Raw genomic sequence first — 272,188 nt, forward strand, 5'->3', positions numbered from 1 at the left:
CACCCCTCCAGCAGACATGGGCTGGAATTCCCGCCCACTGACCCTGTGCCACCCAGCTAACCCCGGGCCACTCCACTGACCCTGAGCCACCCAGTTTACCCCAGGCCACCCAGCTGACCCCGAACCATTTCCAGGGTGGTGATGTCTGGTAGACACTGGGCCACAAGGGGAGCCCCGGGGGGCAGGCATGTGACAGGTGTGCCAGGGGCATGTGGTGGGTATGTGGGGAAGCCACACAGGGGGGCTTCAGGGCTGCGCCTATCTGAGCGCATTGGGGCATTGTACCTGTGAATGATGTCATGCAGGTCAGTGGGGGGGTGAGCCTCGGGGCTGGGGCCAAGACCCCAGACAGCCCAGAGCAGAGAAGCCCTAGGTGGGGCTGTGTGGGATCCCAGCCCGCAGACTCTGACCATAAGAAAATATTGTTATCTTTTCGGTACTATGATTGGGCTGGTCTGTTTCCAGCCCAAACCGTCTGAGTGGCACATGTCATTTCGAATCATTCTAACCACGTTGGGAGCAAGTAGCTCTCGGATGAGGAGAGAATTTTTCTTATTGGGCCTTACTCAGACACCCGGGGTTGAGTCTGGCACTGCCAGGTGTGACACACACACAGTGCCACCTCCTCCGGGCTCCCTGCGGGCATCGCTGTTGGGTTGGCACTCCAGCAGGGTCCCTGGTTGTCTGACCAATGGCCCTTTCCCTACTAGGTTTCGGTTGCAGAAGTCCAGCCTCCTTGGGTGGCAGTTTGCCCCGCTGATGGATCCCAGCATCTCCCACCCCTGCCGTGGTTCCTCCTTCACCTCTTTGAGCCCCGGGAGGATGCTCTTCTGGTCAAGGCAGACCCTGGGCCAGAGTCCGGGGAACCACTTGCCGGTAACTGGTCCTAGGAGCCTGTTGGACGCCCAGAGGCTGGTCAGCATAGAAGCAGTAGATGGCATTCATGGAGGCAGTGCCTGCCCGCTGTCGCTCTGGCTCCACTTTTCAGCTGTGGGCAAAGGCGTCAGCCTCTCTAGACGTCAGTCTCCTCATCTGTAGAGTGGTGACAATAACGCCCAGGTGTCAACTTTGCCCCCTGTGTGTGAGGCCAGGAGCCGTTGCTGAGTGAGCCTCCAGGATGGCTGACCCCCGTGCTGGGCACGGCTGACCTGTGTTGCCAAGAGGGCGAGGCAGATGTGGCCACGTGATGCCACAGGCTCGGCCACAAACTGCTCTGCAGCCCCATCTTGTTGTCCCTTGGGTCACTCACTGGGAAAGCTAAATGATTGGAGACCAGCTGTCTGCAAGTGCAGGAGGGAGGAACCAGCCCCGCCCACCCTGGCATCTAGGATGTCCAGCCTCCAGGATATGAGGGAATACGCTTCTGTGACCTGAGCCACGGTCCGTGGTGCTCCGTCAGGGCAACCCTGGTGAACTGACACGCGTGTTGTTACTACGTTAAGCTGTCCTGTTCCAGGACCCCTTGTCGGGCAGCAGGTGACCAGCACAGCTATGAGCAGTGGTACTGAGTCATGAGCACCAGGCCATGCTGAGTCCTTCCTGTAGTTTGTCTCCCGAGAGCATTGGTCCCCACAGCCTGGGTGGGGGCGATGCTGCTGTCCCCATCTCGTGGCGTCTCAGGTACTAGCACTTAGGTCCAGCAGGGCTGGAAGGAGGGACAGGCCTTAGGGTCTCTGGGCCATGCTGGCCTGAGTGCAAACAAAAGCATTCGGCTCCCTGGCGGGGGAGTGGGCCACAGCAGCAGAGACGGATGGATGGACAGGTCCTCTGTACTCTCAGCAGGCCCACCTGCTTGGGGAGAAGGAATGCCACCTCTTCTGCTCATCCTGCCCCTGGAGCTGAAGCCCTTAAGGGCAGAGAGCCCTGTATCCTGCCGTGTCCCTGGTGCCTAACACACAGCAGGGCCCAGTATAGACTGGACTGCTTGCCCCGCTGATTCCAGGGCCCGGCCTGAGTCGTGCCTTTAGAATCAGAAGCCTGCAGACCTGGGGACTGCCGAGGGCATTGGCCCACCCAGCTTCTGTCTGACCCCCATGCACACAGCCTGTGCGGGTGGGGGGGGCAGGGGGTCGAGGGGCGGACAACAGCAGAGGGAAGTGGACTGGGCTAGGCTCTGGGAGCGCACTCAGGCTACACCCAGGGACGTTGTGAGTGACCCCGCGGGGCGGGGGCTGCCCAGGGCTGCTGAGAGATGGTTTATAGGCTACAGACTTGCCTAGATTTCACCAGTGCCTCAGCCCCGGGGCTCTGGGTTGGATAAACTACTCAATCTTCCTAGGTGGTACGGCCCCAGTGGCCGTTAGAGGGTTTAATGATGTGCAGCCCTCGGCCAAGGCTGAGTGGAATCCGCACTCAGTAACCGCCGCCACCGCTGGGACGCACAGAAACACTTGTAAACAAGCCAGGCATAGGTCGCAGGCGGAGACCTGGCCTTACGTGGTGGCGGCAGTGGCCGCACTGCCAGCTTCCAGGCGGCCCCGCCCTCCTCCAGGCAGCAGGCTTTCTGCCACCTCACGGATGTGCCCTCCTGAAACCCAGGCCACGACGGGGACACAGGAGGCTCGCTTTCGGGGGTTCAGCCCTGTCCTGCCATGCCTCCCGAGCCCTGGCTGTATTTTCTCCTGTGCCAATTTCACAGCGACATGGCTTCTACTCCTGCTGATTGAACAGTCTGCACTGACAGGGGCGAAGATTTGCAGTGGAGCTTATCACAGCCCCAGAGCATGGGCGGGGTGGCTGGCGGGGGCGCTGGGGAGGCGGCTGTATTTATGGCATGCTGGGAAGACAAACATACGCATTTATATGTCACTTGTTGCAATATAAATGCTAACTTGTACTCCTTTCAAAACTTTTAATGAATTGTATACATTCCGAGAGATTTATAGGGTGAACGGAATGGCTCAAAATGTTACTTTTAACATATTTGTCACTTTGGCAACAGCGCCCCCCCTCAAAAAATCTGGAAGATATTGCATTCAGAAATAAATCATAAACAGGCGCATCCTAAAAGAGGTTTATTTGGGTCGTTAATGGTTGATGGGCCCCCAAGTACAGGATCTAAAGTTAAATTATGCAAAATCAAAAACAAACCTTATAATACTTAATCAGACATGCATAAAACTGGCAGGTCCAATAAATTCTCCCAATTAACTTGCTTCACATTGTGATTGCATTCGCTAATTTAATCAGCCCCGGAATAATCTGGCAGCCGGGAGCTGATGAGTGAGTGTGGGCCCGTGCTGTGGGAGGGGGCGGAGCGACGGGCAAGAGCACCCAGGTCAGGGACACTGAGAAAGGTGCTGTTTTCCACAGGGGCAGCGATTTCCCCACTTCCCCTCTCCCCAGGGGGGTGCTGGCAGCCAGGCACTTGGCTCACATCCCAACTGGGCATGCTGTCCTAGGAAGCAGGCAGCATCCACCGGTCATCTGGAGGATGGATCTGGACATTGTCATCTGGGATGAACCCCACGTAGGTTTTGCTCAGCTCCAGATCCCTCGGCTCTCCTCAGCTGTGGACACCAGTCCCCTTCCAGAACGTGCTGGGGATGGTTCTGTCCCCCCTGGAGCCTGCCCATTCTGACCTCTGATTCTCGAGTAAAGGAGGGTTTTGACGGCTACCTGGGTGGCTCAGTCAGTTAAGCATCCGACTCTTGGTTTCAGCTCAAGTCCTGATCTCAGATTGGGGGATTGAGCCCCATGTCTGTGACCAGCTCAGAGTCTGCTTGAGATTCTCTCTCCTCTCCCCTGCCCCTCCCTCCTGCTCTCTTTCTCTAAAATAAATAAATCTTTAAAAATAATAAATGAGGGGCACCTAGGTGGCTCAGCGGTGGAGTCTCTGCCTTCCGCTCAGGTCATGATCTCGGAGTCCTGGGATCGAGTCCCACATCAGGTTCCTTGCATGGAGCCTGCTTCTCCCTCTGCCTGTGTCTCTGCCTCTCTCTCTCTCTCTCTCTGTCTGTCTCTAATGAATAAATAAATAAAATCTTAAATGAATGAATGAGGGTTTTGACTCCAGTGTGCTTTATCCTTCTTTTCCGGAGGGTGGGGCGGGCAGTGACCAGCACCAGGGCCTGCAGGGGGAGGCAGGTGTCTCATCTCTGGGCCTAGGCCCCCGCTGAACTCACAGAGCTCACTCTGCTCTCCGCCAGACAAAATGTTTTATTTCATTTTATTTTATTGTCAAAACAGGGTTTACAAAAAAACAAAAACAAAAAAACAAACAAACAAACAGGGTTTACATTGCACGCCTGAGTTTGCATTCTGTGCTCCCCCCCAACATGACCTTATATTGAACATATTTCTACACCAACGAACGCTCTTCATAATCCGGCATGTAAGGGCCACGTGGCCTTTTGGTGCCCGATGCTCCATCATCTACCACATCAGTTCCTCTCTGGTTGGACATGTGTGTTGGCGCCAATTTTTTGTGATTATAGATAATCCTGTGATGAACATCCTGGTGCGTAAATCCAAGTGCACACACACGTTTCTCCTGGGTGGACAGCTGCTGCGGGCTGACCCTTCCAGGCTCCCTGTAGTGGCCGTGATGGCCCCACCCCCGACCCCTGGCCCCCTTGCTGCGGCAGATGACCTAGGGCCAAGGGCCGGGCCAGGGGCTCCCTGGCAGAGCTTCTGCCCTCACCACCCCTTGCCTGCTCTCCCTGGCACAGGCTCATCTCCTGAGAGCCGCCAAGGGAATCATGCCTGCTGTTCCCAAAACAAGCGCCATGGCGCAGAGAGAGGGATCCACCTTGTCACCGCCAGTGCGGGGCAGGCTCCACACACATACATAAGCAGGCCTGTGGTGAGTCTCTGGAAGGAGAGGCCTGAGGTCACCCCAGCAGATGCTGAGAAGTGCCCTTGTGTGGAAGCACAGAGGGTGATGGTCTGTGACACGCCGGGTGGGGGGGGGGGGGGACCTAGCAGGTGTGCAGGTGTGGCCAGGCCCAGCCAGAAGAGCAGCTTGCCACCTGCATCATCCAGACTCGAAACACGAATGCTGAGGAATCCACTCCTAGGAGGCCCCAGACGTGTCGGACCCACCGGCACACAGTGTCGGGGGGCATGTGTAACGGGCCTAGACTGTGCACTTAAAGCTGGTTCAGACAGTGACTGCACCCCAGCATGTGTTCTATCACAGTACAGAGGGCAGGGGCACCTGGGGCTCCGTCGGTGGAGGGTCTGCCTTCAGCTCAGGTCATGATCCTGGGGTCATGGGATCAAGTCCCATGTCAGGCTCCCTGCTCGGGGCGGGGTGGGGGAGCCTGCTTCTCCATCTCCCTCTCCTCTTCCCCAGGCCTGATCATGCTCTCTCTCACAAATAAATAAAATATTTTAAAAATAAAAATTAAAAAGAAAAGAAAGTGGGGGTGGGGTGGGGTGGGAAGATAAAATCATATCCCTGAATGCTTGGGTTTGTATGGAAAGCTCCAGAAGAGTAAAGAGAGTAGGTGGAGCCTGGCGGGTGGGCTGCCGGCAGGTGGGTCAGGGTGAAGGGGCTGCTGCCCTGTGCACGGACGCTGAGCTGTTTGCTGACTACACACTTACAAACGCCGCAGTGCCTGGCCTTGTACGGGCATCTGCTAAATAGGCATGTGCGCACTTGCAGTGTCAACCCTGCCACCCTTCCAGAAGCTTCTGTCCTTCCAGAGGAAATCTTCTCAAAGACACAGCTGACCCACAGGCTCTAGAGGCTCTGCAGCCCAGCCACTGTCACCTGGGCCACCCTATCCCTAGGAAACCTAACAACAGGTGTCTCCCCACAAGGGCCATGCCCTAGAAGTCTTCCTCCTCTGGTGCATGACCCTTTGCAACATTGTCCCTTCTGATCCTCTAAGAGTCAGCCCAAGTCCCCTCCTTGTGCAGGAAGCCTTCCTGACCCTCAGGGTCAGACCAAGTGCATGGGGCAGGTACCTATCTCAGGACCTATCCTGGTGGGACTACCTGCTGGGCGTGAACTCCTGGGTAGTAGGGCCTGGGTCTGCTTGAGTTGTATGACCCTCTGCCCAGCACAGGGCCTGCCTAGCCAGAATGAGCCAAGGTCACCTTCTAGGAGTCCCTAAAAGCAGGAGGCTCGACAGCCTGTCTGTCCCAGTGTCCCGGGGGCACGACTACTCAGCACCCCCATGATCCTCATTCCCAGCTGGGCCCCTTGATGCCAAGATGAGGCTGAGTGGGTAGAGGCTGATGCAGTAGCCAGCCCCAGCCCAGCTGGAAAGGAGGGAGGGCCAGGGCAGGAACAGGCTTTGGGCAGGCTGGAGGGCGAATGAGGGCTCAGCCAGGGCCCAAGGGAAGGGAGCCTTCCAGCAGTGGATTTGAAGGCTTTGTTCTCAGTGTGCTGGGGAAGGGGCGTGCGGGCTGGGTGGGGGCCCGTGAGGATGACACGCAGCCTCCACGTCTTTCTGCCCTGTGCCTTGGCATCACCAGGAGTCCCAGGTCTTCAAGCCCCACTGGGTTTTGGGGGTTTACTGGAAGGAAACATACCATGCTGGACCTTGGAGGGGCAGAAGCATCAGTCAACATGTCCCTGTGGAGTAAGGCTCATGCTGGGAAACCTGACCCTGTCCAGGTGCCCCACTGGCTAAGGCACCAGCTCCAGCCCAGGTGATGGTAGCTGGCCTGTGTTCTCGTGGGGTCCCCAGGTCCCTGGAGAAGAAGCGCTCCCAGGACTTAGAAACTGCAGGGTGGAGGCATCATGAGCAGCAAAGAGACACTGGAGTTTGGTTTGTTGACCCTCGGCGGAGAGCAGCAGAACTATGTGCCCTGGACACTGAAACTGCCCCTGTTCTGTGCCCAGATGAGCACAGTGTCCCCCGAGAAGTGACACTTCCAACCCTGGTCACCAAGCCCCGATTCCCCAGGCGGGGGCGCCGGGACCAGACTGACCTCAGGGGTCCCCACATCCTTGCTGGACCTCTGTGGTCTCACTACATCTGGGGCCCAGTTTCTGCCTGTGTGCGGTGGGGTGGGCGGTGCCTCTGACAGGGACAGGTGGGAACTGATGGGCACAGGTGTGCACGGGCAGCCCTGGACATCATGGGAGGGCCGATCACACCTCACTGCAGCTATCAAGACCTGCTGCTGGGTAAAGGTCGGCCATGAAAAAATAACTCTCTCCTCAGTGCTGGGTAGACTTTGGAGCAAACCAAATGACCCCTTCCCCTCCCCTCTCCCTGAGGTCCTTGGGTGGGAGAGCCTTCTGCTGCTCCTGGGAGCACCGAAAGTTTGCAGGCACAGGACTTGTGCTAGATCCAGCCTGTCCTGAGTGAGGCCCAGGACCAGCATACTGACTTTGCCTTTTGCTGCTGCCCAGCTGCTCAGTGTGGCTCCCCCTTCTGGCTGCAGGCCCTGGCCCCGTGGTCTGGGTCTGGAGGAACAGCCTTCCAGAGGCCCTCCATGCCCACTCCCAGGATGGTTAAGAGCATGTGGACTGGGGCATCCTGGGGCAGGTTCCTCCTCGTTATACAGGGGGGATCACAACATTGGGTGCTCACCCTGGGGCCTGCCCACTGCTTCTCCTAGACCTGAGATCATGCTGGCTGCAGGGCCACCATTGTTTCATCCGCAGTGAAAGAGGGAAAATCCTGCCCAACACTGTACTGCTGCACAGGTGGCACGGAGGGCGGGCGTGCGTTTCTAAGGAGCAGATGTCTTGGCGACTCCCACCCCAGGGGAGGAGCGCCAGGGGAAGACCGCCGAGGGCAGGGGACAGGGAGAGTACCGCTCCCCCCACCGTCCCCCCCCCCCCTCGGCCTGCCTGGTACACGCAGCAGCCGGCAGAGGGCGTCCCCCGGCCAGGATACACCCTAGCCCGCTTCCGATCCACAGGTGCATGCAGCCAGCAGTCCAGGCCACTGGCCACAGGGACCCCAGGTGGCCGCCGCAGCATCTCCAGGACCCTGCATCTCCACACAGCCAGCGCACCTCGGGCCCCGGCTCACCCCAGCTCGCCCCTACTCCCAGGAGCACCTGACCTACCTCCTGCCGCGGGGCACCCCTGCGTACACAGTGGCTAATCCCTGCTCCCCCATCTCCCTGAGGGACCCAGGCAGGTCACTCCCTCTCTCTGGGCCTCAGTGTCCTCTCAGGGTCAGCTGACTGTGAATTGGGGCCATGCTGCTGTGGGTCGGGGGTGGGGGTGCAACCACATTGGGAGCCCAGGCTGCCGCCGAGCACCCTGGGTGCCCCACTTTTAAGTGTTAGCAGAGCACTGAGGCCAGAAGGGACTTGCACCCCCGGACATGAGGATCCCCGGCAGGGCAGGTGGGGGGCACTAAGGGCCGGGCTGTGCATCCTGACCTGCCCCTTCCTGGGGTCCCCACCACCTGCCTGAAGTGAGTCATCTGGAGCTTGAAGGCAGCCGTGCCCTTCTGCCAGGCTCCTGGGCCCCCTAGCCCATGGCAGGGTGCGGGGGGCTGGACTCCCTCTGTGCCTCTGCTCCCAACCCTGAGATCCCTCAGAGGCTTGCAAGTGCCCCCGCTGCCTGGCTCCTGAAACCCCTGCGCTGTCCTCAGGTGGAGTGTGGAGAGAGCTGGGATTTCTTGCAGGAATGCAGGGGTGAGGGGTGAGGCCTGGGCTGTGTGTGCTCTGCACTGCTGCAGAAGAGTCATCTGTCAATGGGCAGCAGAGGACAGAGAGAGAGAGAGACACACCAAGAGAGACACAGAGGGTGGGAGACCCCAATACACAGGTAAGAAAACGAGGGGCACAGTTTGATAAGAAATGTGACTGTGGACGGGGGGGGGTCAGATGGGTGAGGTGGCACCAGAGAGCAGGGGCAGGGGTCTCAGATACAGCTTGATGCTCTCTGGAGCTCGTCCCCTCCTGTTGCAGGGGGTCGGTGTCCTGGCCCACACAGGCTTCTGGGAGCTGGACCAGCCCTTGGGGCCCAGCCGCTGGTAGAGTGGCTGATGGAGTCAGTAGACCCATGGACAAGCTGCCAGCTCTCCAGAAGTGTCCCCTATGTCTGTTCTTGGCACCTTCCTGGCCGCAGGTTCCTGCTGGCCTGGTGTCTTCCCATGGGTGGCCGGGGAGATGCAGATGGGAGCCTTGAAGCCTCGCTCAGTAACTCATGCTGTCCTGTCTCTGGGGGCTTCTGGGCGCAGCCTGGGTCATCCCGGGCCCCAGCCAGCTCCGCCCCTGCCTCCCCTCCTCCCCGGCTGTCTGTCCCACACAGCTCCTGGGGTTTGCTTGCAGACACAAAGGGGCCAGGCAGAGCAGCCTTGCCTGGGGAGAGCTCAGGCGTGGTGGCCTGGGGGCGGTGGCCTGGGGGTCATGGCCACAGGCTGAGCTTAGGAAGACCTGCCATAGGGGGTGGTCTCACGAAAGCGTCTAAGGGATCCGCGAAAGGGTTACATCCATGAGAGAGGATATATATACACACACACACACTATTTTTTAGGACACTTTAGGTTCACAGCAAAATAAAAGCTGCTATACCGTCTGCCGCACGCAATTGCAGCCTCTCCCATGGTCAACACCCCCACCACGGCCATTTCGGCCATTTCTCACAGTTGACCGACCTACGTCGTCGTCACCCAGAGTCCATAGTTCCCCTCAGGGCTCACTCCTGGTTTGCTACAGTCTGTGGGTTTGGACGCGTGTGCCATGTCCTGGTCCCTCTCTTGTCATAGATCCTACAGGCAGTGTCACTGCCCTGGAAATCCCACCCCCCGCCCCCGCCATCCCTCCCTCCCCACTCAGAGCCAGGCTTCACTTCTCATTCGGATTTTTTGTCTTGGGAGTCTGGCCAGGCAGGGGCCGGGGTTCACAGATGAGGAGACATGGGCTCAGGGTGAAGGAACCGGTGCCCAGCCAGGCTGAGAACGTGGCCCCTGCAGCGCTGCTCAGACCACACGCAGGGACACAAGTGTGGAGCCTGGCTCAGCCAGGTCCCGTGGGTGGCCTGATGGCCAGTATGGTGGCCCCTCATGCCATGCTGAGCTGTTCTGGTTTCAATACAGAACAGAAGGACCAAGGCAGGGAAACAATGGCCCTGGGGGAGGCATGGCACCTGCTGGCTCTGCCAGGTGCCCAGGGAGAGTCTGCAGGGGGCTGTCTCAGGCTGAACGGCCAGCTCGGAGGCCACCCTGCTGGCAGGGGTTACCAGGGACTCCCCTGGACCCCCCTGCCTGGCTCGCCTCGTTCACTGCTGTTCCCCCTTCATTCTTGGTGGCCCTAGACATCTGCCAAGTGAATGAATAATTCCCTTCTTACATGAGTCGCCTTGCTGCTCCAGCAGGCAGGACCAGGGCCCCACCACCTAGCCGTGTCCCCCCTCCCTCCCCCAGGGCCACAGATCTGTACCCCCAGTCCCCACAGGCACAGAGCTTTCCCAGGATGCCTGTCTGAGCAGCCACAGAACACTCACCTGTTTTCGGTGCAGGGGCAGGGGCGATGCATTAGCATTGCAGTAGGGTCCCAAGACTGGTGATTTCAGCACTTCAGGGTTATTTATGAATTCATCTATTTGCCGGGACAAGCCTTTCTGCATCTGGTTGCCATGGTTGCCTTAAAGTCGGTATCTTATTAATTCTGAATGTTATGAAATAAATATAGATCAGACAATCACAGTGAAGGTTCTTTTTTTTATTATTATGCAGTTTGGTTCTCGGTGCCCGAGGTAGGATGCTCCACAGCATCATGCTGACACACATCCATCAGATTCTGGGCACCTGGGCAGGGTGCAGAGAGGCACTCCTGAGCCTTGAGCCTGAGAATGGGGAGGGGCAGTGCGACAGGACTGCAGGGGAGGGGAGAAGCCTGAGGGACCCAGGCATCCTGGGCAGCCCCAGGAGGGATTCTCACAGCTGGATGGACAGTGCCATCCAGACGGGATGCCAGAAAGTTGAAATTGCCCCAAATTATTGCATGGGACTGCATGGTCCCCTCCAGCCAGGGGTGCTCACGAGAAGGGGCCTGCTCTGTGGCCTCAGGGCTGCCTGAGGCTGGCCATTCCCGCTCCATCTGTCCAGGCGGCAGGGACAATTCACCAGAAACGGTGCAAGCATCCTCATGCCCACCAGGTTTCAGGCTGGCTTGGGAGGCGAGGGCAGAAGGGTCCAGGACAGGTCGAGGATGGGTCCAGGTAGACTCTTTGTCCACCTGGCTGTATTGATTTTAGTTTCCATTCTCCTGACCATTGCAGACACTCGCCTAGCACATCTCATGGCCAGGATGGCCCTGCATCCATCCAGCCGTCGAGGCAAACACCACTACTTCACCTCCGATCAATAGAAGCACAGAGATGTGATGTCACAAGTTTGCGGTTTCACAATGATTGGGATTCGAATGTGGTCTGTTTGCTGTCCATGCATGGCCCTCACTGGCCCCTGCCCAGTCCTTCCCCAACCTGGGTCTCCTGGAAAGCTTGCCCAGGTCTGTTCTCCTGGCCCACTGCAGACCAGCGGTGGCCCCATCCTGCTTGGCCACCAGGTCGCCCCTGAGCACTCGTGCCTAGGGCAGTTCTGCAGGCGGTTTGGGGGCCAGCATCCTGGTCCCAGCACAGACGGCTTATTTGGAAACACAACAGCTTTGGCCAGGCTGGCCATTTGCTTTCACCGACCACTAAGGGTTCAGGACCAGGGGAGGGTGAGGAGCCCAGGTGGCCAGGGGAGGGAGGCTCAGCCCAGGGCTCCGCAGGGAGCTGGGGGCAGAGGGGACCACCTGGATGCAGAGCCTGTGGAGCCGGGGTGCCCATGAGACCCCTGGATGCATGGCCACTCCAAAGGGAGGTGCTCCAGGGCAAAGTAGAGGGGAGACCCTGGCACCAGACTGCTGAGTGGCCTCAAGCACTTGGCCAGGTCTTGGGAGGCCTCACCTCCTCTGTCAGATGGGGGCCATCTCCAGGCTCTCTCCAGGGGCGCCAGGAGTGGTTGATCTTCTGCAGGGCAGGATCACAGCCCCCCCCCCATCCCTCTGCAGTGCCCGGCTGCCCCATGACACCTGCCACACTTGCCACCGGGCAGCCAGACCCTGCAGGCCTGCGGCTCATCGACCCCCTCCCTCCAGGGCCACCGCGGCCTCCCCAGATGCTCCCAGCCCCCCAGGGCCTGATCAGGGCATCGACAGAGCCGTGCTCACCATTTAATTAAGCTTAGTTTAATTAAAAACCTAGGATCCTTTATTAGACTCTGTAATTGATTTAATTTCCTATGGAATTCAAGTGTCAAACACCTCTGCTGCACGAAGTCCCAGATTCCGGGGGGTGGAGACAAACGGATGGTCACACAGCCAGAGCTCCAGGAATGCAGGGGTCTCCTCCCAGAGCCCCACAGACAGGGCAGGAGCCGCCTCCCCTTCCTGCTCCCTCCCCCCCCCCCCCCCCCCCCCACTTTGGGCTTTGTCACCTGAGGAGTCCACCCTCCCCCCAAGCTGCAACTCTTGCAACCAAGAGTTTTCCCTGATGAGAAAGCCGGGAGGGGCCTAGGAAGCTGTGCCCCTGTTGCCGAAGGGGTTCTGGAAATCTTAAAGTTTGAGTTCCTGTGGTGGGTGAAGCCTCTGTTGTTGCCCCTGGTCTGCGGGGAGACAGGGTCTCCTCCAGAGGTCCCAGGAAACAGTGACATATGTTCTGACTTGGTGGGCCTCTGGATGGGGAATTCCTGCCCGGCTGCCCTTTGTGTCCCCTGCTGAGCGCATGGGGCTGGAGGGGGCCTGGGGGGGTGGACAGCCAGTGTGTGTTGACTGTCCCCTGCCCCAGCATGGATCCCCGAGAGTACAGTGCCCTGTGTGGCAGCACTGGGAAGCAGGGACATGGGAGAAAACTTTCCCTCCTCAGTCTCCCAAGAACTGGTCACCGTCAGCAGGAAAGATGGACCTGGAGGTCATCTGTGAGATGAAAACCCCTGGAACATCTGGGGGTGTTGTGAGCGGTGACCTTTCATTATTTGAAGCCACAGAAGGACAGGGCATCCTTCAGTTCAATATGTGATGGCTACCTTGGACCCCGGGTCCTCCTAGGCCAGAGAGCAGCTCTAGGGAGGAGGCTTTCTCCTCCTGGATTGGGGTACATCGTGGGGCCACCTTTTAAAATGTAGGTCAGGGGACACCTGAGTGGCTTAGTGGTTGAGCGTCTGCCTTTGGCTCAGGTCATGATCCTGTAGGTCCTGGGATTGAGTCCTGCATCAGGCTTCCCGCAGGGAGCTTGCTTCTCCCTCTGCCTGTGTCTCTGCCTCTCTCTGTGTGTCTCTCATGAATAAATAAATAAAATCATTAAAAAATAAATTAAAAGTAAATTTTAAAAAATGTGGTCGGGCTCACGAAACAAAGTGGCGGCTCCTCCAGCCTTAGCCACAGCATTTCCATTGGCACCGCAGGCCTGCTCCTGTGTGTACCCCCAAAGACCCGAAAAGGCTCTGCAGCCACGGGGAGTGACTCCCTTCACAGGTGAGTCCAGAACAGAGCGTGGATTTGTGGCCGCCTGGCAATGGGCAGATGGGGGCATGGGGGTCAGAGCTAGTGGGTACAAGGCTTCTTGCCTTTGCTTTTCAATCCTGGTAAATTGTACACAACACAAAATTTAGGTGATATCAGGGGCATCAGTGCATTCTCACTGTTGTGCACAATCCCATGTCTGTCCCCAGGACTCTCCATTTCCACGGACTGAGCCTCAGTCTCCACTGAACACGGTACGGTCTCTTCCCCCAGTCCCCTGTCTATGGGTCCAACTCCTTGAGAGCCTTCTGGGAACAGGTCCTTCAGGGCTGGTCTCCGTGCACGTGCCCTCACCTCCGGCATCACGTCCCCCAGGTCCATCCACGTCGTAGCAGGTGTCTTTCTGGGGTCATAAAAATGTTCTAAAGTTGACCTTGGTGATGGTCATACACATTCACAGATACACTAAAAATCACTGAGGGGCGCCTGGGAGACTCAGTTGGTAAAGCATCCACCTTTGGCTCAGGTCATGATCTCAGGGTCCTGGGATTGAGTCCTAAGTCGGGGTCCCTGATCACAGGGGAGCCTGCTTCTCCCTCAGCCGCTCCCCCTACTGTGCTCTCTCATTCTCTCTCTCTCTCTCCCTCCACTTAGGTGTAGGGAGATCCACTTAAGTGGATCAGAGTCCTGGTGTTTGGCTGGTGCCCAGGAGAAGGCTGGCGGGACCTCCTCTTGGCACATCCATGCCAGGCTGTCCCCATGCATGCCAGGGGCAGATGCGGGCTTGTGCCGTTGGCACCGTCTGCAAAGCTCAAGTGCATCATAGGAGCTGAGAATCACAACCCACCCGCTTGCTCTAATGTGAATCCAGAATCTGAATTAAAGAATCCTCATCTGTGCAGAGGCCCGGGGGGGCAGGGGAGGCAGTGGGGAGACCCGAAGGTGCTGGGCTTTGAGGTCTAGCTCATCCCTGTTGGCCCCATGGTGGCTTCCTGCGAGGTCAGGGAGGGTCCCCAAAATACCCATCATCCACCCAGTGTGCACTGTGGCCCTTCCCCCAGGCCGAGTCCCAGCCGCAATTTATTCTGCCTGTTTCACCTCGTAATACGATGGGCTGCACTGCGTCCTATAGGTATTGATTTTGCTCTATTTTACTGGTTTTAACTTAATGACTAGAAACCCCAAACAAATAAAATTTCTTTTTTTTAAGATTTTATTTATTTATTCATGATAGACATAGAGAGAGAGAAAGAGAGAGAGAGAGAGAGGCAGAGACACAGGCAGAGGGAGAAGCAGGCTCCATGCCAGGAGCCTGACGGGGAACTCGATCCCGGGACTCCAGGATTGCACCCTGGGCCAAAGGCAGGTGCCAAACTGCGGAGCCACCCAGGGATCCCCAAATAAAATTTCCTTTACAAATTCAGGGAGATCAATGCGTGGGACCAGAATCACTATTCTATGAGCTGAAGGGACGGTCCTCTGGGTCATCGGAGTCATCGCTCAGGGCCAGAGGCCCCCAGGGAGTCGGGGGCAGCCTTCAGTAAGGGCAGGGCCTGTGTGTGCCCAGGGCTGGCCTGGGTCCCTCAGAGAGCGAGACCACTGCCTTTCTGTGGTGAGGCCATCTGAAACCCTGTCTCCAGGTCGTAAAACAAAAAATCTAAGCATTATTCATGTTTCCAAGCCCTCAGCAGTGTCTACTCCCCGTGACCTCAGAGGGTGACCAGGGGTGTCCCAGGAAGTCCAGGCTGCAGACATCCAGGTTCTCCGGGGCAACCGCTGGGAGGGGTCTAGGAGATGGGGTTGCCTATGTCTAGGAGGAAGTGCTCTGCTGATGTTTCCCCCTGCTCCAGGCCTATGGGAACATTCCAGCACCAAGGCCCCTACGGGGGTCCCCCCTTCCCTCTCTGGAGGGGAGGGACTGGCAGGTCCTCCCATCTGATGCCCAGAAAGTGCCCTTCTTGCCCCTCCCCAGGGTCAGGGCCAAGCTGGGCAGACTGTCTCTGGGGCAGGCTCATACTTCCACCTCCCATTAGCATCACTTGGGAAGGTTTGGGTCCAGCCAACACCGGGTGCAGGAAATCGGAATCTCTCGGGCAGTGAGGCCACCCCGGGAATGTCCACATGCCTCCCTGGGTGGGGCCAGCCTGGGCCCCCTCCCCTCAGGCAGCACTACGTGTGGCAGGGGATGGGCCCATTCTCTGGACGGCTGCTGGGGGCTGGGGTTGGTGAATTCAGACAAAGAATGAGTCTCCATTAGGGGACATGGACCATTCTGAGCAGAAGCTGTTTCCTAGACCTTGGTGGGATGCCCTTTCCCCCAGCAGCTAGAATCTCTGCTCCACAGTTTTCTGCATGGCTGGGAAGCCCTCCCCTCCCCATGGCCGCCAGCTGGGTACAGCTGCAGGCTGCAGTGCAGCTTCCCATGTAAGCCTGAGGCGTCTTTGGGATGGTGGACTCAGGGCCCAGAGCGTGAGATGGCCCCTGGATGGGGCCAGTGAGGAAGGCAGAGGAGCCATCAGGCCAAGACTGTAGAGGTTCCTGCCTGGCCTGTTCTCTCCTCAACCACCTGTCCAGGGGCCCGGCAGAGGTGCAAGCCCACTCCTCCTACCAACACCAAGGGGTGCTACCTGGCTCTGGGAAGCATTCCCATTTCCTCTTCACCAACATCAATACTGGACATAGTATCCGAGCCCTGGATGGTTCCGGAGCCAGGGATGCCTCTCCCTGCCTCAGCCTACAGGTGGGACCTGGTTCCCCTCACCTGGTGGGGAGCCCCATGCTCTGGCTGCCTGCCCCCAGGGCCTGCAGGGAGGGCTGGTGTGGATCTGCCCAAGGGGCTTTGCACCAGCTCCCATGTGGGCACGGATGAGCATTGGAAGGGCAGGGATCCCCTGCCTGGCCTGGCAGCCACGTGAGTGAGGATCTGGGCATCTGGCTGTGACGTATGGTGCCGGCAGCTCTGGGCAAGCACTCTGGCCTTAGTTTCCCCAGATGTAAAATGGAGTGAATATGCCAGCTGTGAAGAGTAAATGGAATGACGTGAGAGGAAGGGCCAGATGCCAGCTTGTCTGTTCCCACTTAGAGTGAGAGGGGTTCCCTGAAGTCGGGCTCACCAGGAGGCACCCAGCCCCGCCCAACCCCTCCCCCCACTCCACGCTGTCAAGCCTCAGTGGGCAGCACACTGACCAGGAGACTTGCCAATGCCCGGGTCAGGACCGTGTCCTCCTCTCTCCCACCTCCAATGGGGCTAGAGGAGGTGCCCGAGGTCCCCAGAATCAGGGCCAAGACGGCAGGTCGTGCTCACAGGAAGGGCATGTGCACATGTGCGTAGTGTGTGCCTTGGTGTGTGTGTATGCATGTACACACGTGTGCACAAGGGCACCTGTGAAATGTTTGCCTGTGTGGGAGCACATATACATGTGAGTGCCCTTCTGAGTCCACATGCACCCCTGGGAACAGGGAGAGGGCACCCAGCAGGCGTCCTGCCCCAGGCAAACCCCACATTTTGACTCGTGGGTCACAGAGCGGGCACACCTGGGCACAGCCTCCCACCAGCCAGCACCCCCCTCCTGAAAGGAGGTTTAACCTGACGCTACCACAGGTGGAAGCCCCCTGCCTGCCAGATGTTCTCCAGGGTCAATTGTTCACGCTTGCCATCAATTATTTAAGGGGAGAGATCCCTCTTTTCTTAACAAAGCAGTGGCAGCAGCAGAGGAGCAGGCTCGGGTTACCTGGTCTGCAGGTGCCCACGCGAGAAGTGCAGGACTGGGACGGGACGGGCCCGGTCGGGAAAGGACATGGTGGGCATCCCAGAAGCAGCTGCCAAGCCCCGGGCAGACCTGGGAGGGCCCCTCTCTGCCCTCTGCCCTCGGGTCTCATGTCCCTGTACTCTCACCGGCCTCCATGGGCCCCCGGGACAGAGATGGAGGAGGCAAAGGCCTGGCAAGTGGCCCACCCCCCCTTCTCCCCACTCCTAGTGCTCCCCTGACCCCTGGAACTGGCATCTCTGGGGGGACATGGTTAGGACACCTTTGTGGTCCTGGAGGCTGGGTCCTCTGAGCCCGGGGCATCCAGGGTGCATGTGGCTCAGGGCCCGCGGGGCTGGCCGGCTGCAGGGGGCAGCTCACCCATGACAGGCCTGCACACGTACACTATCTGGTTCTCCACTTTAGCCAAATGTTCCTTGTGGTCACACAGAAGATTCAGGCCAGGAAGGGCTGCTAGGGGTTGGCTCTTCCTGCAGCCCCCATGGCAGGAGGGGCAGTGGGCTACCCAGTCTTCTGGTGGCCCCTGGCTGAGCCAGGAGGAAGAGCCGTGATGTCCAGAAGCCCACAGGTTCTGGGGGACACAGGTGCAGCGATACAGCAGTGGGTCCCCTTAGAGCAGCCCCGATGGGGGTGGTCATGGGTTCCGGGTGCCACAGACCAGGGTCTGAGATCTCATTTTAGGGGCAGACCGAAGAGGCCAGAATTGCCTCTCCAATTTCACAGAGTGAGAGGCCGTGGCCAGGACGGGGAGCATGGCCCCAGGGCAGGGCACCCAGCTCCTGTTCAAGGCCAGGTCTCCAGGCTGCTGGGCCTCCAGGGCCAAGTGGGCACCTCAGGGCAGTCCCCATTCAGAGGTCACCAAGGGCTGTCCTGGGTCCTTTTAACAGATGGGAATTGAGGCTGGAGGGCTGGGGGTATGATGACCCAAGGGAGGCCAAGAGGTAGGTGAGGATGGGGCTGGATCTAAACAGAGGGGCACCCCCGCACTGCTCCTTGCCCGGCCTGTCACCGAAGCACAGACAGGGCAAAAGGACACAGGTCCTGTTGCTCATGGGTCCGATGTCTCGACACCTGATCAGACTAGTCAGGCCCTGTCAGCGCCCATTCTCCGGGACCTCCCCCAAATGCCTGAATTATGCACGAGGCCAGCCACGCGGGTGGCAGATGGCGGTACACACGGTAACCAAGCCTGTGGGAGGACCGTCCAACAGGGAGGCATGCCAGGACCCCTCCAACCCTGCTCCCAGGGGGCAAGGACATGCCAGGGACCCCCTCCTGCCCCAGGGACTCTGCTGGGAGGGATGAAGCCTGTAGACATTGGACCTGGGAGCATCTTTAATTGTTTGTGTGTGCTTTCAGCCCTGGGAGCCTTGTGGGTTCTGGGAGGGCACTTGTCCTCACTGGGCACAGACAGGCCCAGGGCGCTCCACAGGGCCAACAGCTGGCCCAGCCTGGGAAGGAGCCCAGTCCGGGGTCCCCTAGGAGTTGTGCTGGCACTAGCTGCATGGCCAGGCTGTGGCCCGGGACTCAGGGCCCAGGTGAGGCTGGGACAGGAGGGGGGCCCCTACCCAGCTGCCTGCCCACCCCCCACACTGACACCCACAAGTGTCTTTTGGCAGCTGCCTAAGGGCTTTGCACTCTCCCCCGAGGGCTCTGGAAGATGTCCCTGGGCAGAGCCCTCTCCTGGCCTCCTCCTGCCCCCAGCCCGGGGAGCCGGCCCTCCTCACACGCTCGCCCCTTCACACGCACATATGCCCATGTGGGGCGGCCAGCGACAGTCCCCTGGGTGGGGCGGGCCGAGAGTGCGCCTCTGCAAACAATGATTTATTTCAGAATTAAGTGTATTACACCGAGAACTTGCCAGTTCCGTCCCGCCAACGAGCACAGGAAATCTGGCTAATTAAATATATTATGCAGTGTAGCCTTGATTGTTGGGAATGAATCAGTTTAATTACAGTGAGCATCACACGTCATAATTAACGCTACAGCTCCAAATCGAAGATGGGGCTGCTCTGCTTCCCGCCCTGGCCAGGGAGGACAGGGGGCTCCCCCGACACCCAGGCTGCAAGGCCAGGACCATCATGCATGCACCCCTCTGAAGGGCCCCCCGCAGGTCCCTGTCGCACAGACGGGCCACGGGCAGCCCAGGGGTGGGGGCGGCACTGGACTCATAGCCTCGTGCTGCGAGGGCAACAACGGAAACCGGTGAGGTGTCCGGTGGGAGGGTCAGGGCGACACACAGACAGAGCTCCAGGTTGCGGAGCCAAGCTCTGCTTTTCAGAGTTCCTGGCCTCGCAGAGCTGACAGCCCAGGGGGAAGCAGACAAGCAGGATCCATGATGTTGGGGTGAAAGTCAAGGCTGTGGCGCTGGAGGTACAGCAGCCCAGGGGCTGTTCCTCAGTGGCAAGAAGGAACCAGCCACAAGAGGCCCTGGGGATGGGGAGTGGCAGGTGTAGAGGCCCTGAGGTAGGGGTAGGAAGCACCTGAGGAGGCGGGTGGGCCGAGGTAAGGAAAGCAGGGCCACCCTGGGCCCTCTCCCCTGGCTCGCCAGGCATCTCGCCATCTTCCCATGTAGCAGCAGCTCATGGAGACTCCTCACTCTGCCCCTCATCTCCATGAGGACTGTGGGGGGAGGGTCTGGCCCTGACCTGTCAGCCCGCGGGGCTGCCTGAGTGGGAACAGAGCCTGAGTGGCTCAGGAAAGGTTGGCCACCCCACACCCCAAGAGCGTCCCAACCTCCTTACTTGGTTCTGCCTCTGGAAGAATCTGACTCCCAGCTTGGGGGCCCCGCAGGGAGGGGCAGAGCCATGACCCCAGCAGTGCCATCTGGGGCTGCTCTGGCTCCCTACAAATGGCAGTAGCTCCCCGCCCCTGCTCACATCTGCCCCCCCCAGGCAATGGCTCCATCTCAGCACCCGGGACCCAGCTTGGAGCCCCACCATCACGAGCTGCCCTGGTGGGTCCTGAAGACCCTTCCCTCCCCGAGGCCTTTCACTGGCAACCAAGATCTGATCAGCTCTGGGGGATGGCATCAGCCCTCCCCATGTCTCCGGGGTCCAGCACCAGGCTAGGCTCCCGTGAAAGTGCGGGGCCATCTGTGGGATGAGAGTGTGTGCATGGATGAAAACGAGGGTGCTCAAGGGTGTGTACCCAAGTCCCCGGGGGTGGCGACTGCAGGCCAGCTGTGCCTCCCCCCATTCCGGGGCCCTCCCTGGGGTCCAGCACCTGAACTGCATCACAGGTCCTGCTGGTAAGGACATTCATCCCACACCAGGGCTCACAGGACCTGCCCCGGCCCTGGTCCCACAGCAGGAAGTTCTCAAGGTCAGAGCCACCGGGTGACAGGACAGGGCTCCCAGGGCAGCGGGGTCAGGGGCCAGGTGGGGCCGGGAGAGCTGTGTCCGAGAATAGCCAAGCAGCCAGGCCGAGTGCGGGCAGCCCACAGCCTCGGCTCTATTTTAATTTCATTTCCCTGACGAGAGCGCAGATCGATGGCTGGCGGCTGGGCTCAGCTCGCAAGGTGCCCCCATTTGCATAGTTGTGGGAGAGACGCGTGGGGAGTGCAGGCTGGGGCGGGGGAGGGAGGACATGCCCCTGGCTGATTGAAGCCAGGCTCCTTTTTGGCTAAAGGGAATTTAATTTCTAAGTGTGAGCTCAGAATAGATTGAGCTGGCATCCTGTCCACGGGAGGGGCCTCGGTAAAGGTGTCTTTAAAGAGGCGAAGTGTGTTGGCTCTGTGTCATCTCCCTTCAGCATCCCTGTCCAGCCCCTGGTGTCACTAGAATTATTATTGATTTTCAAACGGTAGAGGCTTCCCAGTCTTCTGGAGAGGAGGGAATTTGGTCCCCGTGAAGGTGACAGATGGGCTGCCCCATGACATCCCCATTTCCCCAAGAACCTGGGATGTAAGGCCCCCCCATCCCCTGCAGCGCGCCACCTCCCACGGGGCACATGACTTGCCTGGTCCCGGAGAGGTCAGGAAGGCATGTACCTGCTCCCTGAGCTGCCCTGGCAGGAACGAGTGCCCGCAGAATGAGGCACGACTTCGGCTCATGCTGGGCTCTGAGAGTCTGCTCTGGTCTCCATCACTGGCCCTTGGGCCAGCCCATGACCATGCCAGGACCTGGGGCCCGAGGACGGGCAAACGCACAGCTGCAAGGTGAGGTCAGCAACTCTGGGAGGCATTGTTCTTGGCACCTGGAGCACCCAGAAATCCGATAAGCAAATGGCAGGGCCCCCACCTCCCAGAATATCAGGCGGTAGTTTATTTATTTATTTATTTATTTATGATTTTATTTATTTATTCATGAAAGACAGAGAAAGGCAGAGATGTAGGCAGAGGGAGAAGCAGGCTCCAGACAAGGAGCCTGATGTGGGACTCGATCCTGAGACCACAGGATCACGCCCTGAGCCAGGGGCAGGTGCTCAACCACTGAGCCACCCAGGTGTCCCCTGGCGGTGGTTTAAAACACCGCGTGGGAGGGCATTGACGACGCAGGGAAAGCCTTAGCTGGACACCGAGCCGCAGCTAAGATGGAAGAAGGGCATGGCTGGTGGCGCGAAAGAACAAGGCCATGGACGATGGCCACGGACAGATGGAAAGATGTGCTGGCCCCTGGGCTTCACAGTGGGCCGTTCTGTTTATCTTGCTTCTTCACACGTCTCCCTGTGTTGCAGATCTGCGGCAACCGTTTACTTCGACCATCGGGGGCAAGCAGGAAATGACAGCATGACAGCCACCACCCAGCAGCTCCACCAACCACTCCTTAGGGGCCGCCACCCAACATGCTGCACCTCCAGCCCCGGGTGTGCACCCCAGACGCACGACGACTGCTCTCCCTATAAAAACATGTCCACAAGTGTCCACGGTGGCGCCACTCACGGTTGCCAAAGGGGGAAGGGCTCACGTGCCCATCCAGGGTGGTGGACAAGCAAGAGGAGCCTGTCCCAAGCAGGGAGCATCACTTGGCCATGGAGGGAGACCCTGACACACTGACTACAGCACAGTGGCCCTTAGAAGGGCGCCACGCTGTGTCATGTCTGCGGGCCGCATAGCACACGATGGGCACACACATGTGCAGTGCACCCCCCTCATCTCTTGAGGTCACAGCCTTTCCTTCCTGGGGTGAGAGCTTGTAAGATCTACTCCCTTAGACACTTCCAAATACGCGGGGTTGTTCACTGTGGCCTGTTCACTGTGGTAGCAGGGCCGTGTGTGTGCCTTGCCCCTCGCGCTTATCCTATCTCTGACAGGAAGCTCAAGTCCCTTGATACCTCCCTCCCTCGAGCCCCCGCCAGGCTGTGCTCTGCTCCTGTGGGTTTGGGGTGTGAGACCCCACACGTGAGGGTATCACTCTGCCTCTGTCTTTGTGGTACTCACGCCACCAGCTTTAGGGCCTCGAGGTCCATCCATGTCATTGCAAGTGGCAGATTGCCCTCTTTCTTCTGGCTGTGTGCTGTTCCACTGTGGGCTCCTAGCCACATCTTCTCTGTTCGTCTGTGGACATTCAGCTTCCTTCCATGCCCTGGCCTCTGGGGACACAGGGTGCGGACACTTCTCTGAGACAGTAGTTTCCCGTCCTTCAGAGCAATACCCAGTGGTGGGATTCCTGGATTGTAATTCTGGATTGCAGTTCTAGGTTAGCTTCCTGAGGATGCTCCATGCCATTCCCCACTGCGGCTGCAGCTTTGGCATTCCCGCCCTTTCTCTGTGTCCTGGCTGACACCTGTCACCTCTTGTCTTTGTTGTGATGGCCGTTGGAGCAGGCAAGTGGCAAGAACTCATGGTGCCATGATCCACACACAGGCGGCCTTTTCGGATTGGCTTCTTCCAGCTGCGAATGGCACTGACAATGCCTCTGTGTCTCCTCCCGAATTCTTAGCACATTTCTGTCTAGCTCTGGATCGTGTTCCGTGGTCTGCATGGACGTGTCTGTCCCGTTCACCTACTGAAGGGCATCTTGGTTGCTTCCAACTTTTGGCAATCATAGATGAACATGCTACAAACACATGTGCCAATGTTCGTGCCAGTGTGAGTTTTCCACTCCTTTGGGTAAAAAGCAAGGAGTGTGCTGGCTGGATCATGTGCCCAGAGTCTGTTTAGTTTAGTAAGAAACCTCTGGACCGTCTCCAGGGTTTCTCTCTGGGGCGGGAAGCAGGTCTGGCAGTGGACCACGGTGACGGCTGCTTGCAGCCCACCAGCCACATAGAAACCACCCAATATGTGCTGTAAGTGGGCGCACTGTGTGGCGTGTGGGTTGTACCTCAATAAAGTTGTTTTATAAAAATGAAGCAGCCCCAGCTGGTGGCAAATCAGGGCGGCAGGGGGTCAACATATCTCCTCTGTGGGGCGGGTGCACCCACGGGGACGGTGGGCCAGATGGCGTGCCCCTGGGCGGCCCCGTGCCTCTGCCCTGTGGGGCCCCGGGGAGCCGGCCGGGCCGCAATCAGGGCCGGTGACAAGCTTAAAGGCCAGATTAAAAGCACTGAGGGGACCTCCGTGGGTCGAGGTCAATAAATCTTGCTGGCCGCCTCGGCCTCCCACCCTCTCCGCTCAGCAATCTGTCCGGCTGCCTTTCAAGGGCCCGGTGGCTCCCCATTACCTCGGGGGAAGAGCCACAAATCACTGTGACAGACCAATCAACAGGCCGGGAAATTTTTATACACGCTGCCTCTTGAAGGATGACCCTCCCTCAGCAGCACATCAGAATAAATCTCTTCAAAAACTTTGCCCGCACCCGCCTCCCCCGCCCCCGTGTGGCTGGGGGCCCGGGCCCGCTGCCATCCCCCCGGCTCCCACTCTCCAGGCCGGCCCCGCGCACCGGGGGCTCTGCCACGGCAGCCCTGACCGGGGCTGACCGTGCGTACGGCCCGCGGCTCCGGCCGGCCCGAGCGCCTCGCTTCCGCGGGAGGAGAGAAAGCTTTATGAAATAATTCATCGGAAACTTAAAACACTCAGACACCAGAAATTGCAAATGGGGAAATATGATGGATTGTGGGCTGAGAGGAGGCGACTTGCTCGGGCAAAATTGATCCCTCGGAAAATGGCTTTGTCTGCTCTGAAAAATGGGCCATATCCTGCCGGGGCTCGAGAGCCATAATCCCGAAAATAATTTGGTTTTGATTCCCTCTCAGTCTCAGCTGCTCCTTTCCCTGCACTCAGGGCCGGGCGGCAGTGGTGTTGCAGGTGGCACCCCCCTCCCCCCGTGTCTGGTGGCACCCCATATTTCCTCATATTTCCCCGACAGCTTGCTCCCCCAGCCCCTGGCCAGGGTGCTCAGAACAAGCAAAGGACTCCCTGGTCACCGCATCACCTGGGACACATGCAGAGTCCTCCCCTCCTGCGAGCTGTTTCAATAAGCACCCAGAACCAAAGGGACCTCCCCGGACCCTTCCCCTGCAGACAGGGAAACTGAGTCCAGACAGCAGGTGGTGGGGACGAGTCAGAGGCAGATCCACACCCAGGGCAAGCTGGGCTTTGTGGAGGGCGTGCATGGACCGGACCCTAGGATGCCAGCCTGGGTGCAACTGCCCTGGAGGGTCAGCCACCCCTGGGCAGATCTGCATCCGGGGGGGGCTGCCTGGCCAGGGTCCTCCCTCAGAGTGCCAGCCTGCCTGGAGGCCAACCAAGTAGGGATCTCCAGGCCGGGTGAGGCATTCCCCGTCCCTGGTGGTCCCGGCAGGCCTCATGCCCAGCATCCTGTGAGTGTGACCACATCGTCCCAGGCCTATGGGCATCCCTTGAAGGCCAGAGTTGTCAAGGAAGGGTTGCAGGTCTGGGTTCCAGAGGGTTTTTGCCCACGGTATCCTTGTTCCTGCGATGGCCTTGTGTCCAGGCCCTCAGGGGCAGCTGCCCGTGGGGTCCTAAGAGAGGGACACTGGAACCCGGGCCTCTAGAAGCAGGTGCCTAGAGGGGGCTGGTCAGGGGTCATCTGGGGGCAAAGTGACCTTCACCTCCTTCAGGTAGCAATGTCTCTCTGCACCACTGCCCTGTGCCTTTCCTCTGGGAGGGCCCTGGGACCTGTCACAAGAAAGACAATTCCCAGAGGAAGAAAGGGCCAGCAGGCAGATGGGCAGGCAGGAGGGCAGCTTCCTTGTGGTCCTGTGGAGGACAAGCCTCTTGCCTTGCTGGCTAACCACCCCCTATGCACATCCCTGCAGAGGGGACACTGCAAACCCTGCTCGCTTGGGACATTCTGGCTCCAGGGAAGGCCACCTGTCCTAGAAGGTACATGCGCCCTGCTGGACAGGTGACAGGGGGATCAGCTCCTTTCCCCTTCCGCCTGTGCAGCCAGGAAGCAGAGGCTCCCCTGCTCCCCCCGTTAGCTCAGGGGCCTGCCAAACCCACCTCCTTGCATGCTCCAGGGGTCACCCCTCACCTACAGGAGCTGAACAGGATGTGTCTCAGAGTCTTCCAGAAAGAGGTAACTGACTACCAACCTTCCAAGAGCTCCTGCAACAAGGTCTAGTGCAAGCTGGATGTCAGGTGAAGCTCGGCATGGATTTATTGGTTGGGTCACTGGACCTGCCTCAGGCCCAACTTTAGAGAGACTCCCCGACCCCTCAGCCAGCCTCCAAGGGCCCCAGCAGGACGGGGCTTCCAGACATCCCCCCATCACCTGGGAAGGAGTAGATGTTCCCCCAGCTGGCCCTGGAAGAACCACCGCAAGGGCACGCCACTTCAAGGCCGCCATATTTCTGGGCACCTTCTCCCATGTGACCTGTGTCCATCCCACTCTCTGATGGACAGAGCTGGCTGGTCTCTCCTGAGGAAGTCAGCACACAGATGCCTGCAGGAGTATTTTTCAAATGACTGGTGAACCAAGAGCCACTCTCTGGGCACCACATGGCCTGGCTGCAGCCCTGCCTGCCTTCGTGTCCCCATCCCCCCACCATGGCCTGGACAGGCCCTCACTGGGGGCAGAGCCAGGCAGACTCTGCCAAAGCCTACTTCTCAACTCAGCTGAGGTCATGGGTCATGGACACTCTCAGACATCACCTTGTAGGGTAGGTTTTAAGATTTATTTATTTATTTATTCACTATGCAGGGTGCTCAGAGAGTGGGACCATCTCTGGGGAGCTGGGAGCCTGGGGGGGCCGGGTCTCCACCCACAGGGCTGGGTTCTGGTTGCCCACACTCCTCAGTGGGACTCACGAAGCCCCATGCAGCCTGGACCTGAGCGAGGGGGCAGGGTAGTCTGTACCAGGCTGCCAACAATGTCAGATCCACTTTGGGGAGACGCCGCCTCAGTGGGAGCCCCCACATTTGCCCCATCCCACTGCTCCTCCCCCAGAACGGGCCTCAGGCACTCATAGACCCAAGGCTGCAGAGGCCCCGGCTGGGTGTGGGTTACCCTGGGTGGCTGCAGCTCCACACTCCCTGGACAGGGTGCAGTGATGGTGTGGAGTGAGGACCATGGGCAAGCTGGAGTCTTCAGGGAGTGGCACGCAGGGTGACCACGGCCCAGAGTGGGGGAAGCCCTGCTCCCCAGGAGCTGCTTCCATCTCTAGGAAGAGGACGCCTGTTCCTGTCTGCGGGGAGGAGGGGAGGGCAGGGGTCAGAGGCCCGGGGTCAGGGGCTGCACTGTTTCCCCGGGTAGGGCCACAGGGGTGATGGCTGGCAGATACTCAGGCCCAGGGCCGTTCCAGGCTCTGTCCTCCGGCCTCCACCTGGGGCGGGCAGGGTGGCAGCCGAGGCCCGGGGCTGATTGTATTAGACAGACCATTATCGATCCAGCTCTGGTTTATCCCTGGTGCCTCATTTCAATAAACAGCAGTTTGAAAGAATTAGCAGGGGACTCTGACTCTCTCCCACCCCTTTCTCCTTCGCCCCCGTCTTCCTGTGGATTTGTCAGGAATGGGAGATTTATGAGGATCCAAGTAAGATTCTCATTTGTTCCCGGGACGCAGAGCCTGCGATCGAGGGCACGGCAGCGGCCTTGTTTACGTGCCCTTAAACGGGCATCAGGCACAGCCTGTCGGACGGAGTGAATGCTGTGGAGAAGAGAGGTCAGCAAACCACATGTTAGCCCCTGAGGACAGCCTGGGATGAGAGGGAGTCCTGTGCATGTGTGTGCACATGCATACTGTGGGTGTCATGTCATGAATGTGTCACATCCCAGAGTTGCACTCAGGACCGTGGCCAGGCCTGGGCCAATGGCTGTCACAAGGCCTTCCTTTCTCCTCTGCTAAGGGGGGGGGGCATCAGATGTGCATGGTGTGTGTATCTGTGTGTGTGTGCACTTGCACACGTGTCTCTGATTGCATGTGTCCATGTGCAGATGTGTGTCTGTGCACTCACATACCTGTGTCTGTGAATGGGAGTGTCCACATATGTGCGTCTGTGCCTGTGCACTGTGGGTGCTGTGTCACAATTGTGTCACACGGTCCATTTTATTTCCTGTTTTCTGCTCCTGGCAACAGACGTTTACCCAGGTTAGTCAATACTCTGTTTGAAAAATATTTTTCCAATGGCTGTGAAATCCTCAATGGACTGGTTGTAGCACAAAACCCTTAATACTTTCCCCCACATTTAGACGTTTGGGAGGATGCTATTTCTTTGCTATGATAAATAATGTTGCTAAGACGGGCCACATGGGGTCTGCCCCGAGCTCCCTCGACCCAGCCTCATCCTTGGTACCCCCGGGGCCCCTCAGCCTCCAGAAGCATGCTAGGGGGGAAGGGCAGAGGCAGACAGACTCTCAAGCAGACTCCACGCTGAGCTCGAACCCCACACAGGGCTCAATCCCATGACCCTGAGGTCAAGACCTGAGCCAAAACCAAGAGTCAGATACCCAGCCAAGGGTGCCACCGGGCACCCCTTCGTCTTAACCACTTCTAAGCAGGGCATGCAGATGTTTACGGTTGCAGTGATGGTTGCTGTTGCTTGCCATCTGCTCTCTTCCCTCCATCTGCCTTGTTCCCTTTCCCCACGTTTTCTGCCCTCCTTCACTTAACCAGGTGCTTTTACTATTTCACTGCGTCTCCTCCTCCAGCTCATTAGTGACAACACTTTATTTTGTGTATTTAGTGGTTGTTTTTTTTAAAGATTTATTTATTTATTTATTCATAGAGATACAGCTAGAGAGAGAGAGAGGGGCAGAGACACAGGCAGAGGGAGAAGCAGGCTCCCTGCAGGGAGCCTGATGTGGGACTTGATCCCAGGTCTCCAGGATCAACTCCCTGGGATGCAGGCAGCGCTAAACCACTGCGCCACTGGGGCTGCCCTTAGTGGTTGTTTTAGGGATTATATGTCCTTAACTTGCCATGGTCTTCCTCCAGGTGATCATCTACGGTTTCCGTCCACCTAAGTGCCTCATCCCATTCACTCCCATTCACAGACACAGGTATGTGAGTGCACAGACACACATCTGCACATGGACACATGCAATCAGAGACATGTGTGCAAGTGCACACACACACAGATATGTGGACCTCCGGCTCACCCCTGGCCTGGGTGCTATGGTTCACGCTTCTACATATGTTGTACATCTCGTAACACATTATTACAACTCTTGCCTAAAACTGTCAATTATATATTTTTAAGATTTTATTTATTTATTCATGAGAAACACGGAGAGAAGCAGAGACATAGACAGAGGGAGAAGCAAGCTCCTCACAGGAAGCCCGGTGTGGGACTAGATCCCGAAACCTGGGAATCATGCCCTGAGCCGAAGGCAGATGCTCAACTGCTGAGCTGCCCAGGCATCCCTAAAACAGTCAATTATTTAACACTTTTTTCATGAGAAGGAAAGTATTAACTATTACCCATGCAGCTTCCATTCCCTGAGTCCTTCATTTCTTTGTGGAGATTGATCTTTCCATTGGGAATAATTCTTTTTGTCCGAAGGATTTCCTTTAACATTTCTCATACTGTGGGTTTGCTGGTGAAGAATTCATTCAGCTTTCTTAGGCCTGAAAAGCCCTTCCTTCACTTCCCATTTCATGGAGATTTCCCCACTTGTAGAATTCAGCGGTGGTGAAGATTCTCTCTTGGAGCCTTTGGGATGCCCGCACTGCTTCTGCAGAGGAGTTGGCTGTCCCTTCCTCTGCACATATGTGCCCTTCCCCATGGCTGCTTTCATGGTGTGCTCTTTATCTCTGGTTTTAAGAAATGTCATGAGCTTCAGTGTCAGTTTTCTTCATGTTTCTTGTATTTGGGGTTTGTAGGGTTTCTTGGACCTGTGGGTTTATAGACTCCATCAATTTGGGGAAGATTTTGGCCATTAATTCTTTGTGTACTTCCCTTTCTCTTTCCCTTTCCAGGCCTCCAGGGACAGGGACACTAAGCCACCATTTATGGCCTTTTCTGTGTTTCTGTTGCCATGTCTCTGAGTTCACGTACCATCATTCTCTCTCTAGGGTCTATTGATCTCTCCAGAGATGGAATTCCAGTGTTTGTGTCTTCCACGGCATTCTTTACATGCTCAGCCTTCCCTCCTCCTGGAGCATTGGGAGCATGGCTCCAGCACCTGTTCTGACAGCCTTCTCAGCTTGTCCTCTCACCCCCGACATTTCTGATTCATTTCATTGATTTTCTACTCATATTATCCTGCTTCTTTGCCTCTCTGGTAATTGTTATGTGGGTGCTAGACATTGTAGATTTCGTCTTATTGTGTGAAGGACACTTTGTGTCCCTGTAGATCCTCATGAGCTTCATTCTGGGATGTAGCTAAACTACTGGGAACAGTTTGCTCCTTTGGACGCTGGCTATCCAGCCCTCCTGGTCTGTTAGAGCGCCGTTAGTTCAGGGCTAATTTTGCCCCAAGGCTGAGGTGAGGCCCTTCTGAGTGCTCCATCTGATGTCCCAAGCATTGCGGGGCCTTTCACTCTGGCCAGTGGACACCTCCAAACTCCTCCCAGCCCTGCTGGGGTTTCCCAGGATTCCTCTTCCTCTTCCATGGTTCTTTTTTTTTTTTTTTTAATTTTTTATTTATTTATGATAGTCACAGAGAGAGGGAGAGAGAGAGAGGCAGAGACATAGGCAGAGGGAGAAGCAGGCTCCATGCACCGGGAGCCCGACGTGGGATTCGATCCCGGGTCTCCAGGATCGCGCCCTGGACCAAAGGCAGGCGCTAAACCGCTGCGCCACCCAGGGATCCCCTCCTCTTCCATGGTTCTTTGCCAGCCCTGGGCACTTTACACACATGCACAGGCTGGACTGGCAGCTGGAGACCCGGGGTGGGGGGTGCTCTGGGGCTCTCAGCAGCCCCCTCTGTCCACGTGGCCTTCTCAGAAGAATGCTGGCTCTCTAGCATTCCTCTCCCCACACTAGACCTGGTGGCAAGCTGAGGCAACTGGGCATGCTCTTTGTTTGCTCCCCTCTTCCTGGATCGCTGTTCTGAGCTGCCATCTTCTGATGTCAACCATTGTTTCACATACATATTTTATATATTTTGCTGTTGTTTCTTCTTTAGCTTGAGGGCAAATTCAGTTCCTGTGACTCTGTCATGGGTAGAGGCTAACGTTGTCTGATGATTCAGTGAATATTTTCCAGGTGAATAAAGCAACCAGTGACCGAGTGATGCTCCAAGTGTCCTTTGGAGCAAAGAGTTTTTCTCCGAGTCAGGCTGCTCACTGCCTGGGCTCCATGAGGGCGAGTGGTGTAGCCCGCCCTCCTCCACAGAAGGTGGGCAGGGATGGCCAGCTGCGAACTGACCCCGGAAGTGTAAGCAGGAGACCCACAAGTATCAACACTTATGAGGCCCTTGAGCTGAGCCATGAGGTCTGGTTGCTTCCAGCCCCCAAGGAAAAATCCCCGTCTTCAGCCCAAATCCTGAGCTCAAGTGAGGGCAGGGTAGTGGTTTCTTTCTTTCTTTCTTTCTTTCTTTCTTTCTTTCTTTCTTTCTTTCTTTTTTTAAGATTTTATTTATTTATTCATGAGAGACACAGAGAGATAGAGAGAGAGGCAGAGACGCAGGCAGAGGGAGAAACAGGCTCCATGTAGGGAGCCTGATGCAGGACTCGATCCCGGGTCTCCAGAACCAGGCCCCGGACTGAAGGCGGTGCTAAACCGCTGAGCCACCCAGGTTGCCCAGGGTAGTGGTTTCCACCCTCACTGGTTTCCACCTAGAAGCTCAGGAAGAAGGGCTGGGGGGATCCCTGTCGTGCCCTCATTTGTCCTGTGGAGACAATGGGACACCAAAGGCACCACTGGAGGGGAGGGTGTATGGCCTCCGAGCACTGACCCCATGTCCACGGTCCCAGCTGAGGTCTGGTGGGAGCAGCTCCTTTGAGGAACCTGAGCAGCACGGACAGGGTGGAGATGGTTGGTTTCCTCCTGACATAGGAATAATGACTTGAGGGACACCTGAGGGGGCTCAGTGGTTGATCATCTTCCTTTGGCTCAGGGTGTGATCCCGGGGTCCTGGGATCAAGTCCCACATCAGGCTCCCTGTGAGGAGCCTGCTTCTCCCTCTGACTGTGTCTCTGCCTCTCTCTGTGTCTCTCATGAATAAATAAATGAAATCTTTAAAAATAATGACCTCTGCTGTATTGTTAAGGAATCCTAAAGGGAAAGTGGGTTGCAGACTGCCTAGATGTGTATGGGGATCATGGGAGAGTCCTGGGGGTTCTGGTCTCCTGGGGAAGCACCCTTGGCCTGTGTTCCCAACACTGACCCTAGATGGGGTCTCACTGGAGGGGCAGCTGGGGCCCAGCTTGGTGCATTAAGGAGCCCCAAGCTGGGGTCGGGGACGGTGGGGGAGCAGAGATCAAGGTGCCCACTGTGGGGAGGCCAAGGACGGGAGGAGGGTCCATCTCCTCCCACATAATTCCTAAGGCCACTGCCCTGACCTCAGGGTTATGGCACCTCCTGAGAGACCCCAGAGTCCTCACAGGCACCATGAGAGAGCCAAGGGGGCCATGGGAGCCAGCAAGGAGAGGGACAGAGGGGGGCTGGGGCAGGGAAGGGGCCAGTGTGTGTGGCTGGGGAGGAGGAGCCTCCACAGACAGGGGGCCCGGTGCCCGTGTCCACCCCCTGCCCAAGCCGGCTCCAAGCCCCCATGGGCGCAGTGGCCATTCCAGATGATGGATCACAGAGGCTGCCCTGATGCAGCAGATGCGGGGCTGCACTTGGCCTCAATCGCTCCCCAGGGACCCCGATCGATGGCGGCCCGTGATGAATGACTCAGGATTGATTTTCACTTAATTGACAATTTGGTGAACCTGTTTGCAGAATCCCAGGTTGGGCCCGGGGAGGGAGCCTCAAGGTAATAGACGGCGGGGTGATGCTTCCCTGGGCTGGGGTGGCCGCCAGGGGGCAGCAGAGGCCAGCCAAGCCGTTGGGGGCCGGGGTGCAGGGGGTGTGGTGCAGCTACATCAGGGCTCAGCCTTACAACCTCACAACCACTGAGGGTCTCATCACTCGAGAGGGTGTATGAGGCCACTTGCCCAGTTGGAATGGGTTTTCCTGTGGTTGGGGACCCCAGAAGAGTGGGTGCAGCCATCACAGGCACAGTGATGGCGAAGGGTCGGGATTTGATCCCAGCTCAGCCATAGGCTGCATCACCCGGGTGCTGCCTCTGGGACACTCTGACCCTCAGGTTCTCTTCTGCAGAGTGAAGCCCACTCAGGCCTGCCCAGCCCCTCGGCAGTGCCCACTTTATCACCACAATGTCTGCCCACAGCCCTGCCCCCCTGCCCCTCCAGCTGTCGGACACCCTCTGTCTCCTTGCCTCAACTTCCTTCCAGGTCCTGGGACATGCTGAGCTCTTCCCACCTCAGGACTTTTGCGAATGATGTTCTCCAGCTGGAATGCCCCCCAGCCCCTGGCCTGCACATCACAAGGGGTGGGCCCATCCACCCCCCTGATCCCCAGGGCAGGCCACGAAGCCCCACCGCCGCCTCCCCCCCCCCCCCCACCCCAGAACTCAGAGCAGCCAGGTTGTTACTAGGACAACAGGAAAACAGGCCTCAAGCTCACCTCTGCCACCAGCCCCTGAACTCATAGTAACAGGACCCGGGGTAATCCCTCCCAGGGGCCACCCAGACAAAAGCCAAATTAAGTCAACAGAATTGCAGAGGGGAGACCAGGAGACTGGAATTTACCCCCGGGAACAAACAAAGACTGTCCCCTTCTCAGATGTAGGCTGCACCGGGTCTGATTTCCGTCCTGAGCAATTTGATGCCGCCCCAGGAGCCTGAGGACGGCCCCCCTCCCCCACCAACCAGAGCGCCCTGGGCTCCAGACTGGCACCCAAGGTCCTCGCAGCACAGCCCCCTACCTGCCCTGGCACCCCACACCTGCTTCACATACACCCAGCCCCCACACCCACCCTTGCCCCTCACCTGGCGCCCACAACTCCTCCCCAGGTGCTGAGTGGACAGGAGTGAGGCAAGGTGCCTGGGGGGAACCGGGGCATGAAGGGCAAGCTCTGGGCTGTGGAGGGTCCCCAGCATCCCACAGAGCATTCATGGGGCCTGGGAGCCCGTCTCCCTCCACCCCCAGCCTTGGGGGCTGTTCTGGAGAGACTGGTGGGGGCCTCTGGGGAGGTCCTGGCCACTCTGGGGGCTCCAGTTCTGCTGTAAAACTCCAGCTTGGGGAGTGGAGATGGGAGGCGGGGGCAGCAGACCCTTAACCTCAGCTGGAAGCGGCCTTGGACCTGACTTCCCCCTCCCAGCACCTGGATGGAGAGGCTGTGAGTTTGAGTGAGCCAGTCAGTTCTGGGAGGCTCAGTGTCCACATCTGGAAGTGAGGGTGACAGTCCTCATTGCCTAAATTGCTACAAGGACCCGCTGAGATGTCCAGGGTCTCAGGCTTCCCTTGGTGCCGGGCGGAGTCCTACTCTGCGGCTTGTAGCTGTGACCGGCTATGGCCATGGCTGGTGATAACAGTGTCCAGGTTGGGAAGCCCCCATAGAAGGCATGAGCATGTGCAGGATGGGACCCCCGGGGCTGTGGGAAGAGGTGGTTTTGAGCAGCAGGGGCCCTGCAAGCCTTCAGTCCTCTGTCCAAACCCAGCATGGGGTGAGTGGGTTGGGCGGCCCGAGGAGGGGCCCCTGGATCAGGCCTGTGGGCTCAGTGGACAGAGGCTGCCTGGGACCCCTGCCATGACCTGGACGAGTGGCCGGCAAACCCCTCTGGGCTCATCATCACTGACCCCAAACCATCCGTTCCCCACTGACCAGTGCCTCAATAGTGCAGAAACTGCTAGAAACCCATCTGAATCAAAGACTCCCTTCCAGCTAGGTGCGGGGCATCCTGAAGGCATTCAGAGACGTGTCCTTGAGACCCAAATGCTTCACCTGGGGGAGCAGGACAACTGTCAGCTTGGGCCCATCTGGCGGTCACTGCAGGTCAGACAGGTGGTCAGGGAGCCTCCTTGAGGACGATCACACCCACTCTCCAGAGGGGCATGTGGAAGCCTAGAGGTCGGCCAGGGCTCTCAGTCAGCCGGTGAGGGGCAGACCCAGTGTCTCTGCAGACGTAATCATTTCCAGGTCTCAGAGATGGGATCCTCCTGGATGGGGGCGGCCCTGCATCCAAAGACCCCATGTCCTAATAAGGAGGGGAGGGGCAGGGACAGAGGAGAAGCCACGTGAAGGACGTGGAGACTAGGGTGATGTGGCCATGAGCCAAGTGACACCTGGGCCACCTGGAGAGGCCAGAAGGACTCTTCCATGGCCGCTGGAGGGAGCGCAGTCCCGTGGAATCCGGATTTGGGACTGGTTCCAGAGCCAGACAGAGCCAGTTCCTGCTGGGGAAGCTCCCTGGACTGTGGTCATTGCTCGAGATCCCAAGACACTGACACACAGCCCCAGGGGCACATGGCCCCAACGCTGGGGAATCCGGTTCTGCGCCTGGAATCCGGTTCTGCGCCTGGCCCCACACCAGTGCCTGCGAGTGAGAAGTTTCCTTGACCCTCTTAGCATCCCCAGAGAGTCTGATTGGTAAACGGAGGAAGACAGATGAACAGAAGAGAAGCACACATGTGCGTTTTGGTTAGTTCAGTGTCAGCTTTAGGTGACAAGAGAGCCTTCATGAGGAAATGAGGGCCCAGAGAACCAGCTGACTTGGGGCGCCCAGAGGGCTCAGGTGGTGAAGCGTCTGCCTTCGGCTCTGGGCATGATCCCGGGGTCCTGGGTTTGAGCCCCACATGGGGCCCCCTGTTCAGGGGGGAGTCTGCTTTTCCCTCTGCACCTCTTCCCGCTCATTCTCTCTCGCTCTCTCTCTCACTCTCGCTCTCACTTACCCCTTTTGTCAAATAAATAAATAAATAAAATCTTAAAAAAAAAAAAAAAAGAAAAGAAAAGAAACAGTTGACTTGTATGTTCAGTAGAGAGTGGGCAGGCCCGAGGAGCCCGGCAGGTCAAGCAGCAAGGGAGGCTGTGGATGGGGACCTCTAAGCAAGGCCTGCTTGTTTGGGCTCTTCCTGGGGGGTCCCCTTGCTTTGGAGACAAGGGGTGTGGGGAGAGTGCCTCTTGCATGAGGGTTTCAGGACCCTTTCAGGGAGAGCCTCTATCAGTTTACCGTCTCAGATATGCCCAGGAACGATATTTTGGAGCAGGTTCCCCAAACCCTGCCACCACCATCCCTCCACCTCTCATCCCCTCCATTGGTCCCAGGCTCTCCTGCTCTGGCCTGACCCAGCAACTCCAAGTCACAGGCAAGGTGTCCAGGGAGCCAATGTGGAAGAGTGTACAGGGAGAGGACCCAGGAGGTACAAAGGCCCTGAGGTCAGGGAGTCAGTAAGGAACCTAGGCACTGGGGGATGGGGTGGGGATGGGGAAACCAGGCTGTGTGGGACTGGGCGGTGGGCACGGCCAGCATCACCAGCTCTGGGGGGAGAACAGGAAATGGTCTGGCCTGCCATGAAGACCCCACGCCCTTTCCCACCTAGTGGCCACAGGGGCATTGCGCTGCCCGCTGGCTGGTACGAGCCCTGACTGCAAGCTCTCTGAGGGAGGGCAGCCCGAAGGGTCTGGAGCAGTGGGTAGCAGGTGTGAACACATGCCTGGGGAAGCAGGGGATGGGTCTTCTCAGGGTCACCTAACTGAACATGCTCCTGGACAGCCGGGGCTGGCAGGTCCCAAAGCCTCGTGGGCTCGCCTGGGCAGCTGTGGTCCTTGCAGCCTGTCAGCCTCACCCACAGTCTGGACAGTGAGGTGGCCACGCCCGGGGCCTGGAGCCCAGGCGCCCAGTGATAGACCCTCCTGGCTGGGCAGGACCCCTGAGCCCCGGGGACTCTGTCCACTTTCTGCCTCCCTTTTCTGAACTCAGCCAGCGCTGCTGGGGGCGGGGGTCAGGGGGGCAAAGGCACACCTGTGCTTAGTCGGGAGAGTTACTGGTGTACTCCCAGCACCAGCCTCAGCTGACAGGATGGCTCCCCACCCCTCCCAGATGCGGCCCTGGAGGGGCGGCTCGGCCCTGGAGGGGCGGCTCTCCCGAAAGCAATCAGCCAAAAAGGCCTGAGTGCTTCAGAAACAATTTGCTTCATCAGCATAATGGAGACCCAGGAAGACTGGGGTTAGGGCTTTTGTCTCGGGTGCCAGAGCCTAAGCCCCTACCGGGCAGGAATGTGGGCGCCCAGGACACCACCCTGAAACCGGAGCTCTGGGCCGTTGTGTGGACTTTGGCTCAGTTTGCTGGGCTCTGTGAGATTTCTCCAGCACTTACTCTGGGATCAACTCTTAACCCAGGCGGTAAATCTTTTTGTTCCAAAATGTAGACCTCATTCCTTGCGGTTTCTGAGGTAGATCTGCACGGTTTTCCAAGAGCGATCTAAAGCCCTGGATGATTTTGTGAACGGCTTTCGGACCCTCATGGGGTCAGAAGCTTGTCTCCAGCCTCTTGTTCCGGGGGGACGTGGGCCACCTTCCAGCCAGGGTCAGGTCATCCCTGATGTCAACCCAGACTGGACTGGCAGGGATAAGACTTTCCCCAGTGGTTCTCGAGGGCCCGTGCAGGAGTTTGGCATTCGGGTCCAGCCCTCTGTGGAAGTTAGGAAGTTAGGACCTGAAAGCGGGGTTAACCATGGCCCAGAGCTCAGCACCACACCAGCTGTATGGCTCTGTCTTAGTGCCCCGGGTTAGGAACCTGGGCTCAGAGACAGGTGGGAGGTGTGGCTGGAGAAGCTGCCCCAGGAGCCCAGTGATCTCATCCCTGCCTCTGCCCCCCCCACCCCAGCAGAGAAGGTCCCCAAAAATCAATTCTGGAAAGGCCCAGGCTAGCCCACGGTGCCCCCAGGGATCCCTGCCCAGGCCTCCCCTGGTCCTCTGGTCCTCTGGACACTGCCATCCAAGAAAGGCAAGAACGGCTGTGTTCCTCTTACTTTGGAGAGGTGCAGACAGGTTAGACGGAGAGCCAGACTGTGCCCTGGCCCCTGCGGATCTGGAGGCTCCGCCAGGCACGCGTCTCCTCTGCCCCTGCTCCCCATTGCTCCCCGCTGCTCCCCACTGCGGGCAGGCAGGCAGTGGGGGGCAGCGGGGAGCCCCGCCCGGGCCCCTCACCACTCACTCTGGACAAGCACAGTGACCTGAAGCAGAGCTGGGAGCTCCAACCTTTTCATCAAGAAAGATTTAATTTATTGGGAGTGCGGAGTCACAAATCATAGGCCTGGAGATTTATGGCCTCCAGGAGCGGAATTGACCACAGAGAGAAGGCAGCATTCCCAAGCTCCACACGCTCCTTTAATAAAGTCGGAAATGTAAAATATGCCCACCCCACGCCGGGCTCCCTGTGCAGGGCGCAAGGCTCCGCGGAGACGGAGCCATCCCCTGGTCCTGGGGAAAGCCGCGGGGGACCTGTGGCAGGTGGCCGCAGGCTATGTGGCTTAGGTGATAGGCCGTGAGCCCGGCAGGGGAGGCAGCGTTCTGGGTGCGAGTTGGCGGAGGTTTGAGTCCCTGAAAGCCATCTCCCAGCTCTCAGTGTGGAGCCGCGCCCCCCAGGGGTGTTCTGGGGAAGTCCGCCCGCCCCAATGCCGCGTCCCGAGTCCAGGCCTCAAGGGAGGCCTGCACGGTGCTTCCTCAGGTCACGGCCTCTCGGGCGCCTTTCCTGGTAGGGACAGTGCGGGGTCAGTGCAGGGTCAGGCTGGTAGAGAACCTGACCCTCAGGGGGGCTCTGGAATCAGAGCCTGGAGCCTAGGCTAGAAGGCTGAGGAAAGTCTCCAGACTCAGCCAGAGAAACTGAGGCCCAGGGGATCCCTGCAGTCTCCATCAGCTGCACACACCCTCAGAGGGGCCGTGCGGGGCATCCTGGTCCCCTCCTCCATGCACAGGGCCGGCCTCGGCCTGGGGGTCAGGCTGCCACAGGAGGGTCAGCTGCTCTTGCCATGGTCCCAGACCTGTGGTGAGGCTGCCGCGGCCCAGGCCTGCTCCACCAGACGCGGGGGGCCCACCCCACCCCCAGCCACCCAGTGGTTTACCTGAGAGAAAAAGTGCAGGGTACCCCCTCAACTGCCACCCAACAGGGGACCTAGAGCCCCCGTGGGGGTGGGAAGCAGAGACCAAGGATTTGCTTCATCAGGGAAATCAGAGGTGGTTTTAAAGTAGGAGGTGAAGGAAAGGTTGTTGAGGAGCAGGTATGTGTGCCTGTGCAGGTGGACACGGGCGTGTGTGCATACGTGCCTGCGCGAGTGGACATGGGTGTGTTTGTGCACGTGTGCACGGCGTGTGCGTGAGCGGGCACCATGTGGCATGTGCAGGTGTGCCTGCGTGGGGGCTGACAGTGTCGTGTGACTGTGGGACATGCCCACACATGCACACACCGCCCGGCTTCACCTGGGGTATACGTGGCTACCTGCAGGGACACTCACTGTCTTGGGATGGTCCTTCTTCAGTCAGGCTATAGCCCTGCTTAGAAACCTCCCCAGCGCCCCCCTGGCCCCCTGTCCTCCCACCCCTGCTGGCCAGCTGGCTCCCACCCTGGCCGAACCCTGCCCTGCCTGCTGCTTCCCTAGGATGCCCAGCTGCTCGGGGCCTGGTGGAGCACCCTGGCACCCTGGACCCAGAGCCCCCCTCCCTGTGGCATCCCACCCTCTCCGGCTCTGGGACCACCCGCTCATCCAACCCCTGCCCCCCCCCCCCAGCACTCTACTTAATGTCTTTCTCATAAGCAGTTTTAAATTATAAGCCTAAATGAGGTCTATAAATTTGACTTCATAAAATTCCACGCACATCATTTTCCAGCAGAAAAGGCTCTCTAAGAAATATTTTCCCTGAGACCCCCTGTGTCCCCTCCCTCTGCAATATAACATTTATTCTAATATTAAAATGGCAGGTGTTCTATAAATCGTGAGTCATTAGTACTCTCCATTGATTGTCCCTGCAGCCTCTAGCCCGGGGCAGAAGCCATGTGTGAATACCAGTCTATTCGATTGAGATTCATACCCTATTTGGGGGTCAAAGAGCGAGGCCCTGTGAGCTTGAACTTCTATCAGCCTAAAGCTGATCAATACTTGGAGATATATTAGGGCTGGCCGCTCACACAGATTAAGTGGCCATAAATAGGGGGTGGAGGGTGAGGCAGGAGGAAAGGGAGGCAGGAACCTGGGGCCATGCTGCCTGTCCAGCTGGGTCTGGGGGTCTCCAACCAAGGGTGCTGGCTGGGGCAGGAGGGGACTTGAGGGGCGGGGCCCAGATGCAGGATGGAGAGGCTGCTGCACTCAGCCAGGTGACTGCCTCACCTTGGCCTCTCTGGAGCTAGGGCCCCCTGCCCCCGGGTGAACCGGCAGGAGACCCTGGTCCTGGCCCAGGGGTGCAGTCCTCAGAGCAGAGGGATCCAATGAGCTCTAGGGCTAGAGGACCCCGCCGTCCACAAGGGCACACGGGGCAGGGGCCCCCTTCCTCACGATGGGAACCAGGATTTAAATCCTAGCTGCAGATCATTGTCTTGGCTTGGAGGCTTCCCAGGTCCACTCTATGGTGGGCCCAGCTACCTCTGCATCCAAACTCTGGCCATGTACCCTTCTTCGCAGGGCGGCTCCCCTGGGGGCAGGGGTCACCTCCTTCTCCCCTGGCCCTTCGTGGCCATCTGCAGCCTCCTGCCTGGCCTCTCAGGCACATCAGCCAGTGGAGGCCTCTCCCATCCAGGCTGGGATCCCAGTCATTCCCCCTGGCACCCCTGGGCACCCCCGGGCTCCCCTCCTGCCCATGGCCCTGGAAGCCCCCTCAGCTGGGCAGCATCCTGCACCCAACATCTTCTAAATACCTGCTTTGTCTCAGGTCAGGGCCAACCACTGAAAGTCAGCAAAGGCCAGCCCCTGACTCCAGCCCCAGCAGAGGGGCAAAAACCCCAAGGAAGCACCTGCATCTCCTCCTGCAGTCCCTGAAAGGCACGTGGGATCGTGCTCACTCCCTGAGCCCCGGAGTGTCACACTGCCCGCCCCCCTCTCCTTGGACTGGAGGATCCCTGGCTCTGTGGCCCTCTCCAAGGCTTGTCCTTCCTGTGCCCTTGCAATGGGGTCACTCCAGGGAAGATCCCACGCCTCCCCAGCCCGCCTCCTCATGCATCACTCGCCTGCCCCAGCGCGAGGCCGCTCGATGCCTGCGATCGGTTGCGTTATTAGGGAGATAAATAATTTGAACTCCGGCCTTTTACCTTTTCCTCTGGCAGGCGGGCCGCCCCCACCCCCTGCCCGGCCGCCACCCGCCACCCGGAGGAGTAATTTCATTAGGAGCTTCCTGGCAGCTGGCAGAGGCCATCCTGTGAGGCCCACAAGCAGAATTTCTTTATGGAGATGAGAAATAGGAATATGAAAATTTAAGCCGGAGCGGATGTAATTTAACTTTGCATTATTTATTGGGGACACAAATCCTTTCTAATATTGGTGGACTGGGGAGGGCCAGGTAGGGTCGCTGGGGCCTTTGTGGGGGCGGGAGGGGGGCTCAGCCCACATGCTCCCTCCCCACCCCCTCAGACTGTAAAGAGGCCCTGGAAGACTCTGGGGTCCCATGGGGCAGCAGGTTGAAGCTGCAGATGCCTGCAGGCTGTGTGGCTATGAGGGACAGGCCCCGGGAGGGGGGGACATGCCCTGAGATGGGGGGACAGACCTCAGGAGGAAAGGACCCATCCTGGGATGGGGAAGACAGGCCCAGGAGGGAGGAATAGGTCCTGGGAGTGGGGAATGGGCCCCACAAGGGAAGGATGGGCCCTGGGAGGGAAGGACAGGGCCTGGGAGGTGGGGACAGGCCCCAGGAGGGAAGGACAGCCCTGCTGCCATGGGCAGGCCTGAGACCTCTCCAGGTACCCTGGCCCCTCCCCCCATACCCTGCTCCCCGCTCAGGACCCACAGACTCCCGCTCACCCCGCAGGGACCCCAGGGACCCACATTGTGGGGTGATGTCGACACCAAGCAGTGGGCCCGGGTCGCTGCCTTAGCAAAGTACCTGACACATATGGTAGCTTAAAACTGTATTCTTGGGATCCCTGGGTGGCACAACGGTTTAGCGCCTGCCTTTGGCCCAGGGCGCGATCCTGGAGACCCAGGATCGAATCCCACGTCGGGCTCCCAGTGCATGGAGCCTGCTTCTCCCTCTGCCTATGTCTCTGCCTCTCTCTCTCTCTCTCTGTGACTATCATAAATAAATAAAAATTTAAAAAAAATTAAAAAAAAAACTGTATTCTCTCCCCCATGTGGAGGCCACTGTCCAAAATCAAGGTTTGGGCAGGCTGGCTCCAGGGCCCCCTGCTGCCTCTGGTGCCCCCCCCCCCTCCAGCTTGTCCCAGCACCACCCACCCCTGCATCTGTTCCCATACGGCCATGTTCCCTGCTATGTCTCTGACCTGTCCCTTCTTGGGACACCTGTCCCTGGGTTAGGACCCACCCCGACCAAGTAGGACCTCATCCCCACTCAATTACATCCGGACACAACCTTTTCAGCAGAAGGTCCCATTCATGGAAGCCGGGGTGTAGGACATGAATGTCTCTCTTAGGAGTACGTGGGAGGGAAGGGGAAGTCTGTCCACCCAGAGGACGCAATGGCCCACTGCCAGGGTGGGCAACAAAGATTTAAGTAGTTACATAGCCACGTTCTGTGACCTTGACTGTTCTTTTGTTAGCATAAAAAAAAGAGTATTTGGTGTAATTATTTTGGTTTTTCAAAAATTCATTTAAACTCCTAAGTTCTAAAGTTTACGTTTCGAATTCGATTCAACAATGACGCTTAGCAGACTCAGAGCAATGTCAGAGAACTTCTACGACTGCCTTAAACTCTCCTAAACACGCCTCAACCTCAGAGCCATTCCAGCTGCCGGACACAAGGGAAGGCCCCAGGTCACGCACATCTGGAACACACGCCACACGGACCAATGTGGAGCCTGGGCTTCTCATAGTTCCAGTGGCTTATGAAGTTCCTAAGAGAGCGGCCTAAAAGCCAGGACTGGTAATTTAATTAAACATTTTAGCTGGAATCACAAACCAATGGGCCAAGTGACTTTGACCTGGACACAGGAAACCATAAATACGCAGCCTCCCGAAATCCCACACATGACTCTGCACTCCCCCGGGTTACCTGTGCCCACTGCTAACCGAACAAGTTGTTTGGGGCTCCTTTTGCAAAATACCTCAGGCAGGGGACTTCGCCAATGCCAAAGTCACTGAGGGACGGTCTGGGTGTGGGCTCCCCATCCCCCCTTCAGCCCTCCTTGACCCTGGGCCCCTGAGCCCCTGAGCCCCCGGGAAGTCAGGAGATAGCTCCATTGAGAAATCCCTCAGAGGGTTTGCTAAAGGACAGTGACAGGAGGCGGGCCAGCCAGGCCCCTCCGGGGAGGCTGGCTGCGGCCCTCCTGGACCCCCGTGGAGGCCTGCCCACCCGCCTGTGGCCCCCCACACAAAGGGCCAGATGGACTGGAAGGATGGCCAGATGTAGGGGAGGGGGATGCAAATCACTGGGATGGGTGCCAGGTTGGAGAGGCTTTTTCCCAGGCCCACCCTCTCCAGTTGGCCCCCATACCCATCGGGTGCCCTCCAGCTCATGGGGCTGAGGGGCTGAGACAGGCCTACATTCCAGGCCTGGGGCGGGGGGGGGGGGGGGGGGGGGGGGGGGGGAGGGACCGCCAGCCCTAGGAGAAGGCATTCCTGGCCTGAGGACACGTGGCAGGGGCAGGGACGCCAGCACAGGGCCCCAAAACCTGGGGTGGGTGGGAGGACAGAGGGCGGGTGGGCACGGCTATGAGCGAGGGTGGACTCATGTCTCAGCTCCTCTAGGGGCTAGGAAGTGCCTCCTGATCTCCACCCCGAGGGTGGACTCATGTCTCAGCTCCTCTAGGGGCTAGGAAGTGCCTCCTGATCTCCACCCCTCCTCCAGCGGGGCCACCCCAGATGCAGACCCTCCCTCCTCCATGGCCTCAGGGCCCCCTCCCTCCCCCACACCCAGGCTGGGCCACAGGGAACACACACCTTCAGAGACATGTGTGTGGAGCCCCCAGGAGAGCAGTGGCCCCTTGGCTGTAGTTTGAGAAACTCCACATCCTCAAGCCAGGAACCCTAGGGGAAGGGAGAGAGAGACAGGACTTGGGTGGGAGCCATGGAGGGGAACATGGGCTCCCCAAAACTGTGGTGGAGCTGCATCAGAGACAGGGGATGGGGAGTGGCCTTGGTGTGGAACATTCTAGAAAGGAAGAAAGAGGCAACACCGGGGTCGTTCCCTTTGGTCAGGGAGATGCCCCTGAAGAGGAAAGATGTTGACATGTTGACCCTTCCCCAGGACCAGGTGGGACCCCGTCTGACCCCTCTAGACTCTGGGGGGGGGGGGCAGGTGGTGCCAACAGAGCCCCGTGAGCCAGCGAGCTGTCCTCCTGCCCTGGCTGGACTGGGTTCACAGTTCCCAGAGCTGAGGTCCCCAGGAGCACAGCAGACACCCACCAGCAAGAGGGCAGGTAAGGCCACCAGCAGCAGAACTTGCCTTGAGGTACATTCGGCCGCCCTGGAAATGGGCATGGAGCAACACAAAGTGAGGACACTGCCACTTACGGAGCTTGGACACATGCACACGCTGAGTGTGCACATGCCAGCACGTGCAGGTATACGTGCAGGTGTATGTACAGGTGCATGGGCAGCACCATGCGGGCTTCTTGGTTAGAATGTCCGGCGTGCGGGACACTCCTGTATGTTTTCCAAAATTTTCTACGAGGAGCATCTACCACTTTTCTAACAAAGAGGAGCCACACACAGTACTTCCTCCAGCTGAGAGTGGCCAGGTGGGCCCCAGGCCTAGGGATGGGACAGGGAGGCAGTGGCCCCGCAGTGATGGAGGCCACCCCCCACACCTGCCCTTGCCCCTCCCTCTGGGCCCCACCACCTGATGCCACCCCAAGGGCTGGGAGAGGAGCCACCCACCTGCGACTGGCAGTGCAGGGGCTCGGGGCTCGGGGCTCGGGGCTCGGGGCTCAGGGCTCGCACCCGGCTCGCACCAGACTCCCTTGCTGATGGCTGCCCAGTCAGCCATAGATCTGAATCCGGCCCCCTCCAGGCTTCATTTTAACTAATAGGACACTTAGTTTAATGAGGAGAGTTTGCATAAGAGGAACTTGCTAATTAAATTTTAAACCTTGTCATTCTAAAGATTAGCGGGAGCTCTGGAAGAAACATTTGTCAGAGAGAGAGAGGAGCCGCCTCCTCCCCAAGGAAAGGCCTGGGGGGGTGGGGTAGTTGACTACTGCAGAGGGTTCTCTGTGGAGGTGGCTGAGGAGGAATCTTCTGGAAGACTAGGAGTTTTGCACACAGCACCAGGCCCCTAAGGCAGCCCCCAGGACGGGCCCTGCTATGGGGCCATTGCCCTGGGGAAACAGTCAGGGGTGTCCTCACCAAAACCCACCCCCAGGGGGCCCCTGGGTCCACACGGCTGCCCCATCCTGAGGAGTCACACACAGGCCTCAGGTCTCTAGAAGATGCCAGCGCGTGGTGGGCTCAGGGGTCCCGGTCCCTTTCTGCCCTGCCGACACCGACACCATTGGTGTGGGGGCCAGGCCCCTGCAGCTCGGAGCTGGTGTCGGCTGGCCCACCCACCCTGCCTCCTGTCCTCCAAGGAAGCCAGGGGATCCTCTCTGGAGCTCAGACCTGCCTGCCCCGCCTCCTACGCCCATTGTTCTCCCAGCACAGAATGAAAGTGAGGGTGGGGGCCCTTGGAGAGGGTGCCTGTTGCCCTGTCACCCTGGAACATCACAGGTCTCGACCTCTGCCCTTTCTGGAGTTCAAACAAAGCTGGTGGTCAGGGTGGGCTGGTCTCAGTGACAATGGTCAGGGGTCTCATGGAGCTTTAGGCAGGGGAAGGCAGGACGGAGCCACTTTGTGGACGACTGCCAGTCCGGGAGCAGTGGGTCTGGGGCTAGAAATGTGTTTCCCTGCTCAGGCCCCAAGTCAAACCTCCCTGGACCCAAGCCCTTTCCTGGGACGGGGCGGTGGGTTCCTGGCCAGCTGTGCTCAGCTGGGGAGGGTCCCTCTAAGGTCCTTCTCCTGCTGCCCTGGTACCCTGGGGGCTCGGGCGATGCCTTGTGGGCTGGGCCCTGGGGTGCTTAGCACCGATGCGCAGGTGCTCCCTGTAGGGTGCTGGCAGCACCGTGGATCCTCTGCATGCTCTGCTGTGTGGGGGGCCAGCGGGGCTGGGGTCCCCTGGGTGGGCCAGTTTCCGGGGCCTTGTCAAGAGAGGGCTGCACATGGAAGGAGGATGCCAACGCCAGGGTCTGTGACCCAGCGCTGGGGGTCCTCCCACAGTTATTGCAGGATTTCTCCTGCTGCCTGCCCAAGGTGACAAAGACGCCGTGTGAACAGTCATGCACCCCAGCTCTGGAGGTTCCCAGCACCTCTCCGGGATCCCAGACCCCTTAGCGGTCACCTGCTACACTCCCATCCCCAGGACCACAAATCTTCCATTTCTGAATTTTCCTGCTCTGGACATTTTCTACCCAGAGGACCGTATTAACACGCGGCCTGTGTCTGGTGCTGTTCAGCCAGCACAACGGTTCCAGGCTCGTCGGCCGTGGCGCATGTTGGTGCATCGCCCGGTTTGTGCTGTGTGCTATCCTGTGGTCCTGACGGCCCTCTATCCATCTCTTTATCCATCTCTCACTGATGGACGTCTGGGTGTTTGCTCTGTTTGGCTCCTGTGCCACCGTGAGCATCTGTGTCCGGGTTCCTTTTGGGTCCCCGTGTTCACACCTGACGTACGCACTCACATGGTACCGCTCTCGGGGGCAGGAGCCTCCAGGCTGTTGCACGGCAGCAGCATCTTATATCCCCAGCAGCAGAGTGGGGGCCTCAGTTTCTCCATGTCCTCGTCTTGTTTTGTCACCATCCGATGGGCGTGAGGTGGCATCTTACGTGGTTCTGACTCGATTTCCCTGGATACCAGTGGTGCATCTCTTCCTTGACTGTTGACCAAATCATCCTGTCCCGGAGGAGGGGGATGGTGTGCAGAGGCGCTGAGTCACTTCTTGGCCCACAGCCAACAAGCCAGGGATATGGGGGACAGAATGATGGCTGCCCTCAGCCTTGGGGATGGGACACCTTCAAGGATGGGGGGCCCCTCAGGTTTGTGGGAACTCCTGGGATGGGAGATCCCTCTGGGATGGAAGGCTCCTCTGGGGTAGGGGACCCCAACAATGGAGGAGCCCTCGGGGTCTGGGGACCCCTCTGGGATGGGGGACCCCTCAGGAAGGGAGGATCCTCTGGGATGGGGGACCCCTTAGGGACGGGAGACTGTTCCAGGTTGGGTCTTCCCAGACAAATCACCTTGAGCTCATGTCTCCCCCAGCAGGTTCCCTCACTGCCTCTGCCTCCGCCCCCGAGGGGCAGACACTGGCTGGAGGGGGGCAGGTGGACATGAGCCTGCCACCCCGTCTGGGCCCCCACCCCACACCTGGCTCAGATGACATCTAGACCTGGGTGCTCTGTTCAGAAGTGGGGATGACACCAGAGCCCCCAGAACCAGTGCACACAAGCCCTGCTCCCCTCTCAGCAACGACCTACAAGTCAGGGAGGAAGGCACATGGGCAGAGTCTGTGGGGATTGGCCTCCAAACCTGAGGGAGGTGGTTTCCTTGCTGTCCCCAGCTCTGTCCAGCCCCTTATCCCTGCCCCCCCCCCACAGCGACCCAGGAAGGGAGGTCGTATGCGGCTCTGTGAAGGCTCAGAAAGGGTGAGTCACCACCCAAGGTCACACAGCTTCAGCGCCCGGCACACGCGTGAGCCAATTGGCCGCGACCCTGAGCTTCAGGTGCCTGGCTCTCCTCTCTGAGAACTGGTATGAGGGACGCGCAGGAGCCCAGGCACCGGGGGCTGTCTTCCCACACCTGGCCGAGCCCCAGCTCCGCAGGTGGCTATCAGCCCCCCAGGCCACCCCATTGTCACATCCAGCAACCTGGCTGTGGCGACCTGGTTGGCCAACCACACCTGGTCTGGTTGGCCTCCAGGGGAACTGGAGGGCTATGCCCTCCTCTCTGGGGCAACCTGCACGCCCAGTCTGCACGCGCTCACATATGCGCGCACCCCTCCATCCGGGGTCTGCAGAACGGGGCACTTCCCCTCCTGTTTGGTCGGGCACCCCATCCATGCGACGTCCGGTGATCGCAGCTCCTTAGTCTCCCGTCGGGTTCGAATGCCAACAGGGGGCTCCGCTGGTCAGGATGGAATCTTTTTATGATAAAAAATGAGAATGAGCCTTGTTGCATCAGCTCTGGGAGGGGTGGGAGCCGCCACCGCAGGTCACCCAGGCAGACTGATGAAAACCCTGCTTTACGAAGCCATGGCTCCCCCATTAATTAGAGGGAGGGGGCGCTCCGCAGTGCCGCGCACCTTGCCCACGGCCAAAAGCTTGTCAACATTTTCCACAAAGAATGAAAATGTAAATAACTTTCAGATTATTCAATGTCACCAAGGTATGGAAAAAGGTCGCAGCGCCCGGTGTCATTTATCTCGTTGTGGATTTAAAGAGCTTTTTTCTATTAAATTTCTTAAAATTAATGTTTTATGTTGCTCAGAGTAATTTGAACAATTATGGGCTTAAAGAATTGATCATTACAGCCTCTGGGATTTAGCGCTCCAGACTGATCCCTTTGAAAACCCATTGATTTATAGTCTTTCCACTCAACCAGGCAGCCCTCAGGGTGCGCCCCCCCCGCCCCCTCCTGTCCACATTTGGGGGACCAGTCCCCCAAGACAAGCTGGCCTGGGGGGCGGTGGGGAGGAAGATGAGCAGGAGGGGGAGCCGGTGTGTCCCCTCATCTCTGGGAGAGACATGTTCCTGATTTGGGAGCATTCTTTGAACTTTTGCTTCTTGTGTGAAATTTATATTTAAAAGGCGAGAAGACCCTTTATATATCTTTCGATATTATTTATATTATTCACGTATTTACTTTTTTTTAAAGGTATTTACGTTTGATAATGTAATACACTGTTGGATTCAAAGGTTAACAAGCCCTCCCCTCCCCCACAAAAAAGGTTAGCAAGCCCAGTGGGCCCCAGTCCTGAATAGGATGTCCCAACCCAAGTGTCCCCAGCCTGGCAGCCACCCTGCTGCCCACTGGTGGTGCGAGTCAGGGCTCTGGGGCCCTCCACACCCCTCCCTACTGCTGTGCCCATCCCAGCGAGGGCCCCGGGGTCCCCTCATGCACCGGGCGGCGGGCTTTTTTGTAGCCCTGAGACATGGGAGCCGGGTTTCCGCCCCAGGTGGCACTCCATTCAGACGGGGACACGGAGGCCGAAGAGGCTACTCGAGCGAGCGTGCACCGCAGGGCAACTGTGGGGCTGCTGGCCACGGGCATTCGCCAAGGGCCCAGGGAACCTCTCCGTGTGTCCTCTCCCATGCACCCGCCAGCCAGGGTCTCCTGCTTCCCCCACACGGGCTGTGCCTGGGCCCCAAGGGGTCTCGCAGGCTGCCCACCCCCGGCCCGAAGCCACGACTTGGCTCCAGGATTATCGACGCGCCGCCAGCTGGAGCGAGCTCGCAGGCAACTGCCAACAGGCGGAGGGCCCCGTGGGGACACTTAGCACTTTATTAACCTGTCAGTGCCTAAAAGGTCCCGGGCGGCCTGGGGGAGTGGCTAAGGCGGGAGAGGGAGAGACTGAGGATTTACGCCCGCCCCCAACACCCCGCGCCCCCTTACACCGCCTGGGCTCCGATCAGGACTCTGGCAAGGCTGCTTTCTTTTCTGGGGGCTTCCAATCCCCCTGGGAGGAAGCACGATGTCGGCTGCCCCAGGACTGCGCCCCACCAGCCGCAGGCTGCCCCCGCCCCTGGCCTTGACCTTAGAGCACCATCCCCTAGGCCAACCTGGGACCACCCACACTTTTTGGCCCAGAGTTTCCGCTCACAGCAGGCACCGTCTTCTGGGCGGTTGCCTCCTCCTCCTGCTCCAGGACTGGCTCTTTCCTGCTTGCTCCCCCAAATGGCGTGACCTGGGGGGGTGCCCTCTCCCAGCCCCGAGGCTTCTCCTGGTGCCTCCCAACTCCCTGACCCGGGGCTGCCCTGAGTGCCTCTTGGATGTTGGGGTGTGTGACCCTGGGGCTGCAGGTGGGACTGTCCTCCCAGGCAGCTCCTAGGGAGTGCCCCCCTCCCTCCCAGGGTCCATCCCTCCTCCCCTGCACTGGAGGCTCATTCTCCCACCTGCCTCAGTGCCCCAACTTGTGTCCTGGCCCACAGGCCAGGTCCTGCCCTCCAGTGAGCACTCACTGCTAGGGGTGGTGCTGGTGATGGGGTGGTGGTGGAGGTGAGGCCCCAAGCTCACAGACTCTTCCATCTCCCCTCGGAGGAGCTGCCACCACTGTCTCCCCAGGGCTCAGAGGGGGCAGCTCACTTGCCCAGGGTCACGCAGCAAGTTAGCAGATGGCTAGGATTGGAATCCAAATTAGTGAGAGCCCTGGAGACCCTGGGTCGTGAATCTCCTGATGGGCTGACTCTGGCACCCCCTTGCCCCTCTCTGTGAGCACCTGCCCTGGCGACCCCAGCCCCTGCCTCGGCGGGGGTAGGGGGGCAGTGTCAGGACGCTAGGCCTCTACTCGTGGCTGGGCAGCTTGCCTACCCACCTCTCCTCCTGGTGCTCAGAAGTTGGGCCAAGATCCAGGGACGAGGGGCCCAATTCACAGCAAGTGCCATCCCTGGCAAGGATGGCCTCCCCGCTTTTGGGGGACCGCTCTCACCCCCAACGCGCTCTCACCCCCCATGCCTGCGCACCGCCAGCAGCCCTAAAGACGTGGAACTTCTAGACTGGAACTGACCAATTTATTGAAGTCTTGGAAAGAGCCGATGGTCAGAGAGTAAATAAAAAACACGGGACGTCCACAGAACCAACAGGTAGTTTGGGATGCAGGTTTGCGGGGGTAACTGGGCCTCATGGGCGGCCAGCCTCCAGTCTGGGGCTGGGGCGTCACATAGTCCAGGGGAGGAGGCGGTCCAGTCCTCAGGCAGTTAGAGGGTTAGAGCCAGCTCCCAGACGGAACGCCCAGGGCCTCAGGCTGTTTGGCAATGGAAATCGGTGGGCTGGGTGTGGCCCTGGGGGGAGGGGTGCGGCCGTGATGGGGGAGGAGAGGGGAACTTGCTGTGGGCAGGGGAGGGAAGTCCCCACGGCCCTAAAGTGTTGCTCGTGGAGACGAAGGGCACCCAGGCAGTGGTGTCTCCTCCGACAGGTGGTGGAGTCAAGAACAGAAAAATCTAGAGCCAACTGTTCCAGGGATGATGGCGAGGAGGCTCCTGGGGCGTGGGGGTTGGGACCAGAAGGATGCTGGCGTGGTCCCGCTCTGCCGCCTCTTGTCTGGACAGAAGAGGCTCATCCCTGACCTGATGTCGGGACCACCAGGCAGATGGAGCTTGGATAATAAAAGCGTTGTTCCTACTTTTTTTTTTTTTTTTTTTTTTTCATTTTAGAAAGTAAAGCCTCTTCCAGCCTGAAGACTGTGCTGCTCTGGGCTGGAGGTCAGGCCCAGCCTGGGAGGGGGTGACACTTTGTGTCTAGAAACAGCAAGCGTCCAGTTAAGTGGTCGATCGAGGGAGAAATCTGTACAAAACAAGGCTTGTGGGGCGGCTACCAGCCCGGCCCCTGTGTCCAAGGAGGAGCGGCGGGTCCAAGGACCGCTGGAGTCCCTCTGTCCCAGAGGGAAGGGCGCGGGGTGGGTGCTCCATAGGAAGGAGCCTTCGGTGAGGTCCTCATCCTGTTTCCGCTGCTGCCAGTGGCACCTGCTTCCCACACAGGTTGGGGCTTCGGGTGAAGAGGGGAGGGCAGCTCCGGGCACTGCTGCCCACACCCCTTGTGTCCGGTACTCTGGTACTCAGTGGAGCCTGGGGGCCCTCGGTCAGAACTGGCCGTGGTCAACCTCATCCAGCCAGGAGGCGGGGCTCGCGGGGAAGTCGGGGTAGCCCCCACTGCTCCCTGTGGACAGGTCGGAGCTGGGTCCGTTTCCGGCCAGCACCCTCATGGGTGGGGGCCCACCTGGGGTGCCCGAGGGCACCAGGCCCAAACTGGCATCTGGATATACTAAGCTAGAGAGAAGGGGCTGGGGGCCAGGGAGGCTCTGCAGGGCAGCTGGGGATGGGGGGACCCCATAGGGGCTGCTGGGGCGCAGCTCACGGTACTGCTCCGGGCCGGCCAGGCCTCCGTGCTCCAGTGGGAAGCTGCCTGGGGCTCCCGCAGGCCTGCCCAGGGCTGAGGTGGGCTCCCCCAGGCTGCTGTAGAGGCCATTGGCAGGGCCCAGGTCGGCCATGGTCGGCTCATCTGCAATGGAAGCAGAGAGCTTGGATGGGTGCCCGCCCCTCTCCACCTCCTGCCCCCAGAGCCCCTCCTTCAGGGGTGTCCTGCCCCAGCCACCCGAGGGGCCAGCCTAAGACTCTTCAGCTCTCAGGACTCATGCTGCCCTCTGCCCCTGTGCTTGCTGAGTGGTTTGGCTCAATCCCACCTGCTCTCTAAAGGCGGCGGGATCCCTCCCAGGGACCAGGGTCGTGACTAGGCCAGCTGGGCCCAGGGTTGCAGGACAGTCCCCACAGCTGCCCTGGGAGGGGTGGCCACCATTCCCATTTTGCACACAACTTATTGGAGGCTCTGAGCCGCAGAGTAGCCTAAGGTCACAATGCAGTCAGAGTCTCCGCACAAACTGTCTGGGGATGGGCATTGGGGGTAAGTATGAGGCCTCCCTGGTACTGGGGAATGAGATCCCACAGAGGAGGATGGACCCCTCAACTCCAAACACCCAGCACTTTTTATCACTTACCCCAAAACCGTGCTGCCCACTTCCCTAAAAGTCATTGCAAGGGCCAGGAGCCACAGGGATGGTGTGGACCCTTCCCTGTGAGAAAGCCTGCTGGGGGTGTGTGGGTCGTGGGGGCTGTGCCCCCTCAGGGGAGGGGGTCACCGCAGGGCCTGGGGACGGAGGGGACCAGCGTCTAGGAACTCTTAACAAGGAGGCTTAACAGCGCCCGACTGGGAAGTTCACACCCAGGCTCTGGCCTCGTAGGGGGCTGGGTGCGGGAGCCCGGACCCGCTGCCTGGGGCGGGGGACTCCGGTGGCGACGTACCCGTGAAGGAGACGTCGGCGTCGCTGTCCTGCCCCTCCTCCTGGACGCTGTCCTTGTCCGACTTGGGGCCGCCGCGGGCGCGCTTCATGCTGCGGAAGTACGGGCCCCAGCGCTGCCGGCCCGCATCCTTCTTGAGCCGCTTTTCCTTGGCGCGGCGGTTCTGGAACCACACCTGGGCGGGGGTGGGGGGAGGGTGAGCGGCGGCCGGTGGGCGCGGGGCGCGGGGGGCGCGGGGCGCGGGGGGCGCGGGGGGCGCGGGGGGACCGCGGGGCGCGGGGGGCGCGGGGCGCGGGGCGCGGGGGGCGCGGGGCGCGGGGGGCGCGGGGGGACCGCGGGGCGCGGGGGGCGCGGGGCGCGGGGGGCGCGGGGCGCGCGGGGCGCGGGGGGGCCGCGGGGCGCTGACCTGCACGACCCGCATGTCCAGGCCCGTCTCCGACGACAGCTGCTCGCGCACGTGGCGCGCCGGCTTGGGCGACGTGTTGTAGGCGCTCTTCAAGGTCTCCAGCTGCTTGGCCGTGATGGTCGTGCGCGGCCTCTTGGCCGTGGCCTCCGCCTCTGCGCCGCGAGGGGTAGGGTGAGGCCGCGCCCCGGCCGGCCGCGGGGACACCGCAGGACCCGGGGGGTGGAGCGCGTCTGGGCCTGGGCGGAGGGGCTCCTGGCGGCGGCCCCCTCCCGCCCCCGCCCCCCGCCCCCGCCCCCGCCCCCGCCCGGGTTCCCCTTTGTTCTGCGGGTAGGGCCGGATCTTCACGGTCAACGGTTCGGGGCGATAATTCAGACCAGGGGTGATAATCTACGCAGTTGAGACCAAGCTCCCGGCGGTGCCCCCGAGTGGGGAGGCCGCTGGGGCCCGGAAGCCAGGCTTCCCCAGAGCGGAGCCGCCCGGGCCCCCTGCCCGTGCCCCTGCCCTCCCCGCCCCTCCGCGGCCTGCAAGGAGAGGGAGGGAGGGGAGGCGGGCTCCCTCCCCCTCCCCCTGCTCCCGCCGGCCTCCACCCCGGCCTGGAAGGAGAGCGCCCAAGTTCTCTCCCCGGAGCGAGCGCGCTCTGGCAGGCGCTGGGCGTGAGGATCCCCCGCGCCCCTACCGGGGGGACCCCAGCCGCATTTTGCCGGCGGGGAAAGGAGGTGGGGTGGACCCTCCCACTGACCGCGCTGCTTGGCCGTCTCGTAATCCGCCTTGCACACGAGCCGGCTGTCTTCCATGAGGTAGAACTCGTCGCCTGTGGCCAGCTGCCGCTTGCACACGACGCAGGCGAAGCAGTGCAGGTGGTACACGAAGTCCTGGGCGCGGCGCACCACCTGCGTGGGCGGGATGCCCAGCTGGCACGCGGCGCACTTGGTCCCGAATCGCCTGCGGGACGCACAGGGCGCGGCTCAGCGCGGAAGTGGCGGCTCCTTCGCCCGGAGCGGGTCGCAGAGCGCTGAGCGGGGCCGCGCAGGGCGGTTCAGGAGGGAGTCTCCCCGCGGCAGGCAGCGCCGGCAGAGCCGCCCAGGATACGGAGAAGGGACCCAGAGGCCCTCGGGGAGGAGCCCAGCCGCCCTGACCTCGCTGCCGGGTCAGGAAGCTGGATCCGTGGGCCAGGTCCCTTAGACCCCAGAAGCCTGTGCCTGGGAAGCACCTCCTCCCCAGCATTAACGACAAAAACAAGACCAAAATTAGGAAGGAGTCAATCCGATCAAGTTCTGCAAACTTGGGCTTATCTTTTTGAATGACTATTACCGTGATTTAAAAAGTAATTACTTAGAATTTAGCAGCGCACCAGCCAGGCCTGGCCGCCCGTGGCGCTTCCCCCTGCCCCTGCCTGGGTGACAGGAGGGCCCGCTGTGCGGAAGCAGACTGCGCCCCTGCCCTCCCCGGCGTGCCCACGGCCACGCTCACTTGAAAAAGTCGTCCTTGCAGTAGACGCTCTCCCCGCGGCTGAAGCAACGCTCGGCCAGGGGCGTGTGGCAGTCCGTGCACTTGAGGCACTTGCTGTGCCAGTGGCGGTCCAGTGCCTTGAGGATGAAGCGGTCCAGGATGTGCTGGTCGCAGCCGGCGCACAGCGGGATCTCTGCAGGCCGAGGAGCCACCCAGGTCACCGGCTCAGAGCTGGAGCACTCGAGTCACCTTCCAGCTCCAGCCCCCCCCCCTGGGGGCCCAATGTTGCCAAGGGAGATCTCCTTCCCTGCACACCCTCCTCCCCACCTGGTGTGGGTGGTGCTTGGCTCCCCAGGTGCGGGGAGTGCAAGACATTAGCCTGGCCCATGGTTAAAATTTGGGAAAACCGAAATAGGTTTAGAAGTGTGCCCTTGAGCAGGAAGGGGCCCCGACCATTCAGCCAGATACCATCAACTGCAAAATGCTCCCAGTGAGCCTGAGGGGTGCATGTTGAGCTAAAATGAAAACCCCAGGGGCTCCCCACCAGCACCTGAGGCAAGAGGCAAGACCCACCCAAACCCCATCGTTATTTTGCACAATCCAGTGTCCTTGCTCCTTGGAGATCCCTGGTTGAAGTGTGGCCGCCCAGCCCTATGGCCCTGTCCGCAGGCACCAGGGTAAAAACTGGTGTCCTCCTCATCTCTGGGAGCCCTCGAGGGTACTTGTGTATGGACTGGAAAGCTGGATTGCTGTCATCACACTCAAATGTCGGTGTCTGACAAGAGTTACTCCGACACCTGGCTCTGCCACTGCGGGACTGCAGGCCTCTGGGGAACCAGGTCAGGGAGAAACTCGGGGGTGACCTGCGTGAGCCACTGGCCCATGTGGGGCTTTGCAGGGTGCTCACGGGGTGAGTCGCCCTGTTGACTCAGAAAAGGTCTTCCGGAGAGGAGAGAGCCAGCAGCAGGGGCTGGAACCTGTGTGAACATTGCACCCACCTGGCCGAGCTCTCCTTCCTCCTCGCTGCGGACCCCTCTGGCTCCGGGGGGGCCCACCCCCGCAGTGGGTGGGAGGACCAGAGAAGGGCTTCCCTGGGTCTCAGGCTGCAAGAACCCTGATCAACATCCCTCCCGCGGTGGCAGGAAACTCGAGAAGGACGCCGACCCGCATCGGGCCAAACGGCAGCCCCAGGCGCAGGGGAGCTCGGGGGCTGCACCGGGCGTCCGGGGCCCCCTTCGCGGGTGGTGACGGCGGGCCGACTAGCGCAGCCAGCCTACAGCAGGAGGCTGGACAGGTGGGGCATTCAGCACCGCGGCCCGGACAGCGCCCGGCCCAGCTGCCCCGGCCCCGCGTCCTGCAAAAGCCGTTCCCGCCGCGCTCCTCCCCTTCGCGCTCCCAGTGGCGCCCCAGACCCGGGCCTTACGCTGCATGGTGACTCCAGCCTCGGCGGGTGTCCTCCCCTCAGCAGCGGCCCGGCCCAGCGGAGCCTCGCGCCTGCCTGCCTGCTCTGGGCCAGCTCTCCTCAGCGATCCCGTTCCGAGCCCGCCTCCCTTCCCTCCCTCTCCCTCCACCCTCCCACCCCTTCCTCCCAGCCCCTGCGGCCAACCCCTCCCAGGAACCGTCGGAAAAATAAATAAATAAATAAGTAGGGGGACAGATGAGACCCCACAGCCTGGATGTAACCTCTTTCCCACCTGCTCCGACCCTGTCACTCCCCACCCAGCCAGGCCCGCCTCGGTCTCCATCCTGTGGTCCCGCGGGGCGGCACAGCTCCAAGAACGACTGCCCACCGCCCTTCTCTGGGAGCCAGAGCGCAGGGGGGCGGGAGCAGGACTGGTGCAGCTAGGGAGCTGGGGTCTTTCTGTAGAAGAGTCCAGAGGACCAGCCTGGGAGCTGGTGAGCAGGTGCGTGTGGGTGCAGACAAGGGGACCTTGACCTGGGACATCTGTGTCGGGCCCCAGCTACACTCTGGCCCCTGCATCTCCCTCTCTTCCCCTGGAAAGTGCGGAGGGTCTGTGGGGCCCGCCCTCTCAAGGGTCCTCTTGCCCTGTGGTCACTGGGCCACATGGTTGCTCTTCACATACTCTCCTGATAAGGGAGTGGGCTTCCTAAGTCTGTCCTGGGACCCCAAGGACTCTTCGCCTGAGCAGCGCTGCGCAGCGAGCACACGGCTGACAGCACCGCTTCGGGGGCCCCGCGGCGGACTCGCTGCTCCTGCGCCCAGGTGGGGATGTACGGGGGCCCTTGCAGCCACGCCCGTCGGGGTCTCCCGTCTCCCACCAGCGCCGAGGCCAAGCCCGGGAAGGAGCGAGGACCTCCGGGTCTCCCGGGCCCGGCGTCCCCGGTGCAGGCACTCGAGCCCCGGCACCCACCTCGGCGTAGGTCCTCCCTCCGCGCCAGCAGCGCCAGCAGCAGGTCTCCGCCCGCCGACTCGCGGCCCGGGCCCAGCTCCCCGCGCGCCTCCATGGGTCCCGTCGCCGGGAGCTGCGGCTCTCGGGTCCCGAACTTTCCCGGGGCCCCAGGCTGGTGTCCGAGTTATTCCCTGCGCTCCTGGGCGCTGCGCCCGCGGGCCGCCCCGGGGGCCCCCGAGCCTCAGGCCGCGCGGAGGGCGGAGCGGCCGGGGGGCGGGGCCGCGGCGCGGGGCGGGGCCGGGGTCGCCGCTCTGCGCGCCTTTGCGCGGGGACTCGGGGTGCCCAGACGCCACCCGAATGCCTGGCCCGAGGAGCGCAGGGACAGTCGGGGGAGGAGCCGGGCCGGGGCTGCCCGCCGGCGCTCACCCGGGCCCGCAGCCTCCTGCTCTGCGCCGAGGGTTGGGGCCTGGGGCCTGGGGCCTGGGCTCGGACGTGCACGCGCGCGGGGAGGTCTGGGTCCCCGGAGGACGGACCAGGAGGGAGCAGCGTCGCACCGCCGCTTGACAGCCGGGCCTAGGAGGCTTAGTGACAACGTCTGGTCGTCTGGTGGGCAAGAATGCGACCCGAAATCCAGAGAGGGTGAGTGTGGCGCCCAAAGGCTCACAGCAAAGCCACTCGGAGCCAGAGGCGACCTCAGACCTCCCAGTTGTGACTGGCTTCTGGGCCCCACCCTGGGGACTGCCACCTGAATGGGCACAGAGAAGGACAATTCTCGGCAGGCACACTCGGCCAGGACATGCAGCCAAGACTCAGGTCAGGAAGGACAGCTGGGAAAGTGGGAGGTCTACTCGCACGTCCTTCCACTCACCAGCTTGCACAGAATGCAGCTCCTACACCTGATGTTCCAGCATCTCATCCCCAATCCAAACGGGTAAGCCCATAGGAACCCACCCATGCTCGCTGTGGAGAGGTGCTCCTGCCCAGAAGGCACATAGCACCTGGCTACTGGCCAACACCAACACCCCCCCCCCCCGATTAAGAAAGAGCCATGTGGGGCTATTGCAGCACGGGGCATGGCGAGGGCAAGGGGCCTCAGGCGGTGAGGGGGCGAGTGGGTTTATGCCGGCCTCCAGGCCTCTCCAGTTGGGATCCCATGGTAAGGGGCAGTCTTCATCCCGCTGCTCATTCTGGCCTCCAGGCGCCTGGTCTGTGCGCTTTAACAGGACGCAAGCCTGGAAGGATGTGGGCCCGAAAGGCGCAGCACCCTCCCATGTCCCAGCAGACCCAGGCTCCTGGTTTTGAGCAAAGGCGCATGCCACCAGCACTGCACCCTTCCTGCACACTTGCTACCCAGATGACAGGGCACAGGTGCGCAAGCCGGGGGGTTGAGGGGGTACTGGGTGCCCTGGGATGTCGGCTGTGGGGTGTCAGCTGCCGCAGAGGCCTGTCTAGAGAAACCATGTGTGGTTTGAGTGGGGAAGGGGCTGGCGGGCAGCAGGTCCAGGAGGTGGCGGCCCCACACGCTCTGCATCTGGCTGGCCTGTCAACAATGCCTCCATTCTTTCCCAACGTCTTTGACGAGATGAGATCGAGTGGCCCTTAGGGAGGGCGGTTCAGGCGGGAGACCCAGCCGGGGGTCCCGGTGCTGCCCTGTTGGGCAGTGCAGGAGCGCTGAGGGTTGTGGGGTCTCTGGAGGAAGGTGACCCCCCACTCCGCCCTGTCCCTCCCCCCAGCACTGTTCCCAGGGCACTCCACAACCAACTGCCACCTCTGGGGCCACCGCCGGGAACTCCAGGCCCTTTGCCCCTGGGACCTGCCTGACACATCCCTTCCTCCTGTTCCCATCCCTCAGGTGTGCCGCTCCCACCCCCACCCCAGCAACTTCTCCAGACTTCCTTCCCTCGTCTGCTGTCCCGGGTTTCTCCCTGCCCACCGTCCCTGACGCTCCCGTCCTAGCCATTTCTCCCTTGTGGGTCCTCTTGCCCCCACAGGAGGCCAAGGGGCTGGCGGGGGGGCCCTTACCCCAAGTCCCATGGAAGGCGCAGATGGCAGCCACCACGGAGGTCCCAGGCCATCTTGGTCTCAACTGAGCTCGGTTTCCAGCAGCATGACGACCGCCAGGTGGGAGGTGGCGTCTGGGTCTAGGCCGCCCTCCTCCCTCCTCCTCTGCCGCCACAGGCGCCTCCAACAGCGACCCGGTCTACCTGGCCTGGCGGAAGACTCAGGGCCCTGGGGCGCTGTCCTCGGTGCTGAAGGAAGTGCTGCCCTCCCCACCCCCTCCCCCTTCGCGGGCCTCTACCCCCATCCCCCCTCTGCCGTCCTGGCCCACCCCCTACCCCTGCCCCATCCCTCCCCCCTCTGCTGACTCTGCCCACCCCATTCCCCCCAGACCACCCCCTTCCTCCCTCCCCTCCTCCCCTCTGCCGACCCCACCCACCACCCTGTTCCCCCAGCCCACTGCCTACCTCCCCACCTGCCTAGGTCTGCAGTCCCTCCACCAAGTCTGCAGCCCCAGATCCCCCCTACCCACTTTCCCTCCTCTGACTCCAGTCTGCACCCCCACCCCCAGTCCCTCAGGCAGCCTCACCCCACCATCCCTCCCCTTGCTGGGGCAGGCAGTTTCCACCACATTGGCCCAAAGGCTTGGGGATGGGAAGCAGGTGGGTGCTCTACCCTGCCCTACACACAGCATCCAGGGTCCTGGACTTGGGCAGGTGGCCCCTCCAGCCCCGGCCCAAATCTCTGGCTCCAGGTATGGTCAGCACTCACCTGTTGAACTCATAACCTTCCCCACCTCTCCTGCCACAGCCCACCCCCACCCCCAGCAGAAACCACTCAGGACTCCAGGGGTGTGTGGGGTTACCCATCTAGGCCAACCCCAGCACCACAGACCTGGCTGGCACCTCAGGGCCTGCCTGTGCCTCCTCTGAGGGGCAGGTTACCTACCAGCTTGAACACTGTGTGGCTGGGCAGGTGGAATCCACAGGAAGCACAGCCAGCAGATCCCTCAGAAGCTACACAGGGCCAGAGTGCTCACCCCAAACACCCCAGCAAAACAAAAGGTACAAAGCAGGAGAAAAGGATCAATAGTTCAGAATCCAGGGGGGGCAAACAGGTGTTGTGCAAAGCCCCAGGTAGGAGGCAATGCTGGGGCATTCAGGCCCGGGGCAGCAGGGAGGAGAACCGTGTCCAGCACCAGGTGGGCTGGGGGCTCCCACCAGCTGGGGTTCCTCAGAGGTCCCCTTCACCAGGGTGCCCCTGGTGCATTGCCAAGTTGTGAGACTCGCATCTGTTCCTGTCACACGTCATTGATCTACCGTCTGACATGAATGAAGGCTGTGGTCCTGTGGCCAGCCCCTGGTCTAGATCAGCCCCAAGAAGATAATCTATAATTGATCTCCCATTTTTCACTTTCCACCTGACCCCTGGGCTGTCTTCCAAAACGTCTCTAGTTTAATTCAAGAAACCCTGGGATTTCAGATGCCCAGTCCACAAACTCTGGAAGGGGAGGAGGGCTCTGTTCTGCACCCCGACTTCTGATCACTGCTAGAACGAACTCACATTTTTAAAAGAATCACAGTCCTTTCAAATGTCATATTTATTTATTTAAAAAATGTGCACATTATATTTCATTTAAATACAAAATGTTCACTTTCCTTGCAGGTAAGAAATTTCAGACATTTCCATGTCAATTAGCTTTTTAATCAAAATCCTTCCAGTAAAAATAAATACACATTTAAATTATTGAACTATTCTATTCATTAGTCTCAATACTTACAACTTTAGAAAAGAGACCTTAAACCTTGCCTAAAGGTAGTGTCCAGTTCTAAGCAGACCATGGGAGGTGTGTGGCTATGTTCACACCTGCACACGAGACACACGTCCGTGGCCACTTTGGCACCACCACCTGTCCCTGACTGCTCGTGGTCTACTGGAAACCTGGCCCCTCAGGGTGTTGGAAGCTTGTCCCCCAAATACTGATGACCTCAGACTGCAATATTATCATGAACCTCGAAGCTGTCACGTGGGTTTTATAGAGGTTCCAGCACACGGTGGTGCTCTGCAACCTCATCCCAGTCCACACCGCGAATGCAAACTTCCTTTAGGGGAGGAAAGCATTCAACACGAACCAGAAGGCAGTTTAATTCATGGTGCTAAGTATTTCCCTTTGGATTCTGTGGGTGAATCTGGCCAGTTTTCAGGATAAAAGGAAACAAGACAGGGTCTCCAGTAACCCAGGTGCACAACCACCGATGAAACACACAGACTTCTGGGGTTAAAAACATGTCAAACAAGAAGAAACCTCTGGTGGCAGAGAAGCCAGAAGTGAAGCAGCTGTGGAGGACCATGCTCCATCCGGTCCCATCCCTGGCCCCCATCCCATCCCTGGCCCGTCCCCATCCTGTCCCCCATCCCATCCTGTCCTCGTCCTGTACCCCATCCCATCCTTGTCCCTGTCCTGTTCCCTGTCCCCCCCACCCCCGGCAGGAGCTCAAGCTCCTGACAGCTCGCCTGCTGCCCACACGCTGCTCCAGCACGTGAGTGTTCTTACACAGAAACGACCATGGTCAGCAGGAGTTCATAAACATGGAGCACACTAGGCAAGGTGGAAAGACTATTTACAACCATCATAGTGACACAAGCACAGATACATCTGAGCTTGTGAGACAAACAGTCACAAAGGATCTCCACAAAAATGGCAGTTTGTTCATTTTGTTTATATCTCCAGAGGCAAACTGACATCTAAATGATTTGGGTTTCACAAATAACGTTAAAATCATTAAATGGTAAAAAAAAAAAAAAAAAAAAAAAGAAAAAGAAAAAGAAAAAAAAATCTCACAAAAGCCTGGGGGATGGGGGCCCTGTGCCAGGACCCTTCATAAAACAGCTTCAGGGAAATGAAGTTTGGAATTTGGCTTTAAAGGTGCTGGAGACAGCACAGGTCACTCCTGTGGGGCTCCTGGGGTATCCCCGGGCATTGCTGTGTCACTGGGCTCCACGTCCTAGCCCCCGGCCTTGCAGCTGCTGGACCTCGTGACACAGAGGATGATGGGCTCCTTGGAAGGTCCCCTGGGGACTCGGCTCCCAAGGAGTGGGCCACCCCACACGCCTCCCCTGCGGAGCTCTGCCCTCAATGCCTAGGCAAGGCAGTTTGGGATGGTCCTTGGTCACTTAGGGCTCTCTTCCCACCAGATAAACAAAGACACCGCCTCTGCCACCGTCCTGCCCCCACCACCCCCCTTGGCCTGGTAGGGGTGTTCCTTACAATGCAGCAAAGCCACAAACCCTCCTCTGTCCTTCTTTCCTGTGCCAGACTCTGCATCTGGAGTGTACACAGGTCTTGATGCAGGGGTGGTCCCTTTGGCTTGGAGCTGCTCCAGCACCACGGAGATGCTCTCTTGCTTCAGCTGAAACTGCCAGGCAGCTGAAAAGCACAAACACAAATGATCTCTGAGAACCAGACTGGCTTTGAGGAGCGGCCAGGGTGGGTGAGGCTCTGCTGGGCGAAGCTGGCTGCATGGAACCACCCGGAGCCGCCAGTTCATGGCACGGCTTAGTTGTTCTCCAAATCCCAAGCCAGGCTTGCAGAACGTGTGTCTAGAAACTCAGGATGAAAGCAGGTGGGAAAGAGTCTGTTCGTTTGGCCTGGGCTCCCACTTTTTTTTTTTTTTAAACTTAGAAGAATAAAAATACAGACATCTTTTTGCTGTCGGATCTATAAAGGCGTCCAGGGAATATGCCAGCGGTCAGTCTCAACAAACGCTGGCTTGTCCTCCACAGGAAGACCATTTGTCCAACGAGGCCTTGGAGCCCATGACGCTGATGCATGTGAAACCAGATCTGCTGTGTCTATAAAATCCCTGATCTTAATTATTAAAGCACAGTGGGGCTGTTTTTCCAAAGGTGCTTCTGTGGTCCCACTTGGTTCTACACAGATAGGCGGTGATATCTGACTTTCCATCGCTTGGACCGCACTCGGAAGAAAAAGTACATTAACATTAGAAACAAGGAAGAGGCCACGTATAGCACGACGCAGAGGCTCATGTCCAGGCTGGAGAAGCCCATCCCGAGAAAGGGCACAGCCACCTCCACCTCCCTGTGGCCCTCGGCCCTGCTCGCACTCTGGAGTCCCCCATCCAGGCCGAGCTGCAACCCTTGTGACAGGTTGGGTCTGGGAGGCAGCATACTGGGTGGACGGAGACTCTTGGCACGCTGCTCTCCCTGAGGCTTCTCTGGGGAAACAAGGCCTCGCTCCTGCTCCCCGCCCTCAGGTGGGGCACCTCCTTCATGGGCGTCTTCCTGGTCTGCAGCATAGGTATCCACGAGGTTGTTGCTGCCATAGTGCTGCTTCAAGAATAGGAGCACTTGGCCCTCGTTCCAGCTGTGCAGGCCCTTAATCTCCTCGTGGCAGGCTGGGCAGAGGTCTGGGGAGGGCCACGGAACCTTTGGAAACTTGGGGTCCTCACTCAGATGGCCTGGGATGGGGGAAGAGCAACAGTGGAGAGGTGTCTGGTGACCTGACTGCCCCACACCCTGCAGCCACCTCCCTGTCCACCCACCTGCACCATGACCTCCCAGTGCTCCCAACTTCATGCCCAGTGCTCCAGCACAGATGCCTGTCCCCCAAGCACCCCATATAAATGTCATTTCCTCCCTGGCACCTCTGGCAGGGCCCCATGGCCACAGCAAAGGACGCTGCCATGCACCCGGCCAGATCCTCCTCCAGCCTGCAGCTACTCTGCTTCCCTGTGACCTCGAGGCCCCAGGCTAATGTGCTCCCGACCTCACAAACCCTAGGAGTATCTGGCCCTGGATGTGGCTGTCCACACGATTCCACAGCACTTCACACTTGTGTGGGCCCCTCCCAGACCCCAAAATCCCTTAAGTACCTCTAAAAATTATTCTGGGAGACCTGCCATGACAGGAGAACCGCACTGCCAGAGCACATCAACACAGCACTTTTCTGCACACTTGAGTGTACTTTTTACAAAACAGAACCGCACAGCACGGTTTCAACTGGACACAGCCCTCGGCCAGCACTACTGCTCTGTGTAATAATCTGGTCCCGGCTGTGTGGGTCAGCGCTGCACGTGCAATCAGCACCCCAGGACGGCCAGGGCAAATGTGCAGCGAACACCAGCTCCACACAAATGGAATCAGATTCAGAGCATCCATACATTTAAGGTTTCCCTACTTCCTGCTCGAAGCCTGTCCCCGAAAGCAGTTCAGCCATCACCCCCGCTGGCCATCCACATGAGGCCACGGCTGATCCTTCTGTCCCCTGTGTGCATTCGCTCCTCTGGTCCATACCTGCTAATGGAGCACCCAGCCTAGGGAGCACCCAGCTGTACATTCCAGGCAACCAGCATGTGCATACGAGACCCTGAGGCAGGCCATCACTTACCGGCCCACTCACCCTGCATTGGTGACTTCCTATTTCTCTTCCACAAGGGTGAGTGACAACCCACCCGACCACCCAGCTCTGGGTCTCTGCCATACAGACTCGAGGCCACACGGGTTCCAGGTATAGGAAGTATGGTGCACAGTGCTCCTTGGCTCCCAGAAGAGTCCCCTGACCTGACTTGGGGTGCCCCCCATCTTAACAGTGCTTCTACAAGTAGATGTGGACAAAATCACTGTGTCTGGTGGATATGAAACACTGGAGACACTCCTGTACCTTGTGGGCTCACAGCCAGGGGAGGTGGGGGAGGTGGGGGGCATTGGAGAATGCAGACCACTGAGGCCCAAGCACCAGGTACCAGGCTGCTGGCGTCTGCACCTCGGGGCGGATGCACATGTGCACACATGCAGGCCAATGAGGAGCTGCCCAAGGCCTAGTGTAATACCCCACAGATACAGTGAGGTCTAGGGCAGGGCTGCAGGGCCTCCAGGGAATCTGGGCCTCTATCCAGAGGCTGGAGGTGGGACTAGGGGGTGTGTATGTGTGGGGGGACGGCCTATAAAATTGAAGGAGGGACATAATTACTTGGGCTGCTAAAAGCCCCTTTCTGCTGCAGCACAAGCACAGGGGACACAGGGGCTCCCAGGCCAGGACCTGCCCCACAGAGTCTGGTGCAGCTATGCCACCAGAGCTGCTGGGATAACCCTGTGGGCTCTGGGGTGTGGGGGGCAGGGGAGTGCCATACACCTGAGGTGGAAGCTGATAGCCATGGACGACCCCGGCAAGCAAAAGTGCCGTGGCCAAGTGAGCTGAGCTGCAGCAGCTCTGAGGGCAAAGAAAAACCAATTTTCTTTAGTGCTTCAGTTGTAATATGTTTCATAATACGGTGGATTAAATAAAAACCAATAGTTTAGTGGTTTTTTCCTACTCATCTCTATTAAGATTTATCCGTCAGCAGAATTATTTTTAAGCCTAATTTCAATCTGCCGGTGATTTAGGAGGAGTTTGAATTAACTCTGAGACGATACACGTGCCCTATTTAGTTTGAAACAAAACTACTTCATGGGGTTTGGTTTATGAGAGCAGATCGCAGTGCCACAAACTCCTCACGGGAGCCTGATTCCACCCTAGTCTTCTGCTGTCAAATTTCCATGGGGGCCCAGGAGGTTCCCCCAGAGGGAAGAGGTGCCCCTGAAGTGGAGAACAGTCTGGAAAGCCAGGGACATTGGTGGCCTAGAGTGGCTGCCATTCTTGGCAATCCTCCAGGCAGCCAGCATGGTAGCAATGGTCAGGTGCCATTCCCACTGCCTGCAGGACTCGTGGAAGGGTGCCCGTCTACACGGCTTCACTGTCTCTGTGCCAGCCCCTCTGTACCCAGGCTTGGCCACCCCAATGTGGCTTCTGCTCACCTGCCAGGCGGTTGTTTACTAAGTTATGTTTCTTCCAAAGCCAGAGAATTGCTTGGTCTGAGGTTTTCACGGAGTCCATGGATTCCTTAGCCATTTCCTCAAAATGCTCACTGCACTCCTTACAGCCAAAGAAGGTATGAATGTACCTCCTTATGGTCTGCAGCACCGCCTGGGGGTCATCCTCAAAACCTAGAGGGTCAGAGGACAAAGCGTTGACACGGTGGGAGTGTATCTGAAGGCTTCCGCTGGAACCCAGGGCTCAGGCTGGCATGGGGAGCCTGAGCAGGCCAGGTGCCTGACCGGGGACCCTCGGACAGCCTGCCCGTCTGCACGGGAAGGACAAAGGGAAGAAGCAGCATGTCTCAGACTTCTACTGCATCCAGAAAGAGTGGCACCATGCATCTGGGGAGCAGACCCATCGCCAGTGTCTGGGTGCAGCACGCACTCCAGGGTGTGCACAGGGGCCTGGGAAAATCAGCTAGACGCAGTGAGACACAGTGCTCCTTCCAGAGAACAGGAGGGCAGCCGCCGGCAAGGACCTGCACCCCTCTGAAAAGGCTAGCCCTCTTCATGAGTGGCAACTCCAGCCTTGCCCAGCCACATGGACCATGTGCCCCATACGTGAGCACAGGTACTGCCAGGACATGCTGACTGCGTGAAAGCACTGCAAATGAGGAAACACGATCTTTCAAGGAAATGGTCCCTGATGGCAGAAGGAAGCAGCTAGCATCTCACTAAAACAAGGACCCCTGAGAAAGCAAAAGGGGGGTGGGAGAAAGCAAAAGGGGGGTGGGAGAAAGCAAAAGGGGGGTGGGGACAGGGCTGGCAACAGCAGCTCCCTTCAGACAGCTAATGCGGGGGATTGAGCCAACAAGCGAGAGACCGTGAGATTAAAGCAGATTAAATGTCAGCATTAAAAGAAACACAGCAAAATAATTGGAAAAAAAAAGATGTGCTTTTGAGACTGAATCCGTCTTAATCAAGAGCAGGCCCTCGAGGGTGATCTCTTTCCTTGCCACTAGCTGTGGCTCCACTGGTGGAGGGCCAGGACCCTGCATCTGTCGCCGACTTCAATGGGCCTCACCGGGGTTGCCAGAAATTCCAACTGAGCAGCCAGCCACGGTCTCCTCAGTTTGGTGTGTCTCAGAGGTGGTGGGTGGCGAGGGTCCATAGACACACAGTGAGGACATGCGGCTGACCCTCCTCAGTTCTGCTCCCTGCCCTCCTCTCCCTGCTGCCAGCTGCCATGCATCCCTGGGTAATCCTCCTTTTCTCTCCCCACCAAACCACTGCACGCCCGGCCACCCTAATCTTTAGAGTGGACAAGAACCATAAACCCTACCTGTGGGGGATTAGAGGATGCGGCAGCTTTTTAGTCGATGGGGTTTAAACACCCGCTAAGGAGAGGAAAAACCTTCCAAGACCTAATCCGGCGGTGTCCATCTGACCCAGTTCTCTGGGCATGAGACGCACTCCTCAGATATGGCTCTAGCCTCAGCCCCGGAGACCTTCCCAATGGCGTGCCCTGTTGCTCAGCTGCTGTTCTGCCCCGTGCCACGAGCCCCTGCAGAGCCCCCCGCAGCCCCTCAGCAGAGTGTGCCTCCCACGTCCCTCCACAAGGCCCCGAGAGATGGACATCAGTGTCACCCTGAGGAGAGCCAGTGTGGTGAAGATTTCCATAGACAGCATGTGGTGCCCACAGCGTGCTTTCATTGCTTCCCCCAGCGCCAGGTGGACATCCTGTCCTCACCAGGGATCCAAGCCAGACAAGGACCATTTGACCAACATGCTGTGACACAAGGGACACCCTGTGCTGGCTGTCCCAGCCCCAAGGTCCTCCCTGAACGTGGGGCTGTAGGGAGCTGGGATGGCCCTATAGGCGTCGCACCTCCTGAGTCTCTGGCCACCCAGCAGGCCGTACTCACTGAATCTGAGCACATAAAACCGTGGTTCTTTTAAGCCCAGCATTTGGTTTGGTTTGTTACAAAGCAAGAGATACTGCAGATTTCAGTCGCACTGGAAAGTGTGGGAGTCCCAGCCCTTAGGCAGTAGAAGCATCCCCATAGCTGCCTGACTGATGCAGTGGCTAAAAGGCAGGCGATCCACCCACCACAGCCAGAGGCCAGCTTCATGGGGGGAAGCACACATACAACCGAGTCCAAAGTGGATAAAAACCCAGCAACGGTCTTCACTGCTTGGGTAGGACACAAAACATGACGATTCTGGTTTAATGATTTCCTGAACATTAAAACTGCTAAAGCTAACTTATGCTTCTGTAGCTTTTAACCTCCTGGGCAGGCAGCCTCTGAGATGGCCCAGGGTCACAGCTCAGCTGGCTCAGCCTCTCCCCCAGGCAGGGCGGGCTGCGCAGAAGCGGCCAACACCACACTGAGGATGGTGCCCTCTGTGGCTTGCCCATGAAGCCAGCTGCCACACTGACAGCCAGGAAAGCCCTGATCCCATGAGTGAGCAGGAGAGGGTCTCTTCCCCACAAAGATCCCCGATGAGATGCCAGCCTCGGCTAACACTGGGCCTGCAGGGTCATGAGGTCTGTAGCTGGGGACCCTGATCCAGCTACACCTGGGTTCCCAGCCTACAGACACTCTGACATACTACTAAGCCATGGGGTTCTTTGTTATGCAACAACAGGTAACAAACACACAATTCCAAGTATGCTTCACTCATGTTCAGGCTTTTGATAAAAGCAGGTGTTACCCTGCAGATTCCTGGCTGTGTGCACTCATTCCTGCACATCAGCCATGCACAGGTGGGTGAGCTCTGAAGTGCCTAGGGCCTGCAGAGGAGTGCACCAAACACCTGAAAAGATGCTCCCTCCACACTCCTTAGCATGGGAACCTTTGGCAGCCCTGGGGACATGTCCCCTCACCTACAGCTTCTTACATGCCCTGGGCCCCTGTGGGGACAGTTTACCTGTGCCGTCCAGTGCCTCTGGATGGGTCCCAGCTCGAACAGTCAGAGTGTGGAATAATTTCCAGAGAGAACAGGTGTAACCCCTGAACTCTGGTCGGCTTCCTTGACATCCAACCCACTTTATGCGATTAATAAGAAATATTCCAGAAATCTGCCAGGGGGTGGGGAGGAGAAGAGATCAATAAATTGTTAAAATTATAATAGTTGATGATAAATGTTCTCTGGGTGCTGGTTACAGAGTGTACATTTATCAAAACTTTGTCAACCGTACATCTCACTATGTGTGTATATAATTGAATACCAAACAAACGAGAGAACACTTTACTAAAGGAATTCTCAAAATAGGGGGACGTGGCCCAGGCCTTTCCTTTCTGTCCCCCAGAGAGGGGGGTTCGTGTGTGTCTGGACAAAAGAGCTTTATTAAGGGATCAGGATCGTGCGTTAGAGTCCATTAAACCAGCCCTGCTGGGGAAGGCTAATAGTAGAAAACCTCAACTGTCCAGTGAGTGTCCATCAGAGCAAGCATGGACTATGACTGCACGGGCAGGAAGCCAAGGCCCTAACAGCTCGGGAGCCACGTGCCTGCAGCCAAGCACAAGCTTCCAACACTCAGCCCATGTCCACGCCCTGTGTCTCCCAGCCAGTGGGCACAGGGCTTGTCCCTGGGGCCCAAGTATGCAGCTCCTACAGGGAATGGGCATGCAGGACAGACCCTATACCCAAGGACCCTGTGCTGGCCTCTAGCTCGGGTGGAGGTCAGGGGGAGGTCAAGGCAAGCACTCGGCAGTGGTCTCTATGCTGCTGGTACAACACGATGTCTGTGAGCACACCTGATGTGGACTCCTGGGGGCATGCATACTGCCCACGGAATCAGCCTAAGGAGCCACTGGGTTTGCTTCAAGTCACTAACACCTCTGGGTGCCCACAGGGGGCAGGTCGAGCGTGGGTGGAAGGGAGGAAACCCTCACCTGCTGGCAGCTGGCCTGGTGGCAGCTCTGGCAGGGCCTCCATGCTTCTCATCGAGCACATTGCTTTATTAGCCTTTTTAGTATAACATTCATAAGTTTATGAAAAATTTAACACAAAAGCCCTCGTGCTGCACTGCCTGAGAAAGCTGCCCATCCTGTCACAGCAAATAGGGGCAGTAAAATCCACAGGGCGCACCTTAGAGGGACCCGGGCAGCTCCTGCCACGAGGTGTGTGTTGGGATGACAGGCCAGGGCGGAAGGCCACATGTGTGTGGCTTCCTTCTTTCCCAGGGGCTGGGGCTGGGTCCCCAAGCAGGGAGGACACAGACCACAGGGGCTGGGTGTGCTGTGAGTTCTGGCAGGAGTGCTGGGCTCACCCGCATCTTGTTGTTGACGAGGTCGAGGATGGCGTTGTAGGGGATCCTGTCGAGGGGGAGGTTGGCCAGCCACTCCTGCAGTGTCTCCAGTAGCTTTCTGACTGGTGCACGGCCAGGGAACAGCTAAGCAAGGAAGGACTGCACTTAAGACGCCATCCCTTGGGACCAAAGCCAGGTGGGGTTGGCCTGACCTGGACCCACTGGGTCAGCTGGGAGAGGTCTTAGGGGTCTCACCTAGGACTGGGCTGGGGCGCTCTCCAGAGCACAGAGCAGGGGGGGTGGGAAGAGCTGCAGGCAGGCTTCCGGCCAACGGCTTCCCAGCTCGGCGCCCCAGCCTACAACTGCTTCACAGTGACAGACGACAGGGCCACAATGTGCCTTATTCATCACATTGTCAAGGACTCTGCAGTCCTTTCTGAAAGCACTATCTACTTAGGAATTCCGCGCCTCCCGTGAATGAGTGCCCATCCCGCCTGCTGCCCTTAGTGCTCCCTCTGCTGCCCCTTTGCTGTCTAACTGCAGAACTATGTGGAAAAAATGCACATCCCACTGAGGCTTTCATGCGAAAGTGTGCAACCTGCTGGTTAACTAAACGTCTGTGCCAGCTGCACAGCTGCGGCCCTCACAGCCCAGAGAAGCACCCATTCGGCAAACCCAGGGGATGCGGCCCTTCCCAGAGGGACTCAGACTTGATGTAGCCTGTTAAATGTGCAAAATGAAGTCCACCCAGAGCTCAGAGGGCTGAAGGAGGCCTGCTGTGGCAGGGAGCCCAGCTCAACTCGTAGAACCCCAGGTCCCACACGGGTCACAAAGAGCCGCTACCGACTTGCCAGCATCTAACCTCCACTTGCAGCCAAGCTTCAGAAAAACTGCTAAGAATAATTTATGGCCGCCTTGACCTACAAAGCTCTATGCCTAATGGAGGTAAAGGACAAGGACCCGAGCATTGGGAGTGCAGAGGGAGCGAGGACCACACAACGGGACACACGTCAGTCTACACAACCTCCCTTTCTTCCCCAGAAACACATCATGGATCTCATGACTCCACTGCAGGCTCAGCTTCCTTCCTTCCATTTCAAAAGTCATAGAATATGAGTGTTCAACACACTATTCAAGTGAACAGGAATCATTCTGTCAGATAACTTACCTAAGCAAAAGACACCCTTTATTTATTTCTAAAGATACTATTTTTAAATAAATTCTACATTCAGTGCAGGCCTTGAACCCACAACCCTGAGACCCAGAGTCTTAGATTCATTCCACCAACAGAGCCAGCCAGATGCCTCAAGAGAAGTCCTTGAAAACTGAGCTTCCGTAACTTCTCGACAACGGCACGGCTGTGGTGCCTGACACAGGGACAAAGGCCTCTGTCCTCAGGCCACTCTGACTGAGGCCTTCCCCGAGGTGAGAGCACAGAGGAGCCCCAGGCGCTTCCTGGGGAAGGGTGATAACCTGCTTCCTACTGCTGTAGCCCAAGGAAACAGAAGGCCTCGGATTCTTGGCCCTAGAGCTAAGAGCTCCTGGGAAAGGTGACCCGATGGCCACTTCCCAACTGATGCTCGTGCACCACCGGTGATGGTCCCCGCCAACGGGCCACAGTCTGCACATGGATGGCTGATAAGCGGCTGCCGCTGCTGCCCTGCCCACACACCTCCTCCCACCCTTTGCAAGTGTCCTCTTTCAGACATGTCATAGTCCCAGCCCTGCCTTGACACCTTGTGCTGGTGTCTTCCTAGGCCTGGTGTCTCGGGGTCACCAGGTCAGCAGTGATCTGCGCTCTGTTACATCCCCGAGGCTCAGAACCAAGTAAACGCGCAGCAGGCACGTGGTGAGCAGGGGCTGCACAAAGGCCAGTACGGGCCTGGGCAGCTGGAAGACAGAGCTGCCATCCACCTGAGGTCGGGGTCCTTCCCTGCGGAGCCCCGAGGGCGCCCTCTTGAGCGCAGCCCCCATCCCGTGGCACCCCACTCGTCACAGCCTGGCTCAGACGCTGCACACCTTGGCGAGGACAGTGACGAAGTCCTTGAGTGTTTGTAGCTCGGCCCCTGCCAGGGACCTGTGAGTGGCCAGCTCTACCCTCAGCAGGTAGTGTAGCCCGGACTCAAGATCCGCAGTGTACAGCTTCGACCTGAGGGCAAATACCATGAAGTCAGCTGGGAACACACCCCTGCCTGGCTCCCACCTGGAGGGACCCCCGCTCCCCACAAGGTGACACCATCAACTCTAGAATAGCCCAAGGCTCAGGGGTGTGTGTGTGTGTGTGTGTGTGTGAATCCCACCTGCAAAGGGGCTGCAAGCTGCCCAAGCACGCAGCCACGCCCCTGGGCAGCTCAGGACCAAAACGAATACCTGCCTGTCAAATTCTCTCCAAATGACAACTTCAGGATTTTCTTCTTTGTTGGGCTTTTCAGGCAACGAAATCAATTTTTTCCTCACATCCGGCAACGACTTCAAATAAGAGGAAAAAAACGATCGGAGGGGCTTCCCGCTGCGAGAAAGGGGCCAGTGAGGGCACAGGTCAGGGTGCCCCCAGAGGCCCAGCCCCTCTGCAGGGGTTTGAGCAATGTGCCTGTCACCAGGCACCCATGTCCTCCACAACTGAGGGAGTTTGTCCAGACTCCCAGCCCACCCACTCTTTGGGGACTTGCTGCAAGGGTTATGGGTAGAAAAGCGGGATGCTGGCAGTACAGGTGTTGGGGGGCTGGCCCTCCACCTGAAAAAGTAAGACGAAGCCACAAATAACCCAGTCAGAGCTGCGGTAAGTACTAGGACTCATTTTTGCTCAGTGGGGATGTTGAGATGTTTTGTAAAGCTGGTATGAGCATCAGCCAGAAACGTTACACCAACTGGGGTTTGCAGCACACCCAGGAGCCCTCGTTGCAGTCTGCCAGCCCTGAGGGACACCAGTGGTCAGGGCTGTGGGGACCCTGGACTGGATAGAGAGGAGCATGCACTCTGAGGATGTGTAAGGCCACTACCGAGCACCTCCAAATGGGCTCAGGGCTCACCGCCATCCAGGGCTCATTCTCATTCCCAAAGCAACAATGGTGAAGAGGTGGTACAGGTGTTGCTTTTAATATAAAAGGAGCATTTTTCCTTAAAACAAAATGGCATTTGGTTCAGGGAAACTCCGCTGAGAATAACACCTGCTGTCACAGTGGCGCTGGATGCCTCTGCCGTTGGGCCAGAGCAGGGCATGCAGGCCCAGGGCTTGGAATGTCCAACAAGCTCACTTGTGGAGCATGACATGAGTGGCCCAACCCACAGAGGTTGCCATGCCCACCCTGTTCCTTTTTTAAATATTTTATTTATTTATTTATTAATGAGAGACACAGAGACAGAGACAGAGAGAGAGAAAGAGGGAGGCAGAGACACAGGCAGAGGGAGAAGCAAGCTCCATGCAGGGAGCCCGACGTGGGACTTGATCCCGGGTCTCCAGGATCAGGCCCTGGATCAAAGGCGACGCTAAACTACTGAGCCACCCGGGATGCCCTGACTTCTGGTTCTTAAGGGACTGGGGCATGTCTGAGGCTCTGGGGAGGCCACTTCTCAGCTAAGCCAGGAGCCCGGGGATGGAGGAAGTATGTCCTGGCTGGGCTGTGTCCCAGTACATGGAGACTCATCGAGAGCAGCCTAGGCAGTGCTGGCTAAGTGGACACCTGCGGGCCAGCAGGCTGGGTGGGTGCCCCTGGGGGTAGACAGGTCTTCCACACCTACAGGAGGCTGGGGCCACGGCAGACACCACAGGCCTCAGGATCCTGTCTCACCTTCTTACCTGTGACCCTTCCCAACTTTGCTTCAGGTTGTTCACTTTTTAGCAGCGCCCGGTGCACACTGACGGTGTGAGGTGGGCTCTGTGGTCTGGCCCAGGGGAGGCTCCCACACTTGGAGGGGTTCCCCAGATCCAAATACTCCTGAAGCCAAATTATACTTACATGTTCATTAATCCACGCGTCCCATTTGGGTAAATTAAGTAACACGAAGGAAGGGAAGAAACACCCAGTTTCCCCAGGAAGGCCTCGTCCACGTCCAGCACTCTCTTTACCACAATGTTCTCGTACGGAAGCAGGTCTAAGATCACCTGGGGAAGAAGAAAAGAAATGTCACCTAAACTGTGGATGGCCAGGTCTCAGGAAACATCACCTTGATGAAGTGCAAGGCAGCGTGGGCACAGAAACAAGAAACATCATGTGGAATACATCTGTGTCCACCTCCTCTCTGAGCCAGACCGACACTCCCATCTTCACTGTCACTGCACTCTCAGACAACTGAATGAGGCGTGTGCAGGCCAGCACAGCAAGCTCGTTCAGCAGGCTTACAGAGCACTGAAGAAAGTGTGTATCCATAAACCGGTTCTGGGCATCCTAAGCCAGACAAGTGCAGGCACCACCACTCATGTACATAGGGCTGGCTATGACCCTGGCCCTGAGCCTGCCCTAACACATGTGGCACGTGCCCTGCTAGTGGAAGGCTAACAGTATCCCCTGGACAGCAACACAGCCCTGGCCAGCCAACTGAAGGCCCGCAGGCTGGGGGCCAGCTGAACCTTCCCTCAAGCTGGCCCTGTCCAGGCTGAAGGGACGCAATGAAGGATACACAGCAATGGCATCTCAGGACCTAGAACAGTGAAACAGACCCTGGCATGCAATCAGGTGCAGAACCTGCACCTCTTGACTTCTTTCCTCAATAGAATCAGCGTATCTTGAACCAGGGGCGTTGCTGAATGCATGGGCTGGAGTGACTGCACTCGAGCCCTGCCACAGAGCGCCCCTAGGTAATACTGCAGCCACCTGCCCTGGGGAGCAGTCCCTGCTCAGGTCTGTGTGTGCAAGTGAGAGGGGCAGCCTGGGGACAGTCTGGGGGGTGTCATGTGAGAATGCTGGGTCCCGTGGCTAGGGGCTCCTCTAGCCCCCCACTGAGAATCCCGATCAGCCATGGATAGGTGGGATGATGTCACTACCAAACTTGGAGGGCACACGTCAGATAGCTAACATGTGCGGCCTTTGCCTGCGTACGCAGCAACGAGAGCTCCTGCCAGCAGCATATGACTCCCACCTCTGCTCCCAGAACTCACAGAGGAGGGGAAGAGAGCCAGCAGGCAGGCAGAATGGTGAGTGGGGAGGAGGAGGGGTGGGCATGAGCATGGGGGTGCAGCCCCATGGGCAGGCACTTCCTCCCACCTATGAGGGAAGTCCCGTCATCCGTGCTGATGTCTGGTACCAGAGGCAGAGGCTTCAGACCCCCATGTGTGAAACGAGAGCAGAGTATCATTCCACTGAAGAAACAATGTTTTACAGAACCTTGGATTTGTCAAAAAAGTTGAGCGTTCCCAATACAGCCAAGAAAAAAATCTTTTTTTTTTTTTTTTTTTGCCAAGAAAAAATCTTGATGGTGATGCCGACGTGTAAGAAATAAAGAAGGCAATGGGCCCTAAAAGCCAGGTCTGGGGGGGGTCCCCTCTCAGCCCCACATCAAGGATGAGGCCACAAGCCTGCCTGCTTCACCCCCAAGGCCCTTCTCACAGTCTTCTCTGCGAACCGGCTGATCTGCTGAGTGACACCATTACATCCCAAGAACTAATGAGAGCGAAACCCAGGAATGCCTCTGATCAGGAGGAAGCAGTCATTCCCACAGAGGAGCCCAATCACAGCATGCAGGTAGAGGGGGAAAGACACAGACACAGTACCTCACGTCCGACGTAAGAGCTGTTGTTTTCAAACAGGATGGCCACATAACGGCCATCACGGTTGCCCATGAGAGAAAGGACGTCACTGGGCCTTTCAAGAGAGACAAAGAGGCATTTATAGCTCCCAAGAACAGCGAGCTGGCCATCATACATGGGCTTCCATATCACTGAACGCAAATCTGAATGTTACAAAATTTAATTCCTAACATTCCCCCATTTTTACACTACGCACGGAATAGGGCCCAGGGGCGGGCAAGCCGGAGGCCTGTCTGCGTCTGTGTGATTCTGCAGGAAGTCGATCATTGTCCGCCTCACGGTCTGCAGCTCCCGGTCAGGCCCTGTGGGGAGGTATGCCGCTATCACAGCCACATCTGCCCCCCCCACCCCACAGTGCCTCCGCTCAGAGCCCTGGAGGGCAAGGCCTGAGCATGGGGAGGGCCCATCGATGAGTGACTGTCTACCGAGGTGGGTACGCATGACCAGAGACCACAGGGTAACTAGCGTGGAACAAATGGGCACAGGAGCCAATCTCACAAACACAGTGTGGAGATGCAGGCCAGGGATGCCTTGGTGCCATCTCCACCAAGTTCAAAACAGGCCCAGTGACCTGTGATGGAGAACCGCCACCACTGTGGACTGGCCTGGGCACTGGCTGCCCGGGGGGCTCTCTCATAAAATTCAGGTGAGCATGTGATTTGTGCCACTTCTCTGAATATTTTTTTGAGTAAAAGAGTTTACTTAAAAAGAAGAAAAAGATTTCAACATGATATTTGCCAAGGAAGGCACGACACAAAATAAAAGCCATCACCGAAATTATGGGTGTTTAAAAACTCCTTAAGGAAAGGCAGGTCGCTGAAGCTAGTGTGGAGCACGCAGACCCCATCACGTGGGATCTCTGGGCTCTCGCATAAATCCTTGCTTTAACGAGTTCATGAGGCAACTCTGACAGAAACATACAAAGCTCATGTCCTTACCTTTATTTTTTATTTTATTTTTTAAAGATTTTATTTATTCATGAGAGACACACAGAGAGAGGCAGAGACACAGGCAGAGGAAGAAGCAGGCTCCATGTAGGGAGCCCGACATAGGACTCGATCCTGGGTTTCCAGGATCAGGCCCTGGGCTGAAGGCAGGTGCTAAACCGCTGAGCCACCCAGGGATCCCTTCATGTCCTTACCTTTAAAATGTTCTCCAGTGGTAAAGTCCTTGGTGAATGCCTTGAAATACTACGAGGAAAGACATAGGACAAGTAAGCAGCAGCCTGACCTGGGGTCTGGGCAAACATTTCATCTTTAACCTGACCAGAAAGCTTATGTTCACTGATGACGAGCTACCCGCTTCTAGGCACATCTGCGGCATATCTTGAATCTTCCCAAGCAGACTCCCCATGAGTGCTCAGTACCAACTGGGGCTCTGTCCCCAGCAGGACTAGAAGTCAGACAGTGCGGCAGGTGCTTTCCCTAGCCCCCAGCACCCATATGCATCCTAGTGGGTGGCTTGGGCTCAAGCGACATATAGGGAGGGTGACAGGTACTACAGAGCATCTTGGAGCAGAAGAAAGCGTTAAAATTAATCTCTTCTAGCGAAGAAATGCCAAGATGGAGAGCTGCAAACCAAGTGAAGAGACTCTCAGTTCTCACAACTGAAAGGTCAGTGTGGAGAACACATGCAGGGCTCCTGTGAGTCAGGAAAAAACCTGCAACTACCCAAGAGCAAAGGGGCAAACAGTAGGAGCAAACAGGGTGATGCAGGGCTGGTGAACAGAAGACGTGGCTACGATCACACGCGTGGGGGGCAGAAGGGGTGTCCTTAGGGAACCGAAGCCACACCCAAGGGTGCGGGGTGCTTGTGGTAACCCCCGCTCATCAGGAGAGAGGAAGCCCAGCGCGCACAGCTCGCACAGCATCCTATATGTGCGGCTAAAACAAAATACAACTCTGACAAGAAGGCAGACAGCAAGCAAAACTCCAGAGAAGTGTCACTTGCAGGTGGAGGCATGGCCGCCACAAAGCCTGGCTGGTGAGCAAAGGGAAAGCATCAGGCCCTGAGCCACACACAGCACAGGTGTCAGGACTGGAAGACTGGGGCCCTCCGAGCTTCCTCAGAGGCTTTCTAGGATGTAAATACCATCCTGAAGCATTCGTGGGCCCACATGGAACACACATGGGCGCGCGCGCACACACACACACACACACACACACACACAGGCACAGACCCTGCATGCGCCTCTTCAGTAGTTTCTCAACAGATCTGTTTATTCTCTGCCCCCAGTGGAAGAAAGGGGTCAAACCCGCATGCAGGGCCACCCTCAGGCCGCCCACCAGGTGTCCCTCTGACAACCCGACCCGCCATATACACAGTACGTGGAGGGGACCCAGCCTGACATGGGTCACACACACAGGGGAGCGGGGAGGAGAGACCCCCACCCCCGGGGCTGGCCCATGCCCACCGGGTCTGCACACTGCAGACCTCCCCGTCTTCTGCTCCTGCTGTGGAGTGGGTATGAGTGGGGGGCTGGGTGTGCATGTACAACACCCCCCAACAACATGGACAACCCAAGAGGGCGGAACAGGAGGATGTGCAGATACATTCCTGCCAAGTTCTGGGTTGCACGCCCCTATGTGCCCAAGCATAGGAGTCACACACAATGCCGCAGGAAGGTGTCCCTCGGGTGGAAGGGAGGATAGGAGGAGAAGGGAGAAGAGAAGGAGGGAGAAGGGGGGGCGGGGGGGGCGCTTACCCGGAAACTGGGGTAGAAGTGGATGTCGTAGGCTCGGCATACCTCGTGGTTCTCCTCCTCCGCGCAGTCCAGGGCAGCAACGCGGATGGCTGCAGCCCAGTCTAAAATGTGAGAGTGTGACTTTCAGGGTGGGGCTGGGCCTGCGCCCCCCCATGGGACATCGATCAAGTACCCACATGCACAGAACATTCCTGTGTTGGGCTCGGAGAGAGGGACGAAGCCTCCGTGGGATGAGGGGTCTCCCATCGCAACCACATGGCAAACAGACCTCTGCTGAGTGTGCTGGCCACCACAGGCCTCCCACCAGGGCCAGGAGAGTGCCGGCAGACGAGGGCACGTTGAGAGAGAACGGTCCCCAGCACTCGCACAAACAAGAACCAGCGCTGCAGCGTTGGAGCAGCAGTCCTTCCAGGAAGCAGTTCCTACCTCCCCTGGACGCCTCCCACAGACCCCCTGAATGCTGGCACCTGTCCTGGGAGTAGAACAGGAGAAGGTTTAAATATATATTCTGCCTATCTTTGAAGGTTTTCTTATGGGAATGTCACCACATGTGAATACCATAGAGGTCACACCAGCTCTGGCCAGGCTGCTCGCTCCCTCCAAGCTCCCATCGACTTCTGGAACCGTCCCATCACCAGGTCACAGCCAGCAGTGGCTGTAGTAAAACCAAGTCACATGGAAACACTCTCTACTCAGGACTCACATCTCCCCACGTTTCTCTGGTCAGGAGACCATGACCGTGTCAGGTCATCTACTGCTCTGCGATCCCCGGTACTTCCTGTCAAAGACCCTGGATCCTTCATCCGGTGGCCTCCCAGCACCAGGGCTGTGCTGACGGCACCCCCATCCCTGATCCTGTACCTACATGGAGACTGAGTCTGATCCTCCGGGGAGGTGGCTTCCCAGGTGGTGGTGTGCACTTCCACGAGGAGGTGGGTGACCCCTGGCTCCCTCCCTTCTCACTGACAGCCACCAGGAAGACACAAACTCCAGATGGGCGGCTGGTCGTCCCTGCTTCGCATATGGTCGGGGCCCCTCTGTACAGAGGAACCCAGCTCATGGCAACCCTGAGGCTCAGAGCACACAGGAAGGGAAGTGCTTGGCTTGATCCTGTGGTTGCCAGTCTCAAAGCATGGCTTCCTGAATATCCTCCAAAAAGTGAGGTTCTCTCTTTACAAGATTTGATCCCTTTCCCTAGGATACGTGCAAACAGCTCCCGACTCCTTAGGGGACAGCCTGAGGAAGCAGGACAGGAGCACGGCAGTCTGCAGACACACAGCAGCAGAGTACTCACAGCATGAGAAGCACCCAGGTGTGGCCCAGTGGAGGCAGGTGGGGCATCAGGTGCTGACACCTGACAGAGACCTGGAGGAACCGGGCCACCTGAGGGATGGGCAGGTCCCTCCTGGGCTCCCAAGCATGTCACTGCCCCTGAGAGGCTCTGTGCTGCCCTGCATCCTGACAGGACACCACGGGTTTAAACCAGTAATCTGGCTGAAAATTACATCATAAACGTTTTCTCTGCATACTGGCTATGATCTCGAACTTCAGAGGTTACATTAAAAACATGCCTGGAAGGAGAGAAGACACCGGTCATGACGAGATCCCCAACACAAGGGCTCCTGTACGTTGCCAATTCCATTTTTGCCAGTTTTCCATCTAACTCACTACTTGTGCTAAAAAATATTCCCCTTTTTCCTCTGCCCTTACACATTTACCAGTTATCATTAAAATTGGAAGAATCAAGTGAAAAAAAGCCACAGCTGATTTTCACCCCAAAAACCAGTACAGTTCCACTCATGTTGCTACCCTGAAACCAATTCGTGTCCTGGGACCATTTCAGACGTCTCAAAACAAGAATCACAGAACCTTCCTGAACCACAGGTCACATCTTCCCGGAGTCTCGAATTACATGGAACTAAGGAAGAACAGTTAATACTCTCATCCAATTAGTGTAGCAGATGGTCCAGAGCGTGGAGCTCAGCACGGTGCCAGTGGCGCCCTCCACTGCATGTGGCCCCCTCCAAGGCAGCAGCCCCCCAACCTCTATAAGGCACCTTCCACTGCAGTGGCCCCCACCCTGCACACGGCCCTCTCCAAGGTAGGGGCCCCCCACCCTGTATACAGCACCCCCCATGGCAGTTCCCACTGCCCTGCCGGGGGAGCCTTCTCCAGCCTGTCATCCTCACTTCTCTTCCCATTCATCTTGCAAAGTGCCTCCTCTTTGCTACATTGTCCCTGCCTCACAAACACAGGATTTCACCATTTACTGGGAATTTCCATGACATGCTGTCATTTCATGCTTTAAAAGAAAAAAAAAAGCACCCACAGCCCAGAAAAAGTACGTAAGAAAATGAAAAACTGCCTCAAGGGCTGACACTGAGCATTCACTAGAATCATGATGAATAATCAAGCCAGATCAGAAACAGGGGGGAAAAAAAAAAAAACCAAACCAGAAAGAATGCACTCTGAGACGTTCACTGTGGTTTGGTTTTCACGGTAGGATTTGGTCTGACTTCCTAGTTTTCCTAATTTTTCTGAATAAGTGTGTCTTATGTATAGAAGCAAATGCATGCCATAATCCCAGGGTGGACACTGTGCTGTGCATGTGTGCCCTGCAGGCTCCTTGTTCTGTTTCCCAGTTCCCACCTTCTTGGAGTTCCTGGTGTAAAGAGACTCCAAACAGCACCCCACACAACAGACTCCATGGGTCAGGACACGGCAGGTGACAATGATGCTGAATAAAACCTGACCCAAGGCCACGGTGACACCAGCCACATTTTAATAACCCTCTGGAGTCAGATGTGGCACGAGAGACAGTGAACACACGAGCTTCGTGCATGGGGGGAGGAATGGCTGTCAACCCTGCCATCGCAACCCGGTAACCACAAAAGCAGGACTGGGTGCTGCTGTGCCCTCGAGAAGACTCTCTGGCACCCATGGCCTAGGCTCAGCCCGCAGCCCCAGATCAGAGTGAGGCCTTGAAACCGCCCCCTGGTCTCTGTGCCCCCTCTGCAGCCATTCCCACCCCCGACTGTGACTCTGTGACTCAGCAGGCAGTTTTGATGACATGGTCCCCATCTCATACACATGCCCCGCTCTGAGCAAGCGCGGGATACAGTATGTGTCCCAGGGCAGCAGCCAGGCTCCTGCACTCCCTCCAAACCTGCTTGCGGCCTGAGCTGCCCTCTTCCTTCCAGCTGGACTCCACCAGGCCCAATATCTGCGTGCTGGTCCCACCTACTGCTCTCCCACGATATGAAAGAAAACATTCAGATCAAGGTTGAACTATGTGACTCTTAAATTCCAACCTTGGTTGGAAGGGGCCTCAGAGGATGCCTAGCTCTCAGCAAGACAAGAACATCTGCAGGTAAGATCACTTCTTGTGTGTTATCGGAACCTTCCAGATGGAGCCCCTCACCACATATTTCATCAGCTAACCTGTACCCTTGTCTCTCCTTCATTCACTCTCTGCCTCAAGCCACAGACAGGTCTGAGCACACTCTTGCCCCAGGACCTTTGTACCTCATCTTCCTTGGGTGGAACACACTTACTTTCCTCTGACGTTTATTTGCTGCTTTTAAAAAAAAAATTAATTTATTTATTCACGCGAGACAGAGAGAGAGAGAGAGAGAGACAGGCAGAGGGAGAAGCAGGCTCCATGCAGGGAGCCCAACATGAAACTGGATCCCAGGTCCCCAGGATCATGCCCTGGGCTGAAGGCGGTGCTAAACCACTGAGCTACCCGGGCTGCCCTATTTGCTGCTTTATTCATCAATTTCTTTATTTTTTTAATTTATTTTTTATTTTTTAATTATTTTTTTTTAATTCATCAATTTCAACACAAATGTCACCTCCACAGAAGCCTGCCCTGATTCCCTGCCCAAGCACAGTTAAAAATGGCAAGAAAAGCTCTCCACTGGTCTTGCTTCCAAAACAAAGTACACTACGCAGTACTTTACAAAGCTTTCTTACCAAACCCCTACTGTGGCAGTCTCCTTGGTGAAATAGGCAGGATGCTACAGATGAGGAGGGTGAAGGCTGGAGAGACTAAGGAAACTGCCCAGGGTTCAGAATCACCTTGGCGGCACCACCACCTGTCACCCACCATCACGCTCACGGAACACGCACACAAAGACTTGCACGTTCTCCAAGTGCTTAAGCATCTTACCAGCACCGTGCTCTCCCTCTGCCCTCCACTTCCCTCCTCCCAATCCAGCCTGTGCTCCTCTGAACCCCACACGGTTACATGTGGAACCACCAACCACTTCCTCCACGAGCCTCTGTGCAGCATGTTTCCTTAAGTATATAGGAAACCAATTCTCTGGAAAACAACTTATCCTTGTGTTGCCAACATATTCTCTACCACTTCTCCACCTGACCATGGGCCTAACCATTCAGGCAGGAACCATGTTCAATCTGTGCTAAGCCCCACCCAGAGCCGCAGGGTGCAGCCGTGCCAACAGCACCCAGTGCAGTGACACAGCAGAAGCACCCTTTCCCACTCCCGGCACCCCTAGAGCTCACCTGACCAACTCCATGCCAGTGCGCTCTGCAAGGACAGCCTCATCACCTCTTGCATCTTGTGTAGGACTCAGTGTTATTTTTTTTTCTTTTAAAGATTTTATTTATTTATTCATGAGAGACACAGGCAGAGGGAGAAGCAGGCTCCATGTGGGGAGCCCAATGTGGGACTTGATCCCAGGACCCCGGGATCATGCCCTGAACCAGAGACACTTAACCGCTGAGCCACCCAGGCATCCCCAGGACTCCATGTTCAACAAGCCCACTGATCCGTGTGATCCCATTTCAGCTTCACGCCCAAGCCTGCGAAGTGACTGTCACCCCTCCTACTTTACAGGCGAGAGAACAGAGCGCCAAGGCCCCACAGGGTAGGTGAGGGGCTCCCTGCACTGCCTCCCTCGCCCTGGCCTCCGGGACACCCTAGCTACAAGGTAGGGGACCCATTGCATGTGGAGCCCCTCTGCCCCTGGCGGCCCTCGACACAGAGACAGCAACTAGGAAGGCACAGGAGTGCCAGGTGGCTAACCTTCCTCACCTTCTCTGCCCCTTGACATTCATGACACATGGAACCTGAGCATGCCATTCCAGTGGATCTCCACGCAGGGCACACAGGGTGAGCCACACATGACTGGCAGATCACACTTGCCAACTCAGTGCTGATGATGCACCAGCCCAGGGCAATGGTGGGGAATAATTCTCTGCCTGACAAAGGGGATGCCTGGCTGGAGAAGCAGGAGACAAGGCCGAGGCAGGTTGGGCTGGCAATGGCACCGGCACACAATGGGGCCCTGGGAGCCATCTGGGGCAGAGGCCTCCTCTACCTGCCATGCAGCCACACAGATGGCAGCAAGCTGGGACCAGGCCAAAGCCCCGAGAGGACCCTGACGGCTCTGCGCTGTGGGAGCAAGGCCGTTCTCAACCAGCCAAATGGTCCAGACAGGCCCCTTGCTTTTTCTGGTCCTCTAGCCTCCATGCGTTTCACCCCCCACCCTGCCCCCAACAGCCACACTACACGTCCTTCCGGGTCCTTCTCAGGTCACATCCTACCATGTCCTGGCCTCTGCCCCCTTTACTGAGCTCATTCCTATTGACCTGCCAGGTGCCCCCAGAGGGCCCTGTCCTGTCCCAGCACCAGCAGGCCCATCTGTAGCTGATAGACGGCAGCCAGTGGCGGATGACATGGAGACACCCGTCTAGAAGCAGACCATGCCCCCTACATCCTGCTCTGCCTCTTACCAGGTTTGGAGAATCTAGGCAACTTCTCAGTCTGTCTGCCTCAGCTGCCCCATCCGTAGAACAGAGGACACATAATATCGACCCTCTAAGGGGGTCAGATGGACAGTTGGGCTGACTGACAGCCACACATCCCACTCACGGCAAGGCCGGTAAGCGTCTGCTGCCAGAATGTGTTCTGAGCCCTCCCCATAGCCAGTGGGGCAGCAGGGGACCCCACACTCGTGTAAATCAACAGCAAACTCCCAGTGACCCTGGCAATTGCTGTGCTACCAGACACTGGCAATTGACCAGGGTCTGAGAGGTGGGGATGGGAGGGGAGACAGCTCCAGGTAGAGACCAGCAGGCAGCAGGGAAGACAATCAGTACCAGCAGCTCGAGTTGGGCTGGGCCAGTGCCTGCGAGGCTGAGGGTCTCGGGAGCAATTCTGTTCTGACATGCACAGAGGAACCAGACATACCTGCAACGCGGTGAGTGCACAACATCTCGCTGACGGGCAGTGCAGGGTCCTGGTAGCAGAGGGACTGCAGAGCGGCTGCCACCCCTCTTGGGGTGCAGGAATACCCAGGGCAGCAGCCTTCCTTGGGGCTCTGGCAGCTACAGCGAGCAAGGTCCAGACAACACTACTTCAGGTCTCTAGCCCAGCGCCCGATTCTGGGTAGACAGAGGGTCCTGCCCAGCCCATACCCCACAGCTGGTGCAACGTTCATATTCGGCCACGACTCTCAGGCCCCAGGGATTTTGGAGGAACTGGGCACAGGTTATTGGCACAGTAGCGACCTTCCCCCCTCCAGTACCCAGGACTTAGGGCCAGAGTGGAGGGCGGCTGACCCATTGCATGTGGAGCCCCTGAGCCTTCCCCACACGCCTCCCCCCTGTCTGGCCCTGGCAGCACACATCCCTCACCTACTGCCCCAGGCACAACCTCCCAAAATGCAACTGAAAGAGGCCCCTTGGTCCTGCACCTCCTTGCCCCTGGAAGCTGGGAGCCAGCTCTCCTCCCAAGGGTGCTGGCTACTTGCCCAGGCAAGAAGTCGGGGCAGCCAGGCTCGGGGGAGCACATGGTCTAGGTCACAGATGCTACTATGGGGAAAACAGAAGTGGCACAGACCACAGTCACCAGCTCTGGCTTTTCAGCCTCCAAAGCTCCTTCAACTTTCCCAGGCACCCAGGAGGTGGACCCTGCCCTTCTGAAATAGAGCACAACTGCTGGTGGCTTAAAAATGAAAAAGATAGAGCACCATGGTGGCTTAGTGATCGAGCATCTGCCTTTGGCTCAGGTCATGATCTCGGGGTCCTGGATCGAGTCCCACATCGGGCTCCCCACAGGGAGCCTGCTTCTCCTTCTGCCTATGTGTCTGCCTCTCTCTGTGTCTCTCATGAATAAATAAATAAAACCTTTAAAAAAAATTTAAAAGATAAAGTTTGGTTTCCCTAGGTTTTAACTACCTGCTTGTCCTCATCATAACAGTGAACAGGGCAGAGTTGCAATGTCACCCATGAGCGAGGCCCTTGGCATGCCGGATGCCGCTGGACGGCTCTGCAGGGGCTCCCAGAAAACCTCCAGCACAGGAGTCTTTCCTATCAGCCATCTCTGATAACTGAGGTGCTTGGTAAATCCAGCAGCAGGAGGGCTCCAGACACCACATCCACTGCAGCTAGTGTCAGGGCCTAATTTCCAAAAAAGCTAAAGGCAGGTCTCATACAAACACAGGACAAACAGGCCTCAAAAGTGTTCCTGACCCAAGCACTGAAGGACCAGGTCAGGGGTGCGTGAACGGAGCACACAGCCTGCCAGAACAGTAGGCTCCGAGACAAAGCTGGCTGATGCCCAGCAGGGCAGGAAGCCCCTCACCTCCAGGACAGAAGTTGTGTGCTCCTAGCAGATAAGGTGTGTGAGTTAACGTGTAGCCTCAGAGTCAGAGCCCCTAACCAACACTGAGCATGCCAGGTCTGATGCAGGTGCAGCCCCCCTGCAAGCAAGTCCCCAGGGGAACCCATGACACAAGGCCCTGGCACAGAGGACACACCACCCCTCTTTTTTCATAGTTGTGGGTTTTAAATAATGTTTCTTAATGGCAGGATGTAGAAGAAAACTAGCTCAGCATGGAAAGTAGCCCAAGGCAGCCGCTGTGCCTGGAAACATGCCATAAATCCCCATGCCTCCCGTGCTTCCAGGAGGGAAGATATCTCACTTGGTGAGTTTTGCCCAAAAATCATCCATCCAAAAATGCAACACTACCTAGAATGCAGTCTTTCCTTCTGTTCACAAACTCCAAGGGTCACCTCCGAGATACCCGCACTGCTGTGGAAAGACAAGTGTCACGGTGCCTACAGCTCTTGTACCAGCCTGGGTCCATCAGCATCCCCAAAAGATGGCTGGCCCTGCTAGGGCTCGCTCACATTGTTCCAATCTGACCCCTGTTGGTCACTGGCGCTCGGTTCTCCAGGGAACAGCCAGAGATTTTTTAACATAGAAATCAGATCATACAACCCCCTGCTTAGAACTACTGTTCCTTCCTGCCGTTCAGGAATGAGACCATGGTTTATCTCGCCTACAAGCCTGAAGCCATGGGCTTCCACCTGCTGCCTGACCCATCAGAACCTCCTCATTCACCACCGAGGGCCACAAGGGCCCCTTGCAGTCCTCTGGACGCCTGCGGTCCTGCCTGCCACAGGGTCTCAGCACTTGCTGTGGCATGCCCCTCATCTTCTGAATGTCAAATGCCATGCGAGGCCTTCCTCCACCACCCTGTGCCAATCCAGTCATTGGGCTTATTTTCCTAGGACATATGACCTACAACGAACCTCATTTTGTTTGTGTTTCTGTTCACTGTCCCTTCCTCTGAGGCACAGGCTCCACTTGGATCATCCCTGCCTGGTTCACTGTTTCTCTGTACCTACCAGGGCCACACAGAATGTAACCAGTACAAGTTCCAACGTGTGGAAGGAGGATGCAAATTCTCCCTCCGGGGGGAGCACAGAGGAGTATGGATGAGGCGAGGACAGTGCCTTGTGCCGGCACACAGAGGCAGCTGCCTGCCCTGGTTCCCCAGGATTGTCGTCGTCAAGCGTGTCTGCGGAGCTCCGCTAGAGGCACAGCACGCCCGCCTGCCGGAACCTGGCCGGCTGAGTGGAGGCACAGGCTGACGCCTCACCAGGTCTTTGTCTGCCTTGGAAAGGAAGCTGCCCTGCACTAGGCGGGAAGGCTTATGAGGAAAGCAGATGAAGGAGAATTTCAGTTACAGAGACACCAGCAGTCCCTGTGCTGGCAGATGGAGGCATTCACGTAAACACAAAAGACAGTCTATTTTATCGAATAAAATGCAAACTATTTCAAAGGTTTAGCTTCGGGGTATCTGCCTCATTGAACTCGTGCCCTCCCTTCCTCCTGCCTTTCCCACCTGTCTAGATCCCACACACAAAGGACAGAAACACACCAAATCGAATGCAAATTGCCTGCTTGGTTGAGTGTCAGGCTACCCCCAACGTAAGCCAGGGTAAAGGGCACTAGCTAAAGGGCACTAGCTGGGAGGCATCCGCAGAGCAAGTCCCGCTCTGCTCACAAGCCTGCCCATTTTCAGGACCAAAGGCTTAAAAACACTCATCAAATAATTAAGCTTCTATGTAACAGCAAACTAAAATTTATCTCAGGTTTACCTGTCAAGCAACTCTATGACAACCTACAGGATTAAACCTCATACCACTACTTGCCAAGTTCTAATAAAAAGTCTATAGAAGTCGGATTTGTAGGCAAGCATCAATTTGTCATAGAAAGTGATTATAGTACAGGATCATTACCCTCTGGGATTTAAGAGCGTGCAAGAGGAAGGTTGTCTGGAAGGTGGAGGTGCAAGGAGGTTCTCCACCCTGGTGAAGCGTGGGTGATGGGGCTTGCACATTCCAGCCACCAGAGGACGCTCTTTCCCTCGGTGTAGACCCCTTCTGGGTTAAACAAGGGTTTTTAGAGGACTCCAAGATCAAGTGCAAGTTTAAGCTATACAGGCCTGGGTAGTGGCACCCAGGGGGCTCAGTCAGTTGAGTGTCTGACTTTTGATCTCAGCTCAGGTCATGACCTCAGAGTTGAGAGTTCAAGCCCCGTCTTGGGCTCCACGCTGGGCATGGATCCTACTTAAAGAAAAAAAAAAAAAAAAAAAAAAAAAAAAAATATATATATATATATATATATATATATATATTTACACACACACAGGCCTGGGTAGAAATTAAGCCCATGTACTGATAAGCAGAGGCCAGAGTGAGTTATCTAGAAGTTACTGGAGGTGGCTGGAGAGTCCTGGCATGCTGCCTCAGTTTACCCTCAGAGTGGAGGTGGACCAAGGTCTCCATGGTGCTCCTACCCCAGCGCTCGGTGTAGTGGAGTTAAACTAGTCCTACACACAGTCCAGGGCAGCTGTTCCAGAGGTGGGATGGGACACAGCCATCCCGGATGCAATCGTCTCTCCTGAAAGACTCACAACAGTGCCCGAGTCCCCCAGCTCGTCTTCCTGGTGGCCCTGATGACCTGGGTTCTCACTGAGCTTGGCAATGCTGCAGCAGTACTCCTCTGGTCACAGTTATCACAGAGTCTGGGTCTCACGGGCATGTCTTACTCAGGCTAACCGGGGCCAGGGGTGAGGGGCACAGCAGGCCTTCCTGGGCCGTAACAGGTCGTTGTTGCCCTGCCTGCCTCCAACCCAGAGTCGAGGCAAGCACACCCCTGGAGGTGCACTGATCTGTCACTCCACTGCCATCGGCACCCCTCCCCCATCACTCACCAGCCCTACTGGAACATGGGCCCATGGGGAACACCAAGTGGTCCCGGCTCATCTCCAAGAAACCTGCAGCCTAGCCAGGTAGACGGGAAGACCATATGGTGAATGAGGAACTCAAGGGGGGCAAGCCAGAGTGGACTCTGGGCAGCAAGAACAAGCACCTGCCCCACTGCTGCCACAGAGTGAGCTATGAGCCCCAGAGCCACGCAGCCTGTCACTCAGCTGTATGACCCTAAGTGAATGACTCAGCCTCATGGGGCCTCCGAAGGTCACCCTCTGTGACATGGGTGCACCAACCACCCCCTTGCAGGACAGGAAGAAAAGGTATGTGCTGGAAGTGACTGCCTGCTAAGTCTTGGGCTGCTCTTGAGCCTCACCTAGAATTCCAGGGCCCTGTTACAGAAAATCTGCCCCACTTTGGCAAGACAGGAGTAAATGCAAGACCCTAAGAACAGATGCTGAGGCTTCAGGATATTCCCTGAGTTAACCAATGTCTCCACAGAGATACTTCACAGACAGCTCAGGGGCCATGGGATGGATGTCTCATCTCTGGAGTAAGAAGATGTGGCATCACAGAGGGACCTAATGCTATAGCTCTGGGCTAAATGATTTCCAGGAGCACAACAGAGTTTTGTTTTGCAAAGGGTTTAGAAGTGACAAGCTGAGCTAGATCCACATAAACACTGGAACAACACCTGGTTACATTCAACAGTAGACCTTTTGTTTGTTAAGCCACCTTCTTAGAAGGAAAAACATTCATTTTCAAAATCTTGAAAACGTCAGTGAAGTGCTCAAGTTCAACCTAAATCTTTTAGGATAACAAAGGTATCCCAAAGCTGTGTGCAGAGAGGGCTTGGGGGGAGGAGCCCCACCCTCTGCAGACCACTCCTCAGGCTTCCTGTCCCTTCTGAGCAAATGGCAGAGGCCCTTCAAGTAGAAGGGGTGGAGGGATGGCAGGGGAAACAGTGCCACCGCCACTGCCTCCCCCCCCAATCTCACTGGGGAGCAGAGCCTGTCCCACTTTCCAGAAGCCTGGAGATGGTGCTGAGGCTGGGGGCGGAGTGGTGGTGGATGGGAAAAGCTGGCTGGACACTCTCCATCTCAAGAGGGATGGAGAGAGGCAACCAAGGGGGCCCAGTGCAAGGTCTCTTGGGAGACTGGACAGCTGAATTCACAATGGGGCCAAAGTGGTGACAGGGGGAAGGAAGCCAGTGCTCACTCAGGACCACAGGTAACGATGGGATTCTGATCCCCTGTGGGCAGCTGGCCAGCTGGGGGGTTGGGGGGCTCCTTTCCAGTGATTCCACGGGGAGTCGGCTGAAATGAGGCACAAAAAAGCATCCTGTGGTAGATCACGTAAGAAGCAAAGGCTTAGACTTGGCAAACTTCTTCCCTGAAGAATTCTTGTGTGTGGTGGACATCCACGAGGGGGAGTTCATGGGCTGTTTCTTGGTCCTCTTGGCCATGAGCCTTTCCTTGCAGGTGTCTCCTAGGGCTGGTGCTCCTGAGAACAGTAATCCTGCAGCCCTGGGGCTTGTGCTGACAGGATGCTGGGCCTCATTCCAGTTTCTGACCCAGTGGGTCTGGGTTGGGGTGGTGACATGTTTCTAACAAGTTCCCAGGTGACCTCTCTTTGGGGACCCCAAGCGGGCCACTCCTTGGTGCTGAGGGCTCTAAGTGCTCCTTGGCGTCCCTATCCCTTTTCAGACCATAGTTGCTTTTCACTTTCAGCCATATTTCCCTTCCGTCACAGGTCGTCTTCCTGTCCTGACTTGGACACTGTCCAATCTTGTTAAGGTAACCTTATTTAGCTAATAGTTGAGTTAATCACACCATTAGGTACAGATTTTTGCCACTTTCATTTCCAGAAGAAACCTTCCTTCCAAGTTCCAGGGACATCCTTACACGCTGGTTCGACGACAGAATAGTTTGCAACGTTCAAATCTGGTTCACCCTATTTATATTTCAGATACTATATGAGAAAACCAAAATATGCACAAAACAGGCGACAAATGTCTTGTCACGGGTACCTGCACGTGAATGTACATATCTGTGTTTCTGCCACTGAAACACAACCCCTGAAAAGTTCTCCTGTTATTAAAATGCTTGTTTGTCCTCAGAGCAAAGGCTTTAAGAAAACCTACTAAGATGCTGTCCACCCCCTGGGTTCCAGACACTGGGGACTTAAGAAAACATGAGCTCAAAGAACAAAGTCTTCAGAATCAAAAATCCCAAGACCAGGAGGTAAGAGGAAAACCCATCTTAAAGATCGTCATCGACACTTATGCACAAAAACCCTATTTAGGCTCTTAAAAAGTCGGTGAATCTGTTTGGCTATGAGAAAAATCACAACAAAGGATATGAGACTCAAAGTACAGGCAGAAAGTGGTAGCAATTTGCTGTCCTCTTGCCCACGGAAATACATAATTAGAGGTTAGCTGCGCACCAGCTCAGCCCGCCAGGCCTCACTCTGGCCGAGGACAGCTCCGGCTGCGGAGCCCCCCCGCCGCCCCCCCCGTGCCTCTGGACAGCTCAGCCCGCCGGCGGGGAGGGAGCCGCAGACGCCCCCACCCCCAACTCCGCCTGCAGGCCGGCGAGTAGCCCGGGGACCGGTCCCCAGCAGGCAGCACGACCGTGCGGCCCGGAGGACGTGGTCCCGCTCGGCCGCCGCAGAGGTCTCCGGTGCCGGCTCCGGGAGCCCCCAGCCACAGAGGGCGGAAAGGGCAGGGGGCTCGGGGGCGGGACCGGGACGTACCGAGGCGCCTAAGGGGGTGTGCGTCAGCGAGCCGCAGGGCAGGGGCCCGGGCGGGGGCCCCACCTGCGCGGGGCGGGCCGCCTCACGGCTCCCGGCGGCTCCGCCTCGAGCCTCCAGGGCTGCGCCTCACCTCGCACGTCCCTGGCCAGGGCCCGCCAGGTGGGCGCGTAGCCGATGCAGTGGCCGCACCACGAGGAGTAGAACTGCACGAGCCACGCGGCGGAGCTGTTGGCTGTGGCCCCGCGCACGCTGCCGCTGTCCAGCACCCACACGGCGTCCTCGCCCGCGCGGTACAGCCGTGCGGCGCCGCCCGCCCCGGGGCCCGCCGCCGCCGCCGCCAGCAGCACGAGCAGCGGGGGCAGCCTCCGGGCTCGAGCCGCCGCCGTCGGGGCTCCCGGGCTGCGCGGCACCGCCGCCGCCGCCGCCGCCGCCGCCGCCCCGGCCGCCGCCGCCATGTTGGGAGTGCCGCGGCGCGCCTGACCTTTCACCCTGGCAACCGGCGTCACGTGCGCCGCGCGCGCCCGGCCCCGGCCCCGCCCCCGCGCCCGTCAGGCCCCGCCCCCTCCGGGGTCGCCGGATTTAGCAACTGAAAAGGTCCCGCGTCCGCAATGCAAATTTAGGGACTTTCTTCGACTTACCTACGCGGGGCTGCTGATTGGGAAACTCCCATTTAACCGAGGTTGTGGGGGGACTGGAGGAGCGGGGACTGTGCTTTATCCGGGAGCCCCACCTGGGGCTTCAGAGAGTCTGCTACCCAGACCTGGACTTTTTTTTACTTTTTTTTTTTAAGATTTTATTTATTTATTCATGAGAATACACAGAGAGGAGAGAGAGAGGCAGAGACACAGGCAGAGGGAGAAGCAGGCTCCATGCACCGGGAGCCCGACGTGGGATTCGATCCCGGGTCCCGCTGCGCCACCCAGGGATCCCCCGACCTGGACTTTTTAATACGAGATTTTACCTCCTGGATACGAGCTGGGGTGCGGTGCTGCCCGAGTCCCGGCGGTCCGGCAGAGCGCCGCTGCTGTCTTTGCAAGCCTGCTGTCCCAGCCTCCCCCGGCCTCCCGCGGGGCCGTGGCCGCAGCACCCTGGGCCAGGGGCTGGGGGCAGGGGCCCTGGTGACAGCTTTACCGGCCGTGGGTCTCTGTATTTGACTTGACTTTTTTTTTTTTTAAGACTTTATTTATTTATTTATGAGAGACACAGAGAGAGGCAGACACACATGAAGAGGGAGAAGCAGGCTCCCTGCGGGGAGCCCCATACCGGACTGAATTCCAGGACCCTGGGATCATGCCCTGAGCGGAAGGCAGACGCTCAACCGCTGAGCCACCCACGCTTTCTATACCTGGCTGTGGCTCTCCATCCCAGCGTCCTGGGACCCAGGCCCCTGGGTCAGCCTTGCACGCTCCATTTTCAGTTTCTTGTGTCTTCCTAAGACCCCCTCGGTGGATTCTTTGCTCAGTGGCTCCTTGTCCGATTTCAAGCATGTAGAGCCTACCTAACGCACAGATGCTCGTTTGTGTGCAACATGTTGCTCAAGCCCAGCTCCCAGGCTGCCTGTCCATTCCTCAACTCCCACTGCTCCCTCCTCCAGAAGAGGTACCCCCACTGCTGTTAGGTATAAGGGACACCTGCTGCTCTGGCTGCTTCCTGCCACTGCATGTGGGCCTGGACAGTGGAGCCGCTGTCCAGGGGGCCCTCAGAGGGTCTGCCTCATGGGCCTCTGTAGTAGTTGAATTGTAGGTCCCAGCGAGATTCCATTTCCTTGACCATGGGGCTTAATAGAGTCTAGGCGAGGGACAGCTGGGTGGCTCAGGCACATAAGCATCTGCCTTCTGCTCAGGTCCTGGGAATCAAGCCCCCGCATGGGGGCCCCCTCTCAGTGGGGAGTCTGCTTCTCTCTCTGCCTCTCCCTCCTGCTCATGCTCTCCTCTCTCGCTGACAAATAAATAAAATCTTTAAAAAAAGAAAAAAAGAAACAACATCCTTCCCCCAACATAGTGCAAGACCTTCCCCCCCAGCCCAGTTAGGATATCCAGAGCTCACCAGTTTTGTAAGACAACCCTGGAGATCACCAAGTGCGTGTTCTAATATCTCAATGGAGTCTCTCCATCCAGCTGATAGATCCTTTACAATGATCGATTGGGGTGGCAAATCCTGCTATACCCATTGCCATTCCCACTGATCTGCCTAATGCAGCAAGGAGGTTACCAGTTGGACAGGCTCTCTTTATCTTAGTTTATTGTGGATAGCTGTAAATAGGGATTCAATATATGCCTTGAACAACAGAGATGGGGGGAGATAAATAAGCAAGGGTGCAGGTTCCTGTCCAATTGGCAGGTAGGCAAGTATATACCTGCGTTCCACATAGGAAAAGCAGTCCCTCTTGGGTTACACGTGAACATAAAAGAAGGGAGGAAGAGAAATTCCAAGCAAACCAGGAATTCTTGAAGTAAGGCCAAGTGATGTGTTTGCCTGCATGTATGAGGTATCTAAAGGGAAAGTATGGCAGCCCCTAATGGAGCCAAGCAGGGTTCGATGGGTTGAACAACATCCATGAATTTTGGGTAATATTGTACCATGCATTTTGGGGGCACTTGTTAGGATATGTGGTTGCTAATTTGATGTTGTTTGGAAGTGGCCTAGGAGGGGGAGAAGTTTGCCCATCATCTCCCAATGTCTATAAAACGCCAGCCCTGAGTATCTGCCATCATTATGGTGTGGTTACATTAGTGACTGGATAGGTAGGGTTCCTACCTTGATCCCCTGGGAGTGGTCATTCCTGACTTAAATATAAGTAGTCACTCAAATCTACAACAAGTGGAAGTGGTCCCTCAATGTGGAATGAGAGGTTGGCCTGTGCTGTTGCCCATTCCAGTAAGTCAGTGGGGTCAGCCTTCTAGTTTCCTTGTGGGGACGAACTCACACACAGAACAGTCCTGAGCATGGACTGGTGTGGTGGTGGAAGCTTTTAATAGGCTTCAGACTGCCTTTATTCCCTCCAAATATGGGTGTTGGGGGTTGCCAGCAGAAAGGAGTTGCTCATTAAGGAGTTCCAGACAGATGAGTTTGATGGGCAGAAGGCCAAGGCAGCCCAAAGGGCTAATATTATGAGAATAGAGGAGGAGCAGGGGCACCAGGGTGGCTCAGTCAGTTGGGTGTCTGACTCTAGGTTTGGCTCAGGTTGTGATCTCATGGGTGGTGGGATCGAGTCCTGCTTTGGGCTCTGCACTGGGCGGGAAATCTGCTTGAGATTCTCTCCCCCTATTTGTGCACAAGTGCTCACACATAAATAAATAGATCTTTAAAAAAAAAAAAAGAATAAAGGAGGAGCATATCCCCAGCTTCTGACAGGGTTCCCAGTCCTGGGGAGATACTGCATATAATCCTATGGCAAAGATGAGAAACAAGAAAGTGCCTAAAACGAAAGACTGAGAAAAGCTAATAGTCATTACTTACCTGGCATCAAGGAAAGGGCTAGATTTTTCCTGAAGAAGAGCTTCACGTCTTCCAGAAGTTCACAGGTATGCTGGTCGCTTTTTGTTTTTCTTTCTTCTCTCTCCAAGAGCTCTTTATCAGGGATCCAAAGCTTCCCCCTTGAATGGTGTATCCAGGAGTCAATACCATTTGCCTTGATTGCAGTTGAATGGATAGGAGCACTGTATAGGGTCTGCTCCAGACAGGATGTAATGAAGGGGTAAGAGAAGGCAAAGGCTTGGCCAACACCAAGTCCCCAGGGTTGTAGACGGGGGTTCTGTCTCCCCAGGGTGGGCACCAGAGAGATGTTGCAAGGTCCGCTAGAACTTAGCCAGGTTATGTCCTACACCACCACGTCTGAGCTTTCCCCATCAAGCAAGAGATTGTTGTTAAGAAAGGGGCATCCACATAGCATCTCCTATGGAGTCAGGCCTATTCCCTGGGGAGTAGTCCTAATCCTTAACAGGACTGTGGGCGGCAGAGCTGGCCTTGGAAGCTGTGTCTCTTGGGAGAGTTCCTTAAGGTGCCTTTGGTGGAGGTCGTTAGTTTTTTCCACCTATCCTGAAGATTGTGGTCTCTAGGCCACGGGATTCCCAGTGTCATGGAGACTCCCCCCCCCCCAAAGTAACAGCCACTGTAAAAGAGGGGCTGTTGTCATTTTGTTGGTTCGGCGGGACCTGGGGAATTATTCTGAGGCTTGCTCAGTTCTCTAGAGAAAGCCCTCTACCCAGTTAGTAGAAGTGTCTGTGCAGATTAGACTCAAGATCTGGGTATGTGGGTGAAATCCATCAGCCAGGCCTCTCCAGGGTAGCTTCCCTTTCATTGTTTGCTGGCGGGGGCGCTATTCCTCTATTGTGAAAAATCTTGGTAACCCTCTTGAGGGGGCTGTCCAGAGTCTTCTCTGGTCCTCTAGGAGATTCTTGTTGCTTTTTCCTAATGTCCAGAAGTAGACCGGCTGATAAAGTTGTCCCGAAGAGTAAGCTGTCCCTGGGAATTATCAGGGTCTAGGTTGGAATGTTTAATCAGTGCCTGTCGCAGCTTTTCCAAAAAGTTCTAAAAAGAGGGGTTCCTCCTTTCCCTGCTAGACCTGAGAGAGCTGGGCATAATTGAGAGGTCTGTCTCCAGTGCTCTTGAGACCCTCAATGATGTGGTGAAGGGATGTCTGGTCCTCCCTCTCCCCCAGGATCCTCAGTCAGGAAGGCCTGGTTCCCAGTGTGATGTGGAAGGGCGTCACCTCCTCTGTAGCCTGTCTTCCTTCTCTTCCTTCTGTGGGGGTCTGCCCCTAGTCTAAGGCCTCCCCTGTGTGAGGGCAGCTCCGAAGCAGGCGAGATTCCGAGGAGGGCCTGATTCGGAGGAGGAGCCTGATATCCTTCCAGGTAAGATTGAAGACCTGGCTGACTTCCGTGAGGGCCTCAATATACTTATCAGGATCTTCTGAAAGTTTTCCCACATCTTTTTCTATTTGCTTCAAGTCCTGGAGCGAGAAAGGGCAGCAGACCTGTATGGGGTTCCCTCCTCATCAGGGGCCTCTTTCTGCAAGGGGAGCGGAGAAGGGTGGCAGGATGCTCCGGGCTCTGGTTTGTATGGGGGGTGCTCCGTGTTTTGGTGGAGCTGCTCCCTGTCTGCTTTGGTCAACACCTGGCTTCTCTCTCTCTCATCTCCCTCCCTTGTTCTGTTCTGTTGCACGATGGCCAGAAGGGCCGGGTGCATTGCACACTTTGTATAAGAGTCAGTGCCACCCCAAAGACGAAGACTGTCAAGATCCTCATACCATTTGCCTTGGTGGGTTGTTTTTGTTTTTGTTTTTTTACAAAAGGGGTCCGATGGCATCCCTGGGTGGCGCAGCGGTTTGGCGCCTGCCTTTGGCCCAGGGCGCGATCCTGGAGACCCGGGATCGAATCCCACATCAGGCTCCGGGTGCATGGAGCCTGCTTCTCCCTCCGCCTGTGTCTCTGCCTCTCTCTCTCTGTGACTATCATAAATAAATAAAAATTAAAAATTAAAAAAAAAAAAACAAAAGGGGTCCGATCACAGATGGTGTCATAGTTGGTACTTCCCTCAGGCCATATTTCTCCATCTTCCATGTGGTGCTTAGGCCATGCACGGTAGCAGAAGAATATCGAGCATTTCACTTTGAGGGTCTGAGGGGACTGAATGGTTGCCAGTTGTTGAGGACGCACTCTGGGGAGTGTGAACTCCGGAGGGAGGGTATATTTCCCCATCTACAGACGAAGGAGGAAGTCCTGGGCAGGAGGAAGTCCTGAGCGTCCCCCAGGTTCTCCAAATCTTGAGCAGGGCCTGAACTGGACGTCTCCTGCCATCCCCATCTCCTTTCCTCCTACCTCTGCGGCTAGGGATGGGGGTGAGGCCTGAGCGGTTGCAGCAGCTCTACACCCATGTGCCCCCTGCCCCCCATTTCCTTTCTAACACTAGAGTTGGCCTGTGCGCTGTGGGCCTCTCCACACCTGAGTCTCAGGTGCACAGCCCTCGGCACATCCCAGCCCGCATCCGCCAACCATCTCCTCGAGGTAATCATCGGCAGGCTGAGTGCCCTCCCTGACTTAGAGCTCCAGATTCAAGTCCACAGCCCCCCAAATGCTGCTCACTCTTATGAGCCTGGATGGTCCAGTGGCCCAGTTCCTTTTGCTTTTGGCTTCCACTGAAGAGTAGCCTTGGCCCAGAACCCTTGGGCATCAGGAAGGGGCACTCCTTACTGCCCAAGGTCCGGTCCGTGAAACCCTGAGGGAGGCGATGGGAAAGCCCACTGACTCTGAACTCCCCACTTACTGGCTCGGTGACTGGTGTGCTCCCACTCCCCAGAGCAATGTTTATAGGGCAGAGATGGCCCTGAGAAAAGAAAGGAGGAGCCAAGCCACAGTCACTTTGTCATGCTATTACTTATCCTCTGTATCTGGCAGACGCGTCCCCAGAGAATGTCCCCAGCACCCCGTGTTCCCCAGACCTGTGTCCAGGGGTGTGGGGGTAAGGAGAGCCCCAGACAAGGCAGCGGCTTGGCGAAGCAGAGAGGACTCCCGCCCTGGAGGGGCTGGGGGTAGTGGCCGGGCTAGGGCACTGGGCAGGGGCCCCGTCATAGCTTTCCCAGGGGTCAGTCTAAGAGCTTCTTATACACAGCTGTGGCACTCTATCCCAGCCTCCTGGGACCCGGACCCCTGGGTCAGCCTTACACTGTATTTTCAGCTTCTTGAGTCTTCCTGAGACCCCTTGGTGGATTCTTTGCTCAGTGGCTGCTTGTCGGATCTCAGACATGCAGAGCCCAACCCATGCAGATGCTCGTTTGTGCAGCGTGTTGCTCAAGCCCAGCTCCCTGGCTGCCTGTCCATTCCTCAACTCCCACCGCTATGACTTTATGCTTAATTCAACAGGAAACCTGATTTTTACATTGCTTTTCATAATTGTTATGCCTATCAACATTTTCTTCGAACTGTGGGGCTGAAACAAAACAGAAAGGAAGTAGCTCACAGACCAGATAATGAGTCAGCAATAGACATTGGCCTCAAAGTTCAAATTGCTATGTTTCAAGCCTCTTGGCTCTTCCGCAGCCCAGGCAGAGGGACTGCATGTGCAAAGGCCCTAAGGTAGAAGGGGCAAGCATGTCAGAAGAACAGCTGGAGCTGAGTTAGCCAGGGGAAGAGAGGGAACCAGAGAACCAGCCAAGGGCAAGCCTGGGTGGGGCCTCACTGGCCAGGCTGCAGGCCAGGGCCCTGGCTCCCAAAGCCATGGTGGCCACCAGAGGATTTGAGTAGGGATGTGGTTCTGCCCTTCTGGCGGCCATGTAGGAGGGGCATGAGGGGAAGCAAGAGACAGTGATGGGCCATCACAGCCCCCCAGTGGGACTCAGATGAGGAGTCTGTGGCAGTGCCAGAGAGGAGGTCAGACATTGGGTGAGTTTTGAAGAGAGGGAGGGGCATGGGAGGGCAGTGTTGGGATGAGAGTGGAAATTGGAGCTTGTTTGAGACCCACTGACCTTTTCAACAGCTAAGGGAGGTACCAGACCTCCCAACAGCTAAGGGAGGTACCAGACACTCCCTTGGCTGTGGGAGTGTGGGGCTCAGAGGGCAGGGCAGGGCAGGCTAGTTGAGGTCAGCCCAGGAGGCCATGCAGGACAGAGAGGACTGGCCACACCCTGAGCCCTGGACTGAAGCAAATGGGGCCAAAGTAGGGGGTAGAGGAGCAGCGGTGAGGAGAGGCGGGAGGGGGATGGGAGAGGGCGGAGAGCAGAGGTCAAGGGCAAAGAATGAGCCTAGGTCAGTCTGGGGGGCGGCTCACACATGGCTGGACAACGGTGCTCTGAGTGGTGCATGGACAGGGTGTGACTGGAAGTGTTTACAGAAGGTGGAGGAGAGAATGAGAGGTCCCTGAGGACCCGATGGCGGCCCTTCCCAGGGGGACTGCCTCAAGGGCAGCAGGGATCTGGTGTGGGCTGCAGCCTGGAGGGACAGCCCTGCCCACAGGGAACAGGCTGGGAGAGCCGGGGTTGGCTTAGCGGAGCTCTAGGAGCACCAGGGGAGGTGAAAGCCTGCCGCTGAGGGACCCAGGCTGGAAGGGGACCCCACATGCCCAAATCCGCCCAGCTCAGCCCCTGTCCACCTCTCTCTACTGAGGGTACTGCTCCAGCCTCCTAAGAGAGCCCTCCCTGCAGCTTGTGCATCCTGGGGTCCCTCCTACTCTGCCCTCAGGGTGGAGCCCAGCCTTCTCTGGGCCTCCCCTGCTCCCTGCCTCTGCCCCTCTACCTGTGACCAGGTAGGCCTCAGCCTAGTTATCCACCTGGCAAGGACGGGGCAGCTGGGCTGTCGGATGGGGTCCGGGCTCCTTCCAGGAGGGTTTTTAACTCTGAATGCCATCTCTGCCCACTCAGGCTACCTAACAAAACCCCACAGACCGACAGACATTGATTTCTCACAGTTCGGGAGGCCAGATGGTCCAGATCAAGGTCCACACAGTTGGCTCCCAGTGCGGCCCACCCCCGGGCTGGCAGATAGCCGGCCACCTTCCCGCCATGTCCTCCAGTGGCCTTTCCTCCATGTGCACTCATGGGCAGAGGGAGCGCACTCTCTGAGGCCTCTTCTCACAGGGGCACTGATGCGTGGGGTAGGGCCCACCTGCATGACCTCATCAAGCCCTGATCACCTCCCGGAGGTGCCTCCTGGCACTGGCACACTGGGGGTTAGGGCTTCAACAGAGGAATTCTGGGGAGACACAGTCCAGTCCACAGCAAACCCAAAGCCCCTCCCCTCGGTCCCCTGTGACAGCCCCACTGGCATAACTCCACCCCAGGACTTGTGTGTCCCCCATCTAGGTACTGAGGGAGCCAGAGCAGGGTTCTCTGGGGGCAGCCAGTGGGTGTGCACAGTGGGTGGCCCTGCTCTACCTCTACGGCCTTGGGGTTCTCCTGGCCCCTCCTTGGCCAGCAGGTGGCCGGTTACCTGCTCTGTCAGCCACAGTCCCAGAGACTGCTGGCTGCACCCCTTCCTGCTGTGGGTCTCGTCAGACACGTAGCAGCAGACTGTCCCTCCCCGGGGACCAGCCCCACCCCATGGGGGAAAAGGTAGGCTGGTGCTGCCAACACCCTGAACCCACCTGGGGGGCGCCCATGGCGCCTGGCTGAGCCCAGCACGGAGAGGCTGCACCCTGAAAACAGCACCATCCTATCCCAAACCCAAAGTACCGCCGGCCCCGCGGCACAGGTCGATTTAATAAAGATTCTTTGGAAAAGCACATGTCAGTCGTAAAATGCAGCCAAATTAGGAAACATTGAAACGAGGTGGGGGTGGATTGTATCTCAGAATCGGAGATGTGGGGCAGCATTGCTCCTGTTGGTTTTCCAGGCGTAGCCCAAAGCCCCCCAACCCAACCCCAGCACCCCGCTCAGTCTAGAGGCACCCGCACTCTGTGGACACTCAGCCCTGGCACTGTGCACCTGAGGAAAAACATGCAGCCAGGGGTAATTCTGAGATGCCTCCGGTAGAAAGATGTGCTTTATCTCACAGGGATTCGCATGTGGGGGAGGTTTGCGGCTCAGAGCCGATGGAGTGAGGGATTGGTGTTTCTGCTTTACAGGGGTGGGAAACTGAGAATCAGAGGGCTGAGGGCTGTGGTCAAGGGCATGCTGCATAAATTCGACAGAGGGGTCTCCAACCTGGGTGCCCTGACACTCAGCCTTCCCTGCTCCCAGCGCCACTGCCAGGCCAGGCTGTGTGGCTCGATGGCATCAGCCCCCGACGGCAGGGCCACTGAGGCTTGGCTGCACCCCCCAGGCTGGGCAGGCTCTACACGGGGCAGAGACAGGAACTGCAATGCAGCCGACTCCGGAACAGGCCCTGCCCCCCAGCTGGCATTTGGTGTCCAGCACCGCTGCTCAGGAGCATCACCTGTTCTCTGGAAAACTTCAAAGAGGAGGACTACTGCAGAACACTGCCCATGCTGGGGACAGAACCTGGCGGGGACAATCCTATGCCCTCCAATGACACCTTAAGGAGGGCAGGGATGGTGGACACAGCGGTATGGGACAGGGGTCCCTGCTGTGCCCCAAGGAAGAGGTGGACAGTGGGGTTTGGGCCCCTGAGCATCACCACGGCCCTGCTGTGTCCTGTTACAGCCTGGGTGGACAGGGCTGCAGCACAGGAGCAGCCAGGGGAGCAGGGGTGCAGGTGTGTGTGTGTGTGTGTGTGTGCGCGCAGTCACCCATCATCCCGTTCTTGTGTCCCAAACCTGCAGTTGCATTTTGCAAACACTACAGCCTGTTCCCAGTGGTGCTCTCGGGGATGTGGGAGGGCCTTTGCTGGGGGGCAAAAGTACATTGTTGGGGGGGACAGATGTAGAGAAGCAGCTTGGCGTTTGGTGCCTGGCATAGGGTGGGCAGGTAGAGACCATGGGCGCAAATGTGGGGCTTACATTTTTCTGGGGCCCGGATGCTGCCTGGGCAGCCAGCAGGAACTGGTCTGACCTCCCTAACCAGGTTTGTCCCAGTGCTCACCCGACAGCCGAGAGAATCTGGCCCAGGCCCACTCAGTCCACTCACCTCCCACCCCCCGTGGGGGGCCAGGGGCCCGGGCACAGGAGGGCACCCTCTAGATAGGCGCTGCTGGGTTCCCCCGGAGCTCCCCATACCTGCCCTTGCAGCCCTCAGCTGTATCTTATAGGAGTGGCCGTTATAGGCACTCCAGAAAGGGATCAAAAGGCCTCATAAATTGGTCTGGTGATTTGGGATCTGAAGTGCCAAAGGCTCATTCGGGGGTGTTTTATGCAGGAGGCACAGTTGAGCAGGGCAGTTGAAAGAGACAGATCACTGGAAAATTAAATGTGGGCTTTAACTGAGAAATAATCATTTTCTATGAAAGATAATGACTTCTCTGGAGGCTCATATAAAGATTTATTGGCCCCAGACATTAGTAGGGATCAGAGCCAAGGTGAGTAAGGCGCCGGCGGCAGCAATCTTGGTGTGGAAGTCTCACGGGCTCCGAGACCCAGATGCCAGAGCCCGTGCTCTGCACTCGTGGCGCCAGCTGAGATTCAGGGCGTTGCACATGGTGCTGACCTGAACCATGGATGCTCCCTTGGACCCTCGGACCTCGGACCCTGCTGTCGTAGGTGCAAGGCCTCCGGCGCAGGCATCTCCAGCACCTGCCCGCACCAAGGGAAAGTCACTCAGGAGGCCCTGGGTCAGCTGGGAGCACGGCCACCTCACGGCAACCAGAAAGGAGACAATTGAGTTTGAGGCAAATCTGCAGGGTTTTGATGTTGGAGATTTATTACCATGCCAAACGTGTGTGTGTAAAATACATAATTCCTCTCACATGGCCTTGTAAATCCAAAAGAGTCAGCAATAAACAGAAAAAAAAATTACAGACTAATCTGTTCAGAAAACGAGAAGGAAATCGATAAGAAAGCTGTAGCTCAGACTCTGTTTGGAAATCATGTACACAGAGCGGGAACACAACCCCTGTCCCCCATCCAAGCCTCTCCTGGGCAGAATCAGCAAGAACTGTCTGAGCTGGTGCCTCCCTGAGCTGCAAAACAACTCAGTGTGTGACAAAGGTTGACCTGGCCAGCAGCCGACCTGCACACGCAGCTGCCCCAGAGCTGGCGCCTGGGGGAGGGCTTCCTGGAGAGGGCCACTCTCCGGAGCTAGAGGGTGGAGGGCGCAGGCAGACTTCAGGGCTCTCCCAGGCCAGCTTTGGGAACAGCTCCCATCTCAACTCCAAGTCACGAAAGTCTGGATCTTCCTAGGGCTCCACATAAGTGCAGTCAAGGGAAAGGGGATGAGTTCCCCTCTAAAAGCTGGGGATGCCTAAGGCTCTGGATGGGCGCAGCCAAGCCCTGGAGGGATCAGCCCCCACCCCTGAAGATGGCCCTCATTCCACAAGGGGCCACAATGGATGGCCACCAGGAAACAGGCTCCGGTGTCCTCCAAGAAGGTCCTGAGCACTCAGTCTGTGGCCCACCTGCTGCCAAAAGACAGGCCAAGCTTGGCTGATGACCTTTGGCCCTTGAGCTGGTGGCTCCTCTAATCCTCGCAGGCCTGGGCCTTGGGCACCAGCAGAGCTGGGGGGGTGAGTCAGTGCAAATGTGCCCCCCGCCCACCTCACCCATGCTTCCCCAGAACCTCTCTCTCCCGGCCTTTGTGGATGGCTCTCAGTCCTGGCTCATGCTCTCCGTGGCCTGCTGCCTGGCTCAGCCCTGGGAATTGAACCCAAAGTTCAAAAAAATACCGAGCCCACTGCACTTGATGTCTCCCACCACACTGTCCTCGGCCTAGTGTCAGATGACCACCAGCACGGCCAGCTGCAGGTGGCTACTCTGAATGGTGGCTCTGCCCTCAGGTGTCCAGGCTTCCAGAGCCTTCTGCACACGTGGGCACATGTGGGCACACATGAGTATAACGTCACAGGTGCCTGCATGTCACCACGGGGGCTGCACTGTCTCCTCAGGAGTCTCATCCTCCCGAGGCCGCCGGGTCAGCCTAGGGGACAGGCCAGCTCCTCTGTCAGCGGGCCGCCGGCTGGGCCAGCTCTGAGACCACAGCTAGTGAGTCGCACAGGATCCTTCTAGTGAGCTGGCTGGAGACTAAATCGACCGCCTCGGCTCTCTCTGCACCGGGTGGGTCGATGCAGGGGCCCCTCTGCCCGGTGCCAGACAGCCCTGTGCCACCAGCCACCAGCAATACTGGAAGACCATCCCCGGCCATACAGGCCACTCTGGATGGGGCTGGGGGCTGCAGCATCACCTGCCATGCAGCATCACCTGCCCCCCCCCATGAGGGGGAGCCTAGCCAGCCAACCAGTTCAGACCACCCGCTGCCCACGGCCTGGGTTCCCCCATCAGACCTTGATCCACCCAACTTGTCCTCAAAGCTTCCACTGTGCGCACCTGCCCCCAGGAAAAGCCTTGACTCCTGGGGCCCCAGAGACAGGGCCTCAGGCAGGGCCTTCTTAGACAAGGAGGGCACCTCTCCAGTTTTGATGGAGGCGTCCTCCTCTGGGGGGCCCCTAGGGAACATGGCATCTTCAGGTGGGGGAGGGAAGTCTTCTGAGTGGGGGCTGGTGGGGCTGGCCTCACTCTCTGCTGGGAAGGTGGGAGGCGGAGGAGGGAGGCTGGCGTCCCTATGGGTGGAGGACTGGAGGTCGGCACTGCTGTGGGACAGCACGTTGTCGACAGGAGACAGGATCTCAGGCAAGACCCTGCTGGCCAGGGTGGGGCAGGCTTCCTCCAGGGCAGGGGAGTCTCCACCCCCGCTATGCCCAGGAGCCTGGCCCTCAGGTGTCAGGGCTACCAGACTGCCAGGGTCCCCAGGAGGAGCCCGCAGGCTCACAGGTACCTTGGGTTCAGACCCGGCCTCCTGGGGTTTCTTGTCATTGGATGGACTCAGGTCAGCATTCCCGGGCTCCTGTGGGCGGCCAGCTGAGGCCTGCAGAAGCACAGCCTCTCCTCCTTTGGCAAAATCCACCTCTTCGGATGTCAAGGACCCCGAGGGAGAGGAAAGGGACAGATCTAAGTCACTGGAGGAAGAAGCTTTGGATGGGAGTGGCTTTCGGGCAGCCTCGGGGGACTTCTGTTTGGCTATCTCTGCATGTAATCCACTGATCATGCTCCCACTGGTTCCAGAAGCTTCCTGCTCCTTCCCAAGGTCCAAGGAAGGAAGTGCAAAGCAGGACACCCCACCATTTTCCAGGTAGGATGAGCCTCCTGCCAGCGAGGAGCGCCCTAAGGCTGGGTCCGCACCAGGGCCTGGCTCCAGCAGGTTCTCCTCGTCCCAGACTTTGCTGGACGCCTCTGACAGCTCTGACCCTGACCTGGAAGAAGGTGTACAATGGAGAGGCAGCAGCTGGCCCTCTTGCAGGAGGCCTGGACCTGGCTCTGGGCCTCCTGCCTCCATGGAGGAGCAGTGCAGGGCACTGGCCCCGGTGCCCCCCAGCCCCTCCCAGGCCACCTGCCCCCCACCTCCATGGAGCCCCTGGGTGTCTTGAGGAGAGAACTCCCCGGACCTGCCAGGTTCCCTGTCTGGGGCATCCCCAGCTGCCCAGTCTAACAGGGACGTGGAGCTCTCGGAAAGCTGCACCAGAGTGGCGGACACTTTCTGAAACTCTTGGAGAGAGGGGCAGGACAGCTCTTTCACAGGGGACGCGGTGTGGGACCGTGCAGAAGACCCCGAGCAGCTCCAGGGAGTGTACTTGGACTCAGACTCGGGGCCCAGGCCCAGGGGGCTGCCCTCACGCAGGCTGGGTGGTGCAGGAGCTGCAGAGAGAGGGGAGTTTGAGAGTAAGGGCTACCCCTAGGGTGCAGGGATAAGCGGCAGCCCATACCCCATGGCCTCGACCCAGTGGACCCAGACCAGAAAAGCCCAGACAGGCGGGAGAAATATCCACAGCACCAGCGCAGTGAATCCCCGACTCTACACCGGTTAGCTCTGCCTGGACAGAGGATCTCCCTACGGTCACTCCCCTGCCACTTGGGGACCTGTGGTGGGAGGGTGGGGGTGTAGGCAGGGCTCCCCCAAAGGGTTTGGGGAGAAGGCTGGCTCTGCCTGAGGAACTGGTCTTGGACGACCCTTAGGTGGGGATTCGATGTTCCCTGTGCAAGGCAGGGGCCTCACCTGGAGCAACAGTGAGCGGAGCAGCTTCCAGCTGAGGGAAGGGGTCGTAGGGGTCCTCCTGCCAACAGGGCTCTATCCTGAAAGCACATATGTGGGGATGTCCCAGGGGCCCCCTGGAGAGGGCCCCATCCTTCCTCCCGGCTCAGGGCCTCTGCAGGTGCCTTGGGCCACCCCAAAAGCTTGGCAACCGTGCCTGCCAGGCACCTGCCCCAGTGGGAAGTGACCGTCAGAGCACAGGACTCCCCAGGTGGGGGGCAGGGGGCCCCGTTTTTAGGGGTTCTGGCCTCAGGCCCCACTGGATTAGGTCTCTGAGGTGCAGTATCCAAGAGGCTCAGGGGCATGTGTTCCCTGGAAGAGCCCCACCTACAGCCCCCACCACTGGAACTTGGGCCGATCCACCAAGTGACGTGTGTTTCCATAGAGGCGGTCAGACTCAGGAGGGCATGGGGAGTGCTGGGGGTGCACAGGGGACCCAGGCCAAGATGAGGGCCGCCAGGGGGTTAGTGAGGTTTTCTCAAGGAGAGGACCAGCATCTCCATGCCCCAGGGTCCTGTGCCCTGCCCCAGAGTCACAACCCCCACCCCAGGGTCACACCTCCTGTCAGAAGGTCATGCCCCCATCTCAGGGTCCCGCCCCCTGCCCAAGGGTCCCACCCGCTGAGCGAGGGTCGCTGGCCCAGCCAGTCCCTCCAAACCTCACACCTCTTTTCCCCCAACCACCAGCTTTCCATTTGGTGGGGATCCTCCATGGGGCTGCTGGAAAAATCCAGCCCCAATTTCGACCCTGCTGGGCTTGTGCTGCTTTCAACCACCTGCTGGAGAAAGACCACAGCCAGCATATGGCCACTGCCGCCAGGACATCAGCCCGCACCCCTTAGCTGTGGATAAAGCTCCTATGCCCTGGTGGCTATGCTAACAAAGATCATCCCCCTTAAAGATGGCCGTGGAGCCTCCCACTTACCAGATACTCCTCCCTGCAGCGGGCTCCAGAGACCCCGCAAGGGTTGAATCCACCTGGGAAGGGCCAAACAGGCCCCATCCTATCAACACCCTCCCATGGTGGACAGGGTGACACCCCACCCAAAGCCGCATGGTGGAGCCCCACAAAGCAAGGCCAGCCCCCCACCCCTGCAGAAGGTGCAGGGCCAAGCCTTGACTCACACTGGCTTTCGGGGGGCTGCAGGGAGCCCCTCTTCCCAGGGAACACTGGCCCTGGAGTTCCTGTGGGGGGCTTCCCTTCAGAGGCCAGGTCTCCTCCTTTGACCACAAGGAGCTGGGGTTAGGCTGCGGGTCTCCTGCGAGCAAAGGGACTGTGAGCATTGACGGGCACAGAATGTGGGATATGGACGGCACAGCATCTGGGAACTCTGAAGCCGTGTGAAAAAATCAGCCTCTGGAAACGGGCACAGCACCCAAACTGGCCCCCCCATCATCCAGAGGGGGAGACCAAGGCAGGGAGGAGTGCCCCCAGCCAGCCCACCCCATGCTGCCTGGAGGTGGTGTTTGAGGTGCCTGCAGGAGGCCTTCCTGTGGGCAGGCCACTGCATCCAGACACGGAGGGAGGGGTCGGGGACTCCCCAGTTACACAGCTCAGGCGAGGCTCCCCAGCACGCAGGGCCATCTGACCTCAAGCCCAATATGGCCCTAAGTGGCCAGGGCCCGCAAACTGCCCTGCCCCTGTTACCTTGGCCCACGGGGCTGTGGCTCTTTGCCAGCTGGCCCCCAGTGTCAGGCCAGCCGCCGGCCACAAGCGTGTCCACTCCCCACACAGGCCTTGGAGGCAGCCGGTGACTGTCCGTAGCTGATGTGGCCTGGGGGGGTGTCCTGTCCTCCTGCCCGATGGGAAGTCTGCAAGGCAGTGAGCACAGAGAGGCTGTGACCCTGCTCAGGCTGTGCCCTCCCCAGGTGATGAGCCCTGACCAGGACACTCCACAGGTGGGACAGTATGTGTCACATCCAGAGCACAGCTGTGGTCAGTGGCCGAGTGGTTAGCACACGGGTAAGGGAAAATGGGTCCTGGGTCTCCCCACTGGGCGGCTTCCCAAACCGGGGCTGTAGCTGGGGGCTGACTGGGGGGTGATGAGAGGGAGGGCCTGTCTGTCCCCCAGCACAGGGTGCTCTGTCAAGGTTTCTGCATGGGGATGGGCCCACCTGAGCTCTGGGAGGCACAGGGGTTGGATGCTTGGATGCCACACACCCAGACCTGCTGCCAGGCTCTGGGCACACAGACGGGCATCAAGAACCCCCTCCCTAGACATACAACATGCACATTGCAGCCTCGAGGCGGCCGCGGGGGTACCAGGGGGCCAGGCCCCCTGATTGCTGGACCAAGGGTCAGTGCTGGCAGGCACGCCTGCTGAACACCGCCACCACTCTCTGCTCGGCTTGCCTTGTTTTGTTTTGTTTTTAATTTTTTTTTAATTTATTTATGATAGTCATAAATAGAGAGAGAGAGAGGCAGAGACACAGGCAGAGGGAGAAGCAGGCTCCATGCACTGGGAGCCTGACGTGGGATTCGATCCCAGGTCTCCAGGATCGCGCCCTGGGCCAAAGGCAGGCGCCAAACCGCTGTGCCACCCAGAGATCCCCAGCTTGCCTTGTTTTTATTCCTAGTCTCGCCCCAGGCGCTTGGGCTCACTACAACTGGGCACAGCTTGCCACACCCCCTGGGCGGCCCTGAGCATCTCCCACATCCAGCGTGTGAACAGGACGTGGGGTCACAGGGAGCTCTGGAGCTCTGACCTCTCTGGGGTAAGGCCCAGTGGGTGCCTGTCCACCCAAGGCTACCCAGATGCAGACCCCCACTGGCCCCAGGAGCGAGGATGCTGAGGACGGAGCACCGGGCTGCGCCTGAGCCCATCGCCGCCCCCCCCCCCCCCCCCCCCCCCCGCCTGCCAGAGCTTCCTCAGCAGAACAGGCCAAATAAAACTGGGACAGGAGCCCCCTTCCACAGGCTTATCGGCCCTCCCCGCACCCAGGGTCTCAGCCAGGAGCCCCGGGGGCTAAGTGAGGCCTGCCCACCACCCAGACTGGAATTACAGCCACCTGGGGGTCCCTGGGGATGGCCCCACAGGGACGCCCCCGGGCCTGCCCTACGAGGCCTGCAGAACTCCTGTTCCTCCTGAACAGAGGAACAAAGGGACTCGGAGATTCTCCATGGGGCCGTGGAGCTGCACCTCCAGCCAATAACCAAACATGTCTCTCCTGGCTAGGTGGTGGGGGCGGTTCTAGGAAATTTGAAATATTTCCTTATATGTACACAGCTTCTCTGTTCCTTGACTTTCTAACAGGGACGGTGCCTCACTGGTGTGATGGCAAATGCAAAAGAGGCTTTGCCCCCCAGGAGGAGGTTGGCTCCTATGGTGGCCCCAGCCCCCCGACTGCCTGCCTGGGCTTATGGCCCTGCCACACTGCCTTCTGACGAAGCTCTTGGGGACCAAGAGGGCACAGAGCCTGGAAGCCTCTTCAGACATCCTTGGGCCTGGCAATCGGTAGCAACATGAACGTGAATCTCAGTCCTTTCTGGGTTTATTTGAGAAGCACTCTTGCAGAGAAGCCAAGTGGGGCTTGTGGCCAGGCAGCCGAGTGGGTGATGACCCCCTCATGGGGTGGAGGCGTGCAAAGGGCCCCACCACGTGGGAAGAGGACGGCTGGGGGCGCTGGTGCTTCCAGAGGCAGGCAGGGGTCCCTGTGAAGGCCGCTCCTGGGGTGGGAGTTGGGGGATGAGCCCTTCCCGGAGTGGGGGCTGCCTCCTGCGTCCTCACCCCCAGGTGGCTGTAATTCCAGTCTGGGTGGTGGGCAGGCGGCCCTGGGGCTATTTTAGTAACAACAGGAGGGAAGAAGGCATTCCCAGTGTAGCTCTCTCTCTCCCACAGAAGGCTCTGGGGTCAGGTAGCACCAGTCACTGGACACCCCCTCCGCCCTCATGGTGACCCACCCTAGGCAGGGTCCCTCTAGTCTGTCACAAGAGGTCCTTGTGCTACAAAATGAGGCCAGCCGCCACAGCCTGCAGAACAGCCCCACACCAGCCTGGGAAGGGGCTCCTGGTCGCTGGGTGGCCACACAGGTGTTGCCTGCCATCCTGGAGCAAGGCCAGTCTACTTGCTCTGTCTCACACACCCCGTCCCCATTTAACAGATGAGGAACTGGGCTCAGAGAAGGGAGGACACCCCAGGGCTGCACCCTCACCAGCACAGCTAGGAATGAGCCAGGCCCTGTCTGTGCTCCTCCCGCTGGGCCAGGAAGCCCTGATGTTGGCCCATATACCCACAGGCTGGCCAGTTGGAGCAGGGCTGAGAGGTGAAGGGCCCGAAGTCACAAGGAAACAGTGGCCACTCGGCATAGGAAAGGCTTTTTTTGTTTGTTTGTTTTTGTTTTAGGAAAGGGTTTTTGTTTTTTTTTTTAAACAGCATGTTTTTTTTTTTAATTTTTTTTTTAAATTTTTATTTATTTATGATAGTCACAGAGAGAGAGAGAGGCAGAGACATAGGCAGAGGGAGAAGCAGGCTCCAAGCACCGGGAGCCCGACGTGGGATTGGATCCGGGGTCTCCAGGATCACGCCCTGGGCCAAAGGCAGGCGCCAAACCGCTGCGCCACCCAGGGATCCCGAGGAAAGGGTTTTAATGGCAGGCACCGCAGCCAGGGCTGCTGGTGGCGACTTACTGTTGGGCTCCTGGTCTCTCAGGGCTTCTCTGGAGGCCGTGGCTGGTAAGGTTGCGGGGCCCACGAGGTGTCAGGGGGCACGAGGACCCCTGGGCCGGCCTCTTGGGCTGTGGACTTGTTTTGGACCCCTCCATCGGAGCAGGCTTGACTCCGGGGCCAGAGCTCTGTGAGAAGCAGCGCAGGGGAGTCGTGTGAAACACATGTGCTTCGCCTGCTCTCAGGAGGAGTGCAGGACGGGTAGGGTGAGGTCATTGGCAGCACGGGGCGTGGTGCCGAAGCAGCTGGAGGGATTGTCTAACCCCCCAGAAGCCCTGCATCCTGTGTGAACAGCCCCCAAACAGGTGCAGACATGACAGCCAGGACTGGGGAGGCTTGGCCTAAGGCTGCTCTAGGTCACCTGTCCTGCAGGTCTGCATGAGGCAGGGCACACACCACCCTGCTGCTCATCCCACAGAATCCAGTTCGTTTCATCCTCACTCCGCTGGGTGAGGCCACTGGCATCCCCATCTCAACAGAGGAGATGTCCAGGCTGGGGACGTGTCCACACAGCCCCCTCCATGTGTCAGCTGGTAGGGATGGGGAGCTGGAGCAAGCACACCCTTGCTGCTTGGGGTTCCCCTTGGGGCTGCGCCCTCAGAACCTGGCCACCTTTCCTCCCTGCCTCAGCCTCCACCAGCCCTGGCCCCAGCCCCAGCTCTAGCCTGACACCCCTCCTTCCCACTGGGCTTCTCACCTCCACCTCTGGGCCTGGAACACCTTCCCCTACCATGGGGGGTGGGCAGGTCTGGCTCCCCCTGGAGAGCCTGACAAGGGCCGAGGTGTCCAGGAAACCTCCCTGGCCCACATAGCAGGTGGCCAGCTGCCCTCCTGCCCTCCAGTGGCACCGTTTCCCAGGCCCTCCTCACTCTGAATCACAGGTGTATTGACGAGGGTCCTGTGCCATCCCATAGAGCAGCCAGGTGACTGGTCAAGCCTCCAGCCCAGTGAGTGCACCCACCTGAGGCACCCTGGTCCAGGCCTGGAACTCCTGCTGCAGATGCTTCACAGCCTTCCACAGGGAGAGGATGTCCTTCTGGTGCTGCAGGAGCAGCATCCTCTCCTTGTGTGAGAACAGGTGAGTGTTTTGCAGGCACCGGATTTCTCTCTGAACCAGCCAGGGGAGACATCAGCGAACCCCCAGCCCCGCACAAAGGAATGCATTGAAGACAGACACATGATGAACGGGGAGAACGAGTGTCTTGGGGGGGGGGCAGCCCAGCTCCAGAGGGTCTTCCCTGAGCCTGCCCACATGCCCCCTCATGCTCAGCATGTTGGCACCCCTCTTGGGTTTGGCCAACAGGAGGCTTAGCAAGAGGCAGGAGGGAAGGTGGGGTGTTGGTCCCTGGGTCCCCCAACCTGGGTGGGGATGGGCAGGCTGCTCCTCTGCCTTCCCCCACACAGCCTTCCCCCATGCAGCCCTCCCTCTCTGCAGGCTCTGGGCACTGTCCCCACCCTTTATTAAACTGTCCCCATCTGTCATCTGGTCCTTGCCTTGTCTCTGATGGCGCATCCCTCGGCAGGGCCATCTTACCCAGAGTGGCCCCAGTGGACAGGGGCTCAGCCCCCAGTCCCCACCACAGTGGCTCCACCCAGCTCACTGCCTCCTTGCCGTGTGACAGCTAGAGCCCCTTCAAAGCCCCCTTCATAGCTCACAGACTGGGGCATGCCCTACAGATGGTGTCACTTGCATCTTTCTCTCTGGGTCTCCTCCCGTTGCCCCTCTGCCTGGAATCCCCACATCTGCCGCCGTGCCTCCCTGGCCCATACAGGGCAGGGGTCTTCTCTCAACCCAAAGTCCAGTAGCACCCCTCACTTCCCCTCTGAGGGTCCCTGAGCAAGCTAGCTGCCTACACTGAGCCTCAGTGTCTTCATGTGCATAAGCTGGTCCCATCACATAGCGCGCTGGGAGACTGACATGAGGTCACGAGTAGAGCAGCCCCTGGACACCAGGCTGGGAGCAGCGTGAGAGCCCCTCTGTGGTCCAGCACCTTCGCCCTGCTCAGTGCTGACTATGCTAAAGTCCCTGCAGCCTCGCAACAGACACTACTGTTACTTTCCCGAGCTTGAGCCTCCAACGTGCTACAGGAGGCAAGACTGCAGGGCCACACTGCACCCAAGCCACGCTGCCCCCTCTGACCCCTGGGCACTCCCCTTGCACCACAGGGTCCTGGGCTACATCGGACGGTGGTGATGCCTAGGAATCATCAAGGTGCGGTGCAGAAGGCTCACATTCCTGTCCAGCCGCTGGGGTTGAGCTTGCCCTTACCTGCTCCTGCTCTAACCGGCTGAGGGCCTGCTGCTGTCTCTCTGCCAAGGCTGCCAGCAAGGCGGCGCTCACCTTGCTGCCCAGACACCTGAGGGACAAGGCAGGACCCACGGCTCACCTCATGTCCAGCAAGGGGATGTGAAAACCTGCAGACACAGCCAGCCCTGGCCAGCCAGGTGGACCTGGGATGGCCCCCTCCCACTGCTCGGACAGGCTGGGGACCCCTGGGGACCTGGTGGCACCCAGGCTGTCACTCTTCCCGCCTACTCTTCATGACCACTTTCCAGAGACAGAGGGAGGGCAGCACCTGGCACCCTGGAGCTCCAGCCCACCCAGAGGTCCTTTGCGGGGGAAGGGGGGTAGGGGAGCGGGAGCCATTGTGGAACTGCAGGCCAAGAGCCTCGCATGATGTCCACTGCATAGAGGACCTTCACCAGCCTAGTCCACCACTTGGAGGACCTTCACCAGCCTAGTCCACTGCCCTGGAGGACCTTCACCAGCCTAGTCCACTCCCTAGGAGGACCTTCCCGGGCCTAGTCCACTGCCCCTAAGACCTCTCGGGGAGCACCCTCTGTGGGAGGCCATGAGGGCCGCGGAGAAGCTATCGGTGCACCCAATATCAAGGGTCACTGACCAGCAAGCCCCAGGCTGGCGTGTACGTTGAGGGAGGTCTCTCCCCCTGTCCACTTGTAAGGACAAAGGGGCCCCCTGTGGGCGGTGGTGTCAGGCAGGGGCGAGGGCGGATGTTCCCGGGCCAAGGGAGACCCGGGCTGCAGGGCAGCACCTGCTATGCACCTGTCCCCCGACGGGCTGGCGGCGCAGAGGGCACTAGGCCTTGTTCGCGGTGCGTCACCGCCCTATCTAACTTTCGGGGCAACATCGGTCACTAAACACCGGTCACTATCTGGCTCCATCTGTTCCTTGCTTCGCAGTCAGGCCCAGGGCTCGGGGGCGGGGCCGGAGAGGGTGGGGGCGGGGTTCTGGGTTCGGGGGCGGGGCCCGGCGGCGGGGGGCGGGACCGCGCGTGCGCTCACCGTCGCTGATGCTCCAACCAGGCCAGCTCGGCGCGCATCTTCTCCTCCAGAGTTTTCTCGCGCAGGCGCAGCAGCGCAGCCTGCTGCTGCGCGCGCAGCTTTTCCTCCCGCTCGCTCAGCTCGAGCATCTGGATCGTGAAGCGGCCGGGGCGTCCGGGGTTGGCGTTCCAGGGCCCCGCCAGCCTCCACTGGGGCGGGGCAGACCAAGCGGGCCGCTCCGGGACTAGCTTCGCTGGGTGGGAGGAGTGCCCAGCCCACGGGAGGCCACCGCCTCCAAGAAGCCCTCCCGGACTGCCCGCCTCACTCATCCCTTTGTGGTGCCTCCCTTCCTGGGGCGGGGTACCCCCCCTCCCGACTGTGAGCTCCCAGAGGCAGGGCAGGGTCCTCATCGTCTGGGTCTCCTGCCCAGCCCTGATCCAGCCTGAGCACTTGTTTGTGCCCAAGAGAGTTGGGGAAAGACTGGACCGCCTGACCTGCAATGTGCAGCCTGACAGGTGCAACCAGCCCTGCCTGAGCACTTTGTTGAGATGTCTGCTCTCACTCACCGACCCAGGAAGAGAAAGGGGCTTCGGTGGGTGTCCGTAGGAAGGATGGTGCCTGGCAGAGAGTGTCTCCCCCCGCCCCAGACCTGCAGTGGAGACCCCTTAGGTGCGGGCTCTAGGAGAGGTGGTTCTCAGCGCCTGATGGCTCTAGGCAGCTGAGAGAGGATCTAGGTCTGAAAGCTGCTGCCGGGAGCACCGGGACAGCTCAGTGGTTGAGCGTCTGCCTTCCACTCAGGTCGTGATCCCTCAGCTCCCTGCTCAGCAGGGAGTCTGCTCCTCCCTCTCCCTCTGCTGCTTCCCCTCACCCTCCGCTCATGTTCGCTCGCTCTCTATTTCATATAAATAAAATTTAAAAAGATAAATAAAAGGGGCCAGCAGTGCCTCCCCTGAAGCCCCCTCCCCAGTGTTCCTCGCCCTGTACCTGGTGGGTGGGGTTGACCCGAGCATAGAGCCTGGCCTGCGGCAGCTGCAGAAACACTTGGTCTGGTCCCACTTCCTGCCTGGGCTCTGGGGACAGAAAGCAGTCTGTGGTTGGGCGATGTAGGGGTTCTAGACAGAGTGCTGGGTCAGGTAGGGGTTCCAGGGGGCTTTCAAAGGTAGAATGTCTGGGGTAGCTTAATACCCCGCATATACAGAGCTTCACGCGCCACATCTTTACTCCAGGAGGATTTGACCACCTCCTTTGTCCCGATGTGAGGTTGTGTGTGAACCCACTGATCATACACAGGACCAGACCCAAGGTAGAGAGGCCTGCAGGATGACAAGTCCTGCTGCCTCTCTTCTGTGGAAGGAGAGACAATGAGTGACCTGTCTGAGGTCAGCACCAAGAAGATGGGGTGACAGCTGAACCCAAATTCTGGGTGTAAGCAGCCCTCTTGTCACTGACTGCTGCTCGCTGTCCTTCAGTGCTGGGTGGGATGGAAAAGAGACTCTGTAGTTTTAAAAAGTTCGTTTGAGGACTTGTGCTTTCCACCAAGAGAGTAAAAGGAATCAGACTGTGGATTTACTGTCCTACTAAAAATAACTTTAGAATGCAACAAAACGGAAAAAATTATATATATACATGTACACATATATAAATGTTCACACACACACATATACAAAAGAACAATTTTCTGGATGCTGAACATCAGGCAAACGGCACAGACCCCTGATAGTCACAGTTAACTGCCTTGAGAATGTTTCTAGGCTGCAGTGCAGGGAGGGGAAACTGAGGCAGAGCCCAGTAGACCCCTCAAGAAGAGGACATGGAGCTGGAAGTCTGGAGAGACCCAGGCAACTAAAGTTTGTGGAAGAAGGACCAGGGAGGAGAGAGAAGCATGGGGAGAACCCAGAGATTCAGAGTTCTCCCCATGAGCCCTCATTGGGAACTGGTTGGCGAATGCATGAGGAAGCTACCCACTCTGGGGAGAGAGCGTCGGGAAGGAGTCCAAGGCCCGGGGTTATGCGCGTCTCTACTGGCCAGGCTGGAAAACCTCAAGATCTATGGGTCTTAGGGCCACAGACTGAGCCCTGCTTCACGGCCACCTAGCAATTGTCAAAGCAGCACCTGGAAGGATCCGACCTTCCGATCCGATCATTCTGCATTCCATAATGAAACTCCAAATCGTGCGTGGGGGCGCGCACACAAAGCACCCAACAAGACAAAACCCAAACCGTCCAGCAGGCATGCAAAGAAGCAAGAAAGCATGACCTATAATGAGATTAACCTATCAAAACCGACCCAAATGGTAGAATGAGCCAGAGGAGGACTTTGGAAGCGTCTGTAACTGTATTCTCTACATTTAAGATGTCAAGTAGAATTGGGAATGACAGAAAAAAGTGTCCAGATGGAACTTTTAGAGACCAACACCCAAGTGCCTGAGACAAAAAAAAAAAAAAAAAGACACTGGCTGGGACTAGTGACAGAGAGGATACCGCAGAGAATAACAGAGACACAGTAGCAGGAGCTCCCCAAGAGGATGCGCAGGAAGAAAACAAACACACGAGAAGAACCAAGCCTCCCAAGCACACATGCAGCTGCAGGTGATGAGCCATCCAGGCGAATGGAGGCCTGACGGCGAGGACACAGATGACACGGCGGCTGGACATTCATAAGCACAAGGAGGATGGTAATCCCATAGGTGCAAGGCTCACAGCACACCCCAAGTACAAGAGACAGAAAGAGAAGCTACACCCATAGCCATCCTATGGAACACTCCAGAACGCCTACAGGAAAGCCGCCAGAGGAGGAAGCGCCTCCCGTGCATGGGAAGAGGGAGTCAACCCCAGGTTTCTTGTCTCAAATGACACAAACCCAATGGCCAGGCAGAGTTGCCAACAGGAAGGAAATCCGTCCACCTGAGTCTGCGTTCGGGGAAGGATATTTCAAAAGCAATGATAATGGAGCTCTGTGATGGAGTGTCTCCCTTCGGCTCAGGGTGTGATCCCGGGGTCCTGGGATCGAGTCCCATATCAGGCTTCCCGCAGGGATCCTGCTTCTGTCTCTGCCTGTGTCTCTGCCTCTCTTTGTGTGTGTCTCTTATAAATAACATCTTAAAAAAAAAAAAAGGAAGAATGAAATGAGTTTGTCCTCAGACTTTACAAAAGCTAAAAGGATTTGTCACCAGCTCCACCAGAACAGTTACAGCAGGTCCTTCAGGCAGAAGGATGGTAACGCCAGAGGCAAATCGGGTCTACTTGAACGGACGAGAGCCACCCCAGAAACAGGTGCACAGACACCTTGAAAGGTGACTGAGTGGAGTTCCTGAAATATCGGAGGTGGAAGGATGCAGACAGCAGGGGCAGAGCCCAGGAGAGAGAGGGACGGGAGAGCCTGTCCTACAGGAGGAGGTGGCGTGTCCCCAAATGCCAGGCTCCTCTGCCTGCCCCATGCGAGGGGACGGTGCCTGCCAACTCTCACCTGCAGAAGCTGACTTGTCCTGCTGCGCCCAAGGCCCGTCCTGGGGACCCTGCAGGGCTGCAGCAGCCTCTCTGCCCAGCGCTGGGTGTGATCTGTGGGGAAAAGCACAGGTGTCGCAGCCCCAGCAGCCCTAGTTGCTGCCACTGGCTCCAGACAGCCTACCCGCCCTCTTCCACCTTGGGAGGTGGTGTGGCCAGCCCACCTGGGGCCCCACCTGGGTCTGGCTGTCACGGTACTTGGTGAGGTCCTCAGCTGCAGGTCTCCGCACACCTGTGGCTGCTCCCGCTCCGAAGCTGGATCTGGCCTGGCCTGGGTGGAATGTTTCTTCATCAGCTGCTGCAAGGACAGGAAGGTGGGGGATGTCATGGGGGCCCCAACCTCAGAAGTCTCCTTTGTCTGCCTTTCACAGGGAGCTGGCGGACCCTCCCTGCCCCCCAGACATGGCTGGATGTGGGGGTGGGGCAGGGCGACAGGTGGGGCGAGGCCAGGGCTGGAGCATCCCGATGGGCGATCAAATGGCCTGTGGGGGCTGCAACAGCCACAAGTACCCAGCAGTTGTGATGCTGGTGACAAGGAGGGGAAGGAGAGAGATGGAACCCAGGGCGGTGTGTGTGGTGCCCGCATACAGGCATGTACGTGTGCATGCGTGTGCATGCACTCCCCCAGGCTGGGGTACCCTCCTGGGAAGGTACTGTGTACTGTGAGGGACTACATCCCAACAGTCCCCAAAGGTTCGCCACATCCAACCAGATCACAGATGTTGGCCTGGGTCTGGGTGCTGTCTGACCCCCGACCAGCAAGCACAGGGCCTGGCAGAGGTGGTTCGGGGATGTGGGACCCCTTCCCCACAAGCAGGCGCTGACATGCCCAGGACACAGACAGGGAGGAGGCTCGGCACTCATCCAAGCCCTCCGCCCGGTGCCCCAGATGTCCTGCTTCTGTCTTAAACTAAGCTGGCCTTTGGCAGGTAGCTCTGCTGTCCTCTTCTGGGCACCAGTGTAGCCCATGGTTCAGGTGGTGTGGCATCTGCCCCCCTCCGGCTTGACCTTCCGCAGAGGCAGAGGGCCCCACTCAGCCAGAGCGCCCAATCCCCCTGCGAGGGCCCTGGGCTTGGGCGGGCAAGTGGGCTAGCACTGTCCCTCTGCCCGTGAAGAGCCCCCGGGATGGGCTGGCTGACCTGTAGACAGTGTTTGAAGAGCAGCTGGTCCAGGGCCTTCTGCGTCTCCCAGACCTCCAGCTCTGCCTGCTGCCGCAGAAGGGCCAGCGCCTGCTCTTGCTCCTGCAGGTCCGGCTGTAGGGAGGGCCCAAGCCTCAGGATTCCAGGGCCCGCCCCTCACTGCTGCCCCCACCCTTCCTGGCTCCCCCAAAGCCCTGAGCCCAACCTCTGAGAATGGGACACTTCTGGGAGGGATGCCCTGAAGGCCCCCTCATCCAGCTGGCTTGCTCCCATCGGGGCTGAGAAGGCCTGTATCCTAAGGCTGCCTGTTCCTCGCACTGCAGGCCTCCCCCATTCTGCAGTTCCCCGCCTTGGAGCCTCTCTGCTCAGCCTCAGGGGCAAGGGGATGGGGTCATAGCTGCCGTCAGCCTGACACAATGGGGGCAGGACACACCTGCAGTGACTTGAGAAAGCCCGGGGATTTCCGAGGGATGTTGGCAAGGTGCTGGAGACATTGACCTGTGGGAGCCACAGAGAAGGGACAGCTGAGCGGCCTGGGGCACCCCTGCTCAGCCTTAGCACTTGCCTCGCAGGAGGGTAGGGTGCCCCAACCCTGGGCATCACAGCCCCTTCCCCACACTTCCGGGGAGGCCGGGCCAGTACAGCCTAGGGCAGGAGGGGCCAGCTGGCTGCTGCAACTCCTCCACCTCCCGGGGGCTTGGTCTGCCTGACCCGCAGCCATACCCACCCCACCAAGCCACGCCACGCCACGTCTGCAGACACAGCGAGACCCGAGCACGCATTCCCTGGGGGGGGCCCCGGGGAACAGAACACTAGCCCCTTGGAGCTTCAGCGGGAAGACAAGGTGCCCATCTCCCTGGCAGAGAGGTGACCGATGGCAGCTGTTGGCACTGTAACCATGCTCACGGGGGGAGGGCCCCTGGGGGTCCCTGGGATTTCTGGGGTTGCCCCGAGAATGAGCACAGAAACCTCTGCCTCCCTGCCAGGTCAGGAAGTCCCCAAGGGCAGTGAAGGGGGTCTTCTTTCCCTTTGACGGCCCCCGAGGGTCCAGTGTGGTCTCTGCACACTGTAGGTGTTCCTGGCTCCTCTGGGGCTGCCCGTAGGGGTGGCCGGTGTGCCCCGTCCTTGGCCATCCTCCTATCTTCCCGGCCCGGCCCTGGTGGGAGCGGGTAGGGGGGTGCATGTGGGATGGTCGGCACAGGTGGCAGGGCCCTCCTGATGGCTCTCAGGTGCCCGACGATGCTAGTGAGCGTGCAGAGAGAATGCCGTCCCCCGGACTGTGCTCCTCTTCCAGAGCTTCTCCTGGTTCAGGCGGCAGGGGCAGAGGATGGCAGCAAAACCAGCTCCACGGCATTTCCACGGCACCACCAAAACTCAGAAGCGCAACCCGGGGGGAGAAGTGGGGGCTCCAGCCACCTCGCAGGAGCTGAGCATGGGGTAGCCCTTCCCTCCCTGCCGGCCTCCACAGGGGATGGATCCCCATCAGGGAGAATGGTTCCCAATGTCTCTTCTGAGCTGAAGTTCCCCTGGGAAGGACACATCCTCCTCTGCTTTTGCTTCATGGCCACTGAGAGAAGCTGGAGCCCGAGAAGATGCCCTGGCCCCGCAAAGCCCCACCAGCCCAGGTGCCCACTGACCATCCTGTGGGCACCCTGGAGGCTAGAAGCCTTAGCACAGGGTGTTCCTGTTACCTCTGGCCACAGCATACCAGCTCCCCAGACAGTCATCTGGGGGACACAGGCTCTGTAGTCCTGCACTTGGAGCTGTGACCCAGGAGAGAGCAGGCCGTCCCTGAGGTGGGCATGTTGTGACAAGCGTGTTCTCAGTTGGGTGGCTGGGCTCGGGGAACCAGGGCCTGAAGCCAGGAGAAGGCTGGCAGGTCACAGTGCCCAGGTCACAGCTAAACTTGTCCAGGCCACCCTGGCCGCCGGCCACACACTCGCCCCTGATATTTACGCTTAAATGAAAGGGAAAGAAAACCTAACGTGCCAGCCTCAGGTCCCGCTGGCCTGATCAATGGCAGGACAGCCACGTGTGACTGATGGCTACCATCCTGGATAGCCCAGAACTTAGAACATTTCTCTCCCTCCAGAAGGTTCTGCAGGACACCGGGGTCTCTTGGGCAGTGCTAGGCTACATGTTAGTCTAGTGGACAGCACTGCCTGCAGCAGGTTAAAAGCCGCATCCGAACCCCTGTTCTGCCACTGATGAGCTTGGAGTGATGGTGCCTCCGCGAGCATCAGGCTCCTTCTCCACGAGCAGGGGCATGAGGAAGGGACTCACCTCAGGTGCGCCAAGACGGGCGAAACCCCCACGTGGTGTCACAGGCTGCCTGGCCTGGGGCACCCGGGACCCTCAGGACATTACTCATGCTCCCGGCATACATTTCCCCAGCACACATACGCGGCAGGCCTTGGCTGTAACTGCAGGGAGAGCCAGACCCTCAAGTCCTCACGGCCTACAGAGCCAATTACGATCAGGGTGAGTGGCAGGACCTGGCCCAGACCAGGTGTCACATGGGAGGCCTTCTGGAAGAGGTGTCGGACACAGGCCCAGCATGGGCACTCTGGGTGTGCACACTGCTGGATTTCTCTGGCTACTGGATATCCTGCTCTGAGCCACTCCAGGCAGGAGCAGCTCAGGTTTCAAATGATTCTTGGGGAGGCTGCCCATGGCTTCAGGATAAAGAGATCCTGCAGGGAACTTGACACCTAGATAAGCCCCACTCAGCAGAGAGTGAGGAGGGATGCGGGAAGGATGGAGAAGTTGGGGGAAGCCTGCACCCCATCATCCACCCTGCTCCCTGCCTCTTGCAGAAGCACCTGGAGGCAGAGCCGGCAGGAGGAGCAGGTTTTTCTGGAAGGCCTGGCACCTGGCACCTGGCACCTGGCACCAGGTTCAGCGTGTGGAAGCTGCCAGGGCCCCTGGCCAACTGCTCCTCCCAGACCAGACTCGGAGACTCCAGGAGGCAGCAGGGCCCTGGGACATTTCTCAAGCTGCCCCATGTCCTCCCTCTGAAAGGCACAATGGGTGTAGGTGGGAACCCTGGGGACCCCGAGGTCCCATAGCAGGTGGCATGGGTCCCCCTAACTAACTAACCTCTGTGTGAGGGGCACGTGCCGAAGGGGGCAGCTCTGCAGGAAGGCCCGTCTTGCCCTAGTGCCCAGGCTACTCACTGACCATCGCCCCCTGAGTGAGTCAGCGGGAAAGCTCCCCCTCAGTGGCAGGAGTCCACTATGTAGGGATTTTGTCCTTCCAACCAGTGACTGATGGTTCTCCCCCATGGGTGTAGGGAGGATCCCCTTCTCTGCCCTAGCTCTGCTTTCACGCCCCTCCCCGTGGGCTCCAGGCACGGCTGCCTGACCCCGCAGATGTCGACTACCCCATGTGGGCACACACAATGCAGGGAACGAGAGTCTGTGTGTGTTTGTGGGGGGGTGCACGTGGACTGAGTGTCCACTGTGAATCAGCAGCAGTGGCTGTCCTAAGGGCCAAGTGCTTCCTACCTCAACCCTAGGCTTCACGTCACCCCTTTGACTGTGGAGAGGGGCAGGGGCCACCAGTGCTCTCCCAGCTTTCTGGGACATACAGCTGAGCCCAGGTTCTTGGCAGTGGGTCCAGGGAAGGTCTCCAGGCACGCAAGGCCCCAAGTGTGGAGGTGATGGGCAGGGTGGGGGGGGCCTGTACCCACTGTCCCCTACAGCCACTGAAGCAAGTGCCTCCCAGGTCTTCACCCCAACCTCGCTATAGGGACTGTCATGCTTACTCCTGCCGGAGCCTCACCATGGCCCCCACAGTGGACGTCCCTCCCAAGAGCAAGGAGCCACTCCTGCTGCACACCCCTGTGGGGATGGTACATGGGGCTGAGGTGAGGGCTGAAGAAAGGGCTATCCCCTTGGGAGGGAAGGCCAGAGCCTGACAGGATCCTGGCCAGGAGGCAGCCACCCCTGTGTGACTAGGAATCTCCCTTGACCCTCACAGCAGCCAGCCATCCCCCTGCTCAGCCAACCTTCCAGAAGGACAGTCAGGGATGCACAAGTACTGGCACCTGCATCCAACCCTGAATCCCAGCTCACCCCTGGGTGCCCTTGGGCCCTTCACTGCCCCTCTCTGGGCCACACTTTCTGGGACTGGAAACACGGTGGAAATCTCTTCCAGGAAGCCAGTCACTTGTGGCTCAGAACCTGACGTGCTGTGTGCTCTCTCTCTAGCATCTCCTGAAGCCTGACCCCACTGAAAACCCATGCCTGGGGGCAGGGCTTGATCCTGCGTCAGTACCAGGCACAGCAGGTGCCATGGGCACAAGTTGGAAAAGCAGAGAGGGGTGCAAACAAATGAATTAGTGGGCTGCTAAAGCTGTTGGGGCTCTTCCTTGGGAGACGGGGAGAAGCAGGGTTAGCAGCACCTCCACAGGCTAGAGAGTCCCCCAGAACAAGAGGAAGGGGAGGAGAGAGAGAGAGCCAGACCATGACATGAGCCCGGCAGGGGCCATTCCACACACATCCCCAGCCTCTCAGTCCTCTGGGCCTCCTGCCGCAGAGCCGGGACCCTCCAGCTGCCCCTCCCTGAGCAGGTGCTGGGTGGAGCATCCTCACAGCCCCCCAGGCTCCTCAGTGCACCGGGCAGGGCGCCCCCTCCCGCCCCCACTCTGTGGCCTTGAGCAAGTCTCCTCACCTGAAACCCAGAAACCAAACCCTTCAGAAGCAAAAGGAAAGGCAGAAGCCTGGGCCAGCGGGTGCTCAGAGGAAACGGTGGGGAGCAGGGCTGCCAGTGGCCCCCATGGGATGGAGTCTCGGTCACAGCAGAGGTGTGGCAAGAGCGATAACAAGCAGCTGGGTCCCGAAAGCCTCCAAAAAACTTTAATACTGAAGTATGGAAGCTCTCCACATAGAAAAGGATCTCTCTACACCCGTAGGACCTCACTGGAGCATCAGGCAGTGGAGGGGGTCCCCAGGGGACCCCCCCGGCCACCCGACCAGCCAGCCCAGGGCCTGTCCGCAGGCTCGCCCTTACCACAGCCTCTCATGGTCCAGGGCATGACAGAGCCCACCCCTCTGGCCGCCGGCATCTCTTCCAGCTGCAGGGAGCCACAGGTGGGGTCCAACACGGCTGGCACCCTGAGGGAGCTAGGGACATGCAAACACACGTGTGAGTGGAGTTGGCCAGGGAACATCTGTGGGGTACGAGGTGCTGGGGGTTTTGAGGTGGGGGCAGTGACCTGGGCTCCCTCGGCCTGAACGAAGAAGCTGCTCTCAGACCCACAGTGTCCAGGGTGGAAGCAAAGAACCAAGGGGGATGGCAGTGAGCCAGGAGGATGGCAGCGAGCACGTGGCACCCACAGATGCCAACACCCGCAGTGTCCCCAGCGGCATCAGTGAGGTGGCACCGTGGGGCTCTGCCCTGGGACCCAGAGGACCAGCAGCCCTCAGGAGCTGGGACCAGGACACCCTTCGCCTGGAAGCCCATGCCTGCTCTGGGTCTGTTCCCACGCCAGGCCCTTGGGGGGAGGATGGGAACTCTGGGAACGTGGGGCATCTCATCATTCCCTCTACCACCTGCTAAGGGGCACTGTTCACTGTCCACCAGGCCCAGCACAGAGCAGGGTGGACGCAGCAGCCCTAAGCCTCGCCACCACCTGCTCGTGGCCCAAAATGCTGCTCTGTCCCACACTGGGGGCCTGAGCTGGCCAGGTGCCCAAGGAGGCAGGGGCCACAGCAGGCTGGCTGGGCTCGGGGACCTGCCCTTGCTCAGGCCACACTAACCCCTACCCTGAGGCTGGCCGGCACATTTCACTACCAGGATTGGGAGGAAGGCATGGGTCTGGGCCTTTCCAGAGAGAGCAATCAGCCAGGAGAGCCACAGTGCCCGGGCAATGACAGCAGACACACAGCTCTGCCTCCCCAGAGTGCAGCTGCCACATATACACCCCCCTCCCCCGCCCGCTCCCAGCACACAGCGACTCAGGACCACCAGCATCACCAAGGACACACCAGCCAGCCATGGAGACTCGGACAAGTGCAGGGGGGGACATAGCCCTCCTCCAGCAGCCCCAGCTGTTTGCTGAGCACTTGCTACCTGACGGCTTGGCCCCCACCCCTGCCACCTTGGCCTTGCTGGGGAGACATTGGGGAAAAGGGCAAGCTCTGGGGAGGCGATGGATGGGCTGAACCCGGAAGACCCCAAGGTGACCACCAGGATACAGGAGGGGACACGAGGGACCAGGCCGCTGTGGGGGGCTCATCTTACTCCCTCCTACCCAACCCTGAACTCGGGATGCCAGCCCCACCGGGCAGCTCTCCTCAAAGGCTTAGTCAAGGGATGCCAGCACAGTGGGTGGTTGATAAGCTGGTGTCCCCCCAGCTGTCTAGGGCAACGGTCACAAACATGCTCCATAAAGGGACAAGCAGCAAGCACCGGGCTAGGCAGGCACAGTCTCTGCCTCTGTAGACATGAATCCACACCGGCAGGACGGCAGCCACGCTTGGGTAGAGGATGAGCGAGGCCATGTGCAAAACCACTTTATGCACAGAATTGGGCAGTGGCCCGAGGGGCTTGCTCACCTCAGGCCTAGACATTCTAAGGCAGTGGTTCTCACCCTATCACCCACAGGACTGGCCCTAGGACCCAGCCTTGTGTACTGGGTTCAGGGGGCCAGGGTGAGCTGGGGACTCTGCATTTCTAATGGGTCCTCAGGGAATAGTTTGAGAATGCTGGACTAAGGAATGGGCTCTGGTGCCCAGCCCTATGGGTCTGAGTGTTGGCTTGACCCTCCCATGAGCTGTGTCATCCCGGCAATGTCACTGTGCCTTTCTGAGCCTCAGTTTTCCTGTCTGTAAAGTGGGAATGAGAACATATCTCACAGGGTGCTGATAGCACTGCCCGAGGTGCAGAGAGGCCACAGGTGGCGACGGCAGGCACACAGCTGGGGTGTACCCTCCATCACCCTTCCTTCCAGAGATGCTGGGGTGGACAGGCCCTGGGAGGGCAGGAGCTGGCTGGGTCCCCAACCAGCACTGAACCCCACAGCCCCAGCAGGGAGCCCTGGGTCTGGGAGGGCACCGGCCTGGAGCAGCAGAGGGCTGGCTACAAGCTGGACCAGAGGGTCTTGACCTTCATCCTTGGACTCAGGCAGAGGTGAGGCCGCCAGAGCAATGAGCGGCAGCTGCTATTCTAGGAGGGACAGGCCAGGCAGTTTCCTTGGACATGCCAAGGGGCCCTGATCCCTGCCCGGCAAGGCTGCTGGGTCGTCCAGGGCACGACTCCGCACAGCCTGGACAGGGCCAGGGGATGGGGAGGACGCAGCGCCCGGGGTGGGGGGTGCCGTGGGCAGCGGGGCGGGGCCCTGCTGGGTGTCCAGCAGTGGAGTGTGCAGATGTTGGGTGTCCTCCGGGAGCCCAGGCAATGGGTTGACCTCGGGATCCTCCCCTCCCTGACCTCTCCTCCCAGTGGACATAGGGGTGGTGGAGAACCAGCAGTCCAGCCCGATGCTGCCCCCTGCTGGCAGCTATGGGTCTGCTCCTCTACGTGGCCTGTGCGGCCTGAGGAAAGGGTCTGTGTGAGGGGGGCCCCCAAAGGCCTCAGGCTGTGCTGGGGGAAAACTCAGCCCATAGGGCTGGGCAGGAGGACTCGTCAATCACACAGGAAAGTGTGGCCGACAGTGTCTGGCTGGGGCGGGGAGCCAACATAGAGGAGTGTGCGGAGGGGGTGCATCCCAGGGGCTGTCCCCCCATCAGCAGGGACCTTGGGTCAGGGGCCCACTGCAGCCCAGCCAGGGCAGAGTCTCAGAGCCACTGTGCAGCCTGGGCTCCCTCGCCCTGCCCTGGCCTGGCCTGACCAGTGGCATCACCAGAGCCATCACCAGAGCCATCACCAGAGCCAGCAGGCCCTGATCCCGGTCTGGGGCCTTCTCGTGGCCCCGTCAAAAGCGGTGCCCCCCAGCAGCCTGGCTGCACCCAGACCCCAGAGCCCAGAGCCCTCTTGTGCATGGGCTGTGCGCCACTGGCATGGCTGGGGTGTATAGAAAGCATGCAAGCTCACCTCCCGATGAAGGAGCCAAGGGCCGGGAAAGAAGCCGTGTTTCTTGCCAGCCTGTTATCCAGCTCCAAACACCCGTCCTCAATGAAACCTTTGGAGAGATGGACACCAGGGCTCATTCCCCAGGAGCTGGAAGGAGGGGAGGAGCTGCTGGCGGGTGCAGGGGTTACTGAGGGAGAGGCACCCCCAGTTCTCATGGCAGGGAGGGCCTGGAGAGCCATGTCCACTCTCTTGCCCCTCTTTAGAGGTGGCAGCCATGTAAGCCTCAGGGCCAGGCCTCACCCTCCTCCCACCAGGGCCATGGTCCTGACAAGGTCTGGCTGGGCTTGGCCAGGACTGTCACCTACATCCTCTCTAGTGGCCCAGACACCTGCTGTGGTATTGTCATCGTTATTTTCCCTTTAGGGGCAGGGGGAAGTGGGGTCCCCTTGGCCACTGGTGGGGCTGGTGGTCATGCCCAGGCCCTACCTCGGGGCCTGCTGTCGTAATGGCCCCTTGGGCTCACACTCTGCCGCCGCTCCCAGTCGGGACTCCGTGGCAGCGTCTGGCCACCTGGGAAGCAGGTGGGCGAGACCAGTGGCCTGGCCCGCATGTCCGTCCAGTCCCAGGGGGCCCCTCTGCTCCCGTTGGGCACCAGAGCTCCAAGGCAGACTGGGTCTGCAGGCGTGGGGTCAGCGGGCACCATGCTGGGGCGTGAGGATGACAGGTCTGAGACTGGGTCCCCAACAGTGTCCGGTGCCTCTGACTTGTGCAGCTTGGCCGTCAGGATGTCAATCCGCTGCTTCAAGACATTGGCCATGGTCTCCAGTGCCTGTAGCCGGGCCTGCTTGTACCGGAAGTGCAGGGGCCCCGGCATGCCCAGGCGTTCGCTCTCCTCGGGGTCCAGGTAGATGCATACCCCGGGGCGCGGGTAGCCGGTGGTCAGGTCCTGGAGCTTCAGGGGGCCCAAGGAGGAACGGGCCGACATCAGTACAGGGGTGCCCTCCCAGCCGTCCTGGGGGCCGCCTGTCTCTAGGGTCTCAGTGCGATTCAAGGCTCTGTTCAAACACAGGCAGAAGCTGCAGGGAGACAGGGCGGAGATGGTCAGGTCCAGTGCATGTGTCCTCTGTGGCATATTTGAAACACACGTGTGCAGGGGTGAGCCCAGTGCAGCCTCTGGGACGGAGTGTGTCCATTCTCAGGGACTGTCTCTGAACAGAGAGATGGCTACAGGGCCTCGTACAACAACAGGCCTGAGAAAGACTGAGTTCTGGGGGTAGAGTACCCAGGAGCTTAGGCGGCAAAGGAAAAGACAGATCGATCAAAGTATTTCAAAATGCACAACTGGTGTGTGTCGAAGGCCCAGTCAAGGGGAGTGGCAGGGAGAAGGCAGCCTCTGGAAGGGGGAGTGTTGTCACAAACCACATATCTCATAGGGGTCAATGTCCAGACGGGTGAGGAGCCCAAAATTCAACGACAAAAACATCACTTTCCATAAAAAAGGAAATCCCGGCACCTGCCATGACACGGATGGATGTGGCGGACATGGGGCTGAGGGAGGTGAGGTGGGTGCAGGAGGATAGATTGTGTATGAGCGGAAGCTCCCAGGAGGCCCTGGAGGAGTCGGACCCACAGACACAGCAGGGTGGGGAGGTGAGGTGTGCGTGTGTCATGGGGTCAGAGTCCAGTCTGGGAAGACAACCACATCCTGGGGATGGATGGAGGGGACGGCCACACGACGGTGTGAGTGCACTGACGGCCCTGAGATGGTAAATTCTATGTTATGTGTATTTCTCTACAGTTCCTTTAAAATGTGGAGGGAAGGGGGAAATATGGAAGCAAGAGGGAGGATCTACAGCCTGCCCTGTCTGGTGAGGAAGCCAGGGGCATCAGCGCAGGGCAGCCAGGAGCACCCCACTGGCCCCTCTGCGGAGGGAGGGCGCTGGCTGCCATCTCAGCCCAAGCGTGGGGATTCCGGGACATGTGAGGGCCTCCAGGCCTGCACACCCAACCCCTGGCTCATCCCCTCCCTGGGGTGTTACCAGGGAGTTTAAAAAGTTAAAGAGCAGGGCAGCCCAGGTGGCTCAGCGGTTTAGCCCAGGGTGTGATCCTGGAGACCCAGGATCAAGTCCCATGTCGGGCTCCCTGAAGCCTGCTTCTCCCTCTGCCTGTGTCTCTGTCATTGTTATTTCCCCTTTAGGGGCAGGGGGAAGTGGGTCCCCCTCTCTGTGTCTCTCATGAATAAATTTTTTTTAAAAATCTTAAAAAAAAAAAAAAAGTTGAACAGCAGGTGGCCTCCCAGGTGCTCTGTGGACCTGGTGTCTCCAGGAGCACCCCAGGCAGAGTGGGGGCCGTCCCCTGACCCCACCCATCAAGATGATGCCCTGGCTTGATTAAAATATGTGGCATTGAACACAAACCAGAAACAAAGGAGAGATAAAACCAGGAGTGTTGGAGTGTTGGCAGAACAGAGAAACCGGGATCCTCCTCCGCTGCCGGTGGGGACTCAGCCAGTGAGGAAAACCACCTGCCAGTTCCTGGAAAAGGGAAACCGGACCAAGGTGCCGGTGGTTCCACCCCTGGGCACGTAACAGGAGACACGAAACAGGTGTTCCAATGGTTTGTTCACCGCCACCCAAATGTCCTTCCCCTAACCAGTGCGTGAACTACCCACGGGGTGTCCTACAGTGGGGTGTTATGTGGCCACAGAGAAGGAAGGACGTCCTGGCACGCGCAACCTCAGGGATGAACCCAGAAAACATGCTCTAAGAGGGAAACCAGACCCCGCAGACTCCATCCGCACAGATGCCTCTGTAGAGGCCAAAAGCAGCCGCGCTGCTGGAGGCTGCAGGGAGGCCCAGGGAGAGCTGCCAACAGGTTCGGGGTCTGCTTTCAGGGTGCGGAAATGTTCCGTGACGAGAGAGGCGGTGGCCACAAACCCCTGTGGAAATGCACCCCCCATGGGATGTGGGAACTGGCACCCGTGATCACCAGCTCGGGTGGGGGGGGGGGAGGCCGCCTGGCCAGAGGAGCCCCTGCCCCCTGCCTACCCACCTGCCTGGGGCCTCCTGGTCCCCCAGCACCATGCCCGATGTCACCTTGCTCCACTCCAGGACAGGGGACCCCAGGCTCCCGGGGGCTTCTAGGCCCTAGAGCAGAGGAGGACACAGTCAGAACCCTGCCTGGCCACAAGACCCATGTCTCAGCGGCACAACTAGCCCTGACCTCTGGATGGTCTCAGGCTGGACCTCTGGCAGTCCCCTCTGTAGGGTTGGGGCTGAGGCGACGGGGTCCCTCTGCAACCCCACCAGACCCAGGGAGGCAGGCACTGGGGGTGCTGGGGCTCAGTGGCTGAGCGGGCTGGCTCCTCAGCCTCACCACACCCAGTGCCTACCCTGGACTGTGCACAATGTGGGAAGAAGGTCACAATGCCGGGGGTCGTCTGGGAGACCACAGGGACAGCCTTGCTGAGGACGGCCTCCCTCTGTTTCCTGTAGATGTCCTGCAGCCTCTGGTTCCTCAGCTCAAGGGCCCGCACAGCCGAGGCTTTCTCCTTCATGGCCTGCTGCCGCCGGGCCAGCGACTTTTGGTGCATGAACTCCCGCAGCGCCTCAGAGCTGTAGGGGTGGCCCAGGACCCCCTGGGGCTTCTGGCAGGGTGGCAGCACCCGTACATCTTTCTCCTTCCTCGGCCAGCCCCGCTTGACTCCCGAGGGAGGCAGGAGGGGTCCTCTGCCCTTGCCTGAGGTGCCAGTGCTCTGTGTGAAGGAGGCACTCCAGGCCCGCTGGGCAAGAGGGCTCAGTGGTCCCCGGGTGGGGGTATCCCAGTCTTCATAAGCAGTCCAAGTCCTCTGGGGCCTGGAGGTCTGCCCAGCAGAGGCACTCCAGGGCCGCCGGGGGAAGGAGGTCAGCCTTTCAGGGGGGCTCCCAGACCTTAGGAAGGAGGGGTTCCATCCTTGGGCCTCCCCGGTCCTCTGGAGCCTGGAGGCCTGCCCAGCAGAGGCACTCCAGGGCCGCCGGGGGAAGGAGGTCAGCCTTTCAGGGGGGCTCCCAGGCCTCTGAAAGGAGAGGTTCCATCCTTGGGCAGTTCCAGTCTTCTGGGGATAGGACTCCCACCCAGCCAGGGTGTTCCGGTGATGCCCACTGGGGAAGCTGCCAGCCCTCTCTAAGGAGGAGTGCTTCCCCTCCATCCCAGCTTGAGGACTCTTGGAAAAGGGGCCCCGCACATCCGAGATGCTCCAGGGACCCTGCTGCTTCCTCCCTGCCAGGTTCTGCAGCCACAGCTTTGACCTCCCCAGCTCTGGCCCTGCCCTGGGGTGGCGGCTCTGGGCCAGCTCCAGCCCAGTCTGGATTTGCTGGCGGAGGTCTCTAAGGACAGCCAGGGCATTTTGGATGGTCACAGGCTGATCATAAGAAGCCAGGCTGGGTGCGTTGGCAGACCCCTGCAGGTCACCGCGGAGAAAGGCTGGACTAGGCATCCGGGGGCGGACAGGGGAGCCCTTGGCAGCCCCCACTTTCCTGTTGTCCCCTGCAAAGACAGGCGGTCACGAGTCAGGAGCTGCAGGGCCCCAGAAGGAAAAGAGCCAGCTCCCCACCTGCCCACAGAGGCACCCTTGGCCCTGTGCTGAGGGAGATCCCCCCCTTGGCCCTTACATGCATCATGGATTTGCAGGAGGTCAGGTGCCACATATGGGTGACTCGAGGCTGTGCCTGGGCCCCTGGCACAGAGCCACACACTTTGGACATGGTGAAAACAGCAAGAATGGGGTTGACATGCGTCTGCTAGAGGGGCCCCTGCCATTCCCATCCTGCACTCCCTGTGTTGGCAAAGCCTAGAGGGCCGTGCCCTGCCTCCCAGGAACCTAAAACTCCTTGAAAACTCCTAAAACTCCTCATCTCTCAGGAAAGAAATCCTTCTCTTAGGCTTTTAAATATAATGATTTCTGTAAGTCCCATCTGACAGCAGATGTAGAAGGCATTCAACAGGCCGCTGGGGAGAGGCCGCTCCTGTACCCAATGCCACCTCCTTCTCTCTCGCCACCCACCGCCAGATGCTCCAGCAGAGCAGGGAAAAGCCCAGGCAGAGGCACCAGCTACCTAGTTCTGTGGTGGGGGCCTGGTCTCTTGGGGCTTGCTCTGGAGCCTGGGGAGGACAAGAGGAGGCCCAAGCAGAGCCCTCACCAGAGCTGGTCCTTTCCTCCAGGTGTGAACATAAACCAACTCAGAATCTTTTTTTTTTTTTTCCAACTCAGAATCTTAAACAAAGAAAACGCACACACACAGCTGAGCGGCTGGGCCTTCCGGGTGAGGAGGCTGTGGGTGCCAGGCAGCCCCCAAGCCTGATGCACATGCTCTAGAGGAGCTGGGGTGAGCCTTCGCTACCTGCCATCAAGAGACAGGGCTGAGTCCCAGGATGACTCTGTGAGGTGACCTGACCTCTCAGACATCCACACATACAGACAAGTGCACACACAGACATGCACACAGACACATGCACACATGCACACAGAAACACACATACATACATGCACACAGAGACACATGCACACACATATACACAGACACACACATAGACATGCACACACATACAGACGTGCACACACAGACACGTACACACACATGAATACACATGCATACATACAGACACACAAATCCACACACATATGCATACACACATGCATATACACACATACACATAGACACAGATACACAGACACACATGCATACAGTCACATGCATGCACATGCATCTGCACACACCCATCCGTAAACGCACGTGGCATCCCTCCTCGGGGCCAGCCCTGGTCAGGAAACCAGATCTCCTGGGACAAGACCTGTCCTGCGTCTCATAAAGGAGGCGTTCTTGCTAAGCAAGGGTACAGCAGAGACCCTACAGAGCTGATCCCCGGGGGTCAGGCAGCCAATAGGGTCAGGGTCCTCTCTAGCACACGGGAGGAGACCCGTCCCCAGCCCCAGACCCGGAGATAATCACAGGCCTGGAGCTGTAGCCCCAGGAAAGGGAAGGGGCCACACAAAACCACACACTTTGTAGCCCACTCCTGTAGGAAGGACCTCAGTCAGTCCCCAAGCTGAGGCCTCTGTGGGACACGACCAAAGCTACACCACCCTGCAATCTTGCCCTCGGTACAGCCACACCCCTCCAGAACCTGTCCCCAAGACGACCCCTCCACAAGCTGCACCTCTCTGGGGGGGCCCTTGAGGCCACATCCTCCCACGCCAGGCTCTGGGACACCTGAGGTCAAGAGCATGGTCCCAGGAGTTGTAGACCCAGTCTGGCTCTGCCTGTTTCGAGAGACAGGCCTCGGGGCCAGTGACTCTACAGAGAGTCCCCATCTGTGAGCACTGCCCCACAGGACCACCAGCATGATAAGTGGTCACTCTTGCTGCAGGAGTTGGGCTGGGAGGGGTCAGGCTGCTGCTGGCTCCAGGCAGAGTCACAAGCCAGGGCTGAGGCTGGCACTGTCCAGGGGCCATATCTGGAACTTGAATGGCACGGGGGTGGGGGGCTGGGGGCTGGGCTCCTCCGCTGCTGAACTGCACAAAACTGGCAGCGCCACTTCCTCCCAGGGGCACCATGCAGGGACCCCCACCCTGGGCAAGGGGGCTCCCCACTGGCCTGGCCCCTCCCCATTGGCCCCTCCATCACTAGCCACTCATTCCCTGTTAGCTTGCCAGAGGGGTCTCGGTCAATAAATGGGTCCTGATGGGCACATTTTTCCTTCCGCTGAACAGTTTAATGGCAATTAATTTTTTTACGAGAGGATTTTTAATCTGTGGAAATGGATGAAGTCCCCAAGTGCCCTGTCAGAGTTCCAGGGCCAACCTAATCTATAATAAAAAATGCAAAGTGAGGTGGTATAATCTGAAATTAAATATCGGGCTTCGTTTTCCTTCGGCCCGGATGGATGAATATTTTATAACTATTGCGATTTAATTTTTTGTTAACTACGGCAGATTCCTAATTCATCCAATTCCCAAGTCCTGTGGCTCTGACCTCTGACCCCAAGCTCATCTCTCCTTAGCCCAGCTGTGCCTTGGTCACTGACAGAAACTAATGGTCAAGTCCGTCAGGGTGACACAGTGCTTACGATGATGGATGCAGCCCATGGCACGCCCTCTGACCCAGTGTCAGGCAGAAAGCAGGTCATTTGTCAAGAGGGCCGTTAAAATAAAGCAAACCAAAAAGCCGAAGGGTGGGAGGAGACAATGATGCAGAAAACTGTTATACCCAGGAGGGCTTTTCCGTGGGCTTCTGGAACGTTCTCCATGGCTCCCAGCACTCCTCACTGTCAGGCTCAGGCGGAGGTTTTCCCGCCTCTCCTGTGGCCTCTTACCTTACGAATAGAGGTGTCGGCCTGGCAGCCCATGGCTGCCCACCTCCCTTGAGGGTCCCTAAAGCCAGCGTGGAGAAGGAAGACGTTCATTCATCCTGCTGGAGCTGGTGCTGCCCCCAACTGAGGTGGCAGGTCTGATGGTGCAGAGCAGAAAGAGGGGCGCTGGGTGTGGGCAGGGCACATATCCCTGGGCCCCCTCGGCCTGGAGCTGGTCTCTGTGGGCCTCAGTGTCCCCATTTACACAATGGGAGTAAGCCCAGCTGCCCCGGGGGACAGCTATGCGGAACACTGAGTCCAGGGCGTGTGGGGCACACACAGAGCCAGCACCAAGTGCAGCCACTCGGCACCGACCACCCAGAACAGTCAAGACCCAGAGGGATACTGCTTCCCTCCCGGCCACACCAAACTGGGGCCCTCCTGGGGGCTGCTGGATCCTGTGCGAGGGCAGGGCTGCAAAGCTATCCAGACTGGATGGCTGAGGATCTGCGGGGGAAGCCGACGCCCCGACGCCCTGCCCAGGCCCCACAGGAGAGACACCCGAAGTAGAAATGCATCTGTGGCCTCAGGCCCACCACCATCTCCATGTATTCGTCTGACTCTCCCAGTACATGGTCGGCCCACAGGCACTGCTGCGTGACGGCTCCAAGTCCCCGGAGGGCTGGGAGACAGTGGACACATTGCAAGGTCTCTCCTGCCACGGGGGTGCTCAGGTGGAAGCAGGTGTCCCACACTCACTGCCTGGAGTCTAATCCCAAAGCAGGCAGGGAAGGAAGCTTCTCCCTCTACCAGATTCCACCCACCCTGCGGAGCGTGGAGCAAACGTGTCCACCAGCCACCTCACAGCCGACCACCATCACCTACACCTGTTCAAACATGCGTGCAGACTATAAATGTGTGTGGAAGCATGGCGAGTGGCCCTGTGCACTCAGAGACTCAGTCTAGGGGTGTGGGGAAGACAGCCCATAACACAGGGCTCTGTGGACGTTCACTTCATCACTGGGGGCGGCCCCTGCACAAGCAGGGACACCCCACAGCACCCCGGGGACAACCAGGGTCTATGGTCACCCGAGATGCAGGCTCCAACGCCGCCCCTCCTCCGTGCATGGCTGAGTCCCCACTCAGACCCAGCCCCTGCCAACCCCAGAGCCCTGTGCCCACAGCACACAGGCCTCTGCTGGCAGCCAGCTGTCCCCAGCACCGAAAGCCATGTGCCCACCTGGTGAGCTGGGGTCACAGACTCTCACTCCCAGGCCATGTTGTGACCCCAAGTGGGCAGACCTTACCTTTGTCTTTGGCAGCTCTTCTGGGGGTGGGTGCTATGAGGGCCTTCTCCCTTTTGCAAGGACTACTTTTCATCCTTTTGGCTTTCTCCCATGGAACTTCAGGGAGAGGAGAGAAAGAGGGACGGTGAGCAGGGACGTATGCAAGGATGGCCGTGCTCATACTCCGGGCTCCCATGGGGCACCACGCCGGTCCCGCCGGCTCCCTGGGCCTGGGCAAGAGTTGGCTGCTGCGTGCAGGACCAGAGGGGTGCACCTGACTGCCTGCCCCCCCTTGGTGGTCTGCCTGCAGCCACCCTTGGGGAGCCCCCTGCCCCAGCAGGCCTGGGATGCCGCACCCTCCATCTGGGTCTCCCCCGCCCACGTCAGGCTGGCCTGCAGCTCTCGTGTTTATTGAGTTGATCAAGGCCTGAAGGGGCTGGACAGGGGCTCCATGGGGTTGCTGGGTGAGAGCTAGGGCCATGGGGGCTTTGCGTGGTAGGGTCTACCCTGGTTGGACAGGTGGGGACATGGAGATAAGCGGTGGAGATTGTCCAAGTTCCATGGCAAGCACAGTGGCCACTAGGAGTGGACCAGCTTCTTCAGGGCCAGTGTGGCCACCTCTCCCTATGCCGTTTGGCTTCAGTGTGTCATCCACGGCTGGGGTTGGGTTGTATCCTCCGGGGAGCGCCAAGGAGCCAGTCAGCCAGTGACATGTGCACAGGGCAGGGGCGCTTGGGAAAAAGCTGGCCCCAAAGGACTGTGCAGGTTCTGTCCTCAACACCCAGAACCTGCTGGCAGGAAGCACGTCTGGCACCCAAGCCCACAGAAATGCTAGTTCTGTAAGATCTACTCACACGAGGCCCTAGAGGAGTCAGACCCACAGACCTAGGGGGCGGGGGAGGGGACAGGTCCCTATGTCACAGGGGCTCGGTGTGGAAAGATGACTATGCTCTGGGGATGGACAGGGGGATGGCTGCACAACAAGGTGGATGCCCTTGATGGCTCTGGACTGTGCACTTACAAGAGGTTAAGATGGTAAATCTTATGTGTATCTTGCCATAATTAAAAGAAAAAAAAAAAAAAGACCTGGCCCTGCCCCACGCCTGCTTCCAGAGAGACATGACAAGAGCTGGTGACTGATGACAGCAGATGCTGAGTCCCTGAGGGACCAATGGCCAAGTCCTGACCTTGGTGAGGAGCCAGAGGGGCCTCTGTGGGGTGGGGGTGGTCGGGGAGCTGGGGCCGTTGGGGTCCCTGCGGATGGAGGGGGAGAAAGGGTGATCGCTGTGAGCCTGAGCCAGCCTGGGTACTAGGCCGTGGGGAGCTACTGTAGCTACAGGCAGGCCACAGTGGACCTGTCCCCCTGGCTTTGACCTGCAGGCCCCTTGGCCCTGGGCTCATATATCCAGCTGGGATGGGCTAGTGCCCAGGGGGTCCCAAATCATATATTGGCTAACCTCCACCCCACCCTGGCCACCCTGGTGCCCCTGTGCCCATCCCAGGCCTCTGGGATGCTAAGGAGCCCAGGAGCCTTGGGCATCCCAGGGCAGCTGGACTTCTGCCCCTGAACCCGTCTCCCTGCCCCACTCTGGGGCCTCCAAAACCTTGCTGTAATGAGGCTGCCTGTCTGCAATAGAGGGATGTCCCTCTCCCTGCTCCCCACTCCCCATCCTGCACACAGCACCAGTGACCAAAGCCCAAACCTGCTGGGGGGCCCTGCTCAAAACCCTCCAAGGTGGTTCCTGGTTCCCATGGCCAGCAGTGCAATCCAGACTCTTTAAATTAAATGCTCCTGGCCCCTGGCCTCCCAGAGGGGTCCTGTCTGTCCCTCCATCCTCACCCCTGCTATCTGTCAAATGGGAGTGAGCCAAAACCTTCTCTTGGCCCCTGGAGCCTTCCCACTTGCAAGAAGTCTGCATACCTAGTACAGACCCCCCAGCATCTCTCAGGCAAGGTTGGGCCATCTTTGGGACAGGCTGGCAGTGCCTGCTGTCTGCATGATGGACCCTGAAGCCTGGGGAGGGCTTAGCCATCCCCTGTGGCTGATAGGTGACCGTGCAGGCTAGATGTCACCTAGTCTGTGCAGGAGACCCCTGCACTTTGAGCCCTGGCCTGCCTCGCAGCACCTGCCTGCGTTCTTTCCCTGGGTGGATACAGGGCTTTAGAGACCATGTTCCAGAGGGTGGCAGGCTGGGTCCCCATCTATGCTTGGCCCCTCTGTGGTGGGGGCCCCTTTAGTGTCCTCATCTGGGCGGGATAATAATAAAGCCAGTCCCCCAGGGAGGGAGAGAGGCCGCAGGATCCAGGACTGTGCTGCCCTGACCACCTCCCGCGTGTCCAGGCGGGGCTGCCAGGATGGCCAGCTGGGCTGCCCCTCACCTGAGGCCTGGCGCTGGGGAATCCCCGAGGGCTCTCGCCCCCGGCCAGGGATTGCCTTGTCTTCCACTCCACACAGAGCCACACTCAGGGTGCCTAAGCCTGCAGAGGAGAGACAGGGGGGCATCGTGAGGACGGGTCTCATGGAGAATATCCAGGACAAAGTCCCCATTCGGCAGCCACTCAACAGTCTTCAAACAGAGCACCTTTGGCAGAGGATCTGAGCTTGAGGGTGTCCCATGGGGCCGCAGAGGGGGTCGTCAGCTTCCTGGCCTTCCTCTGGGGGTCTGCCTTGGGGGCTCCACAGAGGCGTGAGGTGCTGGACCGTGTGGAGGTGCCCAGGGAGGCACAGCTGGCCTGCCACTGTGCCTGGGCCCGGATCCTGTCCCTCAGCTGCTCCAGCCTCGGGTTGCTCTCTCTGGCTGGCCGCCAGGGCCCCAGCACCTGGGGGGGCTTCTCCTTCCAGGGTCCAGGGGGAGATGTGCAGGACTCATGGCCCCCAGAGGAGCCAGAGAGGCGGCCCGATGACACCGAGCTGTCCCCATCCTTGGCCTCATCGGCTTCGGACCACACTGGGTAGCTGCAGGCCTTCCCCTGGGGGCCTGGCTGCTCGATGTAGTCGGACCAGGCCACATGGGTAGCTCTCCGCAGGTTACCTGGCTGCTGGGAGGGCCTGGGCCACCTCAGGGCAGCCATGGCCTCATCCTCAGACACAGGCGGACAGAGTCCAGATTCCCTGGGGAGAGAGAAGTGGACCAGCCAGTCCGGTGCGGAGTCTTGGCCGTGCTGAGCAGAGCATTTCAGGCTGGGCACTGTGCCCCCTACCTGGCCCAGGAGCCCGCCCTGCTCCCTCACTCTCCTGTGTCAGAATGCCCACAACTGTAAGCCCACAACAGAATGCCCACAGCTGTATGTCCAGTCAGCTGGACAGTCCCTTGAGTTGCCGCCTGGAGACTTTGAGGCAGGCACCTGATCGGCCCAGTTTACAGATGGGGAGATGGGCTCTGGAGAGGGCAGGCAGCAGGAGCAGTCTGGCCCCCAAGTTCTCCACCCTCATGCTGGCCCGGCTGCCCACCTGGGGAAGGAGGCTGCCCCTCACAGTGCCCTCACCTGGCCTAGTGCGTGGATACAGACACCTAAGTCAGCACGGACACTACCCGGGCTTGGCTGTAGCCCTTCAGATGGTAGATCTGCCCGGGGCCCCAAGGGAGAGTGGACAGCACCTCTGGATATTTTTGGGGTGGGACTGATTCATTTCTCTGAGGCCGGCGGGCAGCATCCCTGTGACCAAGGTCAACATGGCCACAGGGCCAGGTGGAGGGCAGAGCCCAGTGAGTCCACCTGCCCTGGGTCAGCTGGTGCTGTCACAGAGCAGCCTGCTGGCCTACAGCCTGGCATCCATGCCCCACCAGGCTGGGCTTGCCACTGCCTGCTCCAGGGCTGGCCTCCGCCCGTCCCCTGGCCCACAGAGGAAACCCTCAGGATGGTGGGGGAAACTGGGCTGGCATGGTGTGCTGCCAGGCCCCGGGCTGGATGCAGCCTGGGGGGCCTTCCTAACTAGCTGCCCTTCAGCAGGGTGGGAGAGAATGCTGGGTGGCCTGTGACAGCATAATAACCCTTGTCACTCAGCGACAGAGCTCCTGCCGGGGCCATGGGCAGGCGCACGCCTCCTCCCAGGGCACTGGAGCCAGTAGCTGTGTGTGGGTGGTGAGCGCACTGACCAGGACTAGGGGCCCTGGCGCAGGAGCCAGGAGCCAGGAGCCAGGAGCCAGACCGAGACACGGCCCCAGCAGCCAGATGAGAGGCTCCATGCTCCAGCCTGACACTGCCCAGGAACCACTGCCCAGGTCACTACCCCTGGCTTCTCAGGGTTGGTCAGAGAAGCAGGCCGTGGCTGCTCAGCTCTCCCTGCTGCATGCTCGGGACACCATGTTGCCCACAGACGTAGTAGCTGACAATGCCTGAGCCCCAGGAGCCCCAGGCCTGCTTCCTTGGCCCTGCAGTTCCAGGAGAGCACCCCAGGCTGTCCCACCTGCAGTGGGCCTCCCGTTGCCTTCTCATCGACCCTGGCTGGGCAGTGTGGGCTGGGTAGGACATGCACTGCGAAGTCAGCTGGCTCTGAGCTTGGCATGGTCCTCTGAGGAGGAGAGCTGGTTCAAATCCCCACTCTGCCCCTAGCCGGCTGAGTAACCTTGGGTGACTGGAGACCCCACCCTGCCCCTGCCTCTGGGTATTGTGAGCTTCTGGTGAGTTCACTTCAGCAGGAGGACACTAAGTGCGGCCCACGTTCATGGGCAGTGGGACGGCCAAACTGGCCATGGACACTTAGTTTTCCGGATGCCCCAGAGAGAGGGGGTCTGCAACCAAAGACCTCCTCATTTCAGGCAGGATGGAGAGCCTCCTTGAAGCTTCTTCTAAGAGCCTGTCCTGGAAAGCCAGGGGTGCCTGTAGAAGGCTGCCACCAGACATGGCACGAGGCAGGGCTCTGAGCCCCACAGGGCCCTGGTCACAGTGGCCACGGCCCTAAGTTCAGTCACCAGCAGGAGAGAGGAGCCACTGCAGGGTCAGGCCCACCTGGAAGGTGAGGTGCTCCCTCTTTTAATCCACCCAGCCTCTCCTGTAGTGGGGACATGGGTGCCTCAGGCCACGGAGCCAGCAGGACCCCAAGTCCAGCCTTGGGCTCCAGGGCCCTTGGCCATACCACGGAGCCTGGACTGATGACCTGCCTCTGCAGCTCGGTCCCCCTGCTGGTGACTCCAAGGCCACCACTCTGCTCAGCTTGGTCCGCCTGGCTGGGAGTCCCCCCTGCCCTGGCCTGCTTGCTCCACGGTGAGCCCAAATCGAAGCAGGTCCCGCCCCTGGCTCTCTTTACAATGTCTGCGTGTTAGGGAGGGGTTGGTGTCACAGAGGGCTGACCCGGGGTGGCACAGGGGGCCCCAGGAATTTGGGAGAGTGGCAAGGCACACGCATGTTCCTGGGACATGTGGGGGATACACGGGGCCTGCACACAGCCTCTGCTCCACAGGTCCTAGGGGACAGCTCCAGGCAGGGGGTGACCACAGTGTCCCCCACACCACCTTTAGAGGCTGGACAACCAAGGAGACTCCCAGAGGCAGCTCAGCCTCCTCTCGCTCACATAGAGCCCCTCCACGCTGGAGCAGAAGCCCCCCAGCCTCACCGAAGGACCCCACTGTCACTGTGGCCCCAGGACCTTTCTTGAAGAGCCCCCCTCATCAGCTGAGGTCCTAGGGGGTGCTCTCCCCAGCAACCTCCTGACTTTCTGGCCCTGCTCTCTAAAGGGCAGAGGAAGAGGGTCATTCTGAGCAGCATTGGTGGGAACCAAGTGCCCCTCTCTCCTGGAAGACGGCCTGGTGGCCCCTGCTTTGCAGGAGCAGGAAAACTGTGTACAAAGCCATGGCCGTCTGCAGCCGACCCATAAAAGCAATATCATGAAACCAGTGCATGTGACATTGTGAAAAACCCCAGCATCACGCCGCCCTCCCCCTCCTCCTGCCCTGCCAAGCACTGCCCTTCTCCGGGGGCCTGTTTCACCCCACTGGGGGGCCAGAGCCGCTCTGAATCAGGAGACATGCTAGCCTGCCCGGGTCTCTCCCTGCCCAGGACCAACTCTCCATGGATGCTTGGCCTGCAACTGCCCACTCGGCCCCAGTTCCCCAGCACCTGCTGGGGCGACCACATCTCTGTGAGCTGGGCCACGGCCAGGCCCCAGCAGCTCTGCTAACCCCATTCAGACCCCAGGGCTCCCCTGGCTGTAGCCCGCACTCCCATCCTCATCACTGCCTGCCTCTTCCCTGGCTCACTACCTATCAATGCCACCCCGCTGTACCCTGGTCCCCATTCCTCTGCCTTGCCCGCGGTGGGGGAGGGGAACTGAGGGGCAGGGGAGCACCCTGTAAGAGCCCCTAACACGGCAGCACCCAATGTGATTTTATGTCCCTGCCCACAGCCCTATGGGAGAAGCTGGCTCCATGTTCAGGGTCCCGGGGTCAGAAGCAGCAGGGTTGGGAAGGCCACAGCGGGGGGTGGGGGGTTCTTCTTGGCCTAAGGCTTCGTGTGAAGAGCAGAGCTCCTGCATGTCCCCTCAGCTGGCACTCACACACGTGGTGGGGAATCTAGCCCCTTGGTGTACCAGGTGCCCACCGCTGACCTCAGACAAGTCATTTGCTCATCAGTAAAGTAGGCAAAGCACTAGCAGTCCCCACTTGAGGTGTTTTTTTTTGAGGGTCAGGAGGCACAGGAACCACAAATGCTCACCTGGGGCAGGGCACAGGCAAAGAAAGGAAAGCCAGTGCTCCTCTGCCTCACTTGGGCCCCCTTGAGCCTGGACCACCACCCAGGCCCCCACCCACTGCCCCCATCCATGAGACGCCTGCACAGTGCAGCCAGGAAGTGACAGCTCAGCGGGCTTCTGGCCCTTGCCCCAAGGGCAGGGGGAGGCCCGGTGTGCCTACCCGCAGCTCCCACAGCCCACTGCTCTGTGCCCACCCTGCTACTGTCCTGGCCCAGGCACCTGCCAGGCTGCGCTGGGTGGAGGGTGGGGTGGGCGGAACGGGGTGGGGCTCCTCTGGGAGCCAGCAGCAGTTTCTCACCGGCTCGTCCCCAGGGAAGCGAGCCCTAAGCAGACCTGAGCAGGCTTGAGGGACAGTCAGCAGATCGTGAAGGAGAAAGGCCCATCATGCCCATAGGCCCTGGGCCCCAGGGTTTGAGATCAGAGATGTGGCCAGCCACCATAGCTGGCACAGGACTGGCTGTGGATGTGACACCCTCTAGCCACCTGCTCAGATACACCCAGTCAGAGTCTGCAGCTGCACACGACCTGGTCCCAAACCCCCGAGCAGCAGGGGCCTGGAGAGGTGGGGTGTAGGGACTTGGAGGTGCAAAAGAAAGCACTTCAGAGGCTGACTCAGGCTGGACCACATCTGGGGAAATGACATGCAATTGACAAGCATCTGGCATACAGGGCCCCGCCACACAAAAGCACACATCTCCCCTGTTAGAGACCGCACACAGACACACACACATGCATGCACGCGCATGCACACTGCCCAGGTCTGCAGAGTGGGGCGAGCAGGGCATGCCAGCCTGGGCTGCTGAGGGCCTTGTAAGGGGGTCTGGCCAGGGCGGTGCCCCCAGCCTCTACCACCCACTTTGCTGCAACACCCACAGTGTCTCCACCAGCTGCTCCGCAGAGCTGATGAGCTCCTTGCAGCTGGTGAGGCCCCCAGGGTGGCAGATGTGAGGGCGGGGACGAGGTGACACAAGGCCAGCGATTTGGGAAGACAGTTGGTTGTTGGGAGGAGGGCGCCACCGGTGAGGGCAGCTGGAAGCACCGGTGGGCGAGGCGGGGCAGAGATAAATGGCCAGGCCTCCAGCGGTGGGCTCTGTGGGTGGAGGTGGCTGCGGGCGCAAATGAAATGAAATGAAGCCGCACCTTCACGGCTTCTCAGCTCCACAAACCACCCCAGATACATGGCCAAGACCCGTGGTGCCACAGCCCATGAAACCTGCAACCCAGGGGACCCCAGGGCCACCATCCACTCTTGCCAAGGACTCATGGCCACGCCCACGGAGCCAGCAGGGAGCTCTGCCCTCCCCCAGGCCTGCCACCTCCTCATCCCCACCCCTCCCTGCCCTGAACGACTACCCAACTACCCCGCAAACCTGCTCGGCCTCCTCCAAGGCCAGTCAGTCATGGAGCCGGCCACCACTGGGGCACCCTGCGCCCAGCCCTGCGCCCAGCCCAGTGCATTCCCCAGGTGACCTGGGGCTCCTCCCCACAGCCTGCGAGGAAGGCATTGTAACCTTGCCCACAGTCACACAACACAGAGCAGAGACTTGCCCTTGGAGCCACCTCCTCCAAACCGGGAGCACCAGGGCAGGCCGGCAGACACAGACATGCCCAGAGGCCAAAAGCACATTCAAACAGCTCAAAACAGTCAACTGGGGGCCACGGCTTTGTGGGGTGCGGCAGGGGTCTCCTTCCACCTGCTGCCTCCACCTGTAGCTCATTCGCCTTGATGGGAGCCTTCCAGCAGGACAGGACAGCCTGAGGGGCCTGTTGCCTGAGGAGTTGGCTGGATCCCGGCTGAGCGGCCTCATGGTCAGATCACGGCCTTGCCAGGTGGGACCAGTGCAGAACCGCCCATCAGCCCCATTCAGGAGCTAGGAGAGTAGTTACCCCCATTGTCCACATGGGGAAACTGAGGGACAGTTCATAGATGAGAATCTAGCACTGACACCAGAGCCCAGAGGCAGGGCAGCCCAATGGGTGGGGCTCGCGGGCATCATACTCCCAGGGGCAGCCTGGCTTTGCCCTGAGACTCCCCCAAGCCCTCAGAGGGACCCCCAGACAGGAAGACCCCTCCTCAGGAAAGCAGGACAGAAGAAAGATGGCTACTACATCCATGGAAGAAGGAGAGGTGAACTTGCTTCCCACCCTGCCTGTGCCCCCACAGAGCCCTCTCCCCAGGGCCAGGGGCAGGCCAGGTGGGGCTCAGGTAGGCCCCCCCCCAGGGTACTCACCAGCTGAAGGCCACAGGCTTCACTGTCTGTGGGAGGGCGCCGGGCAGCAGCCGCTGGCCAAATACAGGCACTCGGGCACCTGCACCCCCAGGTGTGCAGAAGGTAGGGCAGGAGGCTGACAGGCCCGCCCTGATGTTGCCAGAGAAACCCAGGCGTCCATCAGTATAGGCTCCTCCTCCAGGCCAGCTTCCTGGAGTCCATGGGGACCGAGACTCACAGGCACATCCAGCCCACTTGGGCAGGGGACACACATCTGGGGCACACTCATCCCCCGGGGCCCCGTGACAGGGGGCAGGGCAGGAGGCAGGAAGGGGGCTCCCTAGTGTGGTCCAGGACCACTCCCTCTCAGCCCTCCACCCCTACTTTCTCTCTGCCCCCCGGGACCCTCCAGCAACCACTGGCAGCGCAGCCTGGCAGCTAGAGCCCCCTGGCCCCTCTAGACACAATGTTGGGAGGCACCTGAAACAATCCACAGCTTGGAGACAATGGGGAGCAGCCCATAGGGGAAAATGGGAGGAGGCAGGGCAGCAGGGCAGCTGGGAAGTCCAGCGACCAAACTCAAAATCTGAAAGTCTCCTGCCTCCTTGGAGTCAGAGTGGGACCCTTGGCAGCAGAGGTTCAGGAGGGTCTTGGGGGCCCCCGGCAGCACCTGGACACTCACATGGGTCCTTGGGGTCTTGTCTGTGGCTAAGATCTGTGGCCTCACGCACAGTCTTTATCTGAGGTTTTCAACTACGGGTCCTGGTCAATGTGTCTTGGAGGCTGTGCTACGCACACCACCTGCCCAGCTCCAAACTCACACCTGCAGGGGCTGGGGGTGCCTGGGAGTCCTGGGAGCAGGCAGCCCGCCCAATGCAGGTCAGCGTCCTCCCCGGTGCAGCCCAGGTCAGCTATGGGGGTGATGCCAGCAGGTGGTGCCCTCTCTGTTATGGCCAGGGGAGCTGCCCCCACACTCCTTGTGTCCCTACACCACCTTACCCCAGGAGGTAGGTCTTTCCCTCCCAAAAAAACTCTACTAGAGTCTCTCTTTTTTGTTTATTTTTATTTTTTAAAAGATTTTATTTATTTATTCATGAGAGACACAGAGACAGAGGCAGAGACATAGGCTCCCTGCAGGGAGCCCAATGTGGGACTCGATCCCAGGAATCTGGGATCACCCCCTGAGCCAAAGGCAGATGGTCAACCGCTGAGCCACCCAGGTATCCCTACTAGAAGTCTCTTCCAGAAGATTCCTCTTGGAGTTCAGGAAATTTGGGTTTGAGGTCAGAGAACCTCGGAGCTCAGGGTTACACCTGCCCTCCCCAGAAGTGGTATGGGGGCAGCAGCTCCTCAGCCCTGGGGCATTGCTTGGCACAGATCCAGGCATCCGGCAAGGCCACCTTGGCCCAGAGCTGGGACTGCCCAGCAAGACCACACTGGAGGCAGCTGCACCCTGAGGCCAGAGGGTCAAGAGGGTGGAGACCCCGCAGCCAGCAGCCTGGTGTGGAGCTGGGTGCGCTGGCAGGGCCCCTCTGCCTAGAGATATCTGGCACCCAGAGGCGGGTGGGTTCAGGGGTGTCAGTTCTGGTACAGATGGGTTGACCCTGTCCACTAATGTCAGAGAAACAGAGGAAGTCCATGTGGCCTGAGGTTTGTCACATGACCCGAGCGAAGACACAACCCTGTTCAAAAGGAAGTCCTAGGGAACAGCTGGGACCCAAGACCGATACCTGGCCTGGCACTCAGCATAGTGTGGCAAACGGCAAGCACGAGCTGAGTCTGCACCCCCCCAACCCCGCCCGGGCACAAGGCCACGGCTCCACAAGGTCTGCAGAGGACGGAACATCAGAAGCCCACAGAGACAGAATCATGCTTGAGCCAGTGGCCGGGGCCCTGTGGGCCCTCCACTGCCCTCACACTGGGCCACAGAGGGGAGCTGGTACGCCAGGCCAGCTGGGGGGAGGGCGCCCTGAGCTGGGCCACCGGGTAGCTGGGTGTCAGACAGCAGCAGGCACAAACAGCAGGTCACTCTCCTTCCGGGATGCGACAGGGCTGGAGGCTGTGGAGATAGGACAGCCCCCCAGGGGAAGAGCTTTGCACCTGGTCCCCCTTTGTGTGAAAGAGAGATGGTGGAAGGGCAGTGGCAAGCGCCCCATGCCCCTCGCGGGTTAGGGACCTAAAAAGGGAAGGAGGTCTGGGTATGGGCCCACAGGGTGGGTGTGGGGCATGAAGGTCTCCCCTGCCCTCAATTTCCTGCCTACCAGTGAGGACCCACTCAGAAGCCACATGAAGCCACTCAGGCATAGCAGCGCCCACCAGCTGGGGTCACGGGCTGCCTCAGCGCTGGCCTGATGGGCAGAGATGGAGGCCACCTGTGAGCTCTCATGGACCAAGGTCAGTTCGGCTCACACAGTGCTGAGCCTCCTGCTTCAGAAGGGCAGAACTTCCTCCTCACAGAAGTGTGTTCAGGGCATGGGCTGGCCCGTACTGCCTGCGGGGTCCCCCTGGGGTAACAGGACCTCTGACCCTGCCATATGGGACCCCCCCTACAACATTGCATCAGACTAGGGACCCGCTTTCTTCAGAGCAGGTGGGGGGTGGCCCTGTCCACAGGTGCCCTGGCGGCACTCAGTCCAGCTAGGCTGCCACCTCCAGGGAGAGCACAGCCGCAGGTGTGAGCTGGGCGGGACCCCGCGAGAAGAGGGTTCTTCGCTCAGGAGCTCCTCATGGGGCTGCGTCCCCAGTGGGAAGAACTGTTGGGTCTGGGGACCAAGGGCTGGAAGCAGGGTCTCACCACTCACCCAGACCCCCACGGGCCTGGCTACCTGGCAGCACTGCTTCTCCCCTACAACCCGACAAGCACTGGTCCCTGATGCATCATGCACCCCAAACTCTGCTTTGGCCTCTCCTTCTGGGGAACCAGCCCTGCAACAAGTGGGGCCAAGATCAAACTGGTCAGTCTGAGGGACAGGTGGTCTGTGGACTCGAAACCTTTGGGGCTGGCCAGACCCTGAGAAGACCCCTCCATTCTTCTGCTTGGGGGTGGAGGTGGAAGGAGCCAGCCCCGTGAGCACCCCACTCCCTGGCTTCCTGCCTCTGTCAGGCAGGGGGCCCTCATGCAGACCTCCTGCTCTGGGGGCACCTCAGAGTCCAGCACCCGCTCTCTGATGCACCTGAGGGTGGCCCCCTCTCCCATCTGCTGCATCTTTATGAGCTCACGACTCCACAGAGAAGCTTGTTACTGTCCTAACAGTCCTTCCAAGGGGATCAAAAGTAAATGCAGGGCAGCCCCGGTGGCGCAGTGGTTTGGCGCCGCCTGCAGCCTGGGGTGTGATCCTGGAGACCTGGGATCGAGTCCCACATCAGGCTCCCTGCATGGAGACTGCTTCTCCCTCTGCCTGTGTCTCTGCCCCTCTCTCTGTGTCTATGAATAAATAAATAAAAAATCTTTTTTTTTTTTTAAAGTAAATGCACGTCGTGGGTTTGACTCCAGTGAGTCGTTTCCCTAATTTCCCAATCAGCCTGGCTCTGAGCTCTGACCAGTCCTGCAGGGAGAGGAAGCCTGGGGTCCTGTGTCCAGGGAGGGAGGCTGAGGACCTGTCTCTTCCTCTTTCCTGCTGCCTCCCTTCTTGGCTGTTCTGGGCCAGATGCTCAGACGCTCTTTGGGGAAATGTCTGTGCTCCCACCTGGGGAGGTTTGTGATTTGAAGGACCAGGGTGATAGGATTCCAGATGTTTGGGGACTGGGGATTCCCGAGGGCCTCACGTGGATGCCCCAGGTGGAGGAGGGCATGCAGGATCCTGGCGCCCAGCATCTCCAGCATCCGCCCCCACCCCCCACCCCACTGGAGGATTTGGAAATAAGGGGAAGGACCCGCTGTCCTCTTCCTGGGGCACCTGGAAAGAATCAAGCTGTGAAAACAGCCCGGCCCTGAGGCTACAGGGGGCTGGAGAGAAGGTGGCCTGGCTGAGCTCTGGCAGAGCCAGTGGGAGGAGGGCCCCTCCCCCCCACCCCCCCACCCCCGCAGGATGCAGGGTTTCCATGGCAACCACAGCTGCCTAGGCTGGGAACCGCTGGGCGGAGGCTCAGGGAACAGACCCCTTGTGCAAGGGTGAGGGTGGGTGGGGACCAGGAGGAGGTGTGGTTCCCCTCCCCTGCTCTCCCTGGGCTTCCTCGCCACTGCTGGACACAGATGGACATTGCAGGGGGACCCCTCTCGGTGGCCTTCCTGGTGGCCTGCGGCAAGTCCAGGCATAGGTGTTGCTGGCACAGGCAGGGGTGCTTGGTGCTTCTTGAGACGACCTGCGGCCATGGCCAGGTCCAACTGTGCCCTGGAGAGCTGGCCGCCTCCAGGCTCTGCCCCAAGGCCCAGGTCCTCCACAGCTTCCCAGCACTGCGTCCTTGTGTCAGGCGAACTGGGCACAGCATCCTGCCCTCTGCCTCCCCTGAGCACCCCCTTACTGAGTAGTGGCCATGGGTCCTCTGTGTGCCCCTCTGCCGCCTCAGCTCCAGGACTCGGCACTGGAGCGCACCCCTCTGGCCTGCCGGCTACCCGAGGCATGGGTACGGGTGACTGCTTGTGAGGGCAGAGAAAGGGCAGAAACCAAGGTCCTTCTTCCTCCACACCTGGCAGTAGGTGAGGCCTTCAGGGGGTTTGGCTCCCACGGAGGCAGGTGCGAGTGTGCATGGGGGGCTCCTGTAGGAGCAAGCAGGCCCCATGGGACCAGACTTCCTCTAGGCCCTGTGACCACACCCCAGCTGTGGCAGGTGGCACGCAGGTGGTGGGCACCCGGTGCTCAAGGCCAGGGCTGGGGGAATGAGGAAGAGGAGGGGAGGGGGCACCAAGGAAGCCCCTCTTCTGGGCCCAGGACCCTGGGGATTCCTCCGGTTCTGGCTACCCTCCCAGGTTCCCAGCTAGCAGGCCAGCCCAGTCCCTCAGCCTGGTGGCCTCAGAGGCCCCCAAGCCCTCTCTCGTCCTGCTGCCAAATGGAGCACCTGTGCCAGAGACACAGGCAAACCCCGAGCCCACTGGCCTCACACACAAAGTCTGTGCCCGAGGAGGCAGGAGGGGGTCAGACCAGGGGTCAGGCCAGGGAGGCTGGAGGTCAGAGCAGGAGCAAGCTTCACGGCGACAGCCGTCCCTTGCAGACTGTGTGATGTGTCCTAGGCCCATGCCAAGAGATTTGCCGGCAGGACTTTATCCTCCAGGCTCCGTTTGAGAGAAGAGAGACTCCAGGTGGGGCTGGGGCCCCTGCTTATCAGTAGCTGAGCTAGGCCTGGGCCTGCTTCCTGGCTTGTCCCCTGCTCTGGTGGCCATATGGGCTGGGCCTGCAGTGTCCCAAGCCCCACACCATCCCTGCATTCTGAACAGCCAGGGTCCCCACGGAGAGAGGTTTTCTCACGGCCCCATGAGTGTCTGTGTGGCGGCCCTGCTGAAGGAGTTGCAGGAAGGGATAGGGGCCCTACTGGCTTCCACGAGACAAAGGGGAAAAGGAGGGAGCAGCGGGGTGTCCACTGCGAGGGCCTGGTTGAGGAACCAGGTCAGGTCCAGGGTTGAATGTCACACAGCCCCACCCCAGTCGTGTCTGCGCAAACCTTTCTGAGATGACTGGGTGGCGCTCACAAGATAATGTTACGTGACCACAAGGCCACAAATCTACGAGCCTTACGTGACTCGACTCACGTGACAACCGTTGTAAGTAAGCACAGGGGAGTGAGGGTAGCATGGAAAATGGGTTCCCCAGAAGACACTGCCCGCCCCCCAGAGCTGTAAGCATGACCTGCTTTGGGAAGAAGGGTCTTTGCAGATGGCATTACATAAGGAACCCCAAGGGGAGACCGTTCTGAAGTCGGTGGTGCTGCATTGATGACCAGTCGTTCCAGAGGAGAAGGGGACGGGCCTGCTGAGGTCAGAGCAGAGGTGGAGGGGCGCCCAGGGCCCTAGGCGCTGGTCAAGCAGAGGGGACACTCCCCTGGAGCCTCGGGAGGAAGGGTAGCCCGCGATGTCTCGAGTGTTGCAGCCTGTTCAGAACTAGAGAGAACACGGTGCTCATTTAATCCTCCCCGTGTGTGGTCACTCATTGGCACAGTAGCCCCAGGAGATAAGCACAGACGACCTTGCCCCATCTCAGGGGGGTTTGGTGAGCACTTGCTGTACCTCACTCACTTCCTCCCACATTCACCACCCCGTGGCCACCTGGGATGAGCGCCAGAGAGTCAGGGAGCCTGCCAAGGTCGCAGGGCAGGAGGGTTGGGGGTGGACATGACACAGGCATGTCGGCGGCAGTCCTGGAATGGGGAGCTAAGGGCAGAGAACCCGAAAAAGGGGTTTGCCGTTGGTGGCTTCCTTGGATTTCTTTGGGGCAGGAAGTTGGCTTTCCTAATTCTGTACAATTTGGGCTCATGTGAAGACTCCCCCTCCCAGCACACACCACAGTGGGAACCCCAGACTCTCCCCTGCAAGTGTCAGCCTCCCTCTCTCGCTATCTCTCTGTCTCTGTGTGTCTGTGTCTCCCTATCTCTCTGCATCACCCATCTGCCAGGCCCATCGGGCGGGGCGGCAGGTGTGCAGACAAGCAGGGCAGGGTTTCTACCACGGAAGCTGAGGCTAAGCCCCCCCAGACCAACCTGCTGTGGTCCAGCCTCATGGGGCCCCAGGGGTGTGAGCAGGCTGCAGCCGCCAGTCAGGGAAAGAGGAATGCTGGGTGGCCAGGTGTTGGGGATGATGTGGCTGGTGGCTGGCTTCCCTTGGACCTCCAGCTATTTCCTGAGCCCACGGTCTCCCAGGGAGGCACTCAGCCCCTGAGGGCGGGTGGGCAGACCGTTTCCTGCCAGCTCCCTGAGCCATGTGCTCGTGGATCCATTCACTTGCCCCGCAGACACCACTGTCCAAGGACTTTTGAGGCCCTGAGGAAATGGCTGTGGGGTGACCCATGGGGGCCTCACAGGCTATGGGGGGCCTCACCCTGCAAACTTACAGGAGAATAAGTTACTTCCCAGAGTAATGAGGTTATTCAGGATGCAGTAAACCTGAGTGATCTTACTTAAGAAGGTTCATGCACTCACGGTTCCTCTCTCTTTCTCTCTCTCCCTCCCGTCTTGTCCACCTTTTCCCTACTCAGTTGGGGGTGCATGGCACAGGTTGGCCAGGAATCTTCAAGTCCGCTTTGGGCTTGGCTGCTGTGCTGGTGGCTCTGGTAGTGCTCCCAGCCCCCACCGGGCCCTGCAGGAGCAGCCCCGCTGGAGAGGTGAGAGTGGGGGGGGGGGGGTGGTAGGGAGGGAGGGAGGCCACAGGCCAGGAGCTGCCATGCTGGCCAAGGGGACACCCCAGTCTACCCCCAGCCTCAGTACATGCCTGGGTGGGCCTTAGAAGTTGCATGCCCTGCTGGAGCTCATGGGCCCATCTTTTGTCCCTAGGATGTCTCCAGGCAGCCTGGCTGCCACCTCCTGCTGGACTGGCCTTCATCCCGGGCCCAGGGGACCTTGAGAGTCCACCACATCTCCCCATTTCCAGAGGCTCAAGAGAACCCTGCAACTGTCCCCTGTCTCTCCTGCCAGGCCTGTCCAGGGGATAGATCAAGAGAGGAGTGAGTCAGGAAACCAGGGTGACATCAACTCCCTGGCAGCCCAGTCTGGAGACCTGGGACACCAGGGCTCTCCATCTGTTCACCTTACAACAGGATGGGCGTGCCGATGAGGCTGGATGCCAGGGAAGGCTGAGTAGGGAAGGGCAGGCATGTGGCAGGTGCCTTCAGGTAGAGGTGACACCGTTGACTTCCTACAGGGCTCTGGGCATGCTGGCACTAAACCCTGGTCCTCCGAAAGCAGCGTGTCGGACCTCCAGAGGTGGTGCTTCCTGGATCCGGCCCAGCACCATTGTCTGTGTCTACGTGTCGCATTCCTTCCAAGGATGTATCTGGTCTGGAAATTGCTTTTCTTCCCTCTAAGGCTCCTCTGGGAATGAGGCCCATTAGGGATGGATGGAGGGGGCGTGCTTGCGGCTTCCCATGGGAGCCCTCTGTCGGCTGGTGCACCAATGTCCCGAAGTGGGGAGGCAGTTAGTTACATGGCAGAATGTAAAGAGGTGCTTCCACCCTCCTGCCCCCGGGGAGGCTGGGAGGAGGGAGAAGCAGCTGGGGAGGGAGAGCAGAGTGAATGGAGGAAAGCCGGGTGCAGCGCCAGTAGGCCGCAGTGGTGATGGAAGGCTGGTACCCTCCAGGAGCTCCTCCTGGCCCAGACTGTCACCCAGGAGCCCCCTGCTCTCCGAGGACCAGGGATGTGCTCGTTCTCACAGGTGGGGGCTGTGTGGGCAATGTACGTTGGGCCTGTCACCTGGTGCCAGTCCTCATCACGCTCCACCTCCCTGCATGGGTTCTCTGGGCAGGAGGGAGTCGAGTCTCCATGACACATCTCCATCAGTGCAGGTGCTGTGCCGATCCAGCCAGGACCCAGGACCACCAGCAGGGCCCAGTGGGGACCAGGCACAATGCACAGGCAGACTGGCCCCCCGCTGGCACTCCCCGAGTTCTTACTGTGTACCAGGAACGGTGACCAGCACTATCCAGACCCCAAGAGCCTTCAGGGTCCCTGTGGGATGGAGTCACTGAACCCTATCCACGGGAGGCAGAACCAAGGCTCAGAGAGGGAGAGCAGCTTGCAGCAGGTCACCCGGTGCCAGGGGCAGGGGTGGCCCCTGTCCCGCCTGGCCTGGCAGCCTGAGCCGTTGGCCCGCTCACTGCACTGCACCCCCAGAAGGTTCCAGCTCCTCCTGGGAAGCTCTGATATAAAGCGGAGACTCTTCCAGCCCAGGGACCCCGGCTCCCTAGGCTCCCTGTTTCCAGGAAGGAAAACAAGATGCTTTCCCCGCAGTGACAGTTATAGGGCCACGTGCGTTTCTCCTTTATTCTGTCATTCATATCATGTCACCATGAGGGCTTTCTTGGCACCAGTCACCTGGCCGCAGACCCAGGGAACCCGTGGGGGCTAGCAGCTGTCGCCTCCCGGGACACTGAGCTCAGTTCTGGCAGAGGCAGGGCCCCAGGCAGCCCTGCCCTTACAATGAGGCCGGTTCTGGGGGCACCCAAGGTTGGAGGCCTGGGGCTGTGGCAGATAAGGCAGGCAGCCCCGCCCACTACTACCCCCCCCCCCCGCCCCCCAGGAGCCAGCAGGCAGGGCATCGCGGCCACAGCAGGGAGCAAGGCCCTGCCCAGCTCCTGTGGTCACAGGGGAGGGCGAGTAGGATGAGCTGCCAGGCCGCCAGCGCTTTGGGCGCAGATGGTTCTCATTCCCGCTGCCTCTCTTCTGTAGGAAAAACAAACTAGCCCAGGGCCAACAGGCCCTTTTTTATCTTCTGTTTATTTTTGTTGCCATTTGCCTTTGCCTGTGGGCTGCATTCTGCTGAGGGTCCGGTGTGGAGGCCCTGGCATTTCCCTGACCTTGGGGCGGCTCCCCCAGGAGGGGCCGCAGAGCTCTGGAGGCAGGGAGCCCACTTCCTGCTCCCGGAGCTGGCACTGTCCCGTCAGGCCTCAGTGACTTTGCCAGGGTTTGGAGTCTTCTGGCGGCACCAGGACTGAGGACCACAGGAAGGAACTGGGTGAGACCCAGGTGTGCCCTGAGGGCCTGCCATGTGCCCATTCCTAGGTCAGGCACTGCCCTGGAAAAGTGCCCTAAGGCCTGGCGGAGCCACGAGCGGGTGGCCAGAGGCCACAGGGTCAGGTCTCAGCCATCAGGGCTCCCAGGCGTTCACAGAGGAGGAGACATCGGGCGCTGGGGTGCTGGGTATGGGCTGGTGGCTGGGGCGGGGGTGGGGGGGGTGGGGGGGGTGGGCCCAGGTTTCAAGGGTGAGAAACAGTGGGGGGCTGCCCAGTCCGGGCCACACAGGCCCTGGTAAGTGTCCATCCCCTGGCTCCCTGGGTGCTCCCAAACCAGGGAGTCCACACGGGGCACAGAGCGGGCAGTTTGTCGCCAAGTCCCCAGGTGTCTCTAAAGGAGGCAGGGGGTCATCTCCCATGGCCAGCACCCCTCCTCCCACCACCAGCCTGGAGAAGGAGTGGGCAGTTGCGGCTGGACAGCAGGATGGCGGGAAGGCAGCGGATGACCGAGGGGGGCTGGCCGCCTGCCAAATCAAGGCAGGGAGCCTCAAACGGTCCCTGGAGCGGGTGCGCAGGCCGCCCCGCTGCACTGCCGCCCCGACGCCCGCGGGTCCCAGGAGAGGCCGCGCCCAGCCGCCAAGCCAGCACCAGCTCTGCCCTCGGCGCGGGCGGGGGCGCGGGGGGCGCGGGCGGGGGCGGGGGGCGCGCTGGCTCCGAGGCCCCGCCCCCTCCCCGCGCGGGCGGCGGTGACATCACGGCCACGGCGGGAGGGGCGGCGCCCCGCGCGCATCACTTCCTCGGCGCCTCCCGCGGGCGGGTGGACCGACCGACGGACGGACTGACGGCGCCGGCCGACGGGGACCGGCGCAGGGCGGCGCGAGCGGGGGAGTGCGCGCCCCTGGCCCTGGGCGACCCCGGCCCCATGGCCGGCCCGGCCCCGTCCGCCGCCGACGAGCTGCCCGGCCCCGCGCGGCGCCTCTACTCCAGGTAGGCTGGGCGGCCGGGCGGGGGCCTGCGGGGACGTGCGGGGGCCGGCGGGGTGCGCGGGGACGGGCGAGAGGCGGCAGGCCCCGAACAAAGGCTGCGGCGGGCGCGGGCGCACAACGTGGCGGGGACGCGCCCTCCCTGCGGGCTGGCGGCGGAGGCGCGGGGGAGGAGGGGTGCGGGGCGAGGGAGCAGGGATGGGGCAGGGCACGCAGGGGGGTGGGCGCGGAGGGTGGGGCCCTGGGGCTCCCAGGGCTTGTGCCCTTCTGAGGCCAGGACTGGTGGGGGTCAGGGTGGTTGGCTGGGATGGGCTGCTGCTGGCTGGACCCCCTCACCCGCACAGTGCCTTGGGACAGGGGGCGGGAGACCTACAGCTGTGCTCCTGACCGCTGGGTGGCCTGGCACAGCAGGTGTGTGGAGGGGGGCTGCCGGGAGCTTCCCCTGAGCTGGGCACCACCACCCCACTGCCCTGGTCTGGGTTCTCAGGAGGCAGCATGGCTGAAGGGATCGGGCTTCATCATGGGTGGGGCCTTGTCCCCCGCAGACCCACCAGGAATCTGGGGTGGGGGGGTGCCACAGGTTCGCATCCAGGCTGCAGAGCCAGCCAGCCAGGTGAGGTGTGTGCCTGCCTGAAAACGCACCTGCCTCGGGGCAGATTCATGGATGATGCCAGCGGTCCATGCTTTGTGCTCCACACTCGTCAGGGATGACAGGGCGGCCCTGCCCACCTGCAGTGCATGCCTGCTTGGTGACTCCGGGCCCATCCAGGGTGTTCCACACGGTGATGCCATGTACCGGCCCCAGGCAGACAAAAGGTCCTCTGAGGGGAACAGACTGCACCAGGGACTGCACGGGCCCAGTCCAGCAGTCAGCACCAGTGCTGGGCAGGGGCCACTCACTGGTGGCAACTCCCACAGGCAGGCCTGGCTGCCTCTAGGGAGCCTGACCTGTCCCCAGCTCGCACAGACACCATCATCCTGGGACCTGGCAGCCACCCCAGCTGCTGAGCCTTCCGAGGGCCTGGCCTTGCCTAAAAGGATCCTCCAGCCCCAGCTGGGCAGAGTGTCAGCAGCAAACCTCTGCTGGATGCCACCCCCCACCCCCCCACCCCCCTGCAGAGTGAGGCCCTAGTGGCGAGTGAAAAGGAGGCCTTGCCACTCCTCCCACCTCGGTCTCTGTGCAACTGGCCAGAGACACAGTCTCCATTGTGTGGTCCCAGGATTGAGTGCCGAGCCCTGGCTGCTGGGCCCCATGGGGGCGGGGGTGTGCGGGTGGGTTTGCTGGCAGCTGACACTGGCAGCCCGCCCTGAGGATCTCCCCCCAGCACCCCTGTGGGAACAGCAGGACTTGATTGGGCAGCTCCCGGCCATGTGTGCGCACATGTGCGTCGGGGCTTTAGTCCTGGGAGACCTTGCACAGCTGAGCATGGGGGCCGCATCATGCTCATGTCCACATCCAGCATCTTGGCTTGGGAGTCTGGGGTCAGGGCCCAGCAATAACACGCCACACAGGACCCTAGCCTGGGGGAGCTGTCCTGGGCAGGGACAGGCTCTGAGGGGATACCAGAGACGCCCTGGGCCCAGCCTGACATCCTTGCAAGCTGAGACCTGAGTTGAGCTCAAAGGGGCAAGCCTGACATAGATTTGGGGTGCATGGCCCTAAGCCCTCCTGCGGCCTGTAAGGACACCCCTAGGGAGTTTGTGTAGCCACAGCTCCAGGTGGGCAGGGCAGTGCCTGCTCAGAGCTGGCTTTGGGAGGCTGGCAGGCAGGGATGGGAGTCGGGGAGCCATGTGTGAGGGCATCCTGGATGGGTGGGGGCCTTTAGCTAGGGAGGAGGGAACTGCTTCCTCAGTCCAGCATCCTTGGGCCACAGTGGCTCGGGGCTGGAGGAAGGTTTCAAGAGGGTCATCGGGCCAGAGAGCCCACCTGTGGCAGGGCAGCTGAGGGGTGCAGGGAGCCTGGCCTGTGGATGCCCCATGACAGGATCTACTTGGTTCGACCACTCTGCCAATGGCTGTTTGGGGGGACCTCTGGGCTGGGCCTAGCATCCTGGCTCTCTTCCCATGCCAGATTCCTGCCTGGTGACACAGGGGTCTGGGGGACATGGGCTTAGAATGCACTCTGAGAGGGACTCGAGCCTGAGTGTGCCCATTGGCCCAACAAGTCCCCAGACGGGGCCCTGGGGAGGGTATTGGGTCAGGGAGACAGAGGCAGGTGAGGCAGTTAGTGCCCAGAATTCTGCTCTATGCCTCTGGGCCCACTTGCCGGGAGCAGGGGTTTGGGAGGGAGGCGCCTATGGGCCTGGGGGAAGTGGTACAGGGGGTGGGCAGGTGGCCAAGAGGTCCCTAAAAGTGAGGAGGCCCTGGGTGGTCCTCTCCCTGTTCCCTTCAGGTAAGCACCTGAGTGTTCTGGAACTGGGGAGGGAAGAGTGAATGGGGAGCACCCCCACTGTGGGGTGACATGTTAGAGGAGCCATCCACCTATCCCCACGCACCTCCTTCCACAGGTGCCTGCAGGCACTGGCCCTGGTAGGGCCTCTGGGGAATAATGGCCTGGCCCCAGGGCTCCCTGGAAAGACAACCCTCAGGTGCTTTCCTAAGCGAGGTGACACTCATGTCCTTCCACAGCAATACCTGTCTCACTGTGCTCCCCGCCCTGTGCTGTCCCGAAATTTCCATGTGGGAGTCAGGGTGGCTCTGGTTTGGGGGCAGTGGGATGGGGTGAGCTGGGGATCTGGAGCATCTGCTCAATGGCCCAGTCTGGGGGTGACATCCCTGGAGAGGGAGGACAGTAGATCCATTTAGCAGAGAATGGGGCCAAGGGGGATACATGTGGTGGGAGCTGGGGGCCTAGCCTGGAGACCCATGGTGCGTAGTGCTGGAGGACTCTGTAGGGTCTGTGGGATAGACGAGTGGGGACAGGGGCCCTGAAGGAGAGCAGAGCAGTTTGGTCCAAGTGAGACTGGGCTGATGGCTTCTTCTGGGATGCTGTCTTGCATGCCAAGGCCAGGCTAAAAGGGTGTGGGCTTAATGTGGTGGCCAGAATAGTAAGGCTGGCCCCTGGGGAGTCGATAACCATTTTATTAACCGGTAAGGCTGCGGGCAAGCAGCAGGAGCTTGGCAGACAGTATCCTGCATCCTGGCCACTGTGGTCTGGCCACTGGAAGAGCTAGCCTGGTGTCCCTTGCAAGGAAGGGCACATTGGGCAGTCACAGCATGAGGGTGGATCGGTGCAGGGGGATTTGGTCCCCTTGGGGCAGGACCTCCACGGACCAGTCCCAGAGGTGTGGGGTCTAATCTCTGCTGGGCAGGTGGAGGACTGCGGGTCACCCGCGAGGCATCCATGTAGCCTGGATGACAGATCCACAGACCAGTCCCAGAGGTGTGGGGTCTAATCTCTGCTGGGCAGGTGGAGGACTGCGGGTCACCCGCGAGGCATCCATGTAGCCTGGATGACAGATCCCAGGTGGGAAGGCTGTCCCTCCCAGGGTAAGGGTGGTGAGGCTTCTGGGGCCCTGAGATCTCTGGCCAGCTCAGCCCAGGCCTGCAGAGGGTCCCGTGCCCCCGGGATAGGGCTCTTGGTGGCCCTTGGGGTGGACAGGCCGTCTGGAGGCTCCAGGCAGCCCTGCAGGGGGGACGTGGAGGCAGTGGGCAGAAAGGCCAGCTCCACAAACCGGCACTGGAGTGAGTGGTCCAGGGTGGCTGCAGACCAGCATGTCCTTGGGGTACACGGGCAATGCCAGGAGATAGGACCAATACCTACAGGCCTGCAGGAGTGGTTTGGGGAGACAGAGGCCCCAGAATCTTCTTCACTAAGCTGGGTCCTGGGCCTGGCCAGGCTGGGCACGTCTCAGGGGAAACAGGAGAGGGTAGGGAGAGGGTAGCCTGCAGTTCAGGCAGGTCCTGGGAGGCAGAGTAGGGTGCCTGGTGTTGATGTGAGGGTGCAGGGTTGGGGGCCCAGCTTGTTAATAGGAGCTGGATAAAAAGGAGGTGATGCAGGCCCTGCCCTGTACCTGAGCTGTCCTGAGGAGTGGACAGGCATCCTGAGGGGTAGACAGGCAGCATCAGAGAAGCCTCGGGGCAGGGAGGAGGGTGCTTGGTCGGGACACTCTTGGGAATAGGGCCTGGTGAGGCTGGCAGCCTGGGACCAGGTCCTCCCACCTGTGCTCACCTGCCAGGCCCCCTTACCCCCCCCCCCAGTGGCCAGGGCCTACAGAGCTGAAGCTGGCGCTGGCCCTGGCACCTGCCTTGACTTTGTATCTCTGGAATGGCCTTTGTCCTGGGCCTCGCACTTGCCCTTTGACTCGGGTTCCTCCATATGCTCTGCTCTGACTTTGGGTAGCTTCAGGGAGCAGGGCCCACCCTGGCTCCCCAGTTTCCTCTGATCTCAGAGCTGCACCCCCTCCTCTTCCCAGGGTCCAGAGCCTTGGAGGCCTCTGCTGCCCCAGTGCCCGTTGCCAAGCCAGGCAAGTGGCCTGGCAGAGAGTCTCCACCCTGCGCCCCACCCCCCCTGCAACCCAGACCTGCCCTGTCTGCTGACGATGCTGATCCCCGGCTCTGAGCTGCCCTGATCCCTTGATCCACCTCAGTTGCTGGAGGCCCCAGACACCCTGCCTAAGGACCTGGGGTCTCTTGGAAGCCAGAGCCTTTGGCCCACCACTCTGGGGTGGGTGGAGGCAGGGGACCACGAGGCGGGCACATCCCCAGGGCCAGCAGCCTGGGTGGGGCAGTTGTCGGCAGGCCTGGAGGGAGGCCTGGAGCCCCAAGATGCCGGCTGCCTCCACGGAGACCCAGCCTGTGGCCCTGAGCTTGGCAGAGAAGGCTGTCTGCAAGGTGGTGTATGGCGCCCCCCGTCCCCGCCCCCTGCTACTGCCCGTGGGCCTGGAGCTGTGGCTGCATGTGCAGAAGATGCGCAACCTGCGGAGGAAGAGGTGCGGTGGGCAGTGGGGCAGGGGCCGTGGAGGTCAGGGCCTGGACGGTCTCGGGCCAAGTGGAGGATACCTGCCTGCCACCTCCTCAACATTGCTGGGCCCGTGTGGGACCTGCCCGTATGTGATTCAGGATGCTGTGTTGGGCACCCCCTCACTGTGCCCCTGGGCCCTTGACACAACCTCTCCCACGGTGATGGTAAGGACACACGTCTAGGCAGGAACGCTGCACTGGGGAGGCCACTCCCCCAGTCATGTCTGTCAGCCAGCAGGGTGTGCTGGGCTCGGGACCCAGCAACATCAGACTCCAGGCCCCCGTCCTCCCAAGTCACCTGGAAGGAGAGATCACTCCGCGGCATCAGAGAGCTAGTGCCAGCTGGGTGAGGACGACCCGGACTTAGTTAAGGGGCCGTCTGTACGGTGGTGGCCAGGCCAGGGGATGGCTGCTGGGGGCTCCTGCCATATGGCATCCAATGTACCTTCCCAGAGTGTGGTGGGTAGGAGGCCGAGACCCTGGCCCCCAGCTCTCCGAGAAGCCACTCAGGCTCTGTTTGAGTCTGGAGGGTGCAGGGCAGCACCAGGTCCTGGAGCCCACTCTCCCCTGGGGAGTCCAGGCTGGGCCAGGGGCACTGTGATAGAGACCTCCCACAGAGAGCCCTGAGCTCATGTGGTGTGGGGCTGTTTGGTACGCGGTCTTGTTGGAAATGTGTAAAGTGCCTATTTTCTTGACGATGCGGGAGTCAGGTGGACAGGGCACTCTGGTTTGTATCAGCAGGCTATGTGGGCAAAACGGCTGAGAAGTATGGCTGTGGGCAGATTTGTTTGTTGAGAGGATATGTGTGATTCTCCTCCAGTAACTGTTGGTCACTGGGGGGACATGGCCAATTTGGTGTGGACACCTTGAATTACCCTGCAGGCTTTCCCTGGACCCCGGTGACTGGGGTTGGCCCTTGGCCATGCAGAATGTGTCTCTCACTTTTCCAGGGCCATGTATGTGGCCACTGGGCCCCTCCTGCCACCTGCCTGGGTGACCTGCAGCCTGGAGCCCCACTCTTCCCACCTTAGGACAGGGCAATGTGCCAGGCCTTGAGGCTGGAACCCACAGGACCAGCTTGAATAGGGCAGAGGAGGAGACCAAGGTTCTAGGTGGTGATGTGTCCTACCCGGGACCCCACAGCAGGGAGAGCTGGAACCAGGGCCAGCCTGATCAAGTGACTGCCCACACAAGGCTCTTCTGACAGCCCTGTCCTTGGGGCAGCTCACCCAAGGCCCAGGGGTCGTGGGGCCCGCAGTGAGCAGGGCCCAGGTAACAGCTGGGGGGCTTGGGCCCCACCTTGGGGGCTAGCAGGGCCTAAGGGTAAGGGGCTGCTTCTCTGAGGCCCCTGCCCAAAGGTCGGGAGAGGAAGCCTCCAGCAAGGGCACTGGTTGTCCCATGGAACTCCGGGCTCTTGCAGTTGGGCTGGGTTCAGGGCCAGGAACCTGGAGCAGTTTCCCACGGGTCCAGGGGTCGTCCATCCCGGGATGGGCCCTGTCATGTCCTCCTGTAGTAGCGCCATGGGGATGGGGAGACCTGGGAGGTGGCCAGCTGAGCACTTCTCAGCCCGTGGGGCTGGCTGACCCTTGGCTCCCACACAGCCATGCCCCCGAAGGATGGGAGGCTAGGACAAATGATGGCTGAGCCCCCAGCTGCCCACCCTAGGACATGGGATGCAGTCAGCTCCTGCCCATGTGGCCTTGACCAGTTTTCTCTGAATCTCCCAAGGCCTCGGCTGTCCTGGGTGAGAATCAGGGCCTGCCATGGGCTGCTGTGGCTGCTCTGGAGGAGGCACATGGCCCCAGGCCTGGGGGGCCCTTGTCCAGGTGCCCGAGACTTCTTGAAGGCTGTGGCCACCATGGCCTGAGGGTCTTGCTATGGTCACAGACTCATGCCTCTTCCTGGGCTGAGCCCCGGGAGCGTGAGGGGTGTGCAGTGCAGCTGGGGCACAAGTGAGCCCACCTGGGGACAGGCACAGCACTGGAGCTGGCACTTGCTTCCACGCAGTCCTCCAAAGACATTTCTGACTGTGTGCACGGGGAAGGAGGGGGCCACCGCCCCCCGAGGGCCTCGTGGTCCCGGTGACACCTGGGCAGGGAGCACAGAGGCCCCGTGGGACCACACAAGAGGTGGGCGGTGACATGTGTCCCCTGCGCGCAGGATGGAGGCCTCGTGCCTGGAGCTTGCCCTGGAGGGGGAGCGTCTCTGCAAGGCTGGGGATTTCAAGGCGGGCGCGGCCTTCTTTGAGGCAGCGGTGCAGGTGGGCACCGAGGACCTGAAGACGCTGAGTGCCATCTACAGCCAGCTAGGCAACGCCTACTTCTACCTGAAGGAGTACGGCCGGGCACTGGAGTACCACAGGCACGACCTGCTGCTGGCCCGGTGAGGTGCCCTGCGTGCGTTTGGGGAGCTCAGGGTGCCCAGGACCCCGGGGCGGGGGGGAGGACCGCACAGTGCCCCCGGCAGCGCATGTGGTCTGTCTGTCGGCCCGTGTTCCCAGCATGTCCTCCTGCCCAACTCCGGAACCCCGTGCACACCTGTGTGTGGGCTCCATAGGCCTCACTGTTCTCTGGCCTGCAGGCCTGGGCCCGAGCTGCTCTTGCCCTGGAACACGCTCTGCTCCTCCTGCATGTGGGCAGTGGGTGCCCACAGGCCCTTCCCTGGCCAGCAAGCCCCTGACAGCCCCTGACACCCAGCCAGCCTGTCAGAAGTTATTCACACCACCAGGCCCCATGGCTCTCCCGGGTTCCATCTGGGCACCTACCCAGGCCCTGACAGTGGCAGGCTGGGCCCAGCAGAGCAGTGACCCTCCCCTGCTCAAGCCGGGCTCCCGACCCAAGGGGACCTCCTCACCCACCCCAGGACCCCAGCCCAGCATGGCCCCCATCGGCCCAGGGCTGGTCCTGCCAGGCCTCCCCTACCCTCACCTGGGCTCCCTGCAGCCCGCAGCATCCTGAGCCTGGCCTTTGGCCTGGCCGCACACTGCCCTCTGCCCTCCAGGACCATCGGTGACCGCATGGGGGAGGCCAAGGCCAGTGGAAACCTGGGGAACACGCTGAAGGTCCTGGGCCGCTTTGACGAGGCTGTCGTCTGCTGCCAGCGGCACCTGGACATCGCCCAGGAGCAGGGGGACAAGGTGGGTCAGCGGCTTCCAGGGCAGCTGCCCCTCCCAACCCCATGACCTGGGGCCTCATGGGAGGAAGATGGAAGAGTGACCCCTGACACACTGCAGGGCTGAGTCCCTAGCTCCCCATCCCCCATGTCAACTCTTCCTTTCACCGACCTCCCAGTCTGGCTCCAGAGGGAGGCAGGGTGGCGTGGCAGCTGGGGATAGAGTCGCTCTGGGCCTAGCTCTGTGCCGGACCTTAGGCTGTCCCACTCAGTGACCTCCCTCCATGACCCTGTGACATAAGCACAGACGAGGAAACATGATGGCTTGCCCCACGTCATATCTCACGGCAACCGGGCCTGGCTGGGAGTCCCCTCCTTCCCCTGGCACCACATAGAGGCCTGGCCACCCTGACGGCAGAGACTGAGGGCTATGGGTGCCAGATGTGGCTGCACCTCCTCTGCTGAGTCGGTCCCAGGGTCGTTTGGTTGCCTCATCCTCTGTCCACAGAATGGCAGTCACATGCCAGCACCCCCACCCCTCCTTGGGGCCCCAGGCCTACCTCAGCATCCACACTTGCCTTTGAGACTGTGTCTGTGGGTCCCCCCAATGTCGGTGCTGCCCTCAGGTCGGGGAGGCAAGGGCACTGTACAACATCGGCAACGTCTACCACGCCAAGGGCAAGCAGCTGTCCTGGAATGCTGCCCAGGACCCCGGGCACCTGCCACCCGACGTCCGGGAGCCACTGCGCAGAGCCTCCGAGTTCTATGAGTGAGTGGGGCGGACAGGGGCACCTGCAGAACCAGCGGACTGGGCTTTGTCCACTCTCTCCTGGCGCTTCCTGGGCCACCACCGCTGGCCCAGGCCCAGAGCACCCATGTCCGCCCCATCACCTCTCCACAAAGCCTGCGTGGTGCTGGCCAGTTGACTCTCCTTCCCCACCCCACCCCACCGGCCCCGTCCTCAGGGCCTGCGGGGAGTGCACCAAGCCTCCTGCCGCTTCCCCCACCCAGTGCAGAGAAGCAGGGAAAGCACCAAGCAGAAGCCATGGGTGGCGTTTAGAAAGCACATGGCTGGAAGGGGGGCAGGGACATCGGCCAAGCCTCGTGCGTGGGAGAACCTTGCCCCTGAAAACCAGAGTGGGGCAGGCGAGCCCCGGATGCACGCCTTGGAGCTCACGGTACCTGCTGGCAGTGGCACCAGAGCTGGGGGGCCCACCCTGAGCGGCCCTCGTTCAGGGGCACACTCCTGGGAGGAACCGAGCAGAGGCCACCTGTCCGTCACCCTCTAGGCTAGGCGGGTGGGTCACAGGGCCCCTGCTTCCCGGGCATTGAGAGGGACACAAAAAAAAAAAAAAAAAAAGAGAGGGACACAGCTCAGATGGATGCGACCCCCAGGAGGAATCTGTCCCTGGTGAAGGAGTTGGGTGACCGGGCGGCCCAGGGCAGAGCCTACGGCAACCTAGGCAACACCCACTACCTGCTGGGCAGCTTCATGGAGGCCACAGCCTTCCACAAGGAGGTGAGTGCACTGTGGGGCCCCCAGCCACCGTGTCTGTGCGTCTGTCATCCACATCGGGTCCCGCGGCTACTCTGTAACCACCCAGCCTTGGGTCTGTATCCTCAGCGCCTGGCCATTGCTAAGGAATTCGGAGATAAGGCAGCCGAGAGGAGGGCCTACAGCAACCTGGGGAACGCCCACATCTTCCTGGGGCGCTTTGACGTGGCTGCCGAGTACTACAAGTAGGCAGGCCTGCCCACCTCCCCACCCACCCCCACCCCTGCCCGCCCCCACCTGCCCAGCCGGGGGGCCAGGTGGGGGGTTCTGGCCTGTGTCCTGGGGCTATCAAGGGCAGAAAGCACCACAGCCCCTTCCCTTGGTAAGTGCTGGCAGAGGCCACTGTGTGCTGGGGACACAGTTGGCCACAGCTCAGGGCTTTCTGGTGCTAGCTGTGGGGGGGAACCCCCACAGTGTCTTTACTCCCCACAATAGCTCTGGGTGTGCTTATGATCCTTGTACGGACTCAGAAGGTCAGGACCATGTGGGCTCCTGGGAGTCCCTGATCTGTGCCCGGGGAGCCCTGTGAACCGTCTGCAGAGCGGTGGCCACCATGTAGAGACTGGGTCATCGGCCCCAGGTCCCGGGCTGAGCCTTACCATCCTGAATCAGGAGCCCGGGCTGAGCTGTGTTGTCCCCCAGCCCTCTATGGAGACTCTGGTGGGATCCTGGGGCTGAGGTCACAGAGCAGGTGGGCTGCATCTGCATCACCCACTGCCCACCCCTCAGATGAGGGCCATGCACAGTGCCACGCCCCCTCCATTTGGGACTGATCCTCTGTCCTCTCCGCAGGAAGACACTGCAGCTGTCCCGGCAGCTCAAGGACCAGGCAGTGGAGGCACAGGCATGCTACAGCCTGGGCAACACGTACACGCTGCTGCAGGACTATGAGCGCGCAGCTGAGTACCACCTGCGGCACCTGCTCATCGCCCAGGAACTGGCCGACAGGTTAATGGGGGGTAGGGGTCAGGCCTGGCCCACAGGCCTCCAGACAGTCCTTGAGCTGCAAACTGCTTTCATCGAGGCCCTGCCCTGCTGCCGAGCACCAGGAGGCCTCTCCGAGCAGGACGGCCTGCCTGGCCTCAGCCTCCCTCTGCCATTGGGCCATGCCGTCCCGAGTGGGACCGCATGAGACCAGGTGGGTGCCGGCTGGCCACCTGTGGTGACCGTCAGGGTAGGCTGGTTGGGGATCAGCCCCTTGAGCACCCCGTGTCTGCGTAGCCTCAGTCTCTCAGGAGACACAGAAGTATCCTACGTGCACGGGTGTGGGGTGGGCGGCCAGGGCAGGGGCAAAGGGGCTGCTGGCAGGCTACTCTATTGGGAGGCTCCAAGTGGCTGGCCCTTGCTCTGGCGGGTGATGGCGCTCTGGAACTAGATGGTGACGGCTGTGAATCAGAAGTACACACAGAGCTGAGCATGAGCCCAAATGGTTAAATTTATGTTTTGTGATTTTTCACCTTAATTGAAAGATTGATGACCTGAGGGACTGCCCCTACCTCCTGCCCCCACACCCAAGGGTGGAGGAGAGCCTCACTGGCTGGTAGGGGACAAGCGAGACCCGCAGGAGCCCCAGGCCTGCCGGCTCTGCTCCTGTCACAATGGGCCCGAAAACCGGGGGCTGGTGGGTGGGCTGGTGGGCCTGGGGGCTACAGATGTGAACTCAGTGTCCCACCCTGGCAGAGTGGGTGAGGGCCGGGCGTGCTGGAGTTTGGGGAATGCCTACGTGTCCATGGGGAGCCCGGCGCAGGCCCTAACTTTCGCCAAGAAGCACTTGGAGATCTCCCAGGAGGTAAGCCAGGCCCGCCCTCCTGCCCTCCCCAGCCAGTGCCTTAGCGGCCCTTGGAGGTCTCCAGGCGCTGCCTGGCCCACTTTGGACCAGGCTAGGTGCCTCCGTGCACTCTGGGCTCCTGCTGGCACTCCTCCTCATCCTCTCCAGGCTGTTGCACGCTGGCCCTGCCCTCAGAGGCCTAGTGGCTGCTTCTCTGCCGTAGCCAGGGGGTGCGACAGGGGAGGGGGCCCTGTTTGCACCCCTAGAGTGTTAGCATTCCCTGTGGGCCGGCCCTCGACCACGTCCTCTGTCCCCAATGGAACTGGGCTGGGCCAAGGTGGAAATGACCTGCCACAGGCAGCCCAGGGCACAAAGGCATGGCCGCCCCTGGGGGCCCCTCCTCTGCAACTTCCTAGCTGGACATCTCCTTAGGGATGGGACAGGGTCTCTGAGGGCCTGTCCACCCAGGACCCTCCCACTATGGTCAGCACAGCCCCTGATCACAGGGCCATTACAGGTGGCCTCCTGTGTCCTGGGTCTTTATCTCAGCCCTACACTCCTTGGGCCCCAGTGGCACCTCCTTCCAGCACACGCCTAGTGCCTGCCCTGACCCACCATAGCCCCAGGCCTGAGTGGGCAAAACCCATAGGAGCCCAAGTGGTAGGGGGAACAGGCAGCTTGGGTCAGAAGAGTCCCCCTGGGGCCACCAGCAGGGCTGGCCCCCATGTTCCCCCTCACCAGCGCCCCCAGAGCTCCACTGGAGGTCCAGCCACGCCCCCCCCCCGCTAGTTCTTGGGCAGTGCACATCACCCCTCTGTGACAGGGTCCTCCTGTTGAGCCTCTGCTCTGAGCTAGGGGCCTGCGGGGTGCATGGGTGGCTCAAGAGACTGGGAAAGGTGGAGTCTGGGGCAGGCCACCCACCTTTGGGCAGGTGCTCAGGAAGGAGTGCCCCACGTGGCACAAGGCTGGCTGCCTGAGGCCCCAGGTGCTCCCGGGGTGTGAAGGGGGCCCACATGGCCCCCCTCACCCAGGGACAAACACACAGCCTCCACCCCTGAGGCGTAGTGAGACCTGGTTTCCTTGGAGGCTGGAGGCTCAGTGGCTGTCCACAGGAGCCTCCCAGCCCACCTGCCCGCTAACCTGGCCCTGCTTGGCTCTAGATTGGGGACCGCAATGGGGAGCTCACCGCCCGCATGAACGTGGCGCAGCTACAGCTGGTGCTGGGCCGGCTGACCAGCCCAGCGGCCACAGAGAAGCCGGACCTGGCTGGCTACGAGGCCCAAGGTGAGCCCCCAGGCTAGGTGGGCAGGGGCGTGGCAGGAGGACCACCCAGGGTATGTGGGCCTTAGGGCAGTGCTGGTCTCTGGCAGTCTACAAGGAGGTGGGCTCTGCCCCCCGACAGGAGACTGACAGAGCTGCCCAGTAAAGGTAGTAAGCCCCCTTCCCTGGGGGTGTCTGCCTCTGCCCCACTTCTCCACCCTGCCCTGGAGCTCCCCGTGGGGGTGGAGGGTGACTGGGTGTCCAGGGTGCTCAGGGCACAGAGGGAGGGGCTTGTTCCCCCAGGGCAAGTTAGGAATCGGGACTGGAAAGTACAGGGGGCAGGGACAGTGTGGGAAACATGTGGCCTGGACGTGAGGCCTCCAGGCAGGGCTTCATGGTCGCTGGGGCAGTGAGGGCCCATAGTCACCCTGAGCCCCCCAGTTTATCACCCCGTGACACTGTGGCCCGCATGAGGAGAGGGCCACTTGCTGCCCCTGACTTAGTGCTCCACCCGCTCCAGGCTGAGGGCTGGGCCTAGGGGCCGCAGTAGCCAGAGAGGCCTAGAGCCCTGCTCGTGCTCAGGGTGCTAATCAGGTGAGGCCCGGGAGGAGCCAAGGCAGCTATAATGACCTCATTCACGGGCCGCTGGTTGCCCCATACAGTCAACATTGTCAGGCACACAGGGGCATGCAAGGACAGAATGTTCCTTGTAGAGCAAATGGATAAAAAGTATGGGGCCTGGTGAGGGGTGGGCACCCTGAGCTGGCTTCCCAAATTGCTGTAGGTGGGTGGGGTAGGGCAGGCTCCGCTTGGGGGCTAGCTGCCCCCTCCCTGCCTGCATGGACCCCGACCTCTGGTTCTTGAGTTTGGGGGCAGTCTGGCCCGAATCCCCTCGTGGCTGTGTTCCTCAGGGGTGCCTGCCCTGCCCCCGCCCCAGGAGCCCTCCAGGCCTGCTGAGGATGAGGCCGGGGAGGACGAGGCCAGGGAATTAGCTCCGGGCTACAGCAGGGCTTCTGTGGGTTTCTAGGAATGGCCTGTCCTGGGAAATGGGGCACATGAGTCACCCCCCGCCCCCGGACTGAGGACAGAAGTGAGGATGCGAGGCTTCTGGGATCTTCAGCCACCTTTGTTTTGGGGTGCTGTGGCTGAAGGGGATGGGATGGAGGAGAGCTCAAGGGGCGGGACTTTCCTGAGCATGGGCGGCTCTGCTTGGAGCCCCTGGCCTTGCACGCCTCGGCCTTGGCCTTGGAGGAGCCCAGCAGCAAGGGGGGGCAGGGCTGGCCTGGGCTTCTGGATAGGCTCCCGTGGGGCTCTCCTTGCCATCCTCCTTCGGAGCTGAGGAAAGGCGGGTACATCACGAGAACAAGGCGGCTCTGTCCACCCCTACACCCAGACCCTTCCCAGCCAGGGCTCCCGGAAGCCCCCTCCCTGCCAGGCTGCCCGCAGATGCTGGGCTGCCGGCTGTCCTCCGGAGCCACCCACTCAGGCCCATGGAGGCTGGTGTGGGGGCCCCGGGCCGCCTATGCAACTGCTGGAGGCAGCGAGGCGCCCTGAGTCTGGGCGGCCCTTCAGGAGACCCCCGCCCAGGTGAGCCTCACTTACTGGGTGTACACGGAGTGGGGTGGTGGCCTGGCCCAGTGTCCAGAAACGAGCCTGGAAACTGACCCTCACGGCGCGGGGGAGGGTATGGGGGGGCACTTGTATGTGCACAGCCTGTCAGTCTGGGGGAGAGGTGAAGGGGGCCAGGGGAGCCCTGGGAGACATGTTAATGGGGCTCACATCCTGGGGCCCTGGGAGGAGGCCCAGGCCTCCAGAGGATGAGCGCAGCTTCAGCGAGGAGGGTGGGGCCGCGGTGGGTGGGGCCTGGCTGACTAGCCCAAGGCCGGACCCAGAAGGGTTTTCCCCCTGTCCTGATAAAGACAAGGGCCCTTTCTGCGGCTGGAGAACCCAGAACCTGGCTATGGCTCAGTTTGCAGGTGGATCTCACCAGCTTTGCAACCCTCATCCCAGCAGAGGCCCCAGAAGGAGTCTGGGTGGGCAGGGGCCCTCCCTGCCACTGCTGCCTGGGCCTGGGTCAGTCCTTCCAGGTCTCCTGTTAACTAGCTGACCTGGTGATCTGCCCCAGCTGTGCCCCATTGTCCCCATCTGGGAACTGGGCCCACTGCTTGTCCTGAGGATAGTGCCTGGCAGGGATAAGGGCACTCCCTGGGAGTAGACACCTCACTGTCCTTCCACACTTGGCATTTATCCTGCAGTCTGTTCACAGGCCAGGCACTGGGACACACGGACTGTCCTCGTGTCTGTCCCTTCTCTGGCCGCTCCTGCCTCAACCTCCTGGAGCTTGCCAAGTGGGCCTGACTTCCCACATCCTGACCCTGGCTCTGCCCCTCCATGCCCTGTGACCTTGGCTGGTGATCGCTTTTCTTGAGCCCCAGCATCCACAGTCCTGGGAGGGCAGTCAGACATGACAGTGCCTGGAAGCCCTGGACAGGGCCCCATAGGTAAGCGCCAGGAAACACTACCTGCTGGTCATCAGGGAGTGGGTCCAGCAAAGGTGGCCAGAGATGACAAGTGTGCAGAACCTTAGTGAACAGATAAGAGGCTACGGCTGTTTGGGAGGAAAGAATGGCCATGAGGCTGGGTGCAAGTGTGCGTGGCCATGTGGGGGCCACTCTCTGTGAGCTCAGGCTGCAGATGAAACGCCACAGACCAGGCGGCTTAACGATATGGATGTTTACTTCCCACAGTTCTGGAGGCCGGAGGCCCGGGAGCAGAGGGCCAGCACGATGGGGTCCCGGTTTACAGATGGAGTGGGGGGCCTGGGGTTGGTGGGAGCTCTGTGGTGTTTTCTCATAAGGGCACTCACCTCGACACTGGGGCCACCCTCGTGACCTGGGGTCACCCCAATAACCTCTCAAGGCTGCACTTCCTGGTATCAGTGCGTTGGAGTTTGGGTCTTCAGCCTGGGACATGGGGGACACAATCGTTTGTTCAGTAGTGGTGACTTGTGAGCAAGGACTTGAAGGGGAGGAGGGAGTGAGCCTGAACTTAGATGGAAGACAGCTCTGCAGAGACCCTGGGGCCTGCACAAGCCCAGCTGGGAAGAGCTTTGGGAGAGCCCCTCCCAGTGTCAGTCCCCCCTCCCCCCCCCCCCCCCCCCCCTCCCCCCCCGCAGGGTGAGCAGAGGAAGAAGATCCCACTCAGGCCCTGTGGGCGTGTCTCTGGGGCAAAGGGAGGAACAGGGAGGCAGGCTCAGATCCCAGCAAGGTGAGAAGGGGTCGCATTCTGGATTTGTTCCGAAGGCAGAGCAGCTGGGATCCTGGACGTTGGGATGGACAGTAGGAGGAGCTGGAAGGACACAGCCAAGCAGTTAGGAAGCCGGCTTGCCCGCCCAGGTGTGCCGGGCTGCACATAGGAGGGGCCCGGGGGCGCATCGCAAGCCTGCTGGGAACAGAAGCAGTAATGATGAGGGAGCCGGTCAGACTCAAGCAGGAGTGGGGTGATGCTCAGGGAAGTTTCCAGACCTCACCCTCACTCTCGGGGTGGGCAGGACGGGAAGCCCGCTAGCGTTGCTCTGGCTTGAATGCTGCAGTGAGGGCAGCATACCATCCAGACAGAGGGTGCATTTAGCCTGGCTCAGGGGGCCCTGGGGGGACCCGCCCTGGAGCCGGACACATGCTGTGCGTCACAGGGGCCTTTCAGCCTCCACCACAGCCTGGGCCAGACCGTCCAGCCAGGCAGGGCCCCACGGACCCGGTGGGGAAATTGAATATGCCCCTGGGTGTGAGGGGGCAGCCAGCCTGCCCATGGCGGGAGATGGAGCTGGCCTGTCACCGGCCGCGGTGAGTAAAGAGCCAGCACATAGGCCTGCCGGTCCCGACAGGGCCACCCCACTGCCCCCAAACTACTCCCAGGGCTGGGTGATGCCCAGGCCCCGGCTGGTGTTGGATGATCCCACAGTTTCTTCAGAGCTGCCAGTCTGCTCCAGGGGGTGCTGGGCTGCGGGGAGCCCTGCTCCAGCTCCTTTGGCCTCACAGCACAGAGTCAGGCTGTGTGCCCAGAGGCTGCTGGCCAGGGGCTGTCAGTAGGCAGAGGCAGGCCTGGCACTGACCACCTCAGCCGAAGGGAAGCGGGGGGGCCCTACTTTGGGGGGGTAGGAGGGACGGACAGCCCCAGGTCCCAGACCCTCAGGGCCACTGATGCTTCCTGGAGCTGGCCACCTGGGACAGCAGCCACCAACGCCCCTTCTCCGATCATCACTGCTTTTCCACCCAAGGCCTCTGGAGAGGGGAGCAGGGGGTAGCATTCTCAGAACCTGGAGGTCAGGACAGGGACTAGGGCTCGGCTGCCCGCACCATCGCCTTGGACACCTGCCCAGCTCTTAGGAAGCCTGGGGCATCTGGTTTGGGCTAGTCTGAACACCTGTGCTCCTGAACCAGCCCCTCTTCCCCTTGGGGACCAGGTGTCAGGCAGCAGGTGTGGCCCAGGGTGGGGTTGGGGTGCACACCCCATACTGTCTGCTGCAGGCGTCTGTAGGGTGGCTTAGTGTCACATGTGGAGCTCGGTGTAGTGCAGGGGTGGCCACAGAAGGCAAGCCTTCCTCACAGTGCAGCCTGTGGGTGTGCACAATGTGCCAGGCGCTGTAAAATGCTTCCATGGGTTCCTGCTGCATGGCCAGCTGCACCTGTAGGTCCCGTGTGATGGGTGGGTCATGGGTTCAAGGTCTGGTGGTGCTGAGACAGGACCCCGGAGAATCTGCCAGCACCAGAGGCCTCGCACATGCCCTCTTACACCCAGCAAGTATCTGCAGCAGGAGGGGCGCTTAGCTCCGGGGAGGACCTGGCTGCCCTCATGCATGTAGGTGAAGGGGTGAACTGAGTGCAGCTGATCTGGGTGTGAGGCCCCATCTGCATGGAGGCAGGGAAAGCATTCCAGGAGAGGACGTCACTGACGCTGGTGGGGAAGCCAGGCCTGAATTAGGAGCTCAGACACGACCTCTGGGGAGCACCAAGGCCAGGCCTGGCTGCCTGTCCAGCCCAGGGGTACAGGGTCATGCGGACATTGCACACTGTGTCTGCCTCCATGGGGGACAGTGAAGTGGGAGGTTCACCTGCCAGCCCACCTCCTGGCCAGGGGTCAGTGCCAGGCTGATCAGGCCCACTGTCTTTCAGGTGCCAGGCCCAAGAGGACACAGAGGCTGAGTGCAGAGACCTGGGGCCTGCTGAGGCTCCCCCTGGAGCGGGTGAGTGGGCTGAGGGTGGACGGCTGGGGCCCCAGGGCTAGAGGGCAGCCGTCCGCAGTTAAGAGGCTGAGCCTGGGCATTGGGTTCATGAGGCCGGCGCAGGGCTTGCAGGGCTGCCCCCACCCACCCTGCTCTTGTCTGTGTCCCATCCCCGCCACCAGTGACCAAGGCACCCTCCACAGCTGGAGACGCTGGACTGGCCATCGGCCCCCAGAGAAGTCCCCACAGGCCCTGTCCCCTCCCACTTCATCCCAGGGTCCCACCAGCCACGTTCCCAGTGTCCTGGCCGGCCCCCACTCCTATCTGCTACCTGCCCCCTCAGACTCTGCCTCATGGGGAAGCCGAGCTGTTACAAATGGACCAGCAAGGCTTTGGCAAACCCCGCACCAAAGCCAGGCAGGGTAGGGCTCCGGGTCCACTCTGTACCTGCCAGAGGTGGGTGCTGTGTAGCCCCAGGGGATGAGCTAACCTCTCTGAGCTTCTGGTTCCTCCGATGTGGACTGGTTTCAGGCACAGGTGCCCATCGGGAAGTCTGTTGAGGGACAAGGCTTGGGGCTGCCGTGGTCACTCATTGCTCCATGTGGGGTCAGCCGTCTAGCTCCTCCAGGCCCCGGCCCTGCCTCTCCTTCCCCCCAGGCCCTGTCTTCATCTGGCACCCAAGTGCCCAGGTGTGTGTCTGTGGGTCAGGGCCGCTGCATCTGCCAGTCTCCCTGGGGTCCTGGGACGGGAAGCGTCGGTTCGGGATTATTGGCCACCCCCGCCCATGCCTGGCCTTCCTCCCCCTCCCCAGGAGCAGAATGGAGACAGCCACCAGGTGGGGGAGTGGCGGGGGCCGGGCAGGGACATGCTCCCTCTCCCCATGAGGAGCAGGAAGTACCAGGAGGGGCTGGAGGCTGCCGAGAGGCCCCGAGAGGGCGGCCACTCCCCGCTGGACAGCGCGGACGTCCGGGTGCAGGTGCCTCGCACGGTAGGCGACCTCTCCTGGGATGCCATCCCGTGCAGCAGACCTGGGTTAGGCCAGGCCACCCCCAGGGGCAGAGGCCTCACAGCCCTGTGTCATCCCCAGGCCCACTGAGCGCAGGGCACAGGGCACTTGGTGCAGACACAACGTTCCATCAGTTGCATCCGGCCTTGGTGAGGCCCAGGCCACAGAGAAACTGGACCGGAGGCCTTGTGGGTGGAGGTCTGCAGGGCAGCCTTGGGGGAGCACAGGCCCCGGGCCCGGCCAGTTGCCCTGGTACAGGCTGATGGGGGACAGAGGGATGGGCCTCCTGCTGCCCGGCCAGTGTCCCTCTGTGTCCAGGAGGCAGGGTTGGCCTGTCTGGGCTGCTGGAAGCCATCGGGGTTTAGAAGGCAGCGGAGCCCAGGTTCAGAGGTCAGCCCAGAACACCCCACCCCATGCACTGGGCTCCAAATCTCTGGGAATTACTCTAAAAATAGTTTCCTCCAACGGCTTGATCAGCACCTTCCAGCATGGGCACGCGCTGGGTATGCCTAGCCCCACACGGCTGCTGTGTGCCCGTCTCCCCCACCAGGCTTGGAGGGCCTCTGCCAGCCCTCACACTGCCCCTCAGCCTGCCAGCCAGAGTCGTGTCCGTGGAGTGAGGGGTGAGCACGGTGGGGTCACTGTCCCCATCACATGGGGGTTTGGGGTCTAAGATGGTGTGGTTGGGCGTGGTCGAGGGCCCCGGGCCCTCCTCCCGGGCAGGACTTGGGGGGTGGGGCTGGGTCAGCCCCAAAGGTCAGCATCCACCTAGAAAGGATCTGGCAGGGGGCCCCTCAAACACTAGGGAGCTGCAGCAGGCTTCGGGATAGGAAGGCCCTTTCCAGCTGGTGACTTGGCCCCCCACTGGTGACCTGGCCCTGGCCAGGTCCCTGTTGTCGCCATGGCGGGGTGGGGGTGGGGGGCTTCTAGCAAATATGCTCGGGCTTGCCACAAGTACTGCATTCAGAGGAGCCCTAGGAGGGGAAAGTGAGTCATGGGGCAGCACAGAAGCTAGCCTGAGGGCACCCAGCTAGGAATGGTGCAGCCGGGGGTCCCAGCTCAGCCCCTTGGAGAGCGCCACCAGGCTCCAGGCCATGTGTGCCTCTGGAGGGAATTTTGGTGGCAGAGCCCAAGCCTGGGCGCACTGCGGGGCTGGAGCCCAGTGCCAGGCTGGTCCCCTGCCCCGCAGACACTGGCCCGGCTCCCCGCGGCCAGACCTCCCACCACCCAGGGCTCTGCGCAACAGGAAGGCCCTGGGGATGTCTCCATGCCATCCGTCCTCCCCTCCTGGCTGGTCCCCTGGATGCCCTGGGTGGGGAAAGCACCCCACAGCGAGCGGCACGGGGTGGGGGGTGGGCCACGAGGGCCCTGGGGCTGCCAGCAGTTCTGGCTGTGTGGGGAGTGGCCGCGAGGCCCATGCCGGTGGGAAAGGCCTGCTCTTTCTGGCTTGTCGCCCGGCCCAGGAGGCCCCAGCCTCGGGAGTCGGGGCTGAAAGGAGAGGTGGCTTTCCCCGGGCGGACCGGCTCTGGAAGGAAGGCGGCCCGTCAGCCAACTACAGCTTTCCACATAGGTTCCGTCCCCCTGGCCCTCTGACAGGGCCCCCCCAGGCCGGGCGGGAGTCCTTGTCCTGGAAATAATCTGAGTGTTTACAGAGCGTGTGTGTGTGTGTGTGTGTGTGTGTGTGTGTGTCTACATGTGCGCGCTAGAACCCGGGCAAGTGAGCGCCGTGGGGGGGTCAGGGGCCAGGGCGGGGCTGGCGCTCCCCCAGGGCCTATTTAAGCGCTGAGCTAACGGGGGCAGCACAGGCGCCACACGGTCGTGAACAGCACACAGGGAGCAGCAGATCCAGCGTGAGTGTGGGGTCCCTGCTGCGGAGGCTCAGGGAACGCGGGGCCTGCATGACACTGGCAGGGGGCAGAGCCCAGCTGTCCTCCTGGGGCTAGGGCTGTCACCCCTGCAGCAGCCCAGCTGCCCATCTTGTCCGCTGCAGGACCACCCACCCTGGCCAGCAGGCAGGAGGGCTGCACAGGGGCAGCCCCGGGCCAGGGGGTGCAGGGAGTTTGCGAGCCCCTGGCTGGAAGTCCAGCAGGAAGGGCTCGGAGAATCTGGGATAGAAGAAGCCAGAGTTGGGGGCAAAGGGGAGGTGGAAGCCTGACCTGCGAGGGCCCAGGTGGCCTTGCTGTCCAGAGCTCCCCCTGTGCTTCTGTGGCCCAGCCCCAAATCCCCAAGACCAGGGGGGCCGTGGCCCTTCTCAGGTGGCGGCAGATGGCTATGCCCCTGGAACCCAAACTCAGCCCAGGGGGGGTGGGAGGAGTGCCGGGAGCCCAGGGTGACCGCCCTTCCAGGAGCAGCCTGGCTCTGTTCAGCTGGCCACAGGCCACCCGGGGTCCCCTGTAGTGGGCTGGGGCCTACCCCACACCCTCCTGGGGATGCAGGGCCCCTCTGCCCTCGACACCAGTTTTCCTTTCGCTCTGGGCTCCATGGGGTCTTGGGCCAGGACATGGGACAGCACAGCCACAAGTTGAGGCTTCCTGAACTATCTCCAGCCTTGGCTCCAGGCCTGCCCTGGTGGGATAGGGGTGTGGTCTGTCCTGTGAGCTCCGGCCAGCTGGTGTGGCTCATGCATGAGCTGTGCTGTTACCACCTGCTCTTGGCTTTGGGGAGCCCAAGGCAGGCGTGTTTGGGGGGGTGTCCCCCACCCACCCCTTGGAAGCATGCAGCCTCCCCTGCCTCAGGACCCTCCTCCACAGTGGGCTCTGAGGTTGTCAGCCAGCACCCAGTCGTGACATCTTGCTGTCGTGGTCTCTCCATGAGCCCAGCTCTGAGCGACCCCAGGAGCACCCCCCCCAGCTGACAGGTGGACAGGCCAGGGTTGGGTGGGGGACACTAGCGTCAGAGGGGAGGTGCCTGCAGCCGGGTGGCCTCTGGAAGCCATCCCCTTCATCAGTCAGCCCTCAGGGCCCTGGACCGGATGCGGATGGGGTAAGGCTGCTGGGGGGACCCACCCTGACCCTGCCCTTCTGGGGGCTCCAAGAGACCACCACCTCCAGCCTCCCCTGTGTAGATGTGTAAACTGAGGCCCAGAGTGGGAGTGGGTTTGCCCAAGGTCACATGGCCCCTTGGGACTCAGGCAGGCCCAGTGGCCTGCTCACTTGCTTCTCATTCCCCTGTCCCCTCCCCGGCCCCATCAGGGGGGCTTGCCTAGACCTAGCAGGTTGCCCAGGTCAGCCCTCCCCAACCCCTCATAGCAGATCTTGGGCACCTCACTATCACGTGCAGGGGGAGGCTGGGGGATGTGAACACCTTCTCTTTAGCCTGAACACCCCACACCAGGATCACAGCCTCTACAGGCTCTGTTTTCTGGGCCTGCCCACAGGTCTGGTACCAATCTCCAGAAGGGGTGGGACTCGGGTGGAACAGAGGAGCCCTCACCTCCCCCAGCTGTGGTTCCTTGCTTTTGATGATGTGACCTGATGGTGCTGGCAGCCCCAGGGCCACTATCACCACTGCCAGGGTCCCAGCACAGGCCAGTGTCCTGTGTAAAGTAGCCAGTGAGGCTTCCTGCCTGCTGAGGGCCTGGTCACTCACACATTCAGCAGACACTGGTGAGTGCTGTGCTGGGTGCCAGGCCCCAGAGGTGTAGGCACAGGAGGGGCTCACTGCAGGGCGCTGACAGTGTGGGGACAGTCCCCCCCGGGGGGGTGGGGGGCTGGTGACCCGCATGGGGCCCCTGTGGCCGGATGCAAGCCAATGTGGACACTCTCCCCCAGAGTATCCCTCGGGCACCATCCTCCGATGAGGAGTGCTTCTTTGACCTGCTGAGCAAGTTCCAGAGCAGCCGAATGGATGACCAGCGCTGTCCCCTGGAGGAGGGCCAACCTGGGGCTGCAGAGGCCACAGCCGCCCCCACCCCGGAGGAGAGGGTCGGTGAGTGCCCCCGGGGATGCACTGCATGTACTGCACTCCTTCCCCACTCCCAGCCCCCAGCCTGGTGGCCCCGGGAGCCCTCACTCCTGAGGGGCAGGGAGACCAGCTGCAGAGGTGCCCCCTGTCACCACAAGCTCCCTGTCCCCCGCCTCGCCCAGAGCCGCATCCTGAGAAGCGTGTAATCATCCCCATCCTCCGGAACAAGCAGTGTCAGGGTGCGTCATGGGCACAGAACGGGCGTGGGAAGCCAGGCCTCCCTCCTGTCACTTCAGCACCCCCTGGGGGAGGGGGGGGCGTGGGGCCTGCGGCAGGGACAGCCGAGGCCGGCTCCCAACACCGCTGGGAGCCCCACGCCCCCGAGGGTATGGAGGGAAGGCCTGGCTCAGGCCTGATCAAGCCCGTGGGCCCCCGGCCTTGCCCTGCAGCCCAGCCCTCGCTGACGGCCTCCCCGCAGACCGAGGAGCTGCTGGACCTCATTGCCAGCTCCCAGAGCCGCCGGCTGGATGACCAGCGTGCCAGTGTGGGCAGCCTGCCTGGGCTGCGTGTCACCCACAGCAACCTGGGCCGTCTGCGCGGGGATGGGGACCCCCAGGAGCCAGGAGATGAGTTCTTCAACATGCTCATCAAGTGCCAGGTGGGCCTGCGGCTGGGGAAGCTGGGTGCTCACCCCCGCCCACCCTGGCCCCAGGGGGCTCCGGCTCGTCTCTGTCAGGCTGACTCAGCCGGTGTGGCCGGGTACCTGCGGTTGCTCAGACCTGAGGCCCTGCTCCCAGGGCCCCAAAGGCCACCCGGACATACTCGGGCTGGCTGCTCCTTACCGGCAGGGGGGCCAGTTAGGGTGTGCCAGGCTTGGGTGTGTGTGTCGGCCCAGAAGGCACCCCCAAGCCGGGAGGGCAGGAGGGCTCTCCTCATTGTGGGGTCCGGCTGCCTGCCCCCCTAGGCAGGACAAGATGGTGGACGGGATGTCAGGGATCCTGTGAAAAGCTGCAGGAAGGGCAGCTCCATGGCTGGCCTGGGACGGTTTCCAGATGTGACGTTCGTTCCCACAGAGCAGAGGGAAGCGCAGCCCTGGGCAAGTCCAAAAATCCTCAAAACCGGCCCTTGTGGCAAACCCCTGCACCTCTGACCCCCCTGCCTGCATGGTCCAGCAACTGCACCAGCTCCCGGCCCTTCTGCTCCAGACCCTGCACAGAAACCCAAATGCCCCCACAGCTCCCACCCAGCCCCAGCACCCTGGCCTGATGGGGTGCCCTGCAGAGCTCTGTGCCCCAGCTCCCGAGCTCCTGAACACTTAACTGTCGGTGATCTTAGGCGCAGTGCTGGTCTTGGGTAGGCCCCGCAGCCCCATGCCCGGCAGTCACTCAGGCCTCACCCCAGGGGGGCCCAGCCAGAGGCCTCGGAGTCAAGGCATTACCTGCAGAGCTAGTCTTATCGGTAGATGCCGAGGCAGCCTGACCAGCCCTCCTGAGCTGGCGCCGCCCAGGTCAGCAGCCCCTGCCCAGGTGTTGTCCCCAAGACCGCTGACCACCAGGCCCTCCAACACCACCAACCCACGTGTCTGTCTACCCAGTCCTCCAGGATCGATGACCAGCGCTGCCCGCCTCCTGACGTGCTGCCCCGAGGCCCCACCATGCCTGATGAGGATTTCTTCAGCCTCATTCAGAGGGTGCAGGCCAAGCGGATGGATGAGCAGCGGGTGGACCTTGCTGGGAGCCCAGAGCAGGAGGCGGATGGGAGCCCTGAGCCCCGGCAGCAGTGCCAGCCTGGTGCCAGCTAAGACTCCATCGCCTCAGCCAGGCTGGCCCCACCCCAACTCCTGGACTTGGGGCCAGGGGGCTTACACCTGTGATGCCCACGGCCCCTCGAGAAGCCCGTTCTTCTGGAGGCCATGGCTGGGTGCAGGCTCTGCACCCTCTGGCCCTTCCCGCTGTGCAGATGCTAGGCACGGCCCTCACGCTGTTCCCTCCCAGGGTGGCAGGCTCAGGCAGGGCTGCCCTGGGCGTGCGGGCTCACCCCAGTCCTGGACCTGCCCCCTCCCCGCCCTGGGTCCGGCCTGCTGCTTGTTGGTCCCCAAACCCTCAAAGGCCTCTCCCCGCCCTGCCCAGCTCCATCCCTCCGTAGCGCCCAGCAGATGTGAAGACAGCTGCCTCTCCTGTGCCCCCGAGGGCTGTTCTAAAGCCTTTGCTGTGGTGTCTGCCAGCGACATGGACGTTTTTGTCCTCCCAAAGGGAGTCCCAGGGGTGACGGAGCAGACATGCTGGCCCCGCCCCCTCACCCCTCCTCGGGCCGCAGCATCAGAAAGCCTGGAGCCTGACGAGGCCATGCTGCCAGGCCAGGGCCAGGTCGCTATGCCCTGGGCACCCAGCCCCGAGCAGGGAGAAGGCAAGGGTGGGGCTGAGCCGGGACACCCCTCGGCTCCAGCCCCAAAGCCCAGAGACACAGCGGCCTGGTTCTGGACACCAGCCAGCAGCAAAGTCAGCACCCTGACCACGCCAGGAGTGGATAGCAGGAATGGGCCCCCAGGTGAGCACCCAGCCCTCCACTGGGCAGATGACATCACTGCCTTCTTGTGGGGAGGGTCCGGTGCCCACACGCCCACGTTGGCCCGTGGGCCAGGGTAGGAGGCCAGCGCTCCAGGGACTATGGCCACAGCTCTCATGCAGGCCTCTGCCTTGGCCAGCCGCCAGCCCCTCCAGCGAGTTCCTGGCCCCACAGCACAGCCCCTAGGGCATGAGGGGCGCCTCCTCCCCAGGGGGCGCCCCAGCTGGGCTCCTCGGTCTTTCTCAGTGGCTCTCCAAGTAAGGGGAAGCTGCTGGACCCCCATCCACCTGGAGTGCAGCCTGGGGCCCAGGGGCCATGCCCCGAAGGGTGTGGGTGGGGACCCAGGTGCGGGGTCAGATGCACAACACAGGCTTCTTCTTGGCCGCCCCACATACTTGAATGTACATGCATATTTATTGCTCACACGTGTTTGCCATGCTGTCAATGGGTCCTTTCCAACCCAAGGTACATTTTTTTGTTTTTCCCAAAAAAATAAAGTCTGCCAAGTGAATGCTGTGTCAGAACCAGCGCTAAGAATGAGGGGAGGTTGGTCTTTTGGGGGGGCCCCAGGTGACGGATCTTATGTGGGTAAGCGAGCCTGCACTGTGTAAAGGGCCTGGAGCCACCACCAAGGTGACCTAGCCAGTGATGCTAGCACCTGCAATGGCGCCATCCAGCCACTTGGTGGCAGGTTGGGACCCTTGTTCACCTGGCTGTGGCGTCTAACCTGACTGGGCACACCTGGTCCAGGTGCCCACTCGCCTTTCCAGTCCCGAGTCCTCCCCAGTTAGAGCTGTGACCCACCCACCCAGGACGTGCTTGGGGCCACAGAGCAAAGGAGGTGCAGAGTGCCCGTGACCTCACACCCTGAGCCCTGCTGGCTGAGGAGAGCAATGGAGCCATCTTCAAAGAGGGGAAGTTGGTGTGGGGAGGACACCCCCAAGCAGAGACCCCCAACCCCAGAGCTGTGTCCCCAGAGGCATGGTGCAGCATCCGGGAACTGGGCGAGGCAGGAGGCGTCACTTCACTCCTTGTGACCGGCTGCATGGTAGGGTGGTAGTGGGGGAGATCCCTGAGGTGAGGGTGGCATGAGGAGGACAAGACAGGTGGGAAGGGAGTCTGCAGGGAGGAGCTGCAGTCAGGGCACACCTGCCCAGGGAGGCCCTCCAGGGTTCCCCACCCAACGGTTCTTGGCGCTCTGAGAAGCCTCCATAGCAAGTACCATGGGGTGCCACGCTCCTTCTTGGTGGTTGCCCTGGGAAGCCACAGTGTGAGCCATCCTTGCCGCTCTGAGGGCAGGGGCTGCCCCTCACTGGCTGGCACCTGGCCATGGGGTGCACTCAAGGGCAAAGCTATGACTGTCTCTAGAGCCTGGCCCTGCGCAGGGCCGTCCCTCCAGGGTCAGCAGGGCCTGGACGTCCAGCATCAGGATCAGGAACTGTAAGACGTGGTCTTACACCCCAGGCCTGGTTCCCTACCTGCACCATTGCGTCACCAGGACCCCAACCCCCAGGGGACAGGGAGTCAGCGGCGAGGGCCCAGCCCTGCCTCCTGGGGCCATGGGGAGGGGCAGGCTCAGCCTCCAGGGCGACAGCCTCTGCCAGCAGCTCCGGAGGCTCCGGGGGAGATAATAGATGGTTGTTTGCCAGGGGACAGACAGGGGGTAATCGAGTCACCGCACGCGCTGCCAACACCCCCGAGAACGTGTTGCAGCTCAGGGCACCAACGCAGGGCAGCTGTCAGCTGGCATCCTGCTGGATCCTCGAGGCCATGGCTGGTGATGAATGGTGAAGGTCACACTCGGGAAATACATGCGCTCCCATAAACACAGGAACATCGTGAGGAGGCCGTCAAACAAGGCTGGGAGACAAACCACACGCCCCATGGGGGCGGGGGGGAGGGCACCACATGGTGCACTTAGCGCCCGTGAGTCCCACCCCTGCCCCATCATGGCCACCTGCCCCGCGGCGGCCACAGCGAGCAGCCCAATGCACCGACTCTGAGGCCGGCCACCAAGGGTCAGGGCTGAGGTGGGCACTGGGGCCAGTCTGTCTGGGTGTCGGGGTGGCAGGTGGTGCAGGAGGAAGGAGGATCTGTAGGACCTCCCCGTGTCTGGCCAGAGGACCAGGACCCGTGGTGGGTGCTGCGCCCACCCCCAAAAGGACAGTGGCTGAGTGGCCATCCCTTCTGGCAGAGCACATCCGAGCCACCCCCACCCGTTCCAAGCCTTGTCTTCCCGCCCTTACACCTGACAGGCTGCCACCATTAGTGTCTTCATGTGATGGGAAGGCAGCTTCAGAGGAGCTGAGGGACCTGCCCAGGGCCCTTGGTCACAATCAGGAGGGGCTCAGGCCCCCAGCAGCCTCTTCCCACAGACACAGCCAGCAAGTCTGGGCTGGTCCTCTGTGCGGAGGGGCAGTGGAGAACCAAGGTCCTGCAGCACCCGCAGGTGGTTCCTGGGACTCATTCTGATTCCAGAACCAGGGACGACAAGAAGGCCCCAGACCTACTATCTCCAGGTGATGTGTTTATTGATAGAAAACAGGCCAGCCTGGAAGGGTCCCGGTCCGAAGCATCTTCTGGAAGGCAGGAGATGGGGTCAGCTGGGCTCGGTCTTGCCAGGATGAGTGGGATCCTGGTCCTCACCCCCTTCTGGGGTGGGAGGGGATTTGGGGTTCCCTGCAGCTGCTAAAACCAGCTCTAAGGCCCCGTCGCCAGCCACTCGGCACACCTTCTCCCCTCTGGCTGCCAGGATTTCTTCAATATTCCTGAGAGAGAAGGAGGTGTTGTGACACTCCCAGCCCTTGGTCCTTCAAGGGCACCCCAGGGTGCCCAGGCCAGGCTGGAGCCAGGAAAGCAGGTCCCCACACTGGCAGCCCCCACAGGCTGACCCTTCAGAGCCCCCAGAGGCAGCTGCTATCTGTCCCCAACCCGTTCTCAAGTAGAACAGCCACTCAGAAGCCTGGGTGAACTCCGGACCACGACCCCAATTGCTGTCTACAGGAGGGGTGCACACTGCCCCCCACACCTTCAATCTGGCCTGAGAAGGCGAATGATGCACCAGAACCCTGTCTGGACTCTGGCACCCCACACATCTGCATGGGGACAGAGCCGCCACAGTGGACGAGGGTCACTGGTGCAGGAGTCAGGCCAGCGTGGGGGGCCCTGGGGCCCAACAAGGCTGCTGGTTGTGATGGCAGAAGGTGGCTGCCAAGCAGGACCACAGGGGTGTAGTCCCCCAGCCCTGCCCGGCATCTGTGGTTTCCCCAAAACTCAAACGTAACAACCCCTGCTGTACCGGGAAGGCTGTGGGAAAGGCAGTCCTCGAGCCTCCCGACAGGAAGGGGGCCCCCCCGCGGAAGAGGGGTGGGGCCCGACCCCGCAGGCCTGTCCCCTCACCCTCCCCAGGGAGCCTCACCTCTTGCCATCCAGGTCTGAGAACCAGCCCAGGTTGTCGGCGATGACGTGGTGCTTCTGGCAGCCGGGGCAGGTCACGATGACCACGCCCCGGTGATAGGCCAGTTTGGAGATGCGCTTGGAAGACCGGCTCCCACACACCTGAGGGACACCGGCAGCCCAGGTGACGCCTGGACCCGCCCGGGAAGGACCCGCCCCCTCTGGGGAGTGACTCCACCCCGGGGCAGGGCCTGCTCTTCCTGAGACAACCCACCCGTGTTCCAGCCCCACCCCTTGGTAGCCCCTCCTCCCGCCCTGGGGCAGCCCCCCCTCCCCCGGAAAGGCCCCGCCCCCAGCCATAGCCCCACCCCTCTCCCGGAAAGGCCCCGCCCCCAGCCATAGCCCCACCCCTCCCCCGGAAAGGCCCCGCCCCCAGCCATAGCCCCACCCCTCCCCGGAAAGGCCCCGCCCCAGCCATAGCCCCACCCCTCCCCGGAAAGGCCCCGCCCCCAGCCATAGCCCCACCCCTCCCCCGGAAAGGCCCCGCCCCCAGCCATAGCCCCCACCCCTCCCCGGAAAGGCCCCGCCCCCAGCCATAGCCCCACCCCTCTCCCGGAAAGGCCCCGCCCCCAGCCATAGCCCCACTCCTCTCCCGGAAAGGCCCCGCCCCCAGCCATAGCCCCACCCCTCCCCGGAAAGGCCCCGCCCCCAGCCATAGCCCCACCCCTCCCCGGAAAGGCCCCGCCCCCAGCCATAGCCCCACCCCTCTCCCGGAAAGGCCCCTCCCCCAGCCATAGCCCCACCCCCCTCCCGGAAAGGCCCTGCCCCCAGCCATAGCCCCACTCCTCTCCCGGAAAAGCCACGCCCCCGGGCAGCCCCACCCCTCCATACTGTCAGCGCACGCGGCACCGCTGCCCGCCGCGCCGGCCAACCCGAATGAGGAACCAGCTTCGCACCCGTTGCGCGCTCACCTTACAAGTGTAGACAAGCTGGTAGTGTGCAGCCCCGGGCGCCGGCTCCGAGCTGAAGCACCGCCAGCCCCAGAGCCCCGCCCCGGCCCGCCTTCTCCCCGCGGCCTCCGGGCCGCCCCTGCGTCCCCACAGCCACCTCAGGGCGGGTTCCCGGGGGCGCACACGGCTCAGTAGCGGCGGCACGCGGCTCAGCGCAGCCCGCAGCATCCCGCCCTCCGACCTCGGCCGCGCCGCCCCGCCCCGCGCCGCCGAAGCCGCCCCGCCGCCATCTTGGAAGCGGGCACGGGACGTAATCGGCCCTTTCCGGCTGCGGTCCGCCGACTGGCCGGCTGTGTTCTGCTGCCCCCTGGAGGCGGGAGGTGCGCGCGCGGCCGGGGGTGCACATGGGAGCGAAGTCAGCGGAGGCGGCGGTGGTGGCGGGACCGCGGTGGTTTATTATGCATTTCTGACACTGCTGCCCGCGTCCGCACCGCGCACACCGAGCACGCCCTGCCGGCGCGCCGGGCCGGCTAGGAGCCCTCGGTGTCCGTGTTGTCGCTGCCCGTGGTGTTCTCCCAGTCCACCTCGCCCTGCCTCGAGCAGTGCTGCATCTTCCGGAGGGCGCGCTTCCTGCAGGGGCGAGCGCGTGTCCGCGGGGCCGCCCACCCCGGACAGCCCGCCCCCTGCTCCGCCCGCCCGGCCCGGGGCCGCACCTGCGGTAGTTCTCGAAGCTCTCCTTGAGGCGTCTCCGCTCCTTCTCTGGGGGCTCCCCGCCGCTCAGGCCTGCGCCCTGGGGGCGGAGCGAGGCTCAGGCTCCGGGGGGCGGGGGGCGGACCCGGACCCACAGCCGGCTCCAAGGGTGCCCTGAGCGCAGCGCCCCCGCACGGAGGACTGGCCTTCCGCCGCTGCCCCGCCCTGGCCCCGCTCTGCAGGCTGCTCCGTGCAACAAGGGGCACTAGGCTCCTTGTTCCAAACAATGCCCCCCAGGAGCCAATGGCAGAGACCCTTGCCTTCATCCCAAGGCATCCAGGCTGCACAGACCCCTTCCTGGGCTCAGTCACCCCGAGGCCTGTGTCAGGGGTGCCTAGGGCAGTGGGGACCCCAGGGAAGCCTTACGTTGGTGGTCAGTGGAAGCTGCTCCTCCTGCAGGGCCACAAACGATTGCTGTGGGCTGTCCTTGTTGGCGGGGCCTCCTAGAATGGAGAGTTGGGCCTGTGAGTCCTCCCCAGCTGCAGGGACCACACTTAGCATGGCCAACCCTGGCCACCGCCCCTCCCCTGAAGCTGGGGCCAGTCCTGCAACATCCCCTGGGTCCTTACTTGAACCCTAAAAGGGGACTGGGGTCAGGGACTCCCCTCCCAGAGGCTGCCAGAAGCCCACCAGGCACTGCCCCACCATCCAACTCAGCTCCTGGGTGGGGACTGGGGCCCTGCAGCAGTTGGCATCAGAACGTTCCAAGCTGCCAGCTCCCCAGAATTTGCCAGGGCCTGGACAGGCCCAGGGCTCAGGGCCCTCAGACAGAAGGTGCTCTGATGGGTTGGCTCCCCTAAGCTGGCCAGGAGAGGGGCTGGACGTCCAGTCTCCACTGACATCATGGGGGGCTAGCACCTTTCCTTCCTCAGCCTCCGACCCTGAAGCCTGCCCCAGTTCCTTCAAGGGGCCATGCCACCCCTGGGTTAGGGCTCCCAGGGCCTCCCCCTACCACTCATTGCCTGCGGGGTCCTGCCTGCTTGTCCCCACGTTGGGGCTCTGTGGCCTGAAGCTCAGCCCCCTGCCTCTGCACTGGCTGTTCCTCTTTTGCTTCCTTTGGAGGCTGGCAGCAGGCCTGACACAGAGGAGGACTGTCTGGCTTTCCATGCCACCTTCAGAGTGAACCCTTCGATCCCTTGTCACCCCTCAGCACCCCCAGGCTATGTTCCTGCCACCTCTGTGCCTGGCCCTGAGACGGCCCTGCTTTCCCCACGTTGCACCTCCGACACTCCCTGTTGGACTTCCCCTGCCCCCTGCCCAAGAGGAAGCTCAGGGAGAGCAGGATGTCTCAGCCCTGTATTCCTGGGCCCAGGGTGGGCTCTCAGCATCAGAGATGGGGCACAGGCCCCACACACCTAGCTCGTTTGTTCATTGGGGAGCCTGAGGGCTTCTTGTCTCTCTCCAAGCCTCAATGTCCCCATCTGTAAAGTGGGGTTGTGAGAGATCCATGGGACAGGGCTATGCCCAGTCCAAGTATGGGGACAAGGAGGCCTCGGCTATCTCGTCCCTGAAAAGCTGCTCTGCTCCTCACCTTTGTCCGAGAGCTGGACGGCTTCCAGGTCCAGGGGGAGCGAGAGCTTCCGGGAAAGAAACCGGCATCAATGACCTGGCAGGAAGTGCCTGCTCCAAGGACCAGGAGGCGGGCCAGCTGGGGCCCAGCTCCCAAAAGGGACTGAGGGGACAGTGGTCTGGCAGAGATTGTGGCCTGGAGCCCACCCCTGGGGGGCGTACTCACCTCCTGAGAGTTCCTGGGTGAACTGTCATCCAGGTCAGAGCTCTGTGGTCACAGAGAGGAGTCAGTCAGCAAACAGGAAACCCAGCCACCCCCAGGGTCAGCGTAAGGTGGGGCACAGTGAGGGGTCCCAGGCCAGAACACCCCTCCCTCCTCCTCATGACACCCAAAGTGGCCTGCCAGTCCCTGAGATGTGCCACACCCCCACGTTCCCCAGGAGGAGAAAGGGGCCTGGGAAAGGCTTGGGACCTGCCCGGCCCCCCCCACGGAGCAGTCTCCAAGCCAGGCCTGGCCCTGGGCTGACCAGCGTCCCTGCCTCTGGGCTCTGGTGTCTCGGGGACACGCTGGCATCTGAGGGCCTATCCCGTGTTCTACTGTGGCTGCATCTCTGACCAGCGGGCACTGCAAAGGCCCGCAGCCCTTGGGAGGCCCACCAGCACGAGCGTGTCCAGCTGCTGCCGCTTGAGCCTGCCCTCCAGAGCTAGCAGCTGGCCCTCGCGCTGGAACAGTTGCAGCTGCAGCTCGTCTGCCTTCTCTGCCAGCTCCCGGACCTGCTTCCGCAACGTGTCCTTCTCCTGCAGGCTCCGCGAGTGCTGTGCATGCAGCTCCTCCCGTGTGGCAATGGCCTGTGTGGACAGGATGGCTCAGGGTGGGCTGGGTGGCTGCTGGAGACCCCAGGACCACCCCCGCCTCTCAGCACAACAGTTGAGAGCTTCCTGCAGGGAGTCTGCTTCTCCCTCTGCCTGTGTAGTGCTTGAGGGTTTGTGTAGTAATAACAGCTCCCAATGGGAGGTGGAGATGAAACCTCCAGCTCTGATCTCTGAGCCCTTCACCCCACCGCACATCCAGCCCGCACTTCTGCCCTCCACGGCACTTAGCGGTGTGATCAGGAATATGGCTGTTGGCAGCTGTGTTACATCTTTCATCACGGCTGTCCCTCTGGGGGACACAGCACACCAACCAGAGCACACCTGACGCAGCTCTGACCCATAGCCAGAGTCAGCCAGCTGCCTACGTGCCCAGGCCTGGAGCAGGGTGGCAGCTGCAAGCAGCCAGCCCCTGCCTGGAGGCCAACTCAGCCCTAGAGCCCTCGGCCCTCAATGGCCAGAACTTGAGAAATCACTGAGAATTGCCTTCCTTTCCTGCTGCCCACCAGGGACACCCAGAGAGAAGCCTACCCGTTCACCTGGGCTGCCGGGCCCCAGCATCCCTGGCTGGCGGCCTGCCTTTGGCGGCACAGCACCCTCCTTTCCTCTGCCTCCCCTAGGGAAGGTGGGAGCACTGCTTCCCTGCCCTTCCCTGCCTGTGGCCTCCAGGCAGCTCCCTGGAAACAGGGACCAGGCACCACAGCCTGGCACCACAATCCTAGCACCGTGCTTTCTCTGCACCAGAGAAAAGCACCATCCTCTGTTGGGGATGCACACCGTCATCCCCACCAGAGGCATTCAGATGGGTAACTGCAAGGCTAGAGGCTCTGAGCAGGCTTCCAGTCCCTCCAGAGTGTTGCCAAAGCACCGACTGACACTGATCAGAAAAACCCTGGTGCTGACGAGAAAGAGGCAGCTTCTGCCTCCAGTTCCCAGGAGCACAGCCAACCAAAGTGACAAGGGTTTGGGGTTTTTTGTTTGTTTTATTTTGTTTTTTAAGTATTTTATTTATTTATTCATGAGAGACACAGAAAGAGAGGCAGAGACAAGCAGAGGGAGAAGCAGACTCCCTGCAGGGAGCCCTCAACTGCTAAGCCACCTAGGTGTCCCGCCCAAGAGTTTAAGTCAAAAAAGTTATTTTAAGGGTGCTTGGGTGGCTGGGTCAGTGGAGTGTCTGCCTTCAGCTCGGGTCATGATCCTGGGGTCCTGGAATGGAGCCCCGTGTTGGGCTCCTTGCTCGGCAGGGAGCCTGCTCCTCCCTCTCCTCCCCTTTCTTGCTCTGTTTCTCTATCAGATAAATAAATAAAATCTTTTTAAAAAATTTTGCTCAAGTTGTGATCTCAGGGTTGTGAGATCGAGCCCCACTCAGCGGGGAGTCTGCTTGAGGTTCCCTTTCCCTTTGACCCTCCCCACCATGTGCATGTGCTCCCCCTCCCACCTCTCCATCTCAAATAAATAAATACATCTTAAAAAAAAAAATCAGAAACCCAAAATGCTGTTTGCCAAACAAGACGGTTTCCATTTTTGTAAGACAAAAATGAAACTGTATGTGCACTAGAAAGAATCTGAAGGCACGAGCTGCCGGCAGGGCAGTTTTTCTGGTAGTGGGCTGGGGTGGCAGGGGGCGGGAAGGGGTTACCCTCACGATTGTTCACGTTTTTTCAACGAGCTGATGACAGCCCTCCTGCAAAAGGGCGAAGCACCACAGTTGTGGGAATCCCCCCACCCCACCTGTGCCCTCACCCTGGGCTGCTCCTCGCCAGCAGGAGGCAGGAAGCGGCGAGGTGCCTACCTGGTCCCTCTCGATGGCAACCTCCTCCATCTGCTGCAGGATGGCCTCGATGCGGTCCTTGTACATCTTGGAGTCCTTCCGTAGGGCTAGGCACTGCAGCTCGAACATCTCCTTCTCCTCCATGCACTACGGGAGCCAGCAGCTAGCCCCCACCGCCCATTCTGGCCCCTGCTCAGGCCCAGCTGACAGGGAGGCTGCTTGAGTCTCTGAGTCCCTGCCAACCCAAAGCCCGGGCCTGCCCATCCTGTAGGAGTGCAGGCCAGGAGTGGGGTGGGAGGCCAAGGCCCCACACCTCCAGGAAGGGGTGAGGCAGGGCTGTGGATCCCAGGGGCTGCGTGAACACAGGGTGGTCCCTCAGCCCACCCAGCCTGGCCTGGCCCAGGCTCGTGTCCACCGGCCCTAGCTGCGTACCCGGGCACGCAGGGCCTCCCCCTGCCGCAGGTCCTTGCGCAGAGAGAGGATGGTACTGGCTTGCTCCTGCTGGCCACGCAGTGCCTGCCGCCAGTCCTCCTCCAGCACCTGGATGTAGGGGCTGCTCCTGTCTGGTTTCCCCTCCTGTGGGTGGTGAAGGGGAGAGGGAGAAAGGCAGCTAGACTCGAGGGGGCCCTACTCTTGACACCAGCATCCTGCCAGATCTCTCCAGCTCCCAAAAGTGCTTATCCCATCCTCACAGGAACCTACCTCTGGCCCCTGCCCTGGGCCCGCCCCACCCACACGAGGCCCCCCCACTCCTGCCCTGGGCTCCCCTCACCTGCACTGTGGCCTCCAGCTCCTGTATGCGGGCCTGCAACAACGTCTTCTCCTGCTGCAGCTCCCACAGCAGCTCCTGGCTGGGCCGCTGCTCCATGGCATGCCTGAGCTTCAGCGTGTGCCTGCGCTCCACCCTGCAATCGTCTTCTGCCTTCATGAGGCTGTGCTTGAGCCGCTCAATCTGTGAGGAGACACCATCAGCCGCCAGCCTCGCCCCGCACCTCTCCACCCCCAACCCGGCCTCAGGTGCCAGGACACCTCCAGCTGCAGGTCGCGGCTGCGCATGAGCGCAGCCCCCTTCTCCTCAATCTGGCGGGCCAAGCGCATGGCTAGGTCATAGTTCTCATCCTTGCAGCGCTTGAGCTCGTGGCTGCCAGCTTCGCACTCCTCCTTGAGCCGCTGCACGCGCTCCTGGTGCTTGCGAAGCAGACTGTCCTTCACCCGCAGCTCCTTGATGAGGTCGTCCTTGGAGCTGAGCAGCTGGCTCAGATCCTGTACCTTCCTCTGCAGCTTCAGCACCTCGCTCATCAGCAGCTGTGTCAGGCCTGACTCCCCGGATGCGTCTGCAGATGGCCAGGCCGCGTCAGAGGACCCCCTTCCCTGCTGCACCCCTTCCTGGGCCTCATCCTTGAGGACCCACTCCAAGGCACACAGGGCCCGGCGCTGATGCTCCCCATGGAGGAAGCGGGCTGACCTCCTGACTTAACATCCCCACTGTCTTCCTGCCCTCCAGGACAGCAGCAATGAGGCCAGGTACCTACCCTCCCTTTTCCTGTTATAAGGGCTGGTGGGCACCCAGTCCTTCCGGGAGCCAGGGCTTTGGTGGGGTCAGATGGAGGGGTTCTGTGCCCTCCTTGCATGGGTCCTCCTTTTCTCCACCAGAGAGAAGGTGCAGCATGGGGCCCCGCTGTTGGCACTCCCATGCAACCCTCACACTTCCTTTTGCCCCCAGTTTATCCATTAGGAGCTCAGCCATCCGGCCTGCCCGTGGGGCCCCCTGCCTCACCGATGATCATGGAGAAGACGCGGGTGGGCTCCTTGCCCGTGACCTTCTTGTAGAGCTGGGGGTAGTACAGCTCCAGGCTCTCAAGGAAGGCCACATAGCCCTTGTGACCGGTCCGCTGCAGGATGTCCAGGAGCACTCCTGAAACCCACAGGGCCAGGCTGGGGCTGGCTGGGCTTGTGCACTGAGCTCCTATAGGCCCAGCCCAGGTCAAGATCTACCTGCTGCCCACCCACCCTTGCCCTCCCAGGGGTGTCTGCTGTGCATGGAGGCACCACGGCTCCCAGCAGACAGGACAGGGTGTGGGGTGCTGGGGAGCGCCCATTCCTGTACCCAAAGCTCCTGGCTGAGGCAGCACTGACCCACTTTCCGCTTGCGGATGACCAGGTTGGGGTCACTGAGCACCTGCTCCTCATCATCGGGGTTCAGCACCTTGCATTGCCTCAGGTAGGGCGTGATGCGCGAGGGGTCGATGATGGAGATGAGCTTCACTCGGAAGCTCTCCAGGGTACTCCAGCACTGGTCTTCGTTCTCATAGTCTGACATGGTGGCGGCCACCGCTGTGATTGGTGGGAGAGCAGCTGGCAAGGACAGTTGCACGCTGGGCCCAGGGGAGTCCAGGACAGGTAGGTGTGAAGCCTCACCCACCCTGGCCCTCCCTCCTCTGCGCTGGTGCTCTGACCGGGGCACCAGCTCAGCCAGGGCGGCCTCTCGGCCTTCTCTAGACCCTACAGCCACTCCCTCAGCAGGTGACCTGGGCTTTCTCTGTCCAAGTCACCCTGATAAGTGTGAGGGAAGATGTGGAGGCTCTTCAGGGACTGGCGGCATCTGAGAATACCCCCCCCCACACTGTGGCCTTGTTCTGGCCTCTGTACCCCCATCCCTAAAGCATGAGGCTGGTAGAAGACCACCACCTCCTACCCACTGGCAGGGCCTCCCTGGCAGGTACAGGCAGGTAGGCGCCCAGGCTGGGGAGGCATGCCTGGGGCATTGACCTGCCCACGTACACGCCAGCCTGTGCTGCTGTAGGACTTCCTCCTTCTTGGACATGGCTCCTGCTCAGGGCCTAGCCCCACCGCCTCCTCTCTTTCCGGCGGCTGGCTGGTGGTGCAACAGTGGCCCAGGCACCGGCTGGCTCAGGAAGGGCAGCTGTGGACCGCTGCACCAGGAGGGGCCCAGCTGCATCGGCATGGCCAGCACCCACGCCGCTCCTGTGCCCTCTGCAGACTCCCAGGGCCCAGGCACCAGCCACCTCTGGGCTTCTCTCCCTGTTCCTGGGCATGCAGGGTGCCAGCTCCCTGACCAGGGCCGTCTGTGTTTGGACTACCCACTGCTGCTCCCTTCCACGGGTGGGCACGGACCACGCTCGAGGCCTGGGCCAAACCAGGAGCCTCCTCCCAGTGGTGGGGACAGAGACCCTGACTTGCCACCTCAGACTGCCCTCAGCCAGCGTAGGAACTGTGGGCGGAGGTTTGCCGCCCAGAGGAGCTAGGCCATACTCCCAGAGAGACAGACGGCAGCAGGCAGGGCCTCTGGAGGAGCTTCCTGAACTTCCTGCAGCCCTTGGCCACACCATCCAGCCAGAGAGACACCAGCAACTCAGTGGATGGCCCTTGTAACGTTCAGCCCGCTTCCTGCCTTTCCCACCTACATCCACAGGTCCCACACCTGACCCTCTGCCGCTAATTCCACTGAGCTGAACAAGCAGGTCTCAGGTGGCTGTGAAGGACAGGGCAGGAGTGGAGGCCCTGGGTGCTCTTCTGGGGTATGTGCCCCAGGAGCCCTGAGCAGAGATGGGTGTCTTCCTGGCCACCCTGAGAGGACAGCCGACCAGCCTACCTCAGGGTCCTCGAGAGGCACCTGTGCAGTGGACACTGGTCAGCCCAGGCTGGCCTGATCCGATGAACAGGAGGTGCTGCTGGCAGCCCAGCGGAGCTCAGGAGGAAAAGCTGTGCACTTCCTGATGGTGCTGCTCAGCTCCACAGAGCCGGGCAGGTCCTCCCAGAGGGAGTGGGTCCTTGGGCCTGCCTTCTGATTCGCCCGCCTGGCAGGGCCCAAGAGGCGGGGCAGAGGGAAGTGGAAGTCCTGCACAGAGGCCTGGAGGCCCAGCCCTGGCATCCACTAAGTGGAAGTGTGAGCAAGGACCCTCCCCGGAGCTGGAGGAAGCCAATGCACTGTCTAGTCCACTTTGGCCTGAACGCAGGCTTCTGGAGGCTTCTCCACCAGGGGCTGGCTGGGAACCTGCAGTGTGGGCCCTCTGCAAAGTGCAGGAGATCCCAGGGCTTCAGGCCCAACTCTGTGATTTCAGCCAGATGCCCACACACACAGTAGGCCAGCCGGGCCTTGATCACATGAGGGCTGGTGTAGCATCCAGAAGGCATGTGGCTGGAGACCCCACTGTGGCCTGTCCGTGCTTGCCCCACATGGCCACCGGCCCCTGCTACACTGCACACCCTATCCCTTCCTGGAGTGTCTCCACTTTACTCTTTACTGGGACACTCGGGACTGTGACAGCAGGCTCCCAGGCCACTCATCATGGCCCCGCAAACCAGTTTCAGAAGGGCTGTTGACCAGCCATCAGAGCTGGACCCAATAGTCAGGATAGCAGGCCTCCAGACCAGGGTCTGCCAGGAAACCCCAGGCCAAGGCCTCACTGGCGCAGCTGGGCTGGTTGGCCCAAGTTGTTGGCTGCCAGGCTGAGGCAATTGCTAGGGAAAGGCCAGGATGGTACTGAGCAGGGCTCCCGGCCCCACCTTCCCATGGCAGCTGCCTCTTGCCTGACAGGCTCCCCGCCTGTAGGCTCTCGGACCTCTGACCCTGGGTGGATGGAGGCTGCCATCGCGCCTCCAGAACAGCCAGTCCTGGGCCCTCCAGGAGCTATGACCAGCAGTGTTTTCCTGCTCTGCAAAAGAAAATTAATAAAGGGTGTCGCCCTCACGGGGGTGTTGGTAAGAATTCAATGACAGAAATGTTCTGTTCTCTGTATCAAAAACCAGAAATCAAAAACAAAAGGCTAACTGGAGAATCCCTAAATGTTTGAAAATAAAATAAGAGACCTCTAAATAGCCATAGGTCTAAAGGAGCCCCCAAGGAAAGCAGAAACAAGCTGAAAAAGCACCAGGTGCAAACTGAAAAGCTAAGAGCTTGTGCACGAGGTTGCACGGTGGTGGGTCAGCCCCTGGTGGGTGGGCACAGCACCCCAGGGCATGCTCACACCTGGAGAGCACAGGCATGAAGCCTCTAGAACCAAGCACCTCAAAAGGCTGCACACCAAAGCCAAGGCTGTGCACCGCGTCCCTCAGAGCGTGAAGGGTGCTGGGGCTTGGCCTCCCACCAAGAAACAGCTGCTTGGGAGGAAGGGAATGCCGGCCTGGGGCCGCTGCGTGACTTGTGGGCAGGCAGGCAGCCGCTGGTTCCAGATGCCTGCCTGGGTCGGCGGTGTGGTCAGGAAGGCAGTGAGGCAGGTCCACCCCATTCCCTGTGGCCCCACCAAGGCAGCAGCTGCCTGGTAGCTCTCGGCAGGCCCTGGGGCTCAAGCCACAAGCGTGTTCTGTGCAAAGGGCACTCCCCATGTCCTACACTGTGGCCCGGAGCTCAGGGGGCTCCTCAGACCTCAGGGCCCAGCCATCCGGGTCCTGGCACGGTCAGGGGAGCCCCAACCCTCTGCCCAGTCTCTTAAGGCAACAGGAATCTGGGACTTGCCTTTTAATAAAAAAATAAGCCATTCACTTTATTCCTTCAAACATTCCTTCCGATTTGTGCTGGAGGACCAGCCAAGCCTCAGTGGCTTCATGGTCACACGGCGAAGCCTCCCCCAGCCTCCAACTGCTTTAGGCTGCTTCCTCCGGGAGGGTTGGAGCTGGGCTCCACAGGCAGGTGGGCTCACTGGGGTCCAGCATGGCTCCCGCCTCCTGTAACACACAGATGCCCAGATGGTGGGGACACCCTGACCCCAGCCAGACCCCAGAGACGGTGCTGTAGGATAGGAACCAAAGGTGGCATTAGGCCTCCCCTGAGGGCGCAGAACCAGGTCTGGCTGCCCACCTGCAGTCCATGCAGGGGGCCATGCTGAGGGCAGGCCCTAGAGCCTGGGTGAGCTTCTGATGCCCGCCCCCCCCACCCCCAGCTGCCCTCTGTGGACCCTCTCAGGGCGCAGCCCCACTACACTTGTAGGAGCTGGCTCCCACCTCTGTAGACCAGACGTCTTCCCCCACATGGGATCTCTGCACCATGAACTCAACTAATCCGTACTGAGGGCCTACTTGATGCCTGCTCTCTGGGCACTGAGGACCCGGCAGCAAAAACCAAATCATATCACCGCCCTTAAGGGCTCACATTTATGGCAGACACGCACGTAAACCATGTCGGGTGTAGAAGAGACAGTGCTAGCAAGACAGACATTGACAGTGGTACTGCCCCAAGAGAACAGAGAGAGCATCTCTGAACAGCCAAACACTGAGCAGACATGATTGGGATAAGGGAACCAGCCTTACAGACATGGACGAAGGCCAGGCAGAGGGGACAGCAGTGCAAAGGCCCCGAGGCACACGTGGGTCAGCAAGAAGGAAGCACCAGAGTCCAGAGTGTGGAACCCAGTGGGCGAGGGTATAGCTAGGGGAGAAGGATTACATGGCCCTCCCCACAAACGGCTCCCATAGGCCTGTATAACCCTCCCCATCACACTTGATGTGAGCTCCTAAGGGCGATGATAGTCTGCCCCACATCTGGAAAGCTGTGGGCTCCTGTGTGCCCAGAACAGAGGCATGGGGAAGGCCCATGGTATAGGGGTACCTGCACCCACCCCTGCCCCTCCTTACCCTGCTGCTCACACCAGCCGCCGCCTCTTCCGGGCATGCCAGGCATGCCGGGTTCTGCGCACATCAAGGCTGTCACAACCGTCCAGGCTTTGCCCAGGGTCTGGGGCTCCCTGAAACAAAAGCCAGGCAGAGGGCACAGGAGTGAGTCCCCACTAGGACAGATAGGGAGAGCAGTGGCAGCGAGCAGTCACGCCAGGGGGTAAGCTACATGCTGACAGCACAGTGCAGGGTCAGGCTGCTACCCAGACCTTGTCCTTGCAGACAGTGTGGCTCGCAGAGGACCAGAGGCCCCAGCACATGCAGGGGCCACACGTGGGCTCTTGCTTCCCCCTACCCCTACATAGGGGCTCCATTGCCTTGAGGACACTCCAGAGCAGCCTCCTACACCCCGGTCTTCCCAGTCAGGCCAGCAGGGTAGTGGCCGAGAACACAGGCAGGTGGCAGCAGAGAGCCCGCACATAGGGGACAGGAAGCTCTTTCCCCCCCAGCCCCCCAGCCACAAACCCTGCCTCCTGCTGTCCCAACGGTGTAAAGGGGAGCCCCAACTGGGAAGCCTATAGGCGACCCCACAACCTCCCAGACCTGGCACATGACAAAGTGGCCAAGCTCTCCCATGGCCCCAGAACAGGTCAGAGGATGCCTTACCAGGAGCCCCGTAGCCTCATGGTACACATGGCCACAAGGACACAGGGACACCGGCCTGCACATATCAAGCTTCTTGCCAGGGAGTAAGGATAGTTTTGCCCCCACAGGTTGGAAAGCTCTTCTGGGGCAGCTACTGCCAGAGCCAACAGCTAAAGATCTCGGGGTCCCCAGATACACAGGGACAAATGCAGTGCCACCTTTGTGGAACTTGTGTCCCACCACAGGAGCCCGTGTGTGCATGGGATGCATGGGACCCAAGATCACCCGCTCCCTCCCTCAAGCAAGGCCACGAGTGGAGAGGTTCCTCTTTGTTTCCCACAGTGGCCTCAAAGGAGGCCACATCCGTACAGACTGAGCAGGCCCAGAGCCAGCTTCCTCCTCAGCAAACCGTGGCCAGCCCTGGGGGCTGGAGCTCCCACCACAGCTGGGTGTGTGGACATGGCTGATGGCCACAGGGAAGCAGGGCAGGGGGCTCGTGCCTACCTGAATAGGGATGGTAGCTGCTGGTCCTGCCTGAGGACCACATGTGAGCTCCAGCTCCCCCAGGTCATCCTCACTCTCAGGGTCAGCCCTCGTGGCCACTGACAGGGTAGTGGGGACACCATGGGGAGACAGGGTGGCCAGGAGTGCAGGGAGGGTGAAGGCAGCCAGGAACCGTGCCTTCAGCAGCAGGTAGGCCGGGCTGTCCTGGAGCTGCCTCCGCACCTGTCCCAGTGAGGCCTGCAGGGCTTCAGCTGCCCCACTGGGCATGAGCGATGTAGCTCTCTGCTCTAAGGTCTTCTTGTGGAGCAAGAGTCCAGACAGGGCCCGAAGGCTGCACAGGGCAGGTGGCTGGTAGGGTAGCCTGCTCCCCAGTGGAGGCACGCACACACCCTGCTTTCCCCGCAGCCACTCCAGCACAGCTGCCTCGCTCTCCTGGGACAGGAGGTCCAGGTCTAGGGCACCCCTCTCAGGCCTAGGCCGCGGTGGGGGTGGCCTCTCCAGGCCCAGAGGCCCCGGGAGTCCCCCTGGCCTTGGGGACCCTGGTGTCTCTCCTGGGCCACTCTCAGCTTGCATGGGTGGCTGGCTGGATCTGCAGGGCTTTGCTTCAGGGTGGTCAGCCAGGAGTGTGGCTTGGGAGGATATCCTGGGCATAGCTATCTCCCGGGCCACTTGTGCCTCTCCAGGGAAGGCAGGTCCCCCAGAGGCATGGGCCACGTCACCACCCATTTCCACAGAATTTTGGGACTGGCAGAGCATTGGAATGGTCAAGAGATCTGTCCTGGAGGGAGGATCTGAGTCTGTGTCCACGTTGGCCGGAGGCTGCCAAGGGTGGCTCAGTCCAGAGGGCCTGGGGCCCCGGCCTACCTGCATCCCAGGCAGGGTGGGTGACAGAGTCACTGACAGTCCCTTGGGGTCAGAGGTCCCCCCCGCTGGGCCTTGAAGGCCCACCACAGCTGGCACTGAGAGCAGCCCCTGAGCCGTGAGCACCCAGGTGACAGGCAGAGGAGTGGTAGCCACCATGTGCGGCCCCTCCTTGTGCATGCCCAGAGCTGGCGTCAGGCTGAGGGGCTGGACAGGCAGCTGAGTGGGGCTGGGGGCTGCAGGGAGAAAGAGTGGTGCCTCAGGCAGGCCCTGCTTCCGAGACGTGGCAGGGGCCTGGGACTGTCCCAGACCATCTTGATGGCCATTCACGGAGACCTGGCTGGGGCCCAGCACCGGAGCTCTGGAGGCAGCAGGAACAGCCTCTGTGGAGGCCAGGGTGCGGGCCACGACTGGCAGGGTGGAGGGCCGCTCATCCTTGGCTGACGTCCTCAGCCCATTCACTGCAGGGGCTCCAGGCCCAGAGAGCACCATGTCTGTGACAGCCAGGCCCGAGGTGGAGGGGTGGTGGGGGGTCTGTGGTAGACTGGGCTGGAGGATCAGTGGTGAGGACAGCAGCAGCGGTGGGAGAGCCACAGTGCCCTCGGTGGCCTTCTGGGCCCGGGCCTCCCGAAGCCGCTTCTCCCGGAGCAGCTCGGAGACGGTCTTGGGCTTGGGCCGGGGGCCACTCGGAGCTGGCAGGGGCGCCTGTGGACTGGACTTGGCACGGCAGGGCTGCCAGCCCCTGCTCCCCTTGTGGCTGGTGCTCTGCTTTGCAGGCTCTCGTGATGGCAGGCTGCAGAAGCTGCGGCCTGCAGGAAAGACAGAGCTTACGTGAAGAGCTCCGTATATGTGGACCGGACATGGGCTTCCCCCACGTCCCATCAGGAGGCCCCTGTGGAAGGCGGGTGGCTGCTGGGAGCATGGAGTGGGAGCCCTGGCGTCTGAGCTGCATGTTCCCAAACCTCCCTGAGCTCTGGCTGTGGCCAGGGCACTGGGTGCCGGGAAGCAGGGCCCGTCGCATACCACACATCAGCACCGCACCTTCAATGTCCCCAAGACAAGGACGGCTGGGCAACACCGCCCACCTCACGTTGTCTCCCAGGCCCCAGTCCCTCGCATGATGCTGCTGGTGTGGAGAGGCTGGTGGCAGCCAGCAGACGCCCCTCCCTGATGCCTGGGACTGGCTCATGTGCCAGGTAGGTAGGAGCCTAAGGAGCTGCCTCTGTCCCCTCCTGTCAGCCACGCTACTGTCCTTGCTTTGGGATGCAGAGGAGACCTGGCACCAGGGCCACAGTGCTGCTCAGAGCCCGAAATTCAACTCCCATGGAAGGTTTGCTCCCTTCCCACTACAGGAGATGATCAACACAGGAGCAGAGAGGCAGACAGTACCTGTGGCGTTCTGTGTACTTGAAGACATCTGAAAAATAAGTGTAAGCACTTCAGGGAAGTACCCAGGGTCCAGACCCACTTCTCTACCCCCAGGGAAGCCTTCCTTCTGCCCTCACCTACAGCGGAAACAGGGCCCCAAGCACCAGAGCCTCCCTCCCTCCCACCCACATCCACCTACAAGTACCACTGGGTGAGCTCATCACAGTGTGGTCAGGGCTGCGTGGGGTGGAGAGAGAGACAGGAGCTTGGCTCTCCAGGCAGGAGGCCTCAGGGGCTCCGGGGCCTGGATGGGGCACCACAGGGCTGACCTGGTTGGTCTGCCTTTAGCTGTGACTGGACTTGAGGACATGGGCTCTCACAGACAGAGCCCACACCTGGCATCCCACCCCAGCAGGGCCAGTGCCTAGAGCAGCAGATGCCCAAGGGCTCAGAGGCCTCCACGCAGCACAGGCTGTGGGACCAGGCAGGCCTGAGTGCCAGTTCTGGCTCTGCCTCCCCTGGACTTGTCACAGAGCCCCTCGGGGCTCCAGGCAGATGGGCAGACACCAGGACATCTCAGAGCCAGCAGGGCTGTTCTCAGGAGCTGACCCAGCCCCTAGGACACCTGAGAATGCCTCCTGTCTCTGGAAAGGGTTGGCATTGCCTTACTCTCCACCTGGGCAGCTGCCGTCCGCCCCAGCACTGGCCCTGCCATGTCAGGAATGGGAGGGAGCCTGTGCCCAGTGCTCACCCCTACTTCTCACCTGTAGGAGCCCAGGCCCTGGGTCCTGAGCACTAGTCTGGAGCAGGGCAGATGACTGGGCCTTCCTCTCTCGAACAACCTCCATGCAGCCAGTGGTGTCGATCTGGAACAGCTTGAGGGACACATGTGACACATGCATGACATACTTGTGACAAGAGCCCATCCCCTTCCCTGCCAAGGACTGAGATGATGAGGGTGTCTGCAACCAAACTGCACCAGCTCTGAGCACGGCCCCCAGGGTAGGTCCAGAGTCCAGTACAGCCCCTCAATGCCACGACCCCTTCACTTGACCCAGCTGGCCTCAGGGCCCGGGGGCATCGGAGCAGTGCTCCCACTGCACCTGGGTCTCTTTCCTGAAGTTTTGTTTATGCACTGGGGCTCCAGGCACCCCGTCCCTTTTCAAGATGGGGTTTAATGGTCGCTGGAACGCGACTCCAGCACTGTCCCTTCCATGGTGACTTGCCTGTTAAACGTCACAGACCACTGAAAAACCCATTCCCAGGGCCCAAAGCTTCAGAATGTTAGATTTTAACAAGTGAATCCACCACAAACTTCAAAAGCCTTTTGAGCCTGCCCAGTAGAGGCCTCCACAGCTCTCCTGCATTGCTGGTAAAGCAAACCAGTGGGGAAACGAGGCTGCTGCCCTACATACCATTCACCGGGTGAAACAAAGTATAAGACAAGAAACTTCTACATCACGGGCTTCTCACCTGGATAAAGAGAGTGAACACGGGGGTGCTGGTCAGCTGGGCATCCTGCAGCTGCTTCCTGAGGCCATCGGCTGAAGGAACAAGGGCACACGTGCAAGGTGGTTCTGGCTGCTGGCCCTGACTGGCCTCAGCCCTGCCCCCCGGAAAACACGACCAGCTCTCCAGAAACCCAAATGCAGATATCATGCACCTGAGCCCTGAGAAGACCCTTGCTAAGGCCTGAATGGCTGTTTGCTTGCCAGGCCATCCCCTGGGTGCTAAGCATATTGGGAGACAAAACCCAACCAGCCCTCCAAATGGATGCTCTTTAGAAAGATGAGACAGGCACACGGGTCCCTTCCCTCCCTGTGCATTCCCTCCCCAGCAGGGTCACCCCTCATCTGCTCTGTGTCTTCCCCCACCCCAGTCCCCACAGGAGCTCTCAAAGGAGCCCTAGGGCAGTACCTTGAGTGTGCACTGTGGCAGGCCTCTGGGAAGTGCAGGGCAGGACATCACCCACCCACGAGCTCATGGCCATCAGGAGCTGGTACTCAAGGAGCCTCCTCTGCAGGGCCTGTCCCCGCCACCGCCGCCTGTTCCCGGTTGTCCTGTGCCACAGCTGCCGTACACGGGGCCTGGCCACACTGCTATCACCGGGGCTGGCCCCCAGGGATGAGCTGAGCAGGCATGACTGTCTCAGTTTCTCCTATATAAGGAAGAAAGGCACTTGGGCTTCCCAGCCAGGCTTGGCTCTGGGGCTGCCCATGCCCCACCCTTACTACCCCACACTCCTTCCCTGTACTGGCAAAAGGGGGACCAGGCCGAGAGGGCAGTGGCTAAGGGGGCTGTGACGGGCAGCAGCTGGGGGCCGGCTCCTACCACCATCTGACGCCAGCAGATGACTCCCACTATTGCAAATGTGAGGCTGGACACATGGGGAACCCTGGCACAGGGCCTGCAGGGGCAGCACGCACAGCCTTATGCCCAGGTTCCAAAGCAGGGTGGTGGGAAGTGCCCTGAAGTGCCCTTGGGCAGGTCCCTAAGGCCTGGCACCAACAAACCTGCCTGGCTTGGCTGCAGCCAGCACTAACAAGGTCCCCAACCACCAGCAGGCCCCTGAGCTGATGGTACCACGTGCTCATAAATCCCATAGGCAGCAGCCTCTGGACCGGTGCCCAAGGGCCTGACAAGTCACAGATATGGCAGAGGAGCCATGCAGTGCAAGAGCCGGCACATGTGGTCTGCCCCGACAGCCCGCTGTCTCCTCAGGTGCCACAGAGTGGAGTCTCCAACTCCTCCCAGGACTTAGTAGCCTGTGTGCTACAACCCCGCACACAGCCGGAGCCAGGCATGGCCCAGGGCCCTGACACCTCAGACACCAACCAGGACAGGCACACACAGGGCTGCAGGATAGGAGACCCTCCTGCTTGCCACCCCTGCCTCACCACCGCTCATGGACAGACTGGTCAGAAACGGCTCTGAGTCCAGGAGCCTGCCCAGTAGAGGCCTCCACAGCTCTCCTGCATTGCTGGTAAAGCAGACCAGTGGGGAAACGAGGCTGCTGCCCTACATACCATTCATGAGGTGTGAACACTGTACAGAGCCAGGACAAGGTGTCTGAGGCCCCTCCATGCCCAGGAAAGCCTGCTGTGCCTCAGCACCAGTCTTGCTGACCCTCGAGTAGCAATGTGGGATGCAATGGGGCCTGTGGCCCTACCTTGTTGGCTGGCTCCTCTGAGCTCAAGGGATGAGTGTCCACCAAGTCTGGGTGGCCGATGCCTCCTGCACTGGTGCTGTGGGTCCCGGAGGGGGTGTGTACCCTGCCCACCTCCTCTGTGGGAGCCGAGGCTGTGGGGTGAATGGCCCCGCTGCCATCCTGAGCCTTGCTGGAGCCTTGGGGAGGGCTGGAAGGTGAAGCATGGTGTCCTGGCCAGCCCCGGGCCCCCCCTCCACATGGCTCACTGGCACTCTGCCTGGCAGGCACCCATAGGTCCATGTCCGGCACAGTGTGCTGTGTGGACGGTGGTGCCTGGCCACCTGCCCCAGTCTCCGGGGCTTCCTCTGGCTCTGAGTCCTCGCTGTTCCCGCTGCCGCCCTCGCCACTGATGTCCTCACTGCTGGTGTCCCCGCTGCTGGAGCTCCACCGCACACGGCGAAGGGGACGCCGCCTCCTCCTCCCCCGACTCTGCTTCTTCTGTGGGGAAGGGCTATATGGAGGCCTTGGCTGTCCAGGACTTGTGGACCAGGGATAAGGGGCAGGCAGGCTGGCCCTCTGAGGAGAGACCCTGAGCAGTCTGGGACATGGCGTGCTGAGAGAACAGCCCCCCCGGCCGTTCTGACGTGATAGCAGCTCCCTGATAGAGCTCAGGGGCTCTCTACCCTTGGCCTCTGGGAAGAAAAGATGCCAGGACCAGAAACCAGACGTCCCTCCTCCTCTCCCTGCCCGGTGGTGATGCTGGCCCCATAGGTGATAGGGCCTTTGGACTGACTTTTAGTAAAGCCTCACCCTGACCATGATCTTCCACTTGCTCAGACACTGGGAGCCCGTCCGATGAGGTAGTTCAGAAGCTATTTTTGCCCAGTGACCTACAAAACAAAACAATGTGGAGGCTGCTTCCCAGAATCTGTGACAACGTACTTGCCAGCTTGGACAATGGACTCTTCTCGAAGACACGCTCTCCCGTAAAAGACAGACGCCATGTGCCATCGGAGTGCGTGCTCACCAGCACACCACTCCCTGCATCTAAGAAGCTCAGGGATAGCAGGGTGATCGGCCCTTTAGCAAAAATCTAGAGAACACACAACTGAGGTGAGGAAAAACACTCTGCGCTTATGTAAATGTAAAGTATCTCCTCTGTCCTTCTGACAGTACAGGCAGGAGGACACTGGAGCCTTCTTTATAGGACTGTGTGACCGGTGTAGCAGTCAGAACTCTGTGCACCTGAACTTGGCTAAGCCGCGTCTAAGGATCTGCTGTGGATAAAAGCAGATGCAGAGACCGAGCTCTTGGCTCATTCCAGCTTGGGGACAGAAATGAGAAATGGAAACATCTGTCAACAGATGTGTGGCTGAGTAAGCTCTGTCCTCTTCCTCAGGGAGACGGGACACAGCTGGTGATACCGGGAGGTCACAAGACACATAAAGACAGAACATTCATAATGGATAGCAGAACGCTGCATCATAAAGTGGAAAAGAGCAGACTCGGTGAACTCACACCAAGAGACTCAATTTTAAAAAGCTTCCCTAGAAAGGCGCCCAGAGAGCAGACCAGGCAGGTGCTCATGGCTGGTGGCAGCCTTCTCGAGGAGAGGAGAGGAGTCACGGCCCTCCTGAACTTTCCATCCCCACTGTGTGTCAGTGTGCAAGGGGGAAAAGTGGGGACAGGGAGACAGCTGGGGTCACCGCAAGCTGTGCCTCCCAGGGGCTCAGGGCCGACAGAGGCCCAGGACTTACCAACACCGTACTTCTCGATCAGCTCAACCAGCTTCTCCTCCTCGCTTGCATTCCATCTCCCCTTTTTCAAGCTGAAGTGTAGCCGTCTGAGATACCTGCAAACAGCAAGGACACGGGGGCATTTCAGGCGCCAGAACGACCTCCCTCAGCCATCCTGGCTCCAGCAAGGGCTTTGAGACCCAGCACTAAAAGTTCAGGTGATGAACAAGGAATAGATTAACTGGACTTCATCAAAATGAAAACCTTTTCAACACGTCTCACAGAATGCCATCGAGAAAGGGAACACGCAGCCCCCAGACTGGCAGACGTGGCCTCTGATAAGGAACTCGTAGCCAGAACACGTATCAACTCACAAACCCATGACACAAGAGCATGCAGGTGCCTGTGTGGCCCAGCTTTCCGCTGTGGGGGTGCAGTGATGCTGGACGACACGGCCGTCCCACAGCTAACTCCCAAGGAAGCGCCACACTCCTTCCACGGCACCCGCAGCATGTGCCCTCTGCACCCTTGTCAACAGCTGCCTGCCCTCTCGTGCAGTTTTATTTTATTTCTTACACTCATTCATTCATTCATTCGTGTATTTATTTATGATAGTCACAGAGAGAGAGAGAGAGAGACAGAGACATAGGCAGAGAGAGAAGCAGGCTCCATGCACCAGAAGCCCAATGTGGGACTCGATCCTGGGTCTCCAGGATCGCGCCCTGGGCCAAAGGCAGGCGCCAAACCGCTGCGCCACCCAGGGATCCCTCTCGTGCAATTTTAAAGCAAATGTCCTGATGCAAGTGAAATGGGATCTCACTGTCACTCTGATCTGTGTTTTTGCAATGACTAATGACACTGAGCACCGTTTTTGTGTGCTCTCTGGAGAAACGACTATTCAAGCCTTTGTCCCTTTCCGCAACTGTGTGCTGTGGTTGGCAAAGGGTGTTTCTCTGGGTGGTGGTCACAATGTCCTGAAGTTGGGGGGATGGGCTGCACGCTCCCTGAGGACAATAATCCCCCCAGGACACCACTTTTCACGTGTATGTGCCATATGGCACACGGATTAAGTTGTTAGAAACTGTTAAAAACAAAAAAACAAGAAAAGGAGATCACCAAAGCAGCCTTCCGAGGATCTTGCTGACAGATCAACAGGACTCAAGGAAATAAGCCTTGAGCCCAGTGGGTCAGGGGCCACCTCAGGTTAAGCTCGGACAAAAGTCTGGTTCTAAAAGCCATGGACGTCCTGCTTCCTGTGCAGTCACCGCTGGCATGCAGGGCTCCCACGGCCACCCTAGCTTCCACCAGCAGACCACCCGGGGCCATGGGCTGCTCGCCTACCGAGAAGTGACCCCAGCAAGGCCTCCCTCACCCAGCGAGGTCCAACTCACCGATCTCGGCACTGGGCATCGCTCCTACCTGGCACCTCTTCCCGGATTTTAAACCAATCCTGCTCCCCATATTTGGCAACTGCTTGAAGCAACTTCTGCAGGAGAGAAAGCAAACAAGCAAGGCCTCTGCAGGCAGCCATAACCTCCACAGCCCGCAACAGCCCATTTCAGAAGGGACGGTGGACACCTAGGCTCACATCCCGGGATGGCTCTCCTCGGCTTCCACGGCCATACACTCACCGCATCTTCCTCTGGGGCCCAGAACCCCTTCTTCAGGCTGGGGTCCAAGCTCTTGGTCCACCGATAGATGAGTTGCATGGAATCTCTCCCTTCCATGTAGTAGACAACTGGAGACAGAGGAACGTGGTGGGCACTGTGCTTCCTGGGTCATCCGGCAAGGGGCTGCATGACCTGACTTCCCCTCCCGCCCCTTGTGCCTGTAAGGACTGAGTTGCATCCGCCTATGAGGGGCCTCAAGCTGGGCGGCATGCAAGCTGCGGCAGGAGCACAGGTGGCAGGACCTACACGGGCACTCACTTCTCCGGTAGGGGATGTGGCTGCCGACACGCATCTCCTGGACGAGCTGGGTGAGCAGGCGGTCCTCCTCCCGAGTCCATTCCTTGCGCTTCAGAGCCTTGTTGTGCTGCTGGTACTTTTGCAGGCACTGGAAGGCACTGCGGTTGGTCTTCCCGAGACCCAAACCAAAACAAAGTGGGTGTTACTCGGCGGGCACCGCCTGCAGAGGGACGGCCAGGGTGCAGGTCATTTGTGCCTTGCAGGCCATGCATTTTTGTGAACCAATGACCTAGTTACTCCTACCAGACCCTGCAGGCACAGCAGAAAGCATGATGGCAGATGACGGCGAAGCACCAGTTTGCAGCTTCACCAGATGTGTATCCAGAAAATTCTGTAATGCTTCATTTACATGACCTCAAGGTGACACTGGACTACTGGATGGCAAACGCCAGCTCAGCAGCCTGTGAGAGGAGCCTCCCTGCAGAGCTCATGCCTCTGAGGACATGGGGGATGCAGTGCTGCCCTAATTTTGGGGCCCTGACCGGTCTCTCTGAAGCCTCCATGGAGGGCAGCTGAGAGGAGCCTGCATGTTGGGCAGCAGGGGGCCAGTTCTTGTGGCACCCACATCTCTGGGGAGGCCATCCTAGGAGAGCTCTGGAGCAACCGTATTCCAGCTTCCACAGGTGCTTCAGTTCAGGATGTAAACCGCCAGTCTACACAGCAGAAGCTTTTGCCCGAGCATGTCCCCCATCACCCCCTTACTCCCCTTCCAGAAAGAGTTTCCCAAAAGCTAATTAACTTTTAAACACTCTTTTTTCCTAAAGAAGACTCTCGAGTTAGAGAGAACATGACATGTACGGTTGGATGTAAGCAGTCTGCTGGCCTACGAGGTCTGGGTTTGGTGATGCCCTTTCAGACTCAACACCAAAAGCATGGTCCTTGAAAGAAGGATCAGCTGTGCTGTGCTAAAAATGAAACCTCCTGCTCAGTGGAGACATCAGGAGAATGAGACGACAAGCTGCACACACAAGATGCATCTGATAAAGGCCTGTCATTCCAAATACACAGGAGGTTCCTTAAACCTTAGCAACAAGACAATCTATTTTAAAAAATAAACCAGAAACCTCAACAGACTCTTAACCAAAAACGACCTGCAGATAAGAAATAAACCACCACGCGTTTGTCATCAGAGATGCAAAAGTAAACAAGACACCACCACACGTTTGGGAGAATGGCCCGAATCTGGAGCCCAGATGCTGTTGCATGCTGGCAAGGACCCTCATTTGTGGCTCGGGGCTCACAGCCCAGGGCGGCCACTCCGGAGGACAGGAGTAAACACCCTCTTAGCATACAACCACTCCTCGATATTTCCCCAAAAGGAGCTGATAAGTCACATCCACACAAACACCCTCGCACAGATGTTGACAGGAGCTGCAGTAAGGACTGCCAAATCCCAAAATGATCAAGAGGCCTGCAGCAAGTGGGTGGACTAAGCGAGGTCCATCCAGACAATGCGCTGTTATAGTGCTCAAGATAAATGAGCGGTCAGGCCGAGAAAAGGCACAAAAAGGAGTAAGTCGTCCATACAGGCTGCAGGCAGCAGGGCCCCAGTCCCGTGACATCGTGGAAGAGGCACCGCTGTGGAGGCTGTGAACTGTCTGCGTGAGACTGTCCCGGTGGACACGTCCCCCACACTGCCCAAACCCAGAGTGCACCATGACACAGCCCCGACATCCATGCTGGGCTCTGGGTGCCCGCACGCCAACACACATCCAGCCTGTTAAACAAAGCACCGTTCTGGTAAGGGATGATGATGGGGGTGGAGCAAGGGATAGAAGGGGAGCCTCTACATCTTCCTCTGTTTTACTAGGAACCCAAACTGTCCTCAACCAAAAACCTTAAAACCCAAGAAACTAAGGAAATAAAGACTAAAAACAACTTTAAGAGCACAACTCAGGGGATGCCTGGGTGGCTCAGCAGTTGAGCATCTGCCTTCGGCCCAGGTCGTGACCCCAGGCTCCTGGGATCGAGTCTCACATTGGGCTTCTCGAGGGGAGCCTGCTTCTCCCTTTGAGGGTGTCTCTCCGTCTCTCCTGAATAAATAAAATCTTAAAAAAAAATTGTTTAGAAAAAGCACAACTCAGGAAGTGTGTAAAGCATACATGTACGGCACCAGGTTACTTGGCTGCTCAGGATAAGCAGCACATCTCGTGCTTCTTTGCAAGGGGGGACGTGCCTTTTTGACATCGGCGGGGCGCTCCAGCCCAGCGCGCTACAGATGAGCTCAGCAGGACAGACCACAAACCGTTAGCCAGGTATGCGCTGAACCCTGTGCCCTCGGGGTCTGTGCGGCCTCCGCACAGCTTTAATCAGGTTTGGTTCAGTGGCTACGATCACGTGTCTGTCTACAGAAGCAGTCAATCCAAACACCTGGACTTCATGGACGACCTTCTTAGGTCGTAAGCCAGTAAAGCTCAAAGCCAGCACAACATGGAGGATTCTTGAGACACCTAACTGCCTAACACCCTCCCTACAGAGGGCCGAAGTGGCGGCCAGAGTCCCAGCTCATGGCGAATTGTTCTTGAGAGGCAGGCCTTCAACACCTTCGCAGTGGAGACAGAGGCTGAGCGGAGCCCTTGGTCCTTACCTCAGAAATGAGGAAAACAGAAGAGCCCAGAGAAAACTGGGAAGAGTATTTCCCTCAAACCCCATCAGAACCCCTGGGCTTCACGGGAATAAGGAAAAACAGAAGAGCCCAGAGAAAACTGGGAAGAGTATTTCCTTCAAACCCCATCAGAACCCCTGGGCTTCACGGGAATAAGGAAAAACAGAAGAGCCCAGAGAAAACTGGGAAGAGTATTTCCCTCAAACCCCATCAGAACCCCTGGGCTTCACGGGAATAAGGAAGGATCCAGAAGGAAGCCAAAAACAGGCCCTGGGAAGGAGGGGGAAGGTGGGTGAGCACTCAGAGACAGATGGGGGCTGAGGAGCCAGAAGCTTCCAGAGATTCAGCCCAGGGGGCTGGAGAGGCTACTCTTCTCCTTGTGGGCCACACCCTCAAAAGCAGCACGATGATGAAGCTTGGCAGCTCCCAGGGCTGTGGCATGACAGGCAGCCTGCGGCGACCCCAAGTCCGCCCAGTCTCCCAGGCGTGGACCCGACCCTGCCTGGTCTCGGGGGCCCCTCCGGTCCTTACCCCTAGCTCCTTGGCAATCGTCTGCCACTGCAGATGACCATGCTTGGCGGCGATAGCCTTTAGCTGGTCCACCTCCTGCCCACTCCACTCCTGCTTGTTGATGCTTGGGTGCTCAAAGTTCTGCCAGAATTTCCGGATCTCCTCTGCGCTGCGGCTGCCCTCAAACTGCACCCACAAAGAAACAACCCAACCTGAGAGGACTGTCGTGCTCTGGTGGCTGGTGGCCTGGAGTCCCAGGAGAAGCAGGGTTTGCCTGCAAGCACATGCCTGAACCCTCACACCCTTCTGTCTCAGGAAAGGCACCTCAGGCCAGCAGGATGGGCCCCGTAAAGCCTCTCCACACTGCTGGATAGGTGCCTGCCCAAGGCTTCACGACAGATCTGGTGGCCACTGGGGACGTGGCCTGACTGCCTGACGCTGATTTGCTCATTCTAAGCCACCAGCCCAGCACTGCCCCAACTTACGTTAACGTTGGAAATCTTCTCCCAGTCGTGGTTGTCAAGCCTGTTCCCCAGCAAGGCCTCCTCTGGGAGCTGCCTGGAGGAAGGGACAGGCTGCCAGCGTCATGCCTGGCCTTCCACGCCTCTCCCAGGCCACACCATCCCCGTAAGACCCAGCTCACCGGATGTCTTGGGCCTCTGTCTCCGCCTCCCTGCTCTGCTTCTCCAGGACCTGCCTCTCTGCCTCGCTTGTCACCCTACTCTGTTTCTGGTGCAAGTACTCAAGCCTATGGGCAAGCAGAGGCACCAGGGTTATCTGTGTCACCCCTGGGGGGCAGGGGGTGGGGTCTTGGGGCCAGTTCGGCTTCCCCATGCACGCAGGCATGCGCGTCACTCCATGCAACAAAGCTCCACATCAGGGGGCACACGCCAGAGCCTGGCTCCAACTCTAAGCCTGCCTCTTACAAGCAGGAGGCTGCCCGGCTTCCCACCCACAGGAAGCAATGAGCTCCCCCTCTGGATGCTGCTGGCGACATGTCAGCAACTAGTGTGGCTATGTGTACAAGGACACACAGTAACAAACCCCAGCTCGGCGTCCCAGCTGCCAGCCTTGGCCTGGCATGCAGTGAGATGTACTGTGGGTAGCCTGGCAACAGGGCCAGGGCCTACTTAAGCCTGCAGTCGCCCCTCCTGAAGGCCAGGGAGAAGGACACCATCACGGAAGCAAACCCTGACCCGCCAATCAGCCGTGAGACCATGGGCAGCCCCAGGGAGCCCTGGCCCAGCCAAAAGGCACTGTGAGTTGATCACATGGTGTCACTGCATCACAACACAAAAAGGTCTCGAGAACGGCCCACTTCAGACCAGCGAAACTGCCCGAGCTGCGTGAGTGAAGACGACCATTCAGCCTGCCTGGTTCTTGCACGCGGGATCTCGAGCTCAGCTGCCTTGCTGGGGACAAGTTCCGGGATCGGCGCCTCTCCCACTGTGACCAGGGGGTTGCGGCCACACTGGAGCATCTGCCCATCACAAAGCGTCTGGCCTGGACACCCTCCCACCCCCGCCAGCTCCCCGGGGAGGCTGACATCTGAGGCCATGCTCAGACTTACTTCAACAGCTTCGGCTGAAGCAGGCGCTGCAGGCGGTCGCTCACCACTGACCTTCGGAGTAGAGCCTTCTCCCAGTTTTTCCCTAATGACAGACAATGACCTCAGCAGCGCCTTCCCTGACTTCCATTCGAGGAAGTGGTGGGCACACGACCAGTCCAGGGCCGCAGCACCGGCGAGAGGACCAGGCTATAGGCACAAGGGCTGCTGTCCAGCAAGGGCGCCCTGGCCCACGCTCACAGCTGGGCCCCTGGGGCTGGGAGTGCAAGGATGGAAAGGCAGACCGGATAGTGAACTGTGTGGATCACAGCCCTAACGTGGTGTGGGATAGGCAGGGCTTTCGAGTGGCCAGTCCCAGTGGTCAAGGCCTGAAGGGGGAGGCACCTGGGGAGAGGCAGGGCTGTGGTGCTGAGGCCCAGGTGCTTACACTTAGTCACCAGGAGCTCCTCAAAAGCCTTGATGCCCTGGGCGGCCTTCTCTCGTGTCTCCTCGTTGGCAGGAGGCCCCTGCCAGATAAAGTGGTGTCACGATGTGGATAGAACCCAGGTATGCTCACCTCACAGGCCGAGCATGTTGCTCTGAGGCCCCACTAGGACTCTGGAGCCCTTCCCCTTGGCCTCCTTGAGCAGCTCAGCCTCAAGGGAGTCCGGGCACTGGACACCTGGGCCCAGGGCTACTGCCTGGTGACTGGCTGAGGGCCACGACCCAACCGGCATGGGGTGGGCTCAGCAGTTCCCTGGGACCTTACAACCAGGCCGCCATGATTCTGCCAAGCTGCCCCGACCTTGGCACCACCTCTTACAGAAATGCCCCCAGGCTTACTTGTGGAGCTGAGATCACCTTGCCACGTTCCAGGGCCTAAGACCCTGACTTTCACCACTGGCAACAGTGGAGAGTTTGAAAAAGGCTAAAGAAAATTACCCTGAACAATCCAAGGGAAGCCACAACACCCCCAGCAGGTGAGGAGATGAGAGCCCCTTCCCACACAGCCTGACCTTCTCCCCAGTGAGGAGAGCGGAGAGCCAGTTACTCACCACTCCAGTCACTCTATCCTTGAAGTAGGGCTTCATGAAGTGCCCTATGTACAGGTTCGGAGGCAGGCTCTTGCCGTCCTTCACCTTGGGGCCTTTGGACCCTGCCAGGTCACTCATGATCTCTTCCTGTGGCAGATACAGAGGGTCCACAGGGGCCAGGCAGCAGTGACTGCCCTTGTGGAGAAGGGGAACCAGGCAGCCAGGGAGCAGACTTAGCTCAAAGCCCTGGTACTGGGGTGTCTAGCCATGAGGGTTCTGAGGGCCAGGCCCTGTCCTACCTGCTGCTCCCGGTTCTGGGCCAGCAGGAGGCTGACCTCCGCCAGCCTCTCCTGGATGACCTCCTGGTAGACCATGTTCAACTGCAGGCAGGTCTCTGGGTCTTCAGGGAGGTTCTTCTCCTTGGGGTCGTCCTCACCATTGCTGGCCTCACCCCACCTCTCCTCTTCCTGGTTACAGGTGAGAAATGGCAGGTGAGAAAGAAGGCATGCAAACACCATCCCTCTTGTGACTCAGGGCAGCACAACGAGCGTGAGTTCACGTTCCGGTCCCTGGAATAGCAGAAGACCACCCCAACATAGAGCATGTGCACGTTCCACATCTTAAAACAGAAAACAAGCTTCTGAAGGCACCTCTGGGATTAGAAAGGATAAGGAGGTAACTGCTGTTCACTTTCCACAATAAATGCTTCTGTGGAACTCAGGGCTCTGAATGGGCTTGTGTGCCCTCATCCCTGGCAGGGGCAGTGAGCACTAACACGGGTGCAGAGGGCCACTGTGGTGTCAGCAAAATTGAAGACTGGGTATAATCCACAGGTCCATTAGGTGTGGAACTATGTAAATCTAAGCCAGGGGGACTACCTGGCAATCAAGAAGAGGCACTTCTGTATCTACTGCCTCACTGAAAGAACAAAAATCCAATCATAAAGATTCTCTAAGTTAACATGAAATTCTAAAATAAGCAAATTGCAGCAATAAAAACTGGCGTGACTTGAGTACTTCCTGCCAGGCACCATCTTAGGTGATCACACACATGGGCTGAACTACCTGTGCTGTGACTACCCCACTGCACCCTGCAAACTGAGCACCGACAGGCAAGCTGCAAAGGGCCAGACTCCAGCAGTACGCTCAAAGCCTTCCACCTGTGATGTCATACCCAGATCTGTGCGCATTAGGAGGAGCTCAAGAAAGCCAGGAGACATACACCCCAAGCTATAGACAATGGCTATTTCTAGGAAGAATGTTAATTTTGGTGACAGACGCTCTGTGATATGTCACCTCCACTAACAAGTACATGGAAAACCCAAATGAGCTCAAAGCACCCCTCTTGGTCTTGGGCCCACTGGCAGGGTGGGGTCTGCCTTGGCAGGCACAGATAGTTCAGGCCAGTAGTTACCGAGACAGGGGAATCAGCAGCATCCGAGTCCTCCTCTGGCAGTGAATCTGTGAGAATGCAAGCACATCGTGTGGATGACCAGTGACGGGATGCCACACCCGCCAAAGGGATGACCAGCAGGTGCAGCACAGGGTCGTTTCCTGATGGTCAGAGGTGGGTAGGGGCTGAAACTGGACCTTCCCTTCCCATCAGCCAGTGTCTGAGCACTCACTGACCGGATAGGACAGGCCCTGAACCAAGGCCAGGGTCAGCCAGAGAGGGAAGGTGGACCATGCTGGAGGCCAATACAAAGCTCAGATTACAGGTGAAAGGCAAGCCCTGGTGTAGCCCAGAACACTGAGAAACAGCCTCAGGACTGCTTCCCAGGGCCGAGAAGAGGCAGGTATGCAGGAGGCCCAGTTTCTCATAGTTTCTGACCACACAGGTAGGCCTCCAATCAGATCTGTGGCGAGGGCCCTGAGGGCCCAGGGAGCACCAAGGACAGCCCCAGGGCGGGGGGGGGGGGGGACACGGGACTCTCAGCTGTCTAGTGTGGTGGTGACTGACAAGCAGAGCTCTGGAACCTTCCGACTCCTGAGGACAGCATACTCACACCCAACCAGCAGGTTGGCCAGCTAAGGAGGAGCGCTTTCAGGCCATCCCCGGGAGTAAAGGCAGAGGTCGGTGTGGGCGAGCACTGGGCTGGTACGGAGGCCAGAAGGATGGGTTCCAGCCGTGGCCTGTGGAAGCTTACCTGCATCAGAATCCAAAGCAAGACCAGACTCGGAAACACCCACACCAATGCTCGAGGAACTGGGATCCAAAATCCTCTCAAGCTCTGCAATCTCCTTTGCTATCTTCTCTCTTTGAGCATCTACGTCCATGACTCCTACTGGTCAACGGGACAGATGACAGGATTTCAGGGACCCATCGTCCACACACGCATACCCGTGGGTGGGGGGGCAACAGAAGCCTGACCAAAGCAGGCGGTCCTGCTCAGGGAGCCCTGGGGCCCTGACCTGACACCTCCCACACCGCTCCAAACACCCGCTATCTGCTCCACCAGGTGCTGAAGCCACATGAGCGTGCCTGCCCACTCCCAGGCAGGCTGTGAGCAGGATGGAGGCAGAGTGATGGGCACGGAACGGACGCGCCCCAATGCCGGCCAGTCACCGGTGCAGACACGGCTCTGCGTGGTAGCCCAGTCACCAGAACAAGGATGAGGCCCAGGCCGAGAAAAACCTGAACCCAGGGCCCAGGCCGAGAAAAACCTGAACCCAGGGCGGTCCCGGGGATGGTGGGCCGGCCCCGCACCTCCAAGGGCTCCCGGGAGCGGCTGCCACCCAGCCCGACCTGGTATCTTAGCAGCGCCAGTCGGGGAGGCCGCAGAACAGAGGCTCGTGAGGCCTCGGCCCGGCCCGGGAGCCGGACGCCCTGCCGGAGAAGCTCCCCCACCCCCGCCGCAGCCCCGGCGCTGGTGCACGCTGCGAGCGAGCCGAACCGGCCGAGAGCCGGTTGCCCCTGCCGCCCGTCCTCCCGCCCGGGCCCCGGCTGCCCCCGCCGCCCGTCCTCCCGCCCGGCCCCCTTCCGGACAACCTCCCCGACACCGACTCCGCGGCTCTCACCCGCCGCCAGCGCCCCCGCCAGCGCCGCCGCCAGCGCCGCCGCCCCCTACACTTCCGGCGGCCGCAAGACCGGAAGTCGCGCCCCGCGGCCGCAGCGCGAGGCACGCCGGGACGGGGCCAGCGTCGGGCGCTTGCTGCCCCGCGCGCCAGCCGCGGGGTTGTGGGTGTGTGGGGTCGGCCGTACGAGACCTCCTCCTTGCGGAATCCCGCTTGCTCCTCCCTACCTGTGCTAACTACATCGGGCTGTTGCTGCGGCCAGGCTCCAGGGCAGGCGGCGCGCAGGACCGGAGGCCCCCCCCAGCCCCCTCCAGCCCCGCGCGCACCTCGGGGCCCATCCGGGGCCTCCCCGGCCGGGCGGAGCCTGCCTGCGGTTGCACGTCCTCGGGGCGTGTGCGGAGCTGGGGCAGGGCAGGGCAGGGCAGGGGGCGCTAGTCCCCTCCCCGAGTGCCGGGCGTCTCCGGGGTGGGGGGTATGCTGTCTGGAAACCCGGAGTGCGCCTCCCCTAGTGGACAGAGCAGGCGGAGCTGGCAGGCCGTGGAGTGGGGAGAACCAATTGCAGGACCGGACTGGCCGCGAGGCGCTGGAAATCCAGAGCCCGAGCTGCACGTCCCCCCAGTTTGAATCTTTTATCGCGGAACACCAAGCACACGCGGGAGACAGAGCAGTAAGAGCCCGAGCGTGCATCCAGCTCCTTACTTCATCTAGACCCTTCTGGCGCCCGCAGCCTCTCCTCAAGCCCCTGTGGAGGTGGTAGGGGTCTGGCGGGCTCAAGAGCAGGTGGAACGCATCAGGGGCGCTACGAGCCACCCCCTTAAGATGCTGGGCCTGCAGCTGTGGCCAGAGGCATCCTCCCCTACTTTCTAGCTCACTGGCTGGCCCTGTCTGCTGGCCCAGAAGAGAACCGCATCCTAGCACTTCCTGCAGAGCCCAGACTGCTTCTTACCAGCAGGCTGGAGCAAGAGGTGAGGGTACCCTGAAGGACATGTCTGGCAGGGATTTCTGGAAAGCTCGTACCTGTAGCTAGGATCAGAGAGTTTAGCAGTCTAAATGTCTTAAAATTCCACCACGCAAAAGAATGCTGCAATACTAGACTCCAATCTGTCCAACTCCAAAACACGCAGCTCTGACCCCTAGTGCACTGGCCACTGTGATCAGGCCCACACAGCAGTGGTCAGTCTCCCCTTGACCCCCCAGGGCATGGGACTAAGGCTTAACTTGTCAGCACAAATGACCTCTTGTGACAAGATGGAGGCCCTGAAGTCAGAGGCCAGTACTGAGTCTCAAGCATGAAGAATTGGTTAAATCAGAAAGAAAGGGGCAGTTTATAGACATTTTGTAATTTATTAAGTAGAAAAGCTGTCAATTGGAACAGGAAGGTAAAAGGGAAATTTATTTAAAAAAAAAAAAAAATCTACAGAAAAATAGCCAAGAAGGCACATAGTGTAGGTTATGACTTCCCTATGTGGGAAAGCATTTGGAAAGGCACCCTGGCAGACCTTGTGCCAGCACAGGAAGGCCTGCACACTCTATAAATTCCTCGATTCTAAACTTAATTGTATAAGCCATCCCTGGCAACATATATCAGAACTCTCCAGCCCAAGCAGTTTTTAAAACCTAAAGGCCCACAGGTGTGTTTAGATGATTGCACAGAGCGGACAGCCTGTGGGACCTGGGGCTCATGTGGGGCAGTGGCGCTCAGGTCTCCCAAGGCAGCACCACCCATGGGGCCACAGGATGGACTCCGAGCCAGCTGGGGACTAAATGAGGTCACAGAGGCACCAGGACCTTCTGAGGCTTCCTATGACTACAGCTCACCTACTTTCTCTCTTTCAAAATTAAGGACAATTGACTTATAATTAGCATTCTAAAATGACAACGGAAAACATTATAAAAGTGTGGTTTTCAGGTTTAGTAACTTCAAAAAAATCACTGGCTTTTATAGAAACGTCTTCCGATAGAGCATCAGAGTCTGTGAAGTAGTGGGAGCTCACCCAGAAGGGTTACAGAGGAGCCAGGCGCGGCTCTCACACGTGGCCTGCTTGTCCTTGCAGTCGGCTGCTAGTGCTGTCAGGTTATGAAATTAGTATGTCATGATAAATATCTTTACTACGGGTGAGGACGACACATTTAAAGATGCAATGGCACTTCCAAATCCAGAGCACAGGGACGTCTGAGTGTGAGTGGTGCTGCAACCTGGAAGCACCTCAGTGCTATCAAGATGACTCCTCTTCATCTTTAATTTCAGAAATTCTGTCTATAGATTTAAGGATTTCAGCTACAAGATTCAATGTTTCAGCTCCAGAAATCAGCTGCCTGAAACGGAAACATAGACATTACGGACCCGAGGCTATGACTGTCCAATGGCCCCAACAGGATAGGGGCCCAGCCTGTGGCAGGCAGATGGGATGCTCGGAGAGGTCAGCACCAGCCATCTCGGGGGAGGGGGGGTCCTCCTACGAACTCATTTGCTTCTTACGACAGGATGTAAACTGTTATTCCTCTCTGTTCAGAACTGAGGTGTTTGGCAGGTGTGGGAGTAGGGACCGTGATCCATCTGAAGTGAGGGCTAGGTAAAAATGTGATTACTATGCAGATGGTTCAAGGGCCTGCTGGTCCCGCACACAATGTGTGGTCTCGAGATTAATGGGACCATTGAGTGCACTTCTGCCCCTAGAGCCCTGTCTGCTGTGAGCTGTGGCCCGGTTTCAAACACCAAGCTGAGGACTGCCCCTACTTCTGCGCCCCGAGCCCACTGGCCATCTCTGCCTCACCCCATCCCATGCCCCGGCAACCCTCAGCTCCCCCACACTCACTTTATTGAGGCGTGGGCATTATTCATGACAACACGGAGGTTCTGCAAGGCCACGTCGGTGTTCTGCTTTACCACCGTCAGGCTGGCGCCCTGGCCGGACCGCAGGGCTTCATTCTCACGCTTGAAGTTCGAGACCTGTGCCTGGGGGTGGGCGAGAGCAGTAAAGCACTTTGGTAGCTGAATGGGAGAGCGTCTGGAAGGCAAGGCGGCTAAAGCCAACTTCAGCAGCCTCAGCAGAGCAGCAAGTAGATGGGGCTGGCCCCTCCTGAGAGGGCTCTTGGGGCCCACGGGACTCCCTGGCCCTTCAGTCCACCCTCTGCACAATGTGCAGAAATGGGAAAGCCGTGCCAGGGTCCACGCTGTTCTGGACAATCTGGTACATGCCCACCACCCTTACGTGGAGCAGAGGAAATGGGGCCAGGAGGACCAGGCTGCTTCCTTCATCTGAGTCAGGGTAGGAGCTGCAGCTGCTAGGGAGGCCCCTGGAACCTGTGCACATGCTGTCCAATCACCTGTAGCAAGTTGATCTCCTGCTTCAGCTTCATGACATGATTTTCTGCCTTCACAGCCCGTTTCTGTCACCAAAAAAAAAAAAAAGGCATCAGCACAGTATACCATGGTGAGCCCCCAATGCAGGATGAAGCCAGCCCTTGGCCCCCACCCCAGGCCCATTATGAGGGATCCATCCTCACACCAGCCTCTGCGGGCTGATTATCGGAGGAGCCAGCCACACCCGGTGCATCACAATGCCCCCCACCCCCGCCCCCAGACACCCCCCCTCCCCGCACCGTCATCAGCTCCAGGTTCTGCTCCACCTGCTGGACTACTGACTCCAGATCATGGTAGTCGCTTTCCTCCTTGATCATCTTGGCCTCCAGCTTCCGCTCTAGTGTCCTCACCCTTGGGACAGAAAACACCCAATTTTTAATACTCATGCACCTTACTCTCAAAATACACCCAAGAGGCAGTTAAGTGGGGCAGGGTAGCTAACACCACAAGGGCACTGGGCCTCGAGACTGACTGCTCTCTGGTTCTCAGCCAGTGTGGTGGGTTTGGGCCTAGTGTTTGAAATAAACTTTCACTCAGAACACAAGACACATACAATGAAAGCCAAGCTCGGTTCACTTCGTTACTGACGGAAGACTGACTTGAGTGTTAGCAGGTGTTTTGAAGTGCAGCGCTGACTCAAAGCCTACGTACATTTCTGTTTGAGTCTCAGAGAAGCTCTGCACCTCAGTGAGCTTTCTTCTCAGCTTAGAATTTTCATCTTTCAGCTGTAGAGAAAGAAAATCCTATTAGAAACTATCTCAGGCAGCCCCAGTGGTGCAGCGGTTTAGTGCCGCCTGCAGCCCAGGGCCTGATCCTGGAGACCCTAGGATCGAGTCCCACATCAGGCTCTCTGCATGGTGCCTACTTCTCCCTCTGCCTGTGTCTCTATGCATAAATAAATAAAATTTTAAAAAAATACAAATAAAAAAGAAACTGTATCTCACTGAAAAGGAGTCTGCACCTCTGCAAATTGGCTCTGGAACTGATGAAAGAATATTCTGGAAAGTCAACATACTGTTCACTTACAGAAGAGAACCATGAATAGAATACTCTCCTTTTAAAAGCCTATGATCACGGAGACCGGTTTTATTCCTCTTTTAGGTGATAATCATTTCTAAAAAAAAGAAACTTTTTCTACTCAGAACACAGCAAGATGTCCCTGAGCTGATGCCTGGAGTGGGCCCTTTCCCGAAGGGTGGCCCCTCGAGGGGCCTGAGAGGGTCTGCACCTCGCTGCCCCGCACATGGCTCTTCTGGTGGCACACCATGTACGGAATCCGCCAACTCAGGGGACTGCCACATGGAACTCTAGAAGACCATCTTGTCCCTGGAGCCAAGACCCCAGGCCCCCAAGGCCATTTAGAGGCTCCGGGTTGTCTGCTCAGACATGAGGTGCTGGCCAGGCACAGATGCAGAGTCGTCTCACTTACTGCTTCATAGCTTATCTGCAGTGTCCGGAGATGCCTGTCCCCCAGAGACTCTCCGTGAGCTACGAAGTCTGCACTGGGGCTCCCCGCTGGAGAGGTGTGAGAGTCAGAGTTGCTCAGCGTCCACGGAGGCAGGGTCTCGGGCCCCACCAGCTCCGATGGGGTGGAGAAAAAGGAGACATATGTGCTGCAAGGTGACGTGCTGGTGGCGACCCCTGAGGAGCAGGTCTGTTCCACAGTGGATGGCAAGTAGGCCCCATTCCACCCATCGTTCTCATCCTCGTCTTCATCCTCATCCAGAAGGTCACCGGCCCCCGTAGGGTCTTCAAAAAATGGCTGCTGATATTCCAGGCCATACCCCACAGTCTGGGAAGTTGGGGAGTTGCGGCTGAGTCCTAGTGAGTGTCTTGTGGGTTCCTAAAGAAAAGTCAGAGGCACAGCTCAGACTCAGTAACCGCTAGCGGCTTATCTTCCAAGGTGCTCAATAGTGGAACAAAAGGCCCTGTCCTGTCTAGCAGGGAAGAGGAGGGCTCCCAGCAGCTTCTCTACCCAACTTTCCCACCAGCGTGAGAGGCGGGCTCCCTTTCTCCCCTAGCTCCTGCCATGTCTCCCACGATGGAAGAGAGAGGTCCTCTGGATGTTTTTCTGTGAATAGACATTGCAGATGATGCCTTGGATCTACCTTTGAATAAATCCTGTTGTTGGCTGTATCCTCTCCTGACAGGGTGAGGTTCTTGGTTTTCAGAAACTCTTTAAAGGAGAACGGATTGGCCTCTGTAAGATCTTCAAGTTTATCACCTGAAACAGGACCACACAACACAATTGCAAAACGTCTCCTGAAAATCATTAAAAAGGAAGCTCCGGGGATCCCTGGGTGGCGCAGTGGTTTGGCGCCTGCCTTTGGCTCAGGGCGCGATCCTGGAAACCCGGGATTGAATCCCACATCGGGCTCCCGGTGCATGGAGCCTGCTTCTCCCTCTCTCTGTGTCTCTGCCTCTCTCTCTCTCTCTTTGACTATCATAAATAAATAAAAATTAAAAAAAAAAAAAAGGAAGCTCCGCTTTAATTTTTCTAGAACACAAGAAAACAAAAACAAAAAAAAATTTTTTTCTAGAACACGACCACATCTAAAATCAGGACTTCACCCTTATTGCTCGCACTGATGCTAGGAAACGAAAAACCTAGCCAATAAAAGAGATGTACTTCCACACTCTGAATTCTCCTTCCTGGGACACCTGGCTGGCTCAGTCAGTAGAGCGGCTTGGGCTTGTGAGTTCCAGCCCAGTAACAGGGGTATAGTTTCCTTATGAATTCTCCTTCCCGTTCCCAACCCCTTGGTTCCCCCACCTTGCTGCCCACGGAGACCACCCTCGGGATCTTTGGGAGGACAATGGGCCTCTACTCCCACACAGACTGAGTTAGTTGGCTTGGGGCACAATATGTGTTAGGGGCCGTCAGAGTTCTAACGGTACAGCCACATCGGGAATCAGTGCTCCACCTCTGTCCTTTCCCTGCTCACCCATCCATCCTTCCAGCTCTCCTGGTTCCTAAGCAGTAACACTGTGGCCCTTTCAGTCCACAGCCATCTAAGCCCAGGTGCCAGCCTCGTGTAAAGCGGACTCCTGTTGTCTGAGCCCGTGAAGGCTCCTCAGACCCCTCTACTGTTACTTTCCATGTTGTGTCCTGCACGTCCCAGGTTCTTCCATCCCCGTACCCTCTTTCTACCCTAGGGTCAAGAGTCCATCCTTCGGACTCCACCCCATTTGGCAGACGAATTATATGCTGTCAAACTGACACCCCAGCACAGGGCACGTGCTTGGTACTAGGTGTTGGGGAGAGGGAAAGAGAGGACTGCTCAACCACCATACCTCCAAAATGTGTCTCTTGGGCTCCAGGAGGACCTTGCTTAGTACATTTCCCCTTTCCGTAGCCAAAATCTGCAAAGAGACGTCACTGCTTGACCATGATCATGGAAGCCTCTGTGACAACTTTTTTCCAACATGGGGGTCTCTATTGCCATGATTCTCACAGGCCGGGGAACTTTTCAAACCCGAGGCCCCAGGCTCCTGCCCATGGAGACGGTATGGCTTCCGTGGGCCCTGGCGTCTGTGATTCAGAAAAAGCTCCCTGTCGGATTTGATGAGCAGTGTTCGGTAGTGCAGGCCCTCCTGTGTCTTAAGATACCTCCTGAATACCCTCACAGGTGGCCACTCTCCTGAGACCCTGACACAACCACCTAGCTCTCCCTACGCCCTGGCTGCAGGGCAGCCTGAATGCTCCAGGGAGAGCAGGATGAACTAGCCCAGCAGCTGCCAGCGTCTCCTGGAAGGAGGTGGTCTGTGGGGCTTCTGCTGGGCACTTACCAGCCTACAGTGAGTGTCTGTACTTGGGGGGGAGCGCCCCAAGGCCACACTTAAGTCGCTGGGTCAGGGGGGACTTAAGGCCACAGCAAGCAGCCTACAGGCCCAGCCAGCTCGGGGCTCCCTGAGGCTTGTCTCTCACCTGTGTCTCCCACGGAAGCTAGCACCGGGCTGGGCACATAGCACATAAACGTCGGCCGAATGCCGAAGAAGTGGGAGTCCAGGTCCCTGCCATGGGGGCGCTCACAGTCTAGCTGGGGGAGACAAGACCGGCGCTCATAGAACGCTGGAGCTGCAATAACAACGAGAGCGATTGGCCGCGCTCTTCGCGGCCCGCCTCACCTGCAGCCCGGCCCGGCGAGGCGGGGGCGGCCCCGGGGTCCGGCGGGCTCGGCCCCGCAGCCCCGCCCGGCCGCTCACCGTCCGGAATGACGAGGCTCCGGGCTCGCGACAGCGGAGGGACGCCCGGGCGGCGCGCGTAGCCCGCCATCGCCGCGGGCCCGGCGGCGCCGGCCCTCCCTAGCCCGGCAGCAGCGGCTCCATGGCCCCGGCTCCACCCCGGCCGCGGCCCGAGTTGCCCGCCCCCGTCGCCGCAGCCCGGCCGCCGCTCCCAGCCTCTCGCCGCGGCTTCCGCTCCCGGCACCGGAAGCGCGCGACCGAACGCTGTGGGCTGACGCCGCAGGGGCGGGGCTTCGAGGGCGGGGTCGGAAGTGACGACAGAAGCAGGGGGCGGAGGCCCAAGATGGCGGCTATGGTACTGGCGGCGGCCCGGGTGCTGCTTCGCGGCTCTGGCTCGTGGCGCTGCTCGCGGCTGAGGTGAGCCGGGGGCGCGCCGGGGGCCGGGGCGCCGCGCGTCCGCCCGAACGCTCAGTCTCTGGCTTCCCCATGCGCAGACGCGGCGCCGCGGGTTCGGGCTGGGGCTTCGGGACCCCGGCCTCGTCTCCGAGGCGCTGGGGGCGCTTCCCTGCCGGGACCCCCGGCCCCGGGCTCCGAGCCTCATCCGCCTGTCCTCTCCCGGGCCGCTGGACCCTCTCCCGCCCAGTCCTCCCGGCCCGACGGGGCTGTCGGAGGCCACGTGTCCTCTCCGCCCCGGCCCGGTCCTGCCGCGGGGCCCCGTCGTGAGGCCGAGCCCGCGGGGCCTCGGTGCCGCCTGGACTGCAGCAGGCGCCGCGCTCTCCCCGCCCCCGCCGCCCTCCCGCCTTCTTGGCGGCGAGCAAGCCCTCTCAGGCCACAGTTGGTGGGGCCCCTCCCTGGTCCCCGGCGGCGGGCGCGCGGACCAAGCGGGAGCGGTCGCGTGAAGGGTTCCAGCTTCAGGAAGGACGGTCTGGCGGCAGGTAGCGGGACAGGGGCTTCAGGCAGCGTGCGGAGGGTGGCCTGTCCGAGCAGGTGGCATTGGTAAGTCAAGAGAGGAGGAACGGAGAAGGGGCAGCCGCGGGGAAGGCGCAGGTAGGAGCAGGCCAGGCCAGACCGGGAAGAACAGCTGCTTTGCGGTGAGGACCGAGTGTGTTTAAGGGTGCCGCCAGCAGGCCACCACGAGGGGCCCTGGGGGTGGGGTGGGGAGGGCAGCTGGGGGACAGGGCGTTGAGAGCTTTGGCTTCTGTGTGGGCCCTAGAGGGGCTGTGTGTGAGAGGTTAACCCGCATCACAGTGAGGTGCTGTCACTACTGTCTTTTACGAGAGACAAAGAACTGATTTCGGCCCAAAGAACTGATCAACTGGCTGCAGGCCCCTGGGCCGAGCCTGGATTTGTACCTAGCAGTGGGGCTCTGATCACTCCTGTGTGTCGTCTCAGGGTGTGTAGAAACAAATCCGCAGAATGGGATGCACTGAGTTTTAACGTGGGCAAAACGTGACTGTGGGCACCCGGATGGTCAACCACAGGCTCCGCGGTGTCAGGTTTGCTGTAACTGGGCAACCTCTCTGTTTAGGTCCGGTGCCCCTTCGCGCAGACAGTTCAGTGGTGGTGGTGCCTATCCCCACGTCCCACTCTCTTCCCCCTTACCCGGAGTGCCTAAGCCTGTTTTTGCTACAGTTGACGGACAAGAAAAGTTTGAAACCAAAGTCACCACGCTGGACAATGGGCTTCGCGTGGCCTCCCAGAACAAATTTGGACAATTTTGTACGGTAGGAAGTAAGTACTGTTGGTGGTGTTATGGGTCATCCTGCTTGTTTTCATGCCCACATACTTCCGTTGATCGTTGTGCTTAAACGCATTGTCTGTAAGTTGTGTTCTGTGTGGAAAAGTGTGATACAGGCCCTAAAAACCAAGTACGTGAAGCACTGAGGCGCCATGGTGGTGATGGGTTTTTTCCCTTTCTTTCTTCCTAGAGTTCTAACACTTTTCTACCATAAATACAAAGCATACAACTCCATGGGTGTCAGTACACAGTGCAGCTGTGGATATGTAGCCCAGGTAGCGGATACACTGTCACCCTCATGTAATTAGGTCGGCCTGTCTGATCATGTTCAGTGTTAAAAGTTTCTTTTCATTTTAACGTTTGGCTTAACCTCTCAATTTTCTCTTTATTGCTAGTTCTTATTAATTCAGGATCAAGATATGAAGCAAAATATCTTAGCGGAATTGCTCACTTTTTGGAAAAATTGGCATTTTCGGTCAGTGTCTAATTTGTAATTTTTGTGACTGTATTTGAGAAGAGCCTACCAAGTTTTATTGTTTCTAAAACAGTTGTTTTAGTAAGTGACAAAATTGCTAAGATAATCCTGCTAAAAGATATTTAAGTTAAAAGATAATCTGATTTCAGAAGTTTTAAAAATAAAAGTAAATTTTTTTCCTTAAAAATTGCATATTAGAGGTGGTTTTTGGATTGCATACTTAGGTGTACTTATTTATTTTCACTAGTCAACTGATCGATTTGAGAGCAAAGATGAAATTCTACTTACATTGGAAAAGCACGGGGGTATTTGTGACTGCCAGACATCAAGGTACGCCAGCTTACTTTGCATCCATGGGGAGCTGTGGTTCTTATCTTTGGTCCGAGTCTGACTGAAACCCATGCCCTGAAGAAGCTGTGGAGGTTAGCAGTGAAGAATGGGCCTGGCCTGGGCTGGGTCGGGTGGAGAATTTGGTGGGCAAAGCATGCAGACAGCAACACTAAGAGCAGAGAACATGCTGGAGGGCCAGGCAGCCCCCAGAGACTCCAGCCGGGTACTAGGGACACAGCAGAGGGCTGCACAACAGGTCATGGTTGCAAGAGCCAGACACTGAAGACTGGTGGGAGCACTGGGATGAACGAACAACTAGCCTGATCTGGAGTCAGGAGAGGAACAACTGTAGCAAACTTGACCTTGGACTGGTCTTGAGTTTGCCAGACCAGCTGAGGGGAGGAGGCGGCTCAGACTCTGGGAACAGCATAAGGAGAGACTCAGCCAGGAAGAGGCAGTGGTCTTCTTGTGGACAGGGAGAGGTACAGAATGTAGCCAGCGTACACATGTAGGGGCCTGTGGATAGTGCAGGTGGTGTTGGTCTGCCAGATGTGGCTCTGTCTGTAGCCACATGCAGCCATGTATACTGCATGTGCACCAGACAGTTGGGGCCACAGATAGGAAGCACGTGATGAACCCCCCCCCCCCCCCCCCCCGCCATGGCAGGTATCCTGTGCTTGGGACGTCTCAGAACTAGCTCTTGTCCATCCTGCCTGGGCATCTGCTTTCATTCCAGCCCGTGCTGGAAGTTACGCTGTGAGATGGGACATACCAAGTGTGTACTGGTCTTCAGTGTAGAATGGGGAATGGCCCCTGCTGGTGTCCCCTGCTGTGACCTTTGTGCCTGCTGTCATGGCTGCTTTCCAGGGACACCACCATGTATGCTGTGTCTGCTGATTCTAAAGGCCTGGACACAGTGGTTGGTTTGCTGGCTGACGTGGTCCTACACCCCAGGCTCACAGGTGTGCCCTGGGCTGCTGCATGAGAGGGCTGGGGGCTGGGCTGTTGGGAGGCACGTGGAAACCCTGCCCCTGAAGATGAGCACTGTGTGCAGCCCTTGGGGTCGATTACCAGTGAGTTGGCCCGGAAATAACTCTTGGAAATAACTCTGATAGTTGGAAAGGCCTTTATGCTTAATACATTGACAAAGATCTGTGTCTTCTGACGTTTTTAGTTAAATTGGGTCTTTCATTTTTTTTTTCTAAGTTTTTATTTAAGTACTCTGTACGACACCCAACATGGGGTTCAAACGACCCCAAGATCAAAAGTTGCATGCTCATCTGAGTGAGCCAGCCAGGTGGCCCTGGGTCTTTGACTTACTTTTTTTTTTTTTTAAGATTTTATTTATCTATTCATGAGAAAGAAGAGAGATTGAGACAGAGGCAGAGGGAGAAGCAGGCTCCCTGCAAGGGAGCCTGATGCGGGACTTGATCCCAGGACCCCGGGATCATGCCCCTACCTGAAGGTAGACGCTCAACCGCTGAGCCACCCAGGCGTCCCTTCAGACTGTGTTTAAACAGTTGGGCTGGTGTGCTGCCAGAAGCTTCTATGTCCCTGTCTCCATCCCTTTCCTTGGCCTGGTAGTGGCAGGACTTTGAATTCTATGCTTGAAGTGGGCCAGAGTGGGCTATGCTGACTATTGCCACCACGGTGGCTGTACTCTGGTCACATTAGCCTGGCCATGTGGTTCAGGGCCTTAGTGCTGAGTTAAGATCTTTCCAGTACATACTCCAGGTAGCTGTTGAGGTGGCAGTTGTGATGCTGGACTGTGCCTCTTGTAAGCACCTTCCTGCATCCCAAGTGACTTTATCCTCACAGTGGCCCTTTGGGGCATACAGGTCAGGGGCCTGAGTGCCTCTCATGGGAGGGAAACTGGGGCTCAGAGTAGGTTCAGGTGGCTGCCTCAGGGCCAAGCTGGACAAGAGGCCCACCTGCCCACATGGTGGTACCCCCCTCACTGACACAGGTGCCCCTAGGTCTACCCCAGATGAAGGCCAAGGAGACTGCCAGTGTTCTCCAGACAGGGACACTTGGCCCAGCCTGGCAGCCTAGGCCCTGCACCATCTCTCTGCTGGCTGGTGTGGTCTGAGCCTTGTCTGGGTTTTTTGTAGATGAAGAAATTGAGATGACACGAATGGCTGTCCGATTTGAGCTGGAGGACCTTAACATGCGACCTGACCCAGAACCACTTCTCACGGAGATGATTCATGAGGTACTGGAAAACTCTTAAGCATTCTCCCCTACCTCCGTGTCAGTGGCCCTGAAGATGCTCACAGGTTATAGGTTTGGACAGAAGCTTCATTTCCATGCCTGCTTCTCATGCAAGTTTCTCACGTTCTCATTTTTTTTTTTTTTTTTTAATATTCATGAGAGACACACAGAGAGGCAGAGACACAGGCAGAGGAAGAAGCAGGCTCCCTACAGGGAGCCTGATGTGGGACTTGATCCCAGGACCCCGGGACCACGACCTGAGCCGATGAAGGCAGACACTCAACCCCTGAGCGATCCAGGCGCCCCTGACATTCTCATATTTATAGTAACGAGATCTTAATCTGTTTCCACAATGAACTTTTTACTTGATGTGGGTTTTTTTTCAATCTTCTTTTTGGAGAGGTAGACCTTATTGCTTTTATAAACACACAGAACTACTGCTAAACTTGTGAAGCTAAGTAGCTGTGGGTTTTTGCTACCACAGCTAAGGTCATAGTATCTCAAGGGAGGAGACTTGGCCATGGCCTCTCTGTCATCTATTTCTCCCTCTTTTTATTAGGCTGCTTATCGGGAAAACACAGTTGGCCTCCACCGTTTCTGCCCCACAGAAAACATAGCAAAGATTGATCGAGAAGTGCTTCATTCCTACCTGAGAAACTATTACACCCCTGACCGCATGGTGCTGGCTGGGGTTGGGGTGGAGCACCAGCACCTGGTGGAATGTGCCAGAAAGTACCTCCTGGGAACCCAGCCGGCCTGGGGATGTGAGAAGGCTGTGGATGTCGACAGATCAGTAGCGCAGTATACTGGGGGTGTTGTCAAGGTAAAGCAGTTTCTGGACTGTTTTTGGTTTTTGGGGTTTTCTTAAGTATCTGTTTTTGTGTGTTCTCAGCTTTATCCTGCAGGTATTGGAATTAGCTATGCTTTTGTGGCTTTACCATAACACGTCGTGCCAGGGTAGGACATGTTTCTTGCTTAAAACCCAAGTGCGTGTTAGGAGTGAATTTAGCTTCACTGGAAGGCTAAAGGATCATTCTTGCCTCTAGAGGGAGTTTATGGATGTTGATCTAGGATTTCTATAGAACCATGGTGGAGTTTTTTTGCCTATTTTTTTTATTTTAAAGTAGGCTTCACACCCAGTGTGGAACCCAACGTGGGGCTTGAAATCAAAACCCTGAGGTCAAGAGTTGGACGCTCCACCTCTGAGCCACCAGATGCCCTTGGAGCTGTTTTTAAATTCATGTGACCTGAGAGGTTTTTGAGGCCTGCTTGTTTTTCATGTGGAAACACTCTTCACTCTCTTTGGTTACAGCTGGAAAGAGACATGTCCAACGTCAGCCTTGGCCCTGCCCCATTCCCCGAGCTCACACACATCATGATAGGACTGGAGAGCTGTTCCTTCTTGGTAAGTCTTAGCTGGGTCCCACCACATCTTGGAACTGGGGGTTACCTCCCGGCCAAGTTCTGCCCTCCCATGTCCCGCAGGAGGAAGATTTCATCCCCTTTGCCGTACTGAACATGATGATGGGAGGCGGCGGCTCCTTCTCAGCTGGCGGGCCTGGCAAAGGCATGTTTACCAGGCTCTATCTCAATGTGCTCAACAGGTAGGTTGGATTCCTCTCACTTGGCTGTCCCAGGGTCGCCAGACCTGGCCGAGGGTGCTTTTGGGCTGTGACACCACCTTCCAGGTGTCCCTTTGTCCGCGCTCCCTACAGGCACCACTGGATGTACAATGCAACCTCCTACCACCATAGCTATGAGGACACGGGCCTTCTGTGCGTCCATGCCAGCGCTGATCCCAGACAGGTGAGGGCCAGCCCTGGAGCTAGCAGCTTCTACTTCCTGTGCAGGTCATGTCTCAGTATACAGATCTGGTCTCTGAGAGCAGAGAGGTTGTTGCCACGGTTGGAAAAGATAGGCTATCAGGCCCAGATCACACTCTTCATCTGTACCTTCTTTCTTAAAGGTTCGAGAAATGGTAGAAATCCTCACAAAGGAATTTATTTTAATGGCTGGAACTGTGGATGTGGTAAGTATGGCATAGAGCTGTCTGCAAATGTCCCCACAGTGCTGGCAGGTTAGAGAACATAATGTGAGGGTGGCTGGCAGCAGGTCCGTCCTCTGTGCCCCCAGCACCAACATCCCAGCCAGAGCAGTGCAGCCCCCTGGGTGGCTGGGGCCTACAGCTGAGCTCCTCCCCTCCTCCCTTGTCAGCATGGAGAACAGTTGTTGCCCTGCCAGCACCGGGTGTGTTTGCACCTTCTTGGCTCCGCATCCTCCTCCAGCTTCCTGGAAGGAATAGTGCAGAGCGGTTTTGTGTGTCCTTTTCAGCCACCCTGCAGAACCATGTGAATTAGAGGCATGCCACATGGATCAGTAGGCCACTCAGGGTAGTTCTTGAGCTCTCCTCTAATTCCCATTTTGTGTTTTGTTCTGCTTTTTTGTTTTTATTTTGTTTTGTCTTTAAAGGTTTTATTTCAAAGTAATCTCTCTCCCCAGCATGGGGCTGGAACTCATGCTCCCAAGACTGAGAGCCATCTGCTCTGTGTACTGAGCCCGCTGGGTGTCCCGAACTCCATTTTATGTTTTAGTCTAAGTCTTTGTTTCCTTGTTTTTTTTTTTTGGCATAGTTTTGATCACCTTACACATTTAGAGATCTTGTTTCTTCCTGGACTGGTGCTGGCATGAATAAGCAGGTTCTGTATGCACGCACGTAGAAGGCCCCAGAAAAAGAGCCCCAGTCTGTGGGCTGAGTGCCTCTTGGGGTTGACGCACAGCCTTCACCTGTAGATCTTCTTTCCTATTCAGTCCATGCTTTTTGCAATAGTCCCATATTCCCTTTTTAGTCAGAGAAAGAAGGGTAGTTTATTTCTGTATTTTATTTTAATTTTCAAGATTTTATTTATTTGAGAAAGAATGAGCTGGAGGAGAAAGGGAAGGAGGAGAGGGATAGGGAGAAGCAGATTCCCCATTGAGCAGGGAGCCCCATGCAGGACTCCATCCCAGGACCCTGAGATCATGACCTGAGCTGAAGGCAGGCACTTAGCCATCTGAGCCACCTAGGCACCCAAGAAGCATTGTTTAAAAAAGATATATTTCGAAAAAAATTTTTTTTAAGATTTAAAAATCCGTGGGGGTGGGGGGGGGGCTCCATTAACGGCCCACTGGGAAGAAGTACTTCCCACTAACATGAAGCTAATTTGAGATATGTTTTAAGTATTTACCTGGAGTTAGAAAAATAGAAAGGACTTGTCTGAAATCAGGAGTCCTCATGCGTAGACAATGACATGGAACCTCAGCAGCTGCCTCATCTCTAGCGTGTGTGCTCTGCTCGCGCCTGGCAGCTCCTTAAGGCAGGGCACCATCATCTCTTACCCAGCTGCGTTTCTGTGCCTTCTGGTTTCCAGCTGACCTTTGTGAATGGAACTCACCAGAGTCACGGATTTCAGTTTCAGACTTGATCAGAGAGGCTCAAGGCCCAGACTTAGTAGATCAAGTTGGTCCCCTCAGAGTTTCCCTAGAGGACACAGGGAACATAGTTAACCTGGGCGCCATGCCTGGGGTCTGTGTGGTCTGTGCCCCCCAACCCCGGTCTTCCCCCACCCCCACTCCCACCGTTCAATTTGTCTTCCTTGTGCCTTGCCCATGATTGGGCGATGGTATGTGAACTGCTGCGAACTGAGCCATGTGACTCAGTGGTTGAATCCCAGGTGGAGCTGGAGCGGGCCAAGACACAGCTGATGTCCATGCTCATGATGAACCTGGAGTCCAGGCCTGTGATCTTTGAGGACGTAGGGAGGCAGGTCCTGGCGACCCGTTCCAGAAAGCTGCCCCACGAGTTGTGTGCGCTCATTCGTGAGTACTGTGCTGCTGTGCCCAGACCGGGCTCCCCCTTACCCTCCCAGGACACAGCCATGGCCCTGGTTAGGTGTGGCTCCCACACTCTTGAGCCCTCGTCCTGGACCAGCCCTGACTTGTTCACTGAGTGCAGACCCCTGTGACCCTAGCTTTTTTCCCCTTGTGAAGTGGCCTTTATCACTGCTCCAGGTTTCTTTCTTTTTTTATTTTTTTCAGATTTTATTTATTCATGAGAGACACACACAGAGAGAGAGAAACAGGCAGAGGGAGAAGCAGGGGGGGGAGAGAGAGAGAGAAACAGGCAGAGGGAGAAGCAGGCTCCACACAGGGAGCCCAACATGGGACTCGATCGTGGGTCTCCAGGATCAGGTCATGGGCTGAAGGCAGCGCTAAACCACTGAGCCAGATGGGGTGCCCCTGCTCCAGGTTTCTAAGCAGATTCAATGAGATAATGGACATAAACATCCCACATGGGCCTCATGTGGTGGTGCCGTCTGTGACGCCGTGGCAGGTGTCCATGGCCTCCTGTGAGTGACCTACAGGAAGTCCCTGAGTTCTCTGTCAAAATTTTACTTACTTGTGACTCTTTGGGGGACAGGTTTATCTCTGCTGCATCAGCTCTTCAAAGGGTCTGTGACCCCACAAGGGTTAGGATAGCTCTGTGGTGACATTTGTTAACTCGTGGCCACTTCAGCACTTGCTCTGTCCACAGATGGATCCTTACCCAGCCCCTTGGGGAGCCCCTCAGACCATGGAGCATGGCAGCACCCGATCTCCTTAAGGCCTCATTTTTTGTAGCAAAATGAGGCTACCTGTCAGTGTGTTCCCAGGGTGTGTTTTTTGTGCCCAGGCAGCTGTGCTTCCTGGGTCCCTCCTCAGAAGGCCGGGCTGCGTGTGTGGCCACTCCTCTATGAAGCATGGGGAGGGGAGTGTTGTTTCCTTCCTTGCAGACTCTCCATGGGGGTAGTTCTGCAGACAAGGAGCTTTTCTGTTCTAGATGCATCAACCTCTCTGGGTGGGCACATGTTTCTGCATTTGAAAATGATTCTAAACCATTGGTACTTCCCTGTTTACCAAGAAAATCTCCTGTTACTTCACCCTGACTCACAGTACAGTCTATGCATGGCTGAATCTGGATCCCCTGACGTCCGCAGCCCTGCCTCGGACCCCTGGGTCTGTAGTGACCACAGCCACACCAGGAGACAGAGTGTGTGCAGGAGTCGGGCGTTCCTCTGAGGTCTTTTTGTTCCCTGTGCCAGGCAGCGTGAAGCCAGAAGACATCCGGAGAGTTGCCTCTCAGATGCTTCGCAGGAAGCCTGCAGTGGCCGCCCTGGGCGATCTGAGCCACCTGCCAGCCTACGAGCACATCCAGGCGGCGCTGTCCAGCAGAGATGGGCGCCTGCCCAGGACCTACCGGCTCTTCCGCTAGAGACTGGCCAAGATCTGGCCTGGCTGTGGGCTGTGGACTCAGCGTGTGTTCACACATGTCTCTTTGGGTGTGAGTTTCAGCAAAGATTCATAAACGGTGCAAACCATGGGACTTTTCTCTTAAACTCAAGCAAATTTAATGTTGCAGAGTATAGCTTAGTTTCTGATTTTTTTTTTATACATTTTTTTTTTAAGATTTTATTTATTTATTCATAGACACAGAGAGAGAGAGAGAGAGAGAGAGGCAGAGACACAGGGAGAGGGAGAAGCAGGCTCCATGCAGGGAGCCTGACGCGGGACTCGATCCCGGGCCTCCAGGATCACACCCCAGGCTGCAGGCGGCGCCAAACCGCTGCGCCACCAGGGCTGCCCGAGTTTCTGATTCTTGGCTATCAAGTAGGCCACTTGGTGGAATAAAGGTTTGCTTTCACAGCAGCTAGAAACTGGTGGAGCCCAAGAAGGTTCAAGGCTAACTGCTGTAGGCAAGCAGGTTAATGTTCTTAACCTGTGCTCCGTGCTCCTGGAGACCAGCAGTCATGAGGTGGTCAGTGCCAGCCTGTCTCCCCACAGAGGCTGCTGGCCTGTCCACTCTTCCCAGCCTCCCTGGGCCCCCGGGGAAGGGTAGGAGGACCTGGTTTGCTTCATGGAGTGCTTTCTCAGCACAGTGTTGCCTTCACGCTCAACCAGCAGCATCCCTGAAACAGGGCCAGGAGCAAGCGAGATCTTTCCCTGGGGTCATCCAGGTGGACCCAGTATTGTGAGGCCCTTCATCCTTTAATTGTAAGATGTGTTCCAATTGCAGATGTGTCTGAATGCACAGGATGGGAGATGGGATTTCTTAGATCCGTTGGGAGAGCAGAACTGGGAGCATGCTAGGAGGAGCATTCGGTGGCCGTGGGAGTAGTGCCATGGGACATTGGGTAGCTTTGTGGTTCTCAAACATGAATGCACACAGAGCCCACGTGGGCCACCGATGGTGGCTGCGGGGCCACTGGTGGCCCTGGCACTTGGCAGTGGGGCTGTGCAGCATGTGGCTGCAGTGCCTGTGGGAGAAAGCCTCCTGCAGCCTCGGCCACCCAGGCAGGAGGGCAGGGCTGTTTTGAGGAAATCAACACATAACCATTACTTCAGTTATTTAATCCACTTACTCTGCCAGAGTCCATCATCCTAGTTTGATGCCTTTCCAGCATCAGTGCCAGCGCTGGCAACTGTGTTTTGGGGACACCAGGCTCTCCGTGCCTGCTGGGATGGGGCCTGAGGGAGACAAGCTTGGCTCAGATGGCAGGTGGGCAGCAGTGTGGACTATTTGTTTCTGTGGTTACCCCGGCGGGGATGGGATGGGTACAGCATCTCAGGGATAGAGGTCAGGAGCTTAGCCGTGCGGCAGGCAAGCTATAAACTGGGGCCAGAGCTCAGGAAGACACGAGCCCCGGGTTGGGGGTTGAGGGGGTAGCCAAAGCACCAGCACCACTGTACTTGAGCCCCTGACCAGTCTGGTGATACCCAGACCCAGGGGTCGGTTTGGAAGTTGGCACCAACCCACATGGCCTGCTTCCCCACTGGTTCCTTCCCTGACCCCATTAGGGCACCCCTGCTCACCCAGCCAAGCCCCTCTCCCCATTCACAGCCCCAGGGCTATCCAGCTGTAGGCCCAACAGGTGCCCAAGGGAGGCCTGGTGCAAAGCAGAGCCTCGTGTAGGCGATGAGAGCTGGGTTGTAAAAACCACCCTTGTCTCCTATTTCTCAATTCTTTCTGAAGCTGGTTTTCAGAGACTGGCCTACTTTGTCTTCATTCATCCAAAATTTAATATGAATTTCCAAGTGAAACCTGTTCATCTAAATTCTCCTGGCTGCTCCTAAGTGAGTGTCCTGACTTGAGACCTGTGGCCTCAGGTGTGTCATGATTCTTGAAGACATGAAGCCCTAGCTCAAGCCAGACTCCTGCACACCAGCACCACCCTATTACTTTCCATCCAGTAGGGCAGAGACGGCGCCTGGGAAAATGCATAACCGCTGCCTCATCTCCAGGCCTTTCCCCACAAAAATCTGTAACAGACATTTTCAGTTTGTGACTCAAAACTCAACGGCACATTTCTTTGAACAAAATTTTATACAATCTGAAGTTTCTTAAAAGTCTGATGACTCTCATGAATGGATTCTCCCCTCTGTCCAGAGACTGGGCATCTGGCTTCTAGGTTTGGAAGCAAGCACTAATAAAGTGGGTATAGTCTCCTTAGGAAGTGACTTCATTCACTCAGGTCTGGGGTATCCCCTTCTCTCTGAAAAGCTCTTTCCAGCCAGCCCCTTGACTGGGGAGGTGGCCAGGTGTGGAGCAGATCACAGTGGGGAGCCGCAGTGTACACATTTCCTGCCTTTGAACTGGACACCCATGTTTTCTGAGAACATGAGAACAGGCTGAGTGTACAAATAATTTCTAGGACTCAATCTTTCGCCAGAAAGAATTTAAGATTTAACATGGATTTATTTAAAAATATAAAATATGGAAAAATAAATAAAAGGCTAGATTGCCCCTTGGTTTTCCCACATTCACAGCCTGTCTCTAAGAGCCACTGTGGGCAATGATAAGCTCAACCCTTGAAAGAAGAGATCTGGAATGTGGCGGGGACACTCTAGCTTCCCCTGCTTCCTCAGGCCAGGAAATGCACTACTTAACGTTAATGCTATTTGAGGCTGACGATATGTAAAATGGTCTGAAATCACCAAAACCAGGAGAGGAGAGGGAGGTGGTTTCATGGCTGGAGGGGCCAGGCCATTCCCCCAAGACAGGTGGCCCTAAAACAGGCCAGACCTCATCCAGCGGACAGTGGACCACGTTCCCTCCTTGGAAGTCAGTAGGCTTTGGCCTGACTCCCCGGCCTGGGTTTGGTCTTGGTGTACTAGGTGGGAGGAGGCCCCTGCAGCTCCCTTGCTTAGGGACCCAGCCCCCTGTGCTCAGATGGGAAAGGGCACGTCCCAGGGTGCACCACAGGTCAACTCGAGTGCTGCAGACACGGGCTGGGGGGGGGGGTGGGGGTGGGCAGAGGGTGCTCCAGGCCATGTCCCACCCAGATGTCTGCTCCGAGGGACGGCGTGGCCCATGCGTCCCATGTGTGTGCTGCCCGCGGGGTAAAGGACATGCCGTTAGTGAGTGGGGCTGGTTCGTCTCGGGCACTGCCACGATGCTCTTCAGCCACCTCTCAGGTTCTTGGAAGGAAAGCATGTGAACCTCGAGCCGTCGGTCGTCGGCTGCCTGGAAAGGGGGAAAGTCCCCGACAGCCGCCTCTTCCATCTTTTTAGGGGGCTTTTGGTCAGATAAAAGGCATGGAGGCAATAGTGGTCCTCGAGCAGACCTCAAGACACGGTACAAATTGTACTCGAGTGCTGATTCTTCAGTGCTTGCTGTCTCTGGATTTCTTTGGAAATCCGTCTTTTGATTCCTATCAAGTACAGCTCTCGGTCAAACTTGCCAGCAGCTAGCGGGATGCTGTGGAAGAAGGGGCATCAGCCAGGCGGGCCTGGCTGGTGGCTCAGCCACCCGTTCCCCGCGGGACTTGGAGACCGGCCGCGAGCAGCAGGACTCCCCCCCCCCCCCCCCAACCATGGGGCTGCCACCTGTGTGACAGCTGCTTAAGAGCAATCCTGGACCCACCTGGGGTGCCGCCCGTTCCCAACCCCCAGGCCCCGAGGCCAGGACATAGGAGGACATGTGTCAAGGGTACTGTACTGACTTGTCTCTCCCCGGCCTCACTTTGACCCGGAACAGGCCATACACGGGGCGGTGGTCAGACGTCTTGATGCCAGGGCAGGAGGAATACCTGACTGGACAGATGTCACCCTTATGGCGGCTTCTGTACATGACCCGGTCCTGCAGGAAAGACCCCATACACAGGAGCCCCAATGCCACACAGCTCGGCCTGCGTGTCTGTCACCTCGGCCTTGCTCACACAGTCCCCAGGCAAATCTCTCTGGAGCCCATGCCCAGAGCCCCTCACCAGAGCCCGTTGCACCCACAGGTGTCCAGGCAGCAGGTGAAGCTTGGCTGTGCTGCAGGTGGCATCTGCTAATGCCCAGGCCTGTGAGTAGGTAGAGGCCGAGGCCGAGGCTCCAGCCCTGTGCCCCAGAGCCAGGTGCAGGTGCCCAGCCTGGAGCTGCGGGTCCCGTGGGGGCCCCTCCCTTCGCCTGTGCAGCCAGCAGCTCCAACCAGTGATAGCATGGGGCATGTGCCCCACTGTCCCAGGCCCAGCAGACCACCCTCAAAAGGGCCTGTTGGGAGGGCACTGAACCCAACCCCAGCAGTCTCAGAGAGGTGTGGTCACTAGCCCAGGGCAGGCACCGCCTTCAGGGGTCCTGTCTGGCTCAGGGGCCCATGTCTGGCTGCACCCCAGCAGGCCCTGTGGCTTGTGGGCACTGCCCTCACACCCAGGCCTTGGCCACAGAGCAGGGCCACACGGGGAGGACAGGCCGGCACCAGGTGCTCACCGTGTAGGATGGGGTCCTTTGCTTGGAGGTGGTGTCGTAGGAGTCCTTACCAATGTCGAACTTGTAGGATGGAAGAAAATGGATGTCTGGCTCCTGGAAGCCCTTGAAGATGGACCCTGGCACAGTCACAGCCTCTCATCAGCCCCCTCGCTGCCCCTCCTTGGGGATGGGAAGGCCGCACCTCGCCCCCGAGACCTCACCTTTCTTCATTTCCTGGGTGAGCTGGTCATGCTGGAGCAGAGCAGACACCTTCTCTACCAGGTCCTGCTTCAGGATGGCCTCCACGGCCACACGCCCACCACTCAGACGGAAGTTGAAGTCTCCAAACCAGAACACCCCATCAAACCGGGTGGTGACATCCGCTGCAAAAGGAGAATGCCCATGAACCCAGCCCTCCCCGTGCTCACCATGCCTTAGCGACAGGGACTGGTCTGGTCTGTGTCCCGCTCCAGCTCCCTGAGCCACAAGCAGGGACTCCCCAGGGCAAGGGGGGAGTGTGCACCACGTCCTCCTGGGCCCACAGTCACATTCACCACCTCTTGTTTCAAACAGCAGCAAACACCGGGGACGGCACGGCCCTCACACTCACAGGAGCCCACCCTTCCCTTGCACACTGCCTCCACCAGGGCACCATCCCCGAGGGGCAGCCAGGAGGCAGGAGGGCCTGTCGGAGGGGCTAGTGGGAAGGACGCAGACCCAGCTCGGGAGGCTGGGCTCCTCGTGGAAGGTTCACAGCTTGTGAGGAACCCACTGCCAGGCCGTGTTCAGAGCTAGTGACTTTCTAGACTTTTCTGACCTTGATTCTCAAAAGCTCTCCAAGTTTACTCTCACTCAACTACTTGGAGAATAAGGACATGGACATGGGCACATGGACAGGGCCTCACCGGCATCGGAGCGGTAGGGGCTGGTGTCAGGCACACTCTTGGGCAGGGCCAGGCCCTGGATGGTTCTGCTATAGTCCAGCAGCCTCTCGCTCACCTTCCCATCACCAGCTGTGAGAACAGAGCATTAGTGGGGGCTCTCCGGTGGGGCTTCTAGACATGAGGGAGCCCCTGCCCACCAGATGTGCTCAGCAGGGGCCCCATACCCTCCTCTTCCCTGTAGCAGGGCCAAGTGCCATGAGACAACATGGTCCCAGGTGGCGGGCCCCCTGTCTTCCAGGCCTCTCCCGGCGGAGACAGGGGAGCAGAGTCCCTGATGCCTGGGACTTACAGGTGAAATGGGATGTGATGAAGAGAAAAGAGGTGCCGAAGAAGGTGAAGCTGACGCCCAGGGCCCCCTTGGTCTTGATGTGAGATACCATGCGCGTGGTCACCGTGGAGCTCTCCACCTCTGTGGGACAAAGGGGTGGGGTGACTGTGGCCCGGAGGCTGGGTGGGGTGCCCAGGGTGCTGGCACAGGGCAGGGCAGCCCGCATACCTGAGCAGAACCAGATGAGGTCCCTGCGTATGAGCACGGACATGTAGAGTGCCCCATGGGCTACCGAGTACAGCGTGACATAGCGGGGACCCAGTGTCTCCTGCAGGCGCGTCTCCCACTCCCGCCTGTGGAGGGAAGTGGGGACAGCTGGGGAAGGGGCCAGAGCCTCCCAGCCCCGCAGCCAAGAGAGCCCGGCCATCTGGCCTTGTCCTGCAGGGCCAGTGGCGTCTCGACAAGCATATGAGGGCTCCTGGGCCACCTTGTCCATCTTCAGTGCAGGCCCTGCAGCCTGAGTGTCACCCCCCACAGGGCTCTCGGGCCACAGCAGCTTCAGCCCCAAAGGCCGCCTCAGAGCCGTTCACAGGGCCTCGGGGGGCTGACTGGGGCAGGGGTGCCCTACCTGTCGGAGCAGCCCTCCTGGACCCCGATGACATACAGGTCCTGGGCGTAGTCAGCCTCAGCAGGCAGCAGGAGCTCATCCAGGTTTGGGGGCAGCTCCTGCAGAGGACCGTGCCTAGTGGGGCTCCCACTGGGCCTGTGGTCCCAACCTCCCCCGCAGGACGCATCCAGGGGTGCCCAGGCCTGGGCTGGCATCTGTGCCCCTCCCTCGCCATGCAGCCCGTGCCCCCAGATATGCCCGGACGGGGCACGGTGCTCCCAGATGTGAGCGCTCCTCCACCCTGCGGCCGGTTGCACGTGCACTGGGCTGGCCTCCAAGCCCTCGGGGCCCTGGACGAAGAGCGCCATCCCACACATGGGCACGGCATCCGAGGGGCAGCAGTGCCGCCAGCCTGTGCACCTGCCTCCTTCAGCCAGAGGAACAGTCACTTCTCTCTCCTTCTGGGGGCTGTGTCGTCAGGGCTCCTGGTTACTCAGCCAAACCTCGTCCCCTCCCCAGGGTCTGTCCCCAGGGCCAGCCTGGGGCACTACTGTGCGGAGTGAAGGGCCTTCTGTGCTGTCGTTCCCAAGCACGGTAGCCCGTCTGGGCAGCAGAAGGCACTCGAGATGCCACCACGGCAACCATTGCCCCACTGGGCGCTAGGATCGCCCACCAGGCAGGAAGTCCACACCCAGCCCCAGAAATCACAGCACCCCATGTGCAAGGCATGGCACCCACCAACCCAAGGATGGTCCTTGCAGTGATGAGGGAGTACTAGGGAGACACAGCTGAGCTGCAGAAAAAGCCAACGACCCAGCATCCAGGGGCCCCTAAATCAAGAGCTAGAGATAATGTGCAGACCTCTGGGCCAATGGCTGTCAGGACACAAGGCGCCTGTCACACCAGAGCGGCTGGAGGCCACCACTGTCCCCTCCTCACAGAAGCTGCCCAGTGACCCCGAGGCGACAACTACCAGACCAGGCCGTGCAGGCTCACTGATGGTCACAGTTGGCCCCGCAGTGGGGAGGTCACATGGGAGTAGGGGCTCTTGGGAGTCTCTGTCCCCTTCTCTCCATCTGCAGCGAGCCTACAGCTGACCCCAAACAAACGTACGCGTAAGTCATTGGTCTCTTCCCCATCAGGCCGTGGGTGAGGCAGGTACCTTCCAGCCAAGGGGCTTCTCTGGGGGTGACCCAGGCGTTAGGGAGGCCGGGCAGATGGTGCGCAGCCTGGAGGCCCCAAGAGAGGATCTGAGTGGGAGCGGGGCACATACCTTCTGACCTTGCATGTTCCAGGTGGCCACGAAGAGGGCCAGGTTGCGGTCTGGGAAGTACCGGGCCAGCTCCTCCGCCCCCATCAGGGCCCCACTTGCCAGGAGACTCCCCTCGAGGTAGCTCCTGCAGAGAGAGGGCAGGTCCAGAGGGGACCAGGTGCAGGGACACACCGGGGCACGCCTGCCAGCCTCAGGCCCCTCACAACGTGGAACCCTGGTTTGGGGAGCTTTCCCAGAGCTGGGGTTTCCTGAGGCTCTGCGGGTGGCATGTGGCATAGCCACAGTTCACTGTCCTCCTGGAAACCCACTGCATTCACAGCCCTACAAACACCAGCACGAGTTCAACTTTTTCGTCACCTCCTGTGACGAAGGACGTGAAGGTGACGTCTGGGCTCTTCCAATGGGGCCTGTAGGCCTGGCCCTAGCCCGAACCACCCTCTGCCAGGGGCTCGCCTCTCCCTCCACGTAGCATCAGGGCCCAGAAAGCTTCAGGGGCATGTCCACCCTCATGATAGTGGACGCTCAGGACACACCTCAAGGGTTGAGCAGCACGGTGCATGCAGGGTCACAGCCTTGGCCGTGGAGCACCTGCCACTCTGCCCGCCCCTGACAACGCGGCCTACAGGGCTCCGGGACGGGCCACCTTTCCGTCAGAGCCCTCGAGAAACCAGCCCAGGGATCCCTGAGTGGCGCAGCAGTTTGGCGCCTGCCTTTGGCCCAGGGCGCGATCCTGGAGACCCGGGATCGAATCCCACGTCTGGCTCCGGGTGCATGGAGCCTGCTTCTCCTTCTGCCTGTGTCTCTGCCTCTCTCTCTCTCTCTCTCTCTCTGTGTGTGTGACTATCCTAAATAAATAAAAAATTAAAAAAAAAAAAAAAAAAAAAGAGAAACCAGCCCAGTGTCCATTAGCAGACCCGGAGTACTTTCCATGCCTGCTGACTCTTCATGCCAATTCGCTATGAAAACCTACACTTTACTCTTGCAAATAGGAACCATGTCCTTTGAAGGAGATCATATCAAGGGCATGGCCGCATGGTCTGGCTGAAGCTGAATGCTGTTCTAGGAGGTCCCACACCCTCCGTCCTAGGCCCTGCTGGCTCAGCCTCACGCCAGGGACTCGAGGGCACCTTGTCCTCTCGGGACCAGTCCGTCTGCAGGGTAAGCAGGATGCAGCCGAGAGCGGAATGCTGCAGACTCCGTCCCAGGCCCTGCAGCCTGTGTGCCCCATACCTGCCCCGCAGCAGGCGGCCCTCCTGGCATAGGGGCCACTGCTCCACCCTCAGCCAGGTCCCACCCTGGTTGTGGACAGTCCCTGAGCCGAGAGCCCTTTCATGCTTTCTGCTGGCCGGGGCAAGAAAGCCAGGACCTTGTGACCTAGGAGGAGTACGTACGACGCCACCTCAGTGTCCCTGAGGAAGAGTTAGCGCCACTTGGCCGTGGATGCTGCTGTACAGGGGCCCGTGCCCTCCCCTCCCACCTTACATAGCAGGAGACAGCCACTCTCCAGTGCTTCACAGGACCATGTGCTCACGCCCATTCCGGAGCCCACCAAGGGCTGGAAAGGCAGGTCGACGGTATCCCCATCAACCTGCTGTTTGCTGCTTGTCTCGACACAGTGACTCGAGGACCCAATTCTGAACGTGATTCTCATTCCAAGGAATGAGCGGGCTATGGGCACAAGTCCCATGCAGTGCACCCAGGGCAGGATCACTGCCTGTGCACCAGGAGGCCTCACCATCTACAAGCAGCTGTGACTCCCTCTGCCTCCTGACCCTCAGAACCTGTGCAGGGGACCCCCCAGCAATGGCCTTGCAGAAGTGACCAGTTAAGAAGCGACATGAGAGCCTCCCGGGTTTAGGGCAGGCGCTGGGTCCAACGACCAGTGCCCCTGAGAGGAGACGCAGGCATGGTGGGCAGCCGTGTGAGGGCAGAGGCTGAGGGATGTGGCCACAAGCCAAAGGACACGGGGGCCCAGAAGCTGGAAGAGCCAGGAAGGACCCTCCCCTGGAGCATCTGAGGGAGCATGACCCTGCGACATCGTGGTATCTGACGTGAAGGCTCCAGATCTGGGAGACAATATAGTCCTGTTGTCCTGAAGCTTGTGGCCATTTGGTTCCAGGTGCCCAGACACCAGCGCAGTGACCATCCCAGCTTCCCCGGTGCCCTGTCCAGCTGGGCTGGTGCTGGTCTGGATGGCGGAGGGCAGCAAGTGAGGGAAGTGGGGCCAGGGCTATACCTGGGACCTTGGGGGCCATGTTGGGGAGCGGGTGGCACAGAGAACCCCAATTTAGGGCCACGGCCCCAGCTGGGAGCAGAGGCCAGGGCCGACCAGTAGGAGGGGCCAGAGCTGTGAGCGGGCTGGTCCGGCTCAGAAGGACCAGGCAGGGAGGCCTTTTCAAGCTGTAGCTGGGCACCTCGTTGTGCACCCCACAACCATGGTCCCCAGAGATCAGACGCAAGGGCTTTGGCGATCTGGGCACAGAGGGATGTGGGACACCTGGTGTGTGAGTGAGGCCAGAGGCACATGGGAGAATCCTGAGTGAAGGGAGGACCGCAGGGGAGGGTTCTTCTGAAGCTAAATAAAGTCAATGTGCTAGTTGACAAGGTGGCTACTGAAGTCCCACAAAGGCTGGACACCAAGTGTCCTCTGTGTGCATGGGGCCAGTGGGGTGTTCAGCAAACAGTCCCAGAGCCTCAGAGGGATCGGGACGGGACTGGAAGCAAAGCGCAGCCAATCCGGCCCTGCCTGCCCTCCTGCCGCCAGCAAGTGGGCCCCAGGGCCCCCCTATCCCACCGTGAGGTCAGTGCGGTCACAGCCCGGGCTGCTTGCCAGCCAGGGGCTCCAAGGGCTCCTCCTCCGCAGCCACATGGGGAAGTGGGAGCACCACTCACGGTGACAGCCCCACAGCCGCACAAATGGTGGCACAGATTCACGCGCTGAGCCCTGGCCCCACTTCATGACCTGACAGCGCGAGAACAAATGACACACGGTACTGTGCACAGGTCACGTCCACATCTGAACCATGGTTCACAGGCACGTGCGCCCCAAGTGCTGCTGAAGCATGGGGAAAGTTCTGGAAGGGGTGTCCCTCCGGAAAGGAGCTGGGAGGTGGGCACTTGGCCTGCCCGTCTCTGTGCCGCCCCATTCTAGGAGAATACTCTCCCATGCTGCTTGTGGAGGTCCACACACGCTAAAGCAAAGGCCACGATGATGCCCCCAACCCCCAGAGCCCCTACCTGCTCCGGACGTCCTTGGCGCGGATGGGTGCCAGGAGGCTGAAGGAGGATCTGGCCTCACAGACGAGGGGGCTTGGGGGCCAGCCAGGGCCCAGGCTGCTGTGGGCACGGAACAGTCTGCTCTGTAGGTGGGGCTTGCCATCAGCCGGACCCGAGTCCACTCTGTGTGTGGGCCGCAGGGACTCGGGGGCCACCTTGGGGTCCACAGGAGGCAGCCTGACGCTGGTCTCGGCCACGGCCCCGTCCCGGTGCAGGAGGTCCAGGGAAGTGCTGATCATTCCAGAGATACAGTGGCCCCATGAGGAGGGGCTGCCACCTGCGCTGTCCTGGGCCCGGCGGGATGTGGGGATCTCCTGCAGGGAGGTACTCAAGCAGGGTGGGGACCCAGGGGGGCCGGGAGGCCTGGGGACCTCGTCCTGCAAGGAGCCCCTGGAGCCACCGGTCCCACTGCCGGCCGCCAGGTCCTCCGGGCTGGTCCGAAAACGCCGCCGCCTCCACGCTTTCTCGTCCAGTGACAGAGCCCGCTCCAGCCTGGGCTGCAGCGGGGGCTTTGGGGTGAAGGGCTTTGCCTTAGCTTCTGGGTCCTCGTTGCTGATTTGTGCTGGAAAGGTCAGAGGGAGCACCGGGGTCCTCTTGGGATCCTGACCGTGGTTGGTAGGCAGGGGCCCCAGGTGGGGGGCGACGTCTTTGCCTGTGCTTGGGAGCTGTCCCTTGAGCATCCTGTCCTCAGGCTGCGGGGCAGAAGCCTCTGAAGGGCCCAGGCACGCCAGCTTGCCAGTTTGGACGGCATAGCCTGGGGCCAGAGCTCACAGGTAGGAGCTGACCGGCCCAGCAGGGACTCGGCTCCTGCTGGGGCTGCCGGTGAAGCCCAGGCTCAGAAGTCGCTGGGCAGGCTCTGAGGAGAGAAGGCGCAGGGGCTCCCGTTGGGGCCTGGGGCGCACTGGTAGGGGCAGGGCCAGCTGCTGCATGGCCAGGAACCCTGAAATCCTGCAGTCCACACAAGAACCTAAAGTAGAACCGTGCTATTAGCCTCCTACAGCCTTGGCCCCAACGCCACGTGACTGCTCCTGCCCAAGCCCCACTGCAGGGGGACAGGGACAGGCCAGCAGCAGGCTAGCAAGTACGCAATCAGACGCTCGGCCTGTCTTCCTCCTGGGAGGTGGGTGCAAGCTGGCACCTCTCAGGATGGGCCTGCTCCTCTGTGGGGCGTCAGGGGCGGAGGGGGCGACTGCAACCCCCCAAGGTCAAGGCCAGTTCGTGCAGCCTCGAGGGGTCTGGTCCCTGCGCCCTCACTCACTTGCGGGCCCATCACCATCACTTGATCCCACAGGCCCCGCCCAAGAGGGGCCCCTTTGGCCGGTCGGCGGCCCCGCTGCCGCCAAAGGCCCCTCCTCAGCACCCACGAGCCCGGGCGGCCGCCGCAGGGTCCCCTTGGGGTCCCCAGGGAAACAACCGTGGCGCAGGCGACCCGCCCCCAGCCCGTGCTCCGGCCCAGGGGTCACCCCGCGCTCCGGACGGTGCCCCCGCCCCGCCCAGGGGTCACCCCGCGCTCCAGACCGAGCCCCCGCCCAGGAGCCGCCCCGCGCCCCGCACCTCTGCCCAGAGCTACCCCGCGCTCCTGCCGAGACGCCCCGCGTCCACCTCTCAGCGCCGCCGGCTCCCCGACCTTGCGGGCCCGGCCGCTGCTCCCGGGCAACGGGCGTCCGGGCTCGGTCCCTGCAGCGGCCCCTGGCGGCCGGAGGACCCGGAGCGCCCGCGAGCGCAGAGACCCCGCCCCCCACCCGCGGCTTCCCAGGCTTCCCAGGCTCGAGGGGGCGAGGCACACGGGCCGCACCTCGCCTGCGGCCTTGGCGGGGTCTCCAGGGGACCTACCAGCACCCAGCACGGAGAGGCGGCTCCTGTGTCCCCCACCCCAAGAGGACCCACAGACAAATGTAAACAAGAGGTGATAGCGCCTGCGAGCGCAAAATACTTTATTTACCAATTTGCAGTGTAACAATTTGCACTTAGGAAAATAACAGCTCCCGCCGGGCCCGGAAGGGAGCCTCTTGAACCAAAAGTCGGTGGAAGTCGGCGCAGACAAGGGTGGGCAGGCCAGATGGGGGGGCTGCCGAGGGCGCCGGGAAGGTCTGGGGGCCCAGGACCCCCACTGCGCACCAAGGGACGCAAGGACGCTGCCCCTTCAACCCGGACTCTCTCAAAGTGACAGGAACAGATGTATTGAGCCTGCCTGTAGGCAACACACGGGAAACCTTCAGTGGCCTTTCCTGGATGACCCAGGGACCTGGGGAAATGGGGAGGCCTGCGCAAATTCCATGTTTTTACCGTTTCTGTACTCAGATTTAAAACACCAAGCAAACTACGTTCCCCAGCAGAACCTACAGAAATTATTTCCTAATGATTCTTATAAATATTTAAATCTTTTCTGCAGTCTCTTCAGACCTAACAAGAATGTGAATAATTTCAGGAACAGTCGATGAAGCCGTAAAGCTTGGAGTCCAGGGAGAGGGCTCTCCCTTCTGGTTTCCTGTGACTGCAGTCAGCACGCTGCCTGCAGAAGATGCTGGGGTGGGTAGAACAGAGGCAGAGCCTTAGATGCAGAGCACGAGTCAAGAAGTATTTTCCACCCCTCTCTTCAAGATGTCACCACCCCCTGAGAAAGCAAGGCAAGTGGATCACACCATGAGGACCAGTCGTGACTCTGGCACAGGCAGCGTGGCCATCCCTAGCGGTTCCCCGAGGAACCTAATCCCACTACTCACATACAGAAAAAAACCCAAATCAGATTTGTTGTGGTGACAGTTTTAGTACCGGTGGGTTAACGTGGACTGGTCCCGGGTGGGAAAGACAGGGCTGCCCCTTGTGCACGGGCAAAACCAGTCCCCCTGGGTTGCGTGGGACACAGACAGAAGAAGCTGGAAACGTCTTTGCTACCGGATGGAGATGCACTTCAGCGATTCGGACCTCCCTCAAAAGCTAACCGAATTCTTGCTAAACCAAGTCCACATTTCCTTGAGGGCTTTGATGCAGAAAGGACCTCCCAGGGCCACAGGCGGGCAGTGGAGCTTCCCCTGGGCCCAAGGCTCGCTGTTCACTGTGCATGGTTAGGTTCTCAGAAACACCTGGGTTCCTCAAGAGCGAAGTCCTTCCTGTAACAAAAATGCCTCCAGCCCCACCCAGCATGACACTCTTCCACAACTGAGCCTGTCTGACCCTTAAGTCACTGTTAGGTGAAAGATGACACAGCGAGAGCTCCCGTCCCAGCCAGCGTCCTTCTGGAGCTGCACCTGACTCGGGCCATCCTTCAGGGACAGAAGTGGTGGAGGAAGAGCGACTATGTCACGTGGAGACACAGCTGCCCATCCAGAACACAGGGATGCTGCAGGTGATCTGTTGGAGTTCTTGGTGGAGCATCATAAGGATTTCAGGCTTCGGGATACGGCTCCAGGATGGGGACTCTCCTAGCTCAACACTGGGTACTTCCTCTGGCCAGTCCTCCCCATCCTTGAGCCTCCTGAGGTGGCAGAGGCCTGGAAAGACAAGTCAGAGTGCTGACTCCCACTCACCCAGCCCCCAAGGCCCGTGGCACCTTCAAACACCCGCCACTCGGGTGTGAGGGACCATTTACACCAACACACAGCCCCGGTAATGGACCAAGGCAGGACCAGGTCAGGGGGTCTCTTTAAAGGGGTCTGCAGTTCTGTCAGGTGGTGAGAGGGGAGCTGACCCCAGGGGCCGACCCCCAGGGAGGAGAGGCCATGGGCCTCTCCTGTGCTCCCTCGAACATCTTAGCTGGAACAAACATCAAAGAATTTCTGTAAAGCACAAACCACAAGGCAGAGATAACAGAAGAAAACTGCATCGTGGAGCAGAAAAGCAGATGTGTGGCAGCTGGGTGGTACCCTGGGACGGGATACAGTAGCCCCGGATCGGGGTGGCGGGGGCCAAGAGCCCGGTGCAGAGGGAGCAGGCCGGCCACCCCGGGCAGTGAGGGCAGGGGCTACACCAGGACACGTGGGGTCAGCTGAGAGTTTACACCCTGAATGCCAGGATGACCCCTGCCACAACCTCCCCTCTCCCTGGCTCTCCCCAGGCTGGCTGCCGGTCTGTACACTACGGACAAGAACAGGGAGGGGAGGGGAATGAAAGGAAACATTTAAGAACATTCCTCAGTGAAGGATGGGCTGCCAGGTGAAGGGTGGCCAAGGGCCACATGGGAGGAGGAAGGGCAGTGCGCAGTACACCGGCAGAAAAGTGCGGGGCCCCAGCACGGCTTATGCCAGAGCAGGGTCTGCAGGTCAGCAGGTGCAGTGGGGGCAGGCCTGCCGCCCGTGTGGGGATGGGGGCAGGGATGCAGGGGGCACCGACCTGTGCAAACGGAGCCGGGCTGTAGAAGGGCACGGCTGGCCCGGGGACACCCCCTGCGGGGGCGTGGTCGCTGGGAGCCTAGAAGCACAGAGAACCCACATGAGCGCAACGACCTCACTGGGTGCTGTGCTCCTCGGTGCACACAGACACTACTCCTGGGGAACCACTGACAGTACTTCTAGGTAAGCCACAGAAGCAGGTCTAAGACGCTTCTCGCAACACTGGATTTAATTACTTCATGTTTCAAAGAAAAATAGTAAACATAAAGCAGCATGCAGAGTAAAATGCCTCAGAAACCAGAACATGCAAAAAAGTAAGGAGTGCACAACACCAAGACATCATGTTAGTGTCTATTTTAAGTGGTTAGTAAACATTTTCGATTACTTCAGACCTAAAAAATCCAGCTATAAAATCCAGTGTTTTCGTGTGCAAATAAAAAGGTCAGAGGAAGCCTTCTATCAAGCCAATGGAAAAGCTTCAATGCATGATACACAAAAAAGATGAAGTATTCCTTTATCTCCTGCCCAGGCTGGCCAGAGGACAGCCTCCCTGCCGCCCTCTGCCAGGCCACTGAGACCAGGAATCCCTCCTGCCCCCGTGGGCATCTGAAACCCACTCATATACGGTGAGGCTATGCCTGAGGCCGGCCATTTGGAAAGAAATCAATCCAGAAAGAACAAAATTACAAACTGCATTCGTTTACTAGGAAAATCTTGGGGTCCACACGATCGCCAGTGTATCAGGATGGCTCACGACCTCCCTCTGAGGACATGGGGAGAAAGGAACACTGCATCCTCTGGCGTGCAGTGGATGGGGGGCAGGGGCAGTAGGTCGCGTTAGTGACAAGGGCACGACGGCCAGCCAGCACAGCGCTCTCAAAGGGAACACAAAGGCGACCCAGTTCAACTCGTGTTCAGTGAGAATTGCCAGCCACAGGTACCTGATAAAAATGCTGGCTTACTTCACGTGATAATGAACTCATTGAACTACAGCGTGAAAGCTACAAAACAGCAAGAACACACACAAAACAGACAAATAAAAAATCAACATGCATGTTGCTGCTCCAAGCTGTCAGTTTAACCCCAAAGAGCTTCAGGATGCCATTAGAATCAGGGCAGTCCAAACGGGAGAAAAGCCAGAGTTAGCGTAAAACACCTATTTGAATGGACAGTTTTTATGAAGAAATAACCACTAGCTGGGGGGACTACAGTGGCCCTGCTGTGCTGAGTGGAGCCTGGGGCGTATGTGCTCCAGCCCTGCTCGACCTGGGGCTCCCGAGAGGTTCTGTGCAGACAAGTGGGAATGTCTGTGTCATGTTCCCATGACACCCTGCAGGTTCTTAAAAGCTGCTAACCTGCCTTCTACTCAACACTTGCTTTCAAAAGAAGCCATTGGACAGTACACGTGAGCCATGTGCCAGCCGGGCTTCGGGTCAGGGAGCCTCCTGCGAGGATGCCTTACCTCTCCTCCTTGGGAGCTGTCTTCACGGGCAGGTGGGAGCTCAGGACCGGGGAGTGCCGCCGCCGAGCTAAACACCTGCCAGAAGGAGACATGCAGCCCTCCATATGGGACGCTCCGCCCCACCTCAGGCGCCCCTTTGAGCACCGGCAGGACCCACGGGCTCCAGGGCTGATGGCCAATCTCCAGGGCACACGGACCCTGGGCCCTGCCCGCAATGGCCTTGTAATCCCATCTCAGAGCAGGAGACAGGCTTTGAGTTCTGTGACCCCGTCAATGTCAGGCAGCTAATTAACAGGGAGCCAGGCTTGAAATCCACTCTGTCCACCTCATACACCATACTCTGAATGATCCTATTTTACATGCAAATTCTAAAAAATTAAAAAAAAACTTTACAACCATGATTTCAGGAAGACCGAGTTAGCTACCCTGCACACGTGGTTACTCTCTGCATCTCTAGTAGCCATTCATTCAAGGAGAGAGACTTCCAACAGACACAGGCTGTGTGTGGGCCCTGGGTATACGGTGGGCCTGACCACCAAGTTGGCGAAGGTCAGGGCCAGCCTGCCCCCATGGGGGAGTGAGGCAAACCTTCACCACCACCCTGCACGTCCTGCCAGCCCCGCTCACCTGGGGCTCTGAGGCAGGTTCTGGGTTGGCCGAACCCCCTGCGGCCCCCTCCGCGGGCAGGGCTTCCTCTGCATCTGTGAAGGGGACAGTGCGGGAGACTGTCAGTCCCACAGGAAGGCTTTCCCATGGTGCACTCACTCACGAGGACAGAGAAGCGAGTACACCCCTCTTACAGGGAGAGTAAAGCCAGAGGCTCACAGAAAAGGGGTCAGAGGTCAGAAGGCCCCGTACCACCTACCTGCATTTGGTCCAAACAAGTGAGGAGGAATCGGGAGCGGGGCAAGAGGAGCAAAAAACTCTGCAGGAGCAGGAGCTGCCTCGCTCCGCTGAGGGCCCCCTGGGTTTAAAACGTCCACGTAGCGTGCTCTGGCTCCAGCTGCTTCAGGAGAAGCGGCAGGTTCAGGCTGGTGCACCCCACACCCCCACCTCCCCAGGGCCCTACCTTCCCCCAGTGGAAGAGCGAGCGGGGATGCAGCTATCCACACAGCACTGCCCACCCCACGCCCCGAAGCTACAGGTGCTGCGCTGCCCACCATCTGCGCCGCCCAACATCGGCATGGAGTCTGCTGAGCTGGGCCCTCCCACTCCGGAAGAGGAGAGCTCTCCCTGGGACTCGCCCAAGGGAAACCAGGATCCCTCTGCAGACAGATGGCCTGTCATCTGACGCCGACTTACAGACTCTAAGCCCTGGCATCACGGGAGGACCAGCAGGTTCTCAAATAAACTCTAACCTCTAGCTTGACTGTGTTACCTGCTTTCCTAGAAAACATGTTCACAGAGGCCCTCGGGGGCCCTCCAGGACCAGGGGGCCCAGCAAGCGGAACCTTGGGGAGCGAGGCTGGTGGTGGGGGCGGAGCCTTCTTCTGTGGAGGGAGAGCATCTCAGGGAGTCATGTGAGGACCCGAAGTCCCCCCAGCCAAGCAAACCCTGGGAATTCCGACTCACCTCCTCCTCCGGCTCATTTACATCCACCCACCGGTTCTTCTTTTCATCCCAGACGATCTGCCACGGTTGTGAGAAGTAGAGACAGACGTCAGGAGACACAGCTCAGGGGACGCAGAGCCTGCTCCCTCCACACAGCCCACCCTCCTGGAGATGCCACCCAGGCCTGCTTGGCTGTGGAGACACTACACACCAGCACTGGCAACGTTCCTCAGGCTGCACTCCATCATACTCACTGATTTGTTCTTGTCGTCTGGCAAATAAGCTTCTGTCCTTTTTTTCCCCGGGAGCCAACGGAAGAACCAGGATTCACTACTCTAAATGTAAAAACCATAAGAACCACCTTGAGGACACGGTGCTTGGTGACAGAAGCCCATCACTGAAGGACAGATTCTACTCTCAGGACGCCCCAGAGGAGTCGGGCCCATGGACACAGAGCAAGAAGGGACGATGTGCAACAGGGACTGAGGTTCAGTCTGGAAAGGGGAGTCCTGGACACAGGCACAGACGGCGGCTGCACAGCAGCTGGGGTCTAACACCATAGAACCATGACCTTAAAAATGACTAAAATGCTAAGTTTTATGTTACGTGTATTTTGCCACAATTAAAACATCTGAACACTGAGCCTTTTAGAGCTTTTCCTGTCTAAATGCCAACGAGTGGCAGATTCTGGCATTGTTCTGGACTAAGCAGTGGCGAGCAGGCTGGGAATGTCCTGTGGGACCTCCTCAACACAGTCTGTCGCCCTGCGTCCTATGCTGAGAGGATTTAGGTGTCAGGGATGCTTACCTTATTCTTCATATGCTATACTTCAGTTTATCTAAAATATGGAGAAACAAGGAAGCAGCAGGTGTGTGTGTTCTCAAACCCGCCACTCTGAGCTCTGCGGTGGAGGCGACACAGTCTGCATGCTCACAACGGGTCAGAGCGTCATATTTTAGCCCAGGCCCAAGCACACTCTGAATTAAACTTGTGTTTCCTTAACGATGCTGGCCATTAAGGGACACCTGGGCAGCCTAGTGGGTTGAGCATCTGACTCTTGGTTTCGGCTTAGGCCGAGATCTGAGCTGTGGGATTGAGCCCCAAGTCGGGCCCTGTAGAGAGTCTGCTTGGGTCTCCCTCTGCTCCTCCCCCGAGTGCCTGCTCTCACTGTTTCTAAAATGCATACATCTTGAAAAAACAACAACAACAACAAAAAAAACCCCACCAAAAACCACTAACCATTAAAAAAAAATTCAATATGCTGAACTGCATGAAAATTAAGAATGTGTCCTACATAAGCTAACATTGAGAGTAAAAAGGTGGTCTGCAGACTGAGGGAAGATCCTGGTGAGGGACACATCTCACAGAGGACTCGTGGCCAGGACATGAAAGGGGATGAGACACAAGCCAACACTACAAAGGAAAACACACAGGTGGTAACGGCACATGACAAAGGTGCTGGGCAAGGAAGCAAAGCGAGAGCATTAGGAAGCACCATGAGCCCCCGCTGAGAGGCTGCTGTGGAAAGGCCGACAACCCAATGCGCATGGGGAACAAGGATCGCCCTGCTGGTGACGAGGAATGACTGGGCCCCTCCGGCTCTGCTGGGGGGAAGGTCACCCAGTACAACCGTCCAGGAAAACGGCCTGGAGGCACCTCCCTGAGAGAAACGAGTGCTTTCACCAACAGAAGACAGAGAACGATCACATGGGTTTCACGTAATGACCCCAAACTGAAAAACCGCAAATGTCCATTACTGGAAAAAAGGACGAACAAAATTATAGCACCTGCATAAAACAGATGCTATTATACGATGATTTAAAAATCAACCACTGTTATAGGAAGTTCTAGTATAGGAGAAACTAATGGTGACAAAAGTCAGAGAAGGCCATCTGTTGGCCCCACTGTTGGGGTCAGAGAAGGCCCCTCAACAGTGGGGCCAACCACTGTTATAGGAAGTTCTGGTATAGGAGAAACTAATGGTGACAAAAGTCAGAGAAGGCCATCTGGATACACAGAGCCTCCTGGGAGGCTGGCCCTGCTCCAGCTATGCTCTGGGTGGTGGTTATACGGGGACAGACACACAAACACACATTAAGCTGTGCACACCTCCCTGTCCGCAAAGCACGCTTCCAATGCCTTTGTCCCGCTGCCAGTGTGGGAGGAAAGTTGTCTGTGGGAGCTGAGCCCCCTCCCCAGGCGCCCCCACCCTGCTGGAGGTGGGCTCTGTGTCACCTTCTTAGGCTCCTTGGCCTCTTTCCTGGCTGCTTGTGTAGGTCTCTTCACTTCGGGAGCGGACGTCAATGGCGGCTGCAGAGCACCTGAGCTGGCACACTCCCACCCTGGAGGGACCTCAGAGTCCTGGGACATCCTGGAGGGGCCCTGTCCCAAGGCAAGAGGGGACAGGTTCACCTGGGGCACCTCCCCAGGACCCTTTAAAGCATCACCAACGGGGCCATATCACTAGCGACAAGAGCAGAGTGAGGAGAGGGCAGGAGGCAGCTGTCCCTGCCTCTGGACCTACTCTTACAAGCAACCTGGTCAAGGCACGTGGCAGGACTCAAAACGTGCCAAGGCACGTGGCAGGGGGACCATGGAGTCCAGGAGGCACCCATGGGCTGGAAGAAGGGATGTGCATGTGAGCACCAATGGGCCGCTGGGCAGAGAGGGGCAGGGGACGTTTTAAAACACAAGATTCTTTTTTTTTTTTTTCTTTAAAATACACATGGCTGAGTGAAGACTCCTTTTTATAAACTCTTTTTTACGTGAAAATAAAGCATTTTCATGGTAGAACACATAAGGAAAGTTTAAAGTACAGCAAGTGCCTGTGACAGCGTGGCCACAAAGGCCTGGGTTTGTGGGAAGAAGGCTGTGAGACCCACTGTGCAGAAAACCAGGTATCCCTCTCCGCTGGGGCCAGAGCAGCAGACCCGGTGTGTCTACCCAACACGTCTAAGAAACTCGGTGATTTCAGGACAACCAGTGAGTTTCCGGGATTCCACTGCAGAGAAAGGGGTGTAGAACCTGGGAGGCCTCTACGTTTTAGAGAAGGGACTGTCTGTACACCAAGTGATCATCCTCCTCAGCAGTTTCCACCGACCTTTCACACTGTGAGGGTTCGAGCTACCTTACAAGTGCTCTCCTGCTGAGGAGCAACTTCAAAGATAATCTTGTTTACACCATTCTCCCCCTACTCACAACTGAAGAACAAGTTTGGGCTCCTGATCAACGCAACTTATGGAAAACAAAGAGCTTAGGGGAAAAAAGTGGGAGGGTACCAGATTAGCAAATTTTCCACCAAAACCCTCTTCTCTCAGCTCCAGAAGTGAGTTTCTACCCAGCGCCTCTGGTGGCAACACCCCTGTCAAGAGAAGAGAGAACTGCCGTGGTCTCTATGCTGACACAGCACAGAGACCACAGCACATGGCAGATGGACGCGCACACGATACAGCAGTGCTCGGAGCCCAAAACCAGAGATGTTCCCGAAATAGCTTCCTTTTGAAAGCCAGGCCAATGTTTTGCTTTGTTCATGGGCGCACAGGCAGGCAGGCGCCCACTGGCACAAGAACCATATCAATTGCGGAGGAGGCTTTGGCCTGGGCACAGCTCAAGGCCAGCTTGCCACAGCTGGATGCCCACTTACCTTCCTTACTCTAACACGCAGCCACATCACAAAACAAATGAGTACTGACATCCATGAGCCACCCAGCCTACCAATTCCAGGATCCTCAGTATGCCCTGGCTAGGGAACTTGTCTCAAGTCCAAATGACTTATGGCTTTTCCACCAATCCCCTCCTTGAATGCCAAACCCACTATAGTTCTGCTCTCGGGGTGGCATCAAGCAGGCCTACCTGGGTCCTGGGTCCTGGCCTCCTGCTCACTTCCCTGCAGAGGTGGCACGCCAGGTGGCAGGCCAGGCCCCAAGTACGGAGCCACAGGGTCAGGCCCAGAGGGCTCTGGAAAGCCAAGGGCAGCCCCTTGGGGTCCACAGCCAGGCCCCAGCTCAACAGGGCCCTCAGGTGGCAGCACCGGGAACAGTGGCACCCTGGCAGGGACGGCTGGCTGGCTGGCAGGGAGCATTGACGGAGCTGCAGCAAAAGAGCAGAGAAGAGAAGCCTGCCGTCACTGGTGCTAACTCCAGTCACTTGAAGGAGCTAACTGGTGGTGGCCAAAAGTTTATCACATCCTTTTGTGTGGCCCCGTTTCTTTTGTTATGGGCCCAGGGAGCAAATCGTCAAGACAGAAAGTGCTGATGATGCCAGGGCATCAGTGATTTGGGGAAAAGCAGAACACAAACTTTTAAGGTCAAGAGAAGGATGTCATTAAATGTTACATGGGGCCCAGGCTTTAAGACTCAGCAAGACCCCAATGCAGCCTGGGGAACAGCTGCCTGCAACAGAGCTCAGTGTTCGTGGATCCCTCCCCACCACCTTCCTTCTCCTCCGCCAGGGCTCAGTAGGTCACCCACCCAGTGAGACAAATGTCTAAGGCCGTAGGACCTGACAGGCTCACGAAGGGCGCCAACCCCAGGGAGAGAGGAGGCTGACGTGCTGGGAAGACCCATCCCATCCACTCTCCTGGAAGCAAAACGACAACGTTCCACATTGGGAAGCAGCTGCTGCGTGGGAGAGGTGGGCAGGTGCGCTGCTTCCCCGGTGTTAGGGGGCTCACCTGAAGGCAGCAGCCGCACACCCTGGCCAAAGTGCTCAGCGCTGGGCACGGGCGGCGCCAGTAGCGGATTGCTGGTGCCCGGGCCCCCTGGCTGGGCGAGCGCTGGGCCATCAAAGTGCCCTGCCTCGGAGCTCGGTGTGCTGGGGCAGCGCTGGGGGAAGGTCCCATCCTGACTCCACACTGTGGCACCCTCCTAAGGGAGAGACATGGCGGGCATTTCCAACAGCCCGACACCATGGCACCCGGCCCCACTGACCCGCTGCCCACTGTGCCTTCCCTCTCCTGGGGGTTTAAGTATCCTGATGACTATGCACACTCCTAACATCATACTGTTCGCAGCTAACGCATTGGTGTGAAAACAGTAGGGGCCCGAGTCACACTTGTCAGGATGTCTCTGACCTCCTGGTCCCCTGAGACTGAACATGTGCTTCACACCTTGACCTGCTTGTCCACGCGGTGCAGCTGGGTCAGCCAGGCAGGCTCAACAAAGGACTCCTCCTCCGGCTTCTCTCTCAGCTGTGGGTCAAAGAGCCGCAGCTGGGATGCAATCTGGACATACACAGGGAGGAAAGGGCCCCGTCACTTACCAGGAGTGACAACGAAGGCTGTTTCCAAAACCTACCATTACCTGGAACAAAAGCATCTGTGGGGCTCAGCAAGATTGTCCTCACCACCTAGGAAGGGCTTCTGAAGCATGCGGGGACCTGCCCTGAAACCTCCACACACTGCCGAGTCATTAGACAGGGAGCCCGGCAGCCTGTGTGCCACCAGCACCCAGACCCTCCAGAGAGGAGTTTGCTGCCACTGCCGTCGACTACACAGACTTAGCTTTACCAACCAACTGATCAAAATGCTGAACAGACCCAGACCTGCACACACTCTGATGGGCTATGGGGGGGTGGGGGGAGAGGGGACAGCGAGGGATATGGGTACAATGAAACCAGGTGGCCTTGAGTAAACAGTTGCTGATGCCGTAAGGACTCGCTAATTATTCTACTTTCATAGACATCTAAAGCTTCATATTCTCCAGTGTCATGAGTATATCTCCCAGGATGAAGCTCCTGGAGGGAGGGGAACATAGGTGTCCACACACCCACCCCATCCTGTTTGCACTTCACCCACACCTTGCACAGTGTCCACTTTATAGAGCAAGAAACTGAGGCTGGCCCTGGAGCAGCCAGGACCCCAACCCAGGCTGCTGGACTCTAGAAGCTCACACTCTTAACTGTTAGATTAAACTGCCCCACGGAGGGGATCCCTGGGTGGCTCAGTGGTTTAGTGCCTGCCTTCAGCCCAGGGCGTGATCCTGGAGTCCCGGGATCGAGTCTCGTGTCGGGTTCCCTGCATGGAGCCTGCTTCTCCCTCTGCCTGTGTCTCTGCCCCAACCCCCCATGAATAAATAGATAAAAATCTTTAAAAAACAAAAAACTGCCCCATGGCGAGCTTCCCAGAGACGGGGTCCTTCTTCTTTCGAAGCTTACAGCCCTGCGTCTATACCAGGTGAGGCCTCTGAAGACTTCCTACACGAACACACAGAACACCTGAACCTCTCAAGCTGCTCGAGAAAGAAGTCCTGAGCATCTGCATGGTCACAGTTCAGTCCCCAACACCAGTCCTCCTGACGTGCATGTGGGAAGATGCCACTGGAAGGATGCTGGAGAAGACGTTACCTGAGCCAGCTGGCTGATGAGCACGGGCGAGTACTTGTGGGGCTGCAGCAGGATGCTCTTGGCAATCACCTCGCAGTAGTGGAAGGCCTGTGTGGCCAGCCCCATCTCAGCCAGGCGGCATGAGTAGATGAACTTGAACACCTGGGACCAGGGAGTGCAGTACAGTCATCCCACTGCGCCTCCCCAGCCCCCTAAGCTGGAGCTACTCCAATGCCTCGTGCCCCTTGTGCTCCCCACGGCTGCCCAACAGCACTGAACCCCAGTCCCGCAAGGATTTTAGATGTAAGTCAACAACTAAACTTCTTAGAAACTCACTTCTTTTCTTCAGCACACTTACCAGGCTAGTCACACAGGATTCCGCACCCTGCGCACCCAGGCCAACCAGAGTGGCAGGATGGCTGTCCCCGCTGACACCCCACTACACAGCATCTACACCCACACGACCCCAGGTCAAAAATACTCTCCTTGTGACAGTAAAAACGGCAGACAGGAAAGTACCGAAAACCAAATACTCTAGGAACTTTTTAAATGCAAAGAAAAATCCTCAATTCCACAGGGTTTGCTTCTTAAGCATTACAGATCAAATGTCTCGACATTTCCAAAAACGCTTTATCACCTTCTGTGTAAGAGCTCAAAAGCCCTCAACGACCAAAGACTTGTTAGCACTGACCACCCCCTCATTAAAACCAGAGTAGCTCCAGCTTACCTGGAAATTGGGGAAGGAGCAGGTCTGTGCCCCAAGAGACTGGGCATATTCATAGGCTTCTGTCCTCTGAATAGCTTCATTTGTTGCAAACTTTGAAAACGGCAAACTGTTGAGCAAATAAATAATTTTAATCTATGAGCCAGTTACCCAGAAGCACATCCTGCCACGTGATTGACACAGTGTGATCAAGATGGGAGACCATGGCTGCTGGGTTTGCGAGAGCTGTTTCTGGGTTTGCTGATGGAGGAATGCTTCCTTTCTAAAGGAAAACAGGTACTAGGACGTTCCTCACCTGTGGTTCGATCCAATTAAGACAAGTTTTGTGGTTTTCTTTGTATAAACTCCCAATCCGACCTGGGCCATGAGGTAGCAAAAGTGTGCAGCATCTAAGAGACCTTTTGAAGCTGAGGAGACATAAAGCAGGCCGAGACTCAGTGGCTGTGAGTTCTCCCAGAAATCTCCACACGTGGACAGGAACACCAGAGGAGCTAGCCGAATGGGAAAGCCACGTGTGGCCCTGCACACCCCGCCAGCAGCTTGGGTGTGCACCCCCACCTCTGTGCCTACATGCACACTCAACCTACCCAGAGTGTCACCCATGGTGGCCATTGCCCTGGACTCCACATCCACATTGCTGCTCAGGTTGGACAAAACCATAGCAAGATGTGGCCTCCAATCTCCCCACTTCTCATCTCCGCAACACTGAGGTCAGAAAAAAGCATAACAAAGTCAACCCTTATCCTTGGAAGAGCGTGTCACTATCCTCTTGTAATGGGGGAACTTGAGGAGCCTAACAGGAGAAAGCACTGGGTTTGCAGCCTACAAAGTGCCTCTCATAGGAGCGCACTTCACAGGGAGCCCTGCACACTGACCGTGGACGCGGCAGGCATCCGCCCTGACATCAGCTGGTACACTGTCTGCAGAGGGTCGTTGATGGGAAGACTGTTGGCAAACCTAGGTGGATACAGAGAGAGAGCTAAGTTAGCCCTGTTTAAAAGACCAAGAAAAACCAGTCTGGCTTCATCCTGGCCCTCTGGGAACCATCTTGTGCCTCACCGAAGCAAAGCACACAAGTCCCAGTATTTCAACAAAAGAACTAAGAAAGACTAAAGAGGGGATCCCTGGGTGGCTCAGTGGTTTAGAGCCTGCCTTCATGCCCAGGGCATGATCCTGGGGTCCCGGGATCGAGTCCCACATCGGGCTCCCTGCATGGAGCCTACTTCTCCCTCTGCCTGTGTCTCTGCCTCTCTCTCTGTCTCTCATGAATAAATAAAATCTTTAAAAAATAATTTAAAAAGACTGAAAAATACAGAAAACTACAGTTAATAAAATTTTTTATTTTTATTTATTATTTTTTTAAAGATTATTTATTTATTTATTCATTCATCAGAGACAGAAAGAGAGTGAGAGAGGCAGAGACACAGGCAGAGGGAGAAGCAGGCTCCCTGCAGGGAGCCTGACGTGGGACTTGATCCTGTGTCTCCAGGATCACACTCTGGGCTAAAGGCGGCGCTAAACCACTGAGCCACTTAGGCTGCCCTAATAAAATTTTTTAAACCACCCTTCTCCGTACAGCCGCAGGGAAGAGGGCCCAGCAGGCCTGCACCAGTGTAACAGCAGCACAGTACACAGGACACTCCCCAGATTGTGACGAGGGCTGCAGGTCACTGTGCTTCCAAGAGCTGACCAGGCAGCGACACTGGACCAGCCTGATGTGTCCAGAAACAACCTATACCTTAATGTCCCCTACCTGGTCATGACGCGGGCGTGTGTCCGGCTATCCATCTTACTTGCAAGTAACAGAGCATGACCCCATAAGGCATTCTTCATCGCAGACTCTAAAGCATCCTACAAAATATTTTAGTGGTTACCTGAGTTATCAGAACAATTTCTGGGACATTAACGAGCAGAAACAACAGCACGTGCTGTTACGTGCTGTCGGGAAGGCGGGGGAGAGGGGCCATGGGGCCCATGAAGAACGCGTGAGTCAAAGGCCCACCAACACAACACAAAGACATCCGCCTCTCACAACCTGCCCTCATTGTGAAGTCCCTGCAATAGGTCTGTGCATGCACACACTAGTTTGTGATCTGTTAGCAGCCAGCAGACGGAACATTCACACTAACGAGAAACAAGGACGACGGAGCAGCAGTACTGCTGCCTCCCAACTGTCTTTTCTGTTGTGACAGATGCCACAGGCATGCATCCCCCGTTCCAGGACACACGAGGCCTCCACAAACCACATCTCACACAGACAGCTTTTACTAACGTGGCTTCCCTACACCCAGAATCCTCTGGGGTAGCCCTGCGAGGGCTGCTTCTTCAAGGACAGGGGACGTGTCGCAGTAGAGGAAAATGTTAAGCAAACCTGGCAGATTCTCCGATTTCAATCCGTCGTAAAACATTGTGAAGATTATTTATCAGATACGAGCTTTTGGAGTATATCATGACATCCAAGTACCAAGAACTCTAGCCGCCAGAGTGGGGCGGGGGAGGGGGAGGGCGCTTCCCGCTGGGCCCTTGAGCGGCTCCCACCCGACCCCTGCCTTGCTGAGAGATGATGAGCACACGCCTAACTGTGTGAGAACAGTCTGACTCCTGTCCCGAGCCCAGGTCTGTCCCTGAGACACACACACAGCAGGGGTGTGGCTCAAGTCCCTGAACACTGCACCTGCAAGTCGCCGACCCTGGCGCCCCTGGAAAGACAGCCTCTGCGGTCGAGGGTGGACACCTTGGACCCAGACACACTTCATAGAATGAGCCCACCAGCGCCAGGTCGCAGTCAAGGTGCTGATGCTCCCGAGAGGAGGACCGTGCACACCATGGCCCGCCCATGGACCCTCCGGGTTTGAGGCCTGCTCACCTTCTTGCGGCCATATAGCAGCAGCTCCCGGAACCTCTCGGTCTCCTTCTCAAGAGCACTGCTGCTGGCTGCCTGGCTGTCAGTGAGAAACGAGAGCTGGGCCTCCCCGGACTCCTCCTCCTCCACTTGCTCCACAGCCTCGTTAGTAAAATCAATCAGGTTGGCCTCGTTGGGTGACTTCCCAGGAAGCCACACGGTTTTGTGGTCTTGTAACAAAAGCTCCGCAAGGTCTGTTCCCACCACAGTCTGTAGGGGCCACAAACAAAAGTGCTTCACTACACACAGAATTCAGGTCAGGTGAGGCCCCCAACGGAACTCCTCTGATGAGCATGTTAAACTGCCACGGACACAAGCCACCACTTGTGATGTGGCCAGGAGCAGGATGGACAGATCAGACGACCTGAGAGGCTGACAAAGTGGACCCAAACCTCCCTTCACCCCAAACCACATGCTCTCAAATTCCACTTCCCCCCAATCACAGGTGGGATACTCTTCCTGAGTAAGCCCCTGGACAGTGACCCTCCTTGCCGCACAGTCTGCCGCAGAAACTGCCCAAGACAGGCCAACAAGAAACTTACCCCATTCTGTCTGCACAAGAGAACGATAAAATTCCAAAGAAGACTTGCAGACTCTTTGTCAATTAAATTTTCATTCTGCAAACACTTTGTAGCTTTATTCTGTGCAAAATTAATAACATCCACTTTATGGGTATCATCTCTGAAAAAAGAACAGACACTCAATGAACAGCAACGACTGCATCTGTGAGGCCAAGCACAGCAGCCACCCCTGCACCGACGTCGTGGGATGCTTCGACGGGGAACATACTTGCCAAGCGGTCCTGGGAACGAGCGCAGCTCCTCCTGCTCCGGCGTGTGCTGCAGCAAGGTCTGAGGTGGAACGGGTGGGGGCAGAGAGAGAGAGAGCAGCTCACAGGGGTCAGGTGCGTCTCAACACCAGCCCGTGTCTGCCGGCTACACCTCCCTCACTGGGTGCAGGCACAACTGCTTTACAACTGTCATTTTCAAACTCAGCAATAAGAACCATCTCTCCTCTCCAACTCTGAGGCAGGGCCCTAATACATGCGCAGAAGAGGGCTGCCAGGGCCGCAGGACAGGGTACCCCACACCAGCCTCCAGCGCCCCAGCAGCAGACAGCCACCCCACTTGCCACCAAATCATGAAGCTCTTCTAGCTGTGACCAAGAGCCACCACCACGTTGGACACGAGCAGGGTCCTCCCCACTCAACCAGAAATGCAAATAAAGACACAATAAAGATACAATAAAATGAAGTCAAACGTGACACCGGACGCAGGTACCCAATGCTGAGAGGAGAGGGAGATGACCCAGCACAACAAAACCCATAAACCCAAGATTCACGGGAAAAAACATTTCCCAAGGTCACCACTTCAGGGGCAGTCCTGCGATGCAGAATCTCTACTCGTGCAATTACCTCCATGCTGTGAATCTCAACCAGCGCAGGCTGTCCTTCGGAAGGCAGATTTGGGATCACTTTAATGAGCTGCCCCCCAGGACCGAACCTGGCACAGACATGAGGCACGGAGAACTTCTCCGGGGAAGTTGGTCTTGATGGAGCTACGTTTAAACAAAGTGAGAAAGAAACCATCAGTTTGTCACTTTTTAATGCTTCTGAACTGGATCAATGGTACTGATTCTCCAGGTGTGGACACAGCTGGAATCATAGGTTGGACCATTCATGACAATCTAGATTTCAACTGCAAACCTGAATTAAATATCCCATTAAAAAGGAGAACTTAGGCATGTGTCAGAACAATGTTTCAGTTGTAAAAAACGAGAACCGTTCTCTCCTAAAAAATAATACTTTAAAACAGCCCTGTGCACCAAAGCATGTGCTCCTCAGAAGCAGCGTCTGGCCACCTGGCTGGAACCTCCACACCCGCAGCTCTCCTTCACAGGCCGGCTCCTGGCAGTTAGTAGCACGGGGCACTGAGAACGATGATGATGGCAGGATGCCTGAAGTCAAAGGAGATCTTCCCTAGAACACTGCCCTGCAGGAACTGACATATGCTTCTGCACTTCTCCAAGGAAAAGCATTTGATAGAACATCTTAGAGATAAGCTGAAAATGTGGCACAAGCGACAAGTCCACACACAGGGGTTTCCATCACCAACTGCTGACCCAAGTGGCACCCGAGAACTCGGCAGGTAACCTTGTCATCAGAGCCACGCTAACATGGGCACCATGGACAGGCTGAGCAGTGCTTGGGTCTTGAGCCTGAGGGAGGTGGTCAGCCCCTGTGATAAGCTCTGGGACCCCCAGCAGTCCTGACTGCACAGAAGACCAGGCTGGAGCCAATTCCCACCCAAGCTGAAATCCACGTCAACACCCCAAGCTTATGAGGCTGCCTCAGCAGTGACTCAACATCCCCGTGTACCTACAGGAGCACAGGGTCCCCACCACACATATACCTTGCTCCGTGGCAGGCCAGCCACCTTCAGCAGGGTAGCCGTACTCTGGGAAGCCCTGGGCACTGCCAAAATTGCTGCCATAGGCGCCGTAGGCATAATCGCCAGGCAAGGAGCCGGGGGGAGGCGGGGCCTCGTAGGAAGCAGCAGTCACACCATGATTTCTGTAAACCTGACTCTGAGAAAACATGCAACAAACCAGAAAAATCAACTCCTGGGAGTGCGGGGCACTCGGGAGTGCTGTCAAGACAGGGGAGGGCGAGAGGGCCCCCACCTGACGGGAGTGGGAGCTGAAGCTGCTGCGCAGGCTCTGGGCCGAGCGCTCGCTGTGCACACTGCGCCTGTCCACGTCTTCCCCATAAGGGTCCCTGTGGGGCTCGGGGTCATCGTCAAAACTGCCAGTGAAGCGAGGGTCATATCTCCAGGGGTCATCATACCTCTCGGTCCTGGAGGAGGCAGCAACAGAGGTGAGGAAAGGGGAGGGTGGGTCGGTGACTCCAGGACGACAGCCCTTTGCTGCACAACAGTAAGGCCCACCATGTCGTCACCCCCTCACCAGCCTCATGACCTTAGAAGCCCAGTTAGAGCCCACCCTCAGGAGAGTGGCCGCACCCCAAGCCCAAGTTCAGATCTCTGCCTTCAGATTTAGAGAAACACCCTTCACAGGCACACTGCGTGCAGCCACGCCTCTCCCAGGCCCAAGAAGAGGAGGAGCTGACTCCCAGGGCCTGTCCAACAGCCCACTCGGGAACTGCCAGGAGGGCCTGGCTCACCCTTCTCTCTCAGACAGTGACCCCAGCGTCAGTTGCTCACCAGGATCCCAAACACAACTATAGCCCTCAGGTGAACGACAGACACGAGGGCAGAGACGCAGGAGCAACCCTCCGTATCGAAGTGTGCTGTACCAACCTGTCGCCATAAGCATAGCTTTCTTTCCTGTATGGATCGTATTCAGCATCATACCAATACCTCCGGTCACAGGTGCGGGGATCCCGGAATCTGGAACCATAGTGGTACCGCTCCCAGCGACCTGGGTCTGTAAGCAGGGGGTTTATGGTTTATTACAACAGGCAAAGGAAGACACTCCTCTGGCCTTCGCTAGAGAAACCACACCACCCCAGGACTGAGGAACGTCTGTCTCCAGGCTCTTAGAGGACCAAATTTTCCTCCCAAAAATCAGCATAACCATGGAAAGTATTAACTGTGAGACAGAGGACCCCAGGAAGTGTCCTGCCTGTATGTGTAACACCTAATAGCCATTGGCTGTTCTCTCGACACTCAATTAAAAATAACAAAAAAACCTGCTAGAAGACATCTTTGTTTAATTTTGTTCGTAGTCACTACCTTTTAACACTTAACCCCATGACTACAAATTTTCCCTGTAGGTCTCCTCTCAGCCCAGAAAGTTATAAGAAATACTCCAAAACTAAACAATTAAGAAAAAAGACATTAACATCATAAATCAGATGCACCACTTTTGGCAGGTATGAGCAGAATTTATACCTAAAGTGATACAAATGTACAAGGGAGAGGCCTGAGGGAAGTGGCAGATGGGGTGGCCGTGCTGAGACAACCAGAGGCTGTGGGCCCAGGACCCTCCCCTGCATCAGGTGGCAGGGACCAGCAGGGCCGCTCAGGGGATGTGCTGACATGTACATGCTGCCCAATAGGACAGCGTCAAGGCCAACAGGCTGCACCAGGTGCAGTGAGGCCATCTGATGTCTGCACCACATGACTTTGGGGCTCCCGACCACAGGAAGCCATAGGAGGCCACTGGAACACCTGATGTGGCCAGTGTGATCCAGAAGCTGGTTTCCCATTATACTTATTTTAACCAACTTTAGTAGTCACATAGGGACAAGGCCGCTCTGGGACTACTCACAATTACGCTGTGCTAGAAAATCAAAAGAAACTACTAACGTGATAAAGAGACATTAACATTAAAATTAAAACATACTTTCCTAATGAAAAATAGCAATACAATTATTTCCAGGCACAGCTCATTTTCAACTACTTTGGCTCTCAGGTGAAAAACATAGAGACTAAAAAACAGTAAGGCCTCCTGAGAAACAACCACAGAGTGCACCTGAGCACCTGGCTATGCCAGTGGTTGGCCATCTAAAGCCCTGAATGACGGGATGCCTGGGTGGCTCATGGTTGAGCATCTGCCTTTGTCTTAGGGTGTGATCCTGGGTCCGGGATACCTACAGGGAGCCTGCTTCTCCCTCTGCCTATGTCTCTGCATCTCTCTCTGTCTCTCTCACGAATAAATAAAATCTTTAAAAATAATAATAATAGGGCAGCCCGGGTGGCTCAGCGGTTTGGCGCCGCCTTCAGCCCAGGGTGTGATCCTGGAGACCTGGGATCGAGTCCCATGTCGGGCTCCCTGCATGGAGCCTGCTTCTCCCTCTGCCTGTGTCTCTGCGATTCTCTGTGTCTCCCGTGAATAAATAAAAAAAAAAATAAATAAGTAAAAAAATAATAAAGCCCTGAACATACCTCCATAATCATACTGGCCAGAGTAACAATCTGCATAGCGGTCACTTTGACTGCTCCATCCACTTTTGGAACTGTAGTAACCTTCGGGGTACCCCTGCCTGAAAGCAGACACAACACTGTTAAAAACAACTCAGCTCCTCACTTCTTAGATTAGGATGGGACATTAGTCAGTATAATGGACTGCCAGAGCATCAGGCACTCAGCGAAACACTCTGATTGTGAAAAAACTCAAAAGAAGATTGGAAACAGTAACAAGAATATGATGGGACCCTCTCCCACAGAGCTCAAAAAAAACCTCATCTCAGAAGTACCTATTTTAGTGCCGTGCAGTGTGAAAGAGCGGGCTGCCCTCTGCGTGCTCAGCGCCGTGTCCTGCATGGCCAGGCTCAAACAGGTTCTCGACTTTCTGATACCATGCTTAACAGGAGCAAAACGCATTGAGCTGTCAAACTCATCCTAATGCCAACTTCGATACCCTCTACATAGACCACATGCTGTGTCCTCTGGATGCATAAGGGTGGGCGCGCTGGCATAGGGCAGCAGCTGGCTCAGCCCTTGGCGTTGGCCTCTTAAACGTGACTGGTGTGAGACCTGAACCACAACTAATGGAGGCCAGCCTCACAGACCAAGCTACAAGGCGGACCCTCAGCACAGAGAAAGGAGAACTTAGGAAGGTTAAGTGTCAGATCTTCTAAGGTAATAAAACTTTTTTTCTCCAACAGTGGGCGTTAGGGGGAGAGAGGGAGAGAGAAAACGTCAAGCAGAATCCATGCCCAGCATGGGGGGCTCAATCTCACAACCCTGAGATCAAGACCTGAGTTGAAATCAAGTGTTGGATGCTTAACTAAGGCGCCTCTGGGGCAGTAAGGTTTTTAGAAGAGCTTACTAGCATTTTTGTTTCTTAATAACAAGTTTTATACAATATTTTATTTTTTTAAATATGACTTTTCTCATGCCCCTTCAGAAATGTCTCACTCAGCTAAGCCTGGGGGCTCAGTTGAAAGCAGAGCCCTTTGAAAGGGCTTGTGAGGAGATGGCCTGTGAGCAGCACCCACTGCCCTGGGCTCAGCTATAGGAACAAGGCATCTTCCAAGTGTTTTTGGAAGAGAACCCTGAGACCCCACCCATCTGCAGAGTTGGGGCCCCTGAACACACCAGTGGTGGGCTCAGAACAATGATGTGACACAGTGCACAACCAAGAGCATGCCACCTCCTTGCTGCCCTCACCAACTAAGCCCATTCATCCATCAGCAAAGACACAGTCACAAAAACAAAATATGTTCCTACCTCAGCAGTTCCTGCAGGGACGTGATCGCACCAGACGGGAGTACACACACAAGCATGCACACACATGCATATAAGAGCACACATCCCCCAACCAAAGCAGGGCAGGAAGAAGGACAGGCTGCTCTCCAGAGCTGTTGCAAATGAGCAGTGAAGACAGCAGGAGGATAGAAACACTGTAAGCCCAGGGGCAGAACTACCCCCATGTACCCCGGCCTAGCTTCTTGTTGAGTGACTTTTCAACAGCATGGGGCCACCTTTGGCCTCTTGGAATTGACTGCTACATTAATTTGCAGGTGGGCAAGCAGAAAGAAAACTGGAACAGCAAGATGCGCCCCAGCTTTGCCCGTCCCCAACCTTGTCCCTTCTGAGTTCCAGAAAACACCTGCCCGTTGTTTTCCCTGAATCAGAATACTTATTTTAACTTCAAACCTCACGTTCCAGGTGTTACACAGGGACTAAACCCTCAGGAACTTTCTTACACAAAGGTCTTAGAAAATTGGGCCACATGTAGATTAGCGATAAACAGAGAGGCCAGCTGACCAGGCACGCAAAGGCTCACAGAGACAGTGCCTTGTCTCCAGCAAAGCTATCAGAGACTCGAGGACCAGCAGTAGGACCCCACAATTCTGAAAGGCAATTCACATACAAAGTCTTCATTGATGATCAAACTTTCTGTTATGAATCTGAGAAACCACATACTCTTATAACAAAAACTACACCTCTGACTTGTCATTCTTCCAACCTGATGAACAAGTACAGGTGAAGGCCCTGGAAGGCAGGCCACGATGCACATGGGAACAGGTTGCACACCCGGCTGCTCCGCTGGAGCACCACCTACGTCTCTGAGTGGGAGGACCGTGACCTGCTTCATTTCCTACTTGACTGAAGGTACCATGCCAGGGCTCTTTCAAAATCCCCCATCCAGGGCCACCTGGGTGGCAGTCAGTTGCATCTGACTCTTGGTTTTGGCTCAGGTCATGATCTCAGGGTCCTGGAATCGGCCCCGCGTTGGGCTCCCTCTGCTCAGTGGAGAGTCTGCTTGCTCTTCTCCCTTTGCCCTTCCTCACACTCATGTGTGTGAGGGTGCGCACTCTCTCTCCCAAGTAAATAAATTTTAAAAGATTTCATTTATTGATAGAGTATGAACGAGAGAGAGGAGCACGAGCCCAGGTAAGGGCAGAGGGAGAGAAAGCAGCAGACTCCCCGCTGAGCACAGACCACCCCCGTCCATAAGGCCAGATCTCAGAACCCCGGGATCATGACCTGAGCCAAAGGCAGACACTAAACCGACTGAGCCACCCAGGTGCCCCTCAATAAAGAAAATCTTTAAAGAATAAAAATAAAAGTAAAAAATAAAAAAACCTCCCTCCTCTATAATCGCAAAACCAGGACAAGCTTGGTCAGCAAAAGAGAGCAGTAGCTCAGAAGTGTGCAGGGGCCTTCTGGCACAGGTGGCCATGCTAGGAAAGGGATGTGGGCAGGTGTCCTGGCCCATGACTGCCTGGCCTAAGAATCAGGCATCTCTATGATTAGCAGTAAGGAATAGTCTGTGTAAGGGGAAAGCCGCCACGGTCTAAGGGCCCTAAACACCCAGTCAGCAAAATGCCAGAGTTGTGTGTGGGCTTCAGCACTGGATGGCCAGTTGGCCCAGAGAAGACCCCACCAAGGGTCTAGGCTGATGCAGTGTGGGCTGATAACGCAGCATGGCAGTAGGGGAAGGCTCTGACCAATTTCAAAGTGCTCCTATGCTCTGCCTGCGCTGATCAAACATAAACACGGAAGAGATAGGTTGGTGTAATTCTTTACAATACAAAATATCATCTTTTCCAGATCAGGAAGTTACTACCACAGCCAGCAACACAAACACCAATCACCTGGCAGGTGGCCGGTCTGAGCAGTGACTTGCTCGGGAGCTGGGTCGCTCAGGCTCGGGGTAGCGGTAGCTGTCAGCATAAGCAGGCGCCGCGCTATCGTAGGACCTGTACCTGGGCTCATACAGGCCGTAGATGTCCTGCTGGAAAAAGGGTGTGTGCAACATTAGAAACCAACAGACACAACTCATCCAGCAGCTGGTGCTAGGTCTGCATGGCACCGATGGCCTTCTAGGAGGAGCACAGGATGTGGGGCTTCCTTCAGGCAAAAAAGGAAACCTACAATTTGAAATCCACAGCCGTAGGCAGGCAGCAGGATCTTCCTCAAAGGGACTGCCCTGGTCTGCTCAGGAGATGGCCAATATGTCAGCAGGTGGCCCCTATGGAGCCATGGAGACTCTACAGGGCTCTGCCGAGCTTCTATTCCCTCATGTCTCGAATGTGGAGATGCTATGACTCCACAAGCTTGTGTTGTTTCAGACACCCTCTCACATAAGCAAAATAACCAGGGTTTCTTCTCAATGGGTCCTGGAGCTACAGGTAGCCTCATAGAGAGGACTGTATCTTATCCTCACAAGGCTTTTGGCCCTGTTATGGACCCACGAAGGACTATAGCTCTGTCTCTAAAAAGTGGCCATGTGAAGAACCAAAGCAGAGATGAGGTGGTCTAGGCAGGAGACAGAATCAGTCCTATGGTCTGAGCCTGACTCTCTGCCATCACCTGGCAAAAGAGGAGAAATCACGTAAAACGGACTTATTCTTGACCCCTCCTGGAGACCATGGCGACAAGGCCAAAGGGCAGAAGGAAACGGGCTTCCACAGAAGTGTGCTGGACTCTGGCTGGAGTTCCCAGGATGCACAAGTAGTTGCTGCACGAAGGATCCAAAGCAGGTACACTGCTCCCTTCATGCTCTATTGGCCCTTCCTGGGCTCTGGGCAGATCAGAAATCAATTTCCATGTATGGAAATAGGAGTCCTTGGGGCCCTTCCAGGATCTAGAATTCACGAGTCTGAGTGATCAGTTGTACACTATTTGTACATTCCCAAAGATGCTCAAAGCCTGTGAAGGAGACCCAAGCCTCCTATCGCTGGGGGCTGCCACCCAGCCTGGGCCCCAGCAACCCTGCACACCCAGTCACCTCTAACCTCAAGGCCCCCAGAATGACCATGGCTCCTGCCTGCGCCCCCTTGTAGGACAGTGCTTTTCAAACTTCTGGTCCACACTCCTTTGAACTCAGCTAACCCTGGGTGATGCTGGGCAGGGACTAGAGCTGATAAGAAGCAAATAGTGATCCAATGTGTATACCTGAACCACACGGTTTCAAACTAGGGGACTGAACAGAACTGGATTTCAAAATTCGTGCACTTGTGCCCTGAAGGGCAAGGCTTCTGCAGCCCCAAGGCTGGTGTCTGGTGCCCCCAGACACCCCTGTTGGGACTGCTCTGCCGGAGTTTATGGAATTTCATCCCCCTTGGCTGTTACGCTAGGATTACATCCCAAACCTAAGTTTTTTTCTCTAAATGTTTTTATTCTCAAGGAAGAACTTCAAAGACTATAGTTTCCTGTTACTGGTCAGGTAGACTTTTCACATCAAAACCACACGAAGCTTCAAGGGGCTATCCCACCTTCCTGAAGTGTGCAACCCATAGCTCTAGTTCTGCAGAGAAGCCCCTGGTGGGACAGGAAACACAGGGCTTCTCAGTCAGAGAAGCTGGGGCATGCTGTGTTAAAAAATTAATCGAGTATTCTATGAGATTCAATACACAAGCGTGCAGAGTCAATTCCAAGAGATGGGCTGCACTTGGCAGAGCAGTACTCTGTGACCAGGGCCACTTTCCTCATGCAGTAGCATGTGGAACTGGCACTCTGCACAGTGGTGGCACTAGAGATTACTTCTGAATTGAGCAACAAAAGCCTGCCATGGAGCACAACTCGAGAGAAAGAAACCGCTGGTCACAGGATTCAAGTCTGAGAGGTTGACCGTACCTGGTAATAGAGGGAGACCGTGCCAGGATCCGGCGGGTAGGGCGATGGGTAATGGGACTGGTAGCCATCGTACAGGGGTCTGTAATAATAATAAGATGCCAAGTCTGGAGGTGGTGGCTGCAGCCAGTGCTGGTCCGACCGCACAGCTGCCTGGCTCGAGCTGGTGGACACAACAGATGCGCTGGAGGACCGAGGTGGCCGCGGCGGCGGCAACTGCTGACCCGTGTCAGCCGGAGCTGGACTTGCAGGTGGTGGGACCGAGTTTTGGGGCTGTCCCTGTATGGGTGGACTTCCTGGGTTTGAAGGTTCTGAACATGCTGCTTTGGGCCCTTGTGGGGGAGGCGGTGCGGGCTCCTGCTGGGCTCTCTCTAGGCCACACTGGTCCTGAGCATCTTTTGTCACCTGTTGGTAGAAATAGTCTGGGTTATGTGGCCCAGGCCCCAGTTGTCTAGGATGACTGCTGACAGTGTGTGGACAAGCAGAGCTGTCAGAATGGGACGGGCTATACATTCTTAGAGGGTTTTCCAAAGTCCTATTAGGCGCAAAGTCTAGGGCTCCAGCAGTTTCTTCCCGATTACTGGAGTGATCTGCCTTATTACCAGCAGGTACTGAGGTAGCATTTGCAGGTGGCACTAACATCATGCCTATGCTTCCAGCAGGGCTACTGACCAACTCGGGAAGAACATTCTCCACATTATGAATCTTTTGGTTTTCTGGAAGCAAGTTCTTTGGAACTGGATGAGGTGGTGGCTGAACCAGCAAATTAGCAGGTTGATTAGAAACTATTTCCAAAGTGCCAGGAACATGTGGAAAACTACTTTGCGTGAGACTGCTGGGCAGAGGCGAGCGGGTGAGAGAGCCGGCCGCGATCCCAGACACAGGAGCGCTGTCTCCAGAGTCACCCCCCACAGCCCGGCTGCTTGTGGAGGGTTTATCCCCAATCAAAGCATCTCTCCAGGGCTGATTCTTCTCATTAGGACTTGATAAGGACACAGAAAAGTTAATGGGCTGAGCCAAATTATAGCTTTGATCAGGCTGGGCGATCAAGACTGGTTGATTCTGCAAAGATTCAGTGGGTGGTGAGGACAACAGACTGGCATAGCCAGAACTTGCCTGTGACGGGAGCGCCTCCTCTTCTCCCATCTTGGGAGGATTCTCGAGGTTCTCAGAAGCACCGATGCTGTCCCCACTCTGCAGAGGGAGGCCGGAGCCTGGCTGCCGGGCCTGCGGAGCAGACATGCCCTCATCTGGAGGCTGAATCACTTCAGATGGCTGTGGTTTCACAGGCACATGCAATGCAGGAGCAGCTGGGGCTAGAAGGACGTTGCCTCCAAAATCTGGCAGCTCGTTCTGCGCCCACAACGTCGTCACTGGGCTCTCACACTTCACAGCTCCCTGGGCTCTGGCCAAAGGCCTTTTCTCAGCTGCCAGAAGCACAGTTTCCA

The 272,188-nt window shown here is 58.9% G+C and overlaps 11 protein-coding genes and 1 long non-coding RNA gene across 45 annotated transcripts in view; 3 read left to right on the plus strand and 9 right to left on the minus strand.

The window, feature by feature from the left end:
- LOC121473720 overlaps window positions 1-2,974 on the plus strand; it is a 4,315-nt gene extending 1,341 nt beyond the window's left edge. For both annotated transcript variants that reach the window (XR_005983212.1, XR_005983211.1), the window contains exon 4: window positions 711-2,974. This is a non-coding gene — a long non-coding RNA (uncharacterized LOC121473720). The remainder of the gene's footprint in view (window positions 1-710) is intronic.
- A 48,382-nt stretch (window positions 2,975-51,356) lies between these two features.
- LHX3 (LIM homeobox 3) lies at window positions 51,357-56,890 on the minus strand. The gene is made up of 6 exons (XM_041724057.1): window positions 56,797-56,890; window positions 54,446-54,617; window positions 53,715-53,917; window positions 52,976-53,127; window positions 52,573-52,744; window positions 51,357-51,775 (listed from the first exon to the last, which is right to left on the minus strand). Exons 1-6 carry the CDS (start codon window positions 56,888-56,890, stop codon window positions 51,357-51,359), a joined length of 1,212 nt encoding a protein of 403 aa, XP_041579991.1.
- Window positions 56,891-62,058: 5,168 nt separating this feature from the next.
- Window positions 62,059-92,938, minus strand: QSOX2 (quiescin sulfhydryl oxidase 2). The gene is made up of 14 exons (XM_041725227.1): window positions 92,921-92,938; window positions 92,537-92,675; window positions 91,706-92,005; window positions 78,289-78,389; window positions 76,726-76,774; window positions 75,781-75,886; window positions 75,549-75,639; window positions 73,798-73,943; window positions 72,216-72,350; window positions 71,861-71,990; window positions 69,863-69,985; window positions 68,518-68,668; window positions 65,587-65,775; window positions 62,059-63,251 (listed from the first exon to the last, which is right to left on the minus strand). Exons 1-14 carry the CDS (start codon window positions 92,936-92,938, stop codon window positions 62,704-62,706), a joined length of 2,226 nt encoding a protein of 741 aa, XP_041581161.1. The 3' UTR covers window positions 62,059-62,703.
- An 11,118-nt stretch (window positions 92,939-104,056) lies between these two features.
- Window positions 104,057-154,824, minus strand: CCDC187 (coiled-coil domain containing 187). Its single transcript, XM_041725229.1, has 26 exons — window positions 154,728-154,824; window positions 154,341-154,424; window positions 150,477-150,611; window positions 144,332-144,410; window positions 137,995-138,524; window positions 137,792-137,890; window positions 130,192-131,324; window positions 129,852-129,946; window positions 127,287-127,876; window positions 126,822-126,909; window positions 123,798-123,910; window positions 119,218-119,282; window positions 118,785-118,898; window positions 117,822-117,943; window positions 117,608-117,699; window positions 115,127-115,212; window positions 114,164-114,291; window positions 113,130-113,217; window positions 111,822-111,968; window positions 110,825-110,988; window positions 107,846-108,009; window positions 107,323-107,456; window positions 106,864-106,976; window positions 106,163-106,239; window positions 105,555-105,804; window positions 104,057-105,362 (listed from the first exon to the last, which is right to left on the minus strand). The coding sequence occupies exons 1-26, from the start codon at window positions 154,822-154,824 to the stop codon at window positions 104,057-104,059; spliced, it is 6,093 nt and encodes a 2,030-aa protein (XP_041581163.1).
- On the plus strand, window positions 154,667-180,745 carry GPSM1 (G protein signaling modulator 1). Of its 6 annotated transcripts, none has more exons than XM_041726323.1 (14): window positions 154,667-154,887; window positions 162,006-162,227; window positions 162,846-162,981; window positions 163,583-163,725; window positions 164,352-164,475; window positions 164,581-164,696; window positions 165,304-165,459; window positions 166,192-166,300; window positions 167,440-167,563; window positions 172,711-172,781; window positions 173,572-173,748; window positions 177,537-177,693; window positions 178,119-178,327; window positions 179,264-180,745. In XM_041726323.1, exons 1-14 carry the CDS (start codon window positions 154,823-154,825, stop codon window positions 179,468-179,470), a joined length of 2,016 nt encoding a protein of 671 aa, XP_041582257.1. In that variant the 5' UTR covers window positions 154,667-154,822; the 3' UTR covers window positions 179,471-180,745. The 6 variants fall into 6 exon arrangements, with proteins under 6 accessions (XP_041582257.1, XP_041582258.1, XP_041582259.1 ...); XM_041726324.1 differs by lacking the exon at window positions 179,264-180,745 and adding an exon at window positions 178,634-179,247; XM_041726325.1 differs by lacking the exon at window positions 173,572-173,748.
- A 2,003-nt stretch (window positions 180,746-182,748) lies between these two features.
- Window positions 182,749-184,852, minus strand: DNLZ (DNL-type zinc finger). Its single transcript, XM_041725406.1, has 3 exons — window positions 184,602-184,852; window positions 183,653-183,792; window positions 182,749-183,002 (listed from the first exon to the last, which is right to left on the minus strand). Exons 1-3 carry the CDS (start codon window positions 184,806-184,808, stop codon window positions 182,834-182,836), a joined length of 516 nt encoding a protein of 171 aa, XP_041581340.1. The 5' UTR covers window positions 184,809-184,852; the 3' UTR covers window positions 182,749-182,833.
- A 218-nt stretch (window positions 184,853-185,070) lies between these two features.
- Window positions 185,071-194,798, minus strand: CARD9 (caspase recruitment domain family member 9). 2 transcript variants are annotated; one of them, XM_041725405.1, is made up of 13 exons: window positions 193,094-194,798; window positions 191,617-191,814; window positions 191,258-191,395; window positions 190,510-190,814; window positions 190,253-190,432; window positions 189,913-190,056; window positions 189,502-189,627; window positions 187,497-187,688; window positions 187,066-187,107; window positions 186,862-186,907; window positions 185,697-185,773; window positions 185,294-185,370; window positions 185,071-185,210 (listed from the first exon to the last, which is right to left on the minus strand). In XM_041725405.1, exons 2-13 carry the CDS (start codon window positions 191,798-191,800, stop codon window positions 185,111-185,113), a joined length of 1,611 nt encoding a protein of 536 aa, XP_041581339.1. In that variant the 5' UTR covers window positions 191,801-191,814; window positions 193,094-194,798; the 3' UTR covers window positions 185,071-185,110. The 2 variants fall into 2 exon arrangements, with proteins under 2 accessions (XP_041581339.1, XP_041581338.1); XM_041725404.1 differs by having other exon boundaries at window positions 191,617-191,835.
- A 146-nt stretch (window positions 194,799-194,944) lies between these two features.
- SNAPC4 (small nuclear RNA activating complex polypeptide 4) lies at window positions 194,945-215,347 on the minus strand. Of its 10 annotated transcripts, none has more exons than XM_041725400.1 (24): window positions 215,216-215,347; window positions 214,121-214,258; window positions 213,388-213,434; window positions 212,274-212,441; window positions 211,996-212,121; window positions 211,389-211,467; window positions 210,965-211,046; window positions 210,720-210,806; window positions 210,038-210,142; window positions 209,880-209,952; window positions 209,416-209,580; window positions 206,241-206,388; window positions 205,944-206,050; window positions 205,704-205,798; window positions 204,334-204,428; window positions 203,387-203,466; window positions 202,598-203,074; window positions 201,346-201,586; window positions 200,902-200,972; window positions 200,193-200,303; window positions 199,450-199,477; window positions 197,200-198,869; window positions 196,072-196,181; window positions 194,945-195,165 (listed from the first exon to the last, which is right to left on the minus strand). In XM_041725400.1, exons 2-23 carry the CDS (start codon window positions 214,248-214,250, stop codon window positions 196,080-196,082), a joined length of 4,287 nt encoding a protein of 1,428 aa, XP_041581334.1. In that variant the 5' UTR covers window positions 214,251-214,258; window positions 215,216-215,347; the 3' UTR covers window positions 194,945-195,165; window positions 196,072-196,079. The 10 variants fall into 10 exon arrangements, with proteins under 10 accessions (XP_041581334.1, XP_041581330.1, XP_041581328.1 ...); XM_041725396.1 differs by having other exon boundaries at window positions 214,121-214,255; window positions 215,216-215,307; XM_041725394.1 differs by lacking the exon at window positions 215,216-215,347 and adding an exon at window positions 214,992-215,074.
- Window positions 215,348-216,315: 968 nt separating this feature from the next.
- On the minus strand, window positions 216,316-222,777 carry ENTR1 (endosome associated trafficking regulator 1). 4 transcript variants are annotated; one of them, XM_041727055.1, is made up of 10 exons: window positions 222,559-222,777; window positions 222,281-222,430; window positions 221,647-221,715; window positions 220,461-220,576; window positions 219,782-220,195; window positions 219,004-219,077; window positions 218,592-218,703; window positions 218,316-218,378; window positions 217,805-217,944; window positions 216,316-217,304 (listed from the first exon to the last, which is right to left on the minus strand). In XM_041727055.1, exons 1-10 carry the CDS (start codon window positions 222,626-222,628, stop codon window positions 217,205-217,207), a joined length of 1,308 nt encoding a protein of 435 aa, XP_041582989.1. In that variant the 5' UTR covers window positions 222,629-222,777; the 3' UTR covers window positions 216,316-217,204. The 4 variants fall into 4 exon arrangements, with proteins under 4 accessions (XP_041582989.1, XP_041582993.1, XP_041582990.1 ...); XM_041727059.1 differs by lacking the exon at window positions 222,281-222,430; XM_041727056.1 differs by lacking the exon at window positions 222,281-222,430 and having other exon boundaries at window positions 222,481-222,777.
- Window positions 222,778-222,847: 70 nt separating this feature from the next.
- PMPCA (peptidase, mitochondrial processing subunit alpha) lies at window positions 222,848-232,686 on the plus strand. Of its 3 annotated transcripts, none has more exons than XM_041725046.1 (13): window positions 222,848-222,954; window positions 224,066-224,268; window positions 224,671-224,750; window positions 224,998-225,080; window positions 225,948-226,042; window positions 227,192-227,292; window positions 227,851-228,114; window positions 228,604-228,696; window positions 228,777-228,895; window positions 229,007-229,097; window positions 229,258-229,320; window positions 231,002-231,146; window positions 232,409-232,686. In XM_041725046.1, exons 1-13 carry the CDS (start codon window positions 222,881-222,883, stop codon window positions 232,576-232,578), a joined length of 1,581 nt encoding a protein of 526 aa, XP_041580980.1. In that variant the 5' UTR covers window positions 222,848-222,880; the 3' UTR covers window positions 232,579-232,686. The 3 variants fall into 3 exon arrangements, with proteins under 3 accessions (XP_041580980.1, XP_041580981.1, XP_041580982.1); XM_041725047.1 differs by having other exon boundaries at window positions 232,413-232,551; XM_041725048.1 differs by lacking the exons at window positions 222,848-222,954; window positions 224,066-224,268 and having other exon boundaries at window positions 224,695-224,750; window positions 224,998-225,084.
- Window positions 232,687-235,025: 2,339 nt separating this feature from the next.
- INPP5E (inositol polyphosphate-5-phosphatase E) lies at window positions 235,026-245,076 on the minus strand. Of its 4 annotated transcripts, none has more exons than XM_041725043.1 (11): window positions 244,974-245,076; window positions 243,365-244,370; window positions 240,128-240,251; window positions 238,876-238,973; window positions 238,476-238,600; window positions 238,269-238,388; window positions 237,941-238,048; window positions 237,257-237,418; window positions 237,057-237,172; window positions 236,306-236,442; window positions 235,026-236,061 (listed from the first exon to the last, which is right to left on the minus strand). In XM_041725043.1, exons 2-11 carry the CDS (start codon window positions 244,081-244,083, stop codon window positions 235,929-235,931), a joined length of 1,842 nt encoding a protein of 613 aa, XP_041580977.1. In that variant the 5' UTR covers window positions 244,084-244,370; window positions 244,974-245,076; the 3' UTR covers window positions 235,026-235,928. The 4 variants fall into 4 exon arrangements, with proteins under 4 accessions (XP_041580977.1, XP_041580976.1, XP_041580979.1 ...); XM_041725042.1 differs by having other exon boundaries at window positions 244,958-245,066; XM_041725045.1 differs by having other exon boundaries at window positions 243,365-244,259; window positions 244,974-245,062.
- Window positions 245,077-245,320: 244 nt separating this feature from the next.
- Window positions 245,321-272,188, minus strand: part of SEC16A (SEC16 homolog A, endoplasmic reticulum export factor) — a 34,452-nt gene continuing 7,584 nt past the window's right edge. For 3 of the 10 annotated variants that reach the window (XM_041724617.1, XM_041724616.1, XM_041724615.1), the window contains exons 2-31: window positions 270,744-272,188; window positions 268,760-268,899; window positions 265,599-265,696; window positions 264,009-264,135; window positions 263,374-263,545; window positions 263,103-263,277; window positions 262,106-262,248; window positions 261,481-261,542; window positions 261,234-261,372; window positions 260,656-260,901; window positions 259,543-259,640; window positions 258,665-258,746; window positions 258,377-258,494; window positions 258,085-258,196; window positions 257,793-257,898; window positions 257,087-257,227; window positions 255,852-255,965; window positions 255,417-255,609; window positions 254,597-254,833; window positions 254,023-254,105; window positions 252,980-253,126; window positions 250,999-251,079; window positions 250,766-250,822; window positions 250,572-250,683; window positions 250,059-250,199; window positions 249,821-249,894; window positions 249,194-249,268; window positions 248,673-248,732; window positions 247,733-247,810; window positions 245,321-246,894 (exon numbers count right to left, since the gene is read on the minus strand). The exon at window positions 270,744-272,188 is cut by the window's right edge and continues 2,214 nt beyond it. In XM_041724617.1, the coding sequence (XP_041580551.1) occupies window positions 246,826-246,894; window positions 247,733-247,810; window positions 248,673-248,732; window positions 249,194-249,268; window positions 249,821-249,894; window positions 250,059-250,199; window positions 250,572-250,683; window positions 250,766-250,822; window positions 250,999-251,079; window positions 252,980-253,126; window positions 254,023-254,105; window positions 254,597-254,833; window positions 255,417-255,609; window positions 255,852-255,965; window positions 257,087-257,227; window positions 257,793-257,898; window positions 258,085-258,196; window positions 258,377-258,494; window positions 258,665-258,746; window positions 259,543-259,640; window positions 260,656-260,901; window positions 261,234-261,372; window positions 261,481-261,542; window positions 262,106-262,248; window positions 263,103-263,277; window positions 263,374-263,545; window positions 264,009-264,135; window positions 265,599-265,696; window positions 268,760-268,899; window positions 270,744-272,188 (4,925 nt within the window). In that variant the 3' untranslated portion in view covers window positions 245,321-246,825. The remainder of the gene's footprint in view (window positions 246,895-247,732; window positions 247,811-248,672; window positions 248,733-249,193; window positions 249,269-249,820; window positions 249,895-250,058; window positions 250,200-250,571; window positions 250,684-250,765; window positions 250,823-250,998; window positions 251,080-252,979; window positions 253,127-254,022; window positions 254,106-254,596; window positions 254,834-255,416; window positions 255,610-255,851; window positions 255,966-257,086; window positions 257,228-257,792; window positions 257,899-258,084; window positions 258,197-258,376; window positions 258,495-258,664; window positions 258,747-259,542; window positions 259,641-260,655; window positions 260,902-261,233; window positions 261,373-261,480; window positions 261,543-262,105; window positions 262,249-263,102; window positions 263,278-263,373; window positions 263,546-264,008; window positions 264,136-265,598; window positions 265,697-268,759; window positions 268,900-270,743) is intronic. The other 7 variants (XM_041724624.1, XM_041724620.1, XM_041724618.1 and 4 more) reach the window with 7 other exon arrangements.

The sequence above is a fragment of the Vulpes lagopus genome, chromosome 12, assembly GCF_018345385.1.
Source record: "Vulpes lagopus strain Blue_001 chromosome 12, ASM1834538v1, whole genome shotgun sequence".
Classification (NCBI taxonomy): domain Eukaryota; kingdom Metazoa; phylum Chordata; class Mammalia; order Carnivora; family Canidae; genus Vulpes; species Vulpes lagopus.

What these genes read in the sequence shown, in the direction of transcription:
- DNLZ (XM_041725406.1), bottom strand. Translation starts at nt 184,808, where the DNA reads ATGCTGCGGGCTGCGCTGAGCCGCGTGCCGCCGCTACTGAGCCGTGTG. An exon ending in AGCTTGTCTACACTTGTAAG is followed by an intron (nt 183,793 to 184,601) that starts GTGAGCGCGCAA and finishes GGTGTCCCTCAG; the next exon opens with GTGTGTGGGAGCCGGTCTTC. An exon ending in TCAGACCTGGATGGCAAGAG is followed by an intron (nt 183,003 to 183,652) that starts GTGAGGCTCCCT and finishes CTTCTCTCTCAG; the next exon opens with GAATATTGAAGAAATCCTGG.
- QSOX2 (XM_041725227.1), bottom strand. An exon ending in AGAGGCACTGGACGGCACAG is followed by an intron (nt 65,776 to 68,517) that starts GTAAACTGTCCC and finishes CTGACCCTCTAG; the next exon opens with GTTTTGAGGATGACCCCCAG. An exon ending in AGTAAACAACCGCCTGGCAG is followed by an intron (nt 63,252 to 65,586) that starts GTGAGCAGAAGC and finishes CCCCCATCCCAG; the next exon opens with GCCATCTGAGTGAGGACCCC.
- SNAPC4 (XM_041725400.1), bottom strand. Translation starts at nt 214,250, where the DNA reads ATGGACGTAGATGCTCAAAGAGAGAAGATAGCAAAGGAGATTGCAGAG. An exon ending in CAGGGCCTGGGCTCCTACAG is followed by an intron (nt 199,478 to 200,192) that starts GTGAGAAGTAGG and finishes CTTATTTTTCAG; the next exon opens with ATGTCTTCAAGTACACAGAA. An exon ending in AAGTACACAGAACGCCACAG is followed by an intron (nt 198,870 to 199,449) that starts GTACTGTCTGCC and finishes TCTTTCCTGCAG; the next exon opens with GCCGCAGCTTCTGCAGCCTG.
- INPP5E (XM_041725043.1), bottom strand. Translation starts at nt 244,083, where the DNA reads ATGCTCAAGGGACAGCTCCCAAGCACAGGCAAAGACGTCGCCCCCCAC. An exon ending in GGAACATGCAAGGTCAGAAG is followed by an intron (nt 238,974 to 240,127) that starts GTATGTGCCCCG and finishes GGTCCTCTGCAG; the next exon opens with GAGCTGCCCCCAAACCTGGA. An exon ending in CATCACATCCCATTTCACCT is followed by an intron (nt 238,049 to 238,268) that starts GTAAGTCCCAGG and finishes CTGTTCTCACAG; the next exon opens with CTGGTGATGGGAAGGTGAGC.
- CCDC187 (XM_041725229.1), bottom strand. Translation starts at nt 154,824, where the DNA reads ATGGGGCCGGGGTCGCCCAGGGCCAGGGGCGCGCACTCCCCCGCTCGC. An exon ending in ACTCCTTCTCCAGGCTGGTG is followed by an intron (nt 150,612 to 154,340) that starts GTGGGAGGAGGG and finishes CTCTGCCCTTAG; the next exon opens with CTCCCCATTCCAGGACTGCC. An exon ending in CTGGACCATGAGAGGCTGTG is followed by an intron (nt 119,283 to 123,797) that starts GTAAGGGCGAGC and finishes TGGCTCCCACAG; the next exon opens with GTCAATGTCTCCAGCACCTT.
- LHX3 (XM_041724057.1), bottom strand. Translation starts at nt 56,890, where the DNA reads ATGGAGGCGCGCGGGGAGCTGGGCCCGGGCCGCGAGTCGGCGGGCGGA. An exon ending in TGCAAGGACGACTTTTTCAA is followed by an intron (nt 53,918 to 54,445) that starts GTGAGCGTGGCC and finishes TGCGTCCCGCAG; the next exon opens with GCGATTCGGGACCAAGTGCG. An exon ending in CGAGACGGCCAAGCAGCGCG is followed by an intron (nt 53,128 to 53,714) that starts GTCAGTGGGAGG and finishes CTCGCGGCGCAG; the next exon opens with AGGCGGAGGCCACGGCCAAG.
- CARD9 (XM_041725405.1), bottom strand. Translation starts at nt 191,800, where the DNA reads ATGTCAGACTATGAGAACGAAGACCAGTGCTGGAGTACCCTGGAGAGC. An exon ending in AGCTTCCACTGACCACCAAC is followed by an intron (nt 185,371 to 185,696) that starts GTAAGGCTTCCC and finishes CTCCGCCCCCAG; the next exon opens with GGCGCAGGCCTGAGCGGCGG. An exon ending in AGCTTCGAGAACTACCGCAG is followed by an intron (nt 185,211 to 185,293) that starts GTGCGGCCCCGG and finishes TCGCCCCTGCAG; the next exon opens with GAAGCGCGCCCTCCGGAAGA.
- ENTR1 (XM_041727055.1), bottom strand. Translation starts at nt 222,628, where the DNA reads ATGGCGGGCTACGCGCGCCGCCCGGGCGTCCCTCCGCTGTCGCGAGCC. An exon ending in GAGCCTCGTCATTCCGGACG is followed by an intron (nt 222,431 to 222,558) that starts GTGAGCGGCCGG and finishes TTGTTATTGCAG; the next exon opens with CTCCAGCGTTCTATGAGCGC. An exon ending in AGCTTCCGTGGGAGACACAG is followed by an intron (nt 221,716 to 222,280) that starts GTGAGAGACAAG and finishes GTCTCTTTGCAG; the next exon opens with ATTTTGGCTACGGAAAGGGG.
- GPSM1 (XM_041726323.1), top strand. Translation starts at nt 154,823, where the DNA reads ATGGCCGGCCCGGCCCCGTCCGCCGCCGACGAGCTGCCCGGCCCCGCG. An exon ending in GCCCAGGAACTGGCCGACAG is followed by an intron (nt 165,460 to 166,191) that starts GTTAATGGGGGG and finishes CCACCCTGGCAG; the next exon opens with AGTGGGTGAGGGCCGGGCGT. An exon ending in GGCTGGCTACGAGGCCCAAG is followed by an intron (nt 167,564 to 172,710) that starts GTGAGCCCCCAG and finishes ACTGTCTTTCAG; the next exon opens with GTGCCAGGCCCAAGAGGACA.
- PMPCA (XM_041725046.1), top strand. Translation starts at nt 222,881, where the DNA reads ATGGCGGCTATGGTACTGGCGGCGGCCCGGGTGCTGCTTCGCGGCTCT. An exon ending in TGGAAAAATTGGCATTTTCG is followed by an intron (nt 224,751 to 224,997) that starts GTCAGTGTCTAA and finishes TATTTTCACTAG; the next exon opens with TCAACTGATCGATTTGAGAG. An exon ending in TGGCTGGAACTGTGGATGTG is followed by an intron (nt 229,321 to 231,001) that starts GTAAGTATGGCA and finishes GTTGAATCCCAG; the next exon opens with GTGGAGCTGGAGCGGGCCAA.